The following is a 275554-nucleotide window of genomic DNA, read 5'->3' as shown; positions in this document are numbered from 1 at the left end:
TGCCCCTCTTGCCCCCCCCCCTCTGGGCGCCCCTGGGGGACTGGGAGTCAGGACTCCTGGGTTCTATCCCCAGTTCCAGGACAGCCGTAAAGTCTCCTTCTTCACCTTCCTGCATGGCAGGTTCTCAAAAAGACGCCCCAGGAGGCCTCAATCTTCTCTGAGGTCTGCGGCCTTTGTCACCGAATCTCTGGGGAAAACCAACCACCAAACAAACAAACAACATGGGCTGAAAAGGGGAAGTTTACGCAAATGAAAGTCACAGCGAGGTTGTTTTTCACCCCAGTTTTAGCCCCCGCCCTCACCCACCTGTCCAATTTTCACACCTTCCCACCAGCTGTAACAATGAAAGCTCCCCAGAGGGCGTCATCTATTGTTCTCAATCTATAATTATCCTGACTTCCATCAGGGGGAGGGGAGGGGATGTCTGACAGGCAAAGACACCTCAGAAGAGCCCCGCCACAGACACAGAGCAGAGCTGGACTCCCGGACAGAAGCCCCCGGTCTCCAGTGCCGGGCCACGACCCAACATGGCCGGTGATTTGGTGAGTCCATCCCAGGAAAGTGGCTGCTATTGGCTCGTCACATGGGTGCAGAGGGTGTTTTAACCCCATCAGAGATAAATGGGGTGAAGCGTGTGCTAGAGAGGGGAGCAAGACGCCTGGGTTCCCTCCCCAGCTCTGGGATGGGAGTGAGGTCTAGCTGCTAGAGCGGGGGGCTGGGAGCCAGGACTCCTGGGTTCTTTCCCAGGCTCTGCAAGGGGAGTAGGTTAGAGCAGGGGCCTGGGAGCCAGGAGTGTTGTGCTCTGTTCTGACCTATGAAGGACAGTGGGGTACGTCCCCTGTGTGGACCCAGTACCCGGGCAGGGTGCAGCTCACGGCTCCCCTGCACAGGCTGGATATGCTGCCCAGGCCAGGCCAGGTAACAGGCCAGGCTGTGCACCCCCCAGGCAGAGACGGGGGGACAGAGGTGCTTATCTCACACTCTGGCTATTAGCTGGGATAACAGCTTTGAAAGAACTCTAGGGAGCAGGGGCGGCTCCAGGCCACAGCATGCCAAGCGTGTGCTTGGGGCGGGACGCCACGGGGGGCGCTGTGCCGCTCGCCAGAGCCGCGGGACCAGTGCACCATCCGCAGGCACATCTGCGGGAGGTCCACCGGAGCCGTGGCACCGGCGACCGGCAGAGCGCCCCCCGCGACATGACGCCGTGCTTGGGGCGGCGAAATGGCTAGAGCCGCCCCTGGTAGGGAGTGAGCCCAGGGCTGGGCTAGCAGGGGCTGCAGGTGGGGAGTGAGGGGCACTGGCAGAGCTGGGTGGGGGACCCCAGGCCTGGGATTGCAGGGGCTGCAGGTGGGCAGTGAGGGGCACCAGCAGTGCTCAGGGGGAGCCCAGGGCTGGGCTAGCAGGGGCTGCAGGTTGGGAGTGAGGGGCACAGGCAGAGCTGGCAGGGGCAAAGCTGGGCTAGCAGGAGGCTCCAGGTCAGAATTGATGGGCACTGACAGAGCTGGGGCTGGGGGAGCCCAGGGCTGGGCTAGCAGGGGCTGCGGGTTGGGAGTGAGGGGCACCACAGGGCTGTGGGGGCAGGGCTGGGCTAGCAGGGGCTGTGGGTCAGGAGTGAGGGGCACTGGCAGAGCTGCAGGGGGACGCCAGGGCTGGAATAGCAGGGGCTGCAGGTTGGGAGTGAGGGGCACTGTAAGAGTTGGGAGCAGGGCCGGCTCCATGGATTTTGCCGCCCCAAGCAGTCACCCTTCAGTCTTTGGCGGCAATCTGACGGCAGGTCCTTCCCTCCAACAGGGAGTGAGGGACCCGCTGCCGAATTGCCGCCGAAGAGCTCGATGTGCTGCCCCTCTCCGCTGGCTACCCCAAGCACTTGCTTCCTGGGCTGGTGCCTGGAGCCGGCCCTGGTTGGGAGGAGGCCAGGGCTGGGCTAGCAGGGGCTGCAGGTCAGGAGTGAGGAGCATCAGCAGAGCAGGGGGCAGCCCATGGCTGGGCTAACAAGGGCTGCCGGTTGAGAGTGAGGGGCACCTGCAGAGCTGGAGGGAAGCCAGGGCTGGGTGAGCAGGGGGCTGAGGGTTGGGAGTGAGGGACACCAGCAGAGTTGGGTAGGGGGAGCCCAGGGCTGGGCGAGCAGGAGGCTGGGGGTCAGGACTCAGGGCCATTTGCAGATGTGGGGCGCTCAGGATTGGGGGGCTGCAACTAGACATTCAGGGGAAGAGCTGAATTCTTTTAAGGGGATTTTATTGTCTCCTATCTTTAGCCCAGTAACAAATATTTGCAAACAAAAACTTTCTAAACTGAGGCACAAATTTCCCCTTTGGCGTGTCCCTGGTCAGAGGGAACCCCCTGACCTCAGCGAGTGCAGGAACGCGTCTCCCTGAGCCGGCCCTGCCTCCCTGCAGCAGCTCTGCGCTCATGCTCCATGCTGAGAGCCGGGCGGGGGGATTCCCAGCACAGCTAGATGTGAGCTCGGCTGCCTGGGGCTGGACGTAACTGGCAGCTCAGAGGCAACAGCTCAGGGGTCAGCTTCCTAGCTTGGCCTTTGAGTTGAGCTGGCTCCGTTTCTGCGGCGCACTCAGCTGGAGACGCGTTGGGCTTCCTTTCCGGGGGAACGAGCTCTGACATCTCCGGCTAAACCCCACTGGAGATGCAGACCCCGGTAAGTGCTCCCCAAGGCGCCTCAGCTCTGGGCACCTAGAAAGTGAGGCAGCTGGACTTCTTGGGAGATTTCTCCTGCAGAGTTTGGGAAAGTGTCCAGAAAATCTTCATCCCAATTGGTTAGAATCCGAGTGGTTTCTTGAGTGGGAACCTGGCTAGGAAGGTCGTGAGCTAGGGGTGGTGATAACCAGTCGACTGCTGAGTTTGGGGGAGGGAAGGTTTTTTACCCTAACCCCAGAACTATGACCCTAAACCAAACCTTAAACCCAACTGCTTAGACCCCCAACTCTGTTCTAGCCCCCTAACCATGACCCTAACCCCAGCATCCTAACCCTCGACAGATGCACCCATTCCTTAACCCCAACACCCTAATCCTCCCCCTTTCCCTAAAGTCCTAGCCTCATCCTTAACCCCGGCTCTCTAACCCTTCCTCCCTAACTCTGACCCCCAACTCTGACCCCCTCTTCAAACCCAACCCCTAACCCCTAACCCCAACGTCCCAACCTTATCCCCCGAACCCTGACTTTAGATTGCTCAGGCTGCAATGGTGCTGGGATCAGTAGAGTCCTCACTGTTATTTCTCTGTAAAGCTCCCGGTGCGATGGGTCCTGGTCCTAAATTGGGTTTTCTAGACCACTGTGATACAAGTACTAACAACCAATTATACCCCTAACCATAACCCCAGCTCTAACCCGAACCTCCCCACCTGACCCTCTGAGCACTAGGGTTTCTGTGTCTCCAGTTGGGTATCAAGTTGTCACGGAGTGTGGGGGAGTCCGGCCCTGCACCCCTCTTCCTGGGACTCACAGTGACTCTCAGCCAGCCAGTAAAACAGAAGGTTTATTGGACAACAGGAACACAGGCTACAGCAGAGCTCATGTTCAGAGCCAGGACCCCTCAATGTGGCCTTTCTGGGGGTTCAGGGTGTCTGGATTCCAGCCTAGGTTCCCCTGCAATCCCACCACCCAGCTCCCAAACCGAAAACTGACCCCACCCTCTCCCCTCAGCTTCTTTCCTTTGTCCAGCTCCCGGGCAGAGGTGTCGATCTCCCCTCCCCCAGGCCTAGCTCATGTTACAGGCTGACTACCTGTCTCTCACCTAAAATCCTCCCTGGCTCTCCCATCTCCCACACAGACAGTCCCTGCTCCATCACACAAGTATCCCAGAATTTTGAGTCATCGTGGCAAACTGACCCCGTGGGGATAGGACCCAAGAGTCTCACTAACTCCCTCTGGGAAATGGCAGCAGAACCGGTTGGTATCTGAAGGTTGAATGGCTGAAAAATTGGCTAGAAATCCAATCACAACACGTCAAATATTGAACTTGAGGGTGGAAGGGTATTTGACCCAAACCATTAAACCATCGCCCTTAATTCTACCCCAGCTACCTATAGCCCTTAACCCCAGCACCTAACCCTAACCGCGAACCCTTCATCCTCCTCCCCATGTATAATTATAACCCAAACTCTAACCCAAAGGGCCCATATGTCCCGGGTTCAATTGGACAGTCCCAGTCCCTCCTACCGGTGTCTCAAGTGAGTTCTCAGGACTCTAACGACGTGTGTTTGAGATACAGAATTGCTAACTGGCCACTAGGGGCTGAGGATGTTAGCAATGAACCTAGGAGCCTAATGAGAATATAACATTTAATATTCGTACCTAAGCTAAAATTGCCAGAATAACTTCTGCATGTCTTCAGTTGGAGACCTGAAAACCCGAACGTTAGTGGCATGACACTTTTTCGGAGACCCCAGAAGTGTCTCCCAATTTCAGTTCCCCGGTCAAAAACTTGGGTTGTTTTCCAGCTGCAGATGCTGTGATTTCTCCAAGGGGAATTTCTCTGCCACTTCGGCACCTAATTCCCTCAGGAGCAACCCAGTGCAAATTACTTGGAACAACCCTCCACTCTGTGAAATCAACCCGTGTTACTGCTGACCAGCGGCACAGCACAATGCATCATCCAGTCCACAGAGCAGAGGGTGGGACACAGGACTCCTGGGTTCTCTACCTGGCTGTGCCACCAACCTGCTGTGACCAGGTCCCTTCCTCACTCTCTGCCTCAGTTTCCCCTCTGACCCTTCCTTTATCTTGCCTATTTGGCCTGTAAGTTCTGTGGGGTAGGGACTGTCTGTCATTGTGTCTCTCTGCAGCACCCGGTGTAATGGGGCCCCGATCACACACTGGGTCTGTTTAGCACCAAGTGAACTGGGGGCCCTGATCCTGCTCAGTCTGTGACACACCCTGGAAGACGGGGGGCAGCCTATCTCAGGCGCCCACTTACACACAGACATTAGTAAGACCTTGCAACTGTCAACAGTCTCACCCCAAACTGTGCTGTGTGAATGGAGCAGAGTGGGGCTCGCTAAGGGACGCTCTCCCCCGGCATTGAGTGCTGCCCCAGTGCCCCGCTAGGGCCTGTGCTGCACGGAGCGGGGCAGGGCTCAGTGGGGCTGTGTCTCATGGCCTCGCTCTCTCTCCCTTTGCAGCTAGTGCCACGGCCCCGTCTGTCTTCCCCCTGACCTCCTGCACCGGCGAAGTCACCACCTCCCAGGTCACCTTCGGCTGCCTGGCCAAAGGCTACTTCCCCGAGCCGGTCACCGTGACATGGGGCCCCAACGTCGGCTCCTCGGGCGTGAGGACCTATCCCTCCGTGCTGCAACCTTCCAGCGGCCTCTACTCGCTCAGCAGCCAGGTCACCGTCCCGGCCAGCAGCTGGGAGTCTGACACCTATAGCTGCACCGTACAGCACCAGCCCACCAGCTCCAGCATCTCCAAGGAAATCCCAAGTAGGGACGGCGCGGCGCGGCCTGGGAGGGAGGGAGGGGCTGGGGGTCTCTCAGGTCCCTGCTCTGGTGACTGCTGCAGGGAGAGAGGATGGGAGCCTGCTAGTGCTGTGAGCTGATGGAGTCGCTGGGGTGGGTGGGTGGATGGAGAGAGACACCTCAGAGAGATGGGAGTGAATGGGGGCAGGTAGATAGTGTTGGGTGTGGAGGCACCGAAGGGTGGAGGGATGAAAAGAGAGACCGCGCCAAGAGAAGCGATGGGCACTGCAATGCAGGGAAAGGGGCAGAGGGCTGGAAAGTGGGTGCTGTGCTGCAGGGAGTGGGGGGCTCAGCAGGGGGTGACTGGCTGCAGGGAGCGGGGGCTCAGCAGGGGCGCTGTGCTGCAGGGAGCGGGGGCTCAGCAGGGGCACCGGGCTGCAGGGAGCGGAGGGCTCAGCAGGGGCGCCGGGCTGCAGGGAGCAGGGGGCTCAGCAGGGGGCGACTGGCTGCAGGGAGCGGGGGGCTCAGCAGGGGGTGCTGTGCTGCAGGGACCGGGGGGCTCAGCAGGGGGTGCCGCTGCAGGGAGCGGGGGGCTCAGCAGGGGGCGCCGGGCTGCAGGGACCGGGGGGCAGCTCAGCAGGGGGCGCCGGGCTGCAGGGAGCGGGGGGGGCTCAGCAGGGGTCGCTGTGCTGCAGGGAGCGGGGGGCTCAGCAGGGGGCGCCGGGCTGCAGGGAGCGGGGGGGGCTCAGCAGGGGTCGCTGTGCTGCAGGGAGTGCGGGGGGCGGCTCAGGAGGGGTCTGTACAAAAACTAACCCGTCACCCTTCTCCCAGAGCCCACCCCCATTAAACCCCATGCCCCCGAGGTGGAAGTCTTCTACTCCTGCACCACCAACCCAGGCACCGTCCAGCTGGTGTGCTTAATCTCCGGCTTCTACCCCAAGGCTTTGACGGTGGAATGGCTGGTGGACGGCGAGCATGGGCTACTTCACAGTGAGCTCAACCCTGCCACGAAGGACACCGACGGCCGCACCTACAGCATCCGCAGCAATGCCAGTGTCCCCCAGAGCGCGTGGCTGGCGGGCAAGACGTACACTTGCCAGGTGTACCACGAGGGCACTGCCACCACAAAGCAGGCCCATGCCCGCAAGTGCGAAGGTGACTCTCCCCAGGGCTAGGCTGCCTACGAAGAGGAGGGGCAGTGGCGGATTTAGAGTGAGTGGGGCCCTGTGATCAGCTTCATTTTTCGGCCCCCCTTGGGACCCTGCCAAGAAAAGGAACATTCTCTGTTATCTCCCCTGCCCCCGGTTTTCATTCTTGTTTTCTTCATCCTCCTCCTGTAAGTATTAGCAAGTAAATGGAAATAAAGTGAGGTTCCTTGATTGGTTTTGCTGTCAAACTCATTTTCCACAGACCACTTGAAAATCGCTGGGGGTCTCGGCGGACACTTAACGGTCTTTCCAAATCCTGTTTGTGCCATTAGCGAACTCCTGTGAAGCGCTTAGGATAAGAGCCCTTTATAAACATCATGTAAAAAAATGTGGGGTGCAGGGTCTGGCCAGGAGTTAGGGTGAGGGAGGGGGCTCAGGGCAGGGGGTGCAGGGTCTGGGAGGCAGTTAGGGTGCAGTAGCAGGCTGGGGTTGGACTGCAGGGTCTGGCCAGGAGCTAGGATGAGGGAGGGGGCTCAGGGCTGCAGCAGGGAATTCGGGTGTGGAGCGCCTACCTGGGGCAGATCCCCTTTGGTGCGAGGGGTGGGGGTGGGGATGTGGGGGGCTGCAGCAGTAAGGGAGGGCAGGGGGCTGGGAGTGTGTGAGGGGGTGCAGGAATCAGGGGGGTGAAGGAGCAGGCTGGGGGTTGGGGTGCAGGGCCTGGCCGGGAGCTAGGATGAGGGAGGGGGCTCAGTGTTGAGGCAGGGGGTTGGGGTGTGCAGCGCGTACCTGGGGCAGCTCCATTTGGTGCAAGGGGCGCAGGTGGGAATGGCGGGGTGGGGGGGAGGAGTCAGGGCATAGGGTGTGGAGGGGCTCAGTATGGCGGGGGGTGCAGGAGTCAGGGCAGGGAGCCGGGGTCATGGGGATGCTCCCAGCCCCCTGCCCCACCCCACCCCTATCCTGAGCGGCTCACGGCAGGGGGTTGGGGTTGGGGGTCTGCATAGGGGGAGTGCGGAGACCAGGCTGCTGCTCCCACAGCTGCCCGGCCCTGGGGCCCCCTGGGTTTTACTGTAAATCCACGTCTGGTCCTGCCGGCTCGAGGGGCTCCTGCTGCAGGCTCCGCCCCCACCGGCAGCCAAGCTCCCCTCCCCCACGTTTTCCCCACCACCTCCCCCGAGCGTGCTGGATTCCCGCCCCTGCCCCTCCCAGCGCTTCCCCCCGCCACCGAACAGCCGTTTGCTGGCGCTCCTGGAGAGAGAGGGAGGGGGAGGGGCGGGGCTGCAGCGCTCTCGGGGGGCGGAGGCATAGAAGAGGTGGGGGTGGGGCACTGGGGAAGGGGGTGCAATCGGGGCAGAGTGGCGCAAAGGCAGGGCCCCCGCACTCCACTACACATACACCCCTCCAGCCCTCTGCCATGAGCCTCCAGGGGCAGGGGGCTGGGAGCACCCCCACAACCCCAGCCCAACTCCTGCACCCCCCTCACCCTCCTGCCCTCACTCCTGCACTCCACACATACCCACTCCCACCCCTTGCACCAAATGGAGCTGCCCCAGGTAAGCTCTCCACACACCAACCCCCTGCCCCAGGCCTGAGCTCCCTCCTGCACCCTAACTCCTGGCCAGGCCATGCACCCCCAGCCCTGACTCCTGCACCCCCACACATACTCAGCCCCCCAACCCATGCCCTGACTCCTGTACCCCCCACACATCCAACTCCCACCCCGAGCACCAAATGGGAGCTTCTGCACACACACCTCACATCCCCATCCCCACCCCTGGCACCAAATGGAGCTGCCCCAGGTACGCGCTCCACACCCCAACCTCCTGCCCCAGGCCTGAGCCCCCTTCTGCACCCTAACTCCTGGCCAGGCCCTGCACCCCAACCCCCAGCCTGCTCCTGCACCCCCCCTCACACACACCCAGCCCTGACTCCTGCACACACTCGCAGACACCCAGCCCCCTTTCCTCTATGATTCCCGCACATCCCCACCTCCACCCCTCGCACCAACCGGGAGCTCCCCCAGGTAAGCGCTCCACACCCCAATCCCCTGCCCCAGCCCTGAGCCCCCTCCCTCGCCCTAACTCCTGGCCAGACCCCACACATTTTTTAACATTTTTTTTATAAAGTGCTTTTATCCAAAGCACTTTACAATAGTTAGCTAAGGTACAAACAATATTTGGAAAGATCGTTAAGTGGCCCGCCGAGACCCCCAGCGATAAGGGTCTTCGCTGGGTCCCAAGGAGGGGCCCCAAAAACGAAGCTGAGCACAGGGCCCCACTCACTCTAAATCCACCACTGGGCAGGACCAAGCTTCTGCCCCCGCAGCTGCCCGGCCATGGGGCCCCCTGTTGTTGGGGTTCCCCATGCCAGGGCACCCTGTGATTTACTGTAAATCCGCCTGTGGGAAGGAGGACACCGGGCTGGGCTCAAGGGGGGAGAGGAGTGGGGAGGAGACTGAGATGGGCTTGGGCTTGGCAGGGGAGACCAGGCCTAGCGACTGACCTGGGCTCTCGTGTCCCCAGAAAAAACAACATCTCCCAGCAACATCCAGGTCTTCCTGGTGCCTCCGTCTCCCGCCAACTTGTATGTGAACCAGAGCCCCATGGTCACCTGCCTGGTGGTCAACCTACCTAGCAACTCCAGCCTCCAGGTGGTCTGGTCCCGGGAGAAGTCGGGGTCCATTGCCTCTGAACCCGTGACCCTCACTGAGCAGTTCAACAGCACCTTCACCGCCTCCAGCTCCATGCCCATCTTCACCCGCGACTGGGAGGCCGGAGAGACCTTCACCTGCACAGTGAAGCACTCAAATCTGACCTCGCCCCTCATCAAATCGATCTCCAAGAAGCCAGGTAGGAGGAGAGCAGGGTCCCTAAGGGGAGCGACCCCCCTATCCCAGTCCCCAGCGGGGAGGGATGCTCCTTAAGGGGAAGACCCAACAACCTGGGATCCCAGCCCTGGGTCCCTTTGCGTCCCCATGTGAGATGGAGACCATCCTATCCCCCATCCTGCGTTCCAGGACTACCAGCTCCCAGTCCCCAGCCCCTCCATCCTGGAGCAGAGGGGAGATCTTCCTACCCCCCCACACACACTCACACATGCCCCATCATTCTTCCTGCATGGCCCCTGCTGAGTGATGTGCTTGGATCCCCTGTGTCCTCCGTCCCCACCCACCGTAGGCAGGCACTCTGCCCCTGGCATCTACCTCCTGCACCCCCACAACGAGGAGCTGAGCAGCTCTGAAGACTCCGTCAGCCTCACCTGCCTGGTGCAGGGCTTCTTCCCCGAGGACATCTCGGTGCAGTGGATGAAGAACCACAAACCCAACGAGAGCTTGGAATACATCACCACCCAGCCCATCAAGGATGGAGCTGGCGACTCGAACTTCTTCCTCTACAGCAAGCTGACAGCCAGCAAGGCCAGCTGGAACACTGGGGACACCTACACCTGCATGGTCATCCACGAAGCCCTGCAGATGAAGTTCACCCAACGCAGCGTCAGCAAAGTCTCTGGTAAATGAAGAAGGCTCGTCCCAGCCCCACTGCTAGCACTGTCCAGTACAGCTTCCTGTAAATAATCTCTGTGCCCTCAGTGACAACAAGTGAATAAATGGAACTAGTCTGAGCTCACACCCAGTCTCCTTCTTGTGGTGTGACTGGGTGAAATCTGCGGGTCGCCCGAGGTGGACGAGGTCCCAGGTTGCAGGCTGGGAGGAGCCAAGATGCTACAAGGGAGGGATGCCTGTATGAGTGGATACATATATACCATGGATGGATGGGGAGATACATGGGTTAATGCCATGGAAGGAGGGATGGGTTGATACATGGGTAGATGCCATGGAAGGAAGGGTGGGTGGAAGCCATGGAAGGAAGAATGGGTTGAAGCCATGGAAGGAAGGATGTGCAGATACATGGGTAGGTGCCACGGAAGGAAGGATGGACTGATACATGGGTAGGTGCCATAGAAGGAAGGATGAGTTGAAGCCATGGAAGGGAGGATGGGTAGATACATGGGTACATACACAGCACAGAAGCAGTGATGGAGTGGGGGGTGGATGGACAGTTACACACATACATACTGCAGAGCCCATATCCAAGCCCAGCTCAGTTGGAAGGCCAGGTGTTCAGAGAGATGGCTAGATGGATACATACATACTTCAGAGGGAAGGACTCATAGACCAACAGATATCACAGAGAGAGAGAGATGGAGAGAGAGAGAGAGAGAGAGAGATTATTATTTGGATTAAAGTAGCACCTCCACCCCCAGCTTAGATAGGGCCCTGTTGGGCTGGGTGTGACACAGACACCGTGGGAGACAGTCCCTGTGTCAAAGGGCTCACACCTAGATAGAGAAAGAGGGAGAAGAAACAGAGACACCAAGAGGTGAAGGGACCTACCCAAGGTCACGTCCGTTACCAGGCTAGAAACAGAACCCAGGTGTTCTGAGAGTCCCACCCAGTCCCACTAGACTGCGCTGCACTGAGGGAAGGATGGTTGGATGGTTCGCAGGTGCGGTGCCAATGGATACGTGGATGGGGATGGATGGATAAATCTATGGTGAAGGTTGGAGGGGTACCCATTCTGAAGGATGAAGGGATGGATAAATGGATGGCCATAGATGGATGGTTAGAGTTGAGGATGGGGGGGACAGATGGATGTATGAATGAATCAATGAATGGGCAGGTGCATATGGTAATGGATCAGTACCGATGGGATGTATGGTGATAGGAAAATGAGAATGGATGGGGATGGACCGACAGATGGATGGATGGGCTGGTACAGATGGTCAGTGATAGATAGATGAGGATGAATGAATGAGTGAATATGGCAATGGATGAATGGACAACTGAGTGTGTTAATGGGGACAGATGGTGATGGATGTTTGGGGATGGATAATATATAAAGGGATGATAGATAAGTGGATGGGGTTGCATGTGTGGATGGAAGATATGGGTGAGGATGAATGGATGGATGGTTAGGGATGATGCTGGAGATGGATGGATGGGGAGGTAGGAGAATGGATGGGTATAGATCTATGTGGATGGATGGAAGATATGGAAGATGGTTAGAGATAAGGATGGATGGACCATGGGATGGATGGAGGGTAGGTGGATCGGCGGATGGCCAAGCCATCTCTGGCATCTCATTGAGGCGGGATCCTCTCTAGGCTATAACCCATGCATACCCACGGGAGCACCGTATCATGATCAGCATTTACCCTACATCCCCTTCCACCCCAGAGAGGAGCAGATGCCCCATGGAGGTTTGCCAGACAGAGTCAGTGGGGGAAGGTAATTAAAATACCCTGAGCCCCACACACACTCTTCTGCTGGCTAGAAGGCTAAGGGGTCTCCTTCCACCCCTTACCCACAGCAGCAGCTGTGGAGGGGGAGATAGGACAACATACAGCAAACACCCCACAACAGGAATCAGCTCCTGGGCTCAGCCCCCACAAAGCAGCAGCAGTAGTAGGGCTGTTATCTGGAGCACACACTAAGCAGGGACTCACCTAAAGTCTCACTAGCTCTGGTGACATGGGGGCCCCGGCAGTGGGGTGGAACGGATGATGCAGATACCCCATCTCCTACCCAGCCCCTCACTCACACACCTTCCCCCACCCACCCCCCATGTGTGTATCAGCCCCAAAGCTGGATGGGCGAGTGCAGGAATCAAACCCACCAGTGCGAGCACAGAGCTCACACCTGGCATGAAAGGGGGGTAGCCTGCAGCGGCAGTGTTAGGGCTGTTATCCTGGGGCAGCGCAGGGGCACACAGAGTAAGAGAGTGGGGGGGTGGCTGAGAGAGAGCTCAGTCCAGGGCAGATGGACACACCTGTAACATGGCATGACCCAGGGACCCTCCCACCTGGGCTGTCGTGTTTGTACCCACAGAGAGACACACAACACACAGAGAGACAAACATGCACCCACACAGATCCATGCACCTGTTCTCCAGACATCCCTAGGGCAGGGGGCTCAGTAGGGGGCACCATGCTCAGGGAGCAGCATCTGTCATGTCAGAGAGACCTGAGATCCCATCCTTAAAATACTTGTGGCTCTGTTCATAAAAGCGACAGGGTTCAGAATCCCCACCTCCCTCAGCCGAGGCAACTGCAGGCTGCACCTGGGCAAGAGAGCCCGGGATAAACAGGCCCAGAGGTGGCTGCGTTCCATCTGAAGTGACTCCTGGGGGTTTTGTTACACTGGGAGCAGGGTCATAGAGGCACACGTGTGAAATCCATCCATCCTGGTCTTTAGGGAGCTCCCCCACCATGGCAGCATCCCGGCACCTCGCACGCCTCAGAGGGATCCTGAGCCACCTTTCACAGGCAGAGAAACTAAGCCACAGAGAAATTCAACAGGCGGCCAAGCTTCAGTGCCAGTGTGTAGGGCCACGGCCACAAGGGATGAGTGAGATGAGAGCTGGGAGGCTCTGCATCCTTCATTTCATCACAGCAGGCAGGGGTGGGTGGATGGATGGGTGGAGGGGTGTGTCTAGGGATGATGGTTTGTGGTCATGGATTGATGGATGGATGTACCTATGGATGGATGGATGGAGAGGTGCATCTAGAGATGGTTAGATGGATAGAGGTGTCTAAGGATGGATTGATGGATCGATGGGCAGTTTGTGGTCATGGATGGAGTGCAGTGGAGAGGCATAGATGGATGGATGGAAGTGTCTAGGGATGGATTGATGGATGAATAGATGGTTTGTGGTCATCAGTGAATGGACGGGTACATGGGGATGGATGGATGGATGGATGGATGTATTTAGAGATGAATGGATGGTTTCTGGGGATGGATGGTTTGTGGTCATGGATGGATGGATGTATCTAAAGATGGATGGGTGCAGGCATGGATTAATGGATGGAGGTGTCTAGGGATTGATGGATGGATGGTTTGTGGTCATCGATGAATGGAGGGGTGAGTGGGGATGGGCGGATGGATGGATGCATCTAGAGATGGATGAATGGAAGAAGGGGTGTGTCTAGGGATGGAATGATGGATGGTTTGTGGTCAGGGATGGAGGGATGTATCCAGAGATAGATGAGTGGAGGGACGGAAGGATGGGTAGAGAAGGGGATAGGCGGGTTGGTGTTGGACACACAGTCCGAGCTCTCTCTGTCACAGTGGCTGAGTCGGAGCTGATGTCTCTTTCTCTCCCCCCAACAGAGGTGATCGTGTCAGGTGAGTTTTGTAACGAGGATGGAGACAAGGAGTTAGACGGCCTCTGGTCCACCATCTCGGTCTTCATCACCCTCTTCCTCCTGAGCGTGTGCTACAGCGCCACCGTGACCCTGTTCAAGGTGAGAGAGAGAGAGAGAACGAACATAGGAACAAAGGAATTAACAAGTTTAGCACAGTAGAGAGTGTAATGATGGTGCCTCTTGTAATGATGGTGCCTCTGGTGGGAAAATTGCTTAGAGAATGGCAGTTACAGCCCAAGACTGGAGTTTCTCCACTTCTAAACACACCAAACCAGCCAGCCAGAGAGGACTTTGGTTTTACCCCACTGGCTAACCATAAGGCCTGCTCTACAGTCGGGGGGGATCAATCTAAGAGACGAGAATAGCATAGCTGAAGTCGATGTATCTTAGATCAAATGAAAATTACTGACTTCGCGTCCTTGCGGCATTGGATCGAGGACTCTGGATCTCCCGTCGACTTTGCTTCCGCCTCTCACACTGCTGGAGTTCAGCAGTCGATGGGAGAGCGATCGGAGATTGATTTATCACGTCTACACCTCATGCGATAAATCGATCCCCTATAGATCGATCGCTACCCATTGATCCGGCGGGTAGTGTAGACGTACCCTTAGTCATACAAGCAATTCCCTTAGACACCCCAGTTTCCCAGTATCACCACCAGTGCCACTTGTTATGGGGATGAATGGTTACGAAAACCAACACCCCAATAAAAGAAAAAAAGTTCTCCCGATCCCAAGGGACCAAGCCCCAGACCCAGGTCAATATACAAATCAGATCTTACCCACATTTTTACAGTTCTTGATAACAGCAACACATTTGTTACAAAAATTACCATTAGCAATAACAACAAATTCATTGCAGGTGTCCATCTACAATCATGTTTGTCATGCCACACCTTTGCTCAATACCATTGGGCTTTTGGCATTTTAAGATTAACCTGTGGCTTCCCTTTGAAAAATTAACTTCTCTTTTTCCTCCTTGTCTCGAAGGATCAAACCCCGATTTCTTTTGCTTAACAGAATTTACTGCCTGATTGGGTGGGCTCTCTTTGCCAACAGCTATTAGCAAGTCTTTCTTCTCCCTGCCAGCCAGGTAATTTGGATCAACACAGACAGGAGCCTGTTCACCAGTTTTCAGATTCTTAACCGCTACCAATTCCATGGCTGGACTCTGTCTTGAAGAGATACCACTCAAATCCAAAGAGTCTGAGGGTGAGAGTTTTCTTACAATTCCCTGCATCCTTAAACATTCAGCCATAAAATTGTTCTGCTCTGAAACATTAGTAGCCAAATCTGTCCTCAGACCCTGAAGCACAGACTCCTCACTTAACGAATCATCATGGAGACATTTCTCTCTCAACAACCTTGTCTTCCCAACAAGCTGGCCAAGCACAGCCACTTGGTGTTATAGGGCTGCTCTACTTTATTAACAGCTTTTACTCCATCTGAGACCTTCTCAAAGCAACTCACACTGGATCTTCCAAAAGGAAAGTCAGTGGATCCATTCACAACAGAAAATTTCTGGCGGTTAGGAACTGAAACTTTCTTGATTAAATTACTTCCACACCCTTCAGCTACAGCAAACTGCTTGCACAGATCACCATGAGGATTCCTTTCCCGGGACCTTCTCTAAGCAACAATTCACCCCTCACAGAAATTCTGCCCTTACGCACTTCGCCTAGGGCTTGCTCTAAAGGAACACTTTCCTGAGCAACCACAGACTTTTTCTGGGTTTCACTTACATTCTGGATTACCCTTGGCTCATCAGGCAAATTTCTACACAATCCCCTTTCAGACAAACTCCTAGACTTACTAGATAAAAGGTTAGAGGTACTCTCCTTCCCTCTGCAACTTTCCTCACTGTCACCGGCAACATGGAAATTGTCAGGGTCAACACACACCAGTTTAGGAATTATTTCCTTCTTGCTACAAGTTTCCAAACTGTCAGTAAGTAACACAATCAAATCACCTTCATGACCTCCTTGTGCCCTGGCTTTTCCCGTCAATTTGGTCAGCAGCACAGGCATTCGCTGCTCATCTGGGATCCCATGCCGAGTGCATAGACGTTCGAAGGTAGACAAAAACTCCTCTATGTCTTCAGTATCTTTGTAAATGGGACACATCCTTTCCCAGTTTCTTTCGTTATGGCAGGGAAGCGGAATACCTGGTGGCGATGACTTTCTTCGCTCTTCCATTACTTGGAGCTGAAGGTGGTGAGGCTGACTGGCCTGTATTTCCCCAGATCCTTCTTCTTTCCTTTTTTAAAGATGGTCATTAGCCTTTTTCCAGTCATCCAGGACCTCCCCTGTTCACAAGTTTTCAAAGATAATGGCCAATGGCTCTGCAATCAGATCCGCCAACTCCTTTAGCACACTCAGATGCAGCACGTCCGGCCCTATGGACTTGTGCTCATCCAGCTTTTCTAAATAGTCCTGAACCACTTCTTTCTCCACAGAGGGCTGGTCACCTCCTCCCCATACCGTGCTGCAGAGTGCAGCAGTCTGGGAGCTGACCTTGTTTGTGAAGACAGAGGCAAAAAAAGCATTGAGTACATTAGCTTTTTCCACATCCTCTGTCACTAGGTTGCCTCCCCCATTCAGTAAGGGGCCCACACTTTCCCTGACCTTCTTCTTGTTGCTAACATACCTGTAGAAACCCTTCTTGTTACTCTTAACATCTCTCGCTAGCTGCAACTCCAAGTGTGATTTGGCCTTCCTGATTTCACTCCCGCATGCCTGAGCAATATTTTTATACTTCTCCCTGGTCATTTGTCCAATCTTCCACTTCTTGTAAGCTTCTTTTTTGTGTTAAAGATCAGCAAGGATTTCACTGTTAAGCCAAGCTGGTCGCCTGCCATATTTACTATTCTTCCTACACATCGGGATGGTTTGTTCCTTCAATCTCAAGAAGGATTCTTTAAAACACAGCCAGCTCTCCTCGACTCCTTTCCCCTTCATGTTATTCTCCCAGGGGATCCTGCCTATCAGTTCCCCGAGGGAGTCAAAGTCTGCTTTTCTGAAGTCCAGGGTCCATATTCTGTTGCTCTTGTCTCTTCCTTGTGTCAGGATCCTGAACTCGACCATCTCATGGTCACTGCCTTCCAGGTTCCCATCCACTTTTGCTTCCCCTACTAACTCTTCTCTGTTTGTGAGCAGCAGGTCAAGAACAGCTCTGCCCCTAGTTGGTTTCTGCAGCACTTGCACCAGGAAATTGTCCCCAACACTTCCCAAAACCTTCCTGGATTGTCTGTGCACCGCTGTATTGCTCTCCCAGCAGATATCAGGATGATTAACGTCCCTCATCAGAACCAGGGCCTGCGATCTAGTAACTTCCGTTAGTTGCTGGAAGAAACCTCGTCCACCTCATCCCCCTGGTCTGGTGGTCTATAGCAGACTCCCACCACGACATCACCCTTGTTGCTCACACTTCTGAACTGAATCCAGAGACTCAAGTTTTTCTGCAGTTTCACACTGGCAGGGCCGGCTCTACAGTTTTCGCTGCCCCCAAGCAGTGCGCCGAATTGCCGCCGCGGGCGGCGGGGACAGTCCTGTGCCCTTAGGGCGGCAGGCGCGTTTCTGCGGCAGCGGCAATTTGGCTGCAGCTTCTATGTTTAGCTGAAGCCGCCGCAGACAGCTAAACATAGAAGCTGCTGCCGAATTGCCGCCACCGCGGAAACGCGCCCGCCACCCCCTGCAGATTGCCGCCCCAAGCACCAGCTTGGAATGCTGGTGCCTGGAGCCGGCCCTGCACACGGGAACTCTGAGCAGTCATACTGCTTTCTTACGTACAGTGCAACTCCCCCACCTTTTCTGCCCTGCCTGTTCTTCCTGAACAGTTTATATCCATCCATGACAGTGCTCCAGTCATGTGAGTTATCCCACCAAGTCTCTGTTATTCCATTCACATCATAATTCCTTGATTGTGCCAGGCCTTCCAGTTCTCCCTGCTTGTTTCCCAGGCTTCTTGCATTTGTGTCTAGGCACTTAAGATAACTTGCTGCTCATCCTGCTTTCTTAGTATGAAGCAGGAGTCCTCCCCTCTTGCACTCTCCTGCCCGTGCTTCCTCCCAGTATCCCATTTCCCCACTTACCTCAGGGCTGTGGTCTCCTTCCTCTGGTGAACCTAGTTTAAAGCGCTCCTCACTAGGTTAGCCAGCCTGCATATGAAGATGCTCTTCCCTCTCTTCGTGAGGTGGAGCCCGTCTCTGCCTAGCAATCCTTCTTCTTGGAAGACCATCCCATGGTCAAAGAATCCAAACCCTTCTCTCCGACACCATCTGCGTAGCCATTCATTGACTTCCACAATTCAACGGTCTCTGCCACAGGGAGGATGGACGAGAACACCACTTGTGCCTCCAACTCCTTTATCCTTCTTCCCAGAGCCACATAGTCTGCAGTGATCCGCTCAAGGTCATTCTTGGCAGTATCATTGGTGCCCATGTGGAGAAGCAGGAAGGGGTAGCGATCTGAGGGCTTGATGAGTCTCGGCAGTCTCTCCATCGCATCGTGAATCCTAGCTCCTGGCAAGCAGCAGACCTCTCGGTTTTCTCGGTTGGGGCAGCAGATAGATGACTCAGTCCCCCTGAGGAGGGAGTCCCCAAGCACCACCACCCTCCTCCTTCTCTTGGGAGCGGTGGTCGTGGAACCCCCATCCCTAGGACAGTGCATCTCACGCCTTCCAATCGGTGGAGTCTCCTTCTGCTCCCTTCCCTCAGATGTACCATCTAGTCCACTCTCTGCATTAGTACCTATGGAGAGAACATGAAAACGCTTGCTTGCTTGTATCTGCATTGCTGGTACATGGACGCTCCTCTTTCTTCTTCTGGAGGTCACATGCTGCCCAATTTCTTTACAGTCCCTCTGTCCCTGCTGTGCAGCCTGCTCTGATTCTTCAGAATGTTGTGCTCGTAGAAGCATGTCCTGACGTCTGTCCAGGAAAACTTCATTTTCTCTTATGCAATGCAGGGTTAATACTTGTTTCTCCAGATCTTGAACTTTTCTCTTCCAATATAGAGACGGGCTTGCACTTTGTACAGACAAAGTCGCTTCTGTCCTGTGGAAGAAAGACAAACATGGCACATCCTGTGCAGGTCACCACAGCCGATCGCTCATCATCCATAGCACCCTCCTTCTAAGAGCTCTCATCAGCCTCCTTCCGTTCGTTCATCAGCTTCTCTTTCTAATTCAGCTTTCCTTGGCTTCTCTCTCTCCCAGCAGCTTCTTTCTCTAATTCAGCGTCTTTTGCTTTTCCAGACATCGAATGTCTGTTCATTTCTGTTCATGCTCATGTTGCAGTTTATTTGCTGCCTTTTGTGGGACACTTCGGAGAGTGTCAATTCAGGACAAATTCCTCAGAGCCAGGCAGTTACAGGCCCAGGCTGGGGTTTCTGCACTTCTAAGGCACCAAACCAGCCAGACAGAGAGTAATGGCAAAGTTCTTGGTTCAGGCTTGGAACAGTGATGGAATAAACTGCAGGTTCAAATCATAGAATCATAGAATCATAGAATTCAAGATCAGAAGGGACCATTATGATCATCTAGTCTGACCTCCTGCAAGATGCAGGCCACATAAAAACCTCCAGGGCCATTGCCAATCTTAGCCAAACCCTCTGGAAAAGGTTATATCATACCATTCACCCAGCTGGGATGGGTTATTCAGTCCTTTGTTCAGAGCTTCAGTTTGTAGCAAGGTTCCTCCAGAGGAAGGATTGAAGACAAAATGGAGGGGTTTTCACGGTCTTTTATATTCTCTGCCCATGGAAAGACCCCTTTGTTCTTAATGTGGTAAATAACAGAAGCAAGATGGAGTCTGGAGTCACATGGGAAGGTCACATGTCCATGCATGACTCAGTTTGCAGGCTGACGCCATTGTTTACATGTTAGTTTGAACGTTCCCAGGAAAGCTCACATGTGGATTGGTGTCTCCCAAAGTCCATAGTCAGTTCAGTGTTTCTTGACTGGGCACTTACTGAGAATAGTCCTTTCTCAAAAGACTGACCAGATGCTTCACTGGGGCTACTTAGAATCAAAACACATTGAGATACAAGTACAGAGCCAATTCTCATAACTTCAACTACAAAAATGATACACACTTACAGACAGCACAATCATAACCAGCAAAGCAGAACCTTGTCATGGACACCTCACTCCACAACCTTTGTACAATATCTGCTGCAACTATAGAACAAGGGTTGCAACAATGATCCGTACGGTCACAGTTTATGTCAATAACGTCACAGAGGGCAGCGTGGAAGGGAAAGAAAGAAAGAAGAGAAGAATGAAGGAGAAAGGAGAATGGGTGAATAAGACAGAGACTGAATGAATGAGACACAGACGGAAAAGCAGGAAGGAATGACACAGACAGACAGACAGAGCAGCTGCCCCCAGCGCTGACCCCTCTCACCCCTGCTCTCTCTGCCCCCTGCAGGTGAAGTGGCTTTTCTCCACCGTGGTGCAGCTGAAGCAGACGAGTGGCCCCGAGTACAAGAACGTGATCCAGCGCGTGGTGTAGGGGCCACTGCCCTCATCCACCCGGAGACAAAGGGCTGAGACACCCAGCTCCATTGGCGACACCACCCTGAGTCCCACACTGCCCCCTGCTAGCGCTGTGCCCCTGGGACAGGCCCCCGGGGGGAGACAGGACCTCACCCCACGTGGCCTAATCAGCCCTCAGCCACTGGGGATGCTGCCCTGCTCGGAGCTTGGCTGAGACCGGACAACTCGTATCATGCAGGGAGCCAGTGCCCCTAGCGAGGAAACAACCCCTCTCCCTCTTCCCACCCTCCTGAGCCCAACAGTCCCTGCTCTGGGCTGGATCAGAGCCAGCGCCCCCTAGAGGGGAAAGGCCCCACGTCCCTTCCCCACCCCCGGCGCCAGCCAGCCCCCCGCCCTGGGGCAGGACCATAGCCAGGGTTGTATCGGTCATGCTGTATGTTGCATATTTAGCTCTTTGTTGGGATTTTTGTGGGTGGTGTGTGTGTGTGTGTGACTTTTGTTGTGTGCACTGAGTGACAATAAATAAATAAATAAATAAATAAATAAATATACAAATCAGGCTCCATCTCATTCATAACCTCCATCCCGGACTTTCAGGGACCCCTGACACCCTCCAGAGGAGCATGTCGTGTCTGTAGGGGCGCCTCCAGGCATGGAGAATGAAATGGCAGGTGCCCGCTGAACTGGCCCCAATGGGAGTTAGGGGGCCTAGCTACAAACCCAGAGAGCTGGGGCCTCGTCCCTCAGCCTATACAGGCTGGGACGGAGGGGCAGGAAGGGGAGATCTCTGGGGCAGAGAAAGCCACTGATCAGATAGGGAGGCATGCAAGAAAGAAAGAAAGAAAGAAAGAAAGAAAGAAAGAAAGAAAGAAAGAAAGAAAGAAAGAAAGAGGGATGTGTATGTATGAGGATGGACAGATGCGTAGATAGATCCCGGGGGACAGTGCCTAGCGTTCTCCTTGGTTAAATCCCCCAAAACCACCCTGAAATGCAGCTACCAATTGTGGTGGGTTAGATCCCAGAACCCCCCTGGGAGCTGCCACCTGATGTGCCCAGACTACTTCTCCCCCTGCTTTCCCTGCCAGCTCAGGTCTCCAGCACCCCGTCTTGCTGAGCCAGACACTCCCGTCTGCTCCAGCACAGACCCAGGGTCTGAATTACTTGCCCAAAAGCTGCAGGTTTACCGGAAAGCAGCTCACAGAAGTGTTCCTGACTTTAACACTCAGACGCCCAACTCCCAATGGGGTCTAAACCCAAATAGATCCATTTTACCCTGTATAAAGCTTATACCGGGTAAACTCATCAATTGTTCGCCCTCGATAACACTGATAGAGAGAAATGCACAGCTGTTTGCTCCCCCAGGTATTAATACGTACTCTGAGTTAATTAATAAGTAAAAAGTGATTTATTAAATACAGAACGTAGGATCTAAGTGGTTCCAAGTAGTAACAGACAGAACAAAGTCAGTCACCAAGCAAAATAAAATAAAATGCACAAATCTATGTCTAATCAAACTAAATACAGATAAATTCCTCACCAGTTGCAGAATGCTCCTTTTACAGGCTAATCTCCTTTTAGCCTGGGTCCAGCAATCACTCACACCCCCTGCAGTCACTGCCCTTTGTTCCAGTTTCTTCCAAGTATCCTGCGGGCTGGAGATGCTCTTTCTTTAGCCAGCTGGAGACCAAATGGAGGGGTCTCCCAGGGGTTTAAATAGACTCTCTCTTGTGGGTGGAGACCCCCTCCTCACTCCTATGCAAAGTCCAGCTCCAAGATGGAGTTTAGGAGTCACCTGGGTAAGTCACATGTCAATGCACGACTCACAGTTTTTACAGCAGGGTTTCTCAAACGGGGTCACCGCTTGTGCAGGGAAAGCCCCAGGCGGGCCGGGCCGGTGTATTTACCTGCCCCGTCCACAGGTCCGGCTGATCGCGGCTCCCACTGGCTGAGGTTCCCTGCTCTGGGCCAATGGGAGCTGCTGGAAGCAGCGTGGGCCAAGGGACTTACTGGCCGCCACTTCAGCAGCCCCCATTGGCCCGGAGCAGCGATCCACGGCCAGTGGGAGCCGCGATCGGCTGGAGCGCTGGACGGGGCAGGTAAACACACCGGCCCGGCCCATCAGGGGCTTTCCCTACACAAGCGACGACCTCTGTTTGAGAAACCCTGTTTTACAGGTAGCGTCCATTGTTTACATGCTACCATGAACGTCCTCAAGTAGACGTCCTGTGTGGATTGGAGCATTCCAAGATTCATTGTCCTTTAAATGTTTCTTGGTTAGGTGCTTAACTTCAACATTCCTTTCTCCAGGAACTGACCGAATGTGCTACTAAGGATATTTAGAAATCAAGCCAGTACACAGCCAACATTCATAACTTCAAATACAAATATGATCCATGCCTACAAATAGGATGAATAGATTCAGTAGATCATAACCTTTACGGAGATATGTTACATGGCATATGTAGCATACAACACATTCTGAGCATATTTCCATAAAGCCTTATGAGAGGTACCATCACACCAATTATTAACTCATTTTATTTTGGATCAAACACAGACTTCCAGTGCAAGTTGCAAATTAAATGAGAGCAAATGAGAGACGCTTCTCCCTCGCCAGAGTCCAAGTTGACCAGACCTCAGGACACTACAAACCTACACACACACACAAGGAAATCCAGTCCCTGCCATGGGACGGGGGTGGAGGATTGAGGGGTACAGGGATGAGTTCAAGCTCCAGCATGGGCTGCCCCCTGGGGATGTCCGGGGAAGGACTCTGCCCTCCCTGCTCTGGGCTCTGCAGAGCTCAGACCCTTCAGCGGCCGTTGTGGCGCCCTCTGAGCTGCTGTGGAACATGGTCCCTGCAGGTGTCTGGAGAGAGGGCAGGAGCCCGGGAGGACTGACGATGGAGGGAGGGAATGAAGAGGATGAAGCAGTGCTGTCCACCTCCTAGGAGCCCGGAGCCGGGCGCTCACCGCACCTGTGGGACACAGAGAGCAGAGGGGTTTGGCCGGTGCCATTGGACCCGGTGTTGGGCTCACAGGCAGCATCCTACACTGGGAGAGCAAGGCCAGAAGGGGCCTTTGGGACCATCTAGCCTGACCTGCTGCGTAGCCTGGGCCATGGACCTGGCCCAGCCACGCCTGCATCCTGCCAGGATGTCTGCATTGAGCAGCAGCTCAACTTCCAGACAAAGACACCAGCCTTGTCAAACCACCTCAGGGAACGGCCACTGCCCAGCGGGTGCCGCACACCAACTCCCTGGGAAGCAGGCCCACCCAAAGGGGGGGAAAGTGAGGCAATTTGCCCCAGGCCCCGGGCCCCACAGAGGCCCCCACGAGAATGCTCCGGCCCTGCCTCCACCTTCCCCCATCCCCCGGCGCCTCAGCGCACTGCGTCCAGGAGTGGCCCTGGACAGAGCTAACGTGGCCTGGCTCCAGCGGGACCTGAGCTCCTCCCCGCTCGGTAAGGGGGTGGGGCTGCGAGTTCCGGGCCGAGCGGCGGGAGCTCAGGCCCTGCTGGAGCCAGGCCGCTGCAGCACTGTCCAGGGCCACTCCTGGACGCGGCACACTGAGGATCTGAGAGAGGGAAGAGGCGGGGGTAAGCAGCATGGCGGGGGGGTTGGATATGGGGCTGGGAGTCTCAGAGACAGGGAGGGGGCAGAGATTCTGGGGGAAGTCAGGGGACAGGGAACAGGGGGTTGGATTGTGGGCATTCCGGGGGTCCATCAGGACTTGGTGGATAGGGGTCAGGGCAGTCAGGGGACAGGGAGCAGGGGTGGGGTCCCAGGGTGGTGGGGGGGGTGGGATCTCTGGGGGATGGTGAGAGGACAAGGAGCAGGATGGTTTGGGGATTCTGAGGGGGAGCAGTCAGGGGGCAGGAAGTGGGTGGGGATCAGATAGGGGGCAGGGCCAGGCTGTTTGAGGAGGCACAGCCTTCTCTACCCTAAAGCTCATTCAGCAGTTTGAGGCTTGCAGACAGCTATTTAACACAAAGAGCCAAGCTGTTATTTTTTCCATGGGGGACGGATCACCTGAGAAGAGCAATATCCTACACCACCTACCTCCTTCCCAACCCTACCAAGGGAGACCCCCCCACCTGCATTCCCTGAGACTCCAGAGGGGTTAATTCAGTGGTTCTCAAACTTTTGTCCTGGTGACCCCTTTCACATAGCAAATCTCTGAGTGCAACACCCCCCACCCCCTTATAAATTAAAAACACTTTTTTATATATTTAACACTACTATAAATGCTGGAGGCAAATCAGGGTTTGAAGTAGAGGCTGACAGCTTGCGACCCCCAGTAATAACCCCATGACCCCCCTGAGGGGTCCCAACCCCCAGTTTGAGAACCCCTGCGTTAATTTAATTTTAGCATCCTGTGTCCAGTCACATGCGTGTGCTATTTTGAGCATTTCAGTTTTCACAACATAGGCTCATCCCAGATTCTGGAACAAGCTCAAATGCTCAGTTCGTGGAGTATGTACATAAGTTATACTAAAGACAAACCCACAGTAACCGTCTCCAGTTTGTGAGGGACCCCATGGAGCCAGTCTCTAGGAAACAGGTAAATGCGTGGAGGTTAAGTCCATTAATGGCTATTAGCCAGGATGGGTAAGGAATGGTGTCCCTAGCCTCTGTTTGTCAGAGGGTGGAGATGGATGGCAGGAGAGAGATCACTTGATCATTACCTGTTAGGTTCACTCCAATGGGGCACTTGGCATTGGCCACTGTCGGCAGACGGCATACTGGGCTAGATGGACCTTTGGTCTGACCCAGTATAGCCATTCTTATGTTCTTATGTTCTAAGCTAAATGAACCCAAAGTTATGGAGACAGATATGAGTCAAGGAAGCCAACAGAGTATCATCAAAGATCTACAACCTATCCTGAAAGATGATCCCTCACTCTCACAGATCTTGGGAGACAGACCAGTCCTCGCTTACAGACAACCCCCCAACCTGAAGCAAATACTCACCAGCAACCACACACCACTGAACAAAAACACTGTAGTAAGTGTAGGCCCTGATAAAGGCCCAGTTGAGGCCTGAGGCCTGAACTAAAGTAATGGTTCACAGAAGCAAGGAAAGGGCTGATGCTGCAAGAAGATATGTACCTAAAAGGTACTGAACACTAGATATCAGAATATTCACATACTTACACATTCCACACAGATAACAAAGAACAGGCTGGCCCATCCCAATGACAGGGGCAAAAGGGTAATATGATGGATAGAGTTGTTTTGATCGAACCAACATGTACAAGGTGAGAGGCGGCACCTTACTACGTAGAGGGGTTGCACCTCAATACGTCAGGAGTGATGTGTAACTTGTTTGTACCTGTGTATAAGAATGCATCCCTGGGGCGGTGTCTTTGTCCGGCCGAGGGGGCAGTGGAAAGTCCCACCACTGACTGAGCTGAGTCCATTGCCAAGAGGCACCTATTAGTAGTATTCCCGGTAGACTAAGTAATCTACGGGGAACTGCAATTGTGTCCGAGGTCGCAATAAACCTAGTCGACGTGACTTTGCATCTTACTAGACTCTGTGGTTATTGTGGGTTCTCGTCGGGTCTCCTGTGTCAGCTATCTGCGCAGAGCTGGAGCAGCACACAGAGGGAACACACGCACGCAGCCGAGTGATATCAACATTGGAGAAAGCAGAGCACCACACTGGTAACACCTATGACAGCAAACACTAACCCAGGAACCTACCCTTGCAACAAAGCCCGATGCCCACTCTGTCCACATATCTATTCAAGTGACATCATCATAGGACCTAATCACATCAGCCATGCCATCAGGGGCTCATTCACCTGCACATCTACCAATGTGACAGATGCCATCATGTGCCAGCAATGCCCCTCTGCCATGTACATTGGCCAAACTGGACAGTCTCTACACAAAAGAATTAATGGACACAAATCTGACATCAGGAATCATAACATTCAAAAACCAGTAGGAGAACACTTCAACCTGTCTGGTCGCTCAATAACAGACCCGAGGGTGGCAATTTTGCAACAGAAAAGCTTCAAAAACAGATTCCAACTAGAAACTGCTGAGCTGGAATTGATATGCAAACTAGATACAATCAGCTTAGGGACTGGAAATGGCTGAGCCATTACAGACATTGAATCTATCTCCCCTTGTAAGTATTCTCACACTTCTTATCAAACTGTCTGTACCGGGCTATCTTGATTATCACTTCAAAAGGTTTTTTTCTCTTACTTAATTGGCCTCTCAGAGTTGGTAAGACAACTCCCACCTTTTCATGCTCTCTGTATGTGTATATAGATCTCCTCACTATATGTTCCATTCTATGCATCCGAAGAAGTGGGCTGTAGCCCATGAAAGCTTATGCTCAGATACATTTGTTAGTCTCTAAGGTGCCACAAGTACTCCTGTTCTTTTTGCGGATACAGACTAACACGGCTGCTACTCTGAAACAGAGTATCAGAAACCTGGGAAAATCTCTGCCTGGATGGGCTCAGGCGTTTGGTCACAAGCTAAGGTGGTTCAAAAGTTTTGGATTTTTTTAAGCAGAATTTTTTTTATTGTTCTTTAAACAAAACACAGCAAGCAGCAAATATTTGGCCACACGCGTCTGAAACCCCAAACCATGTTCAGCTTTTGGCAGACTAATTTCAGCTTTTCAATTAAAAAAACCACAACAAATTTTGAAGGAAAGCAGACATTGTCCCTGATTTTTTCTGCTTTTTAAAACCCCCTAGTTTTTGATCCAAAAAAAGTTTTGACGGAAAATGTCCAACCCTTTTAATGAGCTTTGGTGCCTTTTAGCACTAGCTGATGCTGGGAACCAGTGATACCTTGGAAAGGTGACTTGAAAAGAAGTTTTCTCAAAACTGGGTTTGTGCCAAGATACGGAAGGTTTTTAAATGTTTATTTTTCCCAGGGCTGCCCAGGGGGCGGGGGAGGAGGGGGCAAGTGGGGCAATTTGCCCCAGGCCCCACGGGGGCCCCCACAAGATCATAGTGTTCTATAGGATTGCAACTTTTTTTATGGAAGGGGCCCCTGAAATTGCTTTGCCCCAGGCCCCCTGAATCCTCTGGGCGGCCCTGCTGGGGAGCCCCGGCTGTCTAAGCCGATCCTGCTTCTGGTTCCAGGCCCCGGCACCAGGTCCCCGCCACAGAACCGGCTTCACAGGCTCCTATGGCCCTTGGTGTATCTGGGCCCCACTACAGATCCTCAGTGATCATGGCTGAGTGGTGAGTGATTGACGCTCCTTGGTCCTTGAACATTTGTTCTGGCTTCTTACCGTAATTAGTGACCATTCCTTTTTGGTCATTGATCGTTAATAGCTGATTATTGATAAGTGATTATTATCAGTTGATAATTACTAGCAGATTATTGATCCTTCATTGTTTAACATTAATTACTGATCTGTGAGTGCTGATTATTGATAATTAATTACGGATCACTAGGTACTGACCAGAGATAGCCAATCCATGATTGTTGATTTCTCAGTGATAAATTATTGGAATTGATAATAGACTGTTGATTCTCATTTATTGATCACTGCTGAATCAACCTTGATGGGAACTCGCTAATTAGTGATGACGGGTGGTTGATTATTAATAAATAATGTGACAAAGTTCCTCCTCTACCTTGGTGGGTCCTGCGCTTATTGGCAGATTTGCTCACCTCAGTGATCTTCCCCACAGTCTGGGTCATCTTCTCCCGTGTCTGATCAGGAGTTGGGAGGTTTGGGGGGAACCCGGGCCTGCCCTCTACTCCAGGTTCCAGCCCAGGGCCCTGTGGATTGCAGCTGTCTATAGTGCCTCCTGTAACAGCTGCATGACAGCTACAACTCCCTGGGCTACTTCCCCATGGCCTCCTCCAAACACCTTCTTTATCCTCACCACAGGATCTTCCTTCTGGTGTCTGATAACGCTTGTACCCCTTAGTCCTCCAGCAGCACAGCCTCTCCCTCCCAGCTCCTGGTGCCTCTTGCTCCCAGCTCCTCACACGCACTTCCTCTCCTCTGGCTCCCCCCTGCCTGACTGGAGTGAGCTCCTTTTTAAACCCAGGTGCCCTGATTAGCCTGCCTTGATTGGCTGCAGGTGATCTAATCAGCCTGTCTGTCTTAATTGGTTCTAGCAGGTTCCTGATTACTCTAGTGCAGCCCCTGCTCTGGTCACTGAGGGAACAGAAAACTACTCATCCAGTGACCAGTATATTTGCCCTCTACCAGACTCCTGGACCCCACTGTCCTGGGTCTGTCACAAGAAGCTTTTTCTGATTATCTCTGATTGATCATTGCTCACTGTGAGGAATCTGGGCTGACAGCAAAGAAAGTCCCAGGTAACCTGACATGCGCACCTGGCCTGTAGCTGGCTGCCTGATCCGCTCCACCCTGATTGCTGGGCAGAGTCAGCAACCGGGTCATAAGCCCAGCAGAAGTTAAGCAGCTGCCCAAAGTATTTCCCCAGAGCTGTGATAGCAGCTGTATTGGATTGTTCCAGCCTGTTTCTGCCTTGTTCCCATATGGCTCCAGCCCTGCTCCTGCCTTGTTCCCGTCCGGCTCCAGCCCAGCTTCTGTCTGGCTCCAGCCCGGCTCCTGTCCTGGCCCCAGGCTTTCTTCTCTCCAGGTAACCTGGTCCTAAACCTGGGCTCTAATTTTTGACTTTGGTTTGAGCCTCTGACAACCGTAAAATCACAGAGATGTACGACAGGGAGAGACCTCGAGAGGTCACCTAGTCCCGTCTCCTGACAGGGGGCAGGACTAAGTAATAACTAGTCCGTCCCTGACAGGTATTTTTCTAACCTGTTCCTAAAAACCTCCAACAATGGAGGCTCCACAACCTGCTTTGGCAATTTGTTCCAGTATTTACCCAGCCTGACAGTTAGGAAGTTTTTTCCAGTGTCCAACTTAAACTGCCCTTGCTGCAATCTAAGTCCATTGCTTCTTGTCCTGTCCTCACAGGATAATGAGTACAATTTGTCACCCTCCTTTTTGTCACAACCGTTTATGTATTTCAAAAATGTTACCATGTCATTCCCACGCCCCAGCCACCCCAATCTTCTCTGTTCCAGACTAAACAAACCCAGTTCTTTCAATCTTCCCTCACAACTCATGTTTTCTAGCCTTTAAATGATTTTTGTCACTCTCATAAGAACATAAGAATGGTTGTACCGGGTCATACCAAAGGTCCATCTAGTCCAGTATCTGTCTACCGACAGTGGCCAATGCCAGGTGCCCCAGAGGGAGTGAACCTAACAGGCAATGATCAAGTGATCTCTCTCCTGCCATCCATCTCCATCCTCTGACGAACAGAGGCTAGGGACACCATTCTACCATTCTTTACCCATCCTGGCTAATAGACATTTATGGACTTAGCCACCATGAATTTATCCAGTTCCCTTTTAAACATTCTTATAGTCCTAGCCTTCACAACCTCCTCAGGTAAGGAGTTCCACAAGTTGACTGTGCGCTGCATGAAGAAGAACTTCCTTTTATTTGTTTTAAACCTGCTGCCTATTAATTTCATTTGGTGACCCCTAGTTCTTGTATTATGGGAATAAGTAAATAACTTTTCCTTATTCACTTTCTTTATATCACTCATGATTTTATATGCCTCTATCATATCCCCCTTAGTCTCCTCTTTTCCAATCTGAAGAGTCCTAGCTTCTTTAATCTTTCCTCATATGGGACCCTCTCCAAACCCCTAATCATTTTAGTTGCCCTTTTCTGAAACTTTTCTAGTGCTAGAATATCTTTTTTGAGGTGAGGAGACCACATCTGTACACAGTATTCGAGATGTGGGCATACCATGGATTTATATAAGGGCAATAATATATTCTCAGTCTTATTCTGTATCCCCTTTTTAATGATTCCTAACATCATGTTTGCTTTTTTGACCGCCTCTGCACACTGCATGGACATCTTCAGAGAACTATCCATGATGACTCCAAGATCTTTTTCCTGACTCGTAGCTAAATTAGCCCCCATCATATTGTATGTATAGTTGGGGTTATTTTTTCCAATGTGCATTACTTTACATTTATCCACATTAAATTTCATTTGCCATTTTGTTGCCCAATCACTTAGTTTTGTGAGATCTTTTTGAAGTTCTTCACAATCTGCTTTGGTCTTAACTATCTTGAGCAGTTTAGTATCATCTGCAAACTTTGCCACCTCACTGTTTACCCCTTTCTCCAGATCAATTATGAATAAATTGAATAGGATTGGTCCTAGGACTGACCCTTGGGGAACACCACTAGTTACCCCTCTCCATTCTGAGAATTTACCATTAATTCCTACCCTTTGTTCCCTGTCTTTTAACCAGTTTTCAATCCATGAAAGGACCTTTCCTTTTATCCCATGACAGCTTATCTCCTAGGGCCTTTCTCCAACTTTTCCACATCTTTCCTGAAATGTGTCGCTCACAACTGGACACAGGACTCCAGTTGAGGGCTAATCAGTGCAGAGCAGAGCAGAAGAATTACTGCTTGTGTCTTGCTTACAACACTCCTGCTAATACATCCCAGAATTTGTTTTTTTCCCCGACACTGTTACATTATTGACTCATATTTAGCTTGTGATGCACTACGACCCCAGACCCCTTTCTGCAGTGCTCCTTCCTAGGCAGTCAGTTCTCATTCTGCATGTGGGCTACTGGTAGTTCGTTCCCAAGTGGTTACCTTGCGTTTGTCCTCACTGAATTTCACCACTGAATGTGGGTGACTGAGTAGTTCCCGAGGATGGCTGATGGCTGGTGGCTGCATGCTGATGGGGTGGGATAGATTACTGAGCACTGGTTATTGCTGGAAGCAGTGACACGTGACCATGAAGGTAGCGGTTGCTGTTACCTTAATCAGCGTGACGCCGGCGCTGTACAACAGGCTGAGCAGGAAGAGAGCAATGAAGGCAACAGGTGTCCAGAGACCATCAGATTCCTCCTCTCCTCCTTCAGCATCGATGCCTTGGTCCTCCACTGGGCAGTGAGGAGCTGGGGAGGAGATAAACGGGCCGGTTAGAGAGGCCTCTTCATTAAGCCAAGGAGCTGAGTGGGCACAGCAGGGAGCTCCGGTCTGTGCTCTTGGCAGGAGCTCCTGTCCAGGGCCAGAGACAGAGAGTTCCCTGCCAGGGGACACTGGGTGGGCTGCAGCCTCGGGGATTTCAGCCCCCAACTTCCATTAAATTTCACGCCCTTTGGCTCCTTTGCAAACCCCAGCCAGCGGCACTACACACGCCTCCCCGAGCATGCCCTCCCCCTCCCTTGGCCAGCCAGGGAACTGGGCTGAGACCTGCCAGTGCAGAACTCAGTGGGGCCAGGCACACCCATCAGACAGCAGCATCTTCCCAGTCAATGCCAGCTTGAGCCATGCTGGGACCAGCTCCTGAGCAGTAGCAGCACCATGGGGAATGAAGGCATCTCATGGGGACTAAGTAAAAGCTCTCCCAACTCATACTACATGGGATACCACTCAGTAGGAGCCTCTGTCACTCACCACCAGCCTGGGCTCCACTGGGGACCCCTTCCTGATGAAATGTGTCCTAGAATACTCATGGAGCTGACTGAGGAGATATCTGAGCCATTAGCAATTATCTTTGAAAAGTCATGGACGATGGGAGAGATTCCAGAAGACTGGAAAAGGGCAAATATAGTGCCCATCCATAAAAATGAAAATAAGGACAACCCAGGGAATTACAGACTAATCAGACCAATCAGCTTAACTTCTGTACCCAGAAAGATAACGGAGCAAATAGTTTGCAAACATGTAGAAGAAAATAAGATGATAAGTAACAGCACGGATTTGTCAAGAACAAATCATGTCAAACCAACCTGCTCGCTCTCTTTAACAGGGTAACAAGCCTTGTGGATAGGGAGGAAGTGGTAGACGTGATATATGTTGACTTCAGTAAGGCTTTTGATACTGTCTCTCATGACCTTCTCATAAACAAACTAGGGAAATACAACCTAGATGGAGTTACTATAAGGTGGGTGCATAACTGGTTGGAAAACCATTCCCAGAGAGTAGTTATCAGTGGTTCACAGTCATGCTGGAAGGGCATAACGAGTGGAGTCCCGCAGGGATCAGTTCTGAGTCCAGTTCTCTTCAATATATTTATCAACAATTTAGAATATGGCATAGAGAGTACACTTAGAAAGTTTGTGGATGATACTGAACTGGAAGAGGTTGCAAGTGCTTTGGAGGATAGGAATAAAATTTAAAATGATCTGGACAAACTGGAGAAATGGTCTGAAGTAAATAGGATGAAATTCAATAAGGAAAAATGCTAAATACTCCATTTAGGAAGGAACAATCAGTTGCACACATACAAAATGGGTAATAACTGCCTAGGAAGGCGTACTGCAGAAAGGGATCTGGGGGTCATAGTGGATCACAAGTTAAGCATGAGTCAGCAGTGTAACACTGTTGCAAAAAAAGTGACCATCATTCTGGGATGTATTATCAGGACTGTTGTAAACAAGACACGAGGAGTCATTCTTCCGATCTACTCCGCACTGATTAGGCCTCAACTGGAGTCTTGTGTCCAGTTCTGGGCACCACGTTTCAGGAAAGATGTGGACAAATTGGAGAAAGTCAGAGAAAAGCAACAAAAATGATGAAAGGTCTAGAAAACATGAGCTGTGAGGGAAGATTAAAAACTGGGTTTGCTTAGTCTGGAAAAGAAAAGGCTGAGAGGGGACATGATAACCCTTTTCAATAACATAAAATGTTGTTACAAGGAGGAGGGGAAAAAATTGTTCTCCTTAACCTCTGAGGATAGGACAAGAAGCAATGGGCTTCAATTGCAGAAAGGGAGGTATAGGCTGGACATTAGAAAAAGCTTCCTGTCAGGCTGGTTAAGCACTGGAATAAATTGCCTAGGGAGGTTGTGGAATCTCCATCATTGGGGGTTTTTAAGAGCACATTAGACACACACCTCTCAGGGATGGGCTAGATAATGTTTAGTCCTGCCATGAGTGTGGGGACTGGACTAGATGAGCTCTCGAGGTCGCTTCCAGACCTTTGAGTCTATGAGTCTATGACTCCCCACTGACCCCGGGGTGGACCACTCCACCACTGCTAGGGCCCTGGGTCAGGACCCGGTGGATTTGGGTGGGCCCCTGTCTCCCTACACTGACCATCACCCCCTCTGGTGACGGCCCCTGGGTTTGGCCATTACACTACACTCCCCTGCATTTGAGGGCCTCTCTATTCACCCTGGCTGCTAGGCCACGCTCCCCTGCACTCAAGGGCCGCTATGTTCATTCTAACCCCTAGGAAACAAAATCCTGCACTTGAGGGCTGATATATTGACCCTGGGCACTAGGCCACACCGCTCTGTGCTCATGGGTGGCCGTATTGTCTCAGCCCATTAGGCCACACAGCCCAGAACCCAAGGGCTGCCACTTAGACACTGGCAATTAGGCCGCATTGTGGTGAGGCCCAGGACAGTCCGGCAGACTGAATCTGCAGTGTCAGCACAACCCTGATCCACCCCGCAGTGCTTTATTCTACATTTGTATCTGTCCAGCCATGGGCTCCTCTTAAGTCTCTCTATACTAAGTTACAGACCTTTACTGCCCGGTACTTTCTCCCCATGGAGGTACTTATACATATCCATGAAGCCATCTCCTGAATGTCTCTTTCAGCCAATTCCTCTCCTCCTGTCTCTCACTGGAAGCCATTTTCTCCAGCCCTCTAATCATTTTCTAGCTCGCTTTTGCATCTTCTCCAATTTTCAACCTTCTTTTGAATATTGGACAAGAGAATAGCCACAGTGCATGGGACCAATGGTCCAGCTACCCCAGTATCCTGTCTTCCAACAGTGGCTGATGCCAGAGGTATCAGAGGGAATAACCAGATCAGGGCAATTATTGAGTCATCCATCTGCTATCGTACTCAACCAGCCTATGACAGGCAGAGCCTTAGGGACAACAAGAGCTTAGGGCTCCATCCATGACCATCTTGGCTAATAACCTTTCATAGACTTATCCTCCATGAACTTGTCTAATTCTTCTTTGAACCCAACTATATTTCTGGCCATCACAACATCCCCTGACCACTAGTTCATAGACTCATAGACTCATAGACTTTAAGGTCAGAAAGGACCATTATGATCATCTAGTCTGACCGCCTGCACAATGCAGGCCACAAAATCTCACCCATCCACTTCTATAACAACCCCCTAGCCTATGTCTGAGTTATTGAAGTCCCCAAATTGCGGTTTGAAGACCTCAAGCTGCAGAAAATCCTCCAGCAAGTGACCCGTGCCCCATGCTGCAGAGGAAGGCAAAAAACCTCCAGGGCCTCTGCCAATCTGCCCTGGAGGAAAAATCCTTCCCGACCCCAAATATGGCGATCAGTTAAACCCTGAGCATGTGGGCAAGACTCACCAGCCAGCACCCAGGAAGGAATTCTCTGTAGTAACTCAGATCCCAACCCATCTAACATCCCATCACAGACCACTGGCCATACTTACCTGCTGATAATCAAAGATCAATTGCCAAATTAATTGCCAAAATTAGGCTATCCCATCATACCATCCCCTCCATAAATTTATCAAGCTTAGTCTTAAAGCCAGATATGTCTTTTGCCCCACTACTCCTTGGAAGTCTGTTCCAGAACGTCACTTCTCTAATGGTTAGAAACCTTCGTCTAATTTCAAGTCTAAACTTCCTAGTGTCCAGTTTATATCCATTTGTTCTTGTGTCCACATTGTTACTAAGCTTAAATAATTCCTCTCCCTCCCTAATATTAATCCCTCTGATATATTTATAAAGAGCAATCATATCCCCCCTCAACCTTCTTTTGGTTAGGCTAAACAAGCCAAGCTCTTTCAGTCTCCTTTCATAAGACAGGTTTTCCATTCCTCGGATCATCCTAGTAGCCCGTCTCTGAACCTGTTCCAGTTTGAATTCATCCTTCTTAAACATGGGAGACCAGAACTGCACACAGTATTCCAGATGAGGTCTCACCAGTGCCTTATATAACGGTACTAACACCTCCTTATCTTTGCTGGAAATACCTCGCCTGATGCATCCTAAAACTGCATTAGCTTTTTTTACAGCCATATCACATTGGCAGCTCATAGTCATCCTGTGATCAACCAATACTCGAGTCCTTCTCCTCCTCTGTTACTTCCAACTGATGCATCCCCAATTTATAACTAAAATTCTTGTTATTAATCCCTAAATGCATGACCTTGCACTTTTCACTATTAAATTTCATTCTATTACTATTACTCCAGTTTACAAGGTCATCCAGATCTTCCTGTAGGATATCCCGGTCCTTCTCTGTGTTAGCAATACCTCCCAGCTTTGTGTCATCTTCAAACTTTATTAGCACATTCCCGCTTTTTGTGCCAAGGTCAGTAATAAAAAGGTTAAATAAAATTGGTCCCAAAACAGATCCCTGAGGAACTCCACTAGTAACCTCCTTCCAGCCTGACAGTTCACCTTTCAGTATGACCCGTTGTAGTCTCCCCTTTAACCAGTTCCTTATCCACCTTTCAATTTTCATATTTATCCCCATCTTTTCCAATCTAACTAATAATTCCCCATGTGGAACCGTGTCAAATGCCTTACTGAAATCAAGGTAAATTAGATCCACTGCATTTCCTTTGTCTAAAAAAATCTGTTACTTTCTCAAAGAAGGAGATCAGGTTGGTTTGGCACGATCTACCTTTTGTGAAACCATGTTGTATTTTGTCCCAATTACCATTGACCTCAATGTCCTTAACTACCCTCTCCTTCAAAAATTTTTCCAAGACCTTACATACTACAGATGTCAAACTAACAGGCCTATAGTTACTCGGATCACCTTTTTTTCCTTTCTTAAAAATAGGAACTATGTTAGCAATTCTCCAGTCGTATGGTACAACCCCCGAGTTTACAGATTCATTAAAAATTCTTGCTAATGGGCTTGCAATTTCATGTGCCAGTTCCTTTAATATTCTTGGATGAAGATTATCTGGGCCCTCCGATTTAGTCCCATTAAGCTGTTCAAGTTTGGCTTCTACCTCGGACGTGGTAATATCTACCTTCATATCCTCATTCCCAATTGTCATCCTTCCATTATCACGGGTTGACTCTGTTGTGGGAAGAAATACTTCCTTGCATTTGTTTAAACCAGCTGCCACTTAATCTCAGTGGGTGACCCCTGGTTCTTGTGTTATGTGAAGGGGAAAATAACACTTCCTTATTTACTTTCTCCACACGCCTCACAATTTTATAGACCTCGATCATATTCCCCCTTAGTCAATTCTTTTCTAAGATGGAAAGTCCCACCCTTTCTAATCTCTCCTCATACGGAAGCTGTTCCATCCCCATGATCAATTTTATCCTCTCTTTGTACCTTCTCCATTTCTAATACACCTTTTCTGAGATGGGGCAATCAGAATTGCACGTGGTATTCAAGCTGTGGACATACCATGGATTTATACAGTGGCATTATGAGATTTACTGTCTTATTATCTGTCCCTTTCCTAATGGTTCCTACCATTGTTACCTTTTCTGACTGTCACTGCATGTTGCCTCCAGAACTGAATGCTGTTCCAGTATCGGTCTCCCTAACCCCGAACACAGAGGTGAAATCACTTCCCCTGCACCCCACCCTGTGTTCATACATCCAGGGATAGAGCTGGTGGAAATGGAGGCTCCTAACTCAGTCTCACCCGCCGCCTAGCTCCCGGCAGACATAACACCAGCTCCCTGGGGGCTCTGACGCTCACCTAATGTGGTCCGGTGAGGACGCATGTCCAAGAAGTTCTGATGCCAGACTGGCTAGGGCTACATTGCTAGACAGGTGCAATGGTTAAGAAACAAGTCTTAGAGATGGGAAATCAGGGCTCTATTTCCACCTCTCTCACTGACCTGAAGTATGACAAGAGACAAGCCACTTAGGCTGGGGTCTTTAAAGGACTCTTAGAATATTAGGTGCCCATAAAATAAACTCACAATTGCAGTGGGAGTTCGGTGTCTCACTCCTTTTTAGAGTCCCAAATTTAATCCCTTTCTGTCAAAATATCCCCTTCCAGTCTCTGTCTGCTTAGACTATCAGCTCCTTGGTTCCAGGACGTTTGCTCTATGTGTGTTCATGTAGTGCCCATCCAATGGGGCCCTAACCTCAGTCAGGACATCTAGGAGCTGCAATATCATCAATAACAATGGATGAGGGGTGGGCAGGTAGAAACATGCACTGCATGAGGATGGATGGATGCAGAGAGGACATTGCCTGATTTTCCATGTTCGAATGGATGGATATGGTAGAATCAAAGAGACAGGTACTGCAGAGGGTAGGATGGATGGATGGATCCTGCAGAAGGATGAATTGATGTAGACAATCGATAATGAAAGGAGGATGGCTAGAGAGAAAGGAAGAAGGGTGGATGGATACATCTAGATATTGTGGAAGGAAGCGTGGGTGGGTAGATAAGACACAGGGACACTCTCTGCCAGAAGACACACCCTTATCCCAGACCCCACGAGGTTCCATGGCGATCTCAGATACGCCGTGAGGAGCCCGCCGGGCTCTGCTCCTCAGTAGCAAGTGACGTCGGTGTCAGACAAGATCACAGAGACATTGACGGCGGTGGGTTTACCGGAGGCTCTGTCCATGCTCCGGTGGATGAAGGTCATGGGCAGACCCTCATGCTCCACCACACAGGCATAGGTGTCCACCCGCTCCCATTCGGACGCCAAGACATTGAGCTTGCTGTAGATGAAGTAGCGCTCCTCCTTCCCAGCCTCCCGCACGGGGCCGATGTTGGTGTAGGCTTCCTGGGGCACGGGCCGGTCCTGCTGGGTCCATGTCACCAAGATGGCTCTGGGCCGGAAGCCGGAGGCCAGGCAAGTGATGGTGGCTGATTCCCGGAGAGCCAGTTCCTCAGCGTGAGGAGGAAATGTAGACAGAAGGGGCACAGAGGAGACCACTGCCGTGAGAAACAGTGAGAGGTTAATGCTAAGGATTGGGACCCAGGAGTCCTGGCTACCATCCCCCACCCTCATCCCCCTGCAATATCCCGCTAGACCCCCCACGCCTCTCCCAGACCCATAGCCAGAATCCAGGAGTTCAGGCCACACTAACCCACTAGATCCAAATCCCTTCCATGAAAAGGGGCTAGAACCCAGGAGTCCCAGACTCCAGTCTCCCTGTTCTAACCCACTACATCCCACTCCCCTCCCAGAGACAGAAAAAGAACCCAGGAGTCCTGACTCTCTGTCCCCTTCTGTCTCATCAATTTGCATATTTTGACCCACCCACAAATTTGTAACTCCCAGTCCCAAACACCTGAAACCAGATCAGAGCTGGTGCCCCCTAGAGACAGAAAATCCCGCGTCCCATTCCCCACACCCTGTGCCAGCCACTCCCCCCACCTGCGGCCCGATTGGAGCTGGCGCCCCCTACAGGGGAAAGGCCGAGTTCTTACTGTGACTCTTGCGGATGGTCTTGACAATCGCCGACGGGAAGTCTTGGTGCTTCACGGTGCAGGTGAAATCCTCCCCTGCCTGCCACTCCTCCACGCACACCCACAGGATGCTGGTTGCACTGTAGGTGCCATCTTCCTGCAGCACCGGATCCCTGGAGACCACGGCCAATGGGCCCCCACTACCCCGGTTCCAGGAGACCTCCAGGCTGCCGGGGGTCTCCATGCCACTCACCACACAACTGATGGTGGCGTTCTGCGCTATGTAGAGGTCCTCCAGGGGAGGGGAAAGGAGAGACACCTCCAGAGGGTGTTGATTACAGTTGCTGACACCTGGTGGGGGCAGGAGGAGGCGTTGAGGGCTGGGCTGAGCAAATATGTCAACAGGCACCAGGTGGTAACTGAGTGCTGCTCTCTCAGGGGTGCAAAGCCCAGGGGCTGTTGGGAAAGGGGCTGAGCATCATTGGACTTGTAAATAGGGCACTGGGTTCCCTGTTGGAAGGGGCGGGACTCTCATGTTATGGAGCAGCAGGAACAATGGCTGAGATTTTTCCAGCCAATCGAGGGATTGGGATTCCTGAGTCCCATTATGGTTATTTTCGTCTCTGGATCCCAGGAGCAAATCTGAAGGTCTCCGGTTTTGTTGGGAGAAAGCCCCATTGTGGAAAAAATGGCCAGGGACAGACCTGCCATGGTTACTCAACTCACCGTCCTTCCAGACACAAATTCATGAGCTCGATGACCCGCCTGAACTCAGCATGGTTATCCCCATTTCCCAGAGATGGCAGCCGGGACACAGAGGACAAATGACCTGCCCATGGCCATGCCTGGCACCCAGGCCCCCCGATCTAACCACTAGACCCCACATGGCACCCACAGCTCAGGATGGATCTTGTGTTCCCCAACCCCTACTCCCTGCACAGACAGAAGGGCCCTTTATATTTCACACCATGGTCTGCCAAGGTCCCACAGAGCATGAGTCCCCCAGCTCCCACTGCAAGCCGATGGGGGAGGGGAGAGCTTGAATTCCTTTAGAAATCTCAGTGGGGGAGCCCAGACTGATTGGATCCCTGGCACCCAGGGACAATGGCCTCTATTGGATGTTCTCTGAAGGATATGCATGGTCTGGCTCATGAAACAAGTTTGTAAAGTGGATCCTGCTGGAGCTGGGAGTCCAGATTCACATGGATGCCCAAGCCCCACGGTGGGGCAATCAAGCTGAGAGGTTTCTCTCCTTTGTTTGTATGAATTTGTCGGCTCCTGAATCAGATACGGAATCTGCCCCGCCTCAGCTCATCTTTTCCTCAAGAACAGATTTTAATAGGATGCCTGTCATGGCTGCAGATCCATGAAGACATTCCTAATGTGCCAAAAAAAATTTGAGGAATAAGAAGGGACCATAAGGACAAAATTGTGAATATGCAACTGTGGGAATCCATGTCCAAGTGTGAAGCAAACAGCTCCCAGGGGGATCCATGGTTAAGAAGGAAAGAAAATTTTCAGCGAACTGCCTCCCTGCCATGAAAGACCTCCGTGAACTTTCTGTAATAGCAAGAGTGTCCATCCCAACGTCTTGGCCAAAGCACAGCCCAATGAGATTACATTCTGCACCCTCCCTTAAATTCCCTTTTGCAATTAGGACAGTTTTCCTGCACTTCCTTTTGTGGTGATGGGGTCTGTGAAGCTGTGGAATAATCTCCTCCAGGGGTGGGTTAGGATCCCCATTACTTAGGGCATTTCAGATTGGATAATGCCTTGGGAATACAGGGAACTCTCCCACATTGGAGTGGAGGGGGCGTTCCCCACCCAGCTCAGGTTGCAATAAATTGTGCAGTTCTTGGTTTCACCAAAGATGGTATCATAATGGAGATAGAAATCCTTCATTGCCATCCTCCTCACCAGAGCTCCCCTGGAGTCATGCAGTTGTTCATGCCATTGGCTGGATGGGATAAGAAAGCGTGTGAACATCCCCAAATTAATACCTGCCTCTGAGAATCCACTTACCAAGGGACACCTTTTCCACAACACTCTTGGGCTCTTCCATGGCCGGGTGATGCACTACGCAGGTGTAATTTCCTTCTCCTTGACTTTGCTCAACCTTCAGGATGCTGTAGGCAAAGAAAGTGCCACTTCCTGACACAGGAGCCATTGTTGTAACTCGACTTGAGCTCTGGGAAGTTGTTCTTCAACCATGAGATGCTGATCTCTTCTGGGTAAAAGCTGCTAGCTTCGCAGATGTTTCCAGAGATGTCTTCGTGGTAAGCTCGGGAGACAGTGACTGAGGGCTCCTTCTTACTGATTTCTATGAAAAGGAAGAGGTGCAAGAGAAGAAGACTTGCTTTGCTTCTCTAGGTTAAGGACTTAGCTCCAGCAGCTATCACTGTGTGAAGGGCCCAGGGAGGGCAGTTGTTCCGGGTATGTGTGAAGCTAGACCAGGCAAAATAAAAACCCAACCACTGAGCATCATCTCCCTTGAAAGAGCCTGGACCTTCACCCAAGAATTCAAATGAACTCCCAAGCCTTCCCCGCAGAGTGCACAGTGACCTTCCAGATCCTCAACCTTAAACGGCAACAACTTAATATCATCATCTTCGTCTTCATCACCATCAACATATTCATCTTCTTCACCTCCCTTGTCTTCATAACCACTTCCTTCCTCTTTATCTTCATCTTCTTCAGAGCAAAACCTTCATTAGCATCCTCTTCAACATCTCCTTCAGCGTTCTGACATTCTTTCTCCTTTTCTCCTTCAGTATCTTCATTTCCTTCTTCATTGTCATCGACATCATCGTCATCTCCTTTGAGATCGTCTTCAGGATCATTATCCTCAGCTTGCTTGTACAGTGACGCAGATGGACATGGTTCTTTCAGCTAGTCCTGCGTCGCTAACCGGAACCCTCACCCCAAACACTGAACCACACGATCTCCTCTTCTCCCCACGTCTCCACCATGCATCATCATCACATGGGGTCACTGTAACGGTGCAGGACTCGCCCCTGAGGCGCCCGCTGGTCACCTCGGGAATTAGCTCTCGAGCCTCCGGAGCGCCCTCTCAAGGCCAGTGTCCCGCTGCCGCTTGGCCCCCGTGTCACTCCCTGGACTCCGGTGCCCCTTTATCTGGGGAGCTGCCCCCTGGCAGTAACCCCCCAGTCTCAGGGTTTACCCTCCCCGCGGAACCCCCAGCCCCATCCCCACCTCGCCTCAGTCGTAGGCTACTGCCAGTCACCAAGTAGCCCCCATGCCCTGGGGCAGGCTGCAGTGTCAGCCGCTCATCGCTGGCAAGGAGGGTTTGGGCCTGCTGCCTTCCTCTGCCCTTGGGCTGCCCCCTGCAGCCCCAGTACCTATTCGGCCTTATACTAGGCCGCAGCCTGGGGGGGTTCCAGGCCAGGGCTCCCCAGCTCCTCTGGCCTTCCCCCAGCCGTGCTCTGCCTCAGGTTCGCTCCCCAGCAGCCAGGCCCCTCCCTCGCAAAGGCCAGAGAGAGAGTCTGACTGGGCTCCTGGCTCGCAGCCTCTTCTAGGGACCAGCTGGGTCTGACTGGGGCATGGCCCCACCTCTTCCTGCCTTCCCCAGCCAGACCAGGCTTTGCTCCACAGCCTCAGCCCTCTCCCAGGGCTGCTTCAACCCTTCCCGGGCTGGAGCGGGGACCACCCCGCTACAGTCACCCACCCATTGCTCACTCCGATGGAGCCTCTTCCCTCCTTCAAATGCTCCCACCAAAACTCAACACAGCTGAGATTTTCAAAGGCTGGCTAAGGGATTTGGACACCTTGGGTACTTCAGTGGGATTTGGGCACCTAACTCCACTGGACACTCTGAGAGAGTCTCAGCGGAAATAGCCCGGAAAGGCCAGATGGTGGGTGACAAGCACCAGCCGGATTTCCAGAGGTAAGAAGTACAGACACACGTCAGATCAGAGTCCCTGACAGGCCACATCCCCATTTCCCAGGGAGCCCAGGGAGTGAAATTCTTGCAGAAGCTGGAATTTAATGATCAGGCAGGGAATCCTGGGAAAACTGTGCAAGTGGAAATTAGTGAGAGATTGAGAATGAGAGATTCACAGGGGAAATACTAATTCTACCTGCAACACACCCCTGTGCTGAGGGCCTAGGCGCCGCTAAAGTCCTACTTGGGGGCTTAACTGGGACATAAAGGCTGCCTAGGACGTGTGCGGGGTGAGTTTCACCCTCTAATCCCAATTCACAGTGACTGGCGGTTGCCTTTCCCTTGGAGATGCCAGGGCTCCTCACCTGTATTGCTCATGGTTATGTCCTGGGTTAGTTCTCCAGAACAGGGTGTGGTCACTTTGCAGGTAAATTTGGTGCCTTGTCCCCATTGTGCCAGAGACACAGGGTGAGAACTGACCAGGCTGATGGTCCCGTTGATGTTCTTCTTGCGGGGTTCTGCTCCCACTGCTGGGTGGGTCACTTGACAGGTGTAGACGTCCCCCTGCTCCCAGCTCTGCTTGGTGACGTTCATGCGGCTCTGCCCCATGTAGAAGCCGTCTGTGCCCCTGGCAGGGGAAAAGGCTGGGGTGGGCGGGCTGCTCTCCTTTCCATTCACCAGCCATTTCACGTCAGCCCTGGGTGGGGGGGCTGGGAGTCAGGACTCCTGGGTTCTATCCCCAGTTCCAGGGCAGCCATAAAGTCTCCTTCTTCACCCTCCCACATGGCAGGTTCTCAAAAAGACGCCCCAGGAGGCCTCAATCTTTTCTGAGCTCTGCGGTCTTCGTAACTGAATCTCTGGGGAAAACCGACCAACAAACAAACAAACAAAATGGGCTGAAAGAGGAAGTTTACACAAATGAAAGTCACACCGAGGTTGTTTTTTCACCCCGGTTTTAGCCACTTGTGCTCACCCACCTGTCCAATTTTCACACCTTCTCACCAGCTGTAACAATGAAAGCTCCCCAGAGGGCGTCATCTCTTGTTCTCAATCTATAATTATCCTGACTTCCATCGGGGGGGGGAAGGGGTGGGGAGGAGAGGGGATGTCTGACAGGCAAAGATACCTCAGAAGAGCCCCGCCACAGACACAGAGCAGAGCTGGACTCCCGGACAGAAGCCCCCAATCTCCAGTGCCGGGCCACGACCCAACGCGGCCGGTGATGTGGTGAGTCCATCCCAGGAAAGTGGCTGCTATTGGCTTGTCACATGGGTGCAGAGGGTGTTTTAACCCCATCAGAGATAAATGGGGTGAAGCGTGTGCTAGAGAGGGGAGCAAGACGCCTGGGTTCCCTCCCCAGCTCTGGGATGGGAGTGGATCTAGCCATTAGAGTCGGGGGCTGGGAGCCAGGACTCCTGGGTTCTTTCCCAGGCTCTGGAAGGGGAGTAGGTTAGAGCAGGGGCCTGGAAGCCAGGAGTGTTGTGCTCTGTTCTGACCTATGAAGGCCAGTGGGGTACGTCCCCTGTGTGGACCCAGTACCAGGGCAGGGTGCAGCTCACGGCTCCCCTGCACAGGCTGGATATGCTGCCCAGGCCAGGACGGGTAACAGGCCAGGCTGTGCACCCCCCAGGCAGAGACGGGGGGACAGAGGTGCTTATCCCACACTCCGGCTATTAGCTGGGATAACAGCTTTGAAAGAACGGTAGGGAGCGAGCCCAGGGCTGGGCTAGCAGGGGCTGCAGGTCGGGAGTGAGGGGCACCAGCAGAACTGTGGGGGGCAGGGCTGGGCTAGCAGGGGCTGCAGGTCGGGAGTGAGAGGCACTGGCAGAGCTGGGTGGTGGACCCCAGGGTTGGGGTAGCAGGGGGTTGCAGGTTGGGAGTGAGGGGAATGGGCACGGCCGGGTAGACAGGACTGGGCCAGCAGGGGTCTCCCGGTCAGGATTAAGGGACACCGGCAGAGATGGGTCGGGGAATCCAGGTCTGGGCTAACAGGGGTTGTGGGTCAGGAGTGAGGGGCAGCAGCAGGGCTCAGAGGGAGGAGCGCAGGGCTGGGGTAGCAGAAGGCTGCGTGGCAGCAGTGAGGGGCACCGGCAGAGCTGGGGGGGGCAGGGCTGGGCTAGCAGGGGCTGCGGGTCAGGAGTGAGGGGCACCGGCTGGGCTGGGAGGAGCAGGGCTGAGCTAGCAGGGGCTGTAGGTCGGAAGTGAGGGGCACCAGCAGAGCTGGGGGGGGCAGTGCTGGGCTAGCAGGGGCTTCGGGTCGGGAGTGAGGGGCACTGGCAGGGCTGTGTGGGAGGAGCACAGGGCTGGGATAGCAGGAGGCTGGGGGTCAGGAGTGAGGGGCAACTGCAGGGCAGGGTGGAGGGGCAGGACTGGGCTAGCAGGGGGCTGCGGGTCGGGAGTGAGGGGCACCGGCAGTGCAGGGTGGAGGGGCAGGACTGGGCTCGCAGGGGGCTGTGGGTCGGGAGTGAGGGTCTTATGAAAGGAGACTCAGAGAGCTTGGCTTGTTTAGCGTAACCAAAAGAAGGTTGAGGGGGGATACGATTGGTCTCTATAAATATACCAGAGGGATAAATACCAGGGAGGGAGAGGAATTATTTAAGCTCAGTACCAGTGTGGACACAAGAACAAATGGGTATAAACTGGACACTAGGAAGTTTAGACTTGAAATTAGACGAAGGTTTCTAACCATCAGAGGAGTGAAGTTCTGGAACAGCCTTCCAAGGGGAGCAGTGAGGGCAAAAGACCTATCTGGGTTTAAGACTAAGCTTGATAAGTTTATGGAGGGGATGGTACGATGGGATAGCCTAATTTTGGCAATTCATTCACCTTTGAGTGCTAGCAATAAATATGCCCAGTGGTCTGTGATGGGATGTTAGATGGGTTGGGATCTGAGTTACTACAGAGAATTCTTTCCTGGGTGCTGGCTGGTGAGTCTTGCCCACATGCTCAGGGTTTAGCTGATCGCCATATTTGGGGTCGGGAAGGAATTTTCCTCCAGGGCAGATTGGCAGAGGCCCTGGGGGTTTTTCGCCTTCCTCTGCAGCGTGGGGCACGGGTCACTTGCTGGAGGATTCTCTGCAGCTTGAGGTCATCAAACCACAATTTGAGGACTTGAATAACTCAGACACAGGTTAGGGGTTTGTTACAGGAGTGGGTGGGTGAGATTCTGGGGCCTGCGTTGTGCAGGAGGTCAGACTAGAAGATCATAATGGTCCCTTCTGACCTTAAAGTCTATGAATCTATGTGGAACGGGGGGAGCACAGGGCTGGGCTTGCAGGGGACTGCATGTCGGGAGTGAGGGGCACTGGCATGGTGGGGGGACAGGGCGGGGCTAGCAGGAGGCTGGAGCTCAGGGTTGAGGGCCATTAGCAGACGTGGGGCGCTCAGGGTTGGGGGGCTGCAATTAGAGGTTGGGGGAGCAGCTGAATTGTTTCCAAGGGGGTTTAATTGTCTCCAGCCAAAAACTTTCTAAACTGAGGCACAAATTTCCCCTTTGGCGTGTCCCTTGTCAGAGGGAACCCCCTGACCTCAGCGAGTGCAGGAACGTGTCTCCCTGAGCCGGCCCTGCCTCCCTGCAGCAGCTCTGCGCTCATGCTCCATGCTGAGAGCCGGGCAGGGGGATTCCCAGCACAGCTAGATGTGAGCTCGGCTGCCTGGGGCTGGACGTAACTGGCAGCTCAGAGGCGACAGCTCAGGGCTCAGCTTCCCAACTTGGCCGTTGAGCTGGCTCCGTTTTTGTGGCGCACTCAGCTGGAGACGCGTTGGGCTTCCTTTCCGGGGGAACGAGCTCTGACGTCTCCGGCTAAAGCCCACTGGAGATGCAGACCCCGGTAAGTGCTCCCCAAGGCGCCTCAGCTCTGGGCACCTAGAAAGTGAGGCAGCTGGACTTCTTGGGAGATTTCTCCCGCAGAGTTTGGGAAAGTGTCCAGAAAATCTTCATCCCAATTGGTTAGAATCCGAGTGGTTTCTTGAGTGGGAACCTGGCTAGGAAGGCCGTGAGCTAGGGGTGGTGATAACCAGTCGACTACTGATTTTGGGGGAGGGAACATTGTTTACCCTAACCCCAGAACTATGACCCTAAACCAAACCTTAAACCCAACTGCTTAGACCCCCAACTCCATCCTAGCTCCCTAACCATGACCCTAATCCCAGCATCCTAACCCCCGACAGATGCACCCATTCCTTAACCCCAGCACCCTAATTCTCCCCCTTTCCCTAGAGTCCTAGCATCATCCCTAACCCCGGCTCTCTAACCCCTCCCTCCTAACTCTGACCCCCAACTCTGACCCCCTCTTCAAACCCAACCCCTAACCCCTAACCCTAACGTCCCAACCTTCTCCCCTGAACCCTGACTTTAGATTGCTCAGGCTGCAATGGTGCTGGGATCGGTAGAGTCCTTATTGTTATTTCTCTGTAAAGCTCCTGGTGCGATGGGTCCTGGTCCTAAATTGGGTTTTCTAGACCACTGTGATACAAGTACTAACAACCAATTATACCCCTAACCATAACCCCAGCTCTAACCCGAACCTCCCCAGCTTGACCCTCTGAGCACTAGGGTTTCTGTGTCTCCACTTGGGTATCAAGCATCCCAGCCTCAGAATTATGAGTCATCGTGGCAAACTGGCCCCGTGGGGATAGGACCCAAGAGTCTCACTAACTCCCTCTGGGAAATGGCAGCAGAACCGGTTGGTATCTGAAGGTTGAATGGCTGAAAAATTGGCTAGAAATCCAATCACAACACGTCAAATATTGAACTTGAGGGTGGAAGGGTATTTGACCCAAACCATTAAACCATCGCCCTTAATTCTACCCCAGCTACCTATAGCCCTTAACCCCAGCACCTAACCCTAACCGCGAACCCTTCATCCTCCTCCCCGTGTATAATTATAACCCGAACTCTAACCCAAAGGGCCCATATGTCCCGGGTTCAATTGGACAGTCCCAGTCCCTCCTACTGGTGTCTCAAGTGAGTTCTCAGGACTCTAACGACGTGTGTTTGAGATACAGAATTGCTAACTGGCCACTAGGGGCTGAGGATGTTAGCAATGAACCTAGGAGCCTAATGAGAATATAACATTTAATATTCATACCCAAGCTAAAATTGCTAGAATAACTTCTGCACATCTTCAGCTGGAGACCTGAAAACCCAAACGTTAGTGGTACAACACGTCTTCGAGAGCCCAGAAGTGTCCCCCAATTTCAGTTCCTTGGTCAAAATATTGGGTTGTTTTCTAGCTGCAGACACTATGATTTCTCCAAGGGGAATTTCTCTGCCACTTCAGCACCTAATTCTCTTTGGCTCCTCAGGAGAAACCCAGTGCAAATTACTGGGAACAACCCTCCACTCTGTGAAATCAACCCGTGTTACTGCTGACCAGCGGCACAGCACAATGCATCATCCAGTCCACAGAGCAGAGGGTGGGACACAGGACTCCTGGGTTCTCTACCTGGCTGTGCCACCAACCTGCTGTGACCAGGTCCCTTCCTCGCTCGCTGCCTCAGTTTCCCCTCTGACCCTTACTTTATCTTGCCTATTTGGCCTGTAAGTTCTGTGGGGTAGGGACTGTCTGTCATTGTGTCCCTCTGCAGCACCCAGTGTAATGGGGCCCCCGATCACACATTGGGTTTGTTTAGCACCAAGTGAATTGGGGGCCCTGATCCTGCTCAGTCTGTGACACAACCTGGAAGACGGGGGGCAGCCTATCTCAGGTGCCCACTTACACACCGACATTAGTAAGACCTTGTAACTGTCAACAGTCTCACCCCAAACTGTGCTGTGTGAATGGAGCAGAGTGGGGCTCGCTAGGGGACGCTCTCCCCGGCATTGAGTGCTGGCCCCAGTGCCCCGCTAGGGCCTGTGCTGCATGGAGCGGGGCAGGGCTCAGAGGGGCTGTGTCTCATGGCCTCGCTCTCTCTCCCTTTGCAGCTAGTGCCACGGCCCCGTCTGTCTTCCCCCTGACCTCCTGCACCGGCGAAGTCACCACCTCCCCGGTCACCTTCGGCTGCCTGGCCAAAGGCTACTTCCCCGAGCCGGTCACCGTGACATGGGGCCCGAACGTCGGCTCCTCGGGCGTGAGGACCTATCCCTCCGTGCTGCAACCTTCCAGCGGCCTCTACTCGCTCAGCAGCCAGGTCACCGTCCCGGCCAGCAGCTGGGAGTCTAACACCTATCGATGCACCGTACAGCACCAGCCCACCAGCTCCAGCATCTCCACGGAAATCCCAAGTAGGGACGGCGCAGCGCGGCCCGGAGGGGAGGGAGGGGCTGGGGGTCTCTCAGGTCCCTGCTCTGGTGACTGCTGGAGGGAGAGAGGCTGGGAGCCTGCTAGTGCTGTGAGCTGGTGGAGTCGCCGGGGTGGGTGGGTGGATGGAGAGACACCTCAGCGAGATGGGAGTGAATGGGGGCAGGTAGATAGTGTTGGGTGTGGAGGCACCGAAGGGTGGAGGGATGAAAAGGGAGACCGCGCCAAGAGAAGCGATGGGGCTGCAATGCAGGGAAAGGGGCAGAGGGCTCAGCAGGGGGCGCTGTGCTGCAGGGAGCGGGCGGCTCAGCAGGGGGCGCTGTGCAGCAGGGAGCGGGGAGGGCTCAGCAGGGGGCGCCGTGCTGCAGGGAGCAGGGGGCTCAGCAGGGGGCGCTGTGCTGCGGGGTGCGGGGGTTCAGCAGGGGCGCCGGGCTGCAGGGAGGCGGGGCTCAGCAGGGGCGCCGTGCTGCAGGGAGCGGGAGGGCTCAGCAGGGGGCGCCGTGCTGCAGGGAGCGGGGAGGGCTCAGCAGGGGCGCCGTGCTGCAGGGTGTGGGGAGGGATCAGCTGGGGGCGCCGTGCTGCAGGGAGCAGGGGGCTCAGCAGGGGCGCCGTGCTGCAGGAGCGGGGTTCAGCAGGGGCGCCGTGCTGCAGGGAGCGGGAGGGCTCAGCGGGGTGCCGTGCTGCAGGGAGCGGGGGCTCAGCAGGGGCGCTGTGCTGCAGGGAGCGGGGGCTCAGCAGGGGCGCCATGCTGCAGGGAGCGGGAGGGCTCAGCAGGGTGCCGTGCTGCAGGAGCGGGGCTCAGCAGGGGCGCTGTGCTGCAGGGCGCGGGGGGCTCAGCAGGGGGCGCCGGGCTGCAGGGAGCGGGGGGCTCAGCAGGGGGCGCCGTGCTGCAGGGAGCGGGGGGCTCAGCAGGGGGCGCTGTGCTGCAGGGAGCGGGGAGGGCTCAGCAGGGGGCGCCGGGCTGCAGGGAGCGGGGAGGGCTCAGCAGGGGGCGCCGGGCGGCAGGGAGCGGGGGGCTCAGCAGGGGGCGCTGTGCTGCAGGGAGCGGGGGGCTCAGCAGGGGGCGCCGTGCTGCAGGGAGCGGGGGGGCTCAGGAGGGGTCTGTACAAAAACTAACCTGTCCCCCTTCTCCCAGAGCCCCCCAAACCCCAGGCCCTCATTACACCCAAGGTGAAAATCGTCTCCAACACCGACCGAGACCCCGTCCAGCTCACGTGCTTAATCTCCGGCTTCTACCCTGAGAATTTGACGGTGGAATGGATGGTTGACGGCGAGCCCAGGAAACTTCCTAATGACACAGCCCTTACCACGAAGGACGCCAACGGCCGCACCTACAGCACCCACTGCAATGTCACTGTCTCCAAGGCCGATTGGCGGAAGGTCAAGTTATACACGTGCCAGGTGTCCCAGCCGGGCACCCCCATCAAATCGCAGGGCCACACCAACAAGTGCGGAGGTGACGCTCGCCGGCACTAGTCTCCCTACGAAGAGGAGGGGCAGTGGGGGATTCAGGGTTACTGGGGCCCTGTGATCAGCCGCATTTTGGGGCCCTCCTTGGGCCCACGTGCCAAGAAAAAGAACCTTCTCTCTTATCTCCCCCCTCCCCCGGTTTTCATTCTTCTTTTCTTCATCCTCCTCCTGTCAGTAATAGCAAGTAAATGAGAATAAAGTGAGGTTCCTTGATTGGTTTTGTAGTCGAACTCATTTTTCCACAGACCACTTGAAAATCGCTGGGGGTCTTGGCGGACACTTAACGGTCTTTCCAAATCCTGTTTGTGCCATTAGCTAACTCCTGTGAAGCGCTTGGGATAAGAGCCCTTTATAAAAAAGCGTTGAGGTTCGGGGTCTGGCCAGGACTTAGGGTTCAGGAGGGGGTCAGGGCTGGGGCAGCGGACTGGAGTGTGGAGCGTGTACCTGGGGCAGCTCCCGTTTGGTGCGCGGGGTGGGGTGGGGATGTGGGGGCTGCAGCAGCCAGGGAGGGCAGGGGGCTGGAGGTGGATGAGGGGGTGCAGGAGGCGGGCTGGGGTGCAGGGTCTGGGAGGAAGTTAGGATACAGGAGCAGGCTGGGGGTTGGGCTGCAGGGCCTGGCCAGGAGTTAGGGTGCAGGAGCGGGCAGGGGTTGGGGTAGGAGGTTGGGGCAGCTCCATTTGGTGCAAGGGGCGCAGATGGGAATGTGGGGGGTGCAGGAGCTTTGTTTTGTGCTCAAGGTGGGCGTGAGGATGTGGGGGGTGCAGGAGTCAGGATAAGGGGTTGGGGGTCTGCGTAGGGGGAGTGCGGGGACCAGGTTGCTGCCCCCACAGCTGCCCGTCCCTGGGACCCCCTGGGTTTTACTGTAAATCCGCATCTGGTCCTGCCGGCTCGAGGGGCTCCTGCTGCAGGCTCTGCCCCCACCGGCAGCCCAGCTCCCCCTCCCCCACCTCTTCCCCGCCTCCCCCAACCAAACTGCTGTTTGCCGGTGCTCCGGTTGCTCCTCGAGGGAGGAGGGGCCACAGCACATAGGGGCAGGGGCTGGGAGCACCCCACAATCCCAGCCCACATCCCCAGGCCCCTGCCCTGACTCCTGCACCCCACACACACACACCCAACCCCTGCCTTGACTCCTGCACCCCTGCCAGATCTCCCCCACCCTGATCACCAAAAGGGAGCTCCTTCACCCGCCCCACATCCCCACCCCCAACCCTTGCACCAAATGGAGCTGCCCCAGGTAGCGCTCCACACCCCAACCCTCTGCCCCAGGCCTGAGCCCCCTCCCTCACCCTAACTCCCTCCCAGACCCTGCAATCCCAGCCCTGACTCCTGCACCCCCCTCACACACACCCAGACCCCCACACCCCCAGCCCTGATTCCGGCACCCCCCATCCCCGCCTCTGCCCTGAGCACCAAATGGGAGCTCCTGCATCCCCTCCCCATTTCCAGCGATTTTCAAGCGATTTTCTGTGGAAAAATAAATTCAACTACAAAACCAATCAAGGTCCCTTACTTTACTTGCTATTACTGACAGGAGGAGGATGACGAAAACAAGAATGAAAACCAGGAGTGGGGGTAGATAAAAGAGAAGGTTCTTTTTCTCGGCTGGGTCCCAAGGAGGGGCACCAAAAATGAAGCTGAGCACAGGGCCCGACTCACTCAGCTTCCCATCCTGGGGCCCCTTGTCATTGGGGTTCCCCGTGCCAGGGCACCCTGTGATTTACTGTAAATCCGCCTGTGGGGAGGGGGACACCGGGCTGGGCTGGACGGGGGAGAGGGGTGAGGACAGACTGGGATGGGCTTGGCAGGGCAGACCAGGCCTAGCGGCTGACCTGGGCTCTCCTGTCCCCAGAAGAAACGTCTCCCGGCGATATCCAGGTCTTCCTGGTGCCTCCGTCTCCCGCCGCTCTGTATGTGGCCCAGAGCCCCATGCTCACCTGCCTGGTGGTCAACCTGCTTAGCAACTCCAGCCCCCAGGTGGTCTGGTCCCGGGAGAAGCCGGGCTCCATTGTCCCTGAACCCCTGACCCTCACTGAGCAGCTCAACAGCACCTTCACCGCCTCCAGCTCCATGCCCATCTTCACCCGCGACTGGGAGGCCGGAGAGACTTTCACCTGCAAAGTGAACCACTCAGAGCTACCCTCACCCTTCATCAAATCGATCTCCAAGAAGCCAGGTAGGAGGAGAGCAGGCTTCCTAAGGGGAGTGACTCCCCTATTCCAGCCCCCAGTGGGGAGGGATGCTCTTTAAGGAAAAGCCCCAACAACTTGGGATCCCGGCCCTGGGTCCCTTTGCATCCTCATGTGAGATGGAGACCATCCTATCCCCCAGGCTGTGCTCCAGGACTACCAGCTCCCAGTCCCCAGCCCCTCCATCCTGGAGGAGAGAGGGGCTGTTCCTACACCCCTCCCCCCCATACACACACACACGCCCCATCCTTCTCCTCACGTAGCCCCAACTGAGTGATGCGCATGGCTCATCTGTGTCCTCCGTCCCCACCCACCGTAGGCAGGCGCTCTGGCCCTGGCATCTACCTCCTGCACCCCCACAATGAGGAGTTGAGCAGCTCCAGAGACTCCATCAGCCTCACCTGTCTGGTGCGGGGCTTCTTCCCCGAGGACATCTCGGTGCAGTGGATGAAGAACCACAAACCCGATGAGAGCTTGGAATATATCACCACTCCGACCATCAAGGACGGAGCCGGCGACTCGAACTTCTTTCTCTACAGCAAGCTGAAAGTCAGCAAGGCCAGCTGGAACAGAGGGGACATCTACACCTGCATGGTCACCCACGAAGCCCTGCAGATGAAGTTCACCCAACGCAGCATCAGCAAAGTCTCTGGTAAATGAAGAAGGCTCCTCCCAGCCCCACTGCTAGCACTGTCCAGTACAGCTTCCTGTAAATAATCTCTGTGCCCTCAGTGACAACAAGTGAATAAATGGAACTAGTCTGAGCTCACACCCAGGTCTCCTTGTTGTGGTGTGACTGGGTGAAATCTGCGGGTCGCCCAAGGTGGACGAGGTCCCAGGTTGCAGGCTCAGAGAAACTGAGATACTATAAGGCTGGGGATGCCAGTTCCCAGATCCTGTATGGGTGGATACATATATACCATGGAGGCTGGGTAGATACAGGGGTAGGTGCCATGGAAGGAATGATGGGTAGATACATGGGTTGATGCCCTGGAAGGAAGGCTGGGTAGATGCCATGGAAGAAAGGCTGGGTTGATACATGGGTAAATACACAGCACAGAAGCAGTGATGGAGAGGGGGGTAAATGGACAGTTACACACATAAATATGTCCAAGCCCAGCTCTGTTGGAAGGCCAGGTGTTCAGAGAGATGGTTAGATGGATACATACATACTTCAGAGGGAAGGACTCATAGACCAACAGATATCACAGAGAGAAGGAGAGAGAGAGAGAGAGAGAGAGAGAGATTATTATTTGAATTAAATTGCACCTCCTCCCCCAGCTCAGATAGGGCCCTGTTGGGCTGGGTATGGCACAGACACCATGGGAGACAGTCCCTGTGTCAAAGGGCTCACACCTAGATAGAGAAAGAAGGAGAAGAAACAGAGACACCAAGAGGGGAAGGGGCCTGCCCAAGGTTACGTCCGTTACCGAGCCAGAAACAGAACCCAGGTGTTCTGAGAGTCCCACCCAGTCCCACTAGACTGCGCTGCACTGAGGGAAGGATGGTTGGATGGTTCGCAGGTGCGGTGCGAATGGATAAGTGGATGGGGATGGACGGATAAATCTATGGTGAAGGTTGGAGGGGTACCCATTCTGAAGGATGAAGGGATGGATACATGGATGGCCATAGATGGACTGCGATAAATGGATGGCTAGAGATGAGAATGGGTGGGGACAGATGGATGTATAAATGAATGGATGGGCGGGTGCATATGTTAATGGATCAGTACCGATGGGATGGATGGTGATAGGAAAATGAGAATGGATGGGGATGGACCGACAGACGGATGGATGGGCTGGTACAGATGGTCAGTGATAGATAGATGAGGATGAGTGGATGGGTGAATATGGCAATGGATGGATGGACGACTGAGTGCGTTCATGGGGACAGGTGGTGATGGATGTTTGGGGATGGATAATATATCAAGGGCTGATAGATAAGTGGATGGGGTTGCATGTATGGATGGAAGATATGGGTGAGGATGAGTGGGTGGATTGTTAGTGGTGATGATGGATGGATGGATGGATGGATGGGTATAGATCTATATGGATGGATGGAAGATATGGAGGACGGTTAAAGATAAGGCTGGATGGAGTGTGGGATGGATCGGTGGATCGGTAGATGGCCGTCTCATTGAGGCACGATCCTCTGTAGGCTATATCCCATGCATATCCAGAGGGGCACCGTATTATGATCAGCATTTACCCTACACCCTCTTCCACCCCAGAGAGGAGCAGATGCCCCATGGGTATTTTCCAGCCACAGTCAGTGGGGGAAGGTAATTAAAATACCCTGGCCCCCACACACTCTCCTCTGCTGGCTAGAAGGCTAAGGGCAGGGCCACCCAGAGGATTCAGGGGGTCTGGGGCAAAGCAATTTTGGGGGCCCCTTCCGTAAAAAAAAGTTACAATACTATAGAACACTATATTCTTGTGGGGGCCCCTGCAGGACCCAGGGCAAATTGCCCAACTTGAGCCCCTCCTCTGGGCGGCCCTGGCTAAGGGGTCTCCTTCCACCCCATACCCACAGAAGCAGCTGTGGAGGGGGAGATAGGACAACATACAGCAAACACCCCACACCACAGATCATCTCCTGGGCTCAGTCCCCACAAAGCAGCAGCAGTAGTAGGGCTGTTATCTGGAGCACACACTAAGCAGGGACTCACCTAAAGTCTCACTAGCTCTGGTGACATGGGGGCCCTGGCAGTGGTGTGGAACGGATGATGCAGATGCCCTGTGCCCCGCACATGAGCTCTGTCTCCTACCGAGCTCCTCACTCACACACCTGTCCCCTCTGCCCCCCATGTGTGTATCAGCCCCAAAGCTGCAGGAATCAAACCCACCAGTGCGAGCACAGAGCTCACACCTGGCATGAAAGGGGGGTAGCCTGCAGCAGCAGTGTTAGGGCTGTTATCCTGGGGCAGCGCAGGGGCACACAGAGTAAGAGAGTGGGGGGGTGGCTGAGAGAGAGCTCAGTCCAGGGCAGATGGACACACCTGTAACATGGCATGACCCAGGGACCCTCCCACCTGGGCTGTCGTGTTTGTACCCACAGAGAGACACACAACACAGAGAGACAAACATGCACCCACACAGATCCATGCACCTGTTCTCCAGACATCCCTAGGGCAGGGGCTCAGTAGGGGGCGCCATGCTCAGGGAGCAGCATCTGTCATGTCAGAGAGACCTGAGATCCCATCCTTAAAATACTTGTGGCTCTGTTCATAAAAGTGACAGGGTTCAAAATCCCCACCTCCCTCAGCCGAGGCAACTACAGGCTGCACCTGGGCAAGAGAGCCCGGGATAAACAGGCCCAGAGGTGGCTGCGTTCCATCTGAAGTGACTCCTGGGGGTTTTGTTACACTGGGAGCAGGGTCATAGAGGCACATGTGTGAAATCCATCCATCCTGGTCTTTAGAGAGCTCCCCCACCATGGCAGCATCCCGGCACGTCGCACACCTCAGAGGGATCCTGAGCCACCTTTCACAGGCAGAGAAACTAAGGCACAGAGAAATTCAACAGGCAGCCAAGCTTCAGTGCCAGGGTGTAGGGCCACGACCACATGGGACAAGTGAGATGAGAGCTGGGAGGCTCTGCATCCTTCATTTCATCACAGCAGGCAGGGGTGGGTGGATGGATGGAGGGGTGCATCTAGGGATGGATGGATCTGTCTAGAGATGGACGGTGGAAGCATGGACAGATGGATGGTTTGTGGGGATGGATGGATGGAGGGATGTGTCTAGCGATGATGGTTTGTGGTCATGGATTGATGGATGGATGTACCTATGGATGGATGGATGGAGGGTTGCATCTCGGGATGGTTGGATGGATAGAGGTGTCCAAGGATGGACTGATGGATCGATGGGCAGTTTGTGGTCATGGATGGAGTGCAGTGGAGAGGCATAGATGGATGTATGGATGGAAGTGTCTAGGGATGGATTGATGGATGAATAGATGGTTTGTGGTCATCAGTGAATGGACGGGTAAGTGGGGATGGATGGATGGATTTATTTAGAGATGGATGGATGGTTTCTGGGGATGGATGGTTTGTGGTCATGGATGCATGGATGTATCAAAAGATGGATGGTGCAGGCATGGATTAGTAAATGGAGGTGTCTAGGGATTGATGGATGGATGGTTTGTGGTCAGGGATGGATGGATGTATCCAGAGATAGATGAGTGGAGGGATGGAAGGATGGGTAGAGAAGGGGATAGGCGGGTTGGTGTTGGATGCACAGTCCGAGCTCTCTCTGTAACAGTGGCTGAGTCGGAGCTGATATCTCTTTCTCTCCCCCCAACAGAGGTGATCGTGTCAGGTGAGTTTTGCAATGAGGACGGAGACGAGGAGCTGGACGGCCTCTGGTCCACCATCTCGGTCTTCATCACCCTCTTCCTCCTGAGCGTGTGCTACAGCGCCACCATGACCCTGTTCAAGGTGAGAGAGAGAACGAACATAGGAACGGAAGAATGAATGAGTTTAGCACATTAGATAGTGTAATGATGGTGCCTCTTGTAACAATGGTGGGACACTTCAGAGAGTATCAGTTCAGGACAAATTGCTTAGAGAAGGGCAGTTACAGCCCAAGGCTGGAGTTTCTCCACTTCTAAACACACCAAACCAGACAGACAGGAGGACTTTGGTTTTACCTCACTGGCTAACCATAAGTCATACAAGCAATTCCCTAAGACACTCCAGTTTCTTGATTGGGCACTTACTGAGAATAGTCCTGTAGAATCATAGACTATCAGGGTTGGAAGGGACCTCAGGAAGTCATCTAGTCCCACCCCCTGCTCAAAGCAGGACCAATTCCCAGCTAAATCATCCCAGCAAGGGCTTTGTCAAGCCTGGCCTTAAAAACCTCTAAGGAAGGAGATTCCACCACCTCCCTAGGTAACCCATTCCAGTGCTTCACCATTCTCCTAGTGAAACAGTGCTTCCTAATATCCAACCTAGACCTCCCCCACTGTCACTTGAGACCATTGCTCCTTGTTCTATCATCAGGTACCACTGAGAACAGTCTAGATCCATCCTCTTTGGAACCCCCTTTCAGGTAGTTGAAAGCAGCTATCAAATCCCCCCTCATTCTTCTCTTCTGCAGGCTAAACAATCCCAGTTCCATCAGCCTCATCTCATAGGTCATGTATTCCAGCCCCGTAAGCATTTTTGTTGCCCTCCGCTGGACTCTTTCCAATTTTTCCACATCCTTCTTGTAGTGTGGGGCCCAAAACTGGACACAGGACTCCAGATGAGACCTCACCAATGTCAAATAGAGGGGAATGATCACATCCCTCGATCTGCTGGAAATGCTCCTACTTATACAGCCCAAAATGCCGTTAACCTTCTTGGCAACAAGGGCACACTGCTCACTCATATCCAGCTTCTCATCCACTGTAACCCCTAGGTCCTTTTCTGCAGAACTGCTGCCTAGCCATTCGGTCCCTAGTCTGTAGCAGTGCATGGGATTCTTCCATCCTAAGTGCAGGACTCTGCACTTGTCCTTGTTGAACCTCATCAGATTTCTTTTGGCCCAATCCTCTGATTTGTCTAGGTCCCTCTGTATCCTATCCCTACCCTCCAACGTATCTACCACTCCTCCCAGTTTAGTATCATATGCAAACTTGCTGAGAGTGCAGTCCACGCCATCCTCCAGATCATTAATGAAGATATTGAACAAAACCGGCCCCAGGACCAATCCCTGGGGCACTCCGCCTGATACCGGCTGCCAACTAGACATGGAGCCATTGATCACTACCCATTCAGCCCGACGATCTAGCCAGCTTTCTATCCACTTTATAGTCCATTCATCCATCCAATACTTCTTTAACTTCCTGGCAAGAATACTGTGCGAGACTGTATCAAAAGCTTTGCTAAAGTCAAGGAATAACACATCCACTGCTTTCCCCTCATCCACAGAGCCAGTTATCTCCTCACTCACTCACTCACTCATGCCCGTCACCCCAATCGGGGTATGGGCCAACCACAGATCTCCAGAGTCCTCTATCCTGGGCCATTCACTCTAGCTGGTTCCAGGTATAGCACATTTTTGCTATCAGCCTGAAGGTCGCGTCGCCAGGTATTTCTTGGGCCTCTTTTCCGCTTGCCTTGGGTTCCACCGCAGTGCCTGTCTGGTGATGTTAGTTGGCTGCTTGCGTAGTGTATGTCCTATCCAGCCCCACCTTCTCCTTCTAATTTCTTCCTCTGCTGGGAGTTGACGGGTCCTCTCCAAGAGGTGGATGTTACTGATGGTGTCTGGCCAGCGGATCTGGAGAATCCTTCTGAGGCAGCTATTAATGAAGGTCTGGATCTTCCTGGTGGTTGTTTTGGTTGTCCTCCAGGTTTCAGCTCCATACAGTAGGACTGATTTCACGTTGGAGTTGAACAGTCGAATCTTTATTGCCAAAGACAGCTCTCTGGAGCTCCAGATGTTCTTGAGCTGTAAGAAGGCTGCTCTTGCCTTACCAATCCTTACTTTGATGTCTGCGTCTGTGCCACCCTGCTGATCGATGATGCTTCCTAGATAGGTGAAGGACTGCACTTCTTCCGGGGGCATCCATTCAGTGTGACTGGGTCGTTGCTGATGGAATTGATCCTAAGGATCTTGGACTTGTCCTTGTGGATGTTAAGGCCAACCTGTGATGACGTGGCTGCCACTACGTTGGTCTTCTCTTGCATCTGCTGCTTACTGTGCGAAAGGAGTGCAAGGTCGTCGGCAAAGTCCAGGTCATCAAGCTGGGTCCACAACGCCCACTGGATTCCGTTCCTATGCTCGTAAGTGGATGTCTTCATAATACAATCGATGATGAGGAGAAAGAGAAGTGGTGACAACAAGCATCCTTGTCTGACTCCGGTTCGCACCTGGAAGCTGTTTGTGAGCTGCCCTCCATGGATCACTCTACAGTGTATACCATCGTATGAGTTCTTAATCAAGTTGACCACCTTTGCTGGGATGCCATAGTGCCGAAGGAGCTTCCAGAGGGTCTCTCGATCCACGCTATCGAACGCTTTCTCGTAGTCAACAAAGTTGATATACAACGAGGAGTTCCACTCCATAGACTGCTCGACTATGATGTGGAGCGTCGCTATCTGGTCCATGCATGATCTGTTCTGCCAGAAACCTGCCTGTTCATCTCGTAGCTGTGGATCGACGGCATCCTTCATTCTCTCTAAGAGGACTCGATTGAAGACCTTCCCTGGCACCGACAGGAGTGTGATTCCTCTGTAGTTGGCACAGTTGCTGAGGTCTCCTTTCTTGGGGATTTTGATGAGGTATCCCTCTTTCCAGTCAGCCGGAATCACTTCTTCTTCCCATATCTTCTCAAAAAGGGGGTACAGCATTTCCACTGAAGCATCCAGGTCTGCTTTTAGGGCCTCTGCTGGGATATTGTCAGGTCCAGCCACCTTCCTGTTCTTCATCATGGTGATGGCTTTTCTGATCTCGTCTCTTGTTGGTTTATCGCAATTGATTGGGAGGTCCTCGTTGGCTGGGTCGATGTCTGGTGGATTTGGTGGTGCTGGTCTGTTCAGGAGTTCCTCAAAGTGCTCCACCCATCTGTTCATCTGTTGTTCTATTTCCCTGCTTGTCTTTAACGGGACGTTCTGGCTTGCTGATATTTCCAGACAGTCGCTTGGTAGTATCGTACAGCTGTTTCATGTTACCGCTGTATGCTGCCTGCTCTGCTTCTGCTGCCAGTCCATCCACATAATCTCTCTTATCCTTCCTAATATTCCTCTTCACTGCTCTGTGGGCTTCAGCATATTCTTTTTGAGCTTTGGCCTTTGCTGCTGTAGTCCTGCTGTTGTTGACTGCTGCCTTCTTCTTCTTTCTGTCTTCTATCTTAGTCAAGGTCTCTGCTGTGATCCACTCTTTCTGCTGGTGTTTCTTAATTCCAAGCACTTCTTGGCATGCTGACCTAAGTGTCTCTCTCACTTTCTGCCATCTGTTGAGTACACTGTCTTCCTCTTCCTCAGACCGATCCTGTAATACTGAAAACTTATTCTTCAGCGTCAGTCCAAAATCTTCCTTGGTCTTATGGTCCTTCAGAAGGCTGACATTGTACTTCGCTCTTCTGTCTGATGCGTCTATCCAGTTCTTCTTCAGCTTCAGCTTCAATCTGGCCACCACTAAGGCACGTCTGCGCCTCTTCTAACTCTAACGTCCTGCAAGGATCTTCTGAACTTCTTGCTAATGCAGACACGGTCGATCTGGTTTTCTGTTGTGCCTGCTGGCAATACCCAGGTACTCTTGTGGATCCGCTTGTGAGGAAAGATGCTACCTCCTATGACCAGGTTGTTAAGTGCACACAAATCCACAAATCTCTCTCCATTCTCACTCATCTCTCCCAGAGCATGGGTCCCCATGACTTGTTTGTATCCTGTGTTATCAGGTCCAATTTTGACATTAAAGTCTCCCATAAGGATGGTGATGTCTTTGTCTGGGAGAGTCTCTAATATTTTCTGGAGTCTGTTGTAAAAGTAGTCTTTATCCTCCTCTTCACTGTCATTGGTTGGAGCGTAGCACTGAACAACATTCATCTTAATCCTCTTCATTTTAGTTCTGAAGGATGCTGTGATGATCCTGGGACCATGTGCCTCCCAACCAATCAGTGCTCTCTGTGCCTGCTTGGACAACATGAAGCCTACTCCCTGTGTGTGGGGTGAGTCGCTCTCTTCATGTCCTGAATACAGTAACAGCTCTCCTGTCAACAGTCGCCTCTGTCCAGCTTGCGTCCATCTTGTCTCGCTAATGCCTAGTAGGGTCAGGTTGTTGCTCCTCATCTCTGCTGCAACCTGCGCCGTCTTTCCTGACTCGTACATGGTCCTCACGTTCCATGTGCCGATGGTAATCCTCCTGGTTGTAAGAAGAGTGATCGGCTTAGTGGCTTCCTCGCGGCTTTCACCACCCAGCGTCATGCGTCTTCGAGTTGAAGACCCTTCTTTTTCCAGGCTAAAAGTCTCTGTTAACTCTATTGTCTGCGTTTCTGTAGCAAGTTGATTTTTTACGAGGTGGAGTTGCTAGCCCCACGCCCAACCCTCCTCCTTTACCCTGACTTGGGACAGGCACATGGCCCCAAAGGACCTCTCTGGTGGAGTTAGTTATCTCCTCATAGAAGGCAATTAGGTTAGTCAGGCATGATTTGCCCTTGGTGAATCCATGCTGACTGTTCCTGATCACTTTCCTCTCCTCTAAGTGCTTCAGAATTGATTCCTTGAGGACCTGCTCCATGATTTTTCCAGGGACTGAGCTGAGGCTGACTGGCCTGGAGTTCCCCGGATCCTCCTTCTTCCCTCTTTTAAAGATGGGCACTACATTAGCCTTTTTCCAGTCATCCAGGACTTCCCCCCTTCGCCATGAGTTTTCAAAGATAATGGCCAATGGCTCTCCAATCACATCCGCCAACTCCTTTAGCACCCTCGGTTGCAGTGCATCTGGCCCCATGGATTTGTTCTTGTCCAGTTTTTCTAAATAGTCCTGAACCACTTCTTTCTCCACAGAGAGCTCGTCACCTTCTCCCCATGCTGTGCTGCCCAGTGCAGGAGTTTGGGAGCTGATCTTGTTCGTGAAGACAGAGGCAAAAAAAGCATTGAGTACATTAGCTTTTTCCACATCCTCGGTCACTAGGTTGCCTCCCTCATTCAGTAAGGGGCCCACACTTTCCTTGACTTTCTTCTTGTTGCTAACATACATGAAGAAACCCTTCTTGTTACTCTTAATGTCTCTTGCTAGCTGCAACTCCAAGTGTGATTTGGCCTTCCTGATTTCACTCCTGCATGCCTGAGCAAGATTTTTATACTCCTCCCTGTCGTTTGTCCAATCTTCCACTTCTTGTAAACTGCTTTTTTGTGTTTAAAATCAGCAAGGGTTTCACTGTTAAGCCAAGCTGGTCGCCTGCCATTTTTACTATTCTTTCTACACATCGGGATGTTTTTTTCCTGCAACCTCAATAAGGATTCTTTAAAACACAGCCAGCTCTCCTGGATTCCTTTCCCCCTCATGTTATTCTCACAGGAGATCCTGCCCATCAGCTCCCTGAGGGAGTCAATGTCTGCTTTTCTGAAGGCCACGGTCCGTACCCTGCTGTTCTCCTTTCTTCCTTGTGTCAGGATCCTGAACTCGACCATCTCATGGTCACTGCCTCCCAGGTTCCCATCCACTTTTGCTTCCCCTACTAATTCTTCCCGGTTTGTGAGCAGCAGGTCTAGAAGAGCTCTGCCCCTAGTTGGTTCCTCCAGCACTTGGACGAGGAAATTGTCCCCTACACTTTCCAAAAACTTCCTGGACTGTCTGTGCACCGCTGTATTGCTCTCCCAGCAGATGTCAGGGTGATTAAAGTCTCCCATGAGAACCAGAGCCTACGATCTAGTAACTTCTGTTAGTTGCTGGAAGAAAGCCTTGTCCACCTCATCCCCCTGGTCTGGTGGTCTATAGCAGACTCCCACCACGACATCCCCCTTGTTGCTCACACTTCTAGACTTAATCCAGAGACTCTCAGGTTTTTCTGCAGTTCTATACCGGAGCTCTGAGCAGTCATACTGCTCTCTTACATACAATGCAACTCCCCAACCTTTTCTGCCCTGCCTGTCCTTCCTGAACAGTTTATACCATCCATGACAGTACTCCAGTCATGTGAGTTATCCCACCAAGTCTCTGTTATTCCAAGAAGCCGACCAAATACTTCACTGAGGCTACTTAGAATCAAAACACATTGAGATACATGTACAGAGCCGATTCTCATAACTACAAAAATGATACACACTTACAGTCAGCACAATCATAACCAGCAAAGCAGAACCTTGTCATTGACACCTCACTCCGCAACCTTTGTACAATATCTGCTGCAACTATTGTGGCAGAGCTCTGACCTTGCTCCATGGGTCCTGCGCTTCTAGGCGGCTTATGCCAGCCTCAGTGTCTCACTGTGACCCTCCACGTAGCCCTTCTCTCTCTAGGGCCAGGGTTACAGTCTACTGAGCCCTTTTCATCACAGGCCTGCAAGGAGGTTGGTGAGAGAACTCCCACAGTCTCTGTTGTCCCTGGGGGCTTATTTCAGAACAGTTTAGCCTCCTGTCCTTACAGGGGCCTGACTTCCCCTCCCAGGAGATGTTCCTGTAGTGGTGGGTTGGGGGGAACCCGGGCCCACCCTCTACTCCGGGTTCCGGCCCAGGGACCCTAGTGGCAGCCAACCTTTCACTGCCAGAGTTGCTACATTTCCCTGGGCCACTTCCCCACAGCTCTCCTGCTTCTCCCTTTTTCACCCTTACCTTAGGGCTCCCTTAACAATGGTTTGGGGGTGTCTTCATTAACCAGCCCTTCAGCCGCACTTCCTCTCCTCTGGCTCCCTAGCTCTCCCCTGCCGGACTGGAGTGAGCCCTTTTTATAGTATCAGCAGGGCCTTAATTACAGTCAGGTGGTCACATTAGCTTAATGGCCTCACCTGGCTCTTGGCAGGTTAATTAGAGTCAGGTAATAATAATAATTGGAGATATACCAATCTCCTAGAACTGGAAGGGACCTTGAAAGGTCATTGAGTCCAGCCCCCTGCCTTCACTAGCAGGACCAATTTTCGCCCCAGATCCCTAAGTGCCCCCCTGGGTTTAGCAGGCCAATGCTTTAGCCTGGAGCAGCCCCTGCTCTGGTCAGTGAGGGAACAGAAAACTGTTAATCCAGTGGCCAGTATATCTGCCTTCTGCTAGTCTGCTGTACCCAACTGGCCTGGATCTATCACACTATAGAACAGTGGTTGCAGCAATGATCCGTACGGTCACAGTTTATGTCAATAACATCACAGAGGGCAGCGTGGAGGGGAAAGAAAGAAGAGAAGAATGAAGGAGAAAGGAGAATGGGTGAATAAGACAGAGACTGAATGAATGAGACACAGACAGAAAAGCAGGAAGGAATGACACAGACAGACAGAGCAGCTCCCCCCAGTGCTGACCCCTCTCATCTCTGCTCTCTCTGCCCCCTGCAGGTGAAGTGGCTTTTCTCTGCCATGGGGGAGCTGAATCAGGCGAGTGGCCCTGAGTACAAGAACGAGATCCAGAGTGTGGTGTAGGGGCCACTGCCCCCATCCGCCCAGAGACAAGGGGCTGAGACACCTGGCTCCATTGGCAACACCACCCTGAGTCCCACAGCTGCCCCCTGCTAGCGCTGTGCCCCTGGGAGAGCCCCCCGGGGGGGGGGGACAGGACCTCACCCCACATGGCCTAATCAGCCCTCAGCCACTGGGGACTCTGCCCTGCTCGGAGCTTGGCTGAGACCGGACAACTCATATCATGCAGGGAGCCAGTACCCCTAGCGAGGAAACAACCCCTCGCCCCCTTCCCACCCTCCTGAGCCCAACAGTCCCTGCTCTGGGGCTGGATCAGAGCCAGCGCCCCCTAGAGGGGAAAGGCCCCACGTCCCTTCCCCACCCCCTGCGCCAGCCAGCCCCCCACCCTGGGGCAGGACCATAGCCAGAGTTGTGTCGGTCATGCTGTATGTTGCATATTTAGCTCTTCATTGGGATTTTTGTGGGTGGTGTGTGTGTGTGTGTGACTTTTGTTGTGTGCACTGAGTGACAATAAATAAATAAATAAATAAATATACAAATCAGGCTCCATCTCATTCATAACCTCCATCCAGGACTTTCAGGGACCCCTGACGCCCTCCAGAGGGGCATGTCGTGTCTGTAGGGGCGCCTCCAGGCATGGAGAATGAAATGGCAGGTGCCCGCTGAACTGGCCCCAATGGGAGATGGGGTCCTAGCTACAAACCCAGAGAGCTGGGGCCTCGTCCCTCAGCCTATACAGGCTGGGATGGAGGGGCAGGAAGGGGAGATCTCTGGGGCAGGGAAAGCCACTGATCAGATAGGGGGGGCATGTGTCAAGGTGTCACCCCCACTCTGAACTTTAGGGTACAGATGTGGGGACCTGCATGAGATAACCCCTAAGCTTATTTGCCAGCTTAGAGCTAGTAGCTGCCACCACCAAATGGTTTAAACAAACGTTTATGGGAGAGTCATTTGGAAACTCTGTCTTCCCCCCAAATATTTCCCCAGTCTTTATCCCCCTTTCCCTGGCAGGATTGAGACTGATTCACCTCCCACCAATTCCTGGTGAGCCCAGATCCAAAAAACCCTTGGATCTTAAAACAAGGAAAAATCAATCAGGTTCTTAAAAGAAGACTTTTAATTACAGACAAAGGGTGAAAGGAATAACTCTGTGAGACTAGCATGCAAGCTACTCTCACAGACAACAGATTCAAAACACAGAGGATGTCCCTCTGGGCAAAACCTTAGTTACACAAAGAAACCCAATGTGATTCTCCCTCCGTGCAAAAAATGTCACAAAAGAAAATAAACATAATCTAATACATTCCTTCTCTAACCTCTTACTACTTTTAAGAAATGTTAGATGGCTGATTCCTGGATCCTTCACTCCGCCACAAACTTTTCTGAACGGACCAAAGACTGATTTCCCTCCTCCCTCTTTGAAAACATCTTGTCCCCCCATTGGTTCCTCTGGTCAGGTGTCAGCTAGGCTAGGTGAACTTCTTAAGCCTTTACAGGTAAAAGAGGCATTAACCCTTAACTCTCTGTTTATGACACGCCCCCCAAATCATAGATAGTGCTGGACCACACTGGCTGTGATTTTTTCCTAGAACTTTAGGAAAGAAAGAAAGAAAGATGTGTATGTATGAGGATGGACAGTTGTGTAGATAGATACCGGGGGACTGAGACATACAGTGGCTAGCGTTCTCCTTGGTTAAATCCCCCAAAACCCACCCTGAAATGCAGCTACCGATTTTGAACTCATTTTATTCTGGATCAAACACAAAATTCCTGTGTAAGTTACAAGTTAAACGATGGAGAAAATGAGACTCTTCTCCTTCACCAGAGTACAGGTTGACCAGACCTCAGGACACTACAGACCTACACACACACACACACACACAAGGAAATCCAGTCCCTGCCACGGGACACGAGTGGAGGATTGAGGGGTACAGGGCTGAGTTCAAGCTGCAGCATGGGCTGCCCCCTGGGGATGTCCGGGGAAGGACTCTGCCCTCCCTGCTCTGGGCTCTGCAGAGCTCAGACCCTTCAGCGTCCGTTGTCGCGCCCTCTGAGCTGCCGTGGAACATGGTCCGTCCAGGTGTCCGGAGAGAGGGCAGGAGCCCGGGAGGGCTGACGATGGAGGGAGGGAATGAAGAGGATGAAGCAGTACTGTCCACCTCCTAGGATCCCGGAGCCGGGCACTCACCGCACCTGTGGGACACAGAGAGCAGAGGGGTTCATCTGGTGCCATTGGACCCGGTGTTGGGCTCATGGGCAGCATCCTACGCTGGGAGAGCAAGGCCAGAAGGGACCATTGGGACCATTTAGCCTGTCCTCCTGCGTAGCCCGGGCCATGGACCTGGCCCAGCCATGCCTGCATCCCGCCAGGATCTCTGCGTTGAGCTGCAGCTCAACTTCCAGACAGAGACACCTGCCTTGTCAAACCGCCTCAGGGAACGGGCACTGCCCAGCGGGTGCCGCACGCCAACTCCCTGGGGAGCCCCGGCTGTCTAAGCCGATCCTGTTTCTGGTTCCAGGCCCCGACACCAGGTCCCCGCCACAGAACCGGCTTCACAGGCTCCTATGGCCCTTGGTGCATCTGGGCCCCACTACGGATCCTCAGTGATCATGGCTGAGTGGTGAGTGATTGACGCTCATTGGTCCTTGAACATTTGTTCTGGCTTCTTAATTAGTGATCATTCCTTTTTGGTCATTGATCATTAATTGCTGATTATTGATAAGTGATTATTATCAGTTGATAATTACTAGCAGCTTATTGATCCTTCATTGTTTAACATTAATTACTGGTCTGTGAGTGTTGATTATTGATAATTAATCACAGATTAATGGCTACTCAGCATTAATTACAGATCACTAGGTACCGATCAGAAATAGCCAATCCCTGATTATTGATTTCTCAGTGATAAATTATTGGAATTGATAATAGACTCTTGATTCTCATTTATTGATCACTGCTGAATCAACCTTGATGGGAACTCGCTAATTAGTGATGATGGGTGGTTGATTATTAGTAAATAATCATTCCTGATGATCTCTGATGGATCGTTGGGCAGTGTGAGGAATCAGGGACGGCAGCAGAGACAATCCCAGGTAACCTGACGCGCGCACCTGGCTGTAGCTGGCTGCCTCATCGGCTCCGCCCTGGTTGCTGGTCGGGAGACCAGCTCAGAAGCCCAGCAGAAGTTGAGCAGTTGCCCAAAGCATTTCCCCAGGGCTGTGATAGTGGCAGTGGCGGAGCCAGGTTCTGAGAGCAGGGGAAGCAAACATAAAAAAGGCACATGCACCCCAGCTCCTCCTCTGGCCACGCCCCCCTTGGCACCTCCTCCGGCCGCTCCGTGCCCCCCCCCTTTGGCTGGCGCCTCCGGCCGTGCCGCACCCCCGCCCCCGCCCTCCTGGGGTGCGCTCTGCGCTGCTACGGTGCCGACACCCCCTCACCGGGGCCCCCAGGCGGGGGGGCTGAATGTTCCAGAGCCCGGCGGGGTTCTAGAACGCTGGACGGCAGCCCGGGGCGCTCGAATGCTGGGAGGCTGCGGCTGGCCCCGTCCCAAGACCTGCACCAGCAATGCTAGTGCCCGGAACTCAGCACAGGGCATGTTAAACAGAACCCTGCAGTGCCCCACCTGCACCAGTGCCCTGAATGCACCCTGATACTCCCATATACCGACCCTCCTGGATACCCCATGTACCCACCCCCTCCGCATTCACCTGATCCCCCCCAGACCCATCTATTGCCAGGGCCCTGCAGGCACCCGGGTGCCCCTGCACGCACCCTGAAACCCCCACGTGCCCCGGGCCGGGCCGAGCTGCAGTGGGGTCCGTGTCCCTTTAGGAGCGGGGCTGGGCTGAGCCGAGCCGGCGGGGGGTGGCTCCGCTCCCCGCTGCAGGCTGATACCCGAGACTGGGCTGAGAGCCAGGCCTGTCTCCTGCACCAGCTCCGGGCCGGGCCGCCCCCCCTGCACCTGCACGGTAGGGGCGGGTTGCATGAGGGCAGGACCCGGTGGGGCCGAGGGCTGAACAGGCCCGGCAGGGCGGTGCGGGGGCTGCTGGAGGGGGAAGCCGGGGAAGGGGTGGCACGGCCTCAACCCCCTGGGGCTGCAGATGGCTTTGCAAACGCAGCGCCAGAGCGGGCCAGCCCGCTGCCCACGTTACCTCCACCCACTCAGCCTCGGAGCCCGGCTCGGGGGGCTTCACCTGCAGCCGGGAGACCAAACCCTGCACAGGGCGACGCGCTGGAGGCGGCCATGGCGGGTGGGCAGACTGGGGAGCCCGGGCTGTAGTAAGGGGAGGCCCTGAGATACAAACCTTGCTATCAGAGGCCCGGTATGAGGCCTAAGGCCTGAACTAAAGTAATGGTCAAGGCTTTGCTCACATAAAGCAAAGTGAAGCTGTGAGCCAGAGGCAGGCCCTGCTCACAGAAGCTGGCGAGGAAAGGGCTGAGGCTGCAAGAAGAGACGTACCTAGAAGGTGCTGAACACCAGATATCAGAATATTCGCACACTCGTACACTCCACATGGGTAACAAGGAACAGGCCGACCCATCCCAATGACAGGGCCAAAAGGGGAATATGATGGATAGAGTTGTTTTGTTCAAACCAACATGTACAAGGTGAGAGGCGGCACCTTGCTACGTAGAGGGGTTGGACCACAATACGTCAGGTGTGATGTGTAACTTGTTTGTATCTGTGTATAAGAATGCACCCCTGGGGCGGTGTCTTTGTCCGGCCGAGGGGGGCAGTGGAAAGTCCCGCCACTGACTGAGCCGAGTCCATTGCCAAGAGGCACTTTCTCGTAGTATGCCCTGTAGAGTAACGATCTAGAGGGAACGGCAATTGTGTCCATAGGGCAATAAACCCGGCCGACGTGCCTTCGCACCTTACTAGACTCTGTGGTCATTGGGGGTTCTCGTCGGGTCTGCTGTGTCAGCTATCTGCGCAGAGCTGGGGCAGCACACAGAGGGAACACACGCATGCAGCCGAGTGATATCAACACTGGAGAAAGCAGAGCACCACAGCGGCAGCATCTGACAACACGGGCTACGCCACGCAAAGGCAGGCACCGCCCCCCAGCAGCACGCGGAGCTGGAGCTGATCCAGGAATTGCTAGCGCTGCCGCTTTCCACTTCCTGTGCCTGGCGCTGCCCCGCTTCACCGCAGGGACCAGCCCCTGCCCACCCCCCCTTGCCTGCAGGAGTTCAGCGCAAGCCGGCAGGCCAAACTTCAGAGAGGAGCGTGGGCCCCGCCTGCTGGCACCATGGTAACCCCTAACTAAGGCGCCGCTTTTGGAAAATGTGCTAAAGGGAAGCGGCTGCTTCCCCTGCACCCCACTAGCTACGCTCCTGGACAGTGGCTGTGTCGGATTGTTCCTGCCTTGTTCCCGTCCAGCTCCAACCCTGCTCCTGCCTTGTTCCCATCTCAGTCCAGCCCTGCTTTCGTCTGGCTCCAGCCAGGCTCCTGTCCTGGACCCAGGCTTTCCTTTCTCCAGTTAACCTGGTCCTAAACCTGGGCTCTAATTCCTGACTTTGGTTTGAGCCTCTGACAACCGTAAAATCACAGAGATGTAGGACGAGGAAAGACCTCAAGAGGTCACCTAGTCCCGTCTCCTGCCGGGGGGCAGTACTAAGTAATAACTAGTCCGTCCCTGACAGTTATTTCTCTAACCTGTTCCTAAAAACCTCCAACAATGGAGGCTCCACAACCTCCCTGGGCAATTTGTTCCAGTATTTACCCAGCCTGACAGTTAGGAAGTTTTTTCCAATGTCCAACCTCAACTGCCCTTGCTGCAATCTAAGTCCATTGCTTCTTGTCCTGTCCTCACAGGATAACGAGTACAATTTGTCACCCTCCTTTTTGTCACAACCTTTTATGTATTTCAAAAATGTTACCATGTCATTCCCCTGCCCCAGCCACCCCAGTCTTATCTTCTCCAGACTAATCAACCCCAGTTCTTTCAATCTTCCCTCACAGCTCATGTTTTCTAGCCTTTAAATGATTTTAGTCGCTCTCCTATGGCCTTTCTCCAACTTTTCCACGTCTTTCCATGAAGGTAGCGGTTGCTGTTACCTTAAGCAGCGTGACGCCGGCGCTGTACAACAGGCTGAGCAGGAAGAGAGCAATGAAGGCAACAAGTGTCCAGAGACCGTCAGATTCCTCCTCTCCTCCTTCAGCATCGATGCCTTGGTCCTCCACTGGGCAGTGAGGAGCTGGGGAGGAGATAAACGGGCCGGTTAGAGAGGCCTCTTCATTAAGCCAAGGAGCTGAGTGGGCACAGCAGGCAGCTCCGGTCTGTGCTCTTGGCAGAAGCTCCAGTCCAGGGCCAGAGACAGAGGGTTCTCTGCCAGGGGAGACTGGGCAGGCTGCAGGTGGAGACTCCCTGTCACAGGCTGCAATTCTCAGAGCAGCCTCGGGGATTTCAGCCCCCAACTTCCATTAAATTTCACGCCCTTTGGCTCCTTTGCAAACCCCATCCAGCGGCACTACACACGCCTCCCCGAGCATGCCCTCCCCCTCCCTTGGCCAGCCAGGGAACTGGGCTGAGACCTGCCAGTGCAGAACTCAATGGGGCCAGGCACACCCATCAGACAGCAGCATCTTCCCAGTCAATGCCAACTTGAGCCGTGCTGGGACCCGTTCCTGGGCAGCAGAGGCACCAATTCCCCCACCACGAAAAGTCCCTATTTTGGGGACCTGGGGAATTTACCCACAGAGCTGTTCTCAGACCACACCCAACTCACACCATCCCAGAGGGAGTGTGGTCCAATGAACAGAGCACTAGGATGGGACTCAGGACTCCCATGAGTCTATTCCCAGCTCTGTCATTGACATTGCTGGACCTCAGGCAATTAACCTCCCTGCCCTTTGCCTCGCTTTCCCTTCACACCCTTTCTCTGTTTGGACATTAAACTCTTCTAGGCAGAGACTGTCTATTACTCTATGTGTGTGCAGCTCCTAGCGCATTAGGGTCCCAAACTCAGTGGAGACCTCTACGCACGACTGTAATACACCTTCCTAGCTCTGAAACCTTGACTGGTGTTTTTGTAGATCTTAAGGCAAGAAGGGACCATGACAGCAACGAGCCCGACCTCCTGTATATCACAGGCCAGAGACTCTCACCCAGCTACCCCTCTATGGAGCCCAATGACTTGTCTTTGTTGGGGGCATATCTTCCAGAATGGAGCCCAGGCTGGATGTACAAATCTCGAGATGGAGACTCCACCACTTCCACTGGAAGTTAGTTCCAGTGGTTCCCTTCCAGATTCCGTGCCTGTGGCAGGGTGCGCATACCCGCACTAGCCAGGAAAGGGTTAATCCCCCTCAGACCATGCTAAGCACGCTCCAAATGCTGTGGTATAAAGAAGAGCAGCCCAGCTCACTCTGCACTGACTGCCAAGGAGGAAGGACGTTGCCTGCGGAAGGCGGAGATCTCGAGACACAGACCAGAGACCCATTGCCTACAGCTGACCAGCTGGAGTCAGAGTCCCAGGGAATTACCGAGGAGCCCGGAAACCCCGACGTGACATGGACTGCAGCTTCAGGAAGCCCGGTCGGAAGTGTCCCAGGGAGGGGGAGGGAGTGGTATCTCCCACCCGTGTAAGGTCAGCATGTTGCAGTGTTGCAATGAGGGGAGGAAAAGAGTAACAGACTATGCGGAAATGGCAGAGGTGCTTAATGACGTCTGTGATTCGTTTTTCACCAAAAAGGTGGGTGGCGATTGGACGTCAGAGGCTAAAATAGGGAAAGAACAAGTTTTAAATGATTTAGATGTTAGTTAGCTTCAAGTCATCAGGGCCTGATGAAATACATCCTAGGATACTCAAGGAGGAGATATCTGAGCCATTAGCAATTATCTTTGAAAAGTCCTGGACAATGAGAGAGATTCCAGAAGACTGGAAAAGGGCGAATATAGTGCCCATCCATAAAAACGGAAATGAAGACAACCCGGGGAATTATAGACCAATCAGCTTAACTTCTGTAGCTGGAAAGATAATAGAGCAAATTATTTGCAAACATGTAGAAGAAAATAAAGTGATAAGTAACAGCATGGACTTGTCAAGAGCAAATCATGTCAAACCAAACTGACAGCTTTATTTGACAGGGTAGCAAGCCTTGTGGATTGGGGGAAGTGGTAGATGTGGTATATATTGATTTTACTAAGGCTTTTGATACTGTCTCGCATGATCGTCTCATAAACAAACTAGAAAAATGCAACCTAGATGGAGCTACTACAAGATGAATGCAAAACTGGTTGGAAAACCGTTCCCAGAGAGTAGTTATCAGTGGTTCACAGTCACGCTGGAAGGGCATAATGAGTGGGGTCCTGCAGGGATCAGTTCTGGGTCTGGTTCTGTTCAATATCTTCATCAGTGATTTAGATCATGGCATAGAGAGTACACTTATAAAGTTTGTAGACAATAGCAAGCTGGAAGGGGTGCCAAGTGCTTTGGAGGATAGGAATAAAGTTCAAAATGATCTGGGCAAACTGGAGAAATGGTCTGAAGTAAATAGGATGAAATTCAATAAGGAAAATGCTAAATACTCCACTTAGGAAGGAACAATCAGTTGCACACATACAAAACGGGCAATGACTGTCTAGAAAGGTGTACTGCAGAAAGGGATCTGGGGGTCATAGTGGATCACAAGTTAATCATGAGTCAGCAGTGTAACACTGTTGCAAAAAAACGAACATCATTCTGGGATGTATTAGCAGGAGTGTTGTAAACAAGACACGAGGAGTCATTCTTTCGATCTACTCCACACTGATTAGGGCTCAACTAGAGTCTTGTGTCCAGTTCTGGGAACCACATTTCAGGAAAGATGTGGAAAAGTTGGAGCAAGGCCATAGGAGAGAAACAAAACTGCTTAAAGCTCTAGAAAACATGATCCATGAGGGAAGATTAAAAACTGGGTTTGCTTAGTCTGGAAAAGAGAAGGCTGAGAGGGGACATGATAACCCTTTTCAATAACATAAAATGTTGTTACAAGGAGGAGGGAGAAAAATTGTTCTCCTTAACCTCTGAGGATAGGACAAGAAGCAATAATGTTTAGTCCTGCCATGATTGTGGGGACTGGACTAGATGAGCTCTCGTGGTCCCTTCCAGACCTTTGAGTCTATGATTCTATGACTCCCCACTGACCCAGGGGTGGACCACTCCACCACTGCTAGGGCCCTGGGTCAGGACCCGGTGGAGTCGGGTGGACCTGGCCCCCTACCCTGGCCATCACCCCCTCTGGTGATGGCCCCTGGGTTTGGCCATTACACTACCCTCCCCTGCATTTGAGGGCCTCTCTATTCACCCTGGCTGCTAGGCCACGCTCCCCTGCACTCAAGGGCCGCTATGTTCATTCTAACCCCTAGGAAACAAACTCCTGCACTTGAGGGCTGTTATATTGACCCTGGACACTAGGCCACACCGCTCTGTGCTCATGGGTGGCCGTATTGTCTCAGCCCATTAGGCCACACAGCCCAGAACCCAAGAGCTGCCGCTTAGACTCTGGCAATTGGGCCGCATTGTGGTGAGCCCCAGGACAGTCCGGCAGACGGAATCTGCAGTGTCAGCACAACCCTGATCCACCCCGCAGTGCTTTATTCTACATTTGTATCTGTCCAGCCATGGGCTCCTCTCAAGTCTCTCTATACTAAGTTACAGACGTTTACTGCCTGGTACTTTCTCCCCATGGAGGTACTTATACATATCCATGAAACCATCTCCTGAATGTCTCTTTCAGCCAATTCGTCTCCTCCTGTCTCTCACTGGAAGCCATTTTCTCCAGCCCTCTAATCATTTTTCTAGCTCGCTTTTGCACCTCCTCCAATTTTTCAACCTTCTTTTGAATATTGGACAAGAGAATGGCCACAGTGCATGGGACCAATGGTCCAGCTACCCCAGTATCCTGTCTTCCAACAGTGTCTGATACCAGAGGTATCAGAGGGAATAACCAGATCAGGGCAATTATTGAGTCATCCATCTGCTGTCATACACAACCAGCCTATGACAGGCAGAGCCTTAGGGACAACAAGAGCTTAGGGCTCCATCCATGAACATCTTGGCTAATAACCTTTCATAGACTTATCCTCCAGGAACTTGTCTAATTCCTCTTTGAACCCAACTATATTTCTAGCCATCACAACATCCCCTGACCACTAGTTCCACAGGTTGACTCTGTTGTGGGAAGAAATACTTCCTTGTGTTTGTTTTAAACCAGCTGCCATTTAATTTCATTGGGTGACCCCTGGTTCTTGTGTTATGTGAAGGGGGAATGTAGCAGGGTGGACCCCTGCTCCTTCCCTGAAGGGGTTAAAATAGCCCTGGGAAGGGACTTTAGGCTGGGCTGATTGGGGAAGTGGCTGCAGCTGGGGCCACGCCCGAAACTGAGCAACAGGGCCTTATGAGAAGGCCAGGGAAGCCAGAAGCCAAGACAGTCTCTCTCTGTTTGTAGAGGGAGATGGGCTTGGCTGCAGGGAGCTAAACAAGGTACCTAGGATGAAGCAGGGCTGGGGAAAGGCTGAGGAGCTGGGGAGCTCCAGCCTGGAAAGCCCCAGGCTGCAGCCTAGCTATAGGCCAAGAGGTACTGGGGGTTGCAAGGGGCAACCCAGGGGTAGGCAAAGGCAGCAGGTCCAAACCCCTTTGCCTGTGATGAGTAGGCTGATACTGCAGTCTGCCCCAGGGTGTGGGGCTAGACAATGACTGGCAGTAGCCAATACTGAGGCAAAGTGAAGATAGTGGGGTGGGGGTTCCCCTGGGAGGGGGAGACCCAGTTGAAGGGGCACCGGGGTCCTGGGAGGGACACGGGCAGTAGCAGACAGGTGGATCACCGTCCTGCAGAGGGCACTCCAGGGCTGGAATAAGCTAATTCCCAAGGACGACCAGCAGGAGGCGCCGCAGGGGTGAGTCCGACCCGTCTACAGGGAAATAACACTTCCTTATTTATTTTCTCCACACCAATCCTACGGTATTCAAGCTGTGGACATACCATGGATTTATACAGTGGCATTATGAGATTTACTGTCTTATTATCTGTTCCTTTCCTAATGGTTTCTACCACTGTTACCTTTTCTGACTGTCACTGCATGTTGCCTCCAGAACTGAATGCTGCTCCAGTATCAGTCTCCCTAACCCCGAACACAGAGGTGAAATCACTTCCCCTGCACCCCACCCCGTGTTCATACATCCAGGGATCGAGCTGGTGGGAATGGAGGCTCCTAACTCAGTCTCACCCGTCGCCTAGCTCCCAGCAGACATAACACCAGATTCCTGGGGGCTCTGACTCTCACCTAATGTGGTCCGGTGAGGATGCATCTCCGAGAAGTTCTGATGCCAGACTGGCTAGTGCTACATTGCTAGACAGGTGCAATGGTTAAGAAACAAGTCTTGGAGATGGGGGATCGGGGCTCTATTTCCACCTCTCCCACTGACCTGCAGTGTGACCAGAGACAAGCCACTTAGGCTGGGGTCTTTCAAGGACTCTGAGGAAATGAGGTGACAGTGAAATAAACTCACAATTGCAGTGGGAGTTGGGTGTCTCACTCCATTTTAGTGTTCCAATTTTAATCCCTTTGTGCCAAAATATCCCCTCCCAGCCTCTCTCTGCTTAGACTATCAGCTCCTTGGTTCCACGACGTTTGCTCTACGTGTGTTCATGTAGTGCCCATCCAATGGGGCCCTAACCTCAGTCAGGACATCTAGGAGCTGCAGTATCATCAATAACAATGGATGGAGAGCAACTCACTGCAGAGGGATGGGCAGGTAGAAACATGCACTGCATGAGGATGGATGGATGCAGAGAGGACATTGCCTGATTTTCCATGCATGAATGGATGGCTATGGTAGAATCAAAGAGACAGGTACTGCAGAGGGTAGGATGGATGGATGGATCCTGTGGAAGGATGAATTGATGTAGACAATCCATAAGGAAAGGAGGATGGCTAGAGAGAGAGAGCGAAAGAAAGAAGGGTGCTCTTTTGTGGGAGGAAGCGTGGGTGGGTAGATAAGACACATGGACACTCTCTGCCAGAAGACACACCCTTCATCACAAGCTCTTGCATGGTGCATTTTATTTGGGCATATTCCACACACAGCCACGCGCCGCACACCAGAGCTACCACAGCTTTACACACAGGCTCAGAGGAATCCCAGACCCCACGAGGTTCCGTGGCCATCGCAGATACACCGTGAGGAGCCCGCCGGGCTCTGCTCCTCAGTAGCAAGTGACGTCGGTGTCGGACAAGATCACAGAGACATTGACGGCGGTGGGTTTACCGGAGGCTTTGTCCACGCTCCGGTGGATGAAGGTCATGGGCAGACCCTCGTGCCCCACCACGCAGGCGTAGGTGTCCCCGCGCTCCCATTCGGACGCCAGGACATTGAGCTTGCTGTAGATGAAGTAGCGCTCCTCCTTCCCAGCCTCCCGCACGGGGCCAATGTTGGTGTCGGCTTCCTGGGGCACGGGCCGGTCCTGCTGGGTCCATGTCACCAAGATGTCTCTGGGCCGGAAGCCGGAGGCCAGGCAGGTGATGGTGGCTGATTCCCGGAGAGCCAGTTCCTCAGCGTGAGGAGGGGAGATGTACACAGAAGGGGCCCGGAGGGAGACCACTGCCATGAAAAACAGCGAGAGGTTAATGCTAAGTGTTGGGACCCAGGAGTCCTGGCTACCATCCCCCACCCTCATCACCCTGCAATATCCCACTAGACCCCCCACGCCCCTCCCAGACTCATAGACAGAATCCAGGAGTTCGGGCCACACTAACCCACTAGATCCAAATCCCTTCCATGAAAAGGGGCTAGAACCCAGGAGTCCCAGACTCCAGTCTCCCTGTTCTAACTCACTACATCTCACTCCCCTCCCAGAGACAGAAAAAGAACCCAGGAGTCCTGACTCTCCGTCTCCTTCCGTCTCATCAATTTGCACATTTCGACCCACCCACAAATTTGTAACTCCCAGTCCCAAAACCTGAAACCGGATCAAAGCTGGCGCCCCCTAGAGACAGAAGGTCCCGCGTCCCATTCCCCACACCCTGTGCCAGCCATTCCCCCCAGCCTGCAGCTCGATTGGAGCTGGCGCCCCCTACAGGGGAAAGGCTGAGTTCTTACTGTGACTCTTGCGGATGGTCTTGACAATCGCCGACGGGAAGTCTTGGTGCTTCACGGTGCAGGTGAACTCCTCCCCCGCCTGCCACTCCTCCACGCACACCCGCAGGATGCTGGTTGCACTGTAGGTGCCATCTTCCTGCAGCACCGGATCCCTGGAGACCACGCCCAACGGGCCCCCGCTACCCCGGTTCCAGGAGACCTCCAGGCTGCCGGGGGTCTCCATGCCGCTCACCAAACAACTGATGGTGGCGTTCTGCACTATGTAGAGGTCCGCCAGGAAAGGGGGAAGGAGAGCCACCTCCAGAGGGTGTCGATTACAGTTGCTGACACCTGGTGGGGGCAGGAGGAGGTGTTGAGGGCTGGGCTGAGAAAATATTTCAACAGGCACCAGGTGGTAACTGAGTGCCGCTCTCTCAGGGCTCCAAAGCCCAGGGGCTGTTTGGGACAGGGGCTGAGCATCATTGGACTTGTAAATAGGGCACTGGGTTCCCTGGTGGAAGGGGCGGGACTCTCATCTTATGGAGCAGCAGGAACAATGGCTGAGATTTTTCCAGCCAATCGAGGGATTGTGACTCCTGGTGGTTATTTGGGTCTCTGGATCCCAGGAGCAAATGTGAAGGTCTCCGGTTTTGTTGGGAGAAAGCCCCGTTGTGGAAAAAATGCCCAGGGACAAAACCTGCCGTGGTTGCTAAACTCACCGCCCTCCCAGACACAAATTCATGAGCTCGATGACCCGCCTGAGCTCAGCGTGGTTATCCCCATTTCCCAGAGATGGCAGCTGGGACACAGAGGACAAATGACCTGCCTATGGTCATGCCTGGCACCCAGGCCCTCCTGCTCTAACCACTAGACCCCACATGGTACTCACAGCTCAGGATGGATCTTGTGTTCCCCAACCCCTACTCCCTGCACAGGCCCTTTATATTTCACTCCCATGGTCTGCCAAGGTCCCTGAGGGCATGAGTCCCCCAACTCCCACTGCAAGCCGATGGGGGAGGGGAGAGCTTGAATTCCTTTAGCAATCTCAGCGGGGGAGCCCAGACTGATTGGATCCCTGGCACCCAGGCACAATGGCCTCTGTTGAATGTTCTCTGAAGGATATGCATGGTCTGGCTCATGAAACAAGTTTGTAAAGTGGATCCTGCTGGAGCTGGGAGTCCAGATTCACATGGATGCCCAAGTCCCACGGTGGGGCAATGGAGCTGAGGGGTTTCTCTCCTTTGTTTGTATGAATTTGTCAGCTCCTGAATCAGATACGGAATCTGCCCCACCCCAGCTCATCTTTTCCTCAAGAACAGATTTTAATTGAATGCCTGTCATGGCTGCAGATCCATGAAGACATTCCTAATGTGCCAACAACAAATTTGAGGAATAAGAAGGGACCATAAGGACAAAATTGTGAATCTGTAACCGTGGGAATCCATGTCCAAGTGTGAAGCAACAACTCCCAGGGGGATCCATGGTTAAGAAGTAAAGAAAATTTTCAGCGAACTGCCTCCCTGCCATGAAAGACCTCCGTGAACTTTCTGCAAGAGCAAGAGTGTCCATCCCAACGTCTTGGCCAAAGCACAGCCCAATGAGATTACATTCTGCACCCTCCCTTACATTCCCTTTTCCAATTAGGACAGATTTCCTGCACTTCCTTTCGTGGTGATGGGGTCTGTGAAGCTGTGGAATAATCTCCTCCGGGGGTGGGTTAGGATCCTCAATACTTAGGGCATTTCAGATTGGATAATGCCTTGGGAATACAGGGAACTCTCCCACACTGGAGTGGAGGGGGCGTTCCCCACCCAGCTCAGGTTGCAATAAATCGTTTCACCAAAGACAGCATCATAATGGAGATAGAAATCCTTCATAGCTTCCCCTCCCACCAGGGCTCACATGGAGTCATGCAGTTGTTCATGCCATTGGCTGGATGGGATATGAAAGCGTGTGGACATCCACAAATTAATACCTGCCTCTAAGAATCCACTTACCAAGGGATAACTTTTCCACAACACTCTTGGGCTTTTCCATGGCCGGGTGATGCACCACGCAGGTGTAATTTCCGTCTCCTTGACTTTGCTCAACCTTCAGGATGCTGTAGGCAGAGAAAGTGCCACTTCCTGACACAGGCCCATTGTTGTAACTTGACTTGAGTTCCGGGGAGTTGTTCTTCAACCATGAGATGCTGATCTCTTCTGGGTAAAAGCCACTAGCTTCCCAGATGAGAGTCAAGAAGACTCTGTTCCCGGAGATGTCTTCGTGGTAGGCGCGAGAGACGGTGACTGAGGGCTCCTTCTTCCTGATGCCTAAATGAAAAGGAAGAGGGGCAAGAGAAGAATAAGACTTGTTTGCATGTCTACGTTAAGGACTTAGCTCCAGCAGCTATCACTGTGTGAAGGGCTCAGGGAAGGCAGTTGTTCAGGGTATATGTGAAGCTAGACCAGGCAAAACAAAAACCCAACCACTGAGCATCATCTCCCTTGAAACTCAAAGAGCCTGGACCTTCACCCAAGAACTCAAATGAACTCCCAAGCCTTCCCCGCAGAGTGCACAGTGACCTCCCAGATCCTCAACCTTAAACGGAAACAACTTAACATCATCATCTTCATCTTCGTCTTCATCACCATCATCATATTCATCTTCTTCACCTCTCTTGTCTTCATAACCACTTCCTTCCTCTTTATCTTCATCTTCTTCAGAGCAAAACCTTCATTAGTCTCCTCTTCATTATCTCCTTCAGCATTCTGACATTCTTTCTCCTTTTCTCCTTCAGCATCTTCATTTCCTTCTTCATTGTCATCGACATCATCGTCATCTCCTTCGAGATCATCTTCAGGATCGTTATCCTCAGCTTGGTTGTACAGTGACGCAGATGGACATGGTTCTTTGAGCTAGTCCTGCGTCGCTAACCTGAACCCTCACCCCAAATACTCAACCACACGATCTCCTCTTCTCCCCACGTCTCCACCATGCATCATCATCACATGGGGTCACTGTAACGGTGCAGGACTCGCCCCTGCGGCGCCTCCTGCTGGTCACCTCAGGAATTAGCTCTCCAGCCTCCGGAGCGCCCTCTCAAGGCCAGTGTCCCGCTGCCGCTTGGCCCCCGTGTCACTCCCTGGACTCCGGTGCCCCTTTATCTGGGGTGCTTCCCCCTGGCAGTAACCCCCCAGTCTCAGGGTTTACCCTCCCCGCGGAACCCCCAGCCTCACCCCCACCTCGCCTCAGTCGTAGGCTACTGCCAGTCACCAAGTAGCCCCCATGCCCTGGGGCAGGCTGCAGTGTCAGCCGCTCATCGCTGGCAAGGAGGGTTTGGGCCTGCTGCCTTCCTCTGCCCTTGGGCTGCCCCCTGCAGCCCCAGTACCTATTCGGCCTTATACTAGGCCGCAGCCTGCGGGGTTCCAGGCCAGGGCTCCCCAGCTCCTCTGGCCTTCCCCCAGCCCTGCTCTGCCTCAGGTTCGCTCCCCAGCAGCCAGGCCCCTCCCTCGCAAAGGCCAGAGAGAGAGTCTGACTGGGCTCCTGGCTCGCAGCCTCTTCTAGGGACCAGCTGGGTCTGACTGGGGCATGGCCCCACCTCTTCCTGCCTTCCCCAACCAGCCCAGGCTTTGCTCCAGAGCCTCAGCCCTCTCCCAGGGCTGCTTCAACCCTTCCCGGGCTGGAGCGGGGACCACCCCGCTACAGTCACCCACCCATTGCTCACTCCGATGGAGCCTCTTCCCTCCTTCAAACACTCCCAGCAAAACTCAACACAGCTGAGATTTTCAAAGGCTGGCTAAGGGATTTGGACACCTTGGGTATTTCAGTGGGGTTTGGGCACGTTACTCCACAGGACACTCTGAGAGAGTCTCACCGGAAATAGCCCGGAAAGGCCAGATGGTGGGTGACAAGCACCAGCCGGATTTCCAGAGGTAAGAAGCACATGTCAGATCAGTGTCCCTGACAGGCCACATCCCCGTTTCCCAGGGAGCCCAGGGAGTGAAATTCTTGGAGGAGCTGGAATTTAATGATCAGGCAGGGAATCCTGGGAAAACTGTGCAAGTGGAAATTAGTGAGAGATTGAGAATGAGAGATTCACAGGGGAAATACTAATTCTACCTGCAATGCACCCCTGTGCTGAGGGCCTAGGCGCCGCTAAAGTCCTACTTGGGGGCTTAACTGGGACACAAAGGCTGCCTAGGATGTGTGCGGGGTGAGTTTCACTCTCTAATCCCAATTCACAGTGACTGGCGGTTGCCTTTCCCTTGGAGATGCCAAGGCTCCTCACCTGTATTGCTCATGGTTATGTCCTGGGTTAGTTCTCCAGAACAGGGTGTGGTCACTTTGCAGGTAAATTTGGTGCCTTGTCCCCATTGTGCCAGCGACACAGGGTGAGAACTGACCAGGCTGGTGGTCCCATTGCTGTTCTTCTTGGCGGGTTCTGTCTTTGCCGCAGAGCTGACCTGCCCATCCACTTTCCATGCCATCCTGCTGGCTGCTAAGTCATAGCCCAGAACTAGACAGGTAACGTGACCAGAATTTTTGATGACGTCTTCATAGGAGGGTTTGGTTAAGTAGATGGTTGGGTCAAGTGAGCTTCTGAGGCAGGCTGAGAAATGCAAAGAGACGTCACTGACCAGTTCAAATAATGTGGAAAGGCAGAACAGGACGATTGAAATCTAATCTATCCCTCCACCTCCATCAGAACACTCCTAGTGTCCCTCCCAGCCAGCCAGCCATGGTATCTCTTTCTCTTCCCATCCACCTGCAGCACCAGTTTCTCTATGGCACTCCTATGTCTCCCGTCACACTGGTGTCTAGGTGCAGTCCCACCTACCCTTCGGCAGGGCTGGTTTCTCAGTAACTGTCCACCCCACCTCCCCACCATGCACGGGCCCAGCCCCTCACCCAAGCACTTGCTGGTGTTGTGCATGGAGAGCTCTGCTCCCACTGCTGGGTGGGTCACTTGACAGGTGTAGACGTCCCCCTGCTCCCAGCTCTGCTTGGTGACGTTCCTGTGGCTCTGCCCCATGTAGAAGCCGTCTGTGCCCCTGGCAGGGGAAAAGGCCGGGGTGGGGGGGCTGCTCTCCTTTCCATTCACCAGCCATTTCACGTCAGTGTTGTTGGGTTTGAAGCTCAGGAGGAGGCAAACCAGCTCCAGCTGGCTCTCTGTGGAGCTCTCCTCGCAGGTGGGGACCAGGAGGTGAACCTGGGGTGGCGTTGTCGAATCACACCCTGAGAGCAGAGAGAGGGGAAAACACAGTCCAGTGTCACTCTCTGTAGATCCCCAGTCCCCTTCTAGAGAGAGGGCTAACGCTACAGTCCTCCCAGCACTAGCAACCCCCAGCTTGTTGTGGTACCTTTACACTGAGTACTTTAATCAGCCTCCAGGGCTGAGATTTTTCACAGCCATGTAAGGGATTAAAACAAATGGGAACAGGGCCCTTAAATCATCTAGGCAAATATTAAATTCCTCCAGGCCTCTTCCTGCATGTGCTGCATGGAGTGTGTTCTCCCTGGTAAACAGCGGGGACAAAGCTGGAGCTTGAGCTGTGTTTGTTTATTTGAACTAGTTTCCCTCAATTAATGTCCCCTATTTAAGGGGCACCGTGGTGCTGCACAGCCTGACATGGCATCAGAAGAAAACCTGGGACAGGACTGACTGTGTCTGACTACGGATAAAGGGTCAAATCCTCAGCTGATGTAAGTCGGCTCAGTGCCACTGACTTCAGCAGAGATCAGTCGATTTACACCCGTTGCAGTTCTGACCCCAGAATGCCTAGGTTTGCGGCTCTGGGCTTGTGTCCATTTCAAACGATGCCCCAGAACAGCGGGAGTGCAAGGAACAAACCCAGCTCCATGACAAAGGTGGAACCAGTGCTAGCTCCTAAGGGGGTATTGCCCCTTTAAGGCCAGTAGTTGCTGGGAATTGTAGTCCCATGGGGCTCCTTGCTGCTGGCTATAGCAGGGAAAGCTTCTGGCTCAGTGCTGAGGAAAGCGCTTGAGGGGGAATCTCCAGATGTGGACAGGCAGGGGGCCTAGGAAACATGCAGGAAAGGTGACCTAGTGGAAAGGGGGGGTGCTCCCCATGCAGCCGGCTGAACGCTGGGGGGGCCTGGTGGCCGGGACCCTGGGCGCTGAGCTGCACTGGTTTTGCTTTGAGGCTTTGGACTGACGCGGCGAATGGGCTTTGTTCTATATGCCCAGTGGGAGGTGGTTGGGTGGGTTTGGGGGAGGGGGAGGGTGAAAGGCAGTGAGCCAAAGATTCCCCTGTACAGAGGGGCCAGCATGAGGCTTAGGTGCCATTTCAGCCCGGCTGTGGGTCTAAGATTTCCCAAGGTGCCTAAGAGATTTGCATGCCAAGTCCCACGGGAACCGGGTGCCTAAATCCTTTAGGCAGGGCTGAAAAATCCCCCACTTAGTGGAACGTAGGTCTCTGCCCAGGGCGCCTGTCACCCTAAGGTTTCCCTCATTCAGGGGCCCATGGAGGGGGCGCTGGGGGCAGGAGATCTGCAGTGACAAAGCACCAGGGCTCAGTGTGTTTCAACACTGGGCCCAACTTTCCCCAGACTTTCAGGGGGAGGTTTTTCCAAAGGCACCTACAGGATGTGGATTAAGAGTCACTGGCTCCCAGACCCTCTAGGCGCTTTGAAAAGCTCAGCCTGGCTGTCCCGCCCTCCCCTGCCGCGTGTCTTACACTCCTGAGGGAACTTCTTCGACAGGGTCGTTGCTGTCCCTTGATGTGTCACATCGCACTGGTAGGTGTTGCCCTGCCGGGCCCCGGCAGGGTTGATCAGGAGGCTGCTCCGGGTGAGGAGCCCGTCGCTCATCGTCACCTCTGGGAAAGTTGTGACCCCCTGGGTCACTTTGCCCGAATTCCACTTGATGGCCACTGGTGCTGGGAAATAGCCAGTTACGAGGCAGGCCAAGCTCGTGTCCGGGGGAGCATTGCCAGTCTTGGGGCAGCAGGGAACCAGGGGGAAGACAGAGGGGGATCTGGGGGTCGCTGGAAAAATAAAGAGAATATAAGAGAAACCATCAATAGGGGGAAAAGTACGTCACTGATCAACCTCCATCCATCTATCCACCTCCTTCTATGGCCCAATGGCTGCATGGCCCAGTGCTCAATTCACTGGAAAAGGAGTCAGGACTCAGGTTCTGTTCCCAGCTGATGTGGGACCTTGGGCCTGTCACAGACCTTCTCTCCACCTTTAACTTCCCATTGTGCATTGGTGTCCTAGCGATGGGCGAAAAACACGAGAAATGGGATTCTGGCCTCGGCCATTCCAGTGTAAACCTGTAGCAGCTCCGGTGGAATAGCTCTGGTTTGTGCGAGTGATGCTGAGAGGAGACTCTGGTCCTTTGCAAGGCTCAAATATTCCCCAGGCACCTCACAACCTGAGTCCAGCCCATCTCAGCTCTCCAGTGTGCAGTGAGCATCATTACCCTCATTGAACAGATGGGGAAAGTGAGGCATGGAGAGGTGACGTGGCTTCCCCAAGGTGGCAGAGGGAGCCTGTGGGAGATCTGGGAGTTGAAGCCAGTTCCCTGAGTCCCTTCCTCTGTTTGATCACAAGACCATTAGTTAAAGCCAGGGAAGAGCCCTCCATGAGTCATGGATGGATGAGATAACCCAACTCGCGCCCTTTCTCCTCCGGTCCCTGCCCTTCTGTGCAAACAGAGCTTTCAAACCATACTTGTGTGCAACTATGTACAGGACATCTCTCTATCCCATACACACCCACTATCCATCTGGGCTGGGCAGGAGTCAGGACTCCTGGGTTCTATCCCCAGTTCCAGGAAAGCCATAAAGTTTCCTTCTTCACCTTCCTGCATGGCAGGTTCTCAAACAGACGCCCCAGGAGGCCTCAATCTTCTCTGAGCTCTGCGGCCCTCATAACCAATCTCTGGGGAAAACTGACCAACAAACAACACGGGCTGAAAGGGGAAGTTTACACAAGTGAAAGTCACACCAAGGTTATTTTTTCAGCCCAGTTTTAGCCCCCTGCCCTCACCCACCTGTCCAATTTTCACATGTTCTCACCAGCTGTAACAGTGAAAGCTCCCAGTGGGCGTCATCTCTCATTCTCAATCTATAATTATCTTTACTTCCATCGGGGGGAGGGGAGGGGATGTCTGACAGGCAAAGACACCTCAGAAGAGCTCCGCCACAGACACAGAGCAGAGCTGGGCTCCTGGACAGAAGCCCCCGGTCTCCAGTGCCGGGCCACGACCCAACATGGCCGGTGATGTGGTGAGTCCATCCCAGGAAAGTGGCTGCTATTGGCTTGTCACAGGAGTGCAGAGGGTGTTTTAACCCCATCAGAGATAAATGGGGTGAAGCGTGTGCTAGAGAGGGGAGCAAGACGCCTGGGTTCCCTCCCCAGCTCTGGGATGGGAGTGGGGTCTAGCCGTTAGAGTGGGGGGCTGGGAGCCAGGACTCCTGGGTTCCCTCCCCAGCTCTGCAAGGGGAGTGGGGTCTAGTCATTAGAGTGGGGGGCTGGGAGCCAGGACTCCTGGGTTCTTTCCCAGGCTCTGGAAGGGGAGTAGGTTAGAGCAGGGGCCTGGGAGCCAGGAGTGTTGTGCTCTGTTCTGACCTATGAAGGGCAGTGGGGTACGTCCCCTGTGTGGACCCAGTACCCGGGCAGGGTGCAGCTCATGGCTCCCCTGCACAGGCTGGACATGCTGCCCAGGCCAGGACGGGTAACAGGCCAGGCTGTGCACCCCCCAGGCAGAGACGGGGGGACAGAGGTGCTTATCCCACACTCCGGCTATTAGCTGGGATAACAGCTTTGAAAGAACTGTAGGGAGCGAGCCCAGGGCTGGGCTAGCAGGGGCTGCGGGTCGGGAGTGAGGGGCACTGGCAGAGCGGGGGGCAGAGCTGGGCTAGCAGGGGTGGGGGGCGGGAGTGAGGGGCACTGGCAGGGCTGGGCTAGCAGGAGGCTGCGGGTCAGGAGTGAGGGGAACCAGCAGGTCTGTTGGTGGAGCCCGGGGCTGGGCTAGAAGAGTGTTGCAAGTCAGGCGGGAGGGGCACTGGATCGGCCGGGTAGCCAGGGCTGGGCTAGGAGGGGGCTGCGGGTCAGGAGTGAGGGGCACCGGCAGAGCGGCGGGGCAGCCAGGGCTGGGTGAGCAGGGGCTGCAGGTTGGGAGTGTGGGGCACCGGGACGGGTGGGCTAGGAGGGGCTCTGGGCAGGGGGGGCTCGGGGACGCAGCACACCAAGCACGTGCCTGGGGCGGCTAGCCACAGGGGGTGCTCTGCCAGTTGCCGCTAGGGCGGCAGGCAGGCTGTCTTCGGTGGACCTCCTGCAGGCTGCCGCCGAAGCCATGGGACCGGGGACCTCCCACAGGCAAGCCGCCAAAGGCAGCCTGCCTGCAGTGCTTGGGGCGGCAAAATACCTAGAGCTGCCCCTGGCTGCGGGTGGGGAGTTTGGGGCACCGGCAGTGGGGGGGGGGGGGCTGGGCTAACAGGGGGCTGCGGGTTGGGAGTGAGGGGCACCGGCAGGGCTGGGGGGGCAGCGCTGGGCTAGCAGGGGCTGTGGGTTGGGAGTGAGGGGCACCAGACAGGTTTGGGGGAGGAGCGCAGAGCTGGGCTTGCAGGGGGCTGCAGGTCAGTAATAGGGGGCACCAGCAGAGTGGGGAGGAACAGGGCTGAGCTAGCAGGAGGCTAGAGCTCAGGGTTGAGGGCCATTAGCAGATGTGGGACGCTCAGGATTGGGGGGCTGCAATTAGAGGTTGGGGGAGCAGCTGAATTGTTTCCAAGGGGGTTTAATTGTCTCCAGCCAAAAACTTTCTAACCTGAGGCACAAATTTCCCCTTTGGCGTGTCCCTGGTCAGAGGGAACCCCCTGACCTCAGCGAGTGCAGGAACGCATCTCCCTGAGCCGGCCCTGCCTCCCTGCAGCAGCTCTGCGCTCATGCTCCATGCTGAGAGCCGGGCGGGGGGATTCCCAGCACAGCTAGATGTGAGCTCGGCTGCCTGGGGCTGGACGTAACTGGCAGCTCAGAGGCGACAGCTCAGGGCTCAGCTTCCTAACTTGGCCTTTGAGTTGAGCTGGCTCCGTTTCTGCGGCGCACTCAGCTGGAGACGCGTTGGGCTTCCTTTCCTGGGGAACGAGCTCTGACGTCTCTGGCTAAAGCCCACTGGAGATGCAGACCCCGTAAGTGCTCCCCAAGGCGCCTCAGCTCTGGGCACCTAGAAAGTGAGGCAGCTGGACTTCTTGGGAGATTTCTCCCACAGACTTTGGGAAAGTGTCCAGAAAATCTTCATCCCAATTGGTTAGAATCCGAGTGGTTTCTTGAGTGGGAACCTGGCTAGAAAGGTCGTGAGCTAGGGGTGGTGATAACCAGTCGACTACTGAGTTTGGGGGAGGGAAGGTTTTTTACCCTAACCCCAGAACTATGACCCTAAACCAAACCTCAAACCCAACTACTTAGACCCCTAACTCTGTCCTAACTCCCTAACCATGACCCTAACCCCAGCATCCTAACCCCCGACAGATGCACCCATTCCTTAACCCCTAATCCTTCCCCTTTCCCTAGAGTCCTAGCCTCATCCCTAACCCCGGATCTCTAACCCCTCCTCCCTAACTCTGACCCCCAACTCTGACCCCCTCTTCAAACCCAACCCCTAACCCCTAACCCTAATGTCCGAACCTTATCCGCCGAACCCTGACTTTAGATTGCTCAGGCTTCAATGGTGCTGGGATCAGTAGAGTCCTCATTGTTATTTCTCTGTAAAGCTCCTGGCACAATGTATCCTGGTCCTAGATTTGGTTTTCTAGACCACTGTGATACAAGTACTAACAACCAATTATACCCCTAACCATAACCCCAACTCTAACTCGAACCTCCCCACCTTGACCCTCTGAGAAGTTACAAACTGACCCCTTGGGAATAGGACCCAAGAGTCTCACTAACTCCCTCTGGGAAATGGCAGCAGAACCGGTTGGTGTCTGATGGTTGAATGGCTGCAAAATTGGCTAGAAATCCAATCACAACACGTCAAATATTGAACTTGAGGGTGGAAGGGTATTTGACCCAAACCATTAAACCATTGCCCTTAATTCTACCCCAGCTACCTATAGCCCTTTACCCCAGCACCTAACCCTAACCGCGAACCCTTCATCCTCCTCCCCATGTATAATTATAACCCGAACTCTAACCCAAAGGGCCCATATGTCCCGGGTTCAACTGGACAGTCCCAGTCCCTCCTACCGGTGTCTCAAGTGAGTTCTCAGGACTCTAACGACGTGTGTTTGAGATACAGAATTGGTAATTGGCCTCTAGGGGCTGATGATGTTAGCAATGAATTTCTCTGCCACTTCAGAACCTAATTCCCTTTGGCTCCTCAGGAGAACCCAGTGCAAATTACTGGGAACAACCCTCCACTCTGTGAAATCAACCCGTCTTACTGCTGACCAGCGGCACAGCACAATGCATCATCCAGTCCACAGAGCAGAGGGTGGGACACAGGACTCCTGGGTTCTCTACCTGGCTGTGCCACTGACCTGCTGTGACCAGGTCCCTTCCTCGCTCTCTGCCTCAGTTTCCCCTCTGACCCTTCCTTTATCTTGCGTATTTGGCCTGTAAGTTCTGTGGGGTAGGCACTGTCTGTCATTGTGTCTCTCTGCAGCACCCGGTGTAATGGGGCCCCGATCACACACTGGGTCTGTTTAGCACCAAGTGAACTGGGGGCCCTGATCCTGCTCAGTCTGTGACACAACCTGGAAGATGGGGGTCAGCCTATCTCAGGCCCCCACTTACACACAGATGTTAGTAAGACCTTGCAACTGTCAACAGTCTCACCCCAAACTGTGCTGTGTGAGTGGAGCAGAGTGGGGCTCGCTAGGGGACGCTCTCCCCCGGCATTGAGTGCTGGCCCCAGTGCCACGCTAGGGCCTGTGCTGCACGGAGCGGGGCAGGGCTCAGTGGGGCTGTGTCTCATGGCCTCGCTCTCTCTCCCTTTGCAGTTAGTGCCACGGCCCCATCTGTCTTCCCCCTGACCTCCTGCACCGGCGAAGTCACCACCTCCCAGGTCACCTTCGGCTGCCTGGCCAAAGGCTACTTCCCCGAGCCGGTCACCGTGACATGGAGCCCGAACGTCGGCTCCTCGGGCGTGAGGACCTATCCCTCCGTGCTGCAACCTTCCAGCGGCCTCTACTCGCTCAGCAGCCAGGTCACCGTCCCGGCCAGCAGCTGGGAGTCTAACACCTATCGATGCACCGTACAGCACCAGCCCACCAGCTCCAGCATCTCCAAGGAAATCCCAAGTAGGGACGGCGCGGCACGGCGTGGTGGGGAAGGGAGGGGCTGGGGGTGTCTCAGGTCCCTCCTCTGGTGACTGCTGCAGGGAGAGAGGCTGGGAGCCTGCTAGTGCTGTGAGCTGATGGAGTCACTGGGGTGGGTGGGTGGATGGAGAGAGAGACCTCAGAGAGATGGGAGTGAATGCGGACAGGTAGATAGTGTTGGGTGTTGTGAAGAAGCAGGGACTGTCTGTGTGCGTGGTAGGCAGAGACAGGTATGCAGCTGTAACATGAGCCTGGCCTGGGGGAGGGGAGGTCTCACCTCTGGCTGGAGGTAGACAAAAGGGAACGGGGGAGTGGAGGCATTCCTCGGTTTTGGGAGCTGGGAGGTGGGTTTCAGGGGATCCTAGGCTGGGATCCAAGCACCCTGAACCCCCAGAAAGGCCAGATTGAGGGGTCCTGGCTCTGCACACAAGCTGGGCTGTATCCTGTGTTCCTGTTGTTCAATAAACCTTCTGTTTTACTGGCTGGCTGAGAGTCACTGTGAGCCCAGGAAGAGGGGTGCAGGGCCGGACTCCCCCACACTCCGTGACAACTGGTGGCAGCGGTGGGATTGGCAGCACCCCGTGGGCGGCGCTTCCTGCAGTAAGTGACTGGGGAGCAGTAAAACGAAGGGGCGATTCACCCCTGGGAGAGTGTGGCCAGAGAGCAGGACTTTGCAGTAACAGGGTCCCCCCGGGGGATCACAGCGAGCGATCCCAGGGGCGGAGGAGTCTGCAGCTCGACCCTGGCAGAGAGGGGGTGACCTCAAGGACTGGCACACTAGGGGTCCCCCGGGAACCCGTGGGGAGTGGCGAGCACCCCGGCCTGCGAGCGGCTAGCAGGAAGATGTATTCCCAGAAGCGTAAGTGTGAGCTGGTGGAGCTGTGCAAGCAGGGGGGGCTGCGCCATGGGAAGCTCACCAAGGCCCAGCTGATTGCCCGGCTGGAGGAGAGAGATCGCAGGAATGAACCGGTCCCTGTCTCTGAGGGAAGCAGCCGGGCAGATGCAGCGCAGGCACCAGTGTCTGGACCCGCTGGGAGTGGCCAGTCGGCGGATGAGGGCTCCTCGAGACCCCCCACCCCTAGGCCTAGGGGGAGGAGGAGCCCAGCTACGGAGGGCACCGTGACCCCCCCGGCCAGCAGGGGATCGTCCCGGCGACGCTCACCCCCCAGCCGGGGATCATCCCGGCGACGCTCGACCTCCGTGGAACTCAGGCGGCTGGAGTTGGAGAGAGAGATCAAACGGATGGAAATGGAGGAGCGTAAGGAGCTGAGGGCATATGAGGAAAGACAAAGCCAGCGTGAATTCGAGGCGAGAGAGAAGGAGAAGCAACAGCAACGTGAATTTGAGGACAGGGAGAAGCAGCGCAGACATGAGCTGGCCATGGCCCAACTGAACAACAGGGAGGCCCCGGCTGCGGTGAGTGAGGGGGGGCCCAAGCCTACAAAGAGCTTCGATACGAACTTCCTGGCCCCGCGTAAGGAGGGGGAGGACATAGACACCTTCCTGACGGCCTTTGAGAACGCCTGCGCGCTGCACCAGGTTGACCCTGCAGACAGGATCCGCGCCACCCCTTACTGGACTCCACCGCCGTGGAGGTGTACAGCCGAATGAGGGGAGGAGGCGCGGGACTACAACCTGTTCAAAGAGGCCCTGCTCGAGTTTGGGCTGACCGGAGATGTACCGGAAGAGGTTCCGGGGTCAACGTAAGACCCGGGAGGTCACATACCTGCAACTGGTCAACCGGGCGCAGGGGTACGCCCGCAAGTGGACGGCTGGGGCCCAAACCAGAGAGGACCTGCTTGACCTAGTCGTACTGGAGCACCTGTATGATCAGTGCCCAGCTGACCTGAAGCAGTGGCTGATGGACCAGAAGCCGGAGAACCCGCAGCATGCAGGCCGGCTGGCCGACCAATACCTGGACAGTCGGGCAGGGGATGGCAGGGAGGAGTCTCGAGGGAGCAGGCCTGCCTCAACGCAGAGAGAGAGTCACCATGGGACCTCCCAGCGGGGCCCTATGGAGAACCCCCACAAGAGGGGAACGTCCAGCGTCAGGTCCACCCGACCCCCGCGAGGGGACCCACGAGACATGGGCTGCTTCCACTGTGGCCAGCAAGGCCACATACGGGCCCAGTGCCCCAAGCTCAGAGACAGACCAAGCAGACCCAACCCGCAGAGGGTTGACTGGGTACAGACCCAATTGGATGAGGGGCAACCTGCCCAAGAGAGGGGGGCTGGCAGCGTCCCACCTGGGGAGGAGGGAGGAGGGCCCCCGGTCAGCGCCTCTGGGGGGCTGGATGCTCCGGTCCCAAGGGGCTGCTACAGGGTGGCCACGGGGCTGCCCCTCCGGAGCGAGTGCCTTGTTCCCCTGGAGGTGGATGGGAAGAAGGTCACTGGGTACTGGGACACAGGCGCAGAGGTGACGCTGGCCCGGCCCGGGGTGGTGGGCCGAAATCGGATGGTGCCTGATACCTACCTGTCCCTGATGGGCGTGAGCGGGACCCCATTCAAGGTGCCTGTGGCGAGGGTGCACCTGAAGTGGGGGGTCAAGGAGGGCCCCAAGGATGTGGGAGTGCACCCCCATTTGCCCACAGAGGTGCTGATGGGGGGGGACCTCGAGACCTGGCCCGGCAATACCCGGGGTACCCTGATTGTGACCCGTAGTCAGAGTCGGCGCAGGGCTCTGCACCCTGACAACGGGGAAAGTACTCTGCCCGAGTGCCCAGCGGGGAGGGAACGCCCAGAGACACGACCCAGAGAGGCTGCGGCCTCAGACCCAGCCGGTGAGAGGGAGCAGATCCCCATCCCTGCCCCAGCTGCTGAGTTCCAGGCCGAGGTGCAGAAGGATCCCTCCTTGCAGAAGCCCAGGGACCGGGCTGACCTCAATGCAGCGCAGACCATGAGGAGAGGTTGCAAGGAGAGGTTCCTGTGGGAGAAGGGGTTCCTGTACCGAGAATGGGCTCCCCCCGGGGAGGTGGAGTCATGGGGGATCAGGAGGCAGCTGGTGGTTCCCCAGAAGTTTCGCCACAAGCTGCTGTACCTGGCCCATGACATCCCCCTCGCAGGGCACCAGGGAATCCGGCGCACCAGGCAGAGGCTGCTACAGAACTTTTATTGGCCTGGGGTCTTTACCCATGTCCGGCAGTACTGCCAATCCTGTGACCCCTGCCAGCGGGTGGGGAAGGCCCGGGACAAGGGGAAAGCAGCTCTGAGGCCTTTGCCCATCATAGAAGAGCCTTTCCAGAAGGTGGCCATAGACATGGTGGGGCCTCTCAGCAAGGCGACCCGGTCAGGGAAAAAATACATCCTGGTGGTGGTAGATTTCGCCACTCGATACCCCGAGGCGGTGGCCTTGTCCTCTACCGAAGCAGACACCGTGGCGGATGCGCTGCTGACCATTTTCAGCCGGGTGGGATTCCCCCAGGAAGTCTTAACGGACCAGGGGTCCAACTTCATGTCGACCCTGCTCCAGTCCCTGTGGAAGAAATGTGGGGTCCGACCCAGCTGGGCCTCAGCGTACCACCCCCAGACCAACGGGCTGGTGGAGAGGTTCAACGGGACGCTAAAGATGATGCTAAAAACATTCATGCACCAGCACCCACAGGACTGGGACAAGTACTTACCTCACCTGCTGTTTGCGTACAGGGAGGTACCCCAGGAGACTACTGGGTTTTCGCCTTTCGAACTGTTATATGGAAGGCGGGTAAGGGGGCCCCTGGACCTGATGAGAGACGAATGGGAGGGGAAGGCCGCTCCCGATGGAGAGTCAGTGGTGGAGTATGTCCTGACCTTCCGGGAAAGACTTACCGAGCTCATGGGCCTGGCCAGGGAGAATCTGGCCCGAGCCCAGAGGAAGCAGAAGGTCTGGTACGACCGCACGGCGCGGGCCCGCGCCTTCGCCACCGGGGATCAAGTGATGGTTCTCATCCCCGTGAGGAAAAACAAACTCCAGGCTGCCTGGGAAGGGCCCTTCAAGGTTGTCAAGCAACTAAATGAGGTAAACTATGTAGTGGAGCTGTCGAACCGGGCGCACCACTGCCGGGTGTACCATGTGAATATGATGAAGCCATATTATGACCGAGGGAATATGGTGTTGGCCGTGTGTGGCCACTGGGAGGAGCCGGGGGATGACCCTTTAGTGGACCTATTCCCAGGGACAAAGGCTGGTTCCCCCCTGGAGGCGATCCCCCTCTCAGATCAGCTGACCCCGGCTCAGCATGCTGAGATCAGAGGGGTGCTGCATCTGTACCGACAGTTGTTTTCCAACCAGCCTGGGCGCACTAACTTGACCGTCCACCGGGTAGAGACTGGGGCACACCCCCCGATACGCTGCTCCCCTTTTCGGGTTACCGGGAAGACTGCCCAGGACCTGGAAAGGGAGGTCAGGGACATGCTGGCTTTAGGGGTGATCCAGCCGTCCGCCAGCCCCTGGGCCTCCCCAGTGGTGCTGGTCCCCAAGAAGGACGGGTCGATCCGGTTCTGTGTGGACTATCCCCGCTCAGTTCAGTCTCGGAGGGGGGAGAGGTGTGAAGAAGCAGGGACTGTCTGTGTGCGTGGTAGGCAGAGACAGGTATGCAGCTGTAACATGAGCCTGGCCTGGGGGAGGGGAGGTCTCACCTCTGGCTGGAGGTAGACAAAAGGGAACGGGGGAGTGGAGGCATTCCTCGGTTTTGGGAGCTGGGAGGTGGGTTTCAGGGGATCCTAGGCTGGGATCCAAGCACCCTGAACCCCCAGAAAGGCCAGATTGAGGGGTCCTGGCTCTGCACACAAGCTGGGCTGTATCCTGTGTTCCTGTTGTTCAATAAACCTTCTGTTTTACTGGCTGGCTGAGAGTCACTGTGAGCCCAGGAAGAGGGGTGCAGGGCCGGACTCCCCCACACTCCGTGACAGGTGTGGAGGCACTGAAGGGTGGATGGAGAGAGACACCACGCCAAGAGAGGCGATGGGGCCGCAATGCAGAGAAAGGGGCAGAGGGCTGCAAACTGGGTGCTGGGCTGCAGGGAGCGGGGGGCTCAGCAGGGGGCGCCGGGCTGCAGGGAGCGGGGAGGGCTCAGCAGGGGGCGCCGTGCTGTAGGGAGGTGGGGGGGGCTCAGTAGGGGTCTGTACAAAAACTAACCCGTCCCCCTTCTCCCAGAGCCCCCCGAACCCCCCAAGCTGGAACTCTTCTACTCCTGCACCGACTCAGGCGCCATCCAGGCCGTGTGTTTGATCTCCCACTTCAACAGCGCGGATTTGACAGTGCATTGGATAGTGAATTTCCAGATACAAAAGGGTGACATTGACCAGCCCACAAAGGACGCCAACGGCCAGACCTTCAGCACCCGCAGCAGTATCATTGTGACCGAGTGGCCGGGTGACTCTCCCCTCACCTGTCAGGTGTCCCAGCCGGGCACCTCCATGATATTGCAGGCCCACGCCCAGAAATGCCAAGGTTAATGTCCCCAGGGCTAGGCTGCCTACAAAGAGGAGGGGCAGTGGCGGATTCAGAGTTACTGGGGCCCTGTGCTCAGCTTCAGTTTTGGGGGGCCCCCCTTGGGACCCAGCCAAGAAAAAGAACCTTCTCTGTTATCTGCTCCCCACCCCCACCCCCACCCCCACCCCCGGCTTTCATTCTTGTTTTCTTCATCTTTCTCCTGTCAGTAATAGCAAGTAAATGGAAATAAAGTGAGGTACCTTGACTGGTTTCTCAGGTCCCTGCTCTGGTGACTGCTGCAGGGAGAGAGGCTGGGACCCTGCTAGTGTTGTGAGCTGATGGAGTCGCTGGGGTGGGTGGGTGGATGGAGAGAGACACCTCAGAGAGATGGGAGTGAATGGGGACAGGTAGATAGTGTTGGTTGTGGAGGCACCGAAGGGTGGAGGGATGAAAAGAGAGACCGCGCCAAGAGAAGCGATGGGCGCTGCAATGCAGGGAAAGGGGCAGACGGCTCAGCAGGGGGCGCTGTGCTGCAGGGAGCGGGGAGGGCTCAGCAGGGGGCGCCGTGCTGCAGGGAGCGGGGGGCTCAGTAGGGGGCTCTGTGCTGCAGGGAGCGGGGGAGGCTCAGCAGGGGGCGCTGTGCTGCAGGGATCGGGGATCAGCAGGGGCGCTGTGCTGCAGGGAGCAGGGGCTCAGCAGGGGCGCCGTGCTGCAGGAGCGGGGGCTCAGCAGGGGCGCCGTGCTGCAGGAGCGGAGGGCTCAGCAGGGGCGCTGTGCTGCAGGAGCGGAGGGCTCAGCAGGGGCGCTGTGCTGCAGGAGCGGGGGCTCAGCAGGGGCGCCGGGCTGCGGGGAGCGGGGGCTCAGCAGGGGCGCTGTGCTGCAGGGAGTGGGGCTCAGCAGGGGCACCGGGCTGCAGGGAGCGGGAGGGCTCAGCAGGGGCGCCGTGCTGCAGGGAGCGGGAGGGCTCAGCAGGGGCGCTGTGCTGCAGGGAGCGGGAGGGCTCAGCAGGGGCGCTGTGCTGCAGGGAGCGGGGGCTCAGCAGGGGCGCCGGGATGTGGGGAGCGGGGGGCTCAGCAGGGGGCGTTGTGCTGCAGGGAGCGGGGAGGGCTCAGCAGGGGGCGCCGTGCTGCAGGGAGCGGGGAGGGCTCAGCAGGGGGCGCTGTGCTGCAGGGAGCGGGGAGGGCTCAGCAGGGGGCGCCGTGCTGCAGGGAGCGGGGAGGGCTCAGCAGGGGGCGCTGGGCTGCAGGGAGCAGGTGGGGGCTCAGGAGGGGTCTGTACAAAAACTAACCTGTCCCCCTTCTCCCAGAGCCCCATGAACCCCATGAACCCCAGGCCCCCATTACACCCAAGGTGAAAATCGTCTCCAACACCGACCGAGACCCCGTCCAGCTCATGTGCTTAATCTCCGGCTTCTACCCTGAGACTCTGACGGTGGAATGGCTGGTTGACGGCCAGCCCAGGAAACTTCCTGGTGACACCGCCCTTACCACGAAGGATGCCAACGGCCCCACCTACAGCACCCACTGCAATGTCACTGTCTCCAAGGCCGATTGGCGGAAGGTCAAGTTATACACGTGCCAGGTGTCCCAGCCGGGCACCTCCATCAAATCGCAGGGCCACACCAACAAGTGCGGAGGTGACGCTCGCCGGCACTAGGCTCCCTACGAAGAGGAGGGGCAATGGCGGATTCAGAGTTACTGGGGCCTTATTTTTGGGGCCCTCCTTGGGACCCAGCCGAGAAAAAGAACCTTCTCTGTTATCTACCCCCACTCCTGGTTTTCATTCTTGTTTTCTTCATCCGCCTCCTGTCAGTATTAGCAAGTAAATGAGAATAAAGTGAGGTTCCTTGATTGGTTTTGCTGTCAAACTCATTTTTCCACAGACCACTTGAAAATCGCTGGGGGTCTCGGCGGACACTTAACGGTCTTTCCAAAGCCTGTTTGTGCCATTAGCGAACTCCTGTGAAGCACTTTCAATAAGAGCCCTTTATAAAAAAACGTTGGGCTGCGGGGTCTGGCCAGGACTTAGGGTACGGGAGGGGGCTCACGGCCGGGGCAGCGGACTGGGGTGTGGAGCACTTACCTGGGGCAGCTCCCGTTTGGTGCGAGGGGCGGGGGTGGGGATGTGGGGGCTGCAGCAGCCAGGGAGGGCAGGGGACTGGAGGTGGGTGCGGGGTGCAGGAGTTGGGCTGGGGTGCAGGGCCTGGGAGGAAGTTAGGATACAGGCGCAGGCGGGGGGTTGGGCTGCAGGGCCTGGCCAGGAGTTAGGGTGCAGGAGCGGGCGGGGGTTGGGGTAGGAAGTTGGGGCAGGGGGTGCAGATGGGAATGTGGGGGGTGCAGGAGCTTTGTTTTGTGCTCAGGGTGGGCGTGAGGATGTGAGGGATGCAGGAGTCAGGGCAGGGAGCTGGGGTCATGGGAATGCTCCCAGCCCCTGCTCCCCCACCCCCTACCCTGAGCGGCTCACGGCAGGGGGTTGGGGTTGGGGGGGTCGGCGTAGGGGGAGTGCAGGGACCAGGCTGCTGCCCCACAGCTGCCCGGCCCTGGGGCCCCCTGGGTTTTACTGTAAATCCACGTCTGGTCCTGCTGGCTCGAGGGGCTCCTGCTCCAGGCTCTGCCCCCACCGGCAGCCAAGCTCCCCCTCCCCCACCTCCCCCCCACCCCCAACCTGCTGTTTGCCGGCGCTCCGGTCGCTCCTGGAGGGAGGAGGAGGGGCCACAACACACATAGGGGCAGGGGGCTGGGAGCACCCCCACAATCCCCGCCCACATCCCCAGGCCCCTGCCCTGACTCCTGCACCCCCCACACACACACCCAGCCCCCCCCACACCCCGTGCCTTGACTCCGGCACCCCCCATCCCCGCCCCTGCCCTGAGCACCAAACGGGAGCTCCTGCCCCCCTCCCCATTTCCAGCGATTTTCAAGTGGTCTGTGGAAAAATAAATTAGACTACAAAACCAATCAAGGTCCTTCACTTCATTTCCATTTACTTGCTATTACTGACAGGAGGCGGATGAAGAAAACAAGAATGAAAACCGGGGGCGGGGGCAGATAAAAGAGAAGGTTCTTTTTCTCGGCTGGGTCCCAAGGAGGGGCACCAAAAATGAAGCTGAGCACAGGGCCCAACTCCCATCCTGGGGCCCCCTGTCGTTGGTGTTCCCTGTGCCAGGGCACCCTGCGATTTACTGTAAATCTGCCTGTGGGGAGGGGGACACCGGGCTGGGCTCGAGGGGGGAGAGGGGTGGGGACAGACTGGGATGGGCTTGGCAGGGGAGACCAGGCCTAGCGGCTGACCTGGGTTCTCCTGTCCCCAGAAGAAACAACGTCTCCCAGCAACATCCAAGTCTTCCTGGTGCCCCCGTCTCCTGCTGACTTGTATGTGAACCAGAGCCCCATGCTCACCTGCCTGGTGGTCAACCTGCCTAGCAACTGCAGCCTCCAGGTGGTCTGGTCCCGGGAGAAGCCGGGCTCCATTGTCCCTGAACCCCTGACCCTCACTGAGCAGCTCAACAGCACCTTCACCGCCTCCAGCTCCATGCCCATCTTCACCCGCGACTGGGAGGCCGGAGAGAACTTCACCTGCAAAGTGGAGCACTCGGGGCTGCCCTCACCCCTCATCAAATCGATCTCCAAGAAGACAGGTAGGAGGAGAGCAGGGTCCCTAAGGGGAGAGACTCCCCTATCCCAGCCCCAGCGGGAAGGGATGCTCCTTAAGGGGATCTTGGCCCTGGGTCCCTTTGCGTCCCCAAATCCCCACCCTCAAATTGTGCTCCAGAGATACCAGCTCCCAGTCCCCAGCCCCTCCACCCTGGAGGAGAGAGGGGATCTTCCTGCCCCTCCACACACACACACGCCCCATCCTTCTCCTCACGTGGCCCCAGCTGAGTGATGTGCTTGGCTCATCTGTGTCCTCTGTCCCCACCCACCGTAGGCAGGCACTCTGCCCCTGGCATCTACCTCCTGCGCCCCCACAACGAGGAGCTGAGCAGCTCCGAAGACTCCGTCAGCCTCACCTGCCTGGTGCGGGGCTTCTTCCCCGAGGACATCTCGGTGCAGTGGATGAAGAACCACAAACCCAGAGAGAGTTTGGAATACATCACCACCCAGCCCATCAAGGACAGAGCCGGCGACTCAAACTTCTTCCTCTACAGCAAGCTGAAAGTCAGCAAGGACAGCTGGAACAGAGGGGACGTCTACACATGCATGGTCATCCACGAAGCCCTCTCATTGAAGTTCACCCAACGCAGCATCAGCAAAGTATCTGGTAAATGAAGAAGGCTCCTCCCAGCCCCACTGCTAGCACTGTCCAGTACAGCTTCCTGTAAATAATCTCTGTGCCCTCAGTGACAACAAGTGAATAAATGGAACTAGTCTGAGCTCATCCCCGGTCTCCTTCTTGTGGTGTGACTGGATGAAATCTGCAGGTCCCCCAAGGTGGACGAGGTCCCAGGTTGCAGGCTGGGAGAAACTGAGATGCTATAAGGCTGGGGATGCCAATTTCCAGATTCTGTATGGGTGGATACATATATACCATGGATGGATGGGGAGAGACATGGGTAGGTGCCATGGAAGGAAGGATGGGTTGAAGGCATGGAAGGAAGAATGGGTAGATACATGGGTACATACACACCACAGAAGCAGTAATGGAGTGGGGGGTAGATGGACAGTTACACACATACATACTGCAGAGCCCATATCCCAGTCCAGCTCAGTTGGAAGGCCAGGTGTTCAGAGAGATGGTTAGATGGATACATACATACTTCAGAGGGAAGGACTCATAGACCAACAGATATCACACAGAGAGAGAGAGAGAGAGAGAGAGAGAGAGAGAGAGAGAGATTATTATTTGGACTAAAGTAGCACCTCCTCCCCCAGCTCAGATAGGGCCCTGTTGGGCTGGGTGTGGCACAGACACCGTGGGAGACAGTCCCTGTGTCAAAGGGCTCACACCTAGATAGAGAAAGAGAGAGAAGAAACAGAGACACCAGGAGGTGAAGGGACCTGCCCAAGGTTATGTCCGTTACCGAGCTAGAAACAGAACCCAGGTGTTCTGAGAGTCCCACCCAGTCCCACTAGACTGCGCTGCACTGAGGGAAGGATGGTTGGATGGTTCGCAGGTGCGGTGCCAATGGATAAGTGGATGGGGATGGATGGATAAATCTATGGGGAAGGTTGGAGGGGTACCCATTCTGAAGGATGAAGGGATGGATACATGGATGGCCATAGATGGACTGCGATAGATGGATGGCTAGAGATGAGAATGGGTGGGGACGGATTGATATATAAATGAATGGATGGGCGGGTGCATATGGTAATGGATCAGTACCAATGGCGATGGATGGTGATAGGAAAATGAGAATGGATGGGGATGGACCGACAGATGGATGGATGGGCTGGTACAGATGGTCAGTGATAGATAGATGAGGATGAATGAATGAGTGAATATGGCAATGGATGGATGGACGACTGAGTGTGTTAATGGGGACAGGTGGTGATGGATGTTTGGGGATGGATAATATATAAAGGGCTGATAGATAAGTGGATGGGGTTGCATGTATGGATGGAAGATATGGGTGAGGATGAGTGGGTGGATTGTTAGTGGTGACGATGGATGGATGGGTATAGATCTATATGGATGGATGGAAGATATGGAGGACGGATAAAGATAAGGCTGGATGGAGTGTGGGATGGATCGGTTGATGGCCATCTCACTGAGGTGCAATCCCCTCTAGGCTACAACCCATGCATATCCAGAGGGGCACCGTATCATGATCAGCATTTACCCTACATCCCCTTAAACCCCAGAGAGGAGAAGATGCCCCATGGGGATTTTCCAGCCAGAGTCAGTGGGGGAAGGTAATTAAAATACCCTGGCCCCCACACACACTCCTCTGCTGGCTAGAAGGCTAAGGGCAGGGCCACCCAGAGGATTCAGGGGGTCTGGGGCAAAGCAATTTTGGGGGCCCCTTCCGTAAAAAAAAGTTACAATACTATAGAATACTATATTCTTGTGGGGGCCCCTGCAGGACCCAGGGCAAATTGCCCAACTTGAGCCCCTCCTCTGGGCGGCCCTGGCTAAGGGGTCTCCTTCCATCCCTTCCCCACAGCAGCAGCTGTGGAGGGGGAGATAGGACAACATACAGCAAACACCCCACAGCAGGGATCAGCTCCTGGGCTCAGTCCACACAAAGCAGCAGCAGTAGTAGGGCTGTTATCTGGAGCAAATACTAAGCAGGGACTCACCTAAAGTCTCACTAGCTCTGGTGACATGTGGGCCCCGGCAGTGGGGTGAGACAGACGATGCAGATGCCCCGATGCCCCCGCACATGAGCTCTGTCTCCTACCCAGCCCCTCACTCACACACCTTCCCCCCACCCCCCATGTGTGTATCAGCCCCAAAGCTGGATGGGCGAATGCAGGAATCAAACCCACCAGTGTGAGCACAGAGCTCACACCTGGCATGAAAGGGGGGTAGCCTGCAGCGGCAGTGTTAGGGCTGTTATCCTGGGGCAGCGCAGGAGCACACAGAGTAAGAGAGTGGGGGGGTGGCTGAGAGAGAGCTCAGTCCAGGGCAGATGGACACACCTGTAACATGGCATGACCCAGGGACCCTCCCACCTGGGCTGTCGTGTTTGTACCCACAGAGAGACACACAACACAGAGAGAGACAAACATGCACCCACACAGATCCATGCACCTGTTCTCCAGACATCCCTAGGGCAGGGGGCTCAGTAGGGGGCGCCATGCTCAGGGAGCAGCATCTGTCATGTCAGAGAGACCTGAGATCCCATCCTTAAAATACTTGTGGCTCTGTTCATAAAAGTGAGTGTTCAAAATCCCCACCTCCCTCAGCTGAGGCAACTACAGGCTGCACCTGGGCAAGAGAGCCCGGGATAAACAGGCCCAGAGGTGGCTGCGTTCCATCTGAAGTGATTCCTGGGCGTTTTGTTACATTGGGAGCAGGGTCATAGAGGCACACGTGTGAAATCCATCCATCCTGGTCTTTAGGGAGCTCCCCCACCATGGCAGCATCCCGGCACCTCGCACACCTCAGAGGGATCCTGAGCCACCTTTCACAGGCAGAGAAACTAAGGCACAGAGAAATTCAACAGGCAGACAAGCTTCAGTGCCAGGGTGTAGGGCCACGGCCACATGGGATAAGTGAGATGAGAGCTGGGAGGCTCTGCATCCTTCATTTCATCACAGCAGGCAGGGGTGGGTGGATGGATGGAGAGGTGCATCTAGGGATGGATGCAGGGATGGATGGATAGAGGTGTCTAGAGATAGATGACTGGAGGGACGGAAGGGTGGGTAGAGAAGGGGATGGGCGGGTTGGTGTTGGACGCACAGTCCGAGCTCTCTCTGTAACAGTGGCTGAGTCGGAGCTGATGTCTCTTTCTCTCCCCCCAACAGAGGTGATCGTGTCAGGTGAGTTTTGTAGTGAGGACGGAGACGAGGAGCTGGACGGCCTCTGGTCCACCATCTCAGTCTTCATCACCCTCTTCCTCTTGAGCGTGTGCTACAGCGCCACCATGACCCTGTTCAAGGTGAGAGAGAGAGAACGAACGTAGGAACAAAGGAATTAATGAGTTTAGCACATTAGATAGTGTAATGATGGTGCCTCTTGTAACGATGCTGCCTTTGGTGGGATACTTCTGAGAGTATCAATTCAGGAGAAATTGCTTAGAGATGGGCAGTTACAGCCCAAGGCAGGTATTTCTCCACTTCTAAGCACACCAAACCTGCAAAACAGAGAGGACTTTGGTTTCACCTCACTGGCTAACCATAAGTCATACAAGCAATTCCCTAAGACACTCCAGTTTCTTGATTGGGCACTTACTGAGAATAGTCCTGTAGAATCATAGAATCTCAGGGTCGGAAGAGACCTCAGGAGGTATCTAGTCCAACCACCTGCTCAAAGCAGGACCAATCCCCAACTAAATCATCCCAGCCAGGGCTTTGTCAAGCCTGACCTTAAAAACCTCTACGGAAGGAGATTCCACCACCTCCCTAGGTAACCCATTCCAGTGCTTCACCACCCTCCTAGTGAAACACTGTTTCCTAATATCCAACCTAGACCTCCCCCACTGCAACTTGAGACCATTACTCCTTGTTCTGTCATCTGCCACCACTGAGAACATTCTAGATCCCCCCTCTTTGGAACCCCATTTCAGGTAGTTGAAAGCAGCTATCAAATCCCCCCTCATTCTTCTCTTCTGCAGACTAAATAATCCCAGTTCCTTCAGCCTCATTTCATAGGTCATGTGCTCCAGCCCCATAAGCATTTTTGTTGCCCTCAACTGGACTCTTTCCAATTTTTCCACATCCTTCTTGTAGTGTGGGGCCCAAAACTGGACACAGGACCCCAGATGAGGCCTCACCAGTGCTGAATAGAGGGGAATGATCACGTCCCTCGATCTGCTGGCAATGCCCCTACTTAAACAGCCCAAAATGCCGTTAACCTTCTTGGCAACAAGGGCACGCTGTTGACTCATATCCAGCTTCTCGTCCACTGTAACCCCTAGGTCCTTTTCTGCAGAACTGCTGCCTAGCCACTCGGTCCCTAGTCTGTAGCAGTACATGGGCTTCTTCCGTCCTAAGTGCAGGACTCTGCACTTGTCCTTGTTGAACCTCATCAGATTTCTTTTGGCCCAATCCTCTGATTTGTCTAGGTCCCTCTGTATCCTATCCCTACCCTCCAGCGTATCAACCACTCCTCCCAGTTTAGTATCATCTGCAAACTTGCTGAAAGTGCAGTCCACGCCATCCTCCAGATCATTAATGAAGATATTGAACAAAACCGGCCCCAGGACCAACCCTTGGGGCACTCTGCTTGATACCGGCTACCAACTAGACATGGAGTCATAGATCACTACCCGTTGAGCCCAACGATCTAGCCAGCTTTCTATCCACTTTATAGTCCATTCATCCATCCTATACTTCTTTAACTTGCTGGCAAGAATACTGTGGGAAACCGTATCAAAAGCTTTGATAAAGTCAAGGAATAACACACCCACTGCTTTCCCCTCATCCACAGAGCCAGTTATCTCCTCATAGAAGGCAATTAGGTTAGTCAGGCATGATTTGCCCTTGGTGAATCCATGCTGACTTTTCCTGATCAATCTCCTCTTCTCTAAGTGCTTCAGAACTGATTCCTTGAGGACCTGCTCCATGATTTTTCCAGGGACTGAAGTGAGGCTGACTGGCCTGGAGTTCCCCGGCTCCTTCTCCTTCTCTTTTTTAAAGATGGGCACTACAGTAGCCTTCTTTCAGTCATCTGGGACCTCCCCCATTCAGCACGAGTTTTCAAAGAGAATGGCCAATGGCTCTGCAATCGCATCCGCCAACTCCTTTAGCCCACTCGGATGCAGCGCATCCAGCTCCATGGACTTGTGCTCGTCCAGTTTTTCTAAATAGTCCCAAACCACTTCTTTCTCCACAGAGGGCTGGTTACCTCCTCCCCATGCTGTGTTGCCCAGTGCAGCAGTCTGGGAGCTGACCTTGTTTGTGAAGACAGAGGCAAAAAAGGCATTGAGTACATTAGCTTTTTCCACATCCTCTGTCACTAGGTTGCCTCCCTCATTCAGTAAGGGGCCCACACTTTCCCTGACCTTCTTCTTGTTGCTAACATACCTGAAGAAACCCTTCTTGTTACTCTTAACATCTCTTGCTAGCTGCAACTCCAAGTGTGATTTGGCCTTCCTGATTTCACTCCTGCATGTCTGAGCAATATTTTTATACTCCTCCCTGGTCGTTCGTCCAATCTCCCACTTCTCGTAAGCTTCTTTTTTGTGTTTAAGATCAGCAAGGATTTCACTGTTAAGCCAAGCTGGTTGCCTGCCATATTTACTATTCTTTCTATACATCGGGATGGTTTTTTCCTGCAACCTCAATAAGGATTCTTTAGAATACAGCCAGCTCTCCTGGACTCCTTTCCCCCTCATGTTATTCTCCCAGGGGATCCTGCCCATCAGTTCCCTGAGGGAGTCAAAGTCTGCTTTTCTGAAGTCCACGGTCCGTATTCTGCTGTTCTACTTTCTTCCTTGTGTCAGGATCCTGAACTCAACCATCTCATGGTCACTGCCTCCCAGGTTCCCATCCACTTTTGCTTCCCCTACTAATTCTTCCTGGTTTGTGAGCAGCAGGTCTAGAAGAGCTCTGCCCCTAGTTGGTTCCTCCAGCACTTGGACCAGGAAATTGTCCCCTACACTTTCCAAAACCTTTCTGGATTGTCTGTGCACCGCTGTATTGCTCTACCAGCAGATATCAGGGTGATTAAAGTCCCCCATGAGAACCAGAGCCTGCGATCTAGTAACTTCTGCTAGTTACCGGAAGAAAGCCTCGTCCACCTCATCCCCTGGTCTGGTGGTCTATAGCAGACTCCCACCACGACATCACCCTTGTTGCTCACACTTCTAAACTTATCCAGAGACTCTCAGGTTTTTCTGCAGTTTCACACCAGAGCTCTGAGCAGTCATACTGCTCTTACATACAATGCAACTCCCCCACCTTTTCTGCCCTGCCTGTCCTTCCTGAACAGTTTATATTAATTCATGACATTACTCCAGTCATGTGAGTTATCCCACCAAGTCTCTGTTATTCCAAGATACACATTGAGATACAAGTACAGAGCCAATTCTCATAACTTCAACTACAAAAATGATACACACTTACAGTCAGCACAATCATAACCAGCAAAGCAGAACCTTGTCATAGACACCTCACTCCACAACCTTTGTACAATATCTGCTGCAACTATTGTGGCAGAGCTCGGACCTTGCTCCGTGGGTCCTGCGTTTCTAGGCGCTTTATGCCAGCCTCAGTGGCTCACTGTGACCCTCCACGTAGCCCTTCTCTCTCTAGGGCCAGGGTTACAGTCTACTGAGCCCTTTTCATCACAGGCTGCAAGGTTGGTGAGAGAACTCCCACAGCCTCTGTTGTCCCTGGGGGCTTATTTCAGATCAGTTTAGCCTCCTGTCCTGACAGGGGCCTGACTTCCCCTCCCAGGAGATGTTCCTGTAGTGGTGGGTTGGGGGGAACCCGGGCCCGCCCTCTACTCCGGGTTCCAGCCCAGGGACCCTAATGGCAGCAGCTGTTGGCAGCCAACCTTTCACTGCCAGAGTTGCTACATTTCCCTGGGCCACTTCCCCACAGCTCTCCTGCTTCTCCCTTCTTCACCCTTATCTTAGGGCTCCCTTAACGATAGTTTGGGGGTGTCTTCATTAACCAGCCCTTCAGCCGCACTTCCTCTCCTCTGGCTCCCTGGCTCTTCCCTGCCTGACTGGAGTGAGCCCTTTTTATAGTATCAGCAGGGCCTTAATTACAGTCAGGTGGTCACATTAGCTTAATGGCCTTACCTGACTCTTTGCAGGTTAATTAGAGTCAGGTGTTCTCATTAGCCTGGAGCAGCCCCTGCTCTGGTCAGCGAGGGAACAGAAAACTGTTAATCCAGTGGCCAGTATATCTGCCTTCTGCTAGTCTGCTGTACCCAACTGGCCTGGATCTATCACACTATATAACAGTGGTTGCAGCAATGATCCGTACGGTCACAGTTTATGTCAATAACGTCACAGAGGGCAGCGTGGAGGGGAAAGAAAGAAGAGAAGAATGAAGGAGAAAGGAGAATGGTGAATAAGACAGAGACTGAATGACTGAGACACAGACAGAAAAGCAGGAATGACACAGACAGACAGATCAGCTCCCCCCAGCGCTGACCCCTCTCACCCCTGCTCTCTCTGCCCCCTGCAGGTGAAGTGGCTTTTCTCTGTCATGGTGCAGCTGAATCAGGCGAGTGGCCCCGAGTACAAGAACGAGATCCAGAGCGTGGTGTAGGGGCCACTGCCCCCATCCGCCCGGAGACAAGGGGCTGAGACACCCGGCTCCATTGGCGACACCACCCTGAGTCCCACAGCTGCCCCCCGCTAGCGCTGTGCCCCTGGGAGAGCCCCCGGGGGGAGACAGGACCTCACCCCACATGGCCTAATCAGCCCTCAGCCACTGGGGACACTGCCCTGCTCGGAGCTTGGCTGAGACCGGACAACTCGTATCATGCAGGGAACCAGCGCCCCTAGCGAGGAAACAACCTCTCTCCCCCTTCCCACCCTCCTGAGCCCAACAGTCCCTGCTCTGGGGCTGGATCAGAGCCAGCGCCCCCTAGAGGGGAGATGCCCCATGTCCCTTCCCCACCCCCTGCGCCAGCCAGCCCCCCGGCCTGGGGCAGGACCAGAGCCAGAGTTGCATCTATTCACGCTGCATGTTGCATATTTAGCTCTTCATTGGGATTTTTGTGGGTGGTGTGTGTGTGTGTGTGTGACTTTTGTTGTGTGCACTGAGTGACAATAAATAAATAAATAAATAAATAAATATACAAATCAGGCTCCATCTCATTCATAACCTCCATCCCGGACTTTCAGGGACCCCTGACGCCCTCCAGAGGGGCATGTCGTGTCTGTAGGGGCGCCTCCGGGCATGGAGAATGAAATGGCAGGTGCCTGCTGAACTGGCCCCAATGGGAGATGGGGGCTTAGCTACAAACCCAGAGAGCTGGGGCCTCGTCCCTCAGCCTATACACGCTGGGACGGAGGGGCAGGAAGGGGAGATCTCTGGGGCAGGGAAAGCCACTGATCAGATAGGGGGGCATGTGTCAAGGTGTCACCCCCACTCTGAACTTTAGGGTACAGATGTGGGGACCTGCATGAGATAACCCCTAAGCTTATTTACCAGCTTAGAGCTAGGAGCTGCCACCACCAAATGGTTAAAACAAACGTTTATGGGAGAGTCATTTGGAAACTCTGTCTTCTCCCCAAATATTTCCCCAGTCTTTATCCCCCTTTTTCTGGCAGGATTGAGACTGATTCACCTCCCACCAATTCCTGGTGAGCCCAGATCCAAAAAACCCTTGGATCTTAAAACAAGGAAAAATCAATCAGGTTCTTAAAAGAAGACTTTTAATTACAGACAAAGGGTGAAAGGAATAACTCTGTGAGACTAGCACGCAAGCTACTCTCACAGACAACAGATTCAAAACACAGAGGATGTCCCTCTGGGCAAAACCTTAGTTTCACAAAGAAACCCAATTTGATTCTCCCTCCATGCAAAAAGAAGTCACAAAAGAAAATAAACATAATCTAATACGTTCCTTCTCTAACCTCTTACTACTTTTAAGAAATGTTAGATGGCTGATTCCTGGATCCTTCACTCCGGCACAAACTTTTCTGAACGGACCAAAGACTGATTTCCCTCCTCCCTCTGTGAAAACATCTTGTCCCACCATTGGTTCCTCTGGTCAGGTGTCAGCTAGGCTAGGTGAACTTCTTAAGCCTTTACAGGTAAAAGAGGCATTAACCCTTAACTCTCTGTTTATGACATGCCCCCCAAATCATAGATAGTGCTGGACCACACTGGCTCGATTTTTTCCTAGAACTTTAAGAAAGAAAGAAAGAAAGAAAGAAAGAAAGAAAGAAAGAAAGAAAGAAAGAAAGAAAGAAAGAAAGAAAGAAAGAAAGAAAGAGGGATGTGTATGTATGAGGATGGACAGTTGTGTATATAGATACCGGGGGACTGAGACATACAGTGGCTAGCGTTCTCCTTGGTTAAATCCCCCAAAACCCACCCTGAAATGCAGCTACCGATTTTGAACTCATTTTATTTTGGATCAAACACAAAAGTCCTGTGTAAGTTACAAGTTAAACGATGGAGAAAATGAGACTCTTCTCCTTCACCAGAGTACAGGTTGACCAGACCTCAGGACACTACAGACCTACACACACACACAAGGAAATCCAGTCCCTGCCACAGGACACGAGTGGAGGATTGAGGGGTACAGGGCTGAGTTCAAGCTCCAGCGTGGGCTGCCCCCTGGGGATGTCCGGGGAAGGACTCTGCCCTCCCTGCTCTGGGATCTGCAGAGCTCAGACCCTTCAGCATCCGTTGTTGCGCCCTCTGAGCTGCCGTGGAACAGGGTCCCTCCAGGTGTCCGGAGAGAGGGCAGGAGCCCAGGAGGGCTGACGATGGAGGGAGGGAGTGAAGAGGATGAAGCAGTGCTGTCCACCTCCTAGGAGCCCAGAGCTGGGCACTCACCGCACCTGTGGGACACAGAGAGCAGAGGGGTTCAGCTGGTGCCGTTGGACCCGGTGTTGGGCTCATGGGCAGCATCCTACACTGGCAGAGCAAGGCCAGAAGGGGCCTTCGGGACCATCTAGCCTGTCCTGCAGCGTAGCCCGGGCCATGGACCAGGCCCAGCCACGCCTGTGTCATGCCAGGATCTCTGCGCTGAGCTGCAGCTCAACTTCCAGACAGAGACACCAGCCTTGTCAAACCGCCTCAGGGAACAGCCACTGCCCAGCGGGTGCCGCACACCAACTCCCTGGGGAGCCACGGCTGTCTAAGCCGATCCTGTTTCTGGTTCCAGGCCCCGGCACCAGGTCCCCGCCACAGAACCGGCTTCACAGGCTCCTGTGGCCCTTGGTGCATCTGGGCCCCACTACGGATCCTCAGTGATCATGGCTGAGTGGTGAGTGATTGACGCTCATTGGTCCTTGAACATTTGTTCTGGCTTCTTAATTAGTGACCATTCCTTTTTGGTCACTGATCATTAATTGCTGATTATTGATAAGTCATTATTATCAGTTGATAATTACTAGCAGCTTATTGATCCTTCATTGTTTAACATTAATTACTGGTCTGTGAGTGTTGATTATTGATAATTAATCACAGATTAATGGCTACTCAGCATTAATTACAGATCACTAGGTACTGGCCAGAAATAGCCAATCCCTGATTATTGATTTCTCAGTGATAAATTATTGGAATTGATAATAGACTCTTGATTCTCATTTATTGATCAGGGCTGAATCAACCTTGATGGGAACTCGCTAATTAGTGATGACGGGTGGTTGATTATTAGTAAATAATCATTCCTGATGATCTCTGATGGATCGTTGGGCAGTGTGAGGAATCAGGGGCGGCAGCAGAGACAATCCCAGGTAACCTGACGCGCGCACCTGGCCTGTAGCTGGCTGCCTCATCGGCTCCGCCCTGGTTGCTGGTCGGGAGACCAGCTCAGAAGCCCAGCAGAAGTTGAGCAGTTGCCCAAAGCATTTCCCCAGGGCTGTGATAGTGGCAGTGGCGGAGCCAGGTTCTGAGAGCAGGGGACGCAAACATAAAAAAGGCACATGCACCCCGGCTCCTCCTCTGGCCACGCCCCCCTTGGCTCCTCCTCCGGCCGCTCCGTGCCCCCCCCCTTTGGCTGGCGCCTCCGGCCGTGCCACGCCCCCGCCCTCCTGGGGTGCGCTCTGCGCTGCTACGGTGCTGACACCCCCTCACCGGGGCCCCCAGGCGGGGGCTGAATGTTCCAGAGCCCGGCGGGGTTCTAGAACGCTGGACGGCAGCCCGGGGCGCTCGAATGCTGGGAGGCTGCGGCTGGCCCCGTCCCAAGACCTGCACCAGCAATGCTAGTGCCCGGAACTCAGCACAGGGCATATTAAACAGAACCCTGCAGTGCCCCACCTGCACCAGTGCCCTGAATGCACCCTGATACTCCCATATACCGACCCTCCTGGATACCCCATGTACCCACCCCCTCCGCATTCACCTGATCCCCCCCAGACCCATCTATTGCCAGGGCCCTGCAGGCACCCGGGTGCCCCTGCACGCACCCTGAAACCCCCACGTGCCCCGGGCCGGGCCGAGCTGCAGTGGGATCCGTGTCCCTTTCAGAGCGGGGCTGGGCTGAGCCGAGCCGGCGGGGGGTGGCTCCGCTCCCCGCTGCAGGCTGATGCCCGAGACTGGGCTGAGAGCCAGGCCTGTCTCCTGCACCAGCTCCGGGCAGGGCTTTGCTGCGGCTCCCCCAGGCCTCCCGGGCCGGGCCACCCCTGGCACCTGCACGGTAGGGGCGGGTTGCATGAGGGCAGGACCCGGTGGGGCCGAGGGCTGAACAGGCCTGGCAGGGTGGTGCGGGGGCTGCTGGAGGGGGAAGCCGGGGAAGGGGTGGCAGAGCCTCAACCCCCTGGGGCTGCAGATGGCTTTGCAAACGCAGCGCCAGAGCGGGCCAGCCCGCTGCCCACGTTACCTCCACCCACTCAGCCTCGGCGCCCAGCTCGGGGGCTTCACCTGCAGCCGGGAGACCAAACCCTGCGCAGGGCGATGCGCTGGAGGCGGCCATGGCCAGCAGCGCCGGCGGGCGGGCAGACTGGGGAGCCCGGGCTGTAGTAAGAGGAGGCCCTGAGATACAAACCTCGCTATCAGAGGCCCGGTATGAGGCCTAAGGCCTGAACTAAAGTAATGGTCAAGGCTTTGCTCACATAAAGCAAAGTGAAGCTGTGAGCCAGAGTCAGGCCCTGCTCACAGGAGCTGGCGAGGAAAGGGCTGATGCTGCAAGAAGAGACGTACCTAAAAGGTGCTGAACACCAGATATCAGAACATTCGCACACTCGTACACTCCACACGGGTAACAAGGAACAGGCCGACCCATCCCAATGACAGGGCCAAAAGGGTAATATGATGGATAGAGTTGTTTTGTTCAAACCAACATGTACAAGGTGAGAGGCGGCACCTTAATACGTAGAGGGGTTGAACCTCAATACGTCAGGAGTGATGTGTAACTTGTTTGTGCCTGTGTATAAGAATGCATCCCTGGGGCGGTGTCTTTGTCTGGCTGAGGGGGCAGTGGAAAGTCCCACCACTGACTGAGCCGAGTCCATTGCCAAGAGGCACTTTCACGTAGTATGCCCTGTAGAGTAACGATCTAGAGGGAACGGCAATTGTGTCCATACGGCAATAAACCTGGCCGACGTACCTTCACACCTTACTAGACTCTGTGGTCATTGGGGGTTCTCGTCGGGTCTGCTGTGTCAACTGTCTGCGCAGAGCTGGGGCAGCACACAGAGGGAACACACGCACGCAGCCGAGTGATATCAACATTGGAGAAAGCAGAGCACCACAGCGGTAGCATCTGACAACACGGGCTACGCCACGCAAAGGCAGGCACCGCCCCCCAGCAGCACGCGGAGCTGGAGCTGATCCAGGAATTGCTAGCGCTGCCGCTTTCCACTTCCTGTGCCTGGCGCCGCCCCGCTCCACCGCAGGGACCAGCCCCTGCCCACCCCCCTTGCCTGCAGGAGTTCAGCACAGGCCGGCAGGCCAAACTTCAGAGAGGAGCGTGGGCCCCGCCCGCTGGCGCCATGGTAACCCCTAACTAAGGCGCCGCTTTTGGAAAATGTGCTAAAGGGAAGCGGCTGCTTCCCCTGCACCCCACTAGCTACGCTCCTGGACAGTGGCTGTGTCGGATTGTTCCTGCCTTGTTCCCGTCCAGCTCCAACCCTGCTCCTGCCTTGTTCCCATCTCAATCCATCCCTGCTTTCGTCTGGCTCCAGCCAGGCTCCTGTCCTGGACCCAGGCTTTCCTTTCTCCAGGTAACCTGGTCCTAAACCTGGGCTCTAATTCCTGACTTTGGTTTGAGCCTCTGACAACCGTAAAATCACAGAGATGTAGGACGAGGAAAGACCTCAAGAAGTCACCTAGTCCCGTCTCCTGCCAGGGGGCAGGACTAAGTAATAACTAGTCCGTCCCTGACAGTTATTTCTCTAACCTGTTCCTAAAAAACTCCAACAATGGAGGCTCCACAACCTCCCTGGGCAATTTGTTCCAGTATTTACCCAGCCTGACAGTTAAGAAGTTTTTTCCAATGTCCAACCTCAACTGCCCTTGCTGCAATCTAAGTCCATTGCTTCTTGTCCTGTCCTCACAGGATAACGAGTACAATTTGTCACCCTCCTTTTTGTCACAACCATTTATGTATTTCAAAAATGTTACCATGTCATTCCCCTGCCCCAGCCACCCCAGTCTTATCTTCTCCAGACTAATCAACCCCAGTTCTTTCAATCTTCCCTCACAGCTCATGTTTTCTAGCCCTTAAATGATTTTAGTCGCTCTCCTATGGCCTTTCTCCAACTTTTCCACATCTTTCCATGAAGGTAGCGGTTGCTGTTACCTTAAGCAGCGTGACGCCGGCGCTGTACAACAGGCTGAGCAGGAAGAGAGCAATGAAGGCAACAAGTGTCCACAGACCGTCAGATTCCTCCTCTCCTCCTTCAGCATCGATGCCTTGGTCCTCACTGCCCAGTGGAGGACCAAGGCATCGATGCTGAAGGAGCCCGGGCTGTAGTAAGGGGAGGCCCTGAGATACAAACCTTGCTATCAGAGGCCCGGTATGAGGCCTAAGGCCTGAACTAAAGTAATGGTCAAGGCTTTGCTCACATAAAGCAAAGTGAAGCTGTGAGCCAGAGTCAGGCCCTGCTCACAGGAGCTGGCGAGGAAAGGGCTGATGCTGCAAGAAGAGACGTACCTAAAAGGTGCTGAACACCAGATATCAGAACATTCGCACACTCGTACACTCCACACGGGTAACAAGGAACAGGCCGACCCATCCCAATGACAGGGCCAAAAGGGTAATATGATGGATAGAGTTGTTTTGTTCAAACCAACATGTACAAGGTGAGAGGGGGCACCTTAATACGTAGAGGGGTTGAACCTCAATACGTCAGGAGTGATGTGTAACTTGTTTGTGCCTGTGTATAAGAATGCATCCCTGGGGCGGTGTCTTTGTCTGGCTGAGGGGGCAGTGGAAAGTCCCACCACTGACTGAGCCGAGTCCATTGCCAAGAGGCACTTTCACGTAGTATGCCCTGTAGAGTAACGATCTAGAGGGAACGGCAATTGTGTCCATACGGCAATAAACCCGGCCGACGTGCCTTGGCACCTTACTAGACTCTGTGGTCATTGGGGGTTCTCGTCGGGTCTGCTGTGTCAACTGTCTGCGCAGAGCTGGGGCAGCACACAGAGGGAACACACGCACGCAGCCGAGTGATATCAACATTGGAGAAAGCAGAGCACCACAGCGGTAGCATCTGACAACACGGGCTACGCCACGCAAAGGCAGGCACTGCCCCCCAGCAGCACGCGGAGCTGGAGCTGATCCAGGAATTGCTAGCGCTGCCGCTTTCCACTTCCTGTGCCTGGCGCCGCCCCGCTCCACCGCAAGGACCAGCCCCTGCCCACCCCCCCTTGCCTGCAGGAGTTCAGCACAGGCCGGCAGGCCAAACTTCAGAGAGGAGCGTGGGCCCCGCCCGCTGGCGCCATGGTAACCCCTAACTAAGGCGCCGCTTTTGGAAAATGTGCTAAAGGGAAGCGGCTGCTTCCCCTGCACCCCACTAGCTACGCTCCTGGACAGTGGCTGTGTCGGATTGTTCCTGCCTTGTTCCCGTCCAGCTCCAACCCTGCTCCTGCCTTGTTCCCATCTCAATCCATCCCTGCTTTCGTCTGGCTCCAGCCAGGCTCCTGTCCTGGACCCAGGCTTTCCTTTCTCCAGGTAACCTGGTCCTAAACCTGGGCTCTAATTCCTGACTTTGGTTTGAGCCTCTGACAACCGTAAAATCACAGAGATGTAGGACGAGGAAACACCTCAAGAAGTCACCTAGTCCCGTCTCCTGCCGGGGGGCAGTACTAAGTAATAACTAGTCCGTCCCTGACAGTTATTTCTCTAACCTGTTCCTAAAAAACTCCAACAATGGAGGCTCCACAACCTCCCTGGGCAATTTGTTCCAGTATTTACCCAGCCTGACAGTTAAGAAGTTTTTTCCAATGTCCAACCTCAACTGCCCTTGCTGCAATCTAAGTCCATTGCTTCTTGTCCTGTCCTCACAGGATAACGAGTACAATTTGTCACCCTCCTTTTTGTCACAACCATTTATGTATTTCAAAAATGTTACCATGTCATTCCCCTGCCCCAGCCACCCCAGTCTTATCTTCTCCAGACTAATCAACCCCAGTTCTTTCAATCTTCCCTCACAGCTCATGTTTTCTAGCCTTTAAATGATTTTAGTCGCTCTCCTATGGCCTTTCTCCAACTTTTCCACATCTTTCCATGAAGGTAGCGGTTGCTGTTACCTTAAGCAGCGTGACGCCGGCGCTGTACAACAGGCTGAGCAGAAAGAGAGCAATGAAGGCAACAAGTGTCCAGAGACCGTCAGATTCCTCCTCTCCTCCTTCAGCATCGATGCCTTGGTCCTCCACTGGGCAGTGAGGAGCTGGGGAGGAGATAAACGGGCCGGTTAGAGAGGCCTCTTCATTAAGCCAAGGAGCTGAGTGGGCACAGCAGGGAGCTCCGGTCTGTGCTTTTGGCAGAAGCTCCAGTCCAGGGCCAGAGACAGAGGGTTCTCTGCCAGGGGAGACCGGGCAGGCTGCAGGTGGAGACTCCCTGTCACAGGCTGCAATTCTCAGAGCAGCCTCGGGGATTTCAGCCCCCAACTTCCATTAAATTTCACACCCTTTGGCTCCTTTGCAAACCCCAGCCAGCGGCACTACACGCCCCTTCCCAAGCATGCCCTCCCCCTCCCTTGGCCAGCCAGGGAACTGGGCTGAGACCTGCCAGTGCAGAACTCAATGGGGCCAGGCACACCCATCAGACAGCAGCATCTTCCCAGTCAATGCCAGCTTGAGCCATGCTGCGACCCGTTCCTGGGCAGCAGAGGCACCAATTCCCCCACCACGAAAAGTCCCTATTTTGGGGACCTGGGGAATTTACCCACAGAGCTGTTCTCAGACCACCCCCAACTCACACCATCCCAGAGGGAGTGTGGTCCAATGAACAGAGCACTAGGATGGGACTCAGGACTCCCATGGGTCTATTCCCAGCTCTGTCATTGACATTGCTGGACCTCAGGCAATTAACGTCCCTGCCCTTTGCCTCGCTTTCCCTTCACACCCTTTCTCTGTTTAAACTCTTCTAGGCAGAGACTGTCTATTACTCTATGTGTGTGCAGCTCCTAGCGCATTAGGGTCCCAAACTCAGTGGAGACCTCTACACACAACTGTAATACACCTAATAATGGGGCCATCTGATGGGAACAACTTTTAAGCTACTACCCACTTGGACTCCATTTCAACCCATGCTCCGAGAAGGGGGAAGATCTGTCGCCTATCGCCACATTTGGGCAACGCCTGCCCAGCCCACCCGCAAGCCCTACAAAAAGGGGGAAAGGCATAGCCGCCCCATCAGCAACACCCTGAGCTGCCCCATATTGTCAGACACTGGAAATAGCAATGATGTCCCTCAACTGATTTCTCACTTAGAGCCACTCTGCCACCGTCACACAGCAGTGACCTCAGTCCCTGTAGGCAGACGTCTCCATGGCCCATTTCTAATTCCTTGAGCCATCTGTATTGTTGTGTCATGGGGACTGAGTAAAGAGCTCTCCCAACTCATTCCACATGGGACACCACTCAGTAGGAGCCTCTGTCACTCACCACCAGCCTGGGCTCCATTGGGGACCCCTTCCCAAGAGTTGGAAGGACTCACAGTCCAGCATTCCCTGAGCCCATCCATGTGTCTTCTCAATGGCACAAACGTCAACTGGGAAATGTCCTGGAGCCTCCTCAACTTAGTACACACCTGGGCAATGAAAGGGCTGGCACCGAGGTACAAGCTGAAATCTTTATTCACCCACCAGTGTGCTATACGCCTGGGCCATAGAGTTTGGTGGTGGATAATTGATGTGACCTTCCTAGCTCTGAAACCTTGACTGGTGTTTTTGTAGATCTTAAGGCAAGAAGGGACCATGACAGCAACGAGCCCGACCTCCTGTATATCACAGGCCAGAGACTCTCACCCAGCTACCCCTCTATGGAGCCCAATGACTTGTCTTTGTTGGGGGCATATCTTCCAGAATGGAGCCCAGGCTGGATGTACAAATCTCGAGATGGAGACTCCACCACTTCCACTAGAAGTTAGTTCCAGTGGTTCCCTTCCAGATTCCGTGCCTGTGGCAGGGTGCGCATACCCGCACTAGCCAGGAAAGGGTTAATCCCCCTCAGACCATGCTAAGCACGCTCCAAATGCTGTGGTATAAAGAAGAGCAGCCCAGCTCACTCTGCACTGACTGCCAAGGAGGAAGGACGTTGCCTGCGGAAGGCGGAGATCTCGAGACACAGACCAGAGATCCATTGCCTACAGCTGACCAGCTGGAGTCCCAGGGAATTACCAAGGAGCCCGGAAACCCCGACGTGACATGGACTGCAGCTTCAGGAAGCCCGGTCAGAAGTGTCCCAGGGACGGGGAGGGAGTGGTATCTCCCACCCGTGTAAGGTCAGCATGTTGCAGTGTTGCAATGAGGGGAGGAAAAGAGTAACAGACTATGCGGAAATGGCAGAGGTGCTTAATGACGTCTGTGATTCGTTTTTCACCAAAAAGGTGGGTGGCGATTGGACGTCAGAGGCTAAAATAGGGAAAGAACAAGTTTTAAATGATTTAGATGTTAGTTAGCTTCAAGTCATCAGGGCCTGATGAAATACATCCTAGGATACTCAAGGAGGAGATATCTGAGCCATTAGCAATTATCTTTGAAAAGTCCTGGACGATGAGAGAGATTCCAGAAGACTGTAAAAGGGCGAATATAGTGCCCATCCATAAAAACGGAAATGAAGACAACCCGGGGAATTATAGACCAATCAGCTTAACTTCTGTAGCTGGAAAGATAATAGAGCAAATTATTTGCAAACATGTAGAAGAAAATAAAGTGATAAGTAACAGCATGGATTTGTCAAGAGCAAATCATGTCAAACCAAACTGACAGCTTTATTTGACAGGGTAGCAAGCCTTGTGGATTGGGGGAAGTGGTAGATGTGGTATATATTGATTTTACTAAGGCTTTTGATACTGTCTCGCATGATCGTCTCATAAACAAACTAGAAAAATGCAACCTAGATGGAGCTACTACAAGATGAATGCAAAACTGGTTGGAAAACCGTTCCCAGAGAGTAGTTATCAGTGGTTCACAGTCACGCTGGAAGGGCATAATGAGTGGGGTCCTGCAGGGATCAGTTCTGGGTCTGGTTCTGTTCAATATCTTCATCAATGATTTAGATCATGGCATAGAGAGCACACTTATAAAGTTTGTAGACAATAGCAAGCTGGAAGGGGTGGCAAGTGCTTTGGAGGATAGGAATAAAGTTCAAAATGATCTGGGCAAACTGGAGAAATGGTCTGAAGTAAATAGGATGAAATTCAATAAGGAAAATGCTAAATACTCCACTTAGGAAGGAACAATCAGTTGCACACATACAAAACGGGCAATGACTGTCTAGAAAGGCGTACTGCAGAAAGGGATCTGGGGGTCATAGTGGATCACAAGTTAATCATGAGTCAGCAGTGTAACACTGTTGCAAAAAAACGAACACCATTCTGGGATGTATTAGCAGGAGTGTTGTAAACAAGACACAAGAAGTCATTCTTTCGATCTACTCCGCACTGATTAGGGCTCAACTAGAGTCTTGTGTCCAGTTCTGGGAACCACATTTCAGGAAAGATGTGGAAAAGTTGGAGCAAGGCCATAGGAGAGCAACAAAAATGCTTAAGTATCAGAGGGGTAGCCGTGTTAGTCTGGTTCTGTAGAAGCAGCAAAGAATCCTGTGGCACCTTATAGACTAACAGATGTTTTGCAGCATGAGCTTTCGTGGGTGAATACCCACTTCTTCGGATGCAAGCAGTGGAAATTTCCAGGGGCAGGTGTATATATATAAGCAAGCAAGAAGCAGGCTAGAGATAACGAGGTTAGATCAATCAGGGAGGATGGGGCCCTGTTCCAGCAGCTGAGGTGTGAAAACCAAGGGAGGAGAAACTGGTTCTGTAATTGGCAAGCCATTCACAGTCTTTGTTTAGTCCTAAACTGATGGTGTTAAATTTGCAAATGAATTGGAGCTCAGCAGTTTCTCTCTGGAGTCTGGTCCTAAAGTTTTTTGCTGGAGGATGGCCACCTTAAAATCTGCTATTGTGTGGCCAGGGAGGTTGAAGTGTTCTCCTACAGGTTTTTGTATATTGCCATTCCTAATGTCTGATTTGTGTCCATTTATCCTTTTCCTTAGAGACTGTCCAGTTTGGCCGATGTACATAGCAGAGGGGCATTGCTGGCATATGATGGCATATATTACATTGGTGGACGTGCAGGTGAATGAACCGGTGATGGTGTGGCTGATCTGGTTAGGTCCTGTGATGGTGTTGCTGGTGTAGATATGTGGGCAGAGTTGGCATCGAGGTTTGTTGCATGGGTTGGTTCCTGAGCTAGAGTTACTATGGTGCGGTGTGCAGTTGCTGGTGAGAATATGCTTCAGGTTGGCAGGTTGTCTGTGGGCGAGGACTGGCCTGCCACCCAAGGCCTGTGAAAGTGTGGGATCATTGTCCAGGATGGGTTGTAGATCCCTGATGATGCGGTGGAGGGTTTGAGCTGGGGACTGTATGTGATGGCCAGTGGAGTCCTGTTGGTTTCTTTCTTGGGCTTGTCTTGCAGTAGGAGGCTTCTGGGTACACATCTGGCTCTGTTGATCTGTTTCCTTATTTCCTCATGTGGGTACTGTAGTCTTGAGAATGCTTGGTGGAGATTTTCTAAGTGTTGGTCTCTGTCTGCGGGGTTAGAGCAGATACGGTTGTACCTCAGTGCTTGGCTGTAGACAATGGATCTTGTGGTGTGCCCGGGATGGAAGCTGGAGGCATGAAGGTAGGCATAGCGGTCTGTAGGTTTTCGGTATAGGGTGGTGTTAATGTGACCACCACTTATTTGCACCGTGGTGTCTAGGAAGTGGACCTCCGTGTAGATAGGTCCAGGCTGAGGTTGATGGAGCGGTGGAAGCTGTTGAAATCATGGTGGAATTTTTCTAGAGTCTCCTTCCCATGGGTCCAGATGATGAAGATGTCATCAATGTAGCGTAGGTAGAGAAGGGGCGTGAGTGGACAGGAGCTGAGGAAGCGTTGTTCCAGGTCAGCCATAAAAATATTGGCATATTGTGGGGCCATGCGGTGCCCATAGCGGTGCCACTGATCTGGAGATATATATTGTCATTAAATTTGAAATAGTTGTGTGTGAGGATAAAGGCACAGAGCTCAGCAACCAGTTGTGCTGTGGCATCATCAGGGATACTGTTCCTGACAGCTTGTATTCCATCAGTGTGTGGGATGTTTGTGTAGAGAGCCTCTACATCCATGGTGGCTAGGATGGTGTTCTCTGGAAGGTCACCAATGCATTGTAGTTTCCTCAGGAAATCAGTGGTGTCACGGAGATAGCTGGGAGTGCTGGTAACATAGGGTCTGAGTAGGAGTCCACATATCCAGACAGTCCTTCAGTGAGAGTTCCAATGCCAGAGATGATGGGGCGTCCAGGATTACCAGGTTTGTGGATCTTAGGTAGTAGATAGAATAACCCTGGTCGAGGTTCTAAGGGTATGTTGATTTGTTCCGGTGTTAGTGTAGGGAGTGTCCTGAGTAGATGGTGCAGTTTCTAGTGTATTCCTCAGTGGGATCTGAGGGAAGTAGCTTGTAAAATTTGGTATTGGAGAGTTGTCTGATGGCCTCCTTTTGGTAGTCAGACCTGTTCATGATGACAACAGCACCTCCTTTATCAGCCTCTTTGATTATAATGTCAGGATGGTTTCTGAGGCTGTGGATGGCATTGCGTTCTGCACGACTTAGGTTGTGAGGCAAGCGATGTTGTTTTTCCACAATTTCTGCCTGTGCACGTCGGCGGAAGCATTCAATGTATAGGTCCAAACTGTCATTTCGACCCTCAGGAGGAGTCCATGTGGAGTTCTTCTTCTTGTGCTGTTGGTGGGAGGGTAACTGTGTATCAGTGCGCTGTTCAGTGTTGTCCTGGAAGTATTCTTTGAGTCGGAGACGGCGAAAGTAGGCTTCCAGATCGCCGCAGAACTGTATCATGTTGGTGGGGGTGGCAGGGCAGAAAGAGAGTCCCTGAGATAGGACAGACTGTTCTTCTGGGCTGAGTGTGTGGCTGGATAGATTGACGATATTGCTGGGTGGGTTAGGGGTATCACGGTTGTGGCCCCATGTGGCAGGTAGGAGTTTAGACAGCTTACAGTCCTTTTTCCTTTTTAGAGAGGTGAAGTGGGTAATGTAGATCTCCTGTCTTATTTTAGTGAAGTCCGTTTGTATGGAAGTTTGGTTATTGATGAGAGTCTCTAGGTTGGAGAGCTCTTTTTTGATGTTTTCCTGTTTGCTGTATAGTATGCTGATCAGGTGGTTCCTCAGTTTCTTAGATAGAGTATGGCATAATCTCTCACTGTGGTCTGTGTAGTATGTAGATAGCAGTGGATTTTTTACCTTTAGTCCATTAGGTATGATGTCCATCCGTTTACATTTGGAAAGGAAGATGATATCCGTCTGTATTTGTGCAAGTTTCTTCATGAGGTTGATGGATTTCCACTCCATACGGCTAAATGCAGTGCCTTGCATGGTGTCAAGTATCAGAGGGGTAGCCGTGTTAGTCTGGTTCTGTAGAAGCAGCAAAGAATCCTGTGGCACCTTATAGACTAACAGATGTTTTGCAGCATGAGCTTTCGTGGGTGAATACCCACTTCTTCGGATGCAAGCAGTGGAAATTTCCAGGGGCAGGTGTATATATATAAGCAAGCAAGAAGCAGGCTAGAGATAACGAGGTTAGATCAATCAGGGAGGATGGGGCCCTGTTCCAGCAGCTGAGGTGTGAAAACCAAGGGAGGAGAAACTGGTTCTGTAATTGGCAAGCCATTCACAGTCTTTGTTTAGTCCTAAACTGATGGTGTTAAATTTGCAAATGAATTGGAGCTCAGCAGTTTCTCTCTGGGTCTGGTCCTAAAGTTTTTTTGCTGGAGGATGGCCACCTTAAAATCTGCTATTGTGTGGCCAGGGAGGTTGAAGTGTTCTCCTACAGGTTTTTGTATATTGCCATTCCTAATGTCTGATTTGTGTCCATTTATCCTTTTCCTTAGAGACTGTCCAGTTTGGCCGATGTACATAGCAGAGGGGCATTGCTGGCATATGATGGCATATATTACATTGGTGGACGTGCAGGTGAATGAACCGGTGATGGTGTGGCTGATCTGGTTAGGTCCTGTGATGGTGTTGCTGGTGTAGATATGTGGGCAGAGTTGGCATCGAGGTTTGTTGCATGGGTTGGTTCCTGAGCTAGAGTTACTATGGTGCGGTGTGCAGTTGCTGGTGAGAATATGCTTCAGGTTGGCAGGTTGTCTGTGGGCGAGGACTGGCCTGCCACCCAAGGCCTGTGAAAGTGTGGGATCATTGTCCAGGATGGGTTGTAGATCCCTGATGATGCGGTGGAGGGGTTTGAGCTGGGGACTGTATGTGATGGCCAGTGGAGTCCTGTTGGTTTCTTTCTTGGGCTTGTCTTGCAGTAGGAGGCTTCTGGGTACACATCTGGCTCTGTTGATCTGTTTCCTTATTTCCTCATGTGGGTACTGTAGTCTTGAGAATGCTTGGTGGAGATTTTCTAAGTGTTGGTCTCTGTCTGCGGGGTTAGAGCAGATACGGTTGTACCTCAGTGCTTGGCTGTAGACAATGGATCTTGTGGTGTGCCCGGGATGGAAGCTGGAGGCATGAAGGTAGGCATAGCGGTCTGTAGGTTTTCGGTATAGGGTGGTGTTAATGTGACCACCACTTATTTGCACCGTGGTGTCTAGGAAGTGGACCTCCCGTGTAGATAGGTCCAGGCTGAGGTTGATGGAGCGGTGGAAGCTGTTGAAATCATGGTGGAATTTTTCTAGAGTCTCCTTCCCATGGGTCCAGATGATGAAGATGTCATCAATGTAGCGTAGGTAGAGAAGGGGCGTGAGTGGACAGGAGCTGAGGAAGCGTTGTTCCAGGTCAGCCATAAAAATATTGGCATATTGTGGGGCCATGCGGGTGCCCATAGCGGTGCCACTGATCTGGAGATATATATTGTCATTAAATTTGAAATAGTTGTGTGTGAAACTCTAGAAAACATGATCCATGAGGGAAGATTAAAAACTGGGTTTGCTTAGTCTGGAAAAGAGAAGGCTGAGAGGGGACATGATAACCCTTTTCAATAACATAAAATGTTGTTACAAGGAGGAGGGAGAAAAATTGTTCTCCTTAACCTCTGAGGATAGGACAAGAAGCAATAATGTTTAGTCCTGCCATGAGTGTGGGGACTGGACTAGATGAGCTCTCGAGGTCCCTTCCAGACCTTTGAGTCTATGATTCTATGACTCCGCACTGACCCAGGGGTGGACCACTCCACCACTGCTAGGGCCCTGGGTCAAGACCCGGTGGAGTCGGGTGGACCCGTGTCCCCCTACCCTGGCCATCACCCCCTCTGGTGATGGCCCCTGGGTTTGGCCATTACACTACCCTCCCCTGCATTTGAGGGCCTCTCTATTCACCCTGGCTGCTAGGCCACGCTCCCCTGCACTCAAGGGCCGCTATGGTCATTCTAACCCCTAGGAAACAAACTCCTGCACTTGAGGGCTGTTATACTGACCGTGGGCACTAGGCCACACCGCTCTGTGCTCATGGGTGGCCATATTGTCTCGGCCCATTAGGCCACACAGCCCAGAATCCAAGGGCTGCCACTTAGACTCTGGCAATTGGGCCGCATTGTGGTGAGGCCCAGGACAGTCCGGCAGACGGAATCTGCAGTGTCAGCACAACCCTGACCCACCCCGCAGTGCTTTATTCTACATTTGTATCTGCCCAGCCATGGGCTCCTCTCAAGTCTCTCTATACTAAGTTACAGACCTTTACTGCCTGGTACTTTCTCCCCATGGAGGTACTTATACATATCCATGAAACCACCTCCTGAATGTCTCTTTCAGCCAATTCGTCTCCTCCTGTCTCTCACTGGAAGCCATTTTCTCCAGCCCTCTAATCATTTTTCTAGCTCGCTTTTGCACCTCCTCCAATTTTTCAACCTTCTTTTGAATATTGGACAAGAGAACGGCCACACTTCATGGGACCAATGGTCCAGCTACCCCAGTATCCTGTCTTCCAACAGTGGTTGATGCCAGAGGTATCAGAGGGAATAACCAGATCAGGGCAATTATTGAGTCATCCATCTGCTGTCGTACACAACCAGCCTATGACAGGCAGAGCCTTAGGGACAACAAGAGCTTAGGGCTCCATCCATGACCATCTTGGCTAATAACCTTTCATAGACTTATCCTCCATGAACTTATCTAATTCTTCTTTGAACCCAACTATATTTCTAGCCATCACAACATCCCCTGACCACTAGTTCCACAGGTTGACTCTGTTGTGGGAAGAAATACTTCCTTGTGTTTGTTTTAAACCAGCTGCCATTTAATTTCATTGGGTGACCCCTGGTTCTTGTGTTATGTGAAGGGGGAATGTAGCAGGGTGGACCCCTGCTCCTTCCCTGAAGGGGTTAAAATAGCCCTGGGAAGGGACTTTAGGCTGGGCTGATTGGGGAAGTGGCTGCAGCTGGGGCCACGCCCGAAACTGAGCAACAGGGCCTTATGAGAAGGCCAGGGAAGCCAGAAGCCAAGACAGTCTCTCTCTGTTTGTAGAGGGAGATGGGCTTGGCTGCAGGGAGCTAAACAAGGTACCTAGGATGAAGCAGGGCTGGGGAAAGGCTGAGGAGCTGGGGAGCTCCAGCCTGGAAGGCCCCAGGCTGCAGCCTAGCTATAGGCCAAGAGGTACTGGGGGTTGCAAGGGGCAACCCAGGGGTAGGCAAAGGCAGCAGGTCCAAACCCCTTTGCCTGTGATGAGTGGCTGATACTGCAGCCTGCCCCAGGACGTGGGGCTAGACAATGACCGGCAGTAGCCAATACTGAGGCAAAGTGAAGATAGTGGGGTGGGGGTTCCCCTGGGAGGGGGAAACCCAGTTGAAGGGGCACCGGGGTCCTGGGAGGGACACGGGCAGTAGCAGACAGGTGGATCACCATCCTGCAGAGGGCGCTCCAGGGCTGGAATAAGCTAATTCCCAAGGTCGACCAGCAGGAGGCGCCGCAGGGGTGAGTCCGACCCGTCTACAGGAAAATAACACTTCCTTATTTATTTTCTCCACACCAATCCTACGGTATTCAAGCTGTGGACATACCATGGATTTATACAGTGGCATTATGAGATTTACTGTCTTATTATCTGTTCCTTTCCTAATGGTTTCTACCACTGTTACCTTTTCTGACTGTCACTGCATGTTGCCTCCAGAACTGAATGCTGCTCCAGTATCAGTCTCCCTAACCCTGAACACAGAGGTGAAATCACTTCCCCTGCACCCCACCCCGTGTTCATACATCCAGGGATCAAGCTGGTGGGAATGGAGGCTCCTAACTCAGTCTCACCCGTCGCCTAGCTCCCAGCAGACATAACACCAGATTCCTGGGGGCTCTGACTCTCACCTAATGTGGTCCGGTGAGGATGCATCTTCGAGGAGTTCTGATGCCAGACTGGCTAGGGCTACATTGCTAGACAGGTGCAATGGTTAAGAAACAAGTCTTGGAGATGGGGGATCGGGGCTCTATTTCCACCTCTCCCACTGACCTGCAGTGTGACCAGAGACAAGCCACTTAGGCTGGGGTCTTTCAAGGACTCTGAGGAAATGAGGTGACAGTGAAATAAACTCACAATTGCAGTGGGAGTTGGGTGTCTCACTCCATTTTAGTGTTCCAATTTTAATCCCTTTGTGCCAAAATATCCCCTCCCAGCCTCTCTCTGCTTAGACTATCAGCTCCTTGGTTCCAGGACGTTTGCTCTACGTGTGTTCATGTAGTGCCCATCCAATGGGGCCCTAACCTCAGTCAGGACATCTAGGAGCTGCAGTATCATCAATAACAATGGATGGAGAGCAACTCACTGCAGAGGGATTGGCAGGTAGAAACATGCACTGCATGAGGATGGATGGATGCAGGGAGGACATTGCCTGATTTTCCATGCATGAATGGATGGCTATGGTAGAATCAAAGAGACAGGTACCACAGAGGGTAGGATGGATGGATGGATCCTGTGGAAGGATGAATTGATGTAGACAATCCATAAGGAAAGGAGGATGGCTAGAGAGAGAGAGCGAAAGAAAGAAGGGTGCTCTTTTGTGGGAGGAAGCGTGGGTGGGTAGATAAGACACATGGACACTCTCTGCCAGAAGACACACCCTTCATCACAAGCTCTAGCATGGCGCATTTTATTTGGGCATATTCCACACACAGCCACGCTCCGCACACCAGAGCTACCACAGCTTTACACACAGGCTCAGAGGAATCCCAGACGCCACGAGGTTCCGTGGCCATCTCAGATACGCCGTGAGGAGCCCGCCGGGCTCTGCTCCTCAGTAGCAAGTGACGTCGGTGTCAGACAAGATCACAGAGACATTGACGGCGGTGGGTTTACCGGAGGCTTTGTCCACGCTCCGGTGGATAAAGGTCATGGGCAGACCCTCGTGCCCCACCACGCAGGCGTAGGTGTCCCCGCGCTCCCATTCGGACGCCAAGACATTAAGCTTGCTGTAGATGAAGTAGCGCTCCTCCTTCCCAGCCTCCCGCACGGGGCCAATGTTGGTGTAGGCTTCCTGGGGCACGGGCCGGTCCTGCTGGGTCCATGTCACCAAGATGTCTCTGGGCCGGAAGCCGGAGGCCAGGCAGGTGATGGTGGCTGATTCCCGGAGAGCCAGTTCCTCAGCGTGAGGAGGAGAGATGTAGACAGAAGGGGCCCGGAGGGAGACCACTGCCATGAGAAACAGCGAGAGGTTAATGCTAAGTGTTGGGACCCAGGAGTCCTGGCTACCATCCCCCACCCTCATCACCCTGCAATATCCCACTAGACCCCCCACGCCCCTCCCAGACCCATAGACAGAATCCAGGAGTTCGGGCCACACTAACCCACTAGATCCAAATCCCTTCCATGAAAAGGGGCTAGAACCCAAGAGTCCCAGCCTCCAGTCTCCCTGTTCTAACTCACTACATCTCACTCCCCTCCCAGAGACAGAAAAAGAACCCAGGAGTCCTGACTCTCCGTCTCCTTCCATCTCATCAATTTGCACATTTCGACCCACCCACAAATTTGTAACTCCCAGTCCCAAAACCTGAAACCGGATCAGAGCTGGCGCACCCTAGAGACAGAAGTTCCCGTGTCCCATTCCCCACACCCTGTGCCAGCCATTCCCCCCAGCCTGCAGCTCGATTGGAGCTGGCACCCTCTACAGGGGAAAGGCTGAGTTCTTACTGTGACTCTTGCGGATGGTCTTGACAATGGCCGACGGGAAGTCTTGGTGCTTCACGGTGCAGGTGAACTCCTCCCCCGCCTGCCACTCCTCCACGCACACCCGCAGGATGCTGGTTGCACTGTAGGTGCCATCTTCCTGCAGCACCGGATCCCTGGAGACCACGGCCAACGGGCCCCCGCTACCCCGGTTCCAGGAGACCTCCAGGCTGCCGGGGGTCTCCATGCCGCTCACCAAACAACTGATGGTGGCATTCTGCACTATGTAGAGGTCCGCCAGGGAAGGGGGAAGGAGAGACACCTCCAGATGGTGTCGATTACAGTTGCTGACACCTGGTGGGGGCAGGAGGAGGTGTTGAGGGCTGGGCTGAGAAAATATTTCAACAGGCACCAGGTGGTAACTGAGTGCTGCTCTCTCAGGGCTCCAAAGCCCAGGGGCTGTTTGGGAAAGGGGCTGAGCATCATTGGACTTGTAAATAGGGCACTGGGTTCCCTGGTGGAAGGGGCGGGACTCTCATCTTATGGAGCAGCAGGAACAATGGCTGAGATTTTTTCAGCCAATCGAGGGATTGGGATTCCTGGGTCCCATTATGGTTATTTGGGTCTCTGGATCCCAGGAGCAAATCTGAAGGTCTCCGGTTTTGTTGGGAGAAAGCCCCATTGTGGAAAAAATGCCCAGGGACAAAACCTGCCGTGGTTGCTAAACTCACGGCCCTCCCAGACACAAATTCATGAGCTCGATGACCCGCCTGAGCTCAGCGTGGTTATCCCCATTTCCCAGACATGGCATCTGGTACACAGAGGACAAATGACCTGCCCATGGTCATGCCTGGCACCCAGGCCCTACTGCTCTAACCACTAGACCCCACATGGTACTCACAGCTCAGGATGGATCTTGTGTTCCCCAACCCCTACTCCCTGCACAGGCAGACGGGCCCTTTATATTTCACACCCATGGTCTGCCAAGATCCCTGAGGGTATGAGTCCCCCAGCTCCCACTTCAAGCCGATGGGGGAGGGGAGAGCTTGAATTCCTTTAGCAATCTCAGCCGAGGAGCCCAGACTGATTGGACTCTTGGCACCCAGGGACAATGGCATCTACTGAATGTTCTCTGAAGGATATGCATGGTCTGGCTCATGAAACAAGTTTGTAAAGTGGATCCTGCTGGAGCTGGGAGTCCAGATTCACATGGATGCCCAAGCCCCACGGTGGGGCAATGGAGCTGAGGGGTTTCTCTCCTTTGTTTGTATGAATTTGTCGTCTCCTGAATCAGATACGGAATCTGCCCCACCCCAGCTCATCTTTTCCTCAAGAACAGATTTTAATTGAATGCCTGTCATGGCTGCAGATCCATGAAGACATTCCTAATGTGCCGACAACAAATTTGAGGAATAAGAAGGGACCATAAGGACAAAATTGTGAATCTGTAACCATGGGAATCCATGTCCAAGTGTGAAGCAACAACTCCCAGGGGAATCCATGGTTAAGAAGTAAAGAAAATTTTGAGCGAACTGCCTCCCTGCCATGAAAGACCTCCGTGAACTTTCTGCAAGAGCAAGAGTGTCCATCCCAACGTCTTGGCCAAAGCACAGCCCAATGAGATTACATTCTGCACCCTCCCTTACATTCCCTTTTGCAATTAGGACAGATTTCCTGCACTTCCTTTCGTGGTGATGGGGTCTGTGAAGCTGTGGAATAATCTCTTCCAGGGGTTGGGTGGGATCCCAAATACTTAGGGCATTTCAGATTGGATAATGCCTTGGGAATACAGGGAACTCTCCCACACTGGAGTGGAGGGGGCGTTCCCCACCCAGCTCAGGTTGCAATAAATCATGCAGTTCTTCGTTTCACCAAAGACAGCATCATAATGGAGACAGAAATCCTTCATAGCTTCCCCTCCCACCAGGGCTCACATGGAGTCATGCAGTTGTTCATGCCATTGGCTGGATGGGATATGAAAGCGTGTGGACACCCCAAATTAATACCTGCCTCTAAGAATCCACCTACCAAGGGATAACTTTTCCACAACACTCTTGGGCTTTTCCATGGCCGGGTGATGCACCACGCAGGTGTAATTTCCGTCTCCTTGACTTTGCTCAACCTTCAGGATGCTGTAGGCAGAGAAAGTGCCACTTCCTGACACAGGCCCATTGTTGTAACTTGACTTGAGTTCCGGGGAGTTGTTCTTCAACCATGAGATGCTGATCTCTTCTGGGTAAAAGCCACTAGCTTCGCAGATGAGAGTCAAGAAGACTCTGTTCCCGGAGATGTCTTCGTGGTAGGCGCGGGAGACAGTGACTGAGGGCTCCTTCTTCCTGATGCCTAAATGAAAAGGAAGAGGGGCAAGAGAAGAATAAGACTTGCTTTGCTTCTCTAGGTTAAGGACTTAGCTCCAGCAGCTATCACTGTGTGAAGGGCCCAGGGAGGGCAGTTGTTCAGGGTATGTGTGAAGCTAGACCAGGCAAAACAAAAACCCAACCACTGAGCATCATCTCCCTTGAAACTCAAAGAGCCTGGACCTTCACCCAAGAACTCAAATGAACTCCCAAGCCTTCCCCGCAGAGTGCACAGTGACCTCCCAGATCCTCAACCTTAAACGGAAACAACTTAACATCATCATCTTCATCTTCATCTTCATCACCATCATCATATTCATCTTCTTCACCTCTCTTGTCTTCATAACCACTTCCTTCCTCTTTATCTTCATCTTCTTCAGAGCAAAACCTTCATTAGTCTCCTCTTCATTATCTCCTTCAGCATTCTGACATTCTTTCTCCTTTTCTCCTTCAGCATCTTCATTTCCTTCTTCATGGTCATCGACATCATCGTCATCTCCTTCGAGATCATCATCACGATCGTTATCCTCAGCTTGGTTGTACAGTGACGCAGATGGACATGGTTCTTTCAGCTAGTCCTGCGTCGCTAACCGGAACCCTCACCCCAAACACTAAACCACACGATCTCCTCTTCTCCCCACGTCTCCACCATGCATCATCATCACATGGGGTCACTGTAACGGTGCAGGACTCGCCCCTGCGGCGCCTCCTGCGGGTCACCTCGGGAATTAGCTCTCCAGCCTCCGGAGCGCCCTCTCAAGGCCAGTGTCCCGCTGCCGCTTGGCCACCGTGTCGCTCCCTGGACTCCGGTGCCCGTTTATCTGGGGTGCTGCCCCCTGGCAGTAACCCCCCAGTCTCAGGTTTACCCTCCCCGGGGAACCCCCAGCCCCATCCCCACCTCGCCTCAGTCGTAGGCTACTGCCAGTCACCAAGTAGCCCCCATGCCCTGGGGCAGGCTGCAGTGTCAGCCGCTCATCGCTGGCAAGGAGGGTTTGGGCCTGCTGCCTTCCTCTGCCCTTGGGCTGCCCCCTGCAGCCCCAGTACCTATTCGGCCTTATACTAGGCCGCAGCCTGCGGGGTTCCAGGCCAGGGCTCCCCAGCTCCTCTGGCCTTCCCCCAGCCTGCTCTGCCTCAGGTTCGCTCCCCAGCAGCCAGGCCCCTCCCTCACAAAGGCCAGAGAGAGAGTCTGACTGGGCTCCTGGCTCGCAGCCTCTTCTAGGGACCAGCTGGGTCTGACTGGGGCAGGGCCCCACCTCTTCCTGCCTTCCCCAACCAGCCCAGGCTTTGCTCCGCAGCCTCAGCCCTCTCCCAGGGCTGCTTCAACCCTTCCCGGGCTGGAGCGGGGACCACCCCGCTACAGTCACCCACCCATTGCTCACTCCGATGGAGCCTCCTCCCTCCTTCAAACGCTCCCAGCAAAATTCAACACAGTTGAGATTTTCAAAGGCTGGCTAAGGGATTTGGACACCTTGGGTATTTCAGTGGGGTTTGGGCACGTTACTCCACTGGACACTCTGAGAGAGTCTCACCGGAAATAGCCCGGAAAGGCCAGATGGCGGGTGACAAGCACCAGCCGGATTTCCAGAAGTAAGAAGTACAGACGCACGTCAGATCAGAGTCCCTGACAGGCCACATCCCCGTTTCCCAGGGAGCCCAGGGAGTGAAATTCTTGGAGGAGCTGGAATTTAATGATCAGGCAGGGAATCCTGGGAAAACTGTGCAAGTGGAAATTAGTGAGAGATTGAGAGTGAGAGATTCACAGGAGAAATACTAATTCTACCGGCAACACACCCCTGTGCTGAGGGCCTAGGCGCCGCTAAAGTCCTACTTGGGGGCTTAACTGGGACATAAAGGCTGCCTAGGATGTGTGCGGGGTGAGTTTCACCCTCTAATCCCAATTCACAGTGACTGGCGGTTGCCTTTCCCCTTGAGATGCCAGGGCTCCTCACCTGTATTGCTCATGGTTATGTCCTGGGTTAGTTCTCCAGAACAGGGTGTGGTCACTTTGCAGGTAAATTTGGTGCCTTGTCCCCATTGTGCCAGCGACACAGGGTGAGAACTGACCAGGCTAGTGGTCCCGTTGCTGTTCTTCTTGGGGGGTTCTGTCTTCGCCGCAGAGCTGACCTGCCCATCCACTTTCCACGCCATCCTGCTGGCTGCTAAGTCATAGCCCAGAACTAGACAGGTAACATGACCAGAATGTTTGATGACGTCTTCATAGGAGGGTTTGGTTAAGTAGATGGTTGGGTCAAGTGAGCTTCTGAGGCAGGCTGAGAAATGCAAAGAGACGTCATTGACCAGTTCAAATAATGTGGAAAGGCAGAACAGGACGATTGAAATCTAATCTATCCCTCCACCTCCATCAGAACACTCCTAGTGTCCCTCCCATCCATCCAGCCATGGTATCTCTTTCTCTTCCCATCCACCTGCAGCACCAGTTTCTCTATGGCACTCCTATGTCTCCCGTCACACTGGTGTCTAGGTGCAGTCCCACCTACCCTTCGGCAGGGCTGGTTTCTCAGTAACTCTCTGCCCCACCTCCCCGCCATGCACGGGCCCAGCCCCTCACCCAAGCACTTGCTGGTGTTGTGCATGGAGAGCTCTGCTCCCACTGCTGGGTGGGTCACTTGACAGGTGTAGACGTCCCCCTGCTCCCAGCTCTGCTTGGTGACGTTCCTGCGGCTCTGCCCCATGTAGAAGCCGTCTGTGCCCCTGGCAGAGGAAAAGGCCGGGGTGGGGGGGCTGCTCTCCTTCCCATTCACCAGCCATTTCACGTCGGCGTTGCCAGGTTTGAAGCTCAGGAGGAGGCAAACCAGCTCCAGCTGGCTCTCTGTGGAGCTCTCCTCGCAGGTGGGGACCAGGAGGTGAACCTGGGGTGGCGTTGTCGAATCACACCCTGAGAGCAGAGAGAGGGGACAACACAGTCCAGTGTCACTCTCTGTAGATCCCCAGTCCCCTTCCAGAGAGAGGGCTAACGCTACAGTCCTCCCAGCACTAGCAACCCCCACCTTGTTGTGGTACGTTTACACTGAGTACTTTAATCAGCCTCCAGGGAGGGGGAGGGTGAAAGGCAGTGAGCGGAAGATTCCCCTGTACAGAGGGGCCAGCATGAGGCTTAGGTGCAATTTCAGCCCGGCTGCCGGTCTAAGATTTCCCAAGGTGCCTAAGGGATTTGCATGCCAAGTCCCATGGGAACCGGGTGCCTAAATCCTTTAGGCAGGGCTGAAAAATCCCCCCCTTAGTGGAACGTAGGTCTCTGCCCAGGGCGCCTTTCACCCTAAGGTTTCCCTCGGTCAGGGGTCCATGGAGGGGGTGCTGGGGGCAGGAGATCTGCAGTGACAAAGCACCAGGGCTCAGTGTGTTTCAACACTGGGCCCAACTTTCCCCAGACTTTCAGGGGGAGGTTTTTCCAAAGGCACCTACGGGATGTGGATTCAGATTCACTGGTTCCCGGACCCTCTAGGCGCCTTGAAAAGCTCAGCCTGGCTGTCCCGCCCTCCCCTGCCGTGTGTCTTACACTCCTGAGGGAACTTCTTCGACGGGGTCTGTGGTGTTCCTTGATGTGTCACATCGCACTGGTAGGTGTCGCCCTGCCGGGACCCGGCAGGGATGATCAGCAGGCTGCTCTGGGAGTGGAGCCCGTCGCTCATCGTCACCTCTGGGAAAGTTGTGACCCCCTGGGTCACTTTGCCCGAATTCCACTTGATGGCCACTGGTGCTGGGAAATAGCCAGTTACGAGGCAGGCCAAGCTCATGTCCGGGGGAGCATTGCCAGTCTTGGGGCAGCAGGGAACCAGGGGGAAGACAGAGGGGGGTCTGGGGGTCGCTGGAAAAATAAAGAGAATATAAGAGAAACCATCAATAGGGGGAAAAGTACGTCACTGATCAACCTCCATCCATCTATCCACCTCCTTCTATGGCCCAATGGCTGCATGGCCCAGTGCTCAATTCACTGGAAAAGGAGTCAGGACTCAGGTTCTGTTCCCAGCTGCTGTGGGACCTTGGGCCTGTCACAGACCTTCTCTCTGCCTTTAACTTCCCATTGTGCAGTGGTGTCCCAGCGATGGGCGAAAAACACGAGAAATGGGATTCTGGCCTCGGCCGTTCCAGTGTAAACCTGGAGCAGCTCCGGTGGAATAGCTCTGGTTTGTGCGAGTGATGCTGAGAGGAGACTCTGGTCCTTTGCAAGGCTGAAATATTCCCCAGGCACCTCACAACCTGAGTCCAGCCCATCTCAGCTCTCCGGTGTGCAGTGAGCATCATCACCCCCATTGCACAGATGGGGAAAGTGAGGCATGGAGCGATGACGTGGCCTCCCCAAGGTGGCAGAGGGAGTCTGTGGGAGATCCTGGAGTTGAAGCCAGTTCCCTGAGTCCCTTCCTCTGTTTGATCACAAGACCATGAGTCATGGATGGATGAGATAACCCAACTCGCGCCCTTTCTCCTCCGGTCCTGCCCTTCTGTGCAAACAGAGCTTTCAAACCATACTTGTGTGCAACTATGTACAGGACATCTCTCTATCCCATACACACCCACTATCCATCTGGGCTGGGCAGGAGTCAGGACTCCTGGGTTCTATCCCCAGTTCCAGGAAAGCCATAAAGTTTCCTTCTTCACCTTCCTGCATGGCAGGTTCTCAAACAGACGCCCCAGGAGGCCTCAATCTCCTCTGAGCTCTGCGGCCCTCATGACCAATCTCTGGGGAAAACTGACCAACAAACAACACGGGCTGAAAGGGGAAGTTTACACAAGTGAAAGTCACACCAAGGTTATTTTTTCAGCCCAGTTTTAGCCCCCTGCCCTCACCCACCTGTCCAATTTTCACATGTTCTCACCAGCTGTAACAGTGAAAGCTCCCCAGTGGGCGTCATCTCTCGTTCTCAATCTATAATTATCTTTACTTCCATCGGGGTGTGGGGGAGGAGAGGGGATCTCTGACAGGCAAAGATACCTCAGAAGAGCCCTGCCACAGACACAGAGCAGAGCTGGGCTCCCGGACAGAAGCCCCCGGTCTCCAGTGCCGGGCCACGACCCAACATGGCCGGTGATGTGGTGAGTCCATCCCAGGAAAGTGGCTGCTATTGGCTTGTCACATGGGTGCAGAGGGTGTTTTAACCCCATCAGAGATAAATGGGGTGAAGCGTGTGCTAGAGAGGGGAGCAAGACGCCTGGGTTCCCTCCCCAGCTCTGGAAGGGGAGTGGGGTCTAGTCGTTAGAGCGGGAGGCTGGGAGCAGGACTCCTGGGTTCCCTCCCCAGCTCTGGGATCGGAGTGGATCTAGCCATTAGAGTGGGGGGCTGGGAGCCAGGACTCCTGGGTTCTTTCCCAGGCTCTGGAAGGGGAGTAGGTTAGAGCAGGGGTCCTGGGAGCCAGGAGTGTTGTGCTCTGTTCTGACCCATGAAGGGCAGTGGGGTACGTCCCCTGTGTGGACCCAGTCCCAGGGCAGGGTGCAGCTCATGGCTCCCCTGCAGAGCCTGGATATGCTGCCCAGGCCAGGACGGGTAACAGGCCAGGCTGTGCACCCCCCAGGCAGAGACGGGGGGACAGAGGTGCTTATCCCACACTCCGGCTATTAGCTGGGATAACAGCTTTGAAAGAACTCTAGGGAGCGAGCCCAGGGCTGGGCTAGCAGGGGATGCGGGTGGGGAGTGAGGGGCACTGGCAGAGCAGGGGGCAGAGCTGGGCTAGCAGGGGTGGGGGACAGGAGTGAGGGGCACCGGCAGGGCTGGGCACAGGGGCTGCGGGTGGGGAATGAGGATGCTCAGATAGCAAGTGTGAAAAATTGGGACAGAGGGTGGGGGTAATATAAGAAAAAGCCCGCAAAATCAGGACTGTCCCTATAAAATCGGGACATCTGAGCTGGGGGGACCCCAGGGCTAGGCTAGCAGGAGGCTGCGGGTCAGGAGTGAGGGGAACCAGCAGGTCTGTTGGTGGAGCCCGGGGCTGGGCTAGCAGAGGGTTGCAAATCAGGAGTGAGGGGAACGGGCACGGCCGGGTAGACAGGGCTGGGCTAGGAGGGGGCTGCGGGTCAGGAGTGAGGGGCACAAGCAGAGCTGCGGGGCCAGGGTTGGCCTGGCAGGGGCTGCGGGTCAGGAGTGAGGGGCACCGGCAGAGCGGCAGGGCAGCCAAGTCTGGGCTAGCAGGGGCTGTGGGCAGGGGAGGCTCCAGGCACCAGCACGCCAAGCGCGTGCCTGGGGCGGCAAGCCACGGGGGGTGCTCTGCCGGTCGCCGTAAGGGCGGCAGGCAGCCTGTCTTCGGCGGCAGCCTGCAGAGGGTCCTCTGGTCCCGCAGCTTCGGTGGACCTCCTGCAGGCTGCCGCTGAAGCCATGGGACCGGGGACCTCCCGCAGGCAAGCCGCCAAAGGCAGCCTGCCTGCAGTGCTTGGGGCGGCAAAATACCTACAGCTGCCCCTGGCTGCAGGTTGGGAGTGAGGGGCAGGGGCTGGGCTGGGGTGGGGGCAGGGCTGGGCTAACAGGGGGCTGCGGGTCAGGAGTGAGGGACACCAGAAGGGTTGGGGGAAGAATAGGGCTGGGCTAGCAGGGGCTGCAGGTTGGTAATGTGGGGGCACCAGCAGAGCTGTGGGGGGCAGGGCTGGGATAGCAGAGGGCTGCAGGTCAGGAGTGAGGGGCACCGGCACAGCTGGGGGGGGGAGGAGCGCAGAGCTGGGCTTGCAGGGGCCTGCAGGTCAGTAATAGGGGGCACCGGCAGGGTGGGGGGACAGGGCGGGGCTAGCAGGAGGCTGGAGCTCAGGGTTGAGGGCCATTAGCAGACGTGGGGCGCTCAGGGTTGGGGGGCTGCAATTAGAGGTTGGGGGAGCAGCTGAATTGTTTCTAAGGGGGTTTAATTGTCTCCAGCCAAAAACTTTCTAACCTGAGGCACAAATTTCCCCTTTGGCGTGTCCCTGGTCAGAGGGAACCCCCTGACCTCAGCGAGTGCAGGAACGCGTCTCCCTGAGCCGGCCCTGCCTCCCTGCAGCAGCTCTGCGCTCATGCTCCATGCTGAGAGCCGGGCGGGGGGATTCCCAGCACAGCTAGATGTGAGCTCGGCTGCCTGGGGCTGGACGTAACTGGCAGCTCAGAGGCGACAGCTCAGGGCTCAGCTTCCCAACTTGGCCTTTGAGTTGAGCTGGCTCCGTTTCTGCGGCGCACTCAGCTGGAGACGCGTTGGGCTTCCTTTCCGGGGGAACGAGCGCTGACGTCTCCGGCTAAAGCCCACTGGGGATGCAGACCCCAGTAAGTGCTCCCCAAGGCGCCTCAGCTCTGGGCACCTAGAAAGTGAGGCAGCTGGACTTCTTGGGAGATTTCTCCCGCAGAGTTTGGGAAAGTGTCCAGAAAATCTTCATCCCAATTGGTTAAAATCCGAGTGGTTTCTTGAGTGGGAACCTGGCTAGGAAGGTCGTGAGCTAGGGGTGGTGATAACCAGTCGACTACTGAGTTTGGGGGAGGGAAGGTTTTTTACCCGAACCCCAGAACTATGACCCTAAACCAAACCTCAAACCCAACTACTTAGACCCCCAACTCTGTCCTAGCTCCCTAACCATGACCCTAACCCCAGCATCCTAACCCCCGACAGATGCACCCATTCCTTAACCCCTAATCCTTCCCCTTTCCCTAGAGTCCTAGCCTCTTCCTTAACCCCAGCTCTCTAAACCCTGCTCCCTAACTCTGACCCCTACTCTGACCTCCTCTTCAAACCCAACCCCTAACCCTAACGTCCCAACCTTAGCCCCCGAACCCTGACTTTAGATTGCTCAGGCTGCAATGCTGCTGGGATCAGTAGAGTCCTCATTGTTATTTCTCTGTAAAGCTCCTGGCACAATGGATCCTGGTCCTAGATTTGGTTTTCTAGACCACTGTGATACAAGTACTAACAACCAATTATACCCCTAACCATAACCCCAACTCTAACTCGAACCTCCCCACCTTGACCCTCTGAGAAGTTACAAACTGACCCCTTGGGAATAGGACCCAAGAGTCTCACTAACTCCCTCTGGGAAATGGCAGCAGAACCGGTTGGTATCTGATGGTTGAATAGCTGCAAAATTGGCTAGAAATCCAATCACAACATGTCAAATATTGAACTTGAGGGTGGAAGGGTATTTGACCCAAACCATTAAACCATCGCCCTTAATTCTACCCCAGCTACCTATAGCCCTTTACCCCAGCACCTAACCCTAACCGCGAACCCTTCATCCTCCTCCCCATGTATAATTATAACCCGAACTCTAACCCAAAGGGCCCACATGTCCCGGGTTCAATTGGACAGTCCCAGTCCCTCCTACCGGTGTCTCAAGTGAGTTCTCAGGACTCTAACGACGTGTGTTTGAGATACAGAATTGGTAATTGGCCTCTAGGGGCTGATGATGTTAGCAATGAATTTCTCTGCCACTTCGGAACCTAATTCCCTTTGGCTCCTCAGGAGAACCCAGTGCAAATTACTGGGAACAACCCTCCACTCTGTGAAATCAACCCCTGTTACTGCTGATCAGCGGCACAGCACAATGCATCATCCAGTCCACAGAGCAGAGGGTGGGACACAGGACTCCTGGGTTCTCTACCTGGCTGTGCCACTGACCTGCTGTGAGCAGGTCCCTTCCTCGCTCTCTGCCTCAGTTTCCCCTCTGACCCTTCCTTTATCTTGCATATTTGGCCTGTAAGTTCTGTGGGGTAGGGACTGTCTGTCATTGTGTCTCTCTGCAGCACCTGGTGTAATGGGCCCCCGATCACACACTGGGTCTGTTTAGCACCAAGTGAACTGGGGGCCCTGATCCTGGTCGGTCTGTGACACAACCTGGAAGACGGGGGGCAGCCTATCTCAGGCCCCCACTTACACACAGATGTTAGTAAGACCTTGCAACTGTCAACAGTCTCACCCCAAACTGTGCTGTGTGAATGGAGCAGAGTGGGGCTCGCTAGGGGACGCTCTCCCCCGGCATTGAGTGCTGCCCCAGTGCCACGCTAGGGCCTGTGCTGCATGGAGCGGGGCAGGGCTCAGTGGGGCTGTGTCTCATGGCCTCGCTCTCTCTTCCTTTGCAGCTAGTGCCACGGCCCCGTCTGTCTTCCCCCTGACCTCCTGCACTGGCGAAGTCACCACCCCCCAGGTCACCTTCGGCTGCCTGGCCAAAGGCTACTTCCCCGAGCCGGTCACCGTGACATGGAGCCCCAACGTCGGCTCCTCGGGCGTGAGGACCTATCCCTCCGTGCTGCAACCTTCCAGCGGCCTCTACTCGCTCAGCAGCCAGGTCACCGTCCCGGCCAGCAGCTGGGAGTCTGACACCTATCGATGCACCGTACAGCACCAGCCCACCAGCTCCAGCAGCTCCACGGAAATCCCAGGGACGGCGCGGCGCAACCTGGGAGGGAGGGGCTGGGGGTGTCTCAGGTCCCTGCTCTGGTGACTGCTGCAGGGAGAGAGGCTGGGAGCCTGCTAGTGCTGTGAGCTGATGGAGTCGCTGGGTCGGGTGGGTGGGTGGATGGAGAGAGACACCACGCCAAGAGAAGCGATGGGGGCTGCAATGCAGAGAAAGGGGTGGAGGGCTGCAAACTGGGTGCTGTGCTGCAGGGAGCGGGGGGGCTCAGCAGGGGGCGCTGTGCTGCAGGGAGCGGGGGGCTCAGCAGGGGGCGCTGGGCTGCAGGGAGGTGGGGGGGGCTCAGTAGGGGTCTGTACAAAAACTAACCCAGCCCCCTTCTCCCAGAGCCCTCCAAACCCCCCAAGCTGGAAGTCTTCTACTCCTGCACCGACTCAGGCGCCATCCAGGCCGTGTGTTTGATCTCCCACTTCAACAGCGCGGATTTGACAGTGCATTGGATAGTGAATTCCCGGATACAAAAGGGTGACATTGACCAGCCCACAAAGGACGCCAACGGCCAGACCTTCAGCACCCGCAGCAGTATCACTGTGACCGAGTGGACGGCTGACTCTCCCCTCGTCTGCCAGGTGTTCCAGCCGGGCAGCACCCCAATGCAGGCCCATGCCCAGAAGTGGAAAGGTTAATGTCCCCAGGGCTAGGCTGCCTACAAAGAGGAGGGGCAGTGGCGGATTCAGAGTTACTGGGGCCCTGTGCTCAGCTTCAGTTTTGGGACCCCCCCCTTGGGACCCAGCCAAGAAAAAGAACCTTCTCTGGTATCTGCTCTCCACCCCCCCCCCCACCCCATCCCCGGCTTTCATTCTCGATTTCTTCATCTTTCTCCTGTCAGTAATAGCAAGTAAATGGAAATAAAGTGAGGTACCTTGACTGGTTTCTCAGGTCCCTGCTCTGGTGACTGCTGCAGGGAGAGAGGCTGGGACCCTGCTAGTGCTGTGAGCTGATGGAGTCGCCGGGGTGGGTGGGTGGATGGAGAGAGACACCTCAGAGAGATGGGAGTGAATGTTGGCAGGTAGACAGTGTTGGGTGTGGAGGCACCGAAGGGTGGAGGGATGAAAAGAGAGACCGCGCCAAGAGAAGCGATGGGTGCTGCAATGCAGGGAAAGGGGCAGAGGGCTGCAAACTGGGTGCTGGGCTGCATGGAGCGGGGGGGGCTCAGCAGGGGCACTGGGCTGCAGGGAGCGGGGGAGGCTCAGCAGGGGGTGCCGTGCTGGAGGAAGCGGGGAGGGCTGAGCAGGGGGTGCCGTGCTGCAGGGAGCGGGGAGGGCTCAGCAGGGGCGCTGTGCTGCAGGGAGCGGGGGGGCTCAGCAAGGGGCGCTGTGCAGCAGGAGCGGGGAGGGCTGAGCAGGGGGTGCCGTGCTGCAGGGAGTGGGGGGCTCAGCAGGGGGCGCTGTGCTGCAGGGAGCGGGGGGGCTCAGCAGGGGGCACTGGGATGCAGGGAGTGGGGGGGCTCAGCAGGGGCGCCGTGCTGCAGGGAGCGGGAGGGCTCAGCAGGGGCGCTGTGCTGCAGGGAGCGGGAGGGCTCAGCGGGGGCGCCGTGCTGCAGGGAGCGGGAGGGCTCAGCGGGGCGCCGTGCTGCAGGGAGCGGGAGGGCTCAGCAGGGGCGCCGTGCTGCAGGGAGCGGGGGCTCAGCAGGGGCGCCGGGCTGCAGGGAGCGGGGGGCTCAGCAGGGGGCGCCGTGCTGCAGGGAGCGGGGAGGGCTCAGCAGGGGGCGCTGTGCTGCAGGGAGCGGGGAGGGCTCCGCGGGGGGCACCGTGCTTCAGGGAGCGGGGAGGGCTCAGCGGGGGGCGCCGTGCTGCAGGGAGCGGGGAGGGCTCAGCAGGGGTCTGTACAAAAACTAACCTGTCACCCTTCTCCCAGAGCCCAATGAACCCCAGGCCCCCATTACACCCAAGGTGAAAATCGTCTCCAACACCGACCGAGACCCCGTCCAGCTCACGTGCTTAATCTCCGGCTTCTACCCTGAGACTCTGACGGTGGAATGGCTGGTTGACGGCCAGCCCAGGAAACTTCCTGGTGACACCGCCCTTACCACGAAGGACGCCAACGGCCCCACCTACAGCACCCACTGCAATGTCACTGTCTCCAAGGCCGATTGGCGGAAGGTCAAGTTATACACGTGCCAGGTGTCCCAGCCGGGCACCTCCATCAAATCGCAGGGCCACACCAACAAGTGCGGAGGTGACGCTCGCCGGCGCTAGGCTCCCTACGAAGAGGAGGGGCAATGGCGGATTCAGAGTTACTGGGGCCTTATTTTTGGGGCCCTCCTTGGGACCCAGCCGAGAAAAAGAACCTTCTCTGTTATCTACCCCCACTCCTGGTTTTCATTCTTGTTTTCTTCATCCGCCTCCTGTCAGTATTAGCAAGTAAATGAGAATAAAGTGAGGTTCCTTGATTGGTTTTGCTGCCGAACTCATTTTTCCACAGACCACTTGAAAATCGCTGGGGGTCTCGGCGGACACTTAACGGTCTTTCCAAAGCCTGTTTGTGCCATTAGCTAACTCCTGTGAAGCACTTTATAAAAAAACGTTGGGCTGCGGGGTCTGGCCAGGACTTAGGGTACGGGAGGGGGCTCAGGGCCGGGGAAGCGGACTGGGGTGTGGAGCACTTACCTGGGGCAGCTCCCGTTTGGTGCGAGGGGCGGGGGTGGGGATGTGGGGGCTGCAGCAGCCAGGGAGGGCAGGGGGCTGGAGGTGGGTGAGGGGTGCAGGAGTCGGGCTGGGGTGCAGGGCCTGGGAGGAAGTTAGGATACAGGAGCAGGCTGGGGGTTGGGCTGCAGGGCCTGGCCAGGAGTTAGGATGCAGGAGCGGGCGGGGGTTGGGGCAGGAGGTTGGGGCAGGGGGTGCAGATGGGAATGTGGGGGGTGCAGGAGCTTTGTTTTGTGCTCAGGGTGGGCGTGAGGATGTGAGGGGTGCAGGAGTCAGGGCAGGGAGCTGGGGTCATGGGGATGCTCCCAGCCCCCTGCCCCTCCCCCCCACCCCCTACCCTGAGCGGCTCCCGGCAGGGGGTTGGGGTTGGGGGGGTCTGCGTAGGGGGAGTGCAGGGACCAGGCTGCTGCCCCACAGCTGCCCGGCCCTGGGGGCCCCTGGGTTTTACTGTAAATCCACGTCTGGTCCTGCTGGCTCGAGGGGCTCCTGCTCCAGGCTCTGCCCCCACCGGCAGCCAAGCTCCCCCTCCCCCACCTCCCCCCCACCCCCAACCTGCTGTTTGCCGGCGCTCCGGTCGCTCCTGGAGGGAGGGGAGGGGAGAGGCCACAACACACATAGGGGCAGGGGGCTGGGAGCACCCCCACAATCCCAGCCCACATCCCCAGGCCCCTGCCCTGACTCCTGCACCCCCTCACACACACCCAGCCCCCACACCCCGTGCCTGACTCGCACCCCCATCCCCGCCCCTGCCCAGAGCACCAAACAGGAGCTCCTGCCCCCCTCCCCATTTGCAGCGATTTTCAAGTGGTCTGTGGAAAAATAAATTCGACTACAAAACCAATCAAGGTCCCTCACTTCATTTCCATTTACTTGCTATTACTGACAGGAGGCGGATGAAGAAAACAAGAATGAAAACCGGGGGCGGGGGCAGATAAAAGAGAAGGTTCTTTTTCTCGGCTGGGTCCCAAGGAGGGGCACCAAAAATGAAGCTGAGCACAGGGCCCCACTCCCATCCTGGGGCCCCCTGTCGTTGGGGTTCCCCGTGCCAGGGCACCCTGCGATTTACTGTAAATCTGCCTGTGGGGAGGGGGACACCGGGCTGGGCTCGAGGGGGGAGAGGGGTGAGGACAGACTGGGATGGGCTTGGCAGGGCAGACCAGGCCTAGCGGCTGACCTGGGCTCTCCTGTCCCCAGAAGAAACAACGTCTCCCAGTAACATCCAAGTCTTCCTGGTGCCCCCGTCTCCTGCCGACTTGTATGTGAACCAGAGCCCCGTGCTCACCTGCCTGGTGGTCAACCTGCCTAGCAACTGCAGCCTTCAGGTGGTCTGGTCCCGAGAGAAGCCGGGCTCCATTGTCCCTGAACCCCTGAACCTCACTGAGCAGCACAACAGCACCTTCACCGCCTCCAGCTCCATGCCCATATTCACCCGCGACTGGGAGGCCGGAGAGAACTTCACCTGCAAAGTGGAGCACTCGGGGCTGCCCTCACCCCTCATCAAATCGATCTCCAAGAAGCCAGGTAGGAGGAGAGCAGGGTCCCTAAGGGGAGAGACTCCCCTATCCCAGTCCCCAGCGGGGAGGGATGCTCCTTAAGGGGATCTTGGCCCTGGGTCCCTTTGCGTCCCCAAATCCCCACCCTCAAATTGTGCTCCAGAGATACCAGCTCCCAGTCCCCAGCCCCTCCACCCTGGAGGAGAGAGGGGATCTTCCTGCCCCTCCACACACACACACGCCCCATCCTTCTCCTCACGTGGCCCAGGCTGAGTGATGTGCTTGGCTCATCTGTGTCCTCTGTCCCCACCCACCATAGGCAGGCGCTCTGCCCCTGGCATCTACCTCCTGCACCCCCACAACGAGGAGCTGAGCAGCTCCGAAGACTCCGTCAGCCTCACCTGCCTGGTGAGGGGCTTCTTCCCCGAGGACATCTCGGTGCAGTGGATGAAGAACCACAAACCCAGAGAGAGTTTGGAATACATCACCACCCAGCCCATCAAGGACAGAGCCAGCGACTCAAACTTCTTCCTCTACAGCAAGCTGAAAGTCAGCAAGGACAGCTGGAACAGAGGGGACGTCTACACCTGCATGGTCATCCACGAAGCCCTCTCATTGAAGTTCACCCAACGCAGCATCAGCAAAGTATCTGGTAAATGAAGAAGGCTCCTCCCAGCCCCACTGCTAGCACTGTCCAGTACAGCTTCCTGTAAATAATCTCTGTGCCCTCAGTGACAACAAGTGAATAAATGGAACTAGTCTGAGCTCATCCCCGGTCTCCTTCTTGTGGTGTGACTGGATGAAATCTGCAGGTCCCCCAAGGTGGACGAGGTCCCAGGTTGCAGGCTGGGAGAAACTGAGATTCTATAAGGCTGGGGATGCCAATTTCCAGATTCTGTATGGGTGGATACATATATACCATGGATGGATGGGGAGAGACATGGGTAGGTGCCATGGAAGGAAGGATGGGTTGAAGGCATGGAAGGAAGGATGGCCTGATACATGGGTACATACACAGCACAGAAGCAGTGATGGAGTGGAGGGTAGATGGACAGTTACACACATACATACTGCAGAGCCCTTATCCAAGCCCAGCTCAGTTGGAAGGCCAGGTGTTCAGAGAGATGGTTAGAGGGATACATACATACTTCAGAGGGAAGGACCCAGGGCCGGCTCCAGGCACCAGCCGACCAAGCACGTGCTTGGGGTGGCACCTCGGGCAGGGCAACACTCGGGTGTTGTTGGGTTTTTTGATTCATCGGGACCGCGCGGGAGTGGGGGGGGGTTTGTTTCGAGGTGCGCGGCGCTCAGAGGAGGGCGGGCTTGGCAGCTCAGCACAGCACTCAGAGGGGGCGGGGCTTCGGGCAGTGCGGTGCTGGGGGGGTACGATGGGGCAGCGCTCTTCTTTTTTGCTTGGGGTGGCAAAAAAGTTAGAGCTGGCCCTGGAAGGGCTCATAGACCAACAGATATCACAGAGAGAGAGAGAGAGAGAGAGAGAGAGAGAGAGATTATTATTTGGATTAAAGTAGCACCTCCTCCCCCAGCTCAGATAGGGCCCTGTTGGGCTTGGTGTGGCACAGACACCGTGGGAGACAGTCCCTGTGTCAAAGGGCTCACACCTAGATAGAGAAAGAGGGAGAAGAAACAGAGACACCAGGAGGGGAAGGGACCTGCCCAAGGTTACGTCCGTTACCGAGCTAGAAACAGAACCCAGGTGTTCTGAGAGTCCCACCCAGTCCCACTAGACTGCGCTGCACTGAGGGAAGGATGGTTGGATGGTTCGCAGGTGCGGTGCCAATGGATAAGTGGATGGGGATGGATGGATAAATCTCTAGTGAAGGTTGGAGGGGTACCCATTCTGAAGGATGAAGGGATGGATACATGGATGGCCATAGATGGACTGCGATAGATGGATGGCTAGAGATGAGAATGGGTGGGGACGGATTGATATATAAATGAATGGATGGGCGGGTGCATATGGTAATGGATCAGTACCAATCGCGATGGATGGTGATAGGAAAATGAGAATGGATGGGGATGGACCGACAGATGGATGGATGGGCTGGTACAGATGGTCAGTGATAGATAGATGAGGATGAATGAATGAGTGAATATGGCAATGGATGGATGGACGACTGAGTGTGTTAATGGGGACAGGTGGTGATGGATGTTTGGGGATGGATAATATATAAAGGGCTGATAGATAAGTGGATGGGGTTGCATGTATGGATGGAAGATATGGGTGAGGATGAGTGGGTGGATTGTTAGTGGTGACGATGGATGGATGGGTATAGATCTATATGGATGGATGGAAGATATGGAGGACGGCTAAAGATAAGGCTGGATGGAGTGTGGGATGGATCGGTTGATGGCCATCTCACTGAGGTGCAATCCCCTCTAGGCTATAACCCATGCATATCCAGAGGGGCACCGTATCATGATCAGCATTTACCCTACATCCCCTTAAACCCCAGAGAGGAGAAGATGCCCCATGGGGATTTTCCAGCCAGAGTCAGTGGGGGAAGGTAATTAAAATACCCTGGCCCCCACACACACTCCTCTGCTGGCTAGAAGGCTAAGGGCAGGGCCACCCAGAGGATTCAGGGGGTCTGGGGCAAAGCAATTTTGGGGGCCCCTTCCGTAAAAAAAAGTTACAATACTATAGAATACTATATTCTTGTGGGGGCCCCTGCAGGACCCAGGGCAAATTGCCCAACTTGAGCCCCTCCTCTGGGCGGCCCTGGCTAAGGGGTCTCCTTCCACCCCTTCCCCACAGCAGCAGCTGTGGAGGGGGAGATAGGACAACATACAGCAAACACCCCACAGCAGGAATCAGCTCCTGGGCTCAGTCCCCACAAAGCAGCAGCAGTAGTAGGGCTGTTATCTGGAGCACACACTAAGCAGGGACTCACCTAAAGTCTCACTAGCTCTGGTGCCATGGGGGCCCCGGCAGTGGGGTGAGACAGACGATGCAGATGCCCCGATGCCCCCGCACATGAGCTCTGTCTCCTACCCAGCCCCTCATTCACACACCTTCCCCCCCACCCCCCATGTGTGTATCAGCCCCAAAGCTGGATGGGCGAGTGCAGGAATCAAACCCACCAGTGCGAGCACAGAGCTCACACTTGGCATTAAAGGGGGGTAGCCTGCAGCGGCAGTGTTAGGGCTGTTATCCTGGGGCAGCGCAGGGGCACACAGAGTAAGAGAGTGGGGGGGTGGCTGAGAGAGAGCTCAGTCCAGGGCAGATGGACACACCTGTAACATGGCATGACCCAGGGACCCTCCCACCTGGGCTGTCGTGTTTGTACCCACAGAGAGACACACAACACAGAGAGAGACAAACATCCACCCACACAGATCCATGCACCTGTTCTCCAGACATCCCTAGGGCAGGGGCTCAGTAGGGGGCGCCATGCTCAGGGAGCAGCATCTGTCATGTCAGAGAGACCTGAGATCCCATCCTTAAAATACTTGTGGCTCTGTTCATAAAAGTGACAGGGTTCAAAATCCCCACCTCCCTCAGCCAAGGCAACTACAGGCTGCACCTGGGCAAGAGAACCTGGGATAAACAGGCCCAGAGGTGGCTGCGTTCCATCTGAAGTGACTCCTGGGGGTTTTGTTACATTGGGAGCAGGGTCATAGAGGCACACATGTGAAATCCATCCATCCTGGTCTTTAGGGAGCTCCCCCACCATGGCAGCATCCCGGCACCTCGCACACCTCAGAGGGATCCTGAGCCACCTTTCACAGGCAGAGAAACTAAGGCACAGAGAAATTCAACAGGCAGACAAGCTTCAGTGCCAGGGTGTAGGGCCACGGCCACATGGGATAAGTGAGATGAGAGCTGGGAGGCTCTGCATCCTTCATTTCATCACAGCAGGCAGGGGTGGGTGGATGGATGGAGGGGTGCATCTAGGGATTGATGCAGGGATGAATGGATAGAGGTGTCTAGAGATAGATGACTGGAGGGACGGAAGGGTGGGTAGAGACGGGGAGGGGCGGGTTGGTGTTGGATGCACAGTCCGAGCTCTCTGTAACAGTGGCTGAGTCGGAGCTGATGTCTCTTTCTCTCCCCCCAACAGAGGTGATCGTGTCAGGTGAGTTTTGTAGTGAGGACGGAGACGAGGAGCTGGACGGCCTCTGGTCCACCATCTCGGTCTTCATCACCCTTTTCCTCTTGAGCGTGTGCTACAGCGCCACCATGACCCTGTTCAAGGTGAGAGAGAGAGAACGAACGTAGGAACAAAGGAATTAATGAGTTTAGCACATTAGATAGTGTAATGATGGTGCCTCTTGTAACAATGGTGGGACACTTCAGAGAGTATCAGTTCAGGACAAATTGCTTAGAGAAGGGCAGTTACAGCCCAAGGCTGGAGTTTCTCCACTTCTAAACACACCAAACCAGACAGACAGAGAGGACTTTGGTTTTACCTCACTGGCTAACCACAAGTCATACAAGCAATTCCTAAGACACTCCAGTTTCTTGATTGGGCACTTACTGAGAATAGTCCTGTAGAATCATAGAATCTCAGGGTCGGAAGGGACCTCAGGAGGTACCTAGTCCAACCCCCTGCTCAATGCAGGACCAATCCCCAACTAAATCATCCCAGCCAGGGCTTTGTCAAGCCTGACCTTAAAAACCTCTACGGAAGGAGATTCCACCACCTCCCTAGGTAACCCATTCCAGTGCTTCACCACCCTCCTACTGAAACATTGTTTCCTAATATCCAACCTAGACCTCCCCCACTGCAACTTGAGACCATTACTCCTTGTTCTGTCATCTGCCACCACTGAGAACATTCTAGATCCACCCTCTTTGGAACCCCATTTCAGGTAGTTGAAAGCAGCTATCAAATCCCCCCTCATTCTTCTCTTCTGCAGACTAAACAATCCCAACTCCAGATGAGACCTCACCAATGTCAAATAGAGGGGAATGATCACGTCCCTCGATCTGCTGGCAATGCCCCTACTTAAACAGCCCAAAATGCCGTTAACCTTCTTGGCAACAAGGGCACGCTGTTGACTCATATCCAGCTTCTCGTCCACTGTAACCCCTAGGTCCTTTTCTGCAGAACTGCTGCCTAGCCACTCGGTCCCTAGTCTGTAGCAGTACATGGGCTTCTTCCGTCCTAAGTGCAGGACTCTGCACTTGTCCTTGTTGAACCTCATCAGATTTCTTTTGGCCCAATCCTCTGATTTGTCTAGGTCCCTCTGTATCCTATCCCTACCCTCCAGCGTATCTACCACTCCTCCCAGTTTAGTATCATCTGCAAACTTGCTGAAAGTGCAGTCCACGCCATCCTCCAGATCATTAATGAAGATATTGAACAAAACCGGCCCCAGGACCAACCCTTGGGGCACTCTGCTTGATACCGGCTACCAACTAGACATGGAGTCATAGATCACTACCCGTTGAGCCCAACGATCTAGCCAGCTTTCTATCCACTTTATAGTCCATTCATCCATCCTATACTTCTTTAACTTGCTGGCAAGAATACTGTGGGAAACCGTATCAAAAGCTTTGATAAAGTCAAGGAATAACACACCCACTGCTTTCCCCTCATCCACAGAGCCAGTTATCTCCTCATAGAAGGCAATTAGGTTAGTCAGGCATGATTTGCCCTTGGTGAATCCATGCTGACTTTTCCTGATCAATCTCCTCTTCTCTAAGTGCTTCAGAACTGATTCCTTGAGGACCTGCTCCATGATTTTTCCAGGGACTGAGGTGAGGCTGACTGGCCTGGAGTTCCCCGGCTCCTTCTCCTTCTCTTTTTTAAAGATGGGCACTACAGTAGCCTTCTTTCAGTCATCTGGGACCTCCCCCATTCAGCACGAGTTTTCAAAGAGAATGGCCAATGGCTCTGCAATCACATCCGCCAACTCCTTTAGCCCACTCGGATGCAGCGCATCCAGCTCCATGGACTTGTGCTCGTCCAGTTTTTCTAAATAGTCCCAAACCACTTCTTTCTCCACAGAGGGCTGGTTACCTCCTCCCCATGCTGTGTTGCCCAGTGCAGCAGTCTGGGAGCTGACCTTGGTTTGTGAAGACAGAGGCAAAAAAGGCATTGAGTACATTAGCTTTTTCCACATCCTCTGTCACTAGGTTGCCTCCCTCATTCAGTAAGGGGCCCACACTTTCCCTGACCTTCTTCTTGTTGCTAACATACCTGAAGAAACCCTTCTTGTTACTCTTAACATCTCTTGCTAGCTGCAACTCCAAGTGTGATTTGGCCTTCCTGATTTCACTCCTGCATGTCTGAGCAATATTTTTATACTCCTCCCTGGTCGTTTGTCCAATCTCCCACTTCTCGTAAGCTTCTTTTTTGTGTTTAAGATCAGCAAGGATTTCACTGTTAAGCCAAGCTGGTTGCCTGCCATATTTACTATTCTTTCTATACATCGGGATGGTTTTTTCCTGCAACCTCAATAAGGATTCTTTAGAATACAGCCAGCTCTCCTGGACTCCTTTCCCCCTCATGTTATTCTCCCAGGGGATCCTGCCCATCAGTTCCCTGAGGGAGTCAAAGTCTGCTTTTCTGAAGTCCACGGTCCGTATTCTGCTGTTCTACTTTCTTCCTTGTGTCAGGATCCTGAACTCGACCATCTCATGGTCACTGCCTCCCAGGTTCCCATCCACTTTGCTTCCCTACTAATTCTTCCTAGTTTGTGAGCAGCAGGTCTAGAAGAGCTCTGCCCCAGTTGGTTCCTCCAGCACTTGGACCAGGAAATTGTCCCCTACACTTTCCAAAACCTTTCTGGATTGTCTGTGCACCGCTGTATTGCTCTACCAGCAGATATCAGGGTGATTAAAGTCCCCCATGAGAACCAGAGCCTGCGATCTAGTAACTTCTGCTAGTTACCGGAAGAAAGCCTCATCCACCTCATCCCCCTGGTCTGGTGGTCTATAGCAGACTCCACCACGACATCCCCCTTGTTGCTCACACTTCTAAACTTATCCAGAGACTCTCAGGTTTTTCTGCAGTTCTATACCAGAGCTCTGAGCAGTCATACTGCTCTCTTACATACAATGCAACTCCCCCACCTTTTCTGCCCTGCCTGTCCTTCCTGAACAGTTTATATTAATTCATGACATTACTCCAGTCATGTGAGTTATCCCACCAAGTCTCTGTTATTCCAAGATACACATTGAGATACAAGTACAGAGCCAATACTCATAACTTCAACTACAAAAATGATACACACTTACAGATTGCTTTTGTCATAACCAGCAAAGCAGAACCTTGCCATAGACACCTCACTGCACAACCTTTGTACAATATCTGCTGCAGCTATTGTGGCAGAGCTCTGACCTTGCTCCGTGGGTCCTGCGTTTCTAGGCGGCTTATGCCAGCCTCAGTGGTTCACTGTGACCCTCCACGTAGCCCTTCTCTCTCTCTAGGGCCAGGGTTACAGTCTACTGAGCCCTTTTCATCACAGGCTGCAAGGTTGGTGAGAGAACTCCCACAGTCTCTGTTGTCCCTGGGGGCTTATTTCAGAACAGTTTAGCCTCCTGTCCTGACAGGGGCCTGACTTCCCCTCCCAGGAGATGTTCCTGTAGTGGTGGGTTGGGGGGAACCCGGGCCCGCCCTCTACTCCGGGTTCTGGCCCAGGGACCCTAGTGGCAGCAGCTGTTGGCAGCCAACCTTTCACTGCCAGAGTTGCTACATTTCCCTGGGCCACTTCCCCACAGCTCTCCTGCTTCTCCCTTCTTCACCCTACCTTAGGGCTCCCTTAACGATAGTTTGGGGGTGTCTTCATTAACCAGCCCTTCAGCCGCACTTCCTCTCCTCTGGCTCCCTGGCTCTTCCCTGCCTGACTGGAGTGAGCCCTTTTTATAGTATCAGTGGGGCCTGAATTAGAGTCAGGTGGTCACATTAGCTTAATGGCCTTACCTGACTCTTTGCAGGTTAATTAGAGTCAGGTGTTCTCATTAGCCTGGAGCAGCCCCTGCTCTGGTCAGCGAGGGAACAGAAAACTGTTAATCCAGTGGCCAGTATATCTGCCTTCTGCTAGTCTGCTGTACCCAACTGGCCTGGATCTATCACACTATATAACAGTGGTTGCAGCAATGATCCGTACGGTCACAGTTTATGTCAATAACGTCACAGAGGGCAGCGTGGAGGGGAAAGAAAGAAGAGAAGAATGAAGGAGAAAGGAGAATGGGTGTATAAGACAGAGACTGAATGACTGAGACACAGACAGAAAAGCAGGAATGACACAGACAGACAGAGCAGCTCCCCAGCTCTGACCCCTCTCACCCCTGCTCTCTGCCCCTGCAGGTGAAGTGGCTTTCTCTGTCATGGTGCAGCTGAATCAGGCGAGTGGCCCCGAGTACAAGAACGAGATCCAGAGCGTGGTGTAGGGGCCACTGCCCCCATCCGCCCGGAGACAAGGGGCTGAGACACCCGGCTCCATTGGCGACACCGCCCTGATTCCCACAGCTGCCCCCCCGCTAGTGCTGTGCCCCTGGGAGAGCCCCCGGGGAGGAGGCAGGACCTCACCCCACGTGGCCTAATCAGCCCTCAGCCACTGGGGACGCTGCCCTGCTCGGAGCTTGGCTGAGACCGGACAACTCGTATCATGCAGGGAACCAGCCCCCTAGCAAGGAAACAACCCCTCTCCCCCTTCCCACCCTCCTGAGCCCAACAGTCCCTGCTCTGGGGCTGGATCAGAGCCAGCGCCCCCTAGAGGGGAGATGCCCCATGTCCCTTCCCCACCCCCTGCGCCAGCCAGCCCCCCGGCCTGGGGCAGAACCATTGCCAGAGTTGCATCTATTCACGCTGCATGTTGCATATTTAGCTCTTCATTGGGATTTTTGTGGGTGGTGTGTGTGTGTGTGTGTGACTTTTGTTGTGTGCACTGAGTGACAATAAATAAATAAATAAATAAATAAATATACAAATCAGGCTCCATCTCATTCATAACCTCCATCCCGGACTTTCAGGGACCCCTGACACCCTCCAGAGGGGCATGTCGTGTCTGTAGGGGCGCCTCCGGGCATGGAGAATGAAATGGCAGGTGCCTGCTGAACTGGCCCCAATGGGAGATGGGGGCTTAGCTACAAACCCAGAGAGCTGGGGCCTCGTCCCTCAGCCTATACACGCTGGGACGGAGGGGCAGGAAGGGGAGATCTCTGGGGCAGGGAAAGCCACTGATCAGATAGGGGGGCATGTGTCAAGGTGTCACCCCCACTCTGAACTTTAGGGTACAGATGTGGGGACCTGCATGAGATAACCCCTAAGCTTATTTACCAGCTTAGACCTAGTACCTGCCACCACCAAATGGTTAAAACAAACGTTTATGGGAGAGTCATTCGGAAACTCTGTCTTCCCCTAAATATTTCCCAGTCTTTATCCCCCTTTTCCTGGCAGGATTGAGACTGATTCACCTCCCACCAATTCCTGGTGAGCCCAGATCCAAAAAACCCTTGGATCTTAAAACAAGGAAAAATCAATCCGGTTCTTAAAAGAAGACTTTTAATTACAGACAAAGGGTGAAAGGAATAACTCTATGAGACTAGCACGCAAGCTACTCTCACAGACAACAGATTCAAAACACAGAGGATGTCCCTCTGGGCAAAACCTTAGTTTCACAAAGAAACCCAATTTGATTCTCCCTCCGTGCAAAAAGAAGTCACAAAAGAAAATAAACATAATCTAATACGTTCCTTCTCTAACCTCTTACTACTTTTAAGAAATGTTAGATGGCTGATTCCTGGATCCTTCACTCCGGCACAAACTTTTCTGAATGGACCAAAGACTGATTTCCCTCCTCCCTCTTTGAAAACATCTTGTCCCCCCATTGGTTCCTCTGGTCAGGTGTCAGCTAGGCTAGGTGAACTTCTTAAGCCTTTACAGGTAAAAGAGGCATTAACCCTTAACTCTCTGTTTATGACGCGCCCCCCAAATCATAGATAGTGCTGGACCACACTGGCTCGATTTTTTCCTAGAACTTTAAGAAAGAAAGAAAGAAAGAAAGAAAGAAAGAAAGAAAGAAAGAAAGAAAGAAAGAAAGAGGGATGTGTATGTATGAGGATGGACAGTTGTGTATATAGATACCGGGGGACTGAGACATACAGTGGCTAGCGTTCTCCTTGGTTAAATCCCCCAAAACCCACCCTGAAATGCAGCTACCGATTTTGAACTCATTTTATTTTGGATCAAACACAAAAGTCCTGTGTAAGTTACAAGTTAAACGATGGAGAAAATGAGACTCTTCTCCTTCACCAGAGTACAGGTTGACCAGACCTCAGGACACTACAGACCTACACACACACACACACACACAAGGAAATCCAGTCCCTGCCACAGGACACGAGTGGAGGATTGAGGGGTACAGGGCTGAGTTCAAGCTCCAGCGTGGGCTGCCCCCTGGGGATGTCCGGGGAAGGACTCTGCCCTCCCTGCTCTGGGCTCTGCAGAGCTCAGACCCTTCAGCGGCCGTTATCGCGCCCTCTGAGCTGCCATGGAACATGGTCCCTCCAGGTGTCCGGAGAGAAGGCAGGAGCCCGGGAGGGCTGACAATGGAGGGAGGGAATGAAGAAGATGAAGCAGTGCTGTCCACCTCCTAGGAGCCCAGAGCTGGGCACTCACCGCACCTGTGGGACACAGAGAGCAGAGGGGTTCAGCTGGTGCCGTTGGACCCGGTGTTGGGCTCATGGGCAGCATCCTACGCTGGGAGAGCAAGGCCAGAAGGGACCATTGGGACCATCTAGCCTGTCCTGCTGCGTAGCCCGGGCCATGGACCAGGCCCAGCCACGCCTGTGTCATGCCAGGATCTCTGTGCTGAGCTGCAGCTCAACTTCCAGACAGAGACACCAGCCTTGTCAAACTGCCTCAGGGAACAGCCACTGCCCAGCGGGTGCCGCACGCCAACTCCCTGGGGAGCCCCGGCTGTCTAAGCCGATCCTGCTTCTGGTTCCAGGCCGGCACCAGGTCCCCGCCACAGAACCGGCTTCACAGGCTCCTGTGGCCCTTGGTGCATCTGGGCCCCACTACGGATCCTCAGTGATCATGGCCGAGTGGTGAGTGATTGACGCTCATTGGTCCTTGAACATTTGTTCTGGCTTCTTAATTAGTGATCATTCCTTTTTGGTCACTGATCATTAATTGCTGATTATTGATAAGTGATTATTATCAGTTGATAATTACTAGCAGCTTATTGATCCTTCATTGTTTAACATTAAGTACTGGTCTGTGAGTGTTGATTATTGATAATTAATCACAGATTAATGGCTACTCAGCATTAATTACAGATCACTAGGTACTGACCAGAAATAGCCAATCCCTGATTATTGATTTCTCAGTGATAAATTATTGGAATTGATAATAGACTCTTGATTCTCATTTATTGATCACTGCTGAATCAACCTTGATGGGAACTCGCTAATTAGTGATGACGGGTGGTTGATTATTAGTAAATAATCATTCCTGACGATCTCTGATGGATCGTTGGGCAGTGTGAGGAATCAGGGACGGCAGCAGAGACAATCCCAGGTAACCTGACGCGCGCACCTGGCCTGTAGCTGGCTGCCTCATCGGCTCCGCCCTGGTTGCTGGTCGGGAGACCAGCTCAGAAGCCCAGCAGAAGTTGAGCAGTTGCCCAAAGCATTTCCCCAGGGCTGTGATAGTGGCAGTGGCGGAGCCAGGTTCTGAGAGCAGGGGACGCAAACATAAAAAAGGCACATGCACCCCGGCTCCTCCTCTGGCCACGCCCCCCTTGGCTCCTCCTCCAGCCGTTCCATGCCCCCCCCCTTTGGCTGGCGCCTCCGGCCGTGCCGTCCCCACCCCCGCCCTCCTGGGGTGCGCTCTGCGCTGCTACGGTGCCGACACCCCCTCACCGGGGCCCCCAGGCGGGGGGGCTGAATGTTCCAGAGCCCGGCGGGGTTCTAGAACGCTGGACGGCAGCCCGGGGCGCTCGAATGCTGGGAGGCTGCGGCTGGCCCCGCCCCAAGACCTGCACCAGCAATGCTAGCGCCCGGAACTCAGCACAGGGCATGTTAAACAGAACCCAGCACCAGTGCCCCAAAGCCCCCTGCATGCACCCTGATACTCCCATATACCGACCGTCCTGGATACCCCATGTACCCACCCCCTCCGCATTCACCTGATCCCCCCCAGACCCATCTATTGCCAGGGCCCTGCAGGCACCCGGGTGCCCCTGCACGCACCCTGACACCCCCACGTGCCCCGGGCCGGGCCGAGCTGCAGTGGGGTCCGTGTCCCTTTCAGAGCAGGGCTGGGCTGAGCCGAGCCGGCGGGGGGTGGCTCCGCTCCCCGCTGCAGGCTGATGCCCGAGACTGAGCTGAGAGCCAGGCCTGTCTCCTGCACCAGCTCCGGGCAGGGCTTTGCTGCGGCTCCCCCAGGCCTCCCGGGCCGGGCCACCCCCGGCACCTGCACGGTAGGGGCGGGTTGCATGAGGGCAGGACCCGGTGGGGCCGAGGGCTGAACAGGCCCGGCAGGGCGGTGCGGGGGCTGCTGGAGGGGGAAGCCGGGGAAGGGATGGCACGGCCTCAACCCCCTGGGGCTGCAGATGGCTTTGCAAACGCAGCGCCAGAGCGGGCCAGCCCGCTGCCCACGTTACCTCCACCCACTCAGCCTCGGCGCCCGGCTCGGGGGCTTCACCTGCTTCCGGGAGACCAAACCCTGCGCAGGGCGATGCGCTGGAGGCGGCCATGGCCAGCAGCGCCGGCGGGCGGGCAGACTGCGGAGCCTGGGCTGTAGTAAGGGGAGGCCCTGAGATACAAACCTCGCTATCAGAGGCCCGGTATGAGGCCTAAGGCCTGAACTAAAGTAATGGTCAAGGCTTTGCTCACATAAAGCAAAGTGAAGCTGTGAGCCAGAGTCAGGCCCTGCTCACAGGAGCTGGTGAGGAAAGGGCTGATGCTGCAAGAAGATACGTACCTAAAAGGTGCTGAACACCAGATATCAGAACATTCGCACACTCGTACACTCCACACGGGTAACAAGGAACAGGCCGACCCATCCCAATGACAGGGCCAAAAGGGTAATATGATGGATAGAGTTGTTTTGTTCAAACCAACATGTACAAGGTGAGAGGCGGCACCTTAATACGTAGAGGGGTTGGACCTCAATACGTCAGGAGTGATGTGTAACTTGTTTGTGCCTGTGTATAAGAATGCATCCCTGGGGTGGTGTCTTTGTCTGGCTGAGGGGGCAGTGGAAAGTCCCACCACTGACTGAGCCGAGTCCATTGCCAAGAGGCACTTTCACGTAGTTTGCCCTGTAGAGTAACGATCTAGAGGGAACGGCAATTGTGTCCATACGGCAATAAACCTGGCCGATGTGCCTTGGCACCTTACTAGACTCTGTGGTCATTGGGGGTTCTCATCGGGTCTGCTGTGTCAACTGTCTGCGCAGAGCTGGGGCAGCACACCGAGGGAACACGCGCACGCAGCCGAGTGATATCAACATTGGAGAAAGCAGAGCACCACAGCGGTAGCATCTGACAAAACGGGCTACGCCACGCAAAGGCAGGCACCGCCCCCCAGCAGCACGCGGAGCTGGAGCTGATCCAGGAATTGCTAGCGCTGCAGCTTTCCACTTCCTGTGCCTGGCGCCGCCCCGCTCCACCGCAGGGACCAGCCCCTGCCCACCCCCCCTTGCCTGCAGGAGTTCAGCACAGGCCGGCAGGCCAAACTTCAGAGAGGAGCGCGGGCCCCGCCCGCTGGTGCCATGGTAACCCCTAACTAAGGCGCCGCTTTTGGAAAATGTGCTAAAGGGAAGCGGCTGCTTCCCCTGCACCCCACTAGCTACGCTCCTGGACAGTGGCTGTGTCGGATTGTTCCTGCCTTGTTCCCGTCCAGCTCCAACCCTGCTCCTGCCTTGTTCCCATCTCAGTCCAGCCCTGCTTTCGTCTGGCTCCAGCCAGGCTCCTGTCCTGGACCCAGGCTTTCCTTTCTCCAGGTAACCTGGTCCTAAACCTGGGCTCTAATTCCTGACTTTGGTTTGAGCCTCTGACAACCGTAAAATCACAGAGATGTAGGACGAGGAAAGACCTCAAGAAGTCACCTAGTCCCGTCTCCTGCCGGGGGGCAGTACTAAGTAATAACTAGTCCGTCCCTGACAGTTATTTCTCTAACCTGTTCCTAAAAAACTCCAACAATGGAGGCTCCACAACCTCCCTGGGCAATTTGTTCCAGTATTTACCCAGCCTGACAGTTAAGAAGTTTTTTCCAATGTCCAACCTCAACTGCCCTTGCTGCAATCTAAGTCCATTGCTTCTTGTCCTGTCCTCACAGGATAACGAGTACAATTTGTCACCCTCCTTTTTGTCACAACCATTTATGTATTTCAAAAATGTTACCATGTCATTCCCCTGCCCCAGCCACCCCAGTCTTATCTTCTCCAGACTAATCAACCCCAGTTCTTTCAATCTTCCCTCACAGCTCATGTTTTCTAGCCTTTAAATGATTTTAGTCGCTCTCCTATGGCCTTTCTCCAACTTTTCCACATCTTTCCATGAAGGTAGCGGTTGCTGTTACCTTAAACAGCGTGACGCCGGCGCTGTACAACAGGCTGAGCAGGAAGAGAGCAATGAAGGCAACAAGTGTCCAGAGACCGTCAGATTCCTCCTCTCCTCCTTCAGCATCGATGCCTTGGTCCTCCACTGGGCAGTGAGGAGCTGGGGAGGAGATAAACGGGCCGTTAGAGGCCTCTTCATTAAGCCAAGGAGCTGAGTGGGCACAGCAGGGAGCTCTGGTCTGTGCTTTTGGCAGAAGCTCCAGTCCAGGGCCAGAGACAGAGGGTTCTCTGCCAGGGGAGACCGGGCAGGCTGCAGGTGGAGACTCCCTGTCACAGGCTGCAATTCTCAGAGCAGACTCGGGGATTTCAGCCCCCAACTGCCATTAAATTTCACACCCTTTGGCTCCTTTGCAAACCCCAGCCAGCGGCACTACACGCCCCTCCCCAAGCATGCCCTCCCCCTCCCTTGGCCAGCCAGGGAACTGGGCTGAGACCTGCCAGTGCAGAACTCAGTGGGGCCAGGCACACCCATCAGACAGCAGCATCTTCCCAGTCAATGCCAGCTTAAGCCATGCTGGGACCCGTTCCTGGGCAGCAGAGGCACCAATTCCCCCACCACGAAAAGTCCCTATTTTGGGGACCTGGGGAATTTACCCACAGAGCTGTTCTGAGACCACACCCAACTCACACCATCCCAGAGGGAGTGTGGTCCAATGAACAGAGCACTAGGATGGGACTCAGGACTTCCATGGGTCTATTCCCAGCTCTGTCATTGACATTGCTGGACCTCAGGCAATTAACGTCCCTGCCCTTTGCCTCGCTTTCCCTTCACACCCTTTCTCTGTTTAAACTCTTCTAGGCAGAGACTGTCTATTACTCTATGTGTGTGCAGCTCCTAGCGCATTAGGGTCCCAAACTCAGTGGAGACCTCTACACACAACTGTAATACACCTAATAATGGGGCCATCTGATGGGAACAACTTTTAAGCTACTACCCACTTGGACTCCATTTCAACCCATGCTCCGAGAAGGGGGAAGATCTGTCGCCTATCGCCACATTTGGGCAACGCCTGCCCAGCCCACCCGCAAGCCCTACAAAAAGGGGGAAAGGCCTGGCCGCCCCATCAGCAACACCCTGAGCTGCCCCATATTGTCAGACACTGGAAATAGCAATGATGTCCCTCAACTGATTTCTCACTTGGAGCCACTCTGCCACCGTCACACAGCAGTGACCTCAGTCCCTGTAGGCAGACATCTCCATGGCCCATTTCTAATTCCTTGAGCCGTCTGTATTGTTGTGTCATGGGGACTGAGTAAAGAGCTCTCCCAACTCATTCCACATGGGACACCACTCAGTAGGAGCCTCTGTCACTCACCACCAGCCTGGGCTCCATTGGGGACCCCTTCCCAAGAGTTGGAAGGACTCACAGCCCAGCATTCCCTGAGCCCATCCATGTGTCTTCTCAATGGCACAAACGTCAACTGGGAAATGGCCTGGAGCCTCCTCAACTTAGTACACACCTGGGCAATGAAAGGGCTGGCACCGAGGTACAAGCTGAAATATTTATTCACCCACCAGTGCGCTATATGCCTGGGCCATAGAGTTTGGTGGTGGATAATTGATGTGACCTTCCTAGCTCTGAAACCTTGACTGGTGTTTTTGTAGATCTTAAGGCAAGAAGGGACCATGACAGCAACGAGCCCGACCTCCTGTATATCACAGGCCAGAGACTCTCACCCAGCTACCCCTCTATGGAGCCCAATGACTTGTCTTTGTTGGGGGCATATCTTCCAGAATGGAGCCCAGGTTGGATGTACAAATCTCGAGATGGAGACTCCACCACTTCCACTGGAAGTTAGTTCCAGTGGTTCCCTTCCAGATTCCGTGCCTGTGGCAGGGTGCGCATACCCGCACTAGCCAGGAAAGGGTTAATCCCCCTCAGACCATGCTAAGCACGCTCCAAATGCTGTGGTATAAAGAAGAGCAGCCCAGCTCACTCTGCACTGACTGCCAAGGAGGAAGGACGTTGCCTGCGGAAGGCGGAGATCTCGAGACACAGACCAGAGATCCATTGCCTACAGCTGACCAGCTGGAGTCAGAGTCCCAGGGAATTACCAAGGAGCCCGGAAACCCCGACGTGACATGGACTGCAGCTTCAGGAAGCCCGGTCGGAAGTGTCCCAGGGAGGGGGAGGGAGTGGTATCTCCCACCCATGTAAGGTCAGCATGTTGCAGTGTTGCAATGAGGGGAGGAAAAGAGTAACAGACTATGCGGAAATGGCAGAGGTGCTTAATGACGTCTGTGATTCGCTTTTCACCAAAAAGGTGGGTGGCGATTGGACGTCAGAGGCTAAAATAGGGAAAGAACAAGTTTTAAATGATTTAGATGTTAGTTAGCTTCAAGTCATCAGGGCCTGATGAAATACATCCTAGGATACTCAAGGAGGAGATATCTGAGCCATTAGCAATTATCTTTGAAAAATCCTGGACGATGAGAGAGATTCTAGAAGACTGTAAAAGGGCGAATATAGTGCCCATCCATAAAAACGGAAATAAAGACAACCCGGGGAATTATAGACCAATCAGCTTAACTTCTGTAGCTGGAAAGATAATAGAGCAAATTATTTGCAAACATGTAGAAGAAAATAAAGTGATAAGTAACAGCATGGATTTGTCAAGAGCAAATCATGTCAAACCAAACTGACAGCTTTATTTGACAGGGTAGCAAGCCTTGTGGATTGGAGGAAGTGGTAGATGTGGTATATATTGATTTTACTAAGGCTTTTGATACTGTCTCACATGATCGTCTCATAAACAAACTAGAAAAATGCAACCTAGATGGAGCTACTACAAGATGAATGCAAAACTGGTTGGAAAACCGTTCCCAGAGAGTAGTTATCAGTGGTTCACAGTCACGCTGGAAGGGCATAATGAGTGGGGTCCTGCAGGGATCAGTTCTGGGTCTGGTTCTGTTCAATATCTTCATCAGTGATTTAGATCATGGCATAGAGAGTACACTTATAAAGTTTGTAGACAATAGCAAGCTGGAAGGGGTGGCAAGTGCTTTGGAGGATAGGAATAAAGTTCAAAATGATCTGGGCAAACTGGAGAAATGGTCTGAAGTAAATAGGATGAAATTCAATAAGGAAAATGCTAAATATTCCACTTAGGAAGGAACAATCAGTTGCACACATACAAAACGGGCAATGACTGTCTAGAAAGGTGTACTGCAGAAAGGGATCTGGGGGTCATAGTGGATCACAAGTTAATCATGAGTCAGCAGTGTAACACTGTTGCAAAAAAACAAACACCATTCTGGGATGTATTAGCAGGAGTGTTGTAAACAAGACACAAGAAGTCATTCTTTCGATCTACTCCGCACTGATTAGGGCTCAACTAGAGTCTTGTGTCCAGTTCTGGGAACCACATTTCAGGAAAGATGTGGAAAAGTTGGAGCAAGGCCATAGGAGAGAAACAAAACTGCTTAAAGCTCTAGAAAACATGATCCATGAGGGAAGATTAAAAACTGGGTTTGCTTAGTCTGGAAAAGAGAAGGCTGAGAGGGGACATGATAACCCTTTTCAATAACATAAAATGTTGTTACAAGGAGGAGGGAGAAAAATTGTTCTCCTTAACCTCTGAGGATAGGACAAGAAGCAATAATGTTTAGTCCTGCCATGAGTGTGGGGACTGGACTAGATGAGCTCTCGAGGTCCCTTCCAGACCTTTGAGTCTATGATTCTATGACTCCCCACTGACCCAGGGGTGGACCACTCCACCACTGCTAGGGCCCTGGGTCAGGACCCGGTGGAGTCGGGTGGACCTGGCCCCCTACCCTGGCCATTACCCCCTCTGGTGATGGCCCCTGGGTTTGGCCATTACACTATCCTCCCCTGCATTTGAGGGCCTCTCTATTCACCCTGGCTGCTAGGCCACGCTCCCCTGCACTCAAGGGCCGCTATGTTCATTCTAACCCCTAGGAAACAAACTCCTGCACTTGAGGGCTGTTATACTGACCCTGGGCACTAGGCCACACCGCTCTGTGCTCATGGGTGGCCGTATTGTCTCGGCACATTAGGCCACACAGCCCAGAACCCAAGGGCTGCCGCTTAGACTCTGGCAATTGGGCCGCATTGTGGTGAGGCCCAGGACAGTCCGGCAGACGGAATCTGCAGTGTAAGCACAACCCTGATCCACCCCGCAGTGCTTTATTCTACATTTGTATCTGCCCAGCCATGGCCTCCTCTCAAGTCTCTCTATACTAAGTTACAGACCTTTACTGCCTGGTACTTTCTCCCCATGGAGGTACTTATACATATCCATGAAACCACCTCCTGAATGTCTCTTTCAGCCAATTCGTCTCCTCCTGTCTCTCACTGGAAGCCATTTTCCAGCCCTCTAATCATTTTCTAGCTCGCTTTTGCACCTCCTCCAATTTTCAACCTTCTTTTGAATATTGGACAAGAGAACAGCCACACTTCATGGGACCAATGGTCCAGCTACCCCAGTATCCTGTCTTCCAACAGTGGCTGATGCCAGAGGTATCAGAGGAATAACCAGATCAGGGCAACTATTGAGTCATCCATCTGCTGTCACACAACCAGCCTATGACAGGCAGAGCCTTAGGGACAACAAGAGCTTAGGGCTCCATCCATGACCATCTTGGCTAATAACCTTTCATAGACTTATCCTCCATGAACTTATCTAATTCTTCTTTGAACCCAACTATATTTCTAGCCATCACAACATCCCCTGACCACTAGTTCCACAGGTTGACTCTGTTGTGGGAAGAAATACTTCCTTGTGTTTGTTTTAAACCAGCTGCCATTTAATTTCATTGGGTGACCCTGGTTCTTGTGTTATGTGAAGGGGAATGTAGCAGGGTGGACCCTGCTCCTTCCCTGAAGGGGTTAAAATAGCCCTGGGAAGGGACTTTAGGCTGGGCTGATTGGGGAAGTGGCTGCAGCTGGGGCCACGCCCGAAACTGAGCAACAGGGCCTTATGAGAAGGCCAGGGAAGCCAGAAGCCAAGACAGTCTCTCTCTGTTTGTAGAGGGAGATGGGCTTGGCTGCAGGGAGCTAAACAAGGTACCTAGGATGAAGCAGGGCTGGGGAAAGGCTGAGGAGCTGGGGAGCTCCAGCCTGGAAAGCCCCAGGCTGCAGCCTAGCTATAGGCCAAGAGGTACTGGGGGTTGCAAGGAGCAACCCAGGGGTAGGCAAAGGCAGCAGGTCCAAACCCCTTTGCCTGTGATGAGTAGGCTGATACTGCAGTCTGCCCCAGGACGTGGGGCTAGACAATGACTGGCAGTAGCCAATACTGAGGCAAAGTGAAGATAGTGGGGTGGGGGTTCCCCTGGGAGGGGGAGACCCAGTTGAAGGGGCACCGGGGTCCTGGGAGGGACACGGGCAGTAGCAGACAGGTGGATCACCGTCCTGCAGAGGGCGCTCCAGGGCTGGAATAAGCTAATTCCCAAGGTCGACCAGCAGGAGGCGCCGCAGGGGTGAGTCCGACCCGTCTACAGGGAAATAACACTTCCTTATTTATTTTCTCCACACCAATCCTACGGTATTCAAGCTGTGGACATACCATGGATTTATACAGTGGCATTATGAGATTTACTGTCTTATTATCTGTTCCTTTCCTAATGGTTTCTACCACTGTTACCTTTTCTGACTGTCACTGCATGTTGCCTCCAGAACTGAATGCTGCTCCAGTATCAGTCTCCCTAACCCTGAACACAGAGGTGAAATCACTTCCCCTGCACCCCACCCCGTGTTCATACATCCAGGGATCGAGCTGGTGGGAATGGAGGCTCCTAACTCAGTCTCACCCATCGCCTAGCTCCCAGCAGACATAACACCAGATTCCTGGGGGCTCTGACTCTCACCTAATGTGGTCCGGTGAGGATGCATCTCCGAGGAGTTCTGATGCCAGACTGGCTAGGGCTACATTGCTAGACAGGTGCAATGGTTAAGAAACAAGTCTTGGAGATGGGGGATCGGGGCTCTATTTCCACCTCTCCCACTGACCTGCAGTGTGACCAGAGACAAGCCACTTAGGCTGGGGTCTTTCAAGGACTCTGAGTAAATGAGGTGACAGTGAAATAAACTCACAATTGCAGTGGGAGTTGGGTGTCTCACTCCATTTTAGTGTTCCAATTTTAATCCCTTTGTGCCAAAATATCCCCTCCCAGCCTCTCTCTGCTTAGACTATCAGCTCCTTGGTTCCAGGACGTTTGCTCTACGTGTGTTCATGTAGTGCCCATCCAATGGGGCCCTAACCTCAGTCAGGACATCTAGGAGCTGCAGTATCATCAATAACAATGGATGGAGAGCAACTCACTGCAGAGGGATGGGCAGGTAGAAACATGCACTGCATGAGGATGGATGGATGCAGAGAGGACATTGCCTGATTTTCCATGCATGAATGGATGGCTATGGTAGAATCAAAGAGACAGGTACTGCAGAGGGTAGGATGGATGGATGGATCCTGTGGAAGGATGAATTGATGTAGACAATCCATAAGGAAAGGAGGATGGCTAGAGAGAGAGAGCGAAAGAAAGAAGGGTGCTCTTTTGTGGGAGGAAGCGTGGGTGGGTAGATAAGACACATGGACACTCTCTGCCAGAAGACACACCCTTCATCACAAGCTCTTGCATGGTGCATTTTATTTGGGCATATTCCACACACAGCCACGCGCCGCACACCAGAGCTACCACAGCTTTACACACAGGCTCAGAGGAATCCCAGACCCCACGAGGTTCCGTGGCCATCGCAGATACACCGTGAGGAGCCCGCCGGGCTCTGCTCCTCAGTAACAAGTGATGTCAGTGTCGGAAAAGGTAACAGAGACATTGATGGCGGTGGGTTTACCAGAAGCTTTCTGCACGCTCCAGTGGATGAAGATCATGGGCAGACCCTCGTGCCCCACCACGCAGGAGTAAGTGTCCCCGTGCTCCCATTCGGACGCCAAGACATTGAGCTTACTGTAGATGAAGTAGCGCTCCTCCTTCCCAGCCTCCCGCACGGGGCCGATGTTGGTCTAGGCTTCCTGGGGCACGGGCCGGTCCTGCTGGGTCCATGTCACCAAGATGTCTCTGGGCCGGAAGCCGGAGGCCAGGCAGGTGATGGTGGCTGATTCCCGGAGAGCCAGTTCCTCAGGGTGAGGAGGGGAGATGTAGACAGAAGGGGCCCGGAGGGAGACCACTGCCATGAGAAACAGCGAGAGGTTAATGCTAAGTGTTGGGACCCAGGAGTCCTGGCTACCATCCCCACCCTCATCCCCTGCAATATCCCACTAGACCCCCACGCCCTCCCAGACCCATAGACAGAATCCAGGAGTTCAGGCCACACTAACCCACTAGATCCAAATCCCTTCCATGAAAAGGGCTAGAACCCAGGAGTCCCAGCCTCCAGTCTCCTGTTCTAACTCACTACATCTCACTCCCCTCCCAGAGACAGAAAAAGAACCCAGGAGTCCTGACTCTCCGTCTCCTTCCGTCTCATCAATTTGCACATTTCGACCCACCCACAAATTTGTAACTCCCAGTCCCAAAACCTGAAACCGGATCAAAGCTGGCGCCCCCTAGAGACAGAAGTTCCCGCGTCCCATTCCCCACACCCTGTGCCAGCCATTCCCCCCAGCCTGCAGCTCGATTGGAGCTGGCACCCTACAGGGAAAGGCTGAGTTCTTACTGTGACTCTTGCGGATGGTCTTGACAATGGCAGACGGGAAGTCTTGGTGCTTCACGGTGCAGGTGAACTCCTCCCCTGCCTGCCACTCCTCCACGCACACCCGCAGGATGCTGGTTGCACTGTAGGTGCCATCTTCCTGCAGCACCGGATCCCTGGAGACCACGGCCAAGGGTCCCCCGCTACCCCGGTTCCAGAAGACCTCCAGGCTGCCGGGGGTCTCCATGCCGCTCACCAAACAACTGATGGTGGCGTTCTGCGCTATGTAGAGGTCCGCCAGGGAAGGGGGAAGGAGAGACACCTCCAGAGGGTGTCGATTACAGTTGCTGACACCTGGTGGGGGCAGGAGGAGGTGTTGAGGGCTGGGCTGAGAAAATATTTCAACAGGCACCAGGTGGTAACTGAGTGCCGCCGCTCTCTCAGGGCTCCAAAGCCCAGGGGCTGTTTGGGAAAGGGGCTGAGCATCATTGGACTTGTAAATAGGGCACTGGGTTCCCTGGTGGGAGGGGCGGGACTCTCATCTTATGGAGCAGCAGGAACAATGGCTGAGATTTTTCCAGCCAATCGAGGGATTGCGATTCCTGGGTCCCATTATGGTTATTTGGGTCTCTGGATCCCAGGAGCAAATCTGAAGGTCTCCGGTTTTGTTGGGAGAAAGCCCCATTGTGGAAAAAATGCCCAGGGACAAAACCTGCCGTGGTTGCTAAACTCACGGCCCTCCCAGACACAAATTCATGAGCTCGATGACCCACCTGAGCTCAGCGTGGTTATCCCCATTTCCCATAGATGGCAGCTGGTACACAGAGGACAAATGACCTGCCTATGGTAATGCCTGGCACCCAGGCCCTCCTGCTCTAACCACTAGACCCCACATGGTACTCACAGCTCAGGATGGATCTTGTGTTCCCCAACCCCTACTCCCTGCACAGGCAGAAGGGCCCTTTATATTTCACTCCCATGGTCTGCCAAGGTCCCTGAGGGCATGAGTCCCCCAACTCCCACTGCAAGCCGATGGGGGAGGGGAGAGCTTGAATCCCTTTAGAAATCTCAGCCGGGGAGCCCAGACTGATTGGATCCCTGGCACCCAGGGACAATGGCCTCTATTGGATGTTCTCTGAAGGATATGCATGGTCTGGCTCATGAAACAAGTTTGTAAAGTGGATCCTGCTGGAGCTGGGAGTCCAGATTCACATGGATGCCCAAGCCCCACGGTGGGGCAATGGAGCTGAGGGGTTTCTCTCCTTTGTTTGTATGAATTTGTTGGCTCCTGAATCAGATACGGAATCTGTCCCACCCCAGCTCATCTTTTCCTGAAGAACAGATTTTAATTGAATGCCTGTCATGGCTGCAGATCCATGAAGACATTCCTCATGTGCCAACAACAAATTTGAGAATAAGAAGGACCATAAGGACAAAATTGTGAATCTATAACCATGGGAATCCATGTCCAAGTGTGAAGCAACAACTCCCAGGGGGATCCATGGTTAAGAAGTAAAGAAAATTTTGAGCGAACTGCCTCCCTGCCATGAAAGACCTCCGTGAACTTTCTGTAATAGCAAGAGTGTCCATCCCAACGTCTTGGCCAAAGCACAGCCCAATGAGATTACATTCTGCACCCTCCCTTACATTCCCTTTTCCAATTAGGACAGTTTTCCTGCACTTCCTTTCGTGGTGATGGGGTCTGTGAAGCTGTGGAATAATCTCTTCCAGGGGTTGGGTGGGATCCCAAATACTTGGGGCATTTCAGATTGGATAATGCCTTGGGAATACAGGGAACTCTCTCAAACTGGAGTGGAGGGGGCGTTCCCCACCCAGCTCAGGTTGCAATAAATCATGCAGTTCTTCGTTTCACCAAAGACAGCATCATAATGGAGATAGAAATCCTTCATAGCTTCCCCTCCCACCAGGGCTCACATGGAGTCATGCAGTTGTTCATGCCATTGGCTGGATGGGATAAGAAAGCGTGTGGACACCCCAAATTAATACCTGCCTCTAAGAATCCACTTACCAAGAGATAACTTTTCCACAACACTCTTGGGCTTTTCCATGGCCGGGTGATGCACCACGCAGGTGTAATTTCCGTCTCCTTGACTTTGCTCAACCTTCAGGATGCTGTAGGCAGAGAAAGTGCCACTTCCTGACACAGGCCCATTGTTGTAACTTGACTTGAGTTCCGGGGAGTTGTTCTTCAACCATGAGATGCTGATCTCTTCTGGGTAAAAGCCACTAGCTTCGCAGATGAGAGTCAAGAAGACTCTGTTCCCGGAGATGTCTTCGTGGTAGGCGCGGGAGACGGTGACTGAGGGCTCCTTCTTCCTGATGCCTAAATGAAAGGAAGAGGCAAGAGAAGAATAAGACTTGTTTGCATGTCTAAGTTAAGGACTTAGCTCCAGCAGCTATCACTGTGTGAAGGGCCCAGGGAGGCAGTTGTTCAGGGTATGTGTGAAGCTAGACCAGGCAAAATAAAACCCAACCATTGAGCATCATCTCTCTTGAAACTCAAAGATACTGGACCTTCACCCAAACACTCAAATGAACTCCCAAGCCTTCCCCGCAGAGTGCACAGTGACCTTCCAGATCCTCAACCTTAAATGTCAACAACTTAACATCATCATCTTCATCTTCGTCTTCATCACCATCATCATATTCATCTTCTTCACCTCCCTTGTCTTCATAACCACTTCCTTGCGCTTTATCTTCATCTTCAGAGCAAACCTTCATTACCATCCTCTTCATCATCTCCTTCAGCGTTCTGACATTCTTTCTCCTTTTCTCCTTCAGCATCTTCATTTCCTTCTTCATTGTCATCGACATCATTGTCATCTCCTTCGAGATCATCCTCACGATCGTTATCCTCAGCTTGGTTGTACAGTGACGCAGATGGACATGGTTCTTTCAGCTAGTCCTGCGTCGCTAACCGGAACCCTCACCCCAAACACTGAACCACACGATCTCCTCTTCTCCCCATGTCTCCACCATGCATCATCATCACATGGGGTCACTGTAACGGTGCAGGACTCGCCCCTGCGGCGCCTCCTGCTGGTCGTCTCAGGAATTAGCTCTCCAGCCTCCGGAGCACCCTCTCAAGGCCAGTGTCCCGCTGCCGCTTGGCCCCCGTGTTGCTCCCTGGACTCCGGTGCCCGTTTATCTGGGGTGCTGCCCCCTGGCAGTAACCCCCCAGTCTCAGGGTTTACCCTCCCCGGGGAACCCCCGCCCCCATCCGCACCTCGCCTCAGTCATAGGCTACTGCCAGTCACCAAGTAGCCCCCATGCCCTGGGGCAGGCTGCAGTGTCAGCCGCTCATCGCTGGCAAGGAGGGTTTGGGCCTGCTGCCTTCCTCTGCCCTCGGGCTGCCCCCTGCAGCCCCAGTACCTATTCGGCCTTATACTAGGCCGCAGCCTGCGGGATTCCAGGCCAGGGCTCCCCAGCTCCTCTGGCCTTCCCCCAGCCGTGCTCTACCTCAGGTTCGCTCCCCAGCAGCCAGGCCCCTCCCTCGCAAAGGCCAGAGTGAGAGTCTGACTGGGCTCCTGGCTCGCAGCCTCTTCTAGGGACCAGCTGGGCCTGACTGAGACATGGCCCCACCTCTTCCTGCCTTCCCCAACCAGCCCAGGCTTTGCTCCACAGCCTCAGCCCTCTCCCAGGGCTGCTTCAACCCTTCCCGGGCTGGAGCGGGGACCACCCCGCTACAGTCACCCACCCATTGCTCACTCCGATGGAGCCTCTTCCCTCCTTCAAACGCTCCCAGCAAAACTCAACACAGCTGAGATTTTCAAAGGCTGGCTAAGGGATTTGTACACCTTGGGTATTTCAGTAGGATTTGGGCACCTAACTCCACTGGACATTCTCAGAGAGTCTCAGCGGAAATAGCCCGGAAAGGCCAGATGGTGGGTGACAAGCACCACCTGATTTCCAGAGGTAAGAAGCACAGACGCACGTCAGATCAGAGTCCCTGACAGGCCACATCCCCGTTTCCCAGGGAGCCCAGGGAGTGAAATTCTTGGAGGAGCTGGAATTTAATGATCAGGCAGGGAATCCTGGGAAAACTGTGCAAGTGGAAATTAGTGAGAGATTGAGAATGAGAGATTCACAGGGGAAATACTAATTCTACCGGCAACACACCCCTGTGCTGAGGGCCTAGGCGCCGCTAAAGTCCTACTTGGGGGCTTAACTGGGACATAAAGGCTGCCTAGGACATGTGCGGGGTGAGTTTCACCCTCTAATCCCAATTCACAGTGACTGGCGGTTGCCTTTCCCTTGGAGATGCCAAGGCTCCTCACCTGTATTGCTCATGGTTATGTCCTGGGTTAGTTCTCCAGAACAGGGTGTGGTCACTTTGCAGGTAAATTTGGTGCCTTGTCCCCATTGTGCCAGCGACACAGGGTGAGAACTGACCAGGCTGGTGGTCCCGTTGCTGTTCTTCTTGGGGGGTTCTGTCTTCGCCGCAGAGCTGACCTGCCCATCCACTTTCCATGCCATCCTGCTGGCTGCTAAGTCATAGCCCAGAACTAGACAGGTAACATGACCAGAATTTTTGATGACGTCTTCATAGGAGGGTTTGGTTAAGTAGATGGTTGGGTCAAGTGAGCTTCTGAGGCAGGCTGAGAAATGCAAAGAGACGTCATTGACCAGTTCAAATAACGTGGAAAGGCAGAAAAGGACGATTGAAATCTAATCTATCCCTCCACCTCCATCAGAACACTCCCAGTGTCCCTCCCATCCAGCCAGCCATGGTATCTCTTTCTCTTCCCATCCACCTGCAGCACCAGTTTCTCTATGGCACTCCTGTGTCTCCCGTCACACTGGTGTCTAGGTGCAGTCCCACCTACCCTTCGGCAGGGCTGGTTTCTCAGTAACTCTCCGCCCCACCTCCCCGCCATGCACGGGCCCAGCCCCTCACCCAAGCACTTGCTGGTGTTGTGCATGGAGAGCTCTGATCCCACTGCTGGGTGGGTCACTTGACAGGTGTAGATGTCCCCCTGCTCCCAGCTCTGCTTGGTGACGTGCATGCGGCTCTGCCCCATGTAGAAGCCGTCTGTGTGCACGGCAGAGGAAAAGGCCGGGGTGGGGGGGCTGCTCTCCTTTCCATTCACCAGCCATTTCACGTCGGCGTTGCCGGGTTTGAAGCTCAGGAGGAGGCAAACCAGCTCCAGCTGGCTCTCTGTGGAGCTCTCCTCGCAGGTGGGGACCAGGAGGTGAACCTGGGGTGGCGTTGTCGAATCACACCCTGAGAGCAGAGAGAGGGGACAACACAGTCCAGTGTCACTCTCTGTAGATCCCCAGTCCCCTTCCAGAGAGAGGGCTAACGCTACAGTCCTCCCAGCACCAGCAACCCCCAGCTTGTTGTGGTACGTTTACACTGAGTACTTGAATCAGCCTCCAGGGCTGAGATTTTTCACAGCCATGTAAGGGATTAAAACAAATGGGAACAGGGCCCTTAAATCATCTAGGCAAATATTAAAAGCCTCCAGGCCTCTTCCTGCATGTGCTGCATGGAGTGTGTTCTCCCTGGTAAACAGCGGGGACAAAGCTGGAACCTGAGCTGTATTTGTTTATTTGAACTAGTTTCCCTCAATTAATGTCCCCTATTTAAGGGGCACCGTGGCACTGCACAGCCTGACATAGCATCAGAAGAAAACCTGGGAGAGGACTGACTGTGTCTGACTACGCATAAAGGGTCAAATCCTCAGCTGATGTAAGTTGGCTCAGTGTCACTGACTTCAGCAGAGATCAGTCGATTTGCACCCGTTGAAGTTCTGACCCCAGAATGCCTAGGTTTGAGGCTCTGGGCTTGAATCCATTTCAAAAGATGCCCCAGAACAGCGGGAGTGCAAGGAACACTCCCTGCTCCATGACAAAGGTGGAACCAGTGCTAGCTCCTAAGGGGGAATTGCCCCTTTAAGGCCAGTGCTTGCTGGGAATTGTAGTCCCATGGGGCTGCTTGCTGCTGGCTATAGCAGGGAAAGCTTCTGGCTCAGTGCTGAGGAAAGCGCCTGAGGGGGACTCTCTAGGTGTGGACAGGCAGGGGGCCTAGGAAACATGCAGGAAAGGTGACCTAGTGGAAAGGGGGGGTGCTCCCCATGCAGCCAGCTGAAGGCTGGGGGGCCCTGGTGGCTGGGTCCTTGGGCTCTGAGCTGCACTGGTTTTGCTTTGAGGCTTTGGACTGACAGGGCGAATGGGCTTTCTTCTACCTGCCCAGTGGGAGGCGGTTGGGTGGGTTTGGGGGAGGGGGAGGGTGAAAGGCAGTGAGCCGAAGATTCCCCTGTACAGAGGGGCCAGCATGAGGCTTAGGTACCATTTCAGCCTGGCTGCGGGTCTAAATTTCCCAAGGTGCCTAAGTGATTTGCATGCCAAGTTCCCATGGGAACCGGGTGCCTAAATCCTTTAGGCAGGGCTGAAAAATCCCCCCCTTAGCAGAATGTAGGTCTCTGCCCAGGGCGCCTTTCACCCTAAGGTTTCCCTCATTCAGGGGTCCATGGAGGGGGCACTGGGGGCAGGAGATCTGCAGTGACGAAGCACCAGGGCTCAGTGTGTTTCAACACTGGGCCCAACTTTCCCCAGACTTTCAGGGGGAGGTTTTTCCAAAGGCACCTACGGGATGTGGATTAAGATTCACTGGCTCCCAGACCCTCTAGGCACTTTGAAAAGCTCAGCCTGGCTGTCCCGCCATCCCCTGCCGCGTGTCTTACACTCCTGAGGGAACTTCTTCGACAGGGTCGTTGCTGTCCCTAGATGTGTCACATCGCACTGATAGGTGTCGCCCTGCCGGGACCTGGCAGGGATGATCAACAGGCTGCTCCGGGTGAGGAGCCCGTCACTCATCGTCACCTCTGGGAAAGTTGTGACCCCCGGGTCACTTTTCCCGAATTCCACTTGATGGCCACTGGTGCTGGGAAATAGCCAGTTACAAGGCAGGCCAAGCTCGTGTCCGGGGGAGCATTGCCAGTCTTGGGGCAGCAGGGAACAAGGGGGAAGACAGAGGGTGATCTGGGGTTCGCTGGAAAAATAAAGAGAATATAAGAGAAACCATCAAAAGGGGGGAAACCACGTGGGACCTTGGGCCTGTCACAGACCTTCTCTCCGCCTTTAACTTCCCATTGTGCAGTGATGTCCTAGCGACGGGCGAAAAACACGAGAAATGGGGTTCTGACCTCGGCCGTTCCAGTGTAAACCTGGAGCAGCTCTGGTGGAATAGCTCTGGTTTGTGCAAGTGATGCTGAGAGGAGACTCTGTTTCTTTACAAGACACAAATATTCCCCAAGGGCCTCACAACCTGAGTCCAGCCCATCTCAGCTCTCCAGTGTGCAGTGAGCATCATTAACCCCATTGAACAGATGGGGAAAGTGAGGCATGGAGAGGTGACGTGGCTTCCCCAAGGTGACAGAGGGAGTCTGTGGGACATCTGGGAGTTGAAGCCAGTTCCCTAAATTCCTTCCTCTGTTTGATCACAAGACTATTAGTTAAAGCCAGGGAAGAGCCCTCCATGAGTCTTGGATGGATGAGATAACCCAACACGCGCCCTTTCTCCTCCGGTCCCTGCCCTTCTGTGCAAACAGAGCTTTCAAACCATACACCTCAGCCTCTGGGCTCGTCAATCTGCCTCTCCGGGACACTGACAGATCCAGGGGAAATTTCCCAGCTTTACAATACTTTGCGGGTTGCAGTCGTGATTTCTGGACTGTGGTGAACTCTCCATGACTCAGAGTCCTTAAAGCCAGCTTTGGCCTCTCTTTCTAACTACTCTGCTCGACCAGAAGGTAGGGGCTTGGGCCAGGAATCGCTGGGGACATGCCGATCACAACGATCCCTTCTTGTGCCCTGAAACTCCACCAATCGATCAGTTCTAAACACGTCAAATTATAGTGGACATTCCACTACCAGTTACAGTGCGAGGAACCACCCAGCTACTTCTCACCACCTTCACAGGAGCAAGGATGAGAAGAGACCCTTTGTATAGCAACAACAAACTGCCAGGAGATGTTAAAAGAAAGAAAAGATGCTAGAAGGGAGACATGATACTTGCTTCAGATACTAGTGTACAGGGCATCTATCTATCCCTATAGACGCCCACTGTCAATCTATCCATCCTGGGTGGGTGGGAGTCAGGACTCCTGGGTTCTATCCCCAGTTCCAGGACAGCCGTAAAGTCCCCTTCTTCACCCTCCCACATGGCAGGTTCTCAAAAAGACGCCCCAGGAGGCCGAAATCTTTTCTGAGCTCTGCGGCCTTCGTAACTGAATCTCTGGGGAAAACCGACCAACAAACAAACAAACAAAACGGGCTGAAAGGGGAAGTTTACACAAGTGAAAGTCACAGCGACGTTGTTTTTTCACCCCTGTTTTAGCCCCTTGTGCTCACCCACCTGTCCAATTTTCACATGTTCTCACCAGCTGTAACAGTGAAAGCTCCCCAGAGGGCGTCATCTCTTGTTCTCAAGCTATAATTATCCTGACTTCCATCGAGGGGTGGGGGAGGAGAGGGGATGTCTGACAGGCAAAGATACCTCAGAAGAGCTCCACCACAGACACAGAGCAGAGCTGGACTCCCGGACAGAAGCCCCCGGTCTCCAGTGCCGGGCCACGACCCAACATGGCCGGTGATTTGGTGAGTCCATCCCAGGAAAGTGGCTGCTATTGGCTTGTCACAGGAGTGCAGAGGGTGTTTTAACCCCATCAGAGATAACTGGGGTGAAGCGTGTGCTAGAGAGGGGAGCAAGACGCCTGGGTTCCCTCCCCAGCTCTGGGAGGGGAGTGGGGTCTAGCCATTAGAGTGGGGGGCTGGGAGCCAGGACTCCTGGGTTCTTTCCCAGGCTCTGGAAGGGGAGTAGGTTAGAGCAGGGGCCTGGAAGCCAGGAGTGTTGTGCTCTGTTCTGACCTATGAAGGCCAGTGGGGTACGTCCCCTGTGTGGACCCAGTACCCGGGCAGGGTGCAGCTCATGGCTCCCCTGCACAGGCTGGATATGCTGCCCAGGCCAGGACGGGTAACAGGCCAGGCTGTGCACCCCCCAGGCAGAGACGGGGGGACAGAGGTGCTTATCCCACACTCCGGCTATTAGCTGGGATAACAGCTTTGAAAGAACTGTAGGGAGCGAGCCCAGGGCTGGGCTAGCAGGGGCTGCAGGTGGGGAGTGAGGTGTGTGGGGGACCCAAGAGCTGGGTTAGCAGGGGGCTGCGGGTCAGGAGTGAGGGGCACCAGTAGAGGTGCCGGGGGAGCCCAGGGCTGGGCTAGCAGCGGGTTGCAGGTCGGGAGTGAGGGGAACGGGCACGGCTGGGTAGAGACGGCTGGGCTAGCAGGGGGCTCCAGGTCAGGCGTGAGGTGCAGCAGCAGGGCTCGGGGGGAGCCCAGGGATGGGCTAGCAGGGGCTGCGGGTCGGGAGTGAGGGGCACTGGCAGGGCTGACGGGGCAGGGGGCTGTGGGGCAGGACTGAGGGGCACCAGGGGTTGCGAGGTGGGACTGAGGGGCACCGGTAGGGCTGGGCTAGCAGGGGGTTGCATGTCAGGAGTGAGGGGCACCGGCAGGGCTGGGGCAGGGGCTGGGCTGGGCTGGCAGGGGCTGTGGGTTGGGAGTGGGGGGCACCATCAGAGGCGGGAGCCAGAGGGCTGTGGGTTGGGAGTGGGGGGCACCATCAGAGGCGGGAGCCAGAGGAGCACAGGGCTGGGCTAGCAGGGGCTGCAGGTCAGTAATGAGGGGCACCGGCACAGCTTGGGGGGAGGAGCACAGAGCTGGGCTTGCAGGGGGCTGCAGGTCAGTAATAGGGGGCACCAGCAGAGTGAGGGGGGAACCAGGGCTGGGCTAGCAGGGGGCTGCATGTCGGGAGTGAGGGGCACCGGCAGGGTGGGGGGACAGGGCGGGGCGAGCAGGAGGCTGGAGCTCAGGGTTGAGGGCCATTAGCAGACGTGGGGCGCTCAGGGTTGGGGGGCTGCAATTAGAGGTTGGGGAGCAGCTGAATTGTTTCTAAGGGGGTTTAATTGTCTCCAACAAAAAACTTTCTAAACTGAGGCTCAGATTTCCCCTTTGGCGTGTCCCTGGTCAGAGGGAACCCCCTGAACTCACCGAGTGCAGGAACGCGTCTCCCTGAGCCGGCCCTGCCTCCCTCCAGCAGCTCTGCGCTCATGCTCCATGCTGAGAGCCGGGCGGGGGGATTCCCAGCACAGCTAGATGTGAGCTCGGCTGCCTGGGGCTGGACGTAACTGGCAGCTCAGAGGCGACAGCTCAGGGGTCAGCTTCCTAGCTTGGCCTTTGAGTTGAGCTGGCTCCGTTATTGCGGCACACTCAGCTGGAGACACGTTGGGCTTCCTTTCCGGGGGAACGAGCTCTGACGTCTCCGGCTAAAGCCCACTGGAGATGCAGACCCGGTAAGTGCTCCCCAAGGCGCCTCACCTCTGGGCACCTAGAAAGTGAGGCAGCTGGACTTCTTGGGAGATTTCTCCCGCAGAGTTTGGGAAAGTGTCCAGAAAATCTTCATCCCAATTGGTTAGAATCCGAGTGGTTTCTTGAGTGGGAACCTGGCTAGGAAGGTCGTGAGCTAGGGGTGGTGATAACCAGTCGACTACTGAGTTTGGGGGAGGGAAGGTTTTTTACCCTAACCCCAGAACTATGACCCTAAACCAAACCTTAAACCCAACTACTTAGACCCCCAACTCTGTCCTAGCTCCCTAACCATGACCCTAACCCCAGCATCCTAACCCCCGACAGATGCACCCATTCCTTAACCCCTAATCCTTCCCCTTTCCCTAGAGTCCTAGCCTCATCCTTAACCCCGGCTCTCTAGCCCCTCCTCCCTAACTCTGACCCCCAACTCTGACCCCTCTTCAAACCGAACCCCTAACCCTAATGTCCCAATCTTCTCCCCCGAACCCTGACTTTAGATTGCTCAGGCTGCAATGATGCTGGGATCGGTAGAGTCCTCATTGTTATTTCTCTGTAAAGCTCCCGGCGTGATGAGTCCTGGTCCTAAATTGGGTTTTCTAGACCACTGTGATACAAGTAATAACAACCAATTATACCCCTAACCATAACCCCAGCTCTAACCCAAACCTCCCCACCTTGACCCTCTGAGCATTAGGGTTTCTGTGTCTCCAGTCTGGTATCAAGTATCCCAGCCTCAGAAATATGAGTCATCGTGGCAAACTGACCCTTGGGAATAGGACCCAAGAGTCTCACTAACTCCCTCTGCGAAATGGCAGCAGAACTGGTTGGTATCTGATGGTTGAGTGGCTGCAAAATTGGCTAGAAATCCAATCACAACATGTCAAATATTGAACTTGAGGGTGGAAGGGTATTTGACCCAAACCATTAAACCATCGCCCTTAATTCTACCCCAGCTACCTATAGCCCTTAACTCCAGCACCTAACCCTAACCGTGAACCCTTCATCCTCCTCCCCATGTATAATTATAATCCGAACTCTAACCCAAAGGGCCCATATGTCCTGAGTTCAATTGGACAGTCCCAGTCCTTCCTACCGGTGTCTCAAGTGAGTTCTCAGGACTCTAACAACGTGTGTTTGAGATACAGAATTGCTAATTGGCCACTAGGGGCTGATGATGTTGGCAATGAACCTAGGAGCCTAATGAGAATATAACATTTAATATTCGTACCCAAGCTAAAATTGCTAGAATAACTTCTGCACGTCTTCAGCTGGAGACCTGAAAACCCAAACGTTAGTGGTACGACACATCTTCAAAGAGCGCAGAATTGTCTCCCAATTTCAGTTCCTTGGTCAAAAACTTGGGTTGTTTTCCAGCTGCAGATGCTGTGATTTCTCCAAGGGGAATTTCTCTGCCACTTCGGCACCTAATTCCCTTTGGCTCCTCAGGAGCAACCCAGTGCAAATTACTGGGAACAACCCTCCACTCTGTGAAATCAACCCGTGTTACTGCTGACCAGCGGCACAGCACAATGCATCATCCAGTCCACAAAGTAGAGGGTGGGACACAGGACTCCTGGGTTCTCTACCTGGCTGTGCCACTGACCTGCTATGACCAGGTCCCTTCCTCGCTCACTGCCTCAGTTTCCCCTCTGACCCTTTCTTTATCTTGCGTATTTGGCCTGTACGTTCTGTGGGGTAGGGACTGTCTGTCATTATGTCTCTCTGCAGCACCCGGTGTAATGGGGCCCCGATCACACACTGGGTCTCTTTAGCACCAAGTGAACTGGGGGCCCTGATCCTGGTCGGTCTGTGACACAACTGGAAGACGGGGGGCAGCCTATCTCAGGCGCCCACTTACACACAGACATTAGTAAGACCTTGCAACTGTCAACAGTCTCACCCCAAACTGTGCTGTGTGAATGGAGCAGAGTGGGGCTCGCTAGGGGACGCTCTCCCTCGGCATTGAGTGCTGCCCCAGTGCCCCGCTAGGGCCTGCGCTGCACGGAGCGGGGCAGGGCTCAGTGGGGCTGTGTCTCATGGCCTCGCTCTCTCTCCCTTTGCAGCTAGTGCCACGGCCCCGTCTGTCTTCCCCTTGACCTCCTGCTCCAGCGAAGTCACCACCTCCCCGGTCACCTTCGGCTGCCTGGCCAACGGCTACTTCCCCGAGCCGGTCACCGTGACATGGGGCCCCAACGTCGACTCCTCGGGCGTGAGGACCTATCCCTCCGTGCTGCAACCTTCCAGCAGCCTCTACTCGCTCAGCAGCCAGGTCACCGTCCTGGCCAGCAGCTGGGAGTCTAACACCTATAGCTGCACCGTAAAGCACCCGCCCACCAGCTCCAGCATCTCCAAGGAAATCCCAAGTAGGGATGGCGCAGCGCGGCGTGGGGGGGAAGGGAGGGGCTGGGGGTCTCTCAGGTCCCTGCTCTGGTGACTGCTGCAGGGAGAGAGGCTGGGAGCCTGCTAGTGCTGTGAGCTGATGGAGTCGCTGGGGTGGGTGGGTGGAGAGAGACACCTCAGAGAGATGGGAGTGAATGGGGACAGGTAGACAGTGTTGGGTGTGGAGGCACTGAAGGGTGGAGGGATGAAAAGAGAGACCGCGCCAAGAGAAGCGATGGGGCTGCAATGCAGGGAAAGGGGCAGAGGGCTGCAAACTGGGTCCTGGGCTGCAGGGAGCGGGGGGCTCAGCAGGGGGCGCTGTGCTGCAGGGGGCGGGGGAGGGCTCAGCAGGGGGCACTAGGCTGCAGGGAGCGGGGGGTGCTCAGCAGGGGGACTGGGATGCAGGGAGTGGGGGGCTCATTAGGGGTCACCGCACTGCAGGGAGCGGGGGGGGAGGGATCAGCAGGGGTCTGGACGAAAACTAACCCCTGCTACACCTTCTCCCAGAGCCCATCCCCATTAAACCCCAGGTGGAAGTCTTCTACAACTGCAACAGCCAGTCAGAGGTTGAGCTGGTTTGCTTAATCTCCGGCTTCTACCCCCAGCGTGTGAACGTGGACTGGCTGGTGGAAGGCGAGAAACCAGCTGTTAACACTGAGCAGCCCACGAAGGACGCTGATGGTCGAACCTACAGCACCCGCAGCAATATCACTGTCTCCAAGAGCGAATGGCTGGCGGGCAAGACGTACACTTGCCATGTGTCCCAGCCGGGCGGCACCCCAACGCAGGCCCACGCCCAGAAGTGCGAAGGTTAATGTCCCCAGGGCTAGGCTGCCTACGAAGAGGAGGGGCAGTGGCGGATTCGGAGTTACTGGGGCCCTGTGATCAGCCTCATTTTTGGGGTCCCCTTTGGGACCCAGCCAAGAAAAAGAACCTTCTCTGTTATCTGCCCCCACCCCCATTTTTCATTCTTCTTTTCTCCATCCTCCTCCTGTCAGTAATAGCAAGTAAATGGAAATAAAGTGAGGCTCCTTGACTGGTTTTGTAGTCGAACTCATTTTTCCACAGACCACTTGAAAATCGCTGGGGGTCTCGGCGGACACTTAACGGTCTTTCCAAATCCTGTTTGTGCCATTAGCGAACTCCTGTGAAGCGCTTGGCATAAGAGCCCTTCATAAAAAAACGTTGGGCTGCGGGGTCTCGCCAGGACTTAGGGTGCGGGAGGGAGCTCAGGGCAGGGGCAGCGGAGTGGGGTGTGGAGCGTGTACCTGGGGCAGCTCCCGTGTGGTGCGAGGGGCGGGGGTGGGGAGGTGGGGGCTGCAGGAGCCCGGGAGGGCCGGGGGCTGGAGGTGGGTGAGGGGTGCAGGAGTCGGGCTGGGGTGCAGGGCCTGGGAGGAAGTTAGAATACAGGAGCAGGCTGGGGGTTGGGCTGCAGGGCCTGGCCAGGAGTTAGGGTGCAGGAGCGGGCGGGGGTTGGGGCAGGAGGTTGGGGCAGGGGGTGCAGATGGGAATGGGGGGGGTGTAGGAGCTTTGTTTTGTGCTCAGGGTGGGAGGATCTGGGGGGGCGCCGGAGACAGGGCAGGGAGCTGGGGTCATGGGGATGCTCCCAGCCCCCTGCCCTACCCCCCTACCCCCAACCCTGAGCGGCTCACGGCAGGGGGTTGGGGGGGGTCTGCGTAGGGAGAGTGCGGGGACCAAGTTGCTGCCCCCACAGCTGCCCGGCCCTGGGGCCCCCTGGGTTTTACTGTAAATCCGTGTCTGGTCCTGCCGCCTCAAGGGGCTCCTGCTCCAGGCTCTGCCCCCACCGGCAGCCAAGCTCCCCCTCCCCCACCTCCCCCCCACCCCCACCCTGCTGTTGGCCGGCGCTCTGGTCGCTCCTGGAGGGGGGGGATGGGGGGAGGGGCCACAACGCACACAGGGGCAGGGGGCTGGGAGCACCCCACAATCCCAGCCCACATCCCCAGCCCCCTGCCCTGACTCCTGCACCCCCACACACACCCAACCCCCTGCCTTCACTCCTGCACCCCTGCCAGATCCCCCGCACCCTGAGAACCAAATGGGAGCTCCTTCACCTGCCCCCACATCCCCACCCCCACCCCTCGCACCAAATGGAGCTGCCCCAGGTAAGCGCTCCACACCCCAACCCCCTGCCCCAGGCCTGACCCCCTCCCTCACCCTAACTCCCTCCCAGACCCTGCACCCCCAGCCCTGACTCCTGCACCCCCTCACACACCCCCAGCCCCCCACACTCCCTGCCCTGACTCCGGCACCCCCTATCCCCGCCCCTGCCCTGAGCACCAAACGGGAGCTCCTGCACCCCCTTCACTTCCAGCGATTTTCAAGTGGTCTATGGAAAAATAAGTTCGACTACAAAACCAGTCAAGGTCCCTCACTTTAATTGCTATTACTGACAGGAGGAGGATGAAGAAAACAAGAATGAAAACCGGGGGCGGGGGGAGATAAGAGAGAAGGTTCTGTTTCTCGGCTGGGTCCCAAGGATGGGCACCAAAAACGAAGCTGAGCACAGGGCCCCACTCACTCTAAATCCACCACTGGGCAGCGCCAGGCTTCTGCCCCCACAGCTGCCCGGCCATGGGGCCCCCCTGTCGTTGGGGTTCCCCATGCCAGGGCACCCTGCGATTTACTGTAAATCCGCCTGTGGGGAGGGGGGACACCGGGCCGGGCTCGAGGAGGGAGAGGGGTGGGGAGGAGACTGAGATGGGCTTGGGCAGGGGAGACCAGGCCTAGCGGCTGACCTGGGCTCTCGTGTCCCCAGAAGAAACAACGTCTCCCAGCAACATCCAGGTATTCCTGGTGCCCCCATCTCCCGCTGCCCTGTACGTGGCCCAGAGCCCCATGCTCACCTGCCTGGTGGTCAACCTGCCTAGCAACTCCGGCCTCCAGGTGGTCTGGTCCCGGGAGAAGCCGGGCTCTATTGTCCCTGAACCGCTGAACCTCACTGAGCAGCTCAACAGCACCTTCACCGCCTCCAGCTCCATGCCCATCTTCACCCGCGACTGGGAGGCTGGAGAGACCTTCACCTGCAAAGTGGAGCACTCAGAGCTGCCCTCGCCCCTCATCAAATCGATCTCCAAGAAGCCAGGTAGGAGGAGAGCAGGGTCCCTAAGGGGAGAGACTCCCCTATCCCAGCCCCAGCGGGGAGGGAGGCTCCTTAAGGGGAAGACCCAACACCCAACAACCTGGGATCCTGGCCCTGGGTCCCTTTGCGTCCCCACGTGAGATGGAGACCATCCTATCCCCCATCCTGCGCTCCAGGGCTACCAGCTCCCAATCCCCAGCCCCTCCATCCTGGAGGAGAGAGGAGATGTTCCTACCCACAAGCACACCCACACCATCCACCTCCCCGCATGACCCATGCTGAGTGATGTGCTTGGATCCCCTGTGTCCTCCGTCCCCACCCACTGAAGGCAGGCACTCTGGCCCTGGCATCTACCTCCTGCACCCTCACAACGACGAGCTGAGCAGCTCCGAAGACTCCGTCAGCCTCACCTGCCTGGTGCGGGGCTTCTTCCCCGAGGACATCTCGGTGCAGTGGATGAAGAACCACAAACCCGATGAGAGCTTGGAATACATCACCACCCAGCCCATCAAGGACGGAGCCGGCGACTCAAACTTCTTCCTCTACAGCAAGCTGAAAGTCAGCAAGGCCAGCTGGAACACTGGGGACACCTACACTTGCATGGTCATCCACGAAGCCCTGCAGGTGAAGTTCACCCAACGCAGCATCAGCAAAGTCTCTGGTAATTGAAGAAGGCTCATCCCAGCCCCACTGCTAGCACTGTCCAGTACAGCTTCCTGTAAATAATCTCTGTGCCCTCAGTGACAACAAGTGAATAAATGGAACTAGTCTGAGCACACACCCAGGTCTCCTTCTTGTGGTGTGACTGGGTGAAATCTGCAGGTCGCCCAAGGTGGACAAGGTCCCAGGTTGCAGGCTGGGAGAAACTGAGATGCTACAAGGCTGGGGATGCCAGTTTCCAGATCCTGTATAGGTGGATACATATATACCACGGATGGATGGGGAGCTACATTAATGCCATGGAAAGAAGGATGGGTTGATACATGGGTAGGTGCCATGGAAGGAAGGCTGGGTAGATACATGGGTAGGCGCCCTGGAAGGAAAGCTGGGTAGATACATGGGTAGGTGCCATGGAAGGAAGGCTGGGTAGATACATGGGTAGGTGCCATGGAAGGAAGGATGGGTAGATACATGGGTTGTGCCATAGGAAGGAAAGCTGGGTAGATACATGGGTACATACACACCACAGAAGCAGTGATGGAGTGGGGGGTAGATGGACAGTTACACACATACATACTGCAGAGCCCTTATCCAAGTCCAGCTCAGTTGGAAGGCCAGGTGTTCAGAGAGATGGTTAGATGGATACATACATACTTCAGAGCGAAGGACTCAGGGCCGGCTCCAGGCACCAGCTGACCAAGCACATGCTTGGGGTGGCACCTTGGGCAGGGCAGCGCTTGGGTGTTGTTGGTTTTTTTGATTTGTCGGGACAGCGCTGGGGGGGGTTGTTTCGAGGATGCGGCGCTCAGGGGGGCGGGGCTTGGTGCAGCACTCGGAGAGGGGGCGGAGGCTTGGGGCAGCTCGGCACAGCACTCAGAGCGGGGTGGGCCTTCGGGCGGCATGGCGCTGGGAGGGTGGGGGCTTGCGCGGCGCTCAGGGCGGCGGGGCTTCGGGCAGCGTGGTGCTCGGGGGTTGGGGGTTTCGGTGGCGCGGTGCTGGGGGGGTACGAGGGGGCAGCGCTCTTGTCTTTTGCTTGGGGTGGGAAAAAAGTTAAAGCTGGCCCTGGAAGGACTCATAGACCAACAGATATCACAGAGAGAGAGAGAGAGAGAGAGAGAGATTATTATTTGGATTAAAGTAGCACCTCCACCCCCAGCTCAGATAGGGCCCTGTTGGGCTGGATATGGCACAGACACCGTGGGAGACAGTCCCTGTGTCAAAGGGCTCACACCTAGATAGAGAAAGAGGGAGAAGAAACAGAGACACCAAGAGGGGAAGGGCCCTGCCCAAGGTTACGTCCATTACCGAGCTAGAAACAGAACCCAGGTGTTCTGAGAGTCCCACCCAGCCCAACTAGATTGTGCTGCACTGAGGGAAGGATGGTTGGATGGTTCGCAGGTGCGGTGCCAATGGATAAGTGGATGGGGATGGATGGATAAATCTATGGTGAAGGTTGGAGGGGTACCCATTCTGAAGGATGAAGGGATGGATAAATGGATGGCCATAGATGGACTGCGATAGATGGATGGCTAGAGGTGGGGATGGATGGATGTATAAATGAATGGGTAAGTGGATGCATATGGTAGTGGATCAATATGGATGGGGATGGACGGACGGATGGATGGGCTGGTACAGATGGTGAGTGATAGATAGATAAGGAAGAGTGGATGGGTGGTTAGGGATGACAATGGATGGATGGATGGGTATAGATCTATGTGGATGGATGGAAGATATGGAGGACAGTTAGAGATAAGCCTGGATGGAGCGTGGGATGGCTGGGTGGATCGGTGGATGGCCAAGCCATCCCTGGCATCTCATTGAGGTGGAATCCTCTCTAGGCTATAACCCATGCATACCCACAGGGGCACCATATCATGATCAGCATTTACCCTACACCCCCTTCCACCTCAGAGAGGAGTAGATGCCCAATGGGGATTTTCCAGACAGAGTCAGTAGGGGAAGGTAAAATACCCTGACCCACACACAAACTCTTCTGCTGGCTAGGAAGCTAAGGGGTCTCCTTCCACTCCTTACCCACAGCAGCAGCTGTGGAGGGGGCGATAGGACAACATACAGCGAACATCCCACAGCAGGGATCAGCTCCTGAGACTCAGTCCCCACAAAGCAGCAGCAGTAGTAGGGATGTTATCTGGAGCACACACTAAGCAGGGAATCACCTAAAGTCTCACTAGCTCTGGTGACATGGGAGGCCCAGGCAGTGGGGTGGGACAGATGATGCAGATGCCCCATCTCCTACCCAGCCCCCACTCACACACCTTCCCCTCCCCCATGTGTGTATCAGCCCCAAAGCTGGATGGGCGAGTGCAGGAATCAAACCCACCAGTGCGAGCACAGAGCTCACACCTGGCATGAAAGGGGGGTAGCCTGCAGCGGCAGTGTTAGGGCTGTTATCCTGGGGCAGTGCAGGGGCACACAGAGTAAGAGAGTGGGGGTGTGGCTGAGAGAGAGCTCAGTCCAGGGCAGATGGACACACCTGTAACATGGCATGACCCAGGGACCCTCCCACCTGGGCTGTCGTGTTTGTACCCACAGAGAGACACACAACACAGAGAGAGACAAACATGCACCCACACAGATCCATGCACCTGTTCTCCAGACATCCCTAGGGCAGGGGGCTCAGTAGGGGGCACCATGCTCAGGGAGCAGCATCTGTCATGTCAGAGAGACCTGAGATCCCATCCTTAAAATACTTGTGGCTCTGTTCATAAAAGTGACAGGGTTCAAAATCCCCACCTCCCTCAGCCGAGGCAACTACAGGCTGCACCCGGGCAAGAGAGCCCGGGGTAAACAGGCCCAGAGGTGGCTGCGTTCCATCTGAAGTGACTCCTGGGCGTTTTGTTACATTGGGAGCAGGGTCATAGAGGCACACGTGTGAAATCCATCCATCCTGGTCTTTAGGGAGCTCCCCCACCATGGCAGCATCCCGGCACCTCACACACCTCAGAGGGATCCTGAGCCACCTTTCACAGGCAGAGAAACTAAGGCACAGAGAAATTCAACAGGCAGCCAAGCTTCAGTGCCAGGGTGTAGGGCCACGACCACATGGGATGAGTGAGATGAGACCTGGGAGTCTCTGCATCCTTCATTTCATCACAGCAGGCAGGGGTGGGTGGATGGATGGCGGGGTGCAAGTAGGGATGGATGGAGGTGTCTAGAGATGGACGGATGGATGGGTGGGTGGTTTGCGGTCATGGATGAATGGATGGATGGAGGGATGTCTCTAGGGATGGTTGGATGGATGGAAGTGTCTAGGGATGGACTGATCAATGAATAGACGGTTTGTAGTCATGGATGAATGCAGGGGTGAGTCAGGATGGATGGATGGATGGATGTATTTAGAGATGAATGGATGGTTTCTGGGGATGGATGGTTTGTGGTCATGGATGGATGTATCCAAAGATGGATGGCTGGAGGGAGGAATGGATAGATGAAGGTGTCTAGGGATGGATTGATAGATGGATCAATGGGTGGTTTGTGGTCATGGATGGACAGAAGTATCTAGAGATGGATGGGTGCAGGCATTGATGAATTGATGGAGGTGTCTAGGGATGGAATGATGGATGGTTTGTGGTCATTGATGAATGGAGGGGTGAGTGGGCATGGGCGGATGGATGGATGCATCTAGAGATGGATGAATGGAAGGAAGGGTGTGTCTAGGGATGGAATGATGGATGGTTTGTGGTCAGGGATGGATGGATGTATGCAGAGATAGATGACTGGAGGGATGGAAGGATGGATAGAGAAGGGGATAGACGGGTTGGTGTTGGATGCACAGTCTGAGCTCTCTCTGTCACAGTGGCTGAGTCGGAGCTGATGTCTCTTTCTCTCCCCCCAACAGAGGTGATCGTGTTAGGTGAGTTTTGCAGCGAGGACGGAGACGAGGAGCTGGACGGCCTCTGGTCCACCATCTCAGTCTTCATCACCCTTTTCCTCTTGAGCGTGTGCTACAGCGCCACCATGACCCTGTTCAAGGTGAGAGAGAGAACGAATATAGGAATGAAAGAATGAATGAGTTTAGCACAGTAGATGGTGTAACGATGCTGCCTCTTGTAACGATGGTGGGACACTTCTGAGAGTATCAATTCAGGACAAATTGCTTAGAGCAGGGCAGTTACAGCCCAAGGATGGGGTTTCTCCACTTCTAAGGCACCAAACCAGACAGCCAGAGAGGACTTTGGTTTTACCCCACTGGCTAACCATAAGTCACACAAGCAATTCCCTTAGACACTCCAGTTTCCCAGTATCACCACCAGTGCCACTTGTTATAGGGACGAATGATTATGAAAACCAATACCCCAGTAAAAGAAAAAAAGTTCTCATGATCCCAAAGAACCAAGCCCCAGATCCAGGTCAATATACAAATCAGATCTTACCCACAAATCACGCTGTTGCCAATCCTTTAGAATCTAAAATCTAAAGGTTTATTCATAAAAAGAAAGAAATATAGACGAGAGCTAGAATTGGTTAAATGGAATCAATTACATGCAGTAATGGCAAAGTTCTTGGTTCAGGCTTGTAGCAGTGATGGCATAAACTGCAGGTTCAAATCAACTCTCTGGAACATCCCCCACTGGGATGGGTCATTCAGTCCTTTGTTCAGAGCTTCAATTTGTAGCAAGGTTCCTCCAGAGGTATGAAGCAGGATTGAAGACAAAATGGAGGGGTTTTCATGGCCTTTTATATTCTCTGCCCGTGGAAGGACCCCTCTGTTCTTACTGTGGAAAATCACAGTAGCAAGATGGAGTCTGGAGTCACATGGGAAGGTCACATGTCCAGGCATGACTCTGTTTGCAGGCCAACGCCATTGTTTACATTTTAGTTTGAACATTCCCAGGAAAGCTCAGATGTGGATTGGCGTCTCCCAAAGTTCATTGTCAGCAGGACCAGCCCACAACATTTTGGCACCTGAGGCGGGGAGCTCAAATGATGCTCCCATGCTCCCTCGCTTGGGCCAAAACTTTGAAAGGTCTCAGTTCTGCCTTCTTCCTGTTCTACTCCTCTCATGGTGCTGCTCTGCTACCTACTCCAATAAAGGAGACCTAACAACTTAAAATGCCTTGTTCAAAAATGTTAAGTAACACTTAACTTTCAAACGCCTGAAGAGCAAATGTAACTTTTCTTGTCTGCATAGTAAACCCTGGCATTTTGATCTGTTTGAATAATCAAAGTGGCGCTTTCTGTGCCTTTGTGGTTGCAAAGATTTGAACTGCTTCCCGGAGGTCCACAGTCTGGGCCAGCTCATGCTCTATGGAGATGGCTGCAAGGCCGACCAGCCTCTCCTGTGTCATTGTGGAGCGTAGATGTGTTTTTATCAACTTCAGCTTGGAGAAGCTGCGTTCTCCACTGGCAACTGTTCCAGGAAGTGTTAGAAGTATGCACAGAGCAACAAAAGCATTAGGAAAGAGGGTGGTCATCTTATTTGTGCACATATATTCCAGAACAGCCTTTGGAGTTGATCCTGCTGAAATGTATTTGAAAGGACTTTCAGTTCATCACCTAAATCACTCGCATCAATATCATGCATGTCATCACATGTCAACACTGTCTCTAGTGCCCTGCACCACTGGGGTAGGTCTTCTTCAGGTATAGTGAGGAGTTTTGGAATATTATACAACATCCCAAATATACTGCTGTGTTCCTTGAGCTGCATGAAACGTTCTTCAACTGCCTGTATTGCACAATCTAGCACCTGGTTAAAGAATTCAACTTTGAATTGTTGTTTGGGGTCTCTTATGGGATTATCCCGTGCCTCGTAATCAAAATGTCTTCTTCTTCGGTGACTCTTGTATTCTTGAATGGGTGGGAAAATAGCTTCAGTGTGAAGTTCCTCTGCCAACTTCTGTGCACTCTTCAGAATGTTTTGAAATCCCTCCTCTGGCCAGTAAGACTGTAGGCGTGACTTTGCTTTGTCCAGTTGTTCCATTGCTCCAGATATATCACGGTCAACACCTTGGAGTCTCTTGCTTATAACGTTTATGTCAAACAGTTTGTCATGCCACAACACTAAGCCACACAGAAATTTGAAGTTATGTTTCTGGTGATTCCATTTCCCTCTGCCACTGTTCTCCCACGAACAGTTCATGTCATAGCATTATCCTCCATAACGGCAACTATGGCATCAGCTATCTTCCCAATTTGGTGTTTGATAGGCTTTATCGCCTCCACTCGACTTTCCCATCGTGTGGCACTCAGTGGTTTCAGTGTCAGAGAGCATGTTCCCAGATGTTGCTTCAAATTTGCCATTGATGAGTTGATGCAGAGAAAAATACATAGATGCTTTGAATTACATTAAAAAATTCAGCAGCCTCACTAGAAGCTGATGCTGCATCACTGACCACCAAGTTCAATGAATGAGAACGGCACGGGACAAAAAAAGCTCGAGGGTTTAACTCTCGGATCCGTGTCTGCACTCCTCTGTTCTTTCCTCTCATCTTGGCACCGTTATAGTAGCCCTGACCTCTCACGTCAGCTATTGCAATTCCCGTATCTTCCAGCTTTTTAAGAAGCACATTTGTCATACCAGCTCCTGTAGTATCATCAATGTCAATAAATTCTAGAAAATGCTCTCTGACAGTTACCATTGTGGGGACATTTTCACTAGGTTCTGTTTTTGTTACAAAACGCACCATTAAAGTCATTTGTTCCATATGGCTGATGTCAGGTGTGCAGTCCAGAATAACAGAGTAATATCTTGCTGACTTCAGATCTGCCACAATCTTCTGTTTGACTTTTGTTGCCAGTAACTGTATGATCTCATTTTGAATTGTTTTTCCAAGGTAGTGGTATGTGTACATTTCTTGGCTGGTGACTCTTCTTAGATCAGTGGTTCCCAAACTAGGGGCACGGCTTGTTCAGGATAAGTCCCTGGCAGGTTGGGCTGGTTTGTTTACCTGCTGCATCCACAGGTTCGGCCGATTGCAGCTCCCAGTGGCCGCAGTTTGCCGTTTTCAGCCAATGGAAGCTGCAGGAAGCAGCGTGGGCCAAGGGACGTGCTGGCTGCCACTTCCCACAGCCCCCAATGGCCTGGAGCAGAAGCTGCAATCGGCCAAACCTGCAGACACGGCAGTTAAACAAACCATCCTGGCCCACCAGGGGCTTACCCTCAACAAGCCACACCCCTAGTTTAGGAACCACTGTCTTAGATGCTCCTGGAGTACAGCATCAAACTCAGCCATCAGCTCCACAATTTCAAGGAAGTTTCCATTGTTTGGCACATACAGCTGATCTGAAGTGCCCCGCAGTGCTAGGTTTTGGGTAGCAAGCATTCTCACAATGGCAATGAGCCTTTTCAGAACATTTTGTCAGTAAAGAGACTCTGATGCAATCTTCTCTTGATGTGATCATCTATGGTGGCCTTTAACCTTAGTCTCATCTCAAGCTCATTCCACCTATGGAATGCTCTCTGGTGATTTGCTTCCTTAACATGGTATGCCAGATTTCTAGCCAGATTTTTCCAGTCCTTTGTTCCTGTAGAACCCAGTGTGGCTGAAACATTACACTGGAAAAGTTTGCAACAAAACCAGTATGCAGCATTCTGGGGTTTTGAGTACATAAGCCATGGCCTCTCCATTTTGTCACCATTGGGGATTTCACACCAGGAATGTGTTGGATGGAAACTTCTATTTTCATTGTCTTTGGGGAACATGAAGTTTTTCACTTGCTGTGGCCCATGCACTACAAGGAAGTCCCTCAGGCCACTGCTCAGTCCTGGATCATCTAGACCAGGGGTAGGTAACCTATGGCACATGTGCCAAAGGCAGCACGTGAGCTGATTTTCAGTGGCACTCACACTGCCCAGGTCCTGGCCACCGGTCCGGGGGGCTCTGCATTTCAATTTAATTTTAAATGAAGCTTCTTAAACATTTTAAAAACCTTATTTACTTTACATACAACAACAGTTTAGTTATATATTATAGACTGAAAGAAAGAGACCTTCTACAAACGTTAAAATGTATTACTGGCACGCGAAACCTTACATTAGAGTGAATAAATGAAGACTCGGCACAGCACTTCTGAAAGGTTGCTGACCCCTGATCTAGACTTAAGGGACTAAATTCAGCAGCAGCTGTTTCTTACGCCTCCACCACACTCTCTCTGATCTACACTTTTCGTCAGGAATGTGCATGGTTACATCCATTTGAGATGGAGATATGGATGCTGCAGTAGCTGCCAGGTCACCTGCACTCTGACTAACTGGATGATCAGGCGTCTCCTCACCACTCCCGTCCTCACTGGGGCCGGAAGGCTCCCCGTGAACATTTGTGTCTATGTATCTTAGGAGAGCTCCTTCCTGCTTAGATAGAAAAGCTTCCTTTGCTTGCTTGCTTTTTCTGAATGCTGCCCCACAGGGGCATTTTCTTCTTTCACTCATGACTTCTGTTCGGTGCCAGCTAGAGTGGCTCTCAACACTCAGCTGAAGGGACAAATAAGCAGGCTGGTAGCAGGGCCTCAGTGAGGGAAGATATCAGCATCTTAAGGGCCTAACTGGCTCCTACTACTTCAGCTGACTGTCTGTTCTCCTCAAGTGGGTTCAGGGAAGCAGCAGGAAACAGGAAGCTCCCTGAGAAGCTGGTGTTAATCAGTCCAGGCTCCTGGGGGTGCTAGAGAGGTACATAAGAGGCTCCTCCTCCTCTCTCTCCCTGCAGCTCCTGCTGCTTTCTGTTCTTCCCTCTCACATTTTCTCCTGCCTGCCTGTTATGTCTCTTGTGCCCTCCTTCCTCCAGCACAGCACTCCACCATCTCTGTGTGTCTCAAGCAGAGAGAATACATACGCACCAGCAGCAGACACAATTTTCTACACTCTGGGTCCTTGTGATACCCCCCCCCCCCCCCCCACAGTCTGGCACCTGAGGCGGCTGCCTCACTTCGCCTCATGCTAAGGCCAGCCCTGATTGTCAGTTAAGTGTTTCTTGACTGGGCACTTACTGAGAATAATCCTTTCTCAAGAAGTTGAGCAAATCCTTCACTGAGGCTACTTAGAATCAAAACACATTGAGATACAAGTACAGAGCCAATACTCATAACTTCAACTACAAAAAATGACACACACGTACAGACAGCACAATCATAACCAGCAAATCAGAACCTTGTCACAGACACCTCATTCCACAACCTTTGTACAATATCTGCTGCAACTATATAACAGGGGTTGCAACAATGATCCATATGGTCATAGTTTATGTCAGTAATGTCAGACCTCTTGTGAGTATCAATTCAGAACAAGTTGCTTAGATCAGGGCAGTTACAGCCCAAGGCTGGGGGTCCTTTATTATTAAGGCACTAAACCAGCCAAACAGAGAAGACTTCGGTCACACCCCACTGACTAACCATAAGTCACACAAGCAATTCCCTTAGACACTCCAGTTTCCCAGTATCACCACCAGTGCCACTTGTTATGGGGGCAAATGGTTATGAAAACCAACACCCCAGTAAAAGAAAAAAAGTTCTCATGATCCCAAAGAACCAAGCCCCAGATCCAGGTCAATATACAAATCAGATCTTACCCACAAATCATGCTGTTGCCAATGCTTTAGAATCTAAAATCTAAAGGTTTATGCATAAAAAGAAAGAAACATAGATGAGAGCTAGAATTGGTTAAATGGAATCAATTCCCTACAGTGATGGCAAAGTTCTTGGTTCAGGCTTGTAGCAGCGATGGAATAAACTGCAGGTTCAAATCAAGTCTCTGGAACATCCCCCACTGGGATGGGTCATTCAGTCCTTTGTTCAGAGCTTCAGTGTAGCAAAGTCCCTCCAGAGGTAAGAAGCAGGACTGAAGACAAGATGGAGGGGTTTTCACGGCCTTTTATATTCTCCGCCCTGTGGAAGGACCCCTTTGTTCTTAATGTGGAAAATCACAGCAGCAAGATGGCACTTGGAGTCACCTGGGCAAGTCACATGTCCATGCATGACTCAGTTTGGAGGCCGATGCCATTGTTTACATGTTAGTTTGAACGTTCCCAGGAAAGCTCACATGTGGACTGGCATCTCCCAAAGTCCATCGTCAGTTCAGTGTTTCTTGACTGGGCACTTACTGAGAATAGTCCTTTCTCAAGAGACTGACCAGATGCTTCACTGGGGCTACTTAGAATCAAAACACATTGAGACACAAGTACAGAGCCAATACTCATAACTTCAACATCAAAAATGATACACACTTACAGACAGCACAATCATAACCAGCAAAGCAGAACCTTGTCATAGACACCTCACGCCACAACCTTTGTACAATATCTGCTGCAACTATAGAACAGTGGTGGCAACAATGATCCGTACGGTCACAGTTTATGTCAATAACGTCACAGAGGGCAGCGTGGAGGGGAAAGGAAGAAGAGAAGAATGAAGGAGAAAGGAGAATGGTGAATAAGACAGAGACTGAATGAATGAGACACAGACAGAAAAGCAGAAAGGAATGACACAGACAGACAGAGCAGCTCCCCCCAGCGCTGACCCCTCTCACCCCTGCTCTCTCTGCCCCCTGCAGGTGAAGTGGCTTTTCTCTGCCATGGTGCAGCTGAAGCAGGCGAGTGGCCCTGAGTACAAGAACGTGATCCAGGGCGTGGTGTAGGGGCCACTGCCCCCATCCACCCAGAGACAAAGGGCTGAGACACCCAGCTCCATTGGCGACACCACCCTGAGTCCCACAGCTGCCCCCCGCTAGCGCTGTGCCCCTGGGAGAGCCCCCGGGGGGGGACAGGACCTCACCCCACGTGGTCTAATCAGCCCTCAGCCACTGGGGACGCTGCCCTGCTCGGAGCTTGGCTGAGACCGGACAACTCGTATCATGCAGGGAGCCAGCGCCCCTAGCGAGGAAACAACCCCTCTCCCCCTTCCCACCCTCCTGAGCCCAACAGTCCCTGCTCTGGGGCTGGATCAGAGCCAGCGCCCCCTAGAGGGGAAAGGCCCCACGTCCCTTCCCCACCCCGTGCGCCAGCCAGCCCCCCGCCGTGGGGCAGGACCATAGCCAGAGTTGTGTCGGTCACGCTGTATGTTGCATATTTAGCTCTTCATTGGGATTTTTGTGGGTGGTGTGTGTGTGTGTGTGACTTTTGTTGTGTGCACTGAGTGACAATAAATAAATAAATAAATAAATAAATAAATATACAAATCAGGCTCCATCTCATTTACAACTTTCATCCCTGACTTTCAGGGACCCCTGACACCCTCCAGAGGGGCATGTCGTGTCTGTAGGGGCGCCTCCGGGCATGGAGAATGAAATGGCAGGTGCCCGCTGAACTGGCCCCAGTGGGAGTTAGGGGGCCTAGCTACAAACCCAAAGAGCTGGGGCCTCGTCCCTCAGCCTATACAGGCTGGGACGGAGGGGCAGGAAGGGGAGATCTCTGGGGCAGGGAAAGCCACTGATCAGTTAGGGGGGCATGCGAGAAAGAAAGAAAGAAAGAAAGAAAGAAAGAAAGAAAGAAAGAAAGAAAGAGGGATGTGTATGTATGAGGATGGACAGATACGTAGATAGATACCGGGGGACTGAGACATACAGTGCCTAGCATTCTCCTTGGTTAAATCCCCCAAAACCACCCTAAAATGCAGCTACCAATCAGGACACTACAGACCCACACACACACACACGGAAATCCAGTCCCTGCCATGGGACGGGAGTGGAGGATTGAGGGGTACACGGATGAGTTCAGGCTGCAGCATGGGCTGCCCCCTGGGGATGTCCGGGGAAGGACTCTGCCCTCCCTGCTCTGGGATCTGCAGAGCTCAGACCCTTCAGCGGCCGTTGTCGCCCCCTCTGAGCTGCCGTGGAACATGGTCCCTCCAGGTGTCCGGAGAGAGGGCAGGAGCCCGGGAGGGCTGACGATGGAGGGAGGGAATGAAGAGGATGAAGCAGTGCTGTCCACCTCCTAGGATCCCGGAGCCGGGCACTCACTGCACCTGTGGGACACAGAGAGCAGAGGAGTTCAGCTGGTGCCGTTGGACCCGGTGTTGGGCTCACGGGCAGCATCCTACACTGGGAGAGCAAAGCCAGAAGGGACCATTGGGACCATCTAGCCTGTCCTGGACGTCAATCACTCACCACTCGGCCATGATCATGAGGATCCGTAGTGGGGCCCAGATGGACCCGGCCCAGCCACGCCTGCGTCCCGCCAGGATGTCTGGGTTGAGCTGCAGCTCAACTTCCAGACAGAGACACCAGCCTTGTCAAACCACCTCAGGGAACGGGCACTGCCCAGCGGGTGCCGCATGCCAACTCCCTGGGGAGCCACAGCTATCTAAGCCGATCCTGCTTCTGGTTCCAGGCCCCGGCACCAGGTCCCCGCCACAGAACCGGCTTCACAGGCTCCTATGGCCCTTGGTCCATCTGGGCCCCACTACGGATCCTCATGATCATGGCCGAGTGGTGAGTGATTGACGCTCCTTGGTCCTTGAACATTTGCTCTGGCTTCTTAATTAGTGATCATTCCTTTTTGGTCATTGATCATGAATTGCTGATTATTGATAAGTGATTATTATCAGTCAATAATTACTAGCATCTTATTGATCCTTCATTGTTTAACATTAATTACTGGTCTGTGAGTGTTGATTATTGATAATTAATTGCAGATTAATGGCTACTCAGCATTAATTACAGATCATAGAATCATAGAATTCAAGATCAGAAGGGACCATTATGATCATCTAGTCTGACCTCCTGCTAGATGCAGGCCACATAAGCCGATCCACCCACTCCTTTAGCAAGCGACCCCTGCCCCATGCTTCGGAGGAAGGCGAAAAACCTCCAGGGCCACTGCCAATCTTCCCTGGAGGAAAATTCCTTCCCGACCCCAAATATGGCGGTCAGCTGAACCCCGAGCATGCGGGCAAGACTCTCCAGCCATACCCTCTGGAAAAAGGTTATATCATATCATTGACCCATTGTACTATTTACCAGTGTGGCACTTAATTGACCTATTGACTAAGCCCGTTATCCTGTCATACCATCTCCTCCATAAACTTATCTAGCTTAATCTTAAAGTCGTGGAGGTCCTTCGCCCCCACTGTTTCCCTCGGTAGGCTGTTCCAGTATTGCACTCCCCTGATGGTTAGAAACCTTCGTCTAATTTCAAGCCTGAATTTCCTGACTGACAATTTATATCCGTTTGTCCTCGTGTCCACATTAGCACTGAGCTGAAATAATTCCTCTCCTTCCTGGTATTTATCCTCTGATATATTTAAAGAGTGCAATCATATCTCCTCTTATCCTTCTTTTGGTTAAGGAAAACAAACTGAGCTCCTCAAGTCTCCTTTCATACGACAGGCCTTCCATTCCTTGGATCATTCTAGTGGCCCTTCTTTGTACCTGCTCCAGTTTGAATTCATCATTCTTAAACATGGGAGACCAAAACTGCACACAATACTCCAAATGAGGTCTCACCAACGCCTTATATAACGGGACTAGCACTTCCTTATCCCTACTAGAAATACCTCGCCTAATGCATCCCAAGACCGCATTAGCTTTTAACAGCCACATCACATTGCCTACTCATAGTCATCCTACGATCAACCAGGACTCCTAGGTCCTTCTCCTCCTCCGTTACTTCCAACTGGTGCGTCCCAGCTTATAACTAAAATTCTTGTTAGTCATCCCTAAATGCATAACCTTACACTTCTCACTATTGAATTTCATCCTGTTACTAATACTCCAGTTTACAAGGTCATCCAAATCTCCCTGGAGGATGTCCCGATCCTTTTCCGAATTGGCAATACCTCCCAACTTGGTGTCATCCGCAAACTTTATCAGCCCACTCCTACTCTTGGTTCCCAGGTCAGCAATAAATAGATTAAATAAAATCGGACACAAAACCGAACCTTGAGGAACTCCACTGGTAACCCCCCTCCAACCTGACAGTTACACCGTCAAAAATACCCTCTGAAGTCTCACCTTTAACCAGCTTCTTATCCACCTCTGGATTTTCATTTCGATCCCCATCTTTTCCAATTTAACCAGTAATTCTTCATGCGGTACCGGATCAAACGCCTTACTGAAATCCAGATATATTAGATCCACCGCATTTCCCTTGTCTAAAAATCTGTTACTTTCTCAAAGAAGGAGATCAGGTTGGTTTGGCACGATCTACCTTTCGTAAACCCATGCTGTAATCTATCCCAGTTGCCATCGGCCTCATGCTCCGGAACCACTTTCTCTTTTAAGATTTTTTCCATGACTTTGCATACTACAGATGTTAAACTAACAGGCCTGTAGTTACCCGGTCACTTTTTTCCCCTTCTTGAATATAGGAACTACATTAGCTAATCTCCAGTCAAACGGTACAACCCCGAATTTAGAGACTTATTAAAAATTATCGCTAACGGGCTAGCAATATCACTCGCCAATTCCTTAATATTCTAGGATGAAGATTATCCGGGCCCCGATTTACTTCCGTTAAGTTGTTCACGTTTGGCTTCTACCTCAGATACCGTAATGTCTACCCCCATATCTTCATTCCCATCGGTCCTCTATCACTATTCCTTAGCCCTTCATTAGCCTCATTAAAGACCGAGGCAAAATATTCGTTTAGATATTGTGCCATTCCAAGATTATCCCTAATCTCCACTCCGCTTAAAGTTTTAAGCGGTCCCACTTCTTCTTTCTTGGTTTTCTTCCTATTTATATGGCTAAAAACCGTTTGCTATTGGTTTTAATCCCTTCGCTAGGTCCATCTCCACCCGTCGCTTTGCCTTTCTCACTGCTTCCCTACACCCTCTGACCTCAATAAGGTAGGTTTCTTTGCTGATCCCTCCCATTTTCCACTCCTGGTACGCTTTCTGTTTTTTCTTAATAACCCTCTAAGACGCTTGCTCATCCAGCTCGGTCTAAAACTGCTACCTACGAGCCGTTTTCCTTCTCGGATACATGCCTCTGACAACTCTTGCAACTTCAACCTGAAGTAACCCCAGGCGTCATCTGCCTTTAGATCCCTAAATATGTTAGTCCAGTCCACTTCCCTAACTAGTCGCCTTAATTTAGTAAAGTTAGCCCTTTTGAAATCGTAAACCCTAGTCTCAGATGCACTATTGATTATCCTCCCATTTATTTTGAAATGAATTAGCTCATGATCACTGAGCCAAGGTTGTCCCCTACAACAATTTCCTCAACAAGGTCCTCGTTACTCACCAAAATCAAATCTAAAATGGCATCCCCCCTCGTCGGTTCAGCAACCACTTGATGAAGGAATTCATTAGCTATCACGTCTAGGAAAAGCTGAGCCCTATTATTATTACTAGCATTTGTTTCCCAATCTATATCCGGGAAGTTAAAGTCCCCCATGATCAAGCAGTTCCTATTAGTATTTACCTCCTTAAAAACATTAAAGAGCTCTCTATCTGTCTCCAAGCTAGATCCCGGCGGTCTATAGCACACCCCAATCACTATCCCGGGTGAGGCTCTGGTAGTTTTTTTCCCCAATGTGACCATTGCCCAGACAGACTCCGTATTATCCATTGCATTGCTAGTTATCTCATTACATTTCACCTCATTATTGATATACAATGCTACTCCCCCACCTTTACCTTTGCATCGGTCTTTCCTAAACAGCACATACCCTTCCATACCTGTACTCCAGTCATGGCTACCGTTCCACCATGTTTCGGTTATTCCTACAATATCCGGTTTCAATTCTCGGACCAGGAGCTCCAGTTCCTCCATTTTGTTACCTAAGCTTCTTGCATTGGTGAACAAACATCCTAATTTTTCCTGTTGGGCTCCTCTCACTCTTTTCACCCAACTCGGTAGGGACACAGTACTTCCAGTATGACTTGTAGATCTAGTATCCGTCCCCCCCCTCTTCCTTACACCTAACCGTCCCCCTCTGGCTATATCTGTTATCTTGTTGTTCTCACTCCCAATGTATAAATTTGGCGTGGAGAGCACCAGGACCTCTCCCAACCGTCTCCCCCCAGTGTCTAGTTTAAAGCTCTTTTAATCAGATGAGCCAGCCTCCCTCCTAGAAGTCTACTTCCTTCCCTACTTAGGTGGAGCCCATCCCGTGAGAACAGTTGTCTGTCCCCAAAAGCCTCCCAGTGCCCATACATCCCAAAGCCCTCCTTGTAACACCACTCCCTCAGCCAACTATTAATCGTCACGATCCTGTCACCCCTTTGGCGCCCTTCCCTAGGGACAGGTAGGATCCCACTGAAGATCACCTGAGCCTCAATTTCCTTGAGCGTCTTACCCAACCTAGCATAGTCTCCCTTGATCCTTTCTAGCGAGAATCTAGCAGTGTCATTCGTTCCCACATGAAGGATGACCAAAGGGTTCTTACCTGCTCCTCTTAGGATCCTTTTCAACCTCAGGTCCACATCCCGTATTTTAGCACCCGGTAGACAGCACACCCTTCTGTTCTCCGGATCGGCCCTGGTCACAGGCCTGTCCAACCTTCTCAGTATGGAATCCCCAATCACGTAGACCTGCCTTCGCCTGGGGACAGTGCGGTCCTCTAACCTATCCTCCGTCCCCCCTGGTTGCAAGCTCCTTCCATTCCTATCATCCCTTGTGGTCCCCTTAAGCCATCCTGCATCCTCCCTGGGCCCAAACTTGGTGCTACTTCCATAGACTCCTCCCCTTTTTCTATGGCACTGGCCGCTCGTCTCTTTTTTCTTGGCCTCCCACTGTCAGTGACCATCTGCTTTACCCCTTCCTCATTCTCCAAACCTTCAAACCTGTTCCTTAACTCAATTTCCCCCTCACTGGCTCTCCTTTTCCTTGGCCTGCTTCTCATGGTCACATGCTTCCACCGCCCATCTTCCTCATCTGGTGGTCCCCCCTCAGTGGCCTCAGCCCCTGCTCCCCCCTGTGCCCCTGGGCGTTCCCCCTCAGTTACTGCTTGCCATTGCTCCATCAGCTGCTCAAACCCCCTTCTATTCTCTATCAGGGTTTCTACCTGCAGCTCTAAGCCCTGGATCTTTTCCTCCAGCAGCTCTATTAGGCGGCACTTCATGCATACATAGTACTGTTCTGGGTCCCCCTCTAGGACCAGGTACATACCGCAGCTGCTGCATGCTCTCATCCTCATTGTGTCCTCTGCTGCTTGGCTCATGGCTGCTGGCTGCTGCTGTCTCGGCCTCGCTTGGTGTTCTTACCTGGGGAGCACAGGGGACACGATGCCGCCCCCTTCCACCTCCCTCTCCAAACTCCCACTCAAACTCCCCTGTTGGCCGCCCTGTTGGCCAGCTCCTGGGCCGCTGCGATCAGCTGTGCCGCTGCCTGGCTGGGCGGCCGCTTTTATAGGCCCCCTCCTCCGCCTAGCTCCGCCCCCTAATCAGGGCTCAGCAGTCTGCCCCGACAGAGAGAGACACAAGCACCCCAAAGACAGACGCAAACACCAGATACCTGGCTCCTCCAATGGGAGATCACTAGGTACTGACCAGAAATAGACAATCCCTGATTATTGATTTCTCAGTGATAAATTATTGGAATTGATAATGGACTCTTGATTCTCATTTATTGATCACTGCTGAATCAACCTTGATGGGAACTCGTTAATCAGTGATGACGGGTGGTTGATTATTAATAAATAATCTTTCCTGATTATCTCTGATTGATCGTTGGGCCCTGTCAGGAATCAGGGCCGGCAGCAGAGCCAGTCCCAGGTAACCTGAGGTCTTCACACCTGGCCTGTAGCTGGCTGCCTCATCGGCTCCACCCTGGTTGCTGGGCAGAGTCAGCAACCAGCTCATAAACCCAGCAGAAGTTAAGCAGTTGCCCAGAGCATTTCCCCAGGGTTGTGATAGCGGCTGTGATGGATTGTTCCAGCCTGTTCCTGCCTTGTTCCTGTCTGGCTCCAACCCGGCTTCTGTCTGGCTCCAGCCGGGCTCCTGTCCTGGCCCCAGGCTTTCCTCTCTCCAGGTAACCTGGTCCTAAACCTGGGCTCTAATTCCTGACTTTGGTTTTAGTCTCTGACAACCGTAAAATCACAGAGATGTAGGACGGGGAGAGACCTTGAGAGGTCACCTAGTCCCGTCTCCTGCCGTGGGGCAGGACAAAGTAATAACTAGTCCATCCCTGACAGGTATTTGTCTAACCCAGGGATCGGCAACCTTTGGCACGTGGCTCGCCAGGATAAGCACCCTGGCGGGCCGGGCCGGTTTGTTTACCTGCCGTGTTGGCAGCTTCTGCTGATCGCGGCTCCCGCTGGCCGTGGTTCACCGCTCCAGGCCAATGGGAGCAGCGGAAAGCGGTGGCCAGCACATCCCTCGTCCTGCACTGCTTCCCACAACTCCCACTGGCCAGGAGCAGCGAACCGCGGCCACTGGGAGCCATAATCGCCTGAACCTACCGACGCTGCAGGTAAACAAACTGGCCCAGCCCACCAGGGTGCTTATCCTGGTGAGCCGCGTGCCAAAGGTTGCCAATCCCTGGTCTAACCTGCTCCTAAAAACCTCCAACAATGGAGGCTCCACAACCTCCCTGGGCAATTTGTTCCAGTATTTACCCAGCCTGACAGTTAGGAAGTTTTTTCCAATGTCCAAACTAAACTGCCCTTGCTGCAATCTAACCCCATTGCTTCTTGTCCTGTCCTCACAGGATAATGAGTACAATTTGTCACCCTCCTTTTTGTCATTAACCGTTTATGTATTTCAGAAAGGTTACCATGTCATTCCCCTGCCCCAGCCACCCCAGTCTTCTCTTCTCCAGACTAAACAAACCCAGTACTTTCAATCTTCCCTCACAGCTCATGTTTTCTAGCCCTTACATGATTTTAGTCTTTCTCCTATGGCCTGTCTCCAACTTTTCCACATCTTTCCTGAAATGTGGTGCCCACAACTGGACACAAGACTCCAGCTGAAGCCGTATCAGCGCGGAGCAGAGCAGAAGAATTACTGCTTGTGTCTTGCTTACAACACTCCTGCTAATACATCCCAGAATTTGTTTTTTTCCCGACACTGTTACATTATTGACTCATATTTAGCTTGTGATGCACTACGACCCCAGATCCCTTTCCACAGTGCTCCTTCCTAGGCAGTCAGTTCCCATTCTGCATGTGGGCTACTGGTTCTTCATTCCCAAGTGGTTACCTTCCATTTGTGCTCACTGAATTTCACCACTGAATGTGGGTGACTGAGTAGTTCCCGAGGATGGTTGATGGCTGGTGGCTGCATGCTGATGGGGTGGGATAGATTACTGAGCACAGGTTATTGCTAGAAGCAGTGACGCGTGACCATGAAGGTAGCGGTTGCTGTTACCTTAAGCAGCGTGACACCGGCGCTGTACAACAGGCTGAGCAGGAAGAGAGCAATGAAGGCAACAGGTGTCCAGAGACCGTCAGATTCCTCCTCTCCTCCTTCAGCATCGATGCCTTGGTCCTCCACTGGGCAGTGAGGAGCTGGGGAGGAGATAAACAGGCCGGTTAGAGAGGCCTCTTCGTTAAGCCAAGGAACTGAGTGGGCACAGCAGGGAGCTCCGGTCTGTGCTCTTGGCAGAAGCTCCTGTCCAGGGCCAGAAACAGAGGGTTCCCTGCCAGGGGAGACCGGGCAGGCTGCAGGTGGAGACTCCCTGTCACAGGCTGCAATTCTCAGAGCAGCCTCGGGGATTTCAGCCCCCACCTTCCATTAAATTTCACGCCCTTTGGCTCCTTTGCAAACCCCAGCCAGCGGCACTACACGCCCCTCCCCGAGCATGCCCTCCCGCTCCCTTGGCCAGCCAGGGAACTGGGCTGAGACCTGCCAGTGCAGAACTCAATGGGGCCAGGCACACCCATCAGACAGCAGCATCTTCCCAGTCAATGCCAGCTTGAGCCGTGCTGGGACCCGTTCCTGGGCAGCAGAGACACCAATTCCCCCACCACCAGAAGTCCCTATTCGGGGGACCTGGGGAATTTACCCACAGAGCTGTTCTCAGACCTCCCCCAACTCACACCATCCCAGAGGGAGTGTGGTCCAATGAACAGAGCACTAGGATGGGACTCAGGACTCCCATGAGTCTATTCCCAGCTCTGTCATTGACATTGCTGGACCTCAGGCAATTCACCGCCTCTCTCTCTGCCTCAGTTTCCCTTCACACCCTTTCTCTGTTTGGACATTAAACTCTTCTGGGCAGAGAATGTCTATTACTCTATGTGTGTACAGATCCTAGCGCATTGGGGTCCCAAACTCAGTGGAGACCTCGACACATGATTGTAATACACCTAATAATGGGGTCACTAACCGCTTGGACTCCATTTCAACCCATGCTCCAAGAAGGGGGAAGATCTGTCGCCCATCGCCACATTTGGGCAACACCTGCCCAGCCCACCCGCAAGCCCTACAAAAAGGGGGAAAGGCCTGGCCGCCCCATCAGCAACACCCTGAGCTGCCCCATATTGTCAGACACTGGAAACAGAAATGATGTCCCTCAACTGATTTCTCACTTGGAGCCACTCTGCCACCGTCACACAGCAGTGACCTCAGTCCCTGTAGGCAGACGTCTCCATGGCCCATTTCTAATTCCTTGAGCCGTCTGTATTGTTGTGTCATGGGGACTGAGCAAAGACCCCTCCCAACTCATTCCACATGGGACACCAGTCAGTAGGAGCCTCTTTCACTCACCACCAGCCTGGGCTCCATTGGGGACCCCTTCCCAAGAGTAGGAAGGACTCACAGCCCAGCATTCCCTGAGCCCATCCATGTGTCTTGTCAATGGCATGAATGTCAACTGGGAAATGGCCTGGAGCCTTCTCAACTTAGTACACACCTGGGCAATGAAAGGGCTGGCACCGAGGTACCAGCTGAAATCTTTATTCACCCACCAGTGCGCTATAAGCCTGGGCCATAGAGTTTGGTGGTGGATAATTGATGTGACCTTCCTAGCTCTGAAACCTTGACTGGTGCTTTTGTAGATCTTAAGGCAAGAAGGGACCATGACAGCAACGAGCCCGACCTCCTGTATATCACAGGCCAGAGAATCTCACCCAGCTACCCCTCTATGGAGCCCAATGACTTGTCTTTCTTGGGGGCATATCTTCCAGAATGGAGCCCAGGCTGGATGTACAAATCTCGAGATGGTGACTCCACCACTTCCACTGGAAGTTAGTTCCAGTGGTTCCTTTCCAGATTTCGTGCCTGTGACGGGGTGCGCATACCCGCACTAGCCAGGAAAGGGTTAATCCCCCTCAGGGTGGAGGAAGTCCTGCCCCTCACACCATACTAAGCACACTCCAAATGCTGTGCTGGTATAAAGAAGAGCAGCCCAGCTCGCTCTGCACTGACTGCGAAGGAGGAAGGACGCTTGGTCAAGGCTCCAGCCCCGGAGCCATTACAGCCATTGCAAGCGGAAGGCGGAGATCTCAAGACACAGACCAGAGACCCATTGCCTACAGCTGACCAGCTGGAGTCAGAGTCCCAGGGAATTACCGAGGAGCCCGGAGACCCCGACGTGACATGGACTGCAGCTTCAGGAAGCCCGGTCGGAAGTGTCCCAGGGAGGGGGAGGGAGTGGTATCTCCCACCCGTGTAAGGTCAGCATGTTGCAGTGTTGCAATGAGGGGAGGAAAACAGTAACAGAATATGCGGAAATGGCAGAGGTGCTTAATGACGTCTGTGATTCGCTTTTCACCAACAAGGTGGGTGGCGATTGGACGTCTAACATAGTGAATGCCAGTGAAAATGAGGTAGGATCAGAGGCTGAAATAGGGAAAGAACAAGTTTTAAATGATTTAGATGTTAGTTGGCTTCAAGTCATCAGGGCCTGATGAAATGCATCATAGGAAGGTTTGGCCATTACACTACACTCCCCTGCATTTGAGGGCCTCTCTATTCACCCTGGCTGCTAGGCCACGCTCCCCTGCACTCAAGGGCCGCTATGTTCATTCTAACCCCTAGGAAACAAACTCCTGCACTTGAGGGCTGATATATCGACCCTGGGCACTAGGCCACACCGCTCTGTGCTCATGGGTGGCCATATTGTCTCGGCCCATTAGGCCACACAGCCCAGAACCCAAGGGCTGCCGCTTAGACTCTGGCAATTGGGCCACATTGTGGTGAGGCCCAGGACAGTCCGGCAGACTGAATCTGCAGTGTCAGCACAACCCTGACCCACCCCGCAGTGCTTTATTCTACATTTGTATCTGTCCAGCCATGGGCTCCTCTTAAGCCTTTCTATACTAAGTTACAGGCCTTAACTGCCCGGTACTTTCTCCCCATGGAGGTACTTATACATATCTATGAAGCCATCTCCTGAATGTCTCTTTCAGCCAATTCGTCTCCTCCTATCTCTCACTGGAAGGCATTTTCCCCAGCCCTCTAATCATTTTTCTAGCTCTCTTTTGCACCTCCTCCAATTTTTCAACCTTCTTTTGAATATTGGACAAGAGAACGGCCACACTTCATGGGACCAATGGTCCAGCTACCCCAGTATCCTGTCTTCCAACAGTGGCTGATGCCAGAGGTATCAGAGGGAATAACCAGATCAGACCAATTATTGGGTCATCCATCTGCTGTCGTACAGAACCAGCTTATGACAGGCAGAGCCTTAGGGACAACAAGAGCTTAGGGCTCCATCCATGACCATCTTGGCTAATAACCTTTCATAGACTTATCCTCCATGAACTTCTCTAATTCTTCTTTGAACCCAACTATATTTCTGGCCATCACAACATCCCCTGACCACTAGTTCCACAGGTTGACTCTGTTGTGGGAAGAAATACTTCCTTGTGTTTGTTTTAAACCAGCTGCCATTTAATCTCAGTGGGTGACCCCTGGTTCTTGTGTTATGTGAAGGGGGAAATAACACTTCCTTATTTACTTTCTCCACACCAATCGTACGGTATTCAAGCTGTGGACATACCATGGATTTATATGGTGGCATTATGAGATTTACTGTCTTATTATCTGTCCCTTTCCTAATGGTTCCTACCATTGTTACCTTTTCTGACTGTCACTGCATGTTGCCTCCAGAACTGAATGCTGCTCCAGTATCGGGTTCCCTAACCCCGAACACAGAGATGAAATCACTTCCCCTACACCCCACCCCTTGTTCATATATCCAGGGATAGAGCTGGTGGGAATGGAGGCTCCTAACTCAGTCTCACCCGTCGCCTAGCTCCCAGCAGACATAACACCAGATTCCTGGGGGCTCTGACTCTCACCTAATGTGGTCCGGTGAGGATGCATCTCCGAGGAGTTCTGATGCCAGACTGGCTAGGGCTACATTGCTAGACAGGTGCAATGGTTAAGAAACAAGTCTTGGAGATGGGGGATCGGGGCTTTATTCCCACCTCTCCCACTGACCTGCAGTGTGACCAGAGACAAGCCACTTAGGCTGGAGTCTTTCAAGGGCTCTGAGGAAATGAGGTGACAGTGAAATAAACTCACAATTGCAGTGGGAGTTGGGTGTCTCACTCCTTTTTAGTGTCCCAATTTTAATCCCTTTGTGCCAAAATATCCCCTCCCAGCCTCTCTCTGCTTATACTATCAGCTCCTTGGTTCCAGGACGTTTGCTGTGCGTGTGTTCATGTACTGCCCATCCAATGGAGCCCTAACCTCAGTCAGGGCATCTAGGAGCTGCACTATCCTCAATAACAATGGATGGAGAGAAACTCACTGCAGAGGGGTGGGCAGGTAGAAACATGCACTGCATGAGGATGGATGGATGCAGAGAGGACATTGCCTGATTTTCCATGCATGAATGGATGGCTATGGTAGAATCAAAGAGACAGGTACTGCAGAGGGTAGGATGGATGGATGGATCCTGTGGAAGGATGAATTGATGTAGACAATCCATGAGGAAAGGAGGATGGCTAGAGCAAAAGAAAGAAGGGTAGATGGATACATCTAGATATTGTGGGAGGAAGAGTGGGTTGGTAGATAAGACACATCGTCTCTGCAGAAGACACACCCTTCATCACAAGCTCCAGCATGGTGCATTTTATTTGGGCATATTCCACACACAGCCACGCTCTGCACACCAGAGCTACCACAGCTTTACACACAGGCTCAGAGGAATCCCAGACCCTACGAAGTTCGGAGGCCATCTCAGATACGCCGTGAGGAGCCTGCCGGGCTCTGCTCCTCAGTAGCAAGTGACGTCGGTGTCGGACAAGATCACAGAGACATTGACGGCGGTGGGTTTACCGGAGGCTTTGTCCACGCTCCGGTGGATGAAGGTCATGGGCAGACCCTCGTGCCCCACCACGCAGGCGTAGGTGTCCCCCGGCTCCCATTCGGACACCAGGACATTGAGCTTAGGTAAAGGTAATAAAGGTAATAATTGGAGATATACCAATCTCCTAGAACTGGAAGGGACCTTGAAAGGTCATCAAGTCCAGCCCCCTGCCTTCACTAGCAAGACCAATTTTTGTCCCAGATCCCTAAGCGGCCCCCTCAAGGATTGAACTCAGTGCTCATCCCTGGGAGGGATAGCTCAGTGGTTTGAGCATTGGCCTGCTAAACCGAGGGTTGTGAGTTCAATCCTTGAGAAGGCCACTTAGGGATCTGGGGCAAAAAAAAAAAAAAATTGGTCCTGCTAGTGAAGGCAGGGGGCTGGATTCAATGACCTTTTGAGGTCCCTTCCAGTTCTAGGAGATTGGTATATCTCCAATTATTACCTTTTTTAGCTTGCTGTAGATGAAGTAGCGCTCCTCCTTCCCAGCCTCCCGCACGGGGCCGATGTTGGTGTAGGCTTCCTGGGGCATGGGCCGGTCCTGCTGAGTCCATGTCACCAAGATGTCTCTGGGCCAGAAGCCAGAGGCCAGGCAGGTGATGGAGGCTGATTCCCGGAGAGCCAGTTCCTCAGCGTGAGGAGGGGAAATGTAGACAGAAGGGGCGCGGAGGGAGACCACTGCCATGAGAAAGAGCGAGAGGTTAATGCTAAGGATTGGGACCCAGGAGTCCTGGCTACCATCCCCCACCCTCATCCCCCTGCAATATCCCACTAGACCCCCCACGCCTCTCCCAGACACATAGCCAGAATCCAGGAGTTCGGGCCACTCTAACCCACTAGATCCAAATCCCTTCCATGAAAAGGGGCTAGAACCCAGGAGTCCCAGCCTCCAGTCTCCCTATTCTAACCCACTATATCCCACTCCCCTCCCAGAGACAGAAAAAGAACCCAGGAGTCCTGATTCTCCGTCCCCTTCTCTCTCATCAATTTGCACATTTCATCTCCCCTACAAATTTGTAACTCCCAGTCCCAAAGACCTGAAACCGGATCAGAGCTGGCGCCCCCTAGAGACAGAAGGTCCCGCGTCCCATTCCCCACACCCTGTGCCAGCCACTCCCCCAGCCTGCGGCCCGATTGGAGCTGGCGCCCCCTACAGGGGAAAGGCTGAGTTCTTACTGTGACTCTTGCGGATGGTCTTGACAATGGCCGACGGGAAGTCTTGGTGCTTCATGGTGCAGATGAACTCCTCCCCCACCTGCCACTCCTCCACGCACACCCGCAGGATGCTGGTTGCACTGTAGGTGCCATCTTCCTGCAGCACCGGATCCCTGGAGACCACGGCCAACGGGCCCCCGCTATCCCGGTTCCAGAAGACCTCCAGGCTGCCAGGGGTCTCCAGGCCGCTCACCAAACAACTGATGGTGGCGTTCTGCGCTATGTAGAGGTCCTCCAGGGAAGGAGGAAGGAGAGACACCTCCAGAGGGTGTCGATTACAGTTGCTGACACCTGGTGGGGGCAGGAGGAGGTGTTGAGGGCTGGGCTGAGCAAATATGTCAACAGGCACCAGGTGGTAACTGAGTGCCGCTCTCTCAGGGGTGCAAAGCCCAGGGGCTGTTTGGGAAAGGGGCTGAGCATCATTGGACTTGTAAATAGGGCACTGGGTTCACTGGTGGAAGGGGCGGGACTCTCATCTTATGGAGCAGCAGGAACAATGGCTGAGATTTTTCCAGCCAATCGAGGGATTGGGATTCCTGAGTCCCATTATGGTTATTTGGGTCTCTGGGTCCCAGGAGCAAATCTGAAGGTCTCCGGTTTTGTTGGGAGAAAGCCCCATTGTGGAAAAAAATGGCCAGGGACAGACCTGCCATGGTTGCTAAACTCACCGTCCTTCCAGACACAAATTCATGAGCTCGATGACCTGCCTGAGCTCAGCGTGGTTATCCCCATTTCCCAGAGATGGCAGCTGGGACACAGAGGACAAATGACCTGCCCATGGTCATGCCTGGCACCCAGGCCCTCCTGCTCTAACCACTAGACCCCACATGGCACCCACAGCTCAGGACAGATCTTGTGTTCCCCAACCCCTACTCCCTGCACAGGCAGACGGGCCCTTTATATTTCACACCCATGGTCTGCCAAGGTCCCTGAGAGCATGAGTCCCCCAGCTCCCACTTCAAGCCGATGTGGGAGGGGAGAGCTTGAATCCCTTTAGAAATCTCAGCCAGGGAGCCCAGACTGATTGGATCCCTGGCACCCAGGCACAATGGCCTCTGTTGAATGTTCTCTGAAGGATATGCATGGTCTGGCTCATGAAACAAGTTTGTAAAGTGGATCCTGCTGGAGCTGTGATTCCAGATTCACATGGATGCCCAAGCCCCACTGTGGGGCAATGGAGCTGAGGGGTTTCTCTCCTTTGTTTGCATGAATTTTTAGGCTTCTAACCAGGCAAAATAAAAACCCAACCATTGAGCATCATATCATAGAATCATAGAATTCAAGATCAGAAGGGACCATTATGATCATCTAGTCTGACCTCCTGCTAGATGCAGGCCACATAAGCCGATCCACCCACTCCTTTAGCAAGCGACCCCTGCCCCATGCTTCGGAGGAAGGCAAAAAGCCTCCAGGGCCACTGCCAATCTTCCCTGGAGGAAAATTCCTTCCCGACCCCAAATATGGCGGTCAGCTGAACCCCGAGCATGCGGGCAAGACTCTCCAGCCATACCCTCTGGAAAAAGGTTATATCATATCATTGACCCATTGTACTAATTACCAGTGTGGCACTTAATTGACCTATTGACTAAGCCCGTTATCCTATCATACCATCTCCTCCATAAACTTATCTAGCTTAATCTTAAAGTCATGGAGGTCCTTCGCCCCCACTGTTTCCCTCGGTAGGCTGTTCCAGTATTGCACTCCCCTGATGGTTAGAAACCTTCGTCTAATTTCAAGCCTGAATTTCCTGACTGACAATTTATATCCGTTTGTCCTCGTGTCCACATTAGCACTGAGCTGAAATAATTCCTCTCCTTCCCTGGTATTTATCCCTCTGATATATTTAAAGAGTGCAATCATATCTCCTCTTATCCTTCTTTTGGTTAAGGAAAACAGACCGAGCTCCTCAAGTCTCCTTTCATACGACAGGCCTTCCATTCCTCGGATCATTCTAGTGGCCCTTCTTTGTACCCGTTCCAGTTTGAATTCATCCTTCTTAAACATGGGAGACCAAAACTGCACACAATACTCCAAATGAGGTCTTACCAACGCCTTATATAACGGGACTAGCACCTCCTTATCCCTACGAGAAATACCTCGCCTAATGCGTCCCAAGACCGCATTAGCTTTTTTAACGGCCACATCACATTGCCTACTCATAGTCATCCTACGATCAACCAGGACTCCTAGGTCCTTCTCCTCCTCCGTTACTTCCAACTGGTGCGTCCCCAGCTTATAACTAAAATTCTTGTTAGTCATCCCTAAATGCATAACCTTACACTTCTCACTATTGAATTTCATCCTGTTACTAATACTCCAGTTTACAAGGTCATCCAAATCTCCCTGGAGGATATCCCGATCCTTTTCCAAATTGGCAATACCTCCCAACTTGGTGTCATCCGCAAACTTTATCAGCCCACTCCTACTCTTGGTTCCCAGGTCAGCAATAAATAGATTGAATAAAATCGGACCCAAAACCGAACCTTGAGGACCTCCACTGGTAACCCTCCAACCTGACAGTTCCCCTTCAATACTACCCTCTGAAGTCTCCCTTTAACCAGCTCCTTATCCACCTCTGGATTTTCATTTCGATCCCCATCTTTTCCAATTTAACCAGTAATTCTTCATGCGGTACCGTATCAAACGCCTTACTGAAATCCAGATATATTAGATCCACCGCATTTCCCTTGTCTAAAAAATCTGTTACTTTCTCAAAGAAGGAGATCAGGTTGGTTTGGCACGATCTACCTTTCGTAAATCCATGCTGTAATCTATCCCAGTTGCCATCGGCCTCATGCTCCGAACCACTCTCTTTTAAGATTTTTCCATGACTTTGCATACTACAGATGTTAAACTAACAGGCCTGTAGTTACCCGGTCACTTTTTCCCTTCTTGAATATAGGAACTACATTAGCTAATCTCCAGTCAAACGGTACAACCCCGAATTTAGAGACTTATTAAAGATTATCGCTAACGGGCTAGCAATATCACTCGCCAATTCCCTTTAATATTCTAGGATGAAGATTATCCGGCCCCCGATTTACTTCCGTTAAGTTGTTCACGTTTGGCTTCTACCTCAGATACCGTAATGTCTACCCCCATATCTTCATTCCCATCGGTCCCTCTATCACTATTCCTTAGCCCTTCATTAGCCTCATTAAAGACCGAGGCAAAATATTCGTTCAGATATTGTGCCATTCCAAGATTATCCCTAATCTCCACTCCGTTTAAAGTTTTAAGCGGTCCCACTTCTTCTTTCTTGGTTTTCTTCCTATTTATATGGCTAAAAAACGTTTGCTATTGGTTTTAATCCCCTTCGCTAGGTCCATCTCCACCCGTCGCTTTGCCTTTCTCACTGCTTCCCTACACCCTCTGACCTCAATAAGGTAGGTTTCTTTGCTGATCCCTCCCGTTTTCCACTCATGGTACGCTTTCTGTTTTTTCTTAATGACCCCTCTAAGACGCTTGCTCATCCAGCTCGGTCTAAAACTGCTACCTACGAGCCGCTTTTCCCTTCTCGGGATACATGCCTCTGACAACTCCTGCAACTTCAACCTGAAGTAACCCCAGGCGTCATCTGCCTTTAGATCCCTAAATATGTTAGTCCAGTCCACTTCCCTAACTAGTCGCCTTAATTTAGTAAAGTTAGCCCTTTTGAAATCGTAAACCCTAGTCTCAGATGCACTATTGATTATCCTCCCATTTATTTTGAAATGAATTAGCTCATGATCACTCGAGCCAAGGTTGTCCCCTACAACAATTTCCTCAACAAGGTCCTCGTTACTCACCAAAATCAAATCTAAAATGGCATCCCCCCTCGTCGGTTCAGCAACCACTTGATGAAGGAATTCATTAGCCATCATGTCTAGGAAAAGCTGAGCCCTATTATTATTACTAGCATTTGTTTCCCAATCTATATCCGGGAAGTTAAAGTCCCCCATGATCAAGCAGTTCCTATTAGTATTTACCTCCTTAAAAACATTAAAGAGCTCTCTATCCGTCTCCAAGCTAGATCCCGGCGGTCTATAGCACACCCCAATCACTATCCCGGGTGAGGCTCTGGTAGTTTTTTTCCCCAATGTGACCATTGCCCAGACAGACTCTGTATTATCCATTGCATTATCCATTGCTAGTTATCTCATTACATTTCACCTCATTATTGATATACAATGCTACTCCCCCACCTTTACCTTTGCATCGGTCTTTCCTAAACAGCACATACCCTTCCATACCTGTACTCCAGTCATGGCTACTGTTCCACCATGTTTCGGTTATTCCTACGATATCCGGTTTCAATTCTCGGACCAGGAGCTCCAGTTCCTCCATTTTGTTACCTAAGCTTCTTGCATTGGTGAACAAACATCCTAATTTTTCCTGTTGGGCTCCTCTCACTCTTTTCACCCAACTCGGTAGGGACACAGTACTTCCAGTATGACTTGTAGATCTAGTATCCGTCCCCCCCCCCTCTTCCTTACACCTAACCGTCCCCCTCTGGCTATATCTGTTGTTATCTTGTTGTTCTCACTCCCAATGTATAAATTTGGCGTGGAGAGCACCAGGACCTCTCCCAACCATCTCCCCCCAGTGTCTAGTTTAAAGCTCTTTTAATCAGATGAGCCAGCCTCCCTCCTAGAAGTCTACTTCCTTCCCTACTTAGGTGGAGCCGATCCCGTGAGAACAGTTGTCTGTCCCCAAAAGCCTCCCAGTGCCCATACATCCCAAAGCCCTCCTTGTAACACCACTCCCTCAGCCAACTATTAATCGTCACGATCCTGTCACCCCTTTGGCGCCCTTCCCTAGAGACAGGTAGGATCCCACTGAAGATCACCTGAGCCTCAATTTCCTTGAGCGTCTTATCCAACCTAGCATAGTCTCCCTTGATCCTTTCTAGCGAGAATCTAGCAGTGTCATTCGTTCCCACATGAAGGATGATCAACGGGTTCTTACCTGCTCCTCTTAGGATCCTTTTCAACCTCAGGTCCACATCCCGTATTTTAGCGCCCGGTAGACAGCACACCCTTCTGTTCTCCGGATCGGCCCTGGTCACAGGCCTGTCCAACCTTCTCAGTATGGAATCCCCAATCACGTAGACCTGCCTTCGCCTGGGGACAGTGCGGTCCTCTAACCTATCCCCCGTTCCCCCTGGTTGCAAGCTCCTTCCATTCCTATCATCCCTTAAGCCATCCTGTATCCTCCCTGGGCCCAAACTTGGTGCTACTTCCATAGACTCCTCCCCTTTTTCTATGGGACTGGCCGCTCGTCTCTTTTTCCTTGCCCTCCCACCGTCAGCTACCACCTGCTTTACCCCTTCCTCATTCTCCAGACCTTCGAACCTGTTCCTTAGCTCAATTTCCCCCTTACTGGCTCTCCTTTTCCTTGGCCTGCTTCTCACGGTCACATGCTTCCACCGCCCATCTTCCTCATCTGGTGGTCCCCCCTCAGTGGCCTCAGCCCCTGCTCCCCCCTGTGCACCTGGGCGTTCCCCTTCAATTACTGCTTGCCATTGCTCCATCAGCTGCTCGAACCCCCTTCTATTCTCTATCAGGGTTTCTACCTGCAGCTCTAGGCCCTGGATCTTTTCCTCCAGCAGCTCTATTAGGCGGCACTTCATGCATACATAGTACTGTTCTGGGTCCCCCGCTAGGACCAGGTACATACCGCAGCTGCTGCATGCTCTCATCCTCAGTATGTCCTCTGCTGCTTGGCTCATGGCTGCTGGCTGCTGCTGTCTTGGCCTCGCTTGGCATTCTTACCTGGGGAGCACAGGGGACACGGTGCCGCCCCCTTCCACCTCCCCCTCCAAACTCCCACTCAAACTCCCCTGTTGGCCGGATCCTGGGCCGCTGCAATCAGCTGTGCCGCTGCCTGGCTGGGCGGCCGCTTTTATAGGCCCCCTCCTCCGCCTAGCTCCGCCCCCTAATCAGGGCTCCGCAGTCTGCCCCGACAGAGAGAGACACAAGCACCCCAAAGACGGACGCAAACACAAAATACCTGGCTCCTCCAATGGGAACTCCCACTCAAACTCCCCTGTTAGCCGCCCTGTTGGCCGGCTCCTGGGCCGCTGCGATCAGGGGATATCTCTTGAAACTCAAAGATCCTGGACCTTCACCCAAACACTCAACCGAACTCCCAAGCCTTCCCCGCAGAGTGCACAGTGACCTTCCAGATCCTCAACCTTAAATGTCAACAACTTAAGATCATCATCTTCATCTTCGTCTTCATCACCATCATCATATTCATCTTTCTCACCTCCCTTGTCTTCATAACCACTTCCTTGCGCTTTATCTTCATCTTCTTCAGAGCAAAACCCTAATTACCATCCTCTTCATCATCTCCTTCAGCATTCTGACATTCTTTCTCCTTTTCTCCTTCAGCATCTTCATTTCCTTCTTCATTGTCATCGACATCATTGTCATCTCCTTCGAGATCATCATCACGATCGTTATCCTCAGCTTGGTTGTACAGTGACGCAGATGGACATGGTTCTTTGAGCTAGTCCTGCGTCGCTAACCGGAACCCTCACCCCAAACACTGAACCACACGATCTCCTCTTCTCCCCACGTCTCCACCATGCATCATCATCACATGGGGTCACTGTAACGGTGCGGGACTCTCCCCTGCGGCGCCTCCTGCTGGTCGTCTTGGGAATTAGCTCTCCAGCCTCCGGAGCGCCCTCTCAAGGCCAGTGTCCCGCTGCCGCTTGGCCCCCGTGTCACTCCCTGGACTCCGGTGCCCGTTTATCTGGGGTGCTGCCCCCTGGCAGTAACCCCCCAGTCTCAGGGTTTACCCTCCCCGGGGAACCCCCAGCCCCATCCCCACCTTGCCTCAGTCGTAGGCTACTGCCAGTCACCAAGTAGCCCCCATGCCCTGGGGCAGGCTGCAGTGTCAGCCGCTCATCGCTGGCAAGGAGGGTTTGGGCCTGCTGCCTTCCTCTGCCCTTGGGCTGCCCCCTGCAGCCCCAGTACCTATTCGGCCTTATACTAGGCCGCAGCCTGCGGGGTTCCAGGCCAGGGCTCCCCAGCTCCTCTGGCCTTCCCCCAGCCCTGCTCTGCCTCAGGTTCGCTCCCCAGCAGCCAGGCCCCTCCCTCGCAAAGGCCAGAGAGAGAGTCTGACTGGGCTCCTGGCTCGCAGCCTCTTCTAGGGACCAGCTGGGCCTGACTGGGGCATGGCCCCACCTCTTCCTGCCTTCCCCAACCGGCCCAGGCTTTGCTCCACAGCCTCAGCCCTCTCCCAGGGCTGCTTCAACCCTTCCCGGGCTGGAGCGGGGACCACCCCGCTACAGTCACCCACCCATTGCTCACTCCGATGGAGCCTCTTCCCTCCTTCAAACGCTCCCAGCAAAATTCAACACAGCTGAGATTTTCAAAGGCTGGCTAAGGGATTTGGACACCTTGGGTATTTCAGTGGGGTTTGGGCACGTTACTCCACTGGACACTCTGAGAGAGTCTCACCGGAAATAGCCCGGAAAGGCCAGATGGCGGGTGACAAGCACCAGCCAGATTTCCAGAGGTAAGAAGTACAGACGCACGTCAGATCAGAGTCCCTGACAGGCCACATCCCCGTTTCCCAGGGAGCCCAAGGAGTGAAATTCTTGGAGGAGCTGGAATTTAATGATCAGGCAGGGAATCCTGGGAAAACTGTGCAAGTGGAAATTAGTGAGAGATTGAGAATGAGAGATTCACAGGGGAAATACTAATTCTACCTGCAACAGACCCCTGTGCTGAGGGCCTAGGCGCCGCTAAAGTCCTACTTGGGGGCTTAACTGGGACATAAAGGCTGCCTAGGACGTGTGCGGGGTGAGTTTCACCCTCTAATCCCAATTCACAGTGACTGGCGGTTGCCTTTCCCTTGGAGATGCCAGGGCACCTCAGCTGTATTGCTCATGGTTATGTCCTGGGTTAGTTCTCCAGAACAGGGTGTGGTCACTTTGCAGGTAAATTTGGTGCCTTGTCCCCATTGTGCCAGCGACACAGGGTGAGAACTGACCAGGCTGGTGGTCCCGTTGCTGTTCTTCTTGGGGGGTTCTGTCTTCGCCGCAGAGCTGACCTGCCCATCCACTTTCCACGCCATTCTGCTGGCTGCTAAGTCATAGCCCAGAACTAGACAGGTAACGTGACCAGAATTTTTGATGACGTCTTCATAGGAGGGTTTGGTTAAGTAGATGGTTGGGTCAAGTGAGCTTCTGAGGCAGGCTGAGAAATGCAAAGAGACGTCATTGACCAGTTCAAATAATGTGGAAAGGCAGAACAGGACGATTGAAATCTAATCTATCCCTCGACTTCCATCAGAACACTCCTAGTGTCCCTCCCATCCAGCCAGCCATGGTATCTCTTTCTCTTCCCATCCACCTGCAGTACCAGTTTCTCTATGGCACTCCTATGTCTCCCGTCACACTGGTGTCTAGGTGCAGTCCCACCTACCCTTCGGCAGGGCTGGTTTCTCAGTAACTCTCTGCCCCACCTCCCCGCCATGCACGGGCCCAGCCCCTCACCCAAGCACTTGCTGGTGTTGTGCATGGAGAGCTCTGCTCCCACTGCTGGGTGGGTCACTTGACAGGTGTAGACGTCCCCCTGCTCCCAGCTCTGCTTGGTGATGTTCATGCGGCTCTGCCCCATGTAGAAGCCGTCTGTGCCTATGGCAGAGGAAAAGGCCGGGCTGGGGGGGCTGCTCTCCTTTCCATTCACCAGCCATTTCACGTCAGCTTTGCCGGGTTTGAAGCTCAGGAGGAGGCAAACCAGCTCCAGCTGGCTCTCTGTGGAGCTCTCCTCACAGGTGGGGACCAGGAGGTGAACCTGGGGTGGCGTTGTCGAATCACACCCTGAGAGCAGAGAGAGGGGACAACACAGTCCAGTGTCACTCTCTGTAGATCCCCAGTCCCCTTCCAGAGAGAGGGCTAACGCTACAGTCCTCCCAGCACTAGCAACCCCCAGCTTGTTGTGGTACGTTTACACTGAGTACTTTAATCAGCCTCCAGGGCTGAGATTTTTCACAGCCATGTAAGGGATTAAAACAAATGGGAACAGGGCCCTTAAATCATCTAGGCAAATATTAAATTCCTCCAGGCCTCTTCCTGCATGTGCTGCATGGAGTGTGTTCTCCCTGGTAAACAGCGGGGACAAAGCTGGAACCTGAGCTGTGTTTGTTTATTTGAACTAATTTCCCTCAATTAATGTCCCCTATTTAAGATGGACCGTGGTGCTGCACAGCCTGACATGGCATCAGAAGAAACCCTGGGAGAGGACTGACTGTGTCTGACTACGGATAAAGGGTCAAATCCTCAGCTGATGTAAGTCGGCTCAGTGCCACTGACTGCAGCGGAGATCAGTCGATTTACACCCGTTGAAGTTCTGACCCCAGAATGCCTAGGTTTGCGGCTCTGGGCTTGTGTCCATTTCAAAAGATGCCCCAGAACAGAGGGAGTGCAAGGAACACACCCAGCTCCATGACAAAGGTGGAACCAGTGCTAGCTCCTAAGGGGGTCTCGTCCCTTTAAGGCCAGTGGTTGCTGGGAATTGTAGTCCCATGGGGCTGCTTGCTGCTGGCTATAGCAGGGAAAGCTTCTGGCTCAGTGCTGAGGAAAGCACCTGAGGGGGAATCTCTAGGTGTGGACAGGCATGAGGCCTAGGAAACATGCAGGAAAGGTGACCTAGTGGAAAGGGGGGTGCTCCCCATGCAGCCGGCTGAACGCTGGGGGGCCCTGGTGGCCGGGACCCTGGGCGCTGAGCTGCACTGGTTTTGCTTTGAGGCTTTGGACTGACGCGGCGAATGGGCTTTGTTCTACCTCCCCAGTGGGAGGCGGTTGGGTGGGTTTGGGGGAGGGGGAGGGTGAAAGGCCGTGAGCCGAAGATTTCCCCTGTACAGAGGGGCCAGCATGAGGCTGAGGTGCCATTTCAGCCCGGCTGCGGTTCTAAGATTTCCCAAGGTGCCTAAGAGATTTGCATGCCAATTTCCCATGGGAACTGGGTGCCTAAATCCTTTAGGCAGGGCTGAAAAATCCCCCCCTTAGTGGAATGTAGGTCTCTGCCCAGGGCGCCTTTCAGCCTAAGGTTTCCCTCGTTCAGGGGTCCATGGAGGGGGCGCTGGGGGCAGGAGATCTGCAGTGACAAAGCACCAGGGCTCAGTGTGTTTCAACACTGGGCCCAACTTTCCCCAGACTTTCAGGGGGAGGTTTTTCCAAAGGCACCTACAGGATGTGGATTAAGATTCACTGGCTCCCAGACCCTCTAGGTGCTTTGAAAAGCTCAGCCTGGCTGTCCCGCCCTCCCCTGCCGCGTGTCTTACACTCCTGAGGGAACTTCTTCGACAGGGTCGTTGCTGTCCCTTGATTTGTCACATCGCACTGGTAGGTGTCGCCCTGCCGGGACCTGGCAGGGTTGATCAGGAGGCTGCTCCGGGTGAGGAGCCTGTCGCTCATCGTCACCTCTGGGAAAGTTGTGACCCCCTGGGTCACTTTTCCCGAATTCCACTTGATGGCCACTGGTGCTGGGAAATATCCAGTTACGAGGCAGGCCAAGCTTGTGTCCGGGGAGCATTGCCAGTCTTGGGGCAGCAGGGAACCAGGGGGAAGATGGATGGGGGTGAGGATTTTGCTTGAAAAATAAAGAGAATATAAGAGAAACCATAAAAATGGGGGAAATATGAAAACCACGTCACTGATCAACCACCATCCGTCTATCCACCTTCTTCTGTGGCCCAATGGCTGCATGGCCCAGTGCTCAATTCACTGGAAAAGGAGTCAGGACTCAGGTTCTGTTCCCAGCTGCTGGGGACCTCGGGCCTGTCACAGATCTTCTCTCCGCCTTTAACTTCCCATTGTGCAGTGGTGTCCTAGCGATGGGCGAAAAACACGAGAAATGGGATTCTGACCTCGGCCGTTCCAGTGTAAACCTGGAGCAGCTCCGGTGGAATAGCTCTGGTTTTGTGCGAGTGATGCTGAGAGGAGACTCTGGTCCTTTACAAGATACAAATATGCCCCAAGGTCCTCACAACCTGAGTCCATCCCATCTCAGCTCTCCAGTGTGCAGTGAGCATCATTACCCTCATTGAACAGATGGGGAAAGTGAGGCATGGAGAGGTGACGTGGCTTCCCCAAGGTGACAGAGGGAGTCTGTGGGAGATCCTGGAGTTGAAGCCAGTTCCCTGAGTCCCTTCCTCTGTTTGATCACAAAACCATTAGTTAAAGCTAGGGAAGAGCCCTCCATGAGTCTTGGATGGATGAGATAACCCAACACGCGCCCTTTCTCCTCCGGTCCCTGCCCTTCTGTGCAAACAGAGCTTTCAAACCATACACCTCGGCCTCTGGGCTCTTCAATCTGCCTCTCCGGGACACTGACAGATCCAGGGGAAATTTCCCAGCTTTACAATACTTTGGGGGTTGCAGTCCTGATTTAAGGACTGTGGTGAACTCTCCGTGACTCAGAGTCTTTAAAGCCAGCTTTGGCCTCTCTTTCTAACTGCTCTGCTCGACCGGAAGGTGGGGGCTTGGGCCAGGACTCGCCGGGGACATGCCGATCACAGTGATCCCTTCCTGTGCCCTGAAACTCCACCAATCGATCAGTTCTAAACAGGTCAAATTGCAGTGGACATTCCACCACCAGTCACAGTGCGAGGAACCACCCAGCTACTTCTCACCACCTACACAGGAGCAAGGACAAGAAGAGACCCTTTGAGTTCAATCCTTGAGGGGGCCATTTGCGGATTGGTCCTGCTTTGAGCAGGGGGTTGGACTAGATGATCTTCTGAGGTCCCTTCCAACCCTAATAATCTATGATTCTATGATTCTATGTATACCAACAACAAACTGCCAGGAGACGTTAAAAGAGATAAAAGATGCTAGAAGGGAGACATGATACTTGTGTGCAACTATGTACAGGACATCTATCCCTCCCCATACACGCCCACCATCAATCTATCCGTCCTGGGTGGGTGGGAGTCAGGACTCCTGGGTTTTCTCTCTGATCTTCACAAGGTTAATGCAGATGGGGCTGAAACGTCACCTCCTAAGATCTGTCCCCAGCTGGGGGAGTGAACAGGGATCTCCAAGATTAGAGTGGGGGGGGGGGGCTGCAGGGCCGCCCAGAGGATGGAGGGGGCCTGGAGTTTTTGGTGGCGGGTCCCAGGGCAGAAGGCCCCCCGCCACCGAATTGCCGCTGAAGACCCGCCCCAGGACCCACCACCGAAGTGCCGGAAGGATCTTCCCGCTGCAGGTCTTCGGGGCACTTCGACGGCAGGTCCTGGGGTGGAAGGACCCCCCGACCACCGAATTGCTGACAACGAGCAGGAGCGGAAGAAGCTCCGGGAGCCTGGGCCCCACGAGAGTTTTCCAGGGTTCCCGGAGCGAGAGAAGGACCCCACTCCAGGGGCCCCAAAAACTCTCGTGGGGGCCCCTAAAGGGTCCGGGGCCAGGGGGAAATTGCCCCTCTTGCCCCCACTCCGGGCGGCCCTGGGGGACTGGGAGTCAGGACTCCTGGGTTCTATCCCCAGTTCCAGGACAGGCATAAAGTCTCCTTCTTCACTTTCCTGCATGGCAGGTTCTCAAAAAGACGCCCCAGGAGGCCTCAATCTTCTCTGAGGTCTGCGGCCTTTGTCACCGAATCTCGGGGGAAAACCAACCACCAAACAAACAAACAACATGGGCTGAAAAGGGGAAGTTTACGCAAATTAAAGTCACAGCGAAGTTGTTTTTCACCCCAGTTTTAGCCCCCGCCCTCACCCAACTGTCCAATTTTCACACCTTCCCACCAGCTGTAACAGTGAAAGCTCCCCAGAGGGCGTCATCTATTGTTCTCAAGCTATAATTATCCTGACTTCCATCGGGGGGGAGGGGAGGGGAGGTCTGACAGGCAAAGACACCTCAGAAGAGCCCCGCGACAGACACAGAGCAGAGCCGGACTCCCAGACAGAAGCCCCCGGTCTCCAGTGCCGGGCCACGACCCAACATGGCCGGTGATTTGGTGAGTCCATCTCAGGAAAGTGGCTGCTATTGGCTTGTCACATGAGTGCAGAGGGTGTTTTAACCCCATCAGAGATAACTGGGGTGAAGCGTGTGCTAGAGAGGGGAGCAAGACGCCTGGGTTCCCTCCCCAGCTCAGGAAGGGGAGTGGGGTCTAGCCGTTAGAGTTGGGGGCTGGGAGCCAGGACTCCTGGGTTCCCTCCCCAGCTCTAGGATGGGAGTGGATCTAGCCATTAGAGTCAGGGGCTGGGAGTCAGGACTCCTGGGTTCTTTCCCAGGCTCTGCAAGGGGAGTAGGTTAGAGCAGGGGGCCTGGAAGCCAGGAGTGTTGTGCTCTGTTCTGACCTATGAAGGGCAGTGGGGTACGTCCCCTGTGTGGACCCAGTACCCGGGCAGGGTGCAGCTCATGGCTCCCCTGCACAGGCTGGACATGCTGCCCAGGCCAGGACAGGTAACAGGCCAGGCTGTGCACCCCAGGCAGAGACGGAGGGACAGAGGTGCTTATCCCACACTCCGGCTATTAGCTGGGATAAGAGCTTTGAAAGAACTGTAGGGAGCAGGGGCGGCTCCAGGCCACAGCACGCCCAGCGTGTGCTTGGGGCGGCACACCACGGGGGGCGCTGTGCCGGTTGCCGGAGCCGCGGGACCAGTGCACCGTCCTCAGGCACGTCTGCGGGAGGTCCACCGGAGCCGTGGCACCAGTGACCGGCAGAGCGCCCATCCCCGCAGCGTGCCGCCTTGCTTGGGGCGGCGAAATGGCTAGAGCCGCCCCTGGTAGGGAGTGAGCCCAGGGCTGGGCTAGCAGGGGCTGCAGGTGGCTAGTGAGGGGCACTGGCAGAGCTGGGGGGGGACCCCAGGCCTGGGATTGCAGGGGCTGCAGGTGGGGAATGAGGGGCACCAGCAGTGCTCAGGGGGAGCCCAGGGCTGGGCTATCAGGGGGCTGCAGGTCGGGAGTGAGGGGCACTGACAGAGCTGAGGGTGGGGGAGCCCAGGGCTGGGCTAGCAGGGGCTGTGGGTTGGGAGTGAGGGGCACTGTAAGAGTTGGGAGCAGGGCCAGCTCCATGGATTTTGCCACCCCAAGCAGCACAAAAAAAAACCGCAGTCGCGATCAGCTCCACCGTCACTGTTCAGTCTTCGGCGGCAATTTGGCGGCAGGTCCTTCCCTCCAACAGGGAGTGAGGGACCCGCTGCCGAATTGCCGCCGAAGAGCTCGATGTGCTGTCCCTCTCCGCTGGCCACCGCAAGCACTTGCTTCCTGGGCTGGTGCCTGGAGCCGGCCCTGGTTGGGAGGAGGCCAGGGCTGGGCTAGCAGGGGCTGCAGGTCAGGAGTGAGGGGCACTGGCAGAGCGGGGGGGGCAGAGCTGGGCTAGCAGGGGTGGGGGGCGGGAGTGAGAGGCACCAGCAGGGTTGGGGGGGCAGGTGCTGCAGGTTGTAAGTGAGCGGGAACCAGCAGAGCTGTAGGGGGAGCCCACTCCTGGCGTAGCAGGGGGCTGCGGGTCAGGAGTGAGGAGCATCAGCAGAGTGGGGGGCAGCCCATGGCTGGGCTAACAGGGGCTGCAGGTTCGGAGTGAGGGGCCCCTGCAGAGCTGGAGGGAAGCCGGGGCTGGGTGAGCAGGGGGCTGAGGGTTGGGAGTGAGGGACACCAGCAGAGTTAGGTAGGCGGAGCCCAGGGCTGGGCGAGCAGGAGGCTGGGGGTCAGGACTGAGGGCCATCTGCAGACGTGGGGCACTCAGGATTGGGGGGCTGCAACTAGACATTCAGGGGAACAGCTGAATTATTTTAAGGGGATTTTATTGTCTCCTATCTTTAGCCCAGTAACAAATATTTGCAAACAAAAAGTTTATAAACTAAGGCACAAATTTCCCCTTTGGCGTGTCCCTGGTCAGAGGGAACCCCCTGACCTCAGCGAGTGCAGGAACGTGTCTCCCTGAGCCGGCCCTGCCTCCCTCCAGCAGCTCTGCGCTCATGCTCCATGCTCAGAGCCGGGCGGGGGGATTCCCAGCATAGCTAGATGTGAGCTCGGCTGCCTGGGGCTGGACGTAACTGGCAGCTCAGAGGCGACAGCTCAGGGCTCAGCTTCCTAACTTGGCCTTTGAGTTGAGCTGGCTCCGTTTTTGCAGCGCACTCAGCTGGAGACACGTTGGGCTTCCTTTCCGGGGGAACGAGCTCTGACGTCTCCGGCTAAAGCCCACTGGAGATGCAGACCCGGTAAGTGCTCCCCAAGGCGCCTCAGCTCTGGGCACCTAGAAAGTGAGGCAGCTGGACTTCTTGGGAGATTTCTCCCGCAGAGTTTGGGAAAGTGTCCAGAAAAACTTCATCCCAATTGGTTAGAATCTGAGTGGTTTCTTGAGTGGGAACCTGGCTAGGAAGGCCGTGAGCTAGGGGTGGTGATAACCAGTCGACTGCTGAGTTTGGGGGAGTGAAAGTTTTTTACCCTAACCCCAGAACTATGACCCTAAACCAAACCTTAAACCCAACTGCTTAGACCCCCAACTCTGTTCTAGCTCCCTAACCATGACCCTAACCCCAGCATCCTAACCCCCGACAGATGCACCCATTCCTTAACCCCAACACCCTAATCCTCCCCCTTTCCCTAGAGTCCTAGCCTCATCCTTAACCCCGGCTCTCTAACCCCTCCTCCCTAACTCTGACCCCCAACTCTGACCCCCTCTTCAAACCCAACCCCTAACCCCTAACCCTAACGTCCCAACCTTAGCCCCCGAACCCTGACTTTAGATTGCTTAGGCTGCAATGGTGCTGGGATCAGTAGAGTCCTCATTGTTATTTCTCTGTAAAGCTCCTGGTGCTTCCTGGTCCTAAATTGTGTTTTCTAGACTACTGTGATACAAGTACTAACAACCAATTATACCCCTAACCATAACCCCAGCTCTAACCCAAACCTCCCCACCTTGACACTCTGAGCACTAGGGTTTCTGTGTCTCCAGTTGGGTATCAAGCATCCCAGCCTCAGAAATATGAGTCATCGTGGCAAACTGACCCCTTGTGGATAGGACCCAAGAGTGTCACTAACTCCCTCTGGGAAATGGCAGCAGAACCGGTTGGTATCTGATGGTTGAATGGCTGCAAAATTGGCTAGAAATCCAATCACAACATGTCAAATATTGAACTTGAGGATGGAAGGGTATTTGACCCAAACCATTAAACCATCGCCCTTAATTCTGTCCCTGCAACCTATAGCACTTAACCCCAGCACCTAATCCTAACCGCGAACCCTTCATCCTCCTCCCCATGTATAATTATAACTCGAACTCTAACCCAAAGGGCCCATATGTCCCAAGTTGAATTGGACAGTCCCAGTCCCTCCTACCGGTGTCTCAGGTGAGTTCCCAGGACTCTAACGACCTGTGTTTAAGATACAGAATTGCTAACTGGCCACTAGGGGCTGCTGATGTTAGCAATGAACCTAGGAGCCTAATGAGAATATAACATTTAATATTCGTACCCGAGCTACAATTGCTAGAATAACTTCTGCACATCTTCAGCTGGAGACCTGAAAACCCGAACGTTAGTGGTACGACACGTCTTCGAGAGCCCAGAAGTGTCCCCCAATTTCAGTTCCTTGGTCAAAAACTTGGGTTGTTTTCCAGTTGCAGATGCTGTGATTTCTCCAAGGGGAATTTCTCTGCCACTTTGGCACCTAATTCCCTCAGGAGAAACCCAGTGCAAATTACTGGGAACAACCCTCCACTCTGTGAAATCAACCCGTGTTACTGCTGACCAGCGGCACAGCACAATGCATCATCCAGTCCACAGAGCAGAGGGTGGGACACAGGACTCCTGGGTTCTCTACCTGGCTGTGCCACTGACCTGCTTTCCTCGCTCAATGCCTCAGTTTCCCCTCTGACCCTTCCTTTATATTGGCTATTTGGCCTGTAAGTTCTGTGGGGTAGGGACTGTCTGTCATTGTGTCTCTCTGCAGCACCCGGTGTAATGGGGCCCCCGATCACACTCTGGGTCTCTTTAGCACCAAGTGAACTGGGGGCCCTGATCCTGCTCAGTCTGTGTCACAACCTGGAAGACGGGGGGCAGCCTATCTCAGGTGCCCACTTACACACAGACATTAGTAAGACCTTGCAACTGTCAACAGTCTCACCCCAAACTGTGCTGTGTGAATGGAGCAGAGTGGGGCTCGCTAGGGGACGCTCTCCCCCGGCATTGAGTGCTGCCCCAGTGCCACGCTAGGGCCTGTGCTGCACGGAGCGGGGCAGGGCTCAGTGGGGCTGTGTCTCATGGCCTCGCTCTCTCTCCCTTTGCAGCTAGTGCCACGGCCCCGTCTGTCTTCCCCCTGACCTCCTGCACCGGCGAAGTCACCACCTCCCAGGTCACCTTCGGCTGCCTGGCCAAAGGCTACTTCCCCGAGCCGGTCACCGTGACATGGGACCCCAACGTCGGCTCCTCGGGCGTGAGGACCTATCCCTCCGTGCTGCAACCTTCCAGCGGCCTCTACTCGCTCAGCAGCCAGGTCACCGTCCCGGCCAGCAGCTGGGAGTCTAACACCTATCGATGCACCGTACAGCACCAGCCCACCAGCTCCAGCATCTCCAAGGAAATCCCAAGTAGGAAAGGTGTGGCACAGCCCGGGGGGGAAGGGAGGGGCTGGGGGTCTCGCAGGTCCCTGCTCTGGTGACTGCTGCAGGGAGAGACGCTGGGAGCCTGCTAGTGCTGTGAGCTGATGGAATCGCTGCGGTGGGTGGGTGGATGGAGAGAGACACCTCAGAGAGATGGGAGTTAATGGGGGCAGGTAGATAGTGTTGGGTGTGGAGGCACCGAAGGGTGGAGGGATGAAAAGAGAGACCGCGCCAAGAGAAGCGATGGGCGCTGCAATGCAGGGAAAGGGGCAGACGGCTCAGCAGGGGGCGCTGTGCTGCAGGGAGCGGGGGGATCAGCAGGGGGCACTGTGCTGCAGGGAGCGGGGGGATCAGCAGGGGTCTGTACAACAACTAACCCGTCACCCTTCTCCCAGAGCCCCCCAAACCCCCCAAGCTGGAAGTCTTCTATTCCTGCACCGACTCAGGCGCCATCCAGGCCGTGTGCTTGATCTCCCACTTCAACAGTGCGGATTTGACAGTGAAATGGATAGTGAATTCCCGGACAATAGAGGGTACCATTGACCCTCCCACAAAGGACGCCGACGGCCAGACTTTCAGCACCCGCAGCAGTTTCACTCTGACCGAGTGGACGGATGTCTCTCCCCTCGTCTGCGAGGTGTCCCAGTCGGGCGGCACCCCAATGCAGGCCCATGCCCTGAAGTGCAAAGGTTAATGTCCCCAGGGCTAGGCTGCCTACGAAGAGGAGGGGCAGTGGCGGATTCAGAGTTACTGGGGCCCTGTGATCAGCCTCATTTTTGGGGGCCTCCTTGGGGCCCTGCCAAGAAAAAGAACCTTCTCTGTTATCTGCCCCCCACCCCCCTCCACCCCGGCTTTCATTCTTGTTTTCTTCATCCTCCTCCTGTCAGTAATAGCAAGTACATGGAAATAAAGTGAGGTTCCTTGACTGGTTTTGCTGTCGAACTCATTTTTCCACAGACCACTTGAAAATCGCTGGGGGTCTCGGCGGACACTTAACGGTCTTTCCAAATCCTGTTTGTGCCATTAGCGAACTCCTGTGAAGCGCTTGGGATAAGAGCCCTTTATAAAAAACCGTTGGGGTGGTTGGGGTGCAGGGTCTGGCCAGGAGCTAGGATGAGGGAGGGGGCTCAGGCCTGGGGCACGGGGTTGGGGTGTGGAGCATGTACCTGGGGCAGCTCCATTTGGTGTGAGGGGCGCAGGTGGGAATGGGGGGGTGCATGAGCTCCCATTTGGTGCTCAGGGTGGGAGGATCTGGGGGGGTGCAGGAGTCAGGGCAGGGAGCTGGGGTCATAGGGATGCTCCAAGCCCCCTGCCCTACCCCCACCCCCTACCCTGAGCGTCTCACTGCAGGGGGTTGGAGTTGGGGGTCTGTGTAGGGTGAGTGCAGGGACCAGGTTGCTGCCCCCACAGCTGCCCGGCCCTGGGGCCCCCTGGGTTTTACTGTAAATCCGCATCTGGTCCTGCCGGCTGCAGGCTCCGCCCCCACCAGCAGCCAAACTACCCCTCCCCAACATCTTCCCCACCCCCTCTCCTGAGCGTGCTGGATTCCCTCCCCTCCCCCTCCCACTTCCCCCACCACCGAACAGCCGTTTGCCGGCGCTCCTGGAGGGAGGGGGAGGGGTGGGGCTGCAGCGCTCTCCGGGGAGGAGGTGGGGCACAGGCGGGACCCGGGCACTCCCCCTACACATACCCCCCCCCAGGCCTCTGCCGTGAGCCGCTCGGGGCAGGAGGCTGGGAGCACCCCACAATCCCAGCCTACATTCCCATCCCCTGCCCTGACTCCTGCACCCCACACACACCCATCCCTTTGCCCTGACTCCTGCGCCCCCCACACACCCATCCCCCTGCCCTGACTCCTGCACCCCCACACACACCCCATCCCCCTGCCCTGACTCCTGCACCCCCACACACACCCAGCCCCCTGCCCTGACTCCTGCACCCCCTCAGATTCCCTCTATCACCAAACAGGTGCTCCTGCACCACCACCACCCCCACATTCCCACCTCTACCCCTTGCAGCCAATCGAGCTGCGCCAGGTAAGGGCTCCACACCCCAAACTCCTACCCCAACCCTGAGCCCCCTCCGGCACCCTAACTCTTGGCCGGGCCCTGGAGCCCAACCACCAGCTCACTCCTTCACCCCCCTCACACACACCCAGCCCCCCCTCACTCCCTGCCCTGACTCCAGCACCCTCCCATATCCCCACCCCTGCCCTGAGCACCAAACGGGAGCTCCTGCAACACACACACACACTCCCAACGATTTTCAAGTGGTCTGTGAGAAAATAAGTTCGACTACAAAACCAATCAAGGTCCCTCACTTTACTTGCTATTACTGACAGGAGGAGGATGAAGAAAACAAGAATGAAAACCGGGGGCGGGGGGAGATAAGAGAGAAGGTTCTTTTTCTCAGCTGGGTCCCAAGGAGGGGCACCAAAAACGAAGCTGAGCACAGGGCCCCACTCACTCTAAATCTGCCACTGGGCAGGACCAAGCTTCTGCTCCCACACAGCTGCCCATCCTGGGGCCCCCTGTCATTGTGGTTCCCTGTGCCAGGGCACCCTGTGATTTACTGTAAATCCGCCTGTGGGGAGGGGGACCGGGCCGGGCTCGAGGGGGGAGAGGGGTGAGGACAGACTGGGATGGGCTTGGCAGGGCAGACCAGGCCTAGCGCCTGACCTGGGCTCTCCTGTCCCCAGAAAAAACAACGTCTCCCAGCAACATCCAGGTCTTCCTGGTGCCCCCGTCTCCCACTGCCCTGTACGTGGCCCAGAGCCCCATGCTCACCTGCCTGGTGGTCAACCTGCCTAGCGACTCCGGCCTCCAGGTGGTCTGGTCCCGGGAGAAGCCAGAGTCTGTTGTCCCTGAACCGCTGAACCTCAATGAGCAGCTCAACAGCACCTTCACCGCCTCCAGCTCCATGCCCATCTTCACCCACGACTGGGAGGCTGGAGAGACCTTCACCTGCAAAGTGGAGCACTCGGGGCTGCCCTCACCCCTCATCAAATCGATCTCCAAGAAGCCAGGTAGGAGGAGAGCAGGGTCCCTAAGGGGAGAGACTCCCCTATCCCAGCCCCAGCGGGGAGGGATGCACCTTAAGGGGAAGACCCAACATCCAACAACCTGGGATCCTGGCCCTGGGTCCCTTTGCATCCCCATGTGAGATGGATACCATCCTATCTCCCATCCTGTGCTCCAGGGCTACCAGCTCCCAGTCCCCAGCCCCTCCATCCTGGAGGAGAGAGGGGATGTTCCTACCCGCAAGCACACCCACACCATCCTCCTCCCCGCGTGACCCCAGCTGAGTGATGTGCTTGGATCCCCTGTGTCCTCCGTCCCCACCCACTGAAGGCAGGAGCTCTGGCCCTGGCATCTACCTCCTGCGCCCTCACAACGATGAGCTGAGCAGCTCCGAAGACTCCATCAGCCTCACCTGCCTGGTGCAGGGCTTCTTCCCCGAGGACATCTCGGTGCAGTGGATGAAGAACCACAAACCCAACGAGAGCTTGGAATACAGCACCACCCAGCCCATCAAGGACGGAGCCGGCGACTCAAACTTCTTCCTCTACAGCAAGCTGAAAATCAGCAAGGCCAGCTGGAACACTGGGGACACCTACACCTGCATGGTTATCCACGAAGCCCTCTCACTGAAGTTCACCCAACGCAGCATCAGCAAAGTCTCTGGTAAATGAAGAAGGCTCCACCCAGCCCCACTGCTAGCACTGTCCAGTACAGCTTCCTGTAAATAATCTCTGTGCCCTCAGTGACAACAATTGAATAAATGGAACTAGTCTGAGCTCACACCCAGGTCTCCTTCTTGTGGTGTGACTGGGTGAAATCTGCAGGTCGCCCAAGGTGGACAAGGTCCCAGGTTTCAGGCTGGGAGAAACTATAAGGCTGGGGATGCCAGTTTCCAGATCCTGTATAGGTGGATACATATATACCATGGATGGATGGGGAGATACATGGGTTAATGCCATGGAAGGAAGGCTGTATAGATACATGGGTTAATGCCATGGAAGGAAGGATGGGTAGATACATGGGTAGAGGTCATGGCAGGAAGGTTGGGTTGAAGGCATGGAAGGAAAGCTGGGTAGATACATGGGTAGGTGCCATGGAAGGAATGTTGGGTTGAAGGCATGGAAGTAAGGATGGGTAGATACATGGGTAGGTGCCATGGAAGGAAGGTTGGGTTGAAGGCATGGAAGCAGGATGGGTAGATACATGGGTAGGTGCCATGGAAGGAAGGATGGGTTGTGCCATAGGAAGGAAGGATGGGTAGATACATGGGTACATACACACCACAGAAGCAGTGATGGAGTGGGGGGGTAGATGGACAGTTATACACATACATACTGCACAGCCCATATCCAAGACCAGCTTAGCTGGAAGGCCAGGTGTTCAGAGAGATGGCTATATGGATACATACATACTTCAGAAGGAAGGACTCAGGGCCGGCTCCAGGCACCAGCCGACCAAGCACGTGCTTGGGGCGGCACCTTGGGCAGGGCAGCGCTCGGGTGTTGTTGGGTTTTTTGATTCATCGGGACAGCGCTGGAGTGGGGTTTTTTTTGTTTCGAGGGTGTGCCGCTCGGGGGGGCGGGGCTTCGGGCGGCATGGTGCTCGGGGGTTGGGGTTTCGGCAGCGCAGTGCTGGGGGGGGTACGAGGGGGCAGGGCTCTTCTTTTTTGCTTGGGGTGGCAAAAAAGTTAGAGCTGGTCCTGGAAGGGCTCATAGACCAACAGATATCACAGAGAGAGAGAGAGAGAGAGAGAGAGAGAGAGAGAGAGAGAGAGAGAGAGAGATTATTATTTGGATTAAATAGCACTGCCTCCCCAAACTCAGATAGGGCCCTGTTGGGCTGGGTATGGCACAGACACCGTGGGAGACAGTCCCTGTGTCAAAAGGCTCACACCTAGATAGAGAAAGAGAGAGAAGAAACAGAGACACCAAGAGGTGAAGGGACCTACCCAAGGTCACGTCCGTTACCAGGCTAGAAACAGAACCCAGGTGTTCTGAGAGTCCCACCCAGCCCAACTAGACTGTGCTGCACTGAGGGAAGGATGGTTGGATGGTTCGAAGGTACGGTGCCAATGGATAAGTGGATGGGGATGGATGGATAAATCTATGGTGAAGGTTGGAGGTGTACCCATTCTGAAGGATGAAGGGATGGATACATGGATGGCCACAGATGGACTGCGATAGATGGATGGCTACAGGTGGGGATGGATGGATGTATAAATGAATGGGTGAGTGGATGCATATGGTACTGGATCAGTACGGATGGGGATGGATGGACGGATGGATGGGCTGGTACAGATGGTGAGTGATAGATAGATGAGGATGAGTGGATGGGTGGTTAGGGATGACAATGGATGGTTGGGTGGATGGATGGGGAGGTAGGAGAATGGATGGGTATAGATCTATGTGAATGGATGGAAGATATGGAGGACAGTTAGAGATAAGGATGGATGGAGCATGGGATGGCTGGGTGGATAGGTGGATGGCCAAGCCATTCCTGGCATCTCACTGAGGCGGGATCCTCTCTAGGCTATAACCCATGTGTACCCACGGGGGCAGCGTATCAATATCAGCATTTACCCTACACCCCCTTCCACCCCAGAGAGGAGCAGATGCCCCATGGGGATTTTCCAGACAGAGTCAGTGGGGGAAGGTAATTAAAATACCCTGACCCACACACAAACTCTTCTGCTGGCTAGGAGGCTACGGGGTCTTCTTCCACTCCTTACCCACAGCAGCAGCTGTGGAGGGGGCGATAGGACAACATACAGCAAACACCCCACAGCAGGGATCAGCTTCTGAGACTCAGTCCCCACAAAGCAGCAGCAGTAGTAGGGCTGTTATCTGGAGCAGACACTAAGCAGGGACTCACCTAAAGTCTCACTAGCTCTGGTGACATGGGGGGCTCCAGCAGTGGGGTGGGACGGATGATGCAGAAACCCCGTCTCCTACTCAGCCCCTCACTCACACACCTTCCCCTCCCCCATGTGTGTATCAGCCCCAAAGCTGGATGGGCGAGTGCAGGAATCAAACCCACCAGTGCAAGCACAGAGCTCGCACCTGGCATTAAAGGGTGGGTAGCCTGCAGCGGCAGTGTTAGGGCTGTTATCCTGGGGCAGCACAGGGGCACACAGAGTAAGAGATTGGGGGGCTGGCTGAGAGAGAGCTCAGTCCAGGGCAGATGGACACACCTGTAACATGACATGACCCAGAGACCCTCCCACCTGGGCTGTCATGTTTGTACCCACAGAGAGACACACAACACAGAGAGAGACAAACATCCACCCACACAGATTCATGCACCTGTTCTCCAGACATCCCTAGGGCAGGGGGCTCAGTAGGGGGCACCATGCTGAGGGAGCAGCATCTTTCAAATCAGAGAGACCTGAGATCCCATCCTTAAAATACTTGTGGCTCTGTTCATAAAAGAGAGTGTTCAAAATCCCCACCTCCCTCAGCCGAGGCAACTACAGGCTGCACCTGGGCAAGAGAGCCCGGGATAAACAGGCCCAGAGGTGGCTGCGTTCCATCTGAAGTGACTCCTGGGTGTTTTGTTACATTGCGAGCAGGGTCATAGAGGCACACGTGTGAAATCCATCCATCCTGGTCTTTAGGGAGCTCCCCCACCATGGCAGCATCCCGGCACCTCGCATACCTCAGAGGGATCCTGAGCCACCTTTCACAGGCAGAGAAACTAAGCCACAGAGAAATTCAACAGGCGGCCAAGCTTCAGTGCCAGCATGTAGGGCCACGGCCACATGGGATGAATGAGATGAGAGCTGGGAGGCTCTGCATCCTTCATTTCATCACAGCAGGCAGAGGTGGGTGGATGGATGGCGGGGTGCAAGTAGGGATGGATGGAGGTGTCTAGAGATGGACGGATGGATGGGTGGTTTGCGGTCATGGATGAATGGAGGGGTGTCTCTAGGGATGATTGAATGGATGGAAGTGTCTAGGGATGTATTGATGGATGAATAGATGGTTTGTAGTCATGGATGAATGGAGGGGTGAGTCAGGATGGATGGATAGATGGATGTATTTAGAGATGAATGGATGGTTTCTGGGGATGGATGGTTTCTGGTCATGGATGGATGGATCCAAAGATGGATGGCTGGAGAGAGGAATGGATAGATGGATGGATGAAGGTGTCTAGGGATGGATTGATAGATGGATCAATGGGTGGTTTGTGGTAATGGATGGACAGAAGTATCTAGAGATGGATGAGTGCAGGCACTGATGAATTGATGGAGGTGTCTAGGGATGGATGGATGGATGGTTTGTGGTCATTGATGAATGGAGGGGTGAGTGGGCATGGGCGGATGGATGGATGCATCTAGAGATGGATGGATGGAAGGAGGGGTGTGTCTAGGGATGGAATGATGGATGGTTTGTGGTCAGGGATGGATGGATGTATCCAGAGATAGATGACTGGAGGGATGGAAGGATGGCTAGAGAAGGGGATAGGCGGGTTGGTGTTGGACAGTCTGAGCTCTCTCTGTCACAGTGGCTGAGTCGGAGCTGATGTCTCTTTCTCTCCCCCCAACAGAGGTGATCGTGTCAGGTGAGTTTTGCAGCGAGGACGGAGACGAGGAGCTGGACGGCCTCTGGTCCACCATCTCGGTCTTCATCACCCTCTTCCTCCTGAGCGTGTGCTACAGCGCCACCATGACCCTGTTCAAGGTGAGAGAGATGGAACAAACATAGGAACGAAAGAATGAATGAGTTTAGCACAGTAGATGGTGTAACGATGCTGCCTCTTGTAACGATGGTGCCTTTGGTGGGACACTTCTGAGAGTATCAGTTCAGGACAAATTGCTTAGAGCAGGGCAGTTACAGCCCAAGGCTGGGGTTTCTCCACTTCTAAGGCACCAAACCAGACAGCCAGAGAGGACTTTGGTTTTACCCCACTGGCTAACCATAAGTCATACAAGCAATTCCCTTAGACACTCCAGTTTCCCAGTATCACCACCAGTGCCACTTGTTATAGGGACGAATGATTATGAAAACCAACACCCCAGTAAAAGAAAAAAAGTTCTCATGATCCCAAAGAACCAAGCCCCAGACCCAGGTCAATATACAAATCAGATCTTACCCACAAATCACGCTCTAGCCAATCCTTTAGAATCTAAAATCTAAAGGTTTATTAATAAAAAGAAAGAAATTGAGCTGAGAGCTAGAATTGGTTAAATGGAATCAATTCCATACAGTAATGGCAAAGTTCTTGGTTCAGGCTTGTAACAGTGATGGAATAAACTGCAGGTTCAAATCAAGTCTCTGGAACATCCCCCGCTGGGATGGGTCATTCAGTCCTTTGTTCAGAGCTTCAGTGTAGCAAAGTTCCTCCAGAGGTAAGAAGCAGGATTGAAGACAAAATGGAGGGGTTTTCATGGCCTTTTATATTCTCCGCCCTGTGGAAGGACCCCTTTGTTCTTAATGTGGAAAATCACAGCAGCAAGATGGCACTTGGAGTCACCTGGGCAAGTCACATGTCCATGCATGACTCAGTTTGCAGGTCGACACCATTGTTTACATGTTAGTTTGAACGTTCCCAGGAAAGCTCAGATGTGGATTGGCGTCTCCCAAAGTCCATCGTCAGTTCAGTGTTTCTTGACTGGGCACTTACTGAGAATAGTCCTTTCTCAAAAGACTGACCAGATGCTTCGCTGGGGCTACTTAGAATCAAAACACATTGAGATACAAGTACAGAGCCAATACTCATAACTTCAACTACAAAAATGATACACACTTACAGACAGCACAATCATAACCAGCAAAGCAGAACCTTGTCATGGACACCTCACTCCACAACCTTTGTACAATATCTGCTGCAGCTATAGAACAGTGGTTGCAACAATGATCCGTACGGTCACAGTTTATGTCAATAACGTCACAGAGGGCAGCGTGGAGGGGAAAGAAAGAAGAGAAGAATGAAGGAGAAAGGAGAATGGGTGAATAAGACAGAGACTGAATGAATGAGACACAGACAGAAAAGCAGGAAGGAATGACACAGGCAGACAGAGCAGCTCCCCCCAGCGCTGACCCCTCTCACCCCTGCTCTCTCTTCCCCCTGCAGGTGAAGTGGCTTTTCTCTGCCATGGTGCAGCTGAAGCAGACGAGTGGCCCCGAGTACAAGAACGTGATCCAGCGCGTGGTGTAGGGGCCACTGCCCTCATCCGCCTGGAGACAAGGGACTGGGACTCCCAGCTCCATTGGTGACACTGCCCTGAGTCCCACACTGCCCCCCGCTAGCACTGTGCCCCTGGGAGAGCCCCCAGGGGGGAGACAGGACCTCACCCCACATGGCCTAATCAGCCCTCAGCCACTGGGGACGCTGCCCTGCTCAGAGCTTGGCTGAGACCGGACAACTCGTATCATGCAGGGAACCAGCGCCCCTAGCGAGGAAACAACCCCTCTCCCCCTTCCCACCCTCCTGAGCCCAACAGTCCCTGCTCTGGGCTGGATCAGAGCCAGCGCCCCCTAGAGGGGAGAGGCCCCACGTCCCTTCCCCACCCCCGGCGCCAGCCAGCCCCCCGCCCTGGGGCAGGACCATTGCCAGAGTTGCGTCTATTCACGCTGTATGTTGCATATTTAGCTCTTTGTTGGGATTTTTGTGGGTGGTGTGCGTGTGTGACTTTTGTTGTGTGCACTGAGTGACAATAAATAAATAAATAAATATACAAATCAGGCTCCATCTCATTCATAACCTCCATCCCGGACATTCAGGGACCCCTGACGCCCTCCAGAGGGGCATGTCATGTCTGTAGGGGCGCCTCCGTGCATGGAGAAGGAAATGGCAGGTGCCCGCTGAACTGGTCCCAATGGGAGTTAGGGGGCCTAGCTACAAACCCAGAGAGCTGGGGCCTCGTCCCTCAGCCTATACAGGCTGGGACGGAGGGGCAGGAAGGGGAGATCTCTGGTGCAGGGAAAGCCACTGATCAGATAGGGGGGCATGAAAGAAAGAAAGAAAGAAAGAAAGAAAGAAAGAAAGAAAGAAAGAAAGAAAGAAAGAAAGAAAGAGGGATGTGTATGTATGAGGATGGACAGATACGTAGATAGATACCGGGGGACAGAGACATACAGTGCCTAGGGTTCTCCTTGCTTTAATCCCCCAAAACCACCCTAAAATGCAGCTACCAATCAGGACACTACAGACCTGCAAACACACACACACACACACACACAAGAAAATCCAGTCCTTGCCATGGGATGGGGCTGGAGGATTGAGGGGTACAGGGCTGACTTCAAGATCCAGCATGGGCTGCCCCCTGGGGATGTCCGGGGAAGGACTCTGCCCTCCCTGCTCCGGGATCTGTAGAGATCAGACCCTTCAGCGGCCGTTGTCGCGCCCTCTGAGCTGCCGTGGAACATGGTCCCTCCATGGTCCCTCCAGGAGAGAGGGCAGGAGCCCAGGAGGGCTGACGATGGAGGGAGGGAATGAAGAGGATGAAGCAGTGCTGTCCACCTCCTAGGATCCCGGAGCCGGGCACTCACCGCACCTGTGGGACACAGAGAGCAGAGGGGTTCGGCCGGTGCCGTTGGACCCGGCGTTGGGCTCACAGGCAGCATCCTACGCTGGGAGAGCAAGGCCAGAAGGGACCATTGGGACCATCTAGCCTGTCCTGCTGCGGAGCCTGGGCCATGGACCTGGCCCAGCCACGCCTGCGTCCCGCCAGGATGTCTGCGTTGAGCTGCAGCTCAACTTCCAGACAAAGACACCAGCCTTGTCAAACCGCCTCAGAGAACAGCCACTGCCCAGCGGGTGCCGCACACCAACTCCCTGGGGAGCCGATCCTGCTTCTGGTTCCAGGCCCCAGCACCAGGTCCCCGCCACAGAACCAGCTTCACAGGCTCCTATGGCCCTTGGTGCATCTGGGCCCCACTACGGATCCTCAGTGATCATGGCTGAGTGGTTAGTGATTGACGCTCCTTGGCAGGGCCGCCCAGAGGATTTCGAGGGCCCGGGGTCTTCGGCTGGGGGGGGGGGGGCCCTTCCGTTGCGGGACCCGCCGCCGAAGTGCCCCGAAGACCCGCGGCGGGGACCCCCCCGCCTCCGAATTACCTCCGAAGCGGGATCCGCCGCCGAAGTGCAGCCTGGTCTTTGGCGGTAATTCGGCGGCGGGGGGCCCCCGCCACGGCCCTTCCGTTCCAGGACCTGCTGGCGAAGGGCCCCGCGCTGCCGAATTACCGCCGAAGACCGAGCTGAACTTCGGCGGCAGCTCCCGCATTGGCGGTAATTCGCCAGCGGGGGGTCCTTCCGCCCCGGAGCGGAAGGACCCCCTCGCCGGCGAAGACCGGGAGCGGAAGAAGCTCCTGGGCCCGGCCCCGCAAGAGTTTTCCAGCCCCCCCAGAGCGAGTGAAGGACCCCGCTCCAGGGGCCCCAAAAAACTCTTGTGGGGGCCCCGGTGGGACCCGGGGCCTGGGGCAAATTGCCCCTCTTCCCCCCCCCCACGCCCCGGGCAGCCCTGCTGCTTGGTCCTTGAACATTTGTTCTGGCTTCTTAATTAGTGATCATTCCTTTTTCGTCATTGATCATTAATTGCTGATTATTGATAAGTGATTATTATCAGTTGATAATTATTAGCAGTTTATTGATGGTTGATGCTTGATCCTTCATTGTTTAACATTAATTACTGATCCATGAGTATTGATTATTGATAATTAATTGCAGATTAATGGCTATTCAGCATTAATTACAGATCACTAGGTACTGACCAGAAATAGCCAATCCCTGATTATTGATTTCTCAGTGATAAATGATTGGAATTGATAATAGCCTCTTGATTCTCATTTATTGATCACTGCTGAATCAACCTTGATAGGAACTCATTAATCAGTGATCATAGAATCATAGAATTCAAGATCAGAAGGGACCATTATGATCATCTAGTCTGACCTCCTGCAAGATGCAGGCCACATAAGCCGATCCACCCACTCCTTAAGCAAGCGACCCCTGCCCCATGCTTCGGAGGAAGGCGAAAAACCTCCAGAGCCACTGCCAATCTACCCTGGAGGAAAATTCCTTCCCGACCCCAAATATGGCGGTCAGCTGAACCCCGAGCATGCGGGCAAGACTCTCCAGCCATACCCTCTGGAAAAAGGCTAACAATATCCTATCATTGACCCATTGTACTAATTACCAGTGTGGCACTTAATTGACCTATTGACTAAGCCCGTTATCCTATCATACCATCTCCTCCATAAACTTATCTAGCTTAATCTTAAAGTCCTGGAGGTCCTTCGCCCCCACTGTTTCCTTTGGTAGGCTGTTCCAGAATTGCACTCCTCTGATGGTTAGAAACCTTCGTCTAATTTCAAGCCTAAATTTCCTGACTGACAATTTATATCCGTTTGTCCTCGTGTCCACATTAGCACTGAGCTGAAATAATTCCTCTCCTTCCCTGGTATTTATCCCTCTGATATATTTAAAGAGTGCAATCATATCTCCTCTTATCCTTCTTTTGGTTAAGGAAAACAAACCGAGCTCCTCAAGTCTCCTTTCATACGACAGGCTTTCCATTCCTCGGATCATTCTAGTGGCCCTTCTTTGTACCCGTTCCAGTTTGAATTCATCCTTCTTAAACATGGGAGACCAAAACTGCACACAATACTCCAAATGAGGTCTTACCAACGCCTTATATAACGGGACTAGCACCTCCTTATCCTTACTAGAAATACCTCGCCTAATGCATCCCAAGACCGCATTAGCTTTTTTAATGGCCACATCACATTGCCTACTCATAGTCATCCTACGATCAACCAGGACTCCTAGGTCCTTCTCCTCCTCCGTTACTTCCAACTGGTGCGTCCCCAGCTTATAACTAAAATTCTTGTTAGTCATCCCTAAATGCATAACCTTACACTTCTCACTATTGAATTTCATCCTGTTACTAATACTCCAGTTTACAAGGTCATCCAAATCTCCCTGGAGGATATCCCGATCCTTTTCTGAATTTGCAATACCTCCCAACTTGGTGTCATCCGCAAACTTTATCAGCCCACTCCTACTCTTGGTTCCCAGGTCAGCGATAAATAGATTGAATAAAATCGGACCCAAAACCGAACCTTGAGGAACTCCACTGGTAACCCCCCTCCAACCCGACAGGTCCCCCTTCAAGACGACCCTCTGCAGTCTCCTTTAACCAGCTCCTTATCCACCTCTGGATTTTCATTTCAATCCCCATCTTTTCCAATTTAACAAGTAATTCCTCATGCGGTACCGTATCAAACGCCTTACTGAAATCAAGATATATTAGATCCACTGCATTTCCCTTGTCTAAAACTTCTGTTACTTTCTCAAAGAAGGAGATCAGGTTGGTTTGGCACGATCTACCTTTCGTAAATCCATGCTGTAATTTGTCCAAGTTGCCATCGGCCTCATGCTCCGTAACCACTCTCTCCTTTAAAATTTTTTCCATGACTTTGCATACTACAGATGTTAAACTAACAGGCCTGTAGTTACCCGGGTCACTTTTTTTCCCCTTCTTGAATATAGGAACTATATTAGCTAATCTCCAGTCAAACGGTACAACCCCCGAGTTTAGAGATTTATTAAAAATCATCGCTAACGGGCTTGCAATTTCACTCGCCAATTCCCTTAATATTCTAGGATGAAGATTATCCGGGTCCCCCGATTTACTTCCGTTTAGCTGTTCAAGTTTGGCTTCTACCTCAGATACCGTAATGTCTACCCCCATATCTTCATTCCCATCAGTCCCTCTATCACTATTCCTTAGCCCTTCATTAGCCTTATTAAAGACCGAGGCAAAATATTCGTTCAGATATTGTGCCATTCCAAGATAATCCCTAATCTCCACTCCGTTTAAAGTTTTAAGCGGTCCCACTTCTTCCTTCTTGGTTTTCTTCCTATTTATATGTCTAAAAAACCTTTTGCTATTGGTTTTAATCCCCTTCGCTAGGTCCATCTCCACCCGGCTCTTTGCCTTTCTCACCGCTTCCCTACACCCTCTGACCTCAATAAGGTAGGTTTCTTTGCTGATCCCTCCCATTTTCCACTCCTTGTACGCTTTCTGTTTTTTCTTAATCACTCCTCTAAGACGCTTGCTCATCCAGCTCGGTCTAAAACTGCTACCTACGAGCCGTTTTCCCTTTCTCGGGATACATGCCTCTGACAACTCCTGCAACTTCAACCTGAAGTAACCCCAGGCGTCATCTGCCTTTAGATCCCTAAATATGTTAGTCCAATCCACTTCCCTAACTAGTCGCCTTAATTTAGTAAAGTTAGCCTTTTTGAAATTGTATACCTTAGTCTCAGATGCAATTTTGATTATCCTCCCATTTATTTTGAAATGAATTAGCTCATGATCACTCGAGCCAAGGTTGTCCCCTACAACTATTTCCTCAACAAGGTCCTCGTTACTCACCAAAATCAGATCTAAAATGGCATCCCCCCTCGTCGGTTCAGCAACTACTTGATGAAGGAATTCATCAGCTATCACGTCTAGGAAAAGCTGAGCCCTACTATTATTACTAGCATTTGTTTCCCAATCTATATCCGGGAAGTTAAAATCCCCCATGATCAAACAGTTCCTATTAGTATTTACCTCCTTAAAAACATTAAAGAGCTCTCTATCCATATCCAGGCTAGATCCCGGCGGTCTATAGCACACCCCAATCACTATCCCAGGGGAGGCTCTAGTAGTTTTCTTCCCCAATGTGACCATTGCCCAAACAGACTCCGTATTATCCATTGCATTGCTAGTTATTTCGTTACATTTCACCTCATTATTGAGGTGTACAATGATATACAATGCTACTCCCCCACCTTTACCTTTGCATCGGTCTTTCCTAAACAGCACATACCCTTCCATACCTGTACTCCAGTCATGGCTACCGTTCCACCATGTTTCGGTTATTCCTACGATATCCGGTTTCAATTCCCGGACCAGGAGCTCCAGTTCCTCCATTTTGTTACCCAAGCTTCTCGCATTGGTGAACAAACATCCTAATTTTTGCTGTTTGGCTCCTCTCTCCCTTTTCACCCAACTTGGTAGGGACACAGTACTACCAGTATGACCTGTCGATCTAGTATCCGTCCCCCCCCCTCTTCCTTACACCTAACCGTCCCCCTCTGGCTATATCTGTTGTTATCCTGTTGTTCTCACTCCCAATGTATAAATTTGGCATGGAGAGCACCTAGACCTCTCCCAACCGTCTCCCCCCAGTGTCTAGTTTAAAGCTCTTTTAATCAGATGAGCCAGCCTCCCTCCTAGAAGTCTACTTCCTTCCCTACTTAGGTGGAGCCCATCCCGTGAGAACAGTTGTCTGTCCCCAAAAGCCTCCCAGTGCCCATACATCCCAAAGCCCTCCTTGTAACACCACTCCCTCAGCCAACTATTAATCGTCACGATCCTGTCACCCCTTTGGCACCCTTCCCTAGGGACAGGTAGGATCCCACTGAAGATCACCTGAGCCTCAATTTCCTTGAGCGTCTTACCCAACCTGGCATAGTCTCACTTGATCCTCTCTAGCGAGAATCTAGCCGTGTCATTCGTTCCTACATGAAGGATGATCAAAGGGTTCTTACCTGCTCCTCTTAGTGTAAGCGGGGGAATGGTCCCGCTATTGTGGGGAACTTTCCTGGCTTCTGCACTACCCCGGTGAAGTGGGCTAGCGAAAGGATCTGAGTCCTCGCTCCCACTTCCTTTACCCAGAGGCCTCCCTGCCCTTGAGGACTCCCCTTCCACTCTCCTGTCTGGCAGAGTCCTCGTAACCCCAACAAGGCTGGGCCCAGGATTCCTAGGGGGCTCAACCCCCAACCCTGCTGTGGTCACCTAGGACAGGGGCTAGGGTGTCCCCACTCCGGGGTACTCTCTCTGCACTGCGCACATCCCTGACCCACTGATCACATCATACAATTTAAAGCAAATACAAGTTATTTAATTAACACTTAATTTAAAGAAAGAATAAGGAAAAATGGGAAAGGTTACAGGAAACACATCACCCTGCTCTGTGGCAGGGAACATCACAAACAGTGTCTCTGAAAGGTCAGGGCAGTTCACAGCCTGCTCCTTGTAGGTCCCAGGCCTCCTTCTCAGGTCCTGGCTGTGCTGCAGGGACGCTGCAGGTCGGACACTTGTTCCGGCGGTGGCCACACACTCTCAGGCTCTGGGTGGCAGGACCCTTCTCTCCAGCGTCACCCCCGCCCTGTCAGGGTTACAATCCCCCTCCCAGTCTGGCCTGCGGGGCCTCTTGGCTGAGGTATCTCCCTGCGCTGGGCCCACTGCCCAGGGTCCCCCTCACTCTGCCCAGCTGCTCACCGCACTCAGCTCCAGACTGCCCCTGCTCCAACTCCAGCTCCACTCTGCCTCAGCACGGCGGCTGCTGCTGCTCTGACTTCAGCTCCCTGGACTGCTTCTCTGGCCTCTCTGGCTCCAGTTGCTACCACTCTGCTCCCAGGGCAGGGCTGCTCTGCAGGCTGCTTCTGTGACTCTGCTCTGAGCTCTCATCTGCTTCCTGGGCTGCTTGTCTGGCCCCTCTGGCTCTGGTTGCTACAGCTCTGCTCCCAGGGCAGGGCTGCTCTCTCTGGGCCGTGCTCTGGCTTTTTGGGCTGCAGCTCCGCTCCCATCAGCTTAGCTTGGGGCCCCGCTCTCTCCTTAGCTCGGCCCCACTCCATCTGACTCCAGGCACATTCCTGCTCACACGGAGGACGGGACCCACCCCGGCCTCCTGACTCCTTGATTAGCTGCCCGCCCTGTCAATCAGGCTGACCTGGAGCACTGGCCTCTCCACATTGTTCCTGGAGACTGTCAGTCTCAGGCTCCTGATTTCCCATCGACCGCTCCCTTTTTAGTGCTGGGAGCTAGCAACCAAACACCCCCACTGAATATTAGTAAGGGGGCAACAGTCCCCTTACATTAGGATCCTTTTCAACCTCAGGTCCACATCCCGTATTTTAGCGCCCGGTAGACAGCACACCCTTCTGTTCTCTGGATCGGCCCTGGTCACAGGCCTGTCCAACCTTCTCAGTATGGAATCCCCAATCACGTAGACCTGCCTTTGCCTGGGGACAGTGCGGTCCTCTAACCTATCCTCCGTCCCCCCTGGTTGCAAGCTCCTTTCATTCCTATCATTCCTTGTGGTTCCCGTTAAGCCATCCTGTATCCTCCCTTGGCCCACACTTGGTGCTGCCTCCATGGACTCCTCCCCTCTTTCTATCGGACTAGCCGCTCTTCTCTTTTTCCTTGGCCTCCCACCGTCAGCTACCACCTGCTTTACCCCTTCCTCATTCTCCAGACCTTCGAAACTGTTCCTTAGCTCTATTTCTCCCTCACTGGCTCTCCTTTTTCTCGGCCTGCTTCTCACGGTCACATGCTTCCACCGCCCATCTTCCTCATCCGGCGGTCCCCCCTCACTGGCCTTAGCCCCTGCTTCCCCCTGTACCCTTGGGCATTCCCCTTCGGTCACTGCTTGCCATTGCTCCATCAGCTGCTCGAACCCCCTTCTATGCTCTACCAGGGTTTCTACCTGCAGCTCTAGGCCTTGGATCTTTTCCTCCAGCAGCTCTATTAGGCGGCACTTCATGCATACATAGTACTGTTCTGGGTCCCCCACTAGAACCATGTACATACCGCAGCTGCTGCATGCTCTCATCCTCGGTGTATCCTCCACAGCTTGGCTCATGGCTGCTGCTGTCTCAGCCTCGCTCGGCGTTCCGACCTGGGGAACTCGGGGGACACGACGCCGCCCCCTTCCACCTCCCCCTGTAAACTCCCACTCAAACTCCCCTGTTAGCCGCCCTGTTGGCCGGCTCCTGGGCCGCTGCGATCACGGGTGGTTGATTATTAATAAATAATCTTGCCTGATTATCTCTGATTGATCGTTGGGCCCTGTCAGGAATCAGGGCTGGCAGCAGAGCCAGTCCCAGATAACCTGATGCCTTCACACCTGGCCTGTAGCTGGCTGCCTCATCGGCTCCACCCTGGTTGCTGGGCAGAGTCAGCAACCAGCTCATAAACCCAGCAGAAGTTAAGCAGTTGCCCAGAGCATTTCCCCAGGGCTGTGATAGCGGCTGTGATGGATTGTTCCAGCCTGTTCCTGCCTTGTTCCCGTCCGGCTCCAGCCCTGCTCCTGCCTTGTTCCCATCCGGCTCCAGCCCTGCTCCTGCCTTGTTCCCGTCCGGCTCCAACCCGGCTTCTGTCTGGCTCCAGCCGGGCTCCTGTCCTGGCCCCAGGCTTTCCTCTCTCCAGGTAACCTGGTCCTAAACCTGGGCTCCAATTCCTGACTTTGGTTTTAGTCTCTGACAACCATAAAATCACAGAGATGTAGGACGGGGAGAGACCTCGAGAGGTCACCTAGTCCCGTCTCCTGCCGTGGGGCAGGACAAAGTAATAACTAGTCCGTCCCTGACCGGTATTTGTTTAACCCAGGGATCGGCAACCTTTGGCACGTGGCTCGCCAGGATAAGTACCCTGGTGGGCTGGGCCAGTTTGTTTACCTGCCGTGTCGGCAGCTTCTGCTGATCGCGGCTCCCACTGGCCGTGGTTCACCGCTCTAAGCCAATGGGGGCAGCGGAAAACGGCGGCCAGCACATCCCTCGTCCTGCACTGCTTCCCACAATTCCCACTGGCCAGGAGCAGCGAACCGCGGCCACTGGGAGCCATAATCGTCTGAACCTACCGACGCGGCAGGTAAACAAACTGGCCCAGCCCACCAGGGTGCTTCTCCTGGTGAGCCGCATGCCAAAGGTTGCCGATCGCTGGTCTAACCTGATCCTAAAAACCTCCAACAATGGACGCTCCACAGCCTCCCTGGGCAATTTGTTCCAGTATTTACCCAGCCTGACAGTTAGGAAGTTTTTTCCAGTGTCCAAACTAAACTGCAAACTAAGTCCATTGCTTCTTGTCCTGTCCTCACGGGATAACGAGTACAATTTGCCACCCTCCTTTTTGTCACAACCTTTTACGTATTTCAAAAATATTATCATGTCATTCCCCCGCCGCGGCCACCCCAGTCTTCTTTTCTCCACACTAAACAACCTCAGTTCTTTCAATCTTCCCTCACAGCTCATGTTTTCTAGCCCTTACATGATTTTTGTTGCTCTCCTATGGCCTGTCTCCAACTTTTCCACATCTTTCCTGAAATGTGGTGCCCACAACTGGACACAAGACTCCAGCTGAAGCCGTATCAGCACAGAGCAGAGCAGAAGAATTACTGCTTGTGTCTTGCTTACAACACTCCTGCTAATACATCCCAGAATTTGTTTTTTCCGACACTGTTACATTATTGACTCATATTTAGCTTGTGATGCACTATGACCCCCAGATCCCTTTCCGCAGTGCTCCTACCTAGGCAGTCATTTCCCATTCTGCATGTGGGCTACTGGTTCTTCGTTCCCAAGTGGTTACCTTGCATTTGTCCTCACTGAGTTTCACCCCTGAATGTGGGTGACTGAGTAGTTCCCGAGGATGGCTGGTGGCTGGTGGCTGCATGCTGATGGGGTGGATAGATTACTGAGCACTGGTTATTGCTGGAAGCAGTGAAGCGTGACCATGAAGATAGCGGTTGCTGTTACCTTAAGCAGTGTGACGCCGGTGCTGTACAACAGGCTGAGCAGGAAGAGAGCAATGAAGGCAACAGGTGTCCAGAGACCGTCAGATTCCTCCTCTCCTCCTTCAGCATCGATGCCTTGGTCCTCCACCGGGCAGTGAGGAGCTGGGGAGGAGATAAACGGGCCAGTTAGAGAGGCCTCTTCGTTAAGCCAAGGAGCTGAGTGGGCACAGCAGGGGGCTCCGGTCTGTGCTCTTGGCAGGAGCTCCTGTCCAGGGCCAGAGACAGAGGGTTCCCTGCCAGAGGAGACCGGGCAGGCTGCAGGTGGAGACTCCCTGTCACAGGCTGCAATTCTCAGAGCAGCCTCAGGGATTTCAGCCCCCACCTTCCATTAAATTTCACACCCTTTGGCTCCTTTGCAAACCCCAGCCAGCGGCACTACACGCCCCTCCCCGAGCATGCCCTCCCCCTCCCTTGGCCAGCCAGGGAACTGGGCTAAGACCTGCCAGTGCAGAACTCAGTGGGGCCAGGCACACCCATCAGACAGCAGCATCTTCCCAGTCAGTGCCAGCTTGAGCCATGCTGGGACCCATTCCCAGGCAGCAGAGACACCAATTCCCCCACCACCAGAAGTCCCTATTTTGGGGACCTGAGGAATTTACCCACAGAGCTGTTCTGAGACCTCCCCCAACTTGTACCATCCCAGAGGGAGTGTGGTGCAATGAACAGAGCACTAGGATGGGACTCAGGACTCCCATGGGTCTATTCCCAGCTCTGTCATTGACATTGCTGGACCTCAGGCAATTCACCTCCCTTCTCTCTGCCTCAGTTTACCTTCACACCCTTTCTCTGTTTGGACATTGTAAGGGTCCCCCTGTTGAGCGAGGGGTCGCTCTTCGCCCTCTGGGCAGCTGGGGACCAGACCACCTCACTACACACGGGTAGTACCGTCTGGGTACCCGCAAAGCCCACGCCCCAGCTCAGGGCGGGCAACAAACACAGGTGCAGGGCTCAGCCCCTCAGGCAGGGCTGAGCAGCAGTTCAGGTCACGTCTCTAAAGCCCAAGCCCCAGCTCAGGGCGGGGCAGCAGACACAGTACCAGGCTCAGACCCTCAGGCAGGGCCGAGCAGCAGTTCAGATTAAGTCTTTAAAGCCCGAGCCCTAGCTCAGGGCGGGGAAGCAACACAAGTCCAGGGCTCAGACCCTCAGGCAGGGCTGAGCAGGAACTGGTAAGTCCAGGCTTCTACGCCTGAGCGTTGGGGTGAGAGGGAGACTGCCACCCGTGAGGGGGGTGGCAGGGGGGACGCAGGTCCACCCACTCCACTGCGTCCCAGCCCGGGGCCCTAGCAGTGGCTTGGGTCTGCCGCAGTCAGTGGGGATCCTGGCCGCAACACACTGACATAGGCTCAGGATCTGCTGCAGCCAGACTGGGGTCGGCTGCCCCCGGGCCACTTCCAATCTCCCCCTCCATTGGTACCTGTGTCGTCGTGGCTTCGGCAGGGGGGTCCACCAGCATCGGCTCCTCAGGATATGGGTGCACGGGTGGGCTTGACTCCTCCTCTGGGTACCGGGCTTGGGGAAGGCTCGGCCAGTCCTCCTCAGGGTACCGGGCTCGGGGCAGGCTCGGCCAGTCCTCCTCTGGGTACTGGGCTCGGGGAAGGCTCAGCCAGTCCTCCTCGGGGTACCGGGCTCGGGGCGGGCTCGGCCAGTCCTCCTCGGGGTACCGGGCTCGGGGAAGGCTCGGTCCAGCACGAGCTCGGGCACCAGCATCTGTCCTCCTCAGCAGCCGGCCCTCAACTGAGCGTTGGGGCGGGACCTTTATACTTCCTCTCCCGCCCCTTGACTTCCAGGGGGCGGGGACAGGCAGCGGTGACTCCACCCACTTTGTTGGCTGTTCTGGCTCAGCCCTCACAGGTGCAGCTGGGAGCCAGGCTGCCTCACTACACACACCCCCATGCAAGTCCGGCTCCTGGGCGGCAGGGCCGGACCCGTCCATGCCTCCCAGCCAGGAAAGAAAGTCCGCATTTGCGTGGTCCTTCCCAGCCCTGTGGTGGACCGCAAAGGCATAAGGCTGTAGCGCTAGGTACCACCTCTGCAGCCTCATGTTGTGGTCTTTCATGCGGGCCAACCATTGGAGCGCGGTGTGGTCCGTAACTAGCGTGAAAGGGGCTCCAACGAGATAATACCGGAGGGTGTCACATGCCCATTTTATAGCAAGGGCCTCTTTCTCCACCACTGCGTAGTTCTTCTCCCTGGGGAACAGCTTCCTGCTGATATAGATGACCGGGTGTTCTTCCCCATCGACCGCTTGGGAGAGGACCGCACCGAGTCCCACTTCTGAGGCGTCGGTCTGGAGGATAAAGGCCCGATCAAAATCAGGGCTGCAGAGGACGGATCGCGGCAGAGGCTGGCCTTGAGGGTCTGGAATGCCGCGTCGCACTCCTGGGTCCACCGTATCTGTCGTGGTCTGTCCTTGGCCAGCAATCCTGTCAAGGGGGCCGCAATGGTCACGAACCGAGGGATGAAATGTCGATAGTAGCCAGCCAGCCCCAGGAACTGGCGAACCTGGCGCTTCGTAGTTAGGGGGGGGCAGGTTGCAATAGCCTGAACTTTCCCTACGAGGGGTTTTACTAGTCCATTTCCGACGGTATACCCCAGGTAGGTTGTTTCTTGCCACCCGATTCGACATTTCTTTGGGCTGGCTGTCAGCCTGGCAGCCCGCAGGGACCTCAGGACTGTGGCCACCCGGTTGAGGTGGTCCTCCCACTGACGGCTATAAATGACCACATCGTCCAGGTATGCAGCGGCATAGTCCTGATGGGGCTGGAGGAGGCAGTCCATCAGCCGCTGAAACGTGGCCGGGGCCCCATGGAGGCCGAAGGGCATTCTGGTGAATTGATACAGGCCCATTGGGGTGGCAAAAGCGGTATTCTCCCGGAAGGCCGGTTAAAGGGGGATCTGCCAATACCCCTTGCTCAGATCAAGAGTAGTGATGTATCGGGCTTCTCCCAACCGGCCGAGCAACTCATCTACTCAGGGCATCGGGTACGCGTCAAACTTCGAGATGGCGTTGACGCGCCTGAAATCGATGCAGAACCGTCTGCTGCCATCCGGTTTGGGTACTAGGACAATTGGACTGCGCCATTCACTCTGGGCTGGTTCGATGACCCCTAAGTCCAGCATGGCCCGTACCTCTTCCTCGACGATCGGCCGCATGTGGTAGGGCAAAGGCCTGGCCGCACCTCAGACCACCATGCCCGGCTCTGTCTGAATGGTGTGCTGGACAAGGGTGGTGCATCCCAGATGGGTTGTGAAGGTGTGGGGGAATGCCAATAGGAGAGACTGGGTCTGGTTGAGTTGCTCCGTTGTCAGGGTCGGTCCGAGCTGGGGGCCTTCGGAGTCCACGGGTTCTGTCACCTGGGGACCCAGCTCAGGGTCCGGCGGGTAGGGGGTAATCAACAGCCCCTCTTGCTCTCGCCATGGTTTCAGAAGGTTCACGTGGTAGCGTTGCTTCTTTTTTCGCCGGTCGGGCTGGTAGATCTCATACGTAAAAGGCCCGACCTGTCGGATCACCTCATACGGTCCTTGCCACCGGGCCAGAATCTTTGATTCGATAGACGGGAGGGGAAGTAGGACCCGGTCCCCAGATTGGAATTCGCGAGTCTGCACCCTGCGATTGTAGGCCTGCTCCTGAGACTCCTGGGCATCTTTCAAATTCTCACGGGCGAGGGCCCCCGCCTGAGCCAGACGCTCCTGAAGCTGCAATACGTACTTCAAGAGGTCTTGCGCAGGGGATGGGGCTTGCTCCCATGTCTCTCGCATCAGGTCCAGGAGGCCTCAGGGCCGCCGGCCATATAGTAACTCGAATGGGGAGAACTTCGTGGAAGACTGCGGGACCTCACGGATCGCCAGGAGCAGTGGTGGTAGTAACTGGTCCCAGCGTCGGAGGTCGTCTGGGGGAAAGTTCCATAACATGCTCTTAAGGGTCCGATTAAAGCGTTCGACCAGCCCGTCGGTCTGCGGATGGTAAACGGACATATGCACCTGCTTAATCCCTAGGACTTCACACACCTGCCATAATAGCCGAGCGGTGAAGTTGGTACCCTGATCCGTAAGGATTTTTCGGGGCAAACCAATGCGGGCAAAGATTTTCACGAGCTCGTTGGCAATGCTACGGGCCGTGATAGTCCGGAGGGGTATGGCCTCGGGGAACCAGGTAGCATAGTCCAGCAGGACCAGTATATACTGGAAGCCGGCCGCGCTTTTGGGGAGCGGGCCCACCAAGTCCATGGCCACCCGCTCAAAGGGGGTTTCGATCAATGGCATGGGAATCAATGGCGCCTTCAGGGTCTGGGCCGGCGCAGCCAACTGGCAGTCGGGGCAGGACCGGCAGTAAGTCCGCACCTCCTGATGCACGCCAGGCCAAAAGAAGCATGTCAGAATCCGGGTCAACGTCTTCTCATGGCCGAGGTGCCCAGCCGCCGGGACGTCATTGGCTAGCTTCATGACGGCTCGTCGGTGACACTGGGGAACGAGGAGCTGGGTCTGAAGCTCCCCTGTCCGGGGGTCCTTCTCAACACAGTACAGGCGTTCCTGCCGTAACTCAAAGTGGGGCCATTGGGTGGCCTGGCGAGAGTTTTTGAGGGTGCCGTCAATGACGGCCACCTGTTCATATGCCCGCTTGAGGTTGGGGTCTGCCCGCTGGTTGCGGCAGAAGTCCGTCTGAAGCGGGGGGGCCTCCAGGGTCCCTGAGGGGGAGTCCCCCGACTCGTTCAGCTGCTCGGAGGGGTCGGACGTTTCCTCCTCGTCCTCTATGGCCTCCGGGGGCTCTCCTCCCCACGCCGGCGTGATCCTCGGGTGTTCCCCGGTGTGGCAGCGGAGGACTTCTGAAAACTCGGGCCAGTCGCTGCCCAGGATCACTGGGTACGCCAGGCGCGGGGCGAGGCCCACTACCATCAGTCGGGTGACCCCTTCTATCGTTAGCTGGGCCTGAGCACTGGGGTACGACCGGATATCCCCGTGGATGCACTGCAGCCGGATCGTTCCTAGGTCGGGGTCGGCCCGAGGCCCCAAGCTCTGGCAGACCTGCATCTGACCGCAGCCGGAATCGATGAGAGCCACCGTTGGGGACCCCTCCAGGACCACGGGCACCATGATTCTGGTGGCCTGGGGACGCCGGGCGCGGCCTTCCCCGGAGTAAGCTTGGCCGAAGTGGCACTCCATCGTCGGGCAGTCCCAGCATAGGTGTCCATACTCCCCGCAGGAGAAGCAGGGTCCCAGGTCAGTTTGGCCTGGCTGGGGACGTCTTCCTGCGGCTCCCCCGGGGGAGTCCCGGGTGGTCCCCTGCTTTATGGGAGGTGAGGGGGGCGCGGGTCACACCGGGGCCTCCGTGGGTCGGCCTCAGGGCTTGGGCCCCCGGGTGGACCCTCAGGAGTCCGTCCGGGCCAGGGGGGCCCTCCTCTCGGGATTGGGGTGACCCACCCTGGGGGTGGCGACTCGTGGGGTCGGGGCCACGGCCGCCTCTGCCACTAAAAAGTTCTCCATTAGGGAGACAGCAGTCACCAGCGTCGAGAGCCGATGGCAGAGGACCCAGGCTCTCCCCCGTGGCGGGAGTATATGGAGGAACTGTTCCAACACTATTTGCTCCGTGAGTTCCTCCGGCGTTCAGGTCTCGGGTTGCAGCCACCGCTTACATGTCTCCCTTAGTTCCTGGGCCACCATCCAGGGCCAGCCCCCGGTGGGGTAGGTCAAGCCCCTAAACCGCTGGTGGAAGGTCTCTGGGCTCACGTCCAGGGCATCCAGAATTGCTGCTTTTACTTGGTGGTAATCTTGGGCGGCCTCCGTAGACAGGCCCCGTGTCATAAACAGATAGTTAAGGGTTAAAGTCTCTTTTACCTGGAAAGGGTTAACAAGCTCAGTAACCTGAGGAACACCTGACCAGAGGACCAATCAAGGGACAGGATAATTTCAAATCTCTGTGGAGGGAAGGCTTTGTCTGTGTCCTTTGTTTGAATTGCCATGCTCTCTTTGGATCTAAGAGAGGCCAGACATGTCTCCAAGTTCTCCTGGAGTATTTCCTACTATCCAGTATAGTGAGTATTAGTTAAAAAGGCGGATTAGTCTTTTGAGTTGCTTTCTATATTTGCAATTGTGTGTTTGCTGAAGGAATTCTTTATTTCTGTTTGCTGTTACTTTGATTATGCTGAGGAGGAGGGAGGGGAAGTCTCTCCAGTTTTTATAAGTTAGACCCTGTATTTTTCCATCCTGGTAATACAGAGAGAGTGTACTTTTTTTTCTTTCTTTAATAAAATCTTTTCTTTTTAGAACTCGATTGATTTCTTCCCTTGTTTGGATTTTCAGGGGAAGGGGAGAGGGAAAAAGTGAATCCCTCTTTGTTTGATTCAAGGAGTTTGAATCAAGGTATTTTTCCCAAGGACAAGGGGAGGGGGAAGAAGGGGAGGGGGAAAAGTGAATCCCTCTTTGTTTGATTCAAGGAATTTGAATCCAGGTAGCTCTCCTAAGTACTAGGAGAGGGGAGGAGGGAAATGGATTATTTCCCTTTGTGTTGAGATTCAAGGTGTTTGGATCTGTGTTCCCCAGGGGAAGTTTTTGGGGGAACAGGGAGTGTGTCAGACACTTAAAACTGACTGGTGGCAGCGAGAACCAGATCTAAACTAGGATTTTAGTTTAGAGGAGTCCATGCAGGTCCCCATCTTGTGAACGCTAAAGTTCAAAGTGGGGAATAAACCTATGACACCCCAGTAGACCGTCTGGGCGGTCCCCGTCAGGTACGGGGCCAAGAGGGATGCCCACTGGTGCGGAGCCCACCCCGCGACGACGGTGACCTGCTTGAACGTTACCAGGAAGGCCTCTGGGTCATCGCTGGGGCTCATCCTGGTCAGCCAGATGGGTGGGTTCGGCCGCGGTGCCCCCTCGGAGCCCCCCAGCTGGGGGTCCGCAGAGCGGGACAGTGCCACGGCCAGCTGGTGGAGGCATTCCTTCTGGAAATCCTGTTGTCGCATGGCTAGGTCTTGCATCAACTGGTGCTGCTGGGCTCCCAGCTGTTCAACCAGCTGCTGCTGTTGCTGTTGCTGGGCGGCCTGCTGCTCTTGCTGTTGCCGGAGCTGGGCTGCCTGCTGGAGCTCCTGGCTTTCGGTCAGGAAGGCGAAGAGCTGAGACAGATCCATGTCTCGGTGTGGGGTTCGCTCCCCCCCAGGTCCCCTCTCAGAAGGGTCGCGCCGGCGCTCACATATCTGGGCAAGGGTCCCTGGTCAGGTGCCACATGTAAGGGTCCCCCTGTTGAGCGAGGGGTCGCTCTTCACCCTCTGGGCAGCTGGGGACCAGGCCACCTCACTACACACGGGTAGTACCATCTGGGTACCCGCAAAGCCCACGCCCCAGCTCAGGGCGGGCAACAAACACAGGTGCAGGGCTCAGCCCCTCAGGCAGGGCTGAGCAGCAGTTCAGGTCACGTCTCTAAAGCCCAAGCCGCAGCTCAGGGCGGGGCAGCAGACACAGTACCAGGCTCAGACCCTCAGGCAGGGCCGAGCAGCAGTTCAGATTAAGTCTTTAAAGCCCGAGCCCTAGCTCAGGGCGGGGAAGCAACACAAGTCCAGGGCTCAGACCCTCAGGCAGGGCTGAGCAGGAACTGGTAAGTCCAGGCTTCTACGCCTGAGCATTGGGGTGAGGGGGAGACTGCCACCCGTGAGGGGGGTAGCGGGGGGACGCAGGTCCACCCACTCCACTGCGTCCCAACCCGGGGCCCTAGCAGCGGCGTGGGTCTGCCGCAGTCAGTGGGGATCCTGGCCGCAACACACTGACATAGGCTCAGGATCTGCTGCAGCCAGACTGGGGTCGGCTATCCTCGGGCCACTTCCAATCTCCCCCTCCGTTGGTACCTGTGTCGTCGTGGCTTCGGCAGGGGGGTCCACCAGCATCGGCTCCTCAGGATATGGGTGCACGGGTGGGCTCGACTTCTCCTCTGGGTACCGGGCTCGGGGAATGCTCGGCCAGTCCTCCTCAGGGTACCGGGCTCGGGACAGGCTCGGCCAGTCCTCCTCAGAGTACCGGGCTCGGGGAAGGCTCGGCCAGTCCTCCTCAGGGTACCGGGCTCGGGACAGGCTCGGCCAGTCCTCCTCAGGGTACCGGGCTCGGGGAAGGCTCGGCCAGTCCTCCTCGGGGTACCGGGCTCGGGGAAGGCTCGGTCCAGCAGGAGCTCGGGCACCAGTGTCTGTCCTCCTCAGCGGCCGGCCCTCAACTGAGCATTGGGGTGGGGCCTTTATACTTCCTGTCCCGCCCCTTGACTTCTGGGGGGCGGGGACAGGGGGCGGTGACTCCGCCCACTTCGGCGGCTGTTCTGGCTTGGCCCTCACAGATGCAGCTGGGAGCCAGGCCACCTCACTACAGACATTAAACTCTTCTGGGCAGAGACTCTCTCTTACTCTACATGTGTGTGCAGCTCCTAGCGCATTGGGGTCCCAAACTCAGTGGAGACCTCTACACACAACTATAATACACCTAATAACAGGGCCATCTGATGGGAACAATTTTTAAGCTACTACCCACCTGGACTCCATTTCAACCCAGGCTCCGAGAAGGGGGAAGATCTGTCGCCCATCGCCACATTTGGGCAACACCTGCCCAGCCCACCTGCAAGCCTTACAAAAAGGGGGAAAGGCCTGGCCGCCCCATCAGCAACACCCTGAGCTGCCCCATATTGTCAGACACTGGAAACAGAAATTATGTCCCTCAACTGATTTCTCACTTGGAGCCACTCTGCCACCGTCACACAGCAGTGACCTCAGTCCCTATAGGCAGACGTCTCCATGGCCCATTTCTAATTCCTTGAGCCGTCTGTATTGTTGTGTCATGGGGACTGAGTAAAGAGCTCTCCCAACTCATTCCACATGGGACACCACTCAGTAGGAGCCTCTTTCACTCACCACCAGCCTGGGCTCCATTGGGAACCCCTTCCCAAGAGTTGGAAGGACTCACAGCCCAGCATTCCCTGAGCCCATCCATGTGTCTTGTCAATGGCACAAATGTCAACTGGGAAATGGCCCGGAGCCTCCTCAACTTAGTACACACCTGGGCAATGAAAGGGCTGGCACCGAGGTACCAGCTGAAATCTTTATTCACCCACCAGTGTGCTGTAAGGCCTAGGCCATAGAGTTCGGTGGTGCATAATTGATGTGACCTTCCTAGCTCTGAAACTTTGACTGGTGCTTTTGTAGATCTTAAGGCAAGAAGGGACCATGACAGCAATGAGCCCGACCTCCTGTATATCACAGGCCAAAGACTCTCACCCAGCTACCCCTCTATGGAGCCCAATGACTTGTCTTTGTTGGGGCATATCTTCCAGAATGGAGCCCAGGCTGGATGTACAAATCTCAAGATGGAAACTTCACCACTTCCACTGGAAGTTAGTTCCAGTGGTTCCCTTCCAGATTTTGTGCCTGTGACGGGGTGCGCATACCCGCACTAGCCAGGAAAGGATTAATCCCCCTAGGGGTGGAGGAAGTCCTTCCCCTCAGACCATGCTAAGCACGCTCCAAATGCTGTGTTGGTATAAAGAAGAGCAGCCCAGCTCACTCTGCACTGACTGCCAAGGAGGAAGGACGCTTGGTCGAGGCTCCAGCCCCGGAGCCATTACAGCCCTTGCCTGCGGAAGGCGGAGATCTCGAGACACAGACCAGAGACCCGTTGCCTACAGCTGACCAGCTGGAGTCGGAGTCCCAGGGAATTACCAGCGCCAAGGAGCCCGGAGACCCCAACGTGACATGGACTGCAGCTTCAGGAAGCCCGGTCGGAAGTATCCCAGGGAGCGGGAGGGAGTGGTATCTCCCACCCGTGTAAGGTCAGCATGTTGCAGTGTTGCAATGAGGGGAGGAAAACAGTAACAGAATATGCGGAAATGGCAGGGGTGCTTAATGACGTCTGTGATTCGGTTTTCACCAACAAGGTGGGTGGCGATTGGACGTCTAACATAGTGAATGCCAGTGAAAATGAGGTAGGATCCAAGGCTAAAATAGGGAAAGAACAAGTTTTAAATGATTTAGATGTTAGTTGGCTTCAAGTCATCAGGGCCTGATGAAATACATCCTAGGATACTCAAGGAGCTGACTGAGGAGATATCTGAGCCATTAGCAATTATCTTTGAAAAGTCCTGGACGATGGGAGAGATTCCAGAAGACTAGAAAAGGGCAAATATCGTGCCCATCTATAAAAACGGAAATAAAGACAACCCGGGGAATAACACACCAATCAGCTTAACTTCTGTACCTGGAAAGATAATAGAGCAAATTATTTGCAAACATGTAGAAGAAAATAAAGTGATAAGTAACAGCATGGACATGTCAAGAACAAATCATGTCAAACCAAGCGGACAGCTTTCTTTGACAGGGTAACAAGCCTTGTGGATTGGGGGAAGTGGTAGATGTGGTATATATTGATTTTAATAAGGCTTTTGATACTGTCTCGCATGATCGTCTCATAAAGAAACTAGGAAAATGCAACCTAGATGGAGCTACTACAAAGTGGGTGCATAACTGGTTGGAAAACCATTCCCAGAGAGTAGTTATCAGTGGTTCATTGTCTGTTACAGCTGTCCCCCTGTTGCATTCCTTTTTCCCCCTCTCCTTTCTGTTTGTCCTGTGTGGCCGCCCCTCCCGGCCATGGTGCTAACTAAAGTCACAGCCTGGCCCTGCTGTCCTGGAAATGGCTTGTGCAGACTGACTGGAGTCATTGCTCTGCTCAGGGAGGGGGGCTTTTTGCTCCTTTGTCTAGCTTCTTTGTTCAGACCCGGCTCGGTGTAGGGTGCTCTGCCCAGGTATGCAAGGCCTAAAATGGCCAAATAGCTGAGCATATGAGTCATACCTGTGTAGTAAGTGCAGGCCCTGATAAAGGCCCAGTATGAGGCCAGAGGCCTGAACTGAAGTAACGAACAAGACTTTGCTAACATAAAGCAAAGTTAAGCTGTGAGCCAGAGGCCGGCCCGGTTCACAGAAGCTGGCAAGGAAAAGGGCTGATGCTGCAGAAATACATATTCACCTAGCATATCAAAGGATAAACACAGCATTAGAACATATTATACTGAAACATGCCATAGATAACGAAAGGACAGGCCGACCCATCCCAATGACAGGGGCAAAAGGGTAAAATGATGAATAGGGTTGTTTTGTTCGAACCAACATGTACAAGGTAGAAGGTGGTGCCTTAATACGTAGAAAGGTTGTAACCTGCTACGTAGAAAGGTGGCACCTCAATACGTCAGGTGTGATGTGTAACTTGTTTGTATCTGTGTATAAGAATGCATCCTTGGGGCGGTGTCTTTGTCCAGCCTAGGGGGCAGTGGAAATCCCGCCACTGACTGAGCTGAGTCCATTGTCAGGGAGTACATATGTACTGGCTAGCTGTATCGCAGCAGCACCTTGGACTACGTTTGCCGGGGAGCCGGAGGCTGTACTTTTTTCGACAATAAACCTGGCCGACGTGCCTTCGTACCTTACTAGACTTTGTGGTTATTGGGGGTTCTCATCGGGTCTGCTGGGTCAGCTATCTTCGAAGAGCTGGGGCAGCACACAGAGGGAACACACGCACGCAGCTGAGTGATATCAACATTGGAGAGAGCAGAGCACCACACCGGTAATGCTCTGACAACAACCTGTAGCTTAGAACTTGCCCAGACATGTCCTATGCGTACCTGCAGTTTTTCCCCTGCCTTCTCTCCTCCCCTGTAAGAAGGGGAACCAATCAGAGTTACTGGCGGGAAACTGCCTGAGTTTGCCTTTAAAAACAGACATTTTCTGATCAGACCCCCGAAGAAGGTCCCTGCTTTGCCACCTGGTCTGATCAGCTAGGGGTCTTTGGGGGGGCCCTCTTCCCACTCTCGTTTGTTTTTGAGCGTACCCCCATTTTTAAACTCCCCTCCCACGAACAACGAATTTTGCCTGGAGATCTCCTGATTATTGTAAGCGAATCAAGTCCTCTCTGTGTCCTCTGTTGCTGAAACTGCTGTTCCTGCTGCTGCTTTGGGGATTGGTAAGAACTCCCTCTTGCAATCTCCCCCTGTCCTAGCTGCTGGCCTTGTTTCCCCAGCAGACAGACCCAAGCTAACTCCCTGGTCTGTATCTGTAATCTGCTTCTAGCTCTGCAGCGCCTTTGCTGCTAGAAATAAGCCTGCTTGCAGCTGCCCCACTGCTGCAGCCACCACTAGTTAACCCCCCGCCCTTGGAGCTGTATCCTTGGCACACACCACTCTGCCCTTTGGAACTACCCCTAGTATAAGGTGCACGCATTAGGTTAGGTTTAGCCTTTAGTCTAGATAAATTGTAATTTCATTTTGCATAGCTGTGGTTAAGTTAGGTTTCGAAAATTGTTTGCATTGTACTCTGTAAGTTAGGCTTAGAGAATTGTTGCATTGTGTTTTGTTACTTGCTAATTTGTGTAGTCTTGGTTAAGTTAGATCATAGGTAAGATTTTGCTGTGTTCTGTATAATTGTGATTAAGTCTGTCTTCCCACTGTCAGCACACACACCCCGCCCCCGGGTTTCCCCTGTCACTTACAGCCTGTTTGTTCTCTGTGTCTCCCTAACTTGTTGCAGTCTCTCTGCTCTCTGTGTCTCTCTGAGTTTAAATCTCCCTCCACCTCATGCTCTCTGTCTTTTAATTCCTTCCCTCACGTGTTCACCCCGCTCCTACTGCTGCCAAACCTCAATTGTATTGCTGAAGTCTAGCATAAAACCCCATTGGTTACTTTTTCTCTCTGATACACCTCACATTCTACATTTACACCACTGTGACACATTTTTGCCTAGAATTGTTTGCTATTTAACATATTTTATCCATAACTGTTAGTTGGTTATATGCTGCTGTGACACATCTTTTTACATAGAAATTGTTAGCTACCTTTTGCATCATATATTTCTGTGTTAATTGGTTACCCACTGTATTGTATCCTACTGTATTGTACCCCACTATTGAAACCCCCTTACTGTTCACCAAAAGAAACCCCTCCCCAATTGTCTACCTTAACAAACCCCATACCCCTCACTATTGAATTTTCCCTGTTTTTGCATTTTCTTAATAAAGTTTATTTTGCACCCCACCAGTGCAGTAATTGTCCCCCAAGATCCCCTACCTGCTGGCAGGGTCACATAGTCATGCTGGAAGGACATAACGAGTGGGGTCCCACAGGGATCAGTTCTGGGTCTGGTTCTGTTCAATATCTTCTTCAGTGATTTAGATCATGGCATAGAGAATACACTTATAAAGTTTGTAGACAATACCACACTGGAAGCGGTTGCAAGTGCTTTGGAGGACAGGAATAAAACTTAAAATGATCTGGACAAACTGGAGAAATGGTCTGAAGTAAATAGGATGGAATTCAATAAGGAAAAATGCTAAATACTCCATTTAGGAAGGAACAATCAGTTGCACACATACAAAACGGGCAATGACTGCCTAGGAAGGCGTACTGCAGAAAGGGATCTGGGGGGTCATAGTGGATCACAAGTTAAGCATGAGTCAGCAGTGTAACACTGTTGCAAAAAACGTGAACATCATTCTGGGACATATTATAAGGACAGTTATAAACAAGACACAAGAAATCATTCTTCCGATCTACTCTGAACTGATTAGGCCTCAACTGGAGTCTTGTGTCCAGTTCTGGGCACCACATTTCAGGAAAGATGTGGACAAATTGGAGAAAGTCAGAGAAGAGAAACAAAAATGATGAAAGGTCTAGAAAACATGACCTGTGAGGGAAGATTAAAAACTGGGTTTGTTTAGTCTGGAAAAGAGAAGGCTGAGAGGGGACTTGATAACCGTTTTCAAGAACACTAAAAGCTGTTACAAGGAGAAGGGAGAAAAATTGTTCTTCTTAACCTCTGAGGATAGGACAAGAAGCAATCTCTATTCACCCTGGCTGCTAGGCCACGCTCCCCTGCACTCAAGGGCCGCTATGTTCATTCTAACCCCTAGGAAACAAACTCCTGCACTTGAGGGCTGATATATCGACCCTGGGCACTAGGCCACACCGCTCTGTGCTCATGGGTGGCCATATTGTCTCGGCCCATTAGGCCACACAGCCCAGAACCCAAAGGCTGCCACTTAGACTATGGGAATTGGGCCGCATTGTGGTGAGGCCCAGGACAGTCCGGCAGACGGAATCTGCAGTGTCAGCACGACCCTGACCCACCCCGCAGTGCTTTATTCTACATTTGTATCTGTCCAGCCATGGGCCCCTCTCACGTCTCTCTATACTAAGTTACAGGCCTTAATTGCCCGGTACTTTCTCCCCATGGAGGTACTTATACATATCCATGAAGCCATCTCCTGAATGTCTCTTTCAGCCAATTCGTCTCCTCCTATCTCTCACTGGAAGCCATTTTCTCCAGCCCTCTAATCATTTTTCTAGCTCTCTTTTGCACCTCGTCCAATTTTTCAACCTTCTTTTGAATATTGGACAAGAGAATGGCCACAGTGCATGGGACCAATGGTCCAGCTACCCCAGTATCCTGTCTTCCAACAGTGGCTGATGCCAGAGGTATCAGAGGGAATAACCAGATCAGACCAATTATTGGGTCATCCATCTGCTGTCGTACAGAACCAGACTATGACAGGCAGAGCCTTAGGGACAACAAGAGCTTAGGGCTGCATCCATGACCATCTTGGCTAATAACCTTTCATAGACTTATCCTCCATGAACTTGTCTAATTCTTCTTTGAACCCAACTATATTTCTGGCCTTCACAACATCCCCTGACCACTAGTTCCACGGGTTGACTCTGTTGTGGGAAGAAATACTTCCTTGTGTTTGTTTTAAACCAGCTGCCATTTAATCTCAGTGGGTGACCCCTGGTTCTTGTGTTATGTGAAGGGGGAAATAACACTTCCTTATTTACTTTCTCCTGACCAATCATGCGGTATTCAAGCTGTGGACATACCATGGATTTATACAGTGGCATTATGAGATTTACTGTCTTATTATCTGTCCCTTTCCTAATGGTTCCTACCATTGTTACCTTTTCTGACTGTCACTGCATGTTGCCTCCAGAACTGAATGCTGCTCCAGTATCGGTCTCCCTAACCCCGAACACAGAGGTAAAATCACTTCCCCTGCACCCCACCCCATGTTCATACATCCAGGGATAGAGCTCATGGGAATGGAGGCTCCTAACTCAGTCTCACCCATCGCCTAGCTCCTGGCAGACATAACACCAGATTCCTGGAGGCTCTGCCCCTGCACCTTCTGTAGTCAGATGAGGATGCATCTCCTAGGAGTTCTGACACCATAGCAGCCAGGGCTACATTGCTAGACAGGTGCAATGGTTAAGAAACAAGTCTTGGAGATGGGGGATCGGGGCTCTATTCCCACCTCTCCCACTGACCTGCAGTGTGACCAGAGACAAGCCACTTAGGCTGAGGTCTTTCAAGGACTCTGAGGAAATGAGGTGCCAGTGAAATAAACTCACAATTGCAGTGGGAGTTGGGTGTCTCACTCCTTTTTAGTGTCCCAATTTTAATCCCTTTGTGCCAAAATATCCCCTCCCAGCCTCTCTCTGCTTAGACTATCAGCTCCTTGGTTCCAGGACGTTTGCTCTGCGTGTGTTCATGTACTGCCCATCCAATGGAGCCCTAACCTCAGTCAGGACATCTAGGAGCTGCAATATCCTCAATAACAATGGATGGAGAGCAACTCACTGCAGAGGGGTGGGCAGGTAGAAACATGCACTGCATGAAGATGGATGGATGCAGAGAGGACATTGCCTGATTTTCCATGCATGAATGGATGGATATGGTAGAATCAAAGAGACAGGTACTGCAGAGGGTAGGATGGATGGATGGATCCTGTGGAAAGATGTAGACAATTGATGTAGACAATCCATGAGAAAAGGAGGATGGCTAGAGCGAAAGAGCAAAAGAAAGAAGGGTGGATGGATACATCTAGATATTGTGGGAGGAAGCGTGGGTGGATAGATAAGACACACGGACACTCTCTGCAGAATACACACCCTTCATCACAAGCTCTAGCATGGTGCATTTTATTTGGGCATATTCCACACACAGCCACGCTCCGCACACCAGAGCTACCACAGCTTTACACACAGGCTCAGAGGAATCCCAGACCCCACAAGGTTCCGTGGCCATCTCAGATACGCCATGAGGAGCCTGCGGGGCTCTGCTCCTCAGTAGCAAGTGATGTCAGTGTCGGAAAAGATCACAGAGACATTGACGGCGGTGGGTTTACCGGAGGCTTTGTCCACGCTCCGGTGGATGAAGGTCATGGGCAGACCCTCATGCCCCACCACGCAGGCGTAGGTGTCCCCGCGCTCCCATTCAGACGCTAGGACATTGAGCTTGCTGTAGATGAAGTAGCGCTCCTCCTTCCCAGCCTCCCGCACGGGGCTGATGTTGGTGTAGGCTTCCTGGGGCATGGGCCGGTCCTACTGGGTCCATGTAACCAAGATGTCTCTGGGTCAGAAGCCAGAGGCCAGGCAGGTGATGGTGGCCGATTCCCGGAGAGCCAGTTCCTCAGCGTGAGGAGGGGAGATATACACAGAAGGGGCCTGGAGGGAGACCACTGCCATGAGAAACAGCGAGAGGTTAATGCTAAGAATTGGGATCCAGGAGTCCTGGCTACCATCCCCAACCCTCATCCCCCTGCAATATCCCACTAGACCCCCCACACACCCCTCTCAGACCTATGGACAGAATCCAGGAGTTCGGGCCATACTAACCCACTAGATCCAAATACCTTCCATGAAAAGGGGCTAGAACCCAGGAGTCCCAGACTCCAGTCTCCCTGTTCTAACCCACTAAATCCAACTCCCCTCCCAGAGACAGAAAAAGAACCCAGGAGTCCTGACTCTCCGTCCCCTTCTCTCTCATCACTTTGCACATTTCGACCCACCCACAAATTTGTAACTCCCAGTCCGAAAACCTGAAACTGGATCAGAGCTGGCGCCCCCTAGAGACAGAAGGTCCTGGGTCCCATTCCCCACACCCTGTGCCAAACACTTCCCCCAGCCTGCGGCTCGATTGGAGCTGGTGCCCCCTACAGGGGAAAGGCTGAGTTCTTACTGTGACTCTTGTGGATGGTCTTGACAATGGCCGACGGGATGTCTTGGTGCTTCACAGTGCAGGTGAACTCCTCCCCTGCCTGCCACTCCTCCACGCACACCCGCAGGATGCTGGTTACACTGTAGGTGCCATCTTCCTGCAGCACCGGAGCCCTGGAGACCACGGCCAAGGGGCCCCCGCTACCCCGGTTCCAGGAGACCTCCAGGCTGCCGGGGGTCTCCATGCCGCTCACCAAACAACTGATGGTGGCGTTCTGCACTATGTAGAGGTCCGCCAGGGAAGGGGGAAGGAGAGACACCTCCAGAGCATGTCGATTACAATTGCTGACACCTGGTGGGGGCAGGAGGAGGTGTTCAGGGCTGGGCTGAGAAAATATGTCAACAGGCACCAGGTGGTAACTGAGTGCCCCTCTCTCAGGGGTGCAAAGCCCAGGGGCTGTTTGGGAAAGGGGCTGAGCATCATTGGACTTGTAAATAGGGCACTGGGTTCCCTGGTGGAAGGGCGGGACTCTCATCTTATGGAGCAGCGGGAACAATGGCTGAGATTTTCCAACCAATGGAGGGATTGGGATTCCTGAGTCCCATTATGGTTATTACGGTATCTGGGAGCCAGGAGCAAATCTGAAGGTCTCCAGTTTTGTTGGGAGAAAGCCCCATTGCAGAAAACATGGCCAGGGACAGACCTGCCGTGGTTGCTAAACTCAGGGTACTTCTGGCCTGAAATTCATGAGCTTAATGGCACTTCTGAGCTCAGCGTGGTTATCCCCATTTCCCAGAGATGGCAGCTGGGACACAGAACAGAAATGACCTGCCCATGGCCATGCCTGGCACCCACACACCCCGATCTAACCACTAAACACCTCACCACACCCAGGGCTCAGGATGGAACTTGTGTTCCCTAAAACTCTACCCCCTGCACAGGCAAAGGGGCCATTTACGTTTCAGAACCACGATCTGCGAAAGTCCCTCAGGGCCTGAGTCCCAGAACTCCCACTACAAACCGATGGGGGAGGGGAGAACTTGAATCCCTTTAGAAATCTCAGCAGGGAAGCCCAGACTCATTGGAGACCTGGCACCCAAGCACAATGGCCTCTACTGAATGTTCTCTGAAGGATATGCATGGTCTGGCTCATGAAATAAGTTTCTAAAGTGGATCCTGCTGGAGCTGGAAGTCCAGATTCATATGGATGCCCAAGCCCCAATGTGGGACAATAGAACTGAGGGGTTTCTCTCCTTTATTTGCATGAATTCATCAGCTTCTCAATCTGATACGGCATCATAATGGAGATAGAAATCCTTCATTGCCACTCCTCCCACCAGGACTCACATGGAGTCATGCACTTGTTCATGCCATTGGCTGGATGGGATAAGAAAGCGTATGGACATCCCCAAATTAATACCTGCCTCTGAGAATCCACTTACCAAGGGACACCTTTTCCACAACACTCTTGGGCTCTTCCATGGCCGGGTGATGCACCGCGCAAGTGTAATTTCCTTCTCCTTGACTTTGCTCAACCTTCAGGATGCTGTAGGCAGAGAAAGTGTCACTTCCTGACACAGGCCCATTGTTGTAACTCAACTTGAGTTCCGGGGAGTTGTTCTTCAACCATGAGATGCTGATCTCTTCTGGGTAAAAGCCGCTAGCTTCGCAGATGAGAGTCAAGGAGACTCTGTTTCCAGAGATGTCTTCGTGGTAGGCTCGGGAGACGGTGACTGAGGGCTCCTTCCTGATGCCTAAATGAAAAGGAAGAGGGGCAAGAGAAGAATAAGACTTGTTTGCATGTCTAAGTTAAGGACTTAGCTCCAGCAGCTATCACTGTGTGAAGGGCCCAGGGAGGGCAGTTGTTCAGGGTATGTGTGAAGCTAGACCAGGCAAAATAAAAACCCAACCACTGAGCATCATCTCCCTTGAAACTCAAAGAACCTGGACCTTCACCCAAGAACTCAATTGAACTCCCAAGCCTTCCCCGCAGAGTGCACAGTGACCTCCCATATCCTCAAGCTTAAACGGCAACAACTTAACATCATCATCTTCATCTTCATCACCATCATCATATTCATCTTCTTCACCTCCCTTGTCTTCATAACCACTTCCTTCCTCTTTATCTTCTTCTCCAGCATTCTAACATTTTTTCTCCTCCAGCATCTTCATTTCCCTCTTCACCGTCATCGACGTCATCTTCATACCCTTCGAGATCATCATCAGGATCATTATCCTCAGCTTGGCTTTACAGTAACGCAGAGGGGCAAGAGGCTTTGAGCTAGTCCTGCATCCCAAACCTGAACTCTCACCCCAAACATTGAATCTCCTCTTCACCCAAGTCTCCATCATGCATCATCATGACATTGGGTCACCAACCCATTTCTCACTCCGATGGAGCCTCTTCCCTCCTTCAAATGCTCCCAGCAAAATTCAACACAATTGAGATTTTCAAAGGCTGCCTTAAGGACTTGGACATCTTCGGTATTTCAATGGGATTTGGGCACCTAACTCCACTGGACGCTCTGAGAGTCTCACCAGAAATAGCCCGGAAAGGCCAGATGGCGGGTGACAAGCACCAGCCAGATTTCCAGAGGTAAGAAGTACAGACACACGTCAGATCAGGGTCCCTGACAGGCTACATCCCCGTTTCCCAGGGAGCCCAGGGAGTGAAATTCTTGGAGGAGCTGGAATTTAATGATCAGGCAGGGAATCCTGGGAAAACTGTGCAAGTGGAAATTAGTGAGAGATTGAGAATGAGAGATTCACAGGGGAAATACTAATTCTACCTGCAACGCACCCCTGTGCTGAGGGCCTAGGCGCCGCTAAAGTCCTACTTGGGGGCTTAACTGGGACATAAAGGCTGCCTAGGACGTGTGCGGGGTGAGTTTCACCCTCTAATCCCAATTCACAGTGACTGGTGGTTGCCTTTCCCTTGGAGACGCCAAGGCTCCTCACCTGTATTGCTCATGGTTATGTCCTGGGTTAGTTCTCCAGAGCAGGGTGTGGTCACTTTGCAGGTAAATTTGGTGCCTTGTCCCCATTGTGCCAGCGACACAGGGTGAGAACTGACCAGGCTGGTGGTCCCATTGCTGTTCTTCTTGGGGGGTTCTGTCTTCGCCGCAGAGCTGACCTGCCCATCCACTTTCCATGCCATTCTGCTGGCTGCTAAGTCATAGCCCAGAACTAGACAGGTAACATGACCAGAATTTTTGATGACGTCTTCATAGGAGGGTTTGGTTAAGTAGATGGTTGGGTCAAGTGAGCTTCTGAGGCAGGCTGAGAAATGCAAAGAGACGTCATTGACCAGTTCAAATAATGTGGAAAGGCAGAAAAGGACGATGTAAGGGATTAAAACAAATGGGAACAGGGCCCTTAAATCATCTAGGCAAATATTAAAAGCCTCCAGGCCTCTTCCTGCACGTGCTGCATGGAGTGTGTTCTCCCTGGTAAACAGCGGGGACAAAGCTGGAGCTTGAGCTGTGTTTGTTTATATGAACTAGTTTCCCTCAATTAATGTCCCCTATTTAAGGGGCACCGTGGCGCTGCACAGCCTGACATAGCATCAGAAGAAAACCTGGGACAGGACTGACTGTGTCTGACTACGCATAAAGGGTCAAATCCTCAGCTGATGTAAGTCGGCTCAGTGCCACTGACTGCAGCGGAGATCAGTCGATTTACACCCGTTGAAGTGCTGACCCCAGAATGCCTAGGTTTGCGGCTCTGGGCCTGTGTCCATTTCAAATGATGCCCCAGAACAGCGGGAGTGCAAGGAACACACCCAGCTCCATGACAAAGGTGTAACCAGTGCTAGCTCCTAAGGGGGTCTAGCCCCTTTAAGGCCAGTTGTTGCTGGGAATTGTAGTTCCATGGGGCTGCTTGCTGCTGGCTATAGCAGGGAAAGCTTCTGGCTCAGTGCTGAGGAAAGCGCCTGAGGGGGAATCTCTAGATGTGGACAGGCAGGGGGCCTAGGAAACATGCAGGAAAGGTGACCTAGTGGAAAGGGGGGGTGCTCCCCATGCAGCCGGCTGAACGCTGGGGGGCCCTGGTGGCCGGGACCCTAGGCACTGAGCTGCACTGGTTTTGCTTTGAGGCTTTGGACTGACGCGGCGAATGGGCTTTGTTCTACCTCCCCAGTGGGAGGCGGTTGGGTGGGTTTGGGGGAGGGGGAGGGTGAAAGGCAGTGAGCCAAAGATTCCCCTGTACAGAGGGGCCAGCATGAGGCTTTGGTGCCATTTCAGCCTGGCTGCGGGTCTAAATTTCCCAAGGTGCCTAAGGGATTTGCATGCCAAGTTCCCATGGGAACCGGGTGCCTAAATCCTTTAGGCAGGGCTGAAAAATCCCCCCCCCCTTAGTGGAACATAGGTCTCTGTCCAGGGCGCCTTTCACCCTAAGGTTTCCCTCATTCAGGGGTCCATGGAGGGGGCGCTGGGGGCAGGAGATCTGCAGTCACAAAGCACCAGGGCTCAGTGTGTTTCAACACTGGGCCCAACTTTCCCCAGACTTTCAGGGGGAGGTTTTTCCAAAGGCACCTACGAGATGTGGATTAAGATTCACTGGCTCCCAGACCCTCTAGGCGCTTTGAAAAGCTCAGCCTGGCTGTCCCGCCCTCCCCTGCCGCGTGTCTTACACTCCTGAGGGAACTTCTTCCACAGGGTCTGTGGTGTCCCTTGATGTGTCACATCGCACTGGTAGGTGTCGCCCTGCCGGGACCTGGCAGGGTTGATCAGGAGGCTGCTCTGGGTGAAGAGCCCTTTGCTCATCATCACCTCGGGGAAAGTTGTGATCCCCTGGGTCACTTTGCCCGAATTCCACTTGATGGCCACTGGTGCTGGGAAATAGCCAGTTACGAGGCAGGCCAAGCTCGTGTCCGGGGGAGCATTGCCAGTCTTGAGGCAGCAGGGAACCAGGGGGAAGACGGAGGGGGGTGTGGGTTTTGCTGGAAAAATAAAGAGAATATAAGAGAAACCATCAAAAGTGGGGAAACCACGCGGGACCTTGGGCCTGTCACAGACCTTCTCTCCGCCTTTAACTTCCCATTGTGCAGTGGTGTCCTAGCGACCGGCAAAAAACACGAGAAATGGGATTCTGGCCTCGGCCGTTCCAGTGTAAACCTGGAGCAGCTCCGGTGGAACAGCTCTGGTTTGTGTGAGTGATGCTGAGAGGAGACTCTGGTCCTTTGCAAGGCTGAAATATTCCCCAGGCACCTCACAACCTGAGTCCTGCCCATCTCAGCTCTCCAGTGTGCAGTGAGCATCATTACCCCCATTGAACATATGGGGAAAGTGAGGCATGGAGAGGTGACGTGGCTTCCCCAAGGTGACAGAGGGAGTCTGTGGGAGATCTGGGAGTTGAAGCCAGCTCCCTAAATTCCTTCCTCTGTTTGATCACAAGACCATAGTTAAAGCTAGGGAAGAGCCCTCCATGAGTCATGGATGGATGAGATAACCCAACATGCGCCCTTTCTCCTCCAGTCCCTGCCCTTCTGTGCAAACAGAGCTTTCAAACCATACACCTCAGCCTCTGGGCTCGTCAATCTGCCTCTCTGGGACAGTGACACGTCCAGGGGAAATTTCACAGCTTTGCAATACTTTGGGGGTTGCAGTCCTGATTTCTGGACTGTGGTGAACTCTCCATGACTCAGAGTCCTTAAAGCCAGCTTTGGCCTCTCTTTCTAACTGCTCTGCTCGACCAGAAGGTGGGGGCTTGGGCCAGGAATCACCGGGGACATGCCGATCACAGTGATCCCTTCTTGTGAAACTCCACCAGTCGATCAGTTCTAAACACGTCAAATTGCAGTGGACATTCCACCACCAGTCACAGTGCGAGGAACCACCCAGCTACTTCTCACCACCTTCACAGGAGCAAGGACAAGAAGAGACCCTTTGTATAGCAACAACAAACTGCCAGGAGACGTTAAAAGAAAGAAAAGATGCTAGAAGGGAGACACGATACTTGTGTGCAACTATGTACAGGACATCTATCCCTCCCCATAGACGCCCACTATCAATCTATCCATCCTGGGTGGGTGGGAGTCAGGACTCCTGGGTTTTCTCTCTGGTCTTTACAAGGTTAATGCAGATGGGGCTGAAACATCACCTCCTAAGATCTGTTCCCAGCTGGGGGAGTGAACAGGGATCTCCAAGATTAGAGTGGGGGGGGCTGCAGGGCCGTCCAGAGGATTCAGGGGGCCTGGAGTTTTTGGTGTCGGGTCCCAGGGCGGAAGGCCCCCCGCCGCCGAATTGCCGCTGAAGACCCGCCCCAGGACCCACCACCGAAGTGCCGGAAGGATCTTCCCACTGCGCGTCTTCAGGGCACTTCGACGGCGGGTCCCGGGGTGGAAGGACCCCACCACCACCGAATTGCCGACGACGACCAGGAGCGGAAGAAACTCCAGGAGCCTGGGCCCCGCGAGAGTTTTCCAGGGTTCCCGGAGCGAGAGAAGGACCCCACTCCAGGGGCCCCAAAAACTCTCGTGGGGGCCCCTGCAGGGTCCAGGGCCAGGGGGAAATTGCCCCTCTTGCCCCCACTCCGGGCGGCCCTGGGGGACTGGGAGTCAGGACTCCTGGGTTCTATCCCCAGTTCCAGGATAGCCGTAAAGTCTCCTTCTTCACCTTCCTGCATGGCAGGTTCTCAAAAAGACGCCCCAGGAGGCCTCAATCTTCTCTGAGGTCTGCGGCCTTTGTCACCGAATCTCTGGGGAAAACCAACCACCAAACAAACAAACAACATGGGCTGAAAAGGGGAAGTTTACGCAAATGAAAGTCACAGCGAGGTTGTTTTTCACCCCAGTTTTAGCCCCCGCCCTCACCCACCTGTCCAATTTTCACACCTTCCCACCAGCTGTAACAATGAAAGCTCCCCAGAGGGCGTCATCTATTGTTCTCAATCTATAATTATCCTGACTTCCATCAGGGGGAGGGGAGGGGATGTCTGACAGGCAAAGACACCTCAGAAGAGCCCCGCCACAGACACAGAGCAGAGCTGGTCTCCCGGACAGAAGCCCCCAGTCTCCAGTGCCGGGCCACGACCCAACATGGCCGGTGATTTGGTGAGTCCATCCCAGGAAAGTGGCTGCTATTGGCTCGTCACATGGGTGCAGAGGGTGTTTTAACCCCATCAGAGATAAATGGGGTGAAGCGTGTGCTAGAGAGGGGAGCAAGACGCCTGGGTTCCCTCCCCAGCTCTGGGATGGGAGTGAGGTCTAGCTGCTAGAGCGGGGGGCTGGGAGCCAGGACTCCTGGGTTCTTTCCCAGGCTCTGCAAGGGGAGTAGGTTAGAGCAGGGGCCTGGGAGCCAGGAGTGTTGTGCTCTGTTCTGACCTATGAAGGACAGTGGGGTACGTCCCCTGTGTGGACCCAGTACCCGGGCAGGGTGCAGCTCATGGCTCCCCTGCACAGGCTGGATATGCTGCCCAGGCCAGGCCAGGTAACAGGCCAGGCTGTGCACCCCCCAGGCAGAGACGGGGGGCAGAGGTGCTTATCCCACACTCCGGCTATTAGCTGAGATAACAGCTTTGAAAGAACTGTAGGGAGCAGGGGCTGCTCTAGGCCACAGCATGCCAAGCGTGTGCTTGGGGCGGCACACCATGGGGGGTGCTGTGCCGGTCGCCGGAGCCGCGGGACCAGTGCACCATCCGCAGGCACATCTGCGGGAGGTCCACCGGAGCCGTGGCACCGGCGACCGGCAGAGCGCCCACTCCCGTGGCGTGCCGCCTTGCTTGGGGTGGCGAAATGGCTAGAGCCGCCCCTGGTAGGGAGTGAGCCCAGGGCTGGGCTAGCAGGGGCTGCAGGTGGGGAGTGAGGGGCACTGGCAGAGCTGGGTGGGGGACCCCAGGCCTGGGATTGCAGGGGCTGCAGGTGGGCAGTGAGGGGCACCAGCAGTGCTCAGGGGGAGCCCAGGGCTGGGCTAGCAGGGGCTGCAGGTTGGGAGTGAGGGGCACAGGCAGAGCTGGCAGGGGCAAAGCTGGGCTAGCAGGAGGCTCCAGGTCAGACTTGATGGGCACTGACTGAGCTGGGGCTGGGAGAGCCCAGGGCTGGGCTAGCAGGGGCTGCGGGTTGGGAGTGAGGGGCACCACAGGGCTGTGGGGGCAGGGCTGGGCTAGCAGGGGCTGTGGGTCAGGAGTGAGGGGCACTGGCAGAGCTGCAGGGGGACGCCAGGGCTGGAATAGCAGGGGCTGCAGGTTGGGAGTGAGGGGCACTGTAAGAGTTGGGAGCAGGGCCAGCTCCATGGATTTTGCCGCCCCAAGCAGTCACCCTTCAGTCTTTGGCGGCAATCTGACGGCAGGTCCTTCCCTCCAACAGGGAGTGAGGGACCCGCTGCCGGGTGCCGCCGAAGAGCTCGATGTGCTGCCCCTCTCCGCTGGCTACCCCAAGCACTTGCTTCCTGGGCTGGTGCCTGGAGCCGGCCCTGGTTGGGAGGAGGCCAGGGCTGGGCTAGCAGGGGCTGCAGGTCAGGAGTGAGGAGCATCAGCAGAGCAGGGGGCAGCCCATGGCTGGGCTAACAAGGGCCGCCGGTTTAGAGTGAGGGGCACCTGCTGTGCAGGCGTGAAGCCAGGGCTGGGTGAGCAGGGGGCTGAGGGTTGGGAGTGAGGGACACCAGCAGAGTTGGGTAGGGGGAGCCCAGGGCTGGGCGAGCAGGAGGCTGGGGGTCAGGACTCAGGGCCATTTGCAGATGTGGGGCGCTCAGGATTGGGGGGCTGCAACTAGACATTCAGGGGAACAGCTGAATTCTTTTAAGGGGATTTTATTGTCTCCTATCTTTAGCCCAGTAACAAATATTTGCAAACAAAAACTTTCTAAACTGAGGCACAAATTTCCCCTTTGGCATGTCCCTGGTCAGAGGGAACCCCCTGACCTCAGCGAGTGCAGGAACGCGTCTCCCTGAGCCGGCCCTGCCTCCCTGCAGCAGCTCTGCGCTCATGCTCCATGCTGAGAGCCGGGCAGGGGGATTCCCAGCACAGCTAGATGTGAGCTCGGCTGCCTGGGGCTGGACGTAACTGGCAGCTCAGAGGCAACAGCTCAGGGGTCAGCTTCCTAGCTTGGCCTTTGAGTTGAGCTGGCTCCGTTTCTGCGGCGCACTCAGCTGGAGACGCGTTGGGCTTCCTTTCCGGGGGAACGAGCTCTGACGTCTCCGGCTAAAGCCCACTGGAGATGCAGACCCGGTAAGTGCTCCCCAAGGCGCCTCAGCTCTGGGCACCTAGAAAGTGAGGCAGCTGGACTTCTTGGGAGATTTCTCCTGCAGAGTTTGGGAAAGTGTCCAGAAAATCTTCATCCCAATTGGTTAGAATCCGAGTGGTTTCTTGAGTGGGAACCTGGCTAGGAAGGTCGTGAGCTAGGGGTGGTGATAACCAGTCGACTGCTGAGTTTGGGGGAGGGAAGGTTTTTTACCCTAACCCCAGAACTATGACCCTAAACCAAACCTTAAACCCAACTGCTTAGACCCCCAACTCTGTTCTAGCCCCCTAACCATGACCCTAACCCCAGCATCCTAACCCCCGACAGATGCACCCATTCCTTAACCCCAACACCCTAATCCTCCCCCTTTCCCTAAAGTCCTATCCTCATCCTTAACCCCGGCTCTCTAACCCTTCCTCCCTAACTCTGACCCCCAACTCTGACCCCCTCTTCAAACCCAACCCCTAACCCCTAACCCTAACGTCCCAACCTTAGCCCCCGAACCCTGACTTTAGATTGCTCAGGCTGCAATGGTGCTGGGATCAGTAGAGTCCTCATTGTTATTTCTCTGTAAAGCTCCCGGCATGATGGGTCCTGGTCCTAAATTGGGTTTTCTAGACCACTGTGATACAAGGACTAACAACCAATTATACCCCTAACCATAACCCCAGCTCTAACCCGAACCTCCCCACCTGACCCTCTGAGCACTAGGGTTTCTGTGTCTCCAGTTGGGTATCAAGTTGTCACGGAGTGTGGGGGAGTCCGGCCCTGCCCCCCTCTTCCTGGGACTCACAGTGACTCTCAGCCAGCCAGTAAAACAGAAGGTTTATTGGACAACAGGAACACAGGCTACAGCAGAGCTCATGTTCAGAGCCAGGACCCCTCAATGTGGCCTTTCTGGGGGTTCAGGGTGTCTGGATTCCAGCCTAGGTTCCCCTGCAATCCCACCACCCAGCTCCCAAACCGAAAACTGACCCCACCCTCTCCCCTCAGCTTCTTTCCTTTGTCCAGTTCCCGGGCAGAGGTGTCGATCTCCCCTCCCCCAGGCCTAGCTCATGTTACAGGCTGACTACCTGTCTCTCACCTAAAATCCTCCCTGGCTCTCCCATCTCCCACACAGACAGTCCCTGCTCCATCACACAAGTATCCCAGAATTTTGAGTCATCGTGGCAAACTGACCCCTTGGGGTAGGACCCAAGAGTCTCACTAACTCCCTCTGGGAAATGGCAGCAGAACCGGTTGGTATCTGAAGGTTGAATGGCTGAAAAATTGGCTAGAAATCCAATCACAACACATCAAATATTGAACTTGAGGGTGGAAGGGTATTTGACCCAAACCATTAAACCATCGCCCTTAATTCTACCCCAGCTACCTATAGTCCTTAACCCCAGCACCTAACCCTAACCGCGAACCCTTCATCCTCCTCCCCATGTATAATTATAACCCAAACTCTAACCCAAAGGGCCCATATGTCCCGGGTTCAATTGGACAGTCCCAGTCCCTCCTACCGGTGTCTCAAGTGAGTTCTCAGGACTCTAACGACGTGTGTTTGAGATACAGAATTGCTAACTGGCCACTAGGGGCTGAGGATGTTAGCAATGAACCTAGGAGCCTAATGAGAATATAACATTTAATATTCGTACCTAAGCTAAAATTGCCAGAATAACTTCTGCATGTCTTCAGTTGGAGACCTGAAAACCCAAACGTTAGTGGCATGACACTTTTTCGGAGACCCCAGAAGTGTCTCCCAATTTCAGTTCCCCGGTCAAAAACTTGGGTTGTTTTCCAGCTGCAGATGCTGTGATTTCTCCAAGGGGAATTTCTCTGCCACTTCGGCACCTAATTCCCTCAGGAGCAACCCAGTGCAAATTACTTGGAACAACCCTCCACTCTGTGAAATCAACCCGTGTTACTGCTGACCAGCGGCACAGCACAATGCATCATCCAGTCCACAGAGCAGAGGGTGGGACACAGGACTCCTGGGTTCTCTACCTGGCTGTGCCACCAACCTGCTGTGACCAGGTCCCTTCCTCGCTCGATGCCTCAGTTTTCTCTCTGACCCTTCCTTTATCTTTCCTATTTGGCCTGTAAGTTCTGTGGGGTAGGGACTGTCTGTCATTGTGTCTCTCTGCAGCACCTGGTGTAATGGGCCCCCGATCACACACTGGATCTGTTTAGCACCAAGTGAACTGGGGGCCCTGATCCTGCTCAGTCTGTGACACACCCTGGAAGACGGGGGGCAGCCTATCTCAGGTGCCCACTTACACACAGACATTAGTAAGACCTTGCAACTGTCAACAGTCTCACCCCAAACTGTGCTGTGTGAATGGAGCAGAGTGGGGCTCGCTAGGGGACACTCTCCCCCGGCATTGAGTGCTGCCCCAGTGCCACGCTAGGGCCTGTGCTGCACGGAGCGGGGCAGGGCTCAGAGGGGCTGTGTCTCATGGCCTCGCTCTCTCTTCCTTTGCAGTTAGTGCCACGGCCCCATCTGTCTTCCCCCTGACCTCCTGCTCCAGCGAAGTCACCACCTCCCAGGTCACCTTCGGCTGCCTGGCCAAAGGCTACTTCCCCGAGCCGGTCACCGTGACATGGAGCCCCAACGTTGGCTCCTCGGGCGTGAGGACCTATCCCTCCGTGCTGCAACCTTCCAGCGGCCTCTACTCGCTCAGCAGCCAGGTCACCGTCCCGGCCAGCAGCTGGGAGTCTGACACCTATCGATGCACCGTACAGCACCAGCCCACCAGCTCCAGCATCTCCAAGGAAATCCCAAGTAGGGACGGCGCGGCGCGGCCTGGGCGGGAGGGAGGGGCTGGGGGTCTCTCAGGTCCCTGCTCTGGTGACTGCTGCAGGGAGAGAGGATGGGAGCCTGCTAGTGCTGTGAGCTGATGGAGTCGCTGGGGTGGGTGGGTGGATGGAGAGAGACCTCAGAGAGATGGGAGTGAATGGGGCAGGTAGATAGTGTTGGGTGGAGGCACCGAAGGGTGGAGGGATGAAAAGAGAGACCGCGCCAAGAGAAGCGATGGGCACTGCAATGCAGGGAAAGGGGCAGTGGGCTGGAAAGTGGGTGCTGTGCTGCAGGGAGTGGGGGGCTCAGCAGGGGGCGACTGGCTGCAGGGAGCGGGGGGCTCAGCAGGGGCGCTGTGCTGCAGGGAGCGGGGGCTCAGCAGGGGCACCGGGCTGCAGGGAGCGGAGGGCTCAGCAGGGGCGCTGTGCTGCAGGGACCGGGGGCTCAGCAGGGGCGCTGTGCTGCAGGGAGCGGGGGCTCAGCAGGGGCGCCGTGCTGCAGGGACCGGGGGCTCAGCAGGGGTGCCGCTGCAGGAGCGGGGGCTCAGCAGGGGCGCCGGGCTGCAGGGAGCGGTGGGCTCCGCAGGGGGCGCCGTGCTGCAGGGAGCGGGGGGGGGCTCAGCAGGGGGCGCTGTGCTGCAGGGACCAGGGGGGGCTCAGCAGGGGGCGCCGGGCTGCAGGGAGTGGGGGGGGCTCAGCAGGGGGCACCATGCTGCAGGGAGTGCGGGGGGCGGCTCAGGAGGGGTCTGTACAAAAACTAACCCATCACCCTTCTCCCAGAGCCCACCCCCATTCCACCCCATGCCCCCGAGGTGGAAGTCTTCTACTCCTGCACCACCAACCCAGGCACCGTCCAGCTGGTGTGCTTAATCTCCGGCTTCTACCCCAAGGCTTTGACGGTGGAATGGCTGGTGGACGGCGAGCATGGGCTACTTCACAGTGAGCTCAACCCTGCCACGAAGGACACCGACGGCCGCACCTACAGCATCCGCAGCAATGCCAGTGTCCCCCAGAGCGCGTGGCTGGCGGGCAAGACGTACACTTGCCAGGTGTACCACGAGGGCACTGCCACCACAAAGCAGGCCCATGCCCGCAAGTGCGAAGGTGACTCTCCCCAGGGCTAGGCTGCCTACGAAGAGGAGGGGCAGTGGCGGATTTAGAGTGAGTGGGGCCCTGTGATCAGCTTCATTTTTCGGCCCCCCTTGGGACCCTGCCAAGAAAAGGAACATTCTCTGTTATCTCCCCTGCCCCCGGTTTTCATTCTTGTTTTCTTCATCCTCCTCCTGTAAGTATTAGCAAGTAAATGGAAATAAAGTGAGGTTCCTTGATTGGTTTTGCTGTCAAACTCATTTTCCACAGACCACTTGAAAATCGCTGGGGGTCTCGGCGGACACTTAACGGTCTTTCCAAATCCTGTTTGTGCCATTAGCTAACTACTGCTAAGCGCTTGGGATAAGAGCCCTTTATAAAAATCATGTAAAAAAACGTGGGGTGGAGGGTCTGGCCAGGAGTTAGCATGCAGGAGGGGGCTCAGGGCAGGGGGTGCAGGGTCTGGGAGGCAGTTAGGGTACAGTAGCAGGCTGGGGTTGGGGTGCAGGGTCTCGCCAGGAGTTAGGGTGAGGGAGGGGGCTCAGGGCTGCAGCAGGGAATTCGGGTGTGGAGCGCCTACCTGGGGCAGATCCCTTGGTGCGAGGGGTGGGGTGGGGATGTGGGGGCTGCAGCAGTAAGGGAGGGCAGGGGACTGGGAGTGTGTGAGGGGGTGCAGGAATCAGGGGTGAAGGAGCAGGCTGGGGGCTGGGGAGCAGGGCCTGGCCAGGAGCTAGGATGAGGGAGGGGGCTCAGTGTTGAGGCAGGGGGTTGGGGTGTGGAGCGCGTACCTGGGGCAGCACCATTTGGTGCGAGGGGTGCAGGTGGGAATGGCGGGGTGGGGGGGAGGAGTCAGGGCATAGGGTGTGGAGGGGCTCAGTATGTCGGGGGGTGCAGGAGTCAGGGCAGGGAGCCGGGGTCATGGGGATGCTCCCAGCCCCTGCCCCACCCCACCCCTATCCTGAGCGGCTCACGGCAGGGGTTGGGGTTGGGGTCTGCATAGGGGAGTGGAGACCAGGCTGCTGCTCCCACAGCTGCCCGGCCCTGGGGCCCCCTGGGTTTTACTGTAAATCCACGTCTGGTCCTGCCGGCTCGAGGGGCTCCTGCTGCAGGCTCCGCCCCCACCGGCAGCCAAGCTCCCCTCCCCCACGTTTTCCCCACCACCTCCCCCGAGCGTGCTGGATTCCCGCCCCTGCCCTCCCAGCTCCCCGCCACCGAACAGCTGTTTGCCGGCGCTCCTGGAGGGAGGGGGAGGGGCGGGGCTGCAGCGCACTCGGGGGGCGGAGGCATAGAAGAGGTGGGGGTGGGGCACTGG

At 54.0% G+C, this 275554-nt stretch overlaps 1 pseudogene and 10 gene segments (V, D, J or C); 6 read left to right on the top strand and 5 right to left on the bottom strand.

Annotated features, from left to right (window-relative positions):
* Positions 1-3253: 3253 nt before the first annotated feature.
* On the top strand, positions 3254-10091 carry LOC120380852. The segment is given in 5 exon segments: positions 3254-3299; positions 5138-5437; positions 6245-6568; positions 9081-9407; positions 9735-10091. Coding segments are annotated over 5 exon segments (1338 nt in total).
* A 13070-nt stretch (positions 10092-23161) lies between these two features.
* On the bottom strand, positions 23162-43137 carry LOC120380850. The segment is given in 6 exon segments: positions 23162-23231; positions 31076-31215; positions 37821-38150; positions 38649-38978; positions 40650-40947; positions 42894-43137. Coding segments are annotated over 6 exon segments (1351 nt in total).
* A 3821-nt stretch (positions 43138-46958) lies between these two features.
* LOC120380849 lies at positions 46959-64479 on the top strand. The segment is given in 7 exon segments: positions 46959-47004; positions 48455-48754; positions 49906-50226; positions 52090-52413; positions 52746-53078; positions 56730-56863; positions 64396-64479. Coding segments are annotated over 7 exon segments (1542 nt in total).
* A 2181-nt stretch (positions 64480-66660) lies between these two features.
* Positions 66661-85610, bottom strand: LOC120380848. The segment is given in 10 exon segments: positions 66661-66669; positions 68629-68691; positions 70539-70678; positions 76733-77065; positions 77564-77893; positions 79540-79854; positions 81813-82133; positions 82433-82759; positions 84222-84530; positions 85544-85610. Coding segments are annotated over 10 exon segments (2214 nt in total).
* A 153-nt stretch (positions 85611-85763) lies between these two features.
* On the top strand, positions 85764-107048 carry LOC120380847. The segment is given in 7 exon segments: positions 85764-85770; positions 89493-89792; positions 94942-95238; positions 98531-98857; positions 99148-99480; positions 102630-102763; positions 106965-107048. Coding segments are annotated over 7 exon segments (1482 nt in total).
* Positions 107049-126221: 19173 nt separating this feature from the next.
* LOC120380846 lies at positions 126222-134449 on the bottom strand. The segment is given in 7 exon segments: positions 126222-126747; positions 127246-127575; positions 129250-129564; positions 131528-131848; positions 132148-132474; positions 133096-133404; positions 134389-134449. Coding segments are annotated over 7 exon segments (2058 nt in total).
* A 166-nt stretch (positions 134450-134615) lies between these two features.
* Positions 134616-143742, top strand: LOC120380845. The segment is given in 5 exon segments: positions 134616-134622; positions 138613-138910; positions 140794-141122; positions 142784-143110; positions 143402-143742. Coding segments are annotated over 5 exon segments (1302 nt in total).
* Positions 143743-153670: 9928 nt separating this feature from the next.
* On the bottom strand, positions 153671-173676 carry LOC120380844 (annotated as a pseudogene).
* A 166-nt stretch (positions 173677-173842) lies between these two features.
* On the top strand, positions 173843-192367 carry LOC120380842. The segment is given in 8 exon segments: positions 173843-173857; positions 175530-175608; positions 177688-177987; positions 178511-178813; positions 180780-181106; positions 181432-181764; positions 185623-185756; positions 192268-192367. Coding segments are annotated over 8 exon segments (1575 nt in total).
* Positions 192368-205709: 13342 nt separating this feature from the next.
* On the bottom strand, positions 205710-218575 carry LOC120380839. The segment is given in 8 exon segments: positions 205710-205935; positions 206300-206532; positions 207031-207360; positions 213387-213521; positions 214911-215261; positions 215561-215887; positions 217351-217658; positions 218524-218575. Coding segments are annotated over 8 exon segments (1907 nt in total).
* Positions 218576-219926: 1351 nt separating this feature from the next.
* On the top strand, positions 219927-234093 carry LOC120380437. The segment is given in 8 exon segments: positions 219927-220022; positions 222141-222228; positions 224298-224606; positions 225005-225298; positions 227308-227634; positions 227960-228292; positions 232175-232308; positions 233702-234093. Coding segments are annotated over 8 exon segments (1584 nt in total).
* Positions 234094-275554: the final 41461 nt, after the last annotated feature.

The sequence above is a fragment of the Mauremys reevesii genome, linkage group 13 (assembly GCF_016161935.1).
Source record: "Mauremys reevesii isolate NIE-2019 linkage group 13, ASM1616193v1, whole genome shotgun sequence".
NCBI lineage: Eukaryota > Metazoa > Chordata > Testudines > Geoemydidae > Mauremys > Mauremys reevesii.
The sequence above is the reverse complement of the archived record's forward strand: the minus strand, read 5'-3'. Positions and strand labels throughout refer to the sequence as shown.